This window comes from Poecilia mexicana, unplaced genomic scaffold (genome assembly GCF_051168715.1).
Source record: "Poecilia mexicana isolate PSO_F unplaced genomic scaffold, ASM5116871v1 scaffold_14, whole genome shotgun sequence".
Classification (NCBI taxonomy): domain Eukaryota; kingdom Metazoa; phylum Chordata; class Actinopteri; order Cyprinodontiformes; family Poeciliidae; genus Poecilia; species Poecilia mexicana.
Window position 1 is genome coordinate 8,009,450 of NW_028263383.1, and position 285,773 is coordinate 8,295,222.

The 285,773-nt window shown below is 38.5% G+C and overlaps 14 protein-coding genes, 3 long non-coding RNA genes and 5 other non-coding genes across 29 annotated transcripts; 11 read left to right on the forward strand and 11 right to left on the reverse strand.

Annotated features, from left to right (window-relative positions):
* The first annotated feature begins 3,026 nt into the window (after window positions 1-3,026).
* smg6 (SMG6 nonsense mediated mRNA decay factor) lies at window positions 3,027-18,102 on the forward strand. Of its 2 annotated transcripts, none has more exons than XM_014977544.2 (19): window positions 3,027-3,144; window positions 4,425-6,657; window positions 6,782-6,974; window positions 7,668-7,778; window positions 7,917-8,023; window positions 8,483-8,561; window positions 10,282-10,392; window positions 10,595-10,810; window positions 10,997-11,058; window positions 11,201-11,346; window positions 11,662-11,775; window positions 12,600-12,774; window positions 13,065-13,284; window positions 13,409-13,588; window positions 13,676-13,843; window positions 14,100-14,244; window positions 14,373-14,635; window positions 15,541-15,622; window positions 15,703-18,102. In XM_014977544.2, exons 1-19 carry the CDS (start codon window positions 3,054-3,056, stop codon window positions 15,831-15,833), a joined length of 4,827 nt encoding a protein of 1,608 aa, XP_014833030.2. In that variant the 5' UTR covers window positions 3,027-3,053; the 3' UTR covers window positions 15,834-18,102. The 2 variants fall into 2 exon arrangements, with proteins under 2 accessions (XP_014833030.2, XP_087868846.1); XM_088012720.1 differs by having other exon boundaries at window positions 12,603-12,774.
* Window positions 18,103-18,822: 720 nt separating this feature from the next.
* On the forward strand, window positions 18,823-45,903 carry taok1b (TAO kinase 1b). 2 transcript variants are annotated; one of them, XM_014977472.2, is made up of 22 exons: window positions 18,823-19,868; window positions 20,306-20,384; window positions 28,689-28,948; window positions 29,356-29,427; window positions 29,786-29,887; window positions 29,998-30,043; window positions 30,149-30,245; window positions 30,330-30,443; window positions 30,869-30,960; window positions 31,096-31,189; window positions 31,398-31,479; window positions 31,834-32,001; window positions 32,161-32,367; window positions 41,935-42,069; window positions 42,146-42,382; window positions 42,463-42,591; window positions 42,711-42,794; window positions 42,904-43,023; window positions 43,102-43,341; window positions 43,415-43,627; window positions 44,405-44,587; window positions 44,995-45,903. In XM_014977472.2, the coding sequence occupies exons 3-22, from the start codon at window positions 28,817-28,819 to the stop codon at window positions 45,493-45,495; spliced, it is 3,048 nt and encodes a 1,015-aa protein (XP_014832958.2). In that variant the 5' UTR covers window positions 18,823-19,868; window positions 20,306-20,384; window positions 28,689-28,816; the 3' UTR covers window positions 45,496-45,903. The 2 variants fall into 2 exon arrangements, with proteins under 2 accessions (XP_014832958.2, XP_087868847.1); XM_088012721.1 differs by lacking the exon at window positions 18,823-19,868 and having other exon boundaries at window positions 19,889-20,384.
* A 4,115-nt stretch (window positions 45,904-50,018) lies between these two features.
* Window positions 50,019-53,894, reverse strand: LOC106910836 (protein ABHD15). The gene is made up of 3 exons (XM_014977526.2): window positions 52,833-53,894; window positions 51,271-51,500; window positions 50,019-50,792 (listed from the first exon to the last, which is right to left on the reverse strand). The coding sequence occupies exons 1-3, from the start codon at window positions 53,526-53,528 to the stop codon at window positions 50,075-50,077; spliced, it is 1,644 nt and encodes a 547-aa protein (XP_014833012.2). The 5' UTR covers window positions 53,529-53,894; the 3' UTR covers window positions 50,019-50,074.
* Window positions 53,895-64,862: 10,968 nt separating this feature from the next.
* LOC106910820 (von Willebrand factor A domain-containing protein 7-like) lies at window positions 64,863-74,022 on the forward strand. The gene is made up of 16 exons (XM_088012722.1): window positions 64,863-64,984; window positions 67,419-67,668; window positions 67,768-68,040; window positions 68,268-68,361; window positions 68,440-68,571; window positions 68,721-68,907; window positions 69,007-69,176; window positions 69,416-69,528; window positions 69,614-69,730; window positions 71,061-71,276; window positions 71,355-71,487; window positions 71,596-71,745; window positions 72,371-72,463; window positions 72,547-72,824; window positions 72,939-73,232; window positions 73,313-74,022. Exons 2-16 carry the CDS (start codon window positions 67,471-67,473, stop codon window positions 73,796-73,798), a joined length of 2,934 nt encoding a protein of 977 aa, XP_087868848.1. The 5' UTR covers window positions 64,863-64,984; window positions 67,419-67,470; the 3' UTR covers window positions 73,799-74,022.
* A 6,964-nt stretch (window positions 74,023-80,986) lies between these two features.
* LOC106910808 (von Willebrand factor A domain-containing protein 7-like) lies at window positions 80,987-90,974 on the forward strand. The gene is made up of 15 exons (XM_014977493.2): window positions 80,987-81,195; window positions 81,286-81,552; window positions 82,987-83,077; window positions 83,212-83,343; window positions 83,489-83,675; window positions 84,579-84,748; window positions 86,303-86,415; window positions 86,499-86,615; window positions 87,080-87,289; window positions 87,372-87,504; window positions 89,008-89,145; window positions 89,269-89,361; window positions 89,435-89,712; window positions 89,827-90,120; window positions 90,201-90,974. The coding sequence occupies exons 1-15, from the start codon at window positions 81,019-81,021 to the stop codon at window positions 90,684-90,686; spliced, it is 2,886 nt and encodes a 961-aa protein (XP_014832979.2). The 5' UTR covers window positions 80,987-81,018; the 3' UTR covers window positions 90,687-90,974.
* Window positions 90,975-94,332: 3,358 nt separating this feature from the next.
* Window positions 94,333-95,143, forward strand: LOC148155455 (uncharacterized). The gene is made up of 2 exons (XR_015765274.1): window positions 94,333-94,654; window positions 94,790-95,143. It is a non-coding gene; the product is annotated as an uncharacterized LOC148155455 (long non-coding RNA).
* Window positions 95,144-97,037: 1,894 nt separating this feature from the next.
* On the forward strand, window positions 97,038-107,344 carry LOC106910829 (von Willebrand factor A domain-containing protein 7-like). The gene is made up of 16 exons (XM_014977516.2): window positions 97,038-97,238; window positions 98,038-98,225; window positions 98,319-98,591; window positions 99,515-99,608; window positions 99,734-99,862; window positions 100,570-100,756; window positions 100,845-101,014; window positions 101,706-101,818; window positions 101,895-102,011; window positions 102,592-102,792; window positions 102,869-103,001; window positions 103,080-103,229; window positions 103,333-103,425; window positions 103,504-103,781; window positions 103,881-104,174; window positions 105,069-107,344. Exons 2-16 carry the CDS (start codon window positions 98,049-98,051, stop codon window positions 105,426-105,428), a joined length of 2,769 nt encoding a protein of 922 aa, XP_014833002.2. The 5' UTR covers window positions 97,038-97,238; window positions 98,038-98,048; the 3' UTR covers window positions 105,429-107,344.
* A 1,330-nt stretch (window positions 107,345-108,674) lies between these two features.
* On the forward strand, window positions 108,675-120,411 carry LOC106910751 (von Willebrand factor A domain-containing protein 7-like). 2 transcript variants are annotated; one of them, XM_014977442.2, is made up of 17 exons: window positions 108,675-108,802; window positions 108,888-108,947; window positions 109,593-109,787; window positions 109,864-110,136; window positions 110,220-110,313; window positions 110,401-110,535; window positions 111,029-111,215; window positions 114,127-114,302; window positions 114,388-114,500; window positions 114,581-114,697; window positions 115,542-115,748; window positions 115,821-115,953; window positions 116,113-116,262; window positions 117,553-117,645; window positions 117,719-117,978; window positions 118,060-118,353; window positions 118,798-120,411. In XM_014977442.2, exons 3-17 carry the CDS (start codon window positions 109,605-109,607, stop codon window positions 119,182-119,184), a joined length of 2,802 nt encoding a protein of 933 aa, XP_014832928.2. In that variant the 5' UTR covers window positions 108,675-108,802; window positions 108,888-108,947; window positions 109,593-109,604; the 3' UTR covers window positions 119,185-120,411. The 2 variants fall into 2 exon arrangements, with proteins under 2 accessions (XP_014832928.2, XP_087868851.1); XM_088012725.1 differs by lacking the exon at window positions 108,888-108,947 and having other exon boundaries at window positions 108,706-108,802.
* Window positions 120,412-120,926: 515 nt separating this feature from the next.
* On the reverse strand, window positions 120,927-137,099 carry coro6 (coronin 6). Its single transcript, XM_014977455.2, has 11 exons — window positions 136,691-137,099; window positions 131,916-132,115; window positions 128,736-128,858; window positions 125,927-126,056; window positions 125,178-125,356; window positions 123,916-124,035; window positions 123,724-123,828; window positions 122,970-123,115; window positions 122,575-122,632; window positions 122,021-122,248; window positions 120,927-121,709 (listed from the first exon to the last, which is right to left on the reverse strand). The coding sequence occupies exons 2-11, from the start codon at window positions 132,111-132,113 to the stop codon at window positions 121,587-121,589; spliced, it is 1,410 nt and encodes a 469-aa protein (XP_014832941.1). The 5' UTR covers window positions 132,114-132,115; window positions 136,691-137,099; the 3' UTR covers window positions 120,927-121,586.
* A 908-nt stretch (window positions 137,100-138,007) lies between these two features.
* On the reverse strand, window positions 138,008-159,050 carry ssh2b (slingshot protein phosphatase 2b). 3 transcript variants are annotated; one of them, XM_014977428.2, is made up of 15 exons: window positions 158,809-159,050; window positions 154,421-154,464; window positions 146,272-146,384; window positions 146,091-146,155; window positions 145,884-146,005; window positions 145,731-145,796; window positions 145,577-145,642; window positions 145,253-145,447; window positions 144,770-144,863; window positions 144,525-144,653; window positions 144,198-144,244; window positions 143,867-144,013; window positions 142,858-143,058; window positions 141,339-142,287; window positions 138,008-140,407 (listed from the first exon to the last, which is right to left on the reverse strand). In XM_014977428.2, exons 1-15 carry the CDS (start codon window positions 158,869-158,871, stop codon window positions 139,214-139,216), a joined length of 3,495 nt encoding a protein of 1,164 aa, XP_014832914.2. In that variant the 5' UTR covers window positions 158,872-159,050; the 3' UTR covers window positions 138,008-139,213. The 3 variants fall into 3 exon arrangements, with proteins under 3 accessions (XP_014832914.2, XP_014832908.2, XP_087868850.1); XM_014977422.2 differs by lacking the exons at window positions 154,421-154,464; window positions 158,809-159,050 and adding an exon at window positions 148,615-149,144; XM_088012724.1 differs by lacking the exons at window positions 154,421-154,464; window positions 158,809-159,050 and adding an exon at window positions 148,615-149,144 and having other exon boundaries at window positions 145,884-146,001; window positions 146,087-146,155.
* Window positions 159,051-162,678: 3,628 nt separating this feature from the next.
* On the forward strand, window positions 162,679-166,471 carry nsrp1 (nuclear speckle splicing regulatory protein 1). The gene is made up of 7 exons (XM_014977370.2): window positions 162,679-162,750; window positions 163,574-163,664; window positions 163,761-163,817; window positions 163,931-164,059; window positions 164,199-164,406; window positions 164,912-165,014; window positions 165,097-166,471. The coding sequence occupies exons 1-7, from the start codon at window positions 162,731-162,733 to the stop codon at window positions 165,911-165,913; spliced, it is 1,425 nt and encodes a 474-aa protein (XP_014832856.1). The 5' UTR covers window positions 162,679-162,730; the 3' UTR covers window positions 165,914-166,471.
* Window positions 166,472-166,916: 445 nt separating this feature from the next.
* Window positions 166,917-169,070, reverse strand: LOC106910728 (uncharacterized). The gene is made up of 7 exons (XR_001416425.2): window positions 168,974-169,070; window positions 168,635-168,697; window positions 168,399-168,443; window positions 168,108-168,187; window positions 167,551-167,588; window positions 167,313-167,354; window positions 166,917-167,206 (listed from the first exon to the last, which is right to left on the reverse strand). It is a non-coding gene; the product is annotated as an uncharacterized LOC106910728 (long non-coding RNA).
* LOC148155456 (small nucleolar RNA SNORD65) lies at window positions 167,435-167,509 on the reverse strand. The gene has a single exon (XR_015765351.1). It is a non-coding gene; the product is annotated as a small nucleolar RNA SNORD65 (small nucleolar RNA).
* Window positions 167,658-167,734, reverse strand: LOC148155457 (small nucleolar RNA SNORD49). The gene has a single exon (XR_015765347.1). It is a non-coding gene; the product is annotated as a small nucleolar RNA SNORD49 (small nucleolar RNA).
* Window positions 167,948-176,319, forward strand: rab34b (RAB34, member RAS oncogene family b). Of its 2 annotated transcripts, XM_014977389.2 has the most exons (12): window positions 167,948-168,164; window positions 169,990-170,042; window positions 171,105-171,193; window positions 171,567-171,658; window positions 172,407-172,472; window positions 172,836-172,937; window positions 173,159-173,223; window positions 173,289-173,340; window positions 173,408-173,489; window positions 174,178-174,268; window positions 174,356-174,463; window positions 175,658-176,319. In XM_014977389.2, the coding sequence occupies exons 3-12, from the start codon at window positions 171,146-171,148 to the stop codon at window positions 175,714-175,716; spliced, it is 765 nt and encodes a 254-aa protein (XP_014832875.1). In that variant the 5' UTR covers window positions 167,948-168,164; window positions 169,990-170,042; window positions 171,105-171,145; the 3' UTR covers window positions 175,717-176,319. The 2 variants fall into 2 exon arrangements, with proteins under 2 accessions (XP_014832875.1, XP_014832869.1); XM_014977383.2 differs by lacking the exon at window positions 169,990-170,042.
* On the reverse strand, window positions 168,276-168,349 carry LOC148155458 (small nucleolar RNA SNORD65). Its single transcript, XR_015765352.1, has one exon. It is a non-coding gene; the product is annotated as a small nucleolar RNA SNORD65 (small nucleolar RNA).
* On the reverse strand, window positions 168,517-168,591 carry LOC148155459 (small nucleolar RNA SNORD49). The gene has a single exon (XR_015765348.1). It is a non-coding gene; the product is annotated as a small nucleolar RNA SNORD49 (small nucleolar RNA).
* Window positions 176,320-177,137: 818 nt separating the features above from the next.
* On the reverse strand, window positions 177,138-192,828 carry supt6h (SPT6 homolog, histone chaperone and transcription elongation factor). The gene is made up of 37 exons (XM_014977354.2): window positions 192,694-192,828; window positions 191,064-191,218; window positions 190,820-190,993; window positions 189,602-189,675; window positions 189,323-189,500; window positions 189,158-189,239; window positions 188,745-189,000; window positions 188,554-188,655; window positions 188,130-188,243; window positions 187,940-188,029; window positions 187,577-187,719; window positions 187,302-187,447; window positions 187,106-187,213; window positions 186,741-187,021; window positions 186,502-186,656; window positions 185,574-185,769; window positions 185,295-185,434; window positions 185,053-185,170; window positions 184,880-184,956; window positions 184,364-184,499; window positions 184,107-184,244; window positions 183,698-183,865; window positions 183,484-183,611; window positions 183,155-183,362; window positions 182,909-183,056; window positions 182,658-182,800; window positions 182,435-182,575; window positions 182,106-182,301; window positions 181,883-182,028; window positions 181,639-181,731; window positions 181,437-181,550; window positions 181,216-181,340; window positions 180,813-180,925; window positions 180,650-180,727; window positions 179,766-179,944; window positions 179,140-179,417; window positions 177,138-178,733 (listed from the first exon to the last, which is right to left on the reverse strand). Exons 2-37 carry the CDS (start codon window positions 191,161-191,163, stop codon window positions 178,538-178,540), a joined length of 5,262 nt encoding a protein of 1,753 aa, XP_014832840.2. The 5' UTR covers window positions 191,164-191,218; window positions 192,694-192,828; the 3' UTR covers window positions 177,138-178,537.
* Window positions 192,829-193,738: 910 nt separating this feature from the next.
* On the forward strand, window positions 193,739-199,100 carry sdf2 (stromal cell-derived factor 2). The gene is made up of 3 exons (XM_014977361.2): window positions 193,739-193,992; window positions 195,887-196,083; window positions 198,220-199,100. The coding sequence occupies exons 1-3, from the start codon at window positions 193,809-193,811 to the stop codon at window positions 198,517-198,519; spliced, it is 681 nt and encodes a 226-aa protein (XP_014832847.1). The 5' UTR covers window positions 193,739-193,808; the 3' UTR covers window positions 198,520-199,100.
* Window positions 199,101-205,753: 6,653 nt separating this feature from the next.
* On the reverse strand, window positions 205,754-233,382 carry caln2 (calneuron 2). The gene is made up of 5 exons (XM_014977344.2): window positions 233,259-233,382; window positions 223,796-223,939; window positions 221,290-221,402; window positions 212,421-212,574; window positions 205,754-206,029 (listed from the first exon to the last, which is right to left on the reverse strand). Exons 1-5 carry the CDS (start codon window positions 233,374-233,376, stop codon window positions 205,902-205,904), a joined length of 657 nt encoding a protein of 218 aa, XP_014832830.1. The 5' UTR covers window positions 233,377-233,382; the 3' UTR covers window positions 205,754-205,901.
* trnav-uac (transfer RNA valine (anticodon UAC)) lies at window positions 210,303-210,375 on the forward strand. Its single transcript has one exon. It is a non-coding gene; the product is annotated as a tRNA-Val (tRNA).
* A 39,589-nt stretch (window positions 233,383-272,971) lies between the features above and the next one.
* Window positions 272,972-278,694, reverse strand: LOC148155461 (uncharacterized). 2 transcript variants are annotated; one of them, XR_015765326.1, is made up of 4 exons: window positions 278,587-278,694; window positions 275,710-275,778; window positions 275,310-275,379; window positions 272,972-274,296 (listed from the first exon to the last, which is right to left on the reverse strand). It is a non-coding gene; the product is annotated as an uncharacterized LOC148155461 (long non-coding RNA). The 2 variants fall into 2 exon arrangements; XR_015765325.1 differs by lacking the exon at window positions 275,310-275,379 and having other exon boundaries at window positions 278,587-278,691.
* Window positions 278,695-285,773: the final 7,079 nt, after the last annotated feature.

The following is a 285,773-nucleotide window of genomic DNA, read 5'->3' on the forward strand; positions in this document are numbered from 1 at the left end:
TGGCTCTTGTCATCCTGCATTGCTCCACCTGCACTGTGGTGCAGCGCTGACAATTCCTACCCTCCACTCACACACACACACACTCTCTCTCTCTCTCATACACACACACACACACACACACACACACACACACACACACACACAGAGGGAGACACACGCCCACCACTTCCGGCACCCCCCTATTTTATCCCCCTCCTTTTCAAATCTCTCCACTGCAGACACGAAACATTCTCCAACCCCTGGCGTGCCAGCGCTTCATCAGGACCCACTGCTTGCAGTATCGGAACAGTTATGCATTCACACACAATGTGACTTCTTGTTCTATGCAGGAATAATTCATTTATAGTGAGCAGTAAAACCAAAAATGGTAAGGCAGTGTGGTAATATCAGTGATTAAACATTGTAAGATTCGTGAGGGTATTATTTTACTCATAATTTTTGTTAGCTATCCTTTGTGTGGTTTAAATCAGAGTGACTTACAGTACCTGAATATTAATACTGAGCCAAAGTACATCCTGTGCACTTAAAATAAACCTTTTAAAGAAATAGCTCAGAGGTTTTGAAGTAAGGTTATAAGCAGTTACTATCTCCTCTGTAGTGGCTAACTGTCTTGGCATCTTCATTTACCATAAATCCAGATTCGTTTCTGGATTTATGACTGAAACTATAGGCCGGTCTGAGAAGAGGTTGAAACTGAAATGTCCTTCAGCCATACTTCATTAACTCCATCTCAGAAACATGGAAGCAGGTCACACACAGGCTTTTTCTTTGAAACGTTCAATATGGTCACATATGAATTTGGTGGGTATTTGCAGAAAAGCAGATGATTATTTCCATGGAAAAGCAGGAATAAAAGGCAATATGGCACTAAAAATGTTCCTTATTCCTGGCGATTTTGCTGGAAGATTGATTGTGGGTCCAACTTCCAGGAAGATTTTGAGATAAAGCCAATATTTCTTTTTCTGTTTAGTGTTTTAATTTTGATTTATTCTGTTAATATGATATTTTAGGGATGGGGTCACATTGAAACCAGAACATGTAAAATATTCCTGTTATATGAAGTACCTAATAGAAAAGATTTCAATTTATAATGATTACAGATGATGGATTCTTTAGACATTGGCTTCTTCAGACATTAATGAATTTAAAAGTGGCAGCAGTTTATGACCTTGCTTTTTTATAAACTAGTGAATCGTTTTTGAAAATAAAAGTTTTTGACGTGTTCTCTGGTCCTAGCTTCTTTCTTGGACTGGTCATCTTCCTCTAGGTCCAACTAATTTGGATTTATATTAAATTAACAGAACAACAGAGTTATATATTCTGCAGGTTTTAATGGAACCACAAAATCTTGAAATATCCCTTGAATAAAAGTTCACATGTGATAACTGAATCAGTTGTTGTATAGGGCAATTATGTTTTTAACCAAGAGGGACTATTATAGCATCAGGATGATCTGATTACCACACAAAATAAGTGAGCCAAATCATGATGGAGTAACATTTAAGAAGAACGAAAGATTCGGTGTGGCAGACGAATGGACGGGATGGGAGAGTCTGACTCCTTTAATGTGGTGTTGCTAGGGAAATAAAGCTGAAGAAATAAAGAGAGCATCAGCCACAGAGCTACTTACTGGGTAGAATATTAGAATATAGTCTCTCAAACAGATGCAGAGCTTCTGTATTGCAGGTATGTTTAAATCAAAGTGATGAGAATAAAACAGGACAGAGAAAGTGTGGTAGAAACCCTGAGAGTAGAGGGGAGAAAGTTTGTTGCTGGGCTGATTTTCAGGGTACAGGAAAAAATCAGATTGGGAAGATATCACACCATGTAATCAATCCTGACATCTAGTGGACAGTGTGAGGAATACAGTACAAAGTCTTCACGTTGTACAGTACATTAACACTTTCAGTCAGTGTGTTTATGTAATGTGGAGCCCTAGACCCCTTCCCCCAGGCTTCACATATGTAGGTCAAGATCTACGTAATAATTATATAATTCTATTTTTTTTATCTATGCTTATATTTCTTTAAATATTAATCATGAGTTAAAAAAACAATAAATAAATAATGTGAAAAAAACTGAACCACTGGTCTCACCATAGTATCAAATTAATGTTGCTCAATATTGAAGTGGTGATTCTGAAACTATTGCTGAGACAAAAATGAAGGTTTAAGATCTTATTTTTCTTACGGAGGAACATGTGTTACAAACAGTTATTTTTAGTATTTTATTGTTGGAATTATTGTCTTTCTATATCTGTGATTGTATAAGTTTTGGGGTACTGTCTGCAGCTAAAAATATGTAGAGAATCAATTGATTTAAGAAAAAGTTATATTGTCTTTGAGGTTGGGTATGCTATTTATATCATTTGTTACATTTTACTGTTTAAAAAATATATTTTTTATGTAATACTACAAGTATTATTCCACTGTTAGTTTTATGTGTTTCATTTCATTTTCAATGTTGACTTCTAAAAGACTAACCAAGGAACAGGCCTGCATTAGCCTTTGGCTAGAGGCCCTGTAGGAAGGACAATGTCTTCTTTCTTTTAAATGTAATGTTGTTTAATGTCCTATTTAAATACATTTGAAATAAAATAAACATCTGCTACCTTGTTTTATGTATGGTTGCTATGAGTTGTTTTATGACTTGTATTCTTTTCACATTTCTTGTAAACCCCTGTTTCTGTTTTTGGTCATTTATGTAATTAGATTAATTTAAATATTGTCTTTATGGTTCGACTGGTACGGAGCCCTCCAGGGGACATGGGAAATTAGTTTTCTCTTGCATTCCCTCGCAAAACTTTTGCGTTCCCTCGCAAAAGGTTTTGCGTTTTCTCGCAATAACGTACTCATAAGCGGCATAACTGAATACTGCAAACGCAAAAGTATTGCGAGAGAACCCAAAAGAAAAAAAATTCCCATGTCCCCTGTAGGGCTCCGTAGACTGGAAACGCACTATATTACCCATCTGTTTAGAATACAAAATTCCCTCCGCTTGAACATTTGACCCGTTCGGGCCACCGTACTTGTTATGTTTGTTTGATAGCGAAGATGGCGAACGAACTGGATAGAGTACGAATCTCAGCAGCGGAACTTCGCGCAGAATCTACAAATTCAGTGCAAATGACCGATCGTTTGAACGGTAAGAGACCGTGAGCATCTTTCTAGGAGTGCCAGCGCTGGTTAAAGACTCAGTAAACTCTAGTAAAACAGTAGGTGACTGTCTAAGTTAGCAGGAAGTGGCCCGCGGTGCTGCTAAGTTTGTGTGTAGCTAATGTTGTTAGCCGCACAGCTCTGGGCTTATCTGTGCGTTACTTTTTTGGAAGCTGCGCTTCAAACCAGGCCGAATATTTCATTGCTAAATATATGTTTGAATATGCTTTCTATTCTTTCTGTCTTTTAAAAATTCGTATATTTAAACATTTGAGGTTTGTGTGCTTGCATAAATCATGTGTTATTTAAACGGAAAGTTTGTAAAGTAAACGTTCATTAACGGTATGCCACTAGGGAACGTTACCTAACAATTATAGCTACCTTATCACCGAAGATAACAAATGTTTATTATTTTAAAACCCTTTACTAAGGTGGCCGATGGTATTGTCAGTTATCAGTCGTTTTTTACGTTTTTATGTAGCAGTTTGTAGTGTTAGATGTCAAATCCGTATGTTTTCATATGTTTACTGTTACTTCATTGGTTATTAACAATGACATGACAGTAGTTTCATTTTTAAAATACAGGTCTTGCTTGTTATTTACACTTGTAGATATAGATGTACTTCTCATTTGCTTATTAAGCACAAATACTTTATTTAAGATTACGTTGTCAAACTCTGGTAAACATTACATTCTACTTCATTTTGATTCTCTAACTGCTTGCCTCATATGTATGTCAGAAGAAATCACAGATAAACTAAATAAAGCAATAAAAGCAGGGGAAAAGTAGAAATGGGCCAATAATTATTTTCTTGTGGGTCTTGCAGTATCATGGTGTCAATCAATGTAGATTAGTGATATATATATATATATATATATATATATATATATATATATATATATATATGTGTGTGTGTGTGTGTGTATTTGTATTGTTTTGACTCTGTGTCAATTTAGAGAAAATCCACAATAAATTCAAAGTTTCTGACACAATTCTTGTGTGAAAATAACTAATAGGCATTGGATTTTAAGGTGTTTTGAAATGGTTTAGACATACAGTGTTAGATAGTGCTGCATTCCTCAGGGCAGGTAGATGCTGTCAAGGCATAACTCATTGCAATAAATATATAAAGTAATACTAGTAATTATGTATTAAGTAATATACATTTCATTAATGTGTCTTTAGCTGATGCTGCTCTTTAATTCTCACATTCAGCATTTTTTTTGTCTTGATGACTGATGTTTACCTTATCTTCCTACCTTCTGCAGAGGAGCAACAGGAACGCAAAAAACACAAGCAGCATAAGCGGCGTGAAGCGAAACATCCTGATCTGCAGCGTTACCACCCAGCGGCTGGACACGGACGCCGTCATCAGGACAGCGAGGAAGGAGAACCTGGTCAGAGGGATTCTCTAGACGCCAAAGCACAACAGAGTGATCAGTCATCGATGAGTGTGAAAAACAGAGTCTCCGAAGATGTTTTAGATAGACAAGAGTGCACAGACCTCTCAGGTACCAAAAACAAGGATGAGGACAGAATGAGAGGCGACGGCAGTAACAGTCTGAACTGTAAACAAGGCACCCAGTCTCTGGGTAAAACCGATGCAAACAGTGAAAATGACAAAGAACAACAAGATGCTTCAGGAGCTCCTAAACCTGTCAAGAAAGTCCGCAAGCCTGACAGAGAGTTCTATCAACCAGGGAGCCGCAGGAACGTGCAGGGAAAGGACTGCGGTGTTGGAAGAGAGCTGGATAAACCTTCCCCCAAGAAACAAGGGCTAACCCCGGAGCCAGAGTCTCTGTTGAGTGCAGGTGAAGGGAGTAGTAAAAAATCAATACCCAAGCATGGAGGGAAAGATAAGGTAAAATTCTCTGACTCTAATGAAGAACCTACAGAGCAAGGAAGACAAACTGTGGACCAAACAGTGGAGAAAATTATGAGCAAAGTAGAAAGACTCAACATAAAAGAGAAAGGGGAGGTTGGGGGTCCAAGTAGAGAAAAAGAAAGGAGTGCTCAAGGTGGAGAAACCAGATGCCAGGAAGAAAAGACAGATAGAAAGGAGAAGGGTAACTGCCGGAGAAGAGGAGGAGAGAAGGAGAAAAAAGAAGAAAATGAGACGCATCTGGAATCCAAACGAGAAGAGGAAGCAAACCAAAGTAGAAAGAACAATCGGCGGAAACCTGAGAAGGAAAAAGACAAGAGAGCTCCTAATACTGACAAGAGAAAATCTGAAAAACCAGGAGAGCCACACCACAGCAAACGAAACGATAATCCCAGAGAAAATCATAAAATAAAGGACAACAACAGCAACTTTAAAGACGCTGAAAAAGCTGCTAAAACAGGGAGCCACCGGGACAGGGTTGTAGAAGAGCGTGATAGACACAGATCTAATTTAAATGCCACTACACCAAACTCCAAGCGATATTCCAAATCAAACATTCGACACTCCCGAAACAGAACTTACAGCAGCAGTTCAGCGAGCAGTGTAACCAGCCAAGATGGCCCCAGGCAACACATGGGCATGGAGGGCGTCAAGTGGCCACGCCTCCCTGGGCAAAACAACAAGGAGGTGGGGGATAAATGTGAGGGGCCAAGGAGACACTCTTCAACAGAATCACAGGATGGGAGTGAGGTGTGTGACAGAGAGGAAGCAGATAGGAGAAGAAGGAGAAAAGGTGTGGGGAAGGAAGAAATTAGTGCAGTAAAACGAGGGGAGGAGTGGAAGGCGTCAAACAAAAGTGGAGGGCGAGGAATCCTTCGGGTTTCTTTAGATAATCAGTCACCTGTCGCTAAGGACAGCCCAGTCCCTCGTGGGAGGGGCCGGGGTATCTTGGTGCTGCCAGCCCGCACAGACATCTCCAACTCACCCGAGGTGGGTCAGAGGCTTTTTTCTGCCGGAACCCGGGGAGGAGCAGCTGGCAGGACCAGAGGAGGCCGAGGAGGAGGGGTGAGACGCCTCTGGGACCCCAACAACCCTGACCAGAAACCTGCTCTCGCCAACACCCAGTCGTCCAAACACGCAGCACTTAAACAGCCGCTGTATCTGCAGAGTGGGACGGGATATGGGCAGCTTCACTTTCTGGACACGGATGACGAGCTTGCCGGCAGCCCTCCGGTGGGGCAAGGGGATCACTTCCAGTCCCAGCAGGCCGCTGCCATGGCATACTACAAATTCCAAAACTCTGACAACCCTTACTGCTACCCCATGGCCACCAACAGCCCGAATTCCACCACCGGCCAGCGCTATCCTTACCCGTATAACATGGGGCCGTACCAAATGACTCACCCTAACGGTATGTACCCGAGTCCGGGTACAAGTCCATTCAGCGGGAGTTACAGGGGAGCAGGGTATAGCCAGCCAGGCGTAGCAGGCGGGTTGACGTTTGAAGAGGAGCTGGGCCGAATGCTGAAGGCTACAGATGCTCATGAACTTCAGCTCAGTAACTTGATCTCCAGGGACAGAGTGAGTGCAGATGGCTTGGATCGCATGTCCCAGCTCAGGTGAGTGTTTTGGTTGCTGCGGGGGGGGATATGGATTTAATGCTTTAGGGTTGAGTTTGTTGTTTAGCTCATCTGGACTTACTAAAATAATAATATTGGAAATCTTTGTTGTTGTTTCTTGAAGAGCCGACCTTTTGGGCCTGTATGAGCGGATCATTCTGATGGACATCGAGTTCTCCGACTCTCAGAATGTGGATCAGGCTCTGTGGAAGAACGTGTTCTACCAGGTGATCGAACGCTTCCGGCAGCTGCTCAAAGACCCCGGCTGTGACAACACGCATGACATCAGGAACATGCTGCTCACGCTTCTAGATGAGGTAACACACACTTTGGAAAAGAGCAGGTCAAGAGTCCACTTTGCAGTCTCACTCATTATTGGGGTGTAAAGTGTTACATTGTTATTAATTTTAGTGCTTGTGATTTACAGCTGATCAAAACCAAAAGTTCAATTTCTGAGAGCAATTTTAATTTGCATAATTTATTGGCATGAACTTTGGTGGGCAATGAGTCCTCAGAAGTTGAAAACCACTACATTAAATGTTGGTGATAAACTTTTACAGCACACATGTAGTGTGTTCATGCTTTGTGGGTCCATCTAATCATGAAAAAAATGTGTTTTATTTTGAGGTTAATGCGTTCACACAGCAGGCAAATCTGCTTTTTTTCCCCCTTTCGTCTAAATCGTCTAAAACACGCTGGTCAGTGTAGAGTTTAACAACACATGGACCCAAGTATTCATTGTCAGAACTGTTCTCAGGATGTAGAGCTTGAATTTAAATTAGCAGACTAAACATACTGTTCAGAATTAGACATTTAGCTGCCATGACTAGGAAGATAAAACATATTTTTACACTTTACTCTTAAATAGCTTCTTGAAAAATCGTGTCCATCAAACCGTCCAGCTGTCAACAACAGTAACAGTTGTTTGTTTAGGAAGATAATCTGTTGAAACATGTATGAATGAGTCCTACATAGAAAATATCACCATTTTAATTTTCTTTATTTCACAGGGAGCACTTTTCTTTGACGCGCTGCTTCAGAAGCTGCAGGCGGTGTACCAGTTCACATTAGAAGACTACATGGATGGCATGGCTATCAGGACCCGTCCGTTACGCAAAACGGTATGTAATTCCTGCTTTGTGTGTGAAACCTATTAATTATACTGCTGTCAGGAAGCAACTTACTTACAACCAGACTGTTTTCTAAATGTATCTGTTTGGTTTTAAACTTACTTTTTCTCTTTGTTTTTTAACTTTTAGGTAAAGTATGCACTCATCAGTGCTCAGCGATGCATGATTTGTCAGGGCGATATTGCACGGTACCGAGAACAGGCCACTAACTCTGCCAACTATGGCAAGGCTCGCAGGTAGGCAGTTATTTCAGGAGTGTTTCTATAAATCCTTATAAAAACACTCAATTCATGTTCAAATTTGTTTTTGTTTTATAAATACATTTTAATTTAGTTAATTTAAAAATGGTCTGGAGTTTATTTCTGACATAAGAATATCTTAAATTCACTTTTACTCAACTGGCAGAAATCATTATGCTATCCTTAAGCTTAATTTTGTTTTACAGATCCTAAACTTAAAGATTGAATAAATCAGAAATACATCAATAAATATGTATTTTCATAGAGGCATTCAATTTTAGTGTTAAAGTCATATAACTTTTTAGTCCAGGAAAAATATTTTGAACCATCCTGTTTAAGATATTGTGATGTGCAATATCCTAATTGCAGATCACAGCATTAGGATATTATAACATTAAAGTTATAATGTTCTCCAAATGTTGTTGCTCTAATGTTTTCATATTTGTTTCCTCTCAGCTGGTACCTGAAAGCCCAGCAGATTGCGCCTAAAAATGGACGCCCCTACAACCAGCTGGCTTTGTTGGCAGTTTATACAGTAAGTGATGTCAAGATTGTTAAATTAAATATTTAATCAGACGTTAAGTTGCCATGAATAAACAGTCATTTTTATTTCATTTATTTTCATGTACTGCACTAGATTAAAGCTTTTCCCTGCTAATTACAGAAAAGATCGATAAGAAAATAAAAATATTACACAACACACAACCACTAAAGATTCATGTGTTAGGATTAGGGCTGTTGTAAACGAATATTTTAGTAATCGAGTAATCTATCGATTATTCTTACGATTAATCGAGTAATCGGATAAAAAAAATTATAAAATGAAATATTGGTAAATCTGGCATAATACCGGTGTTACTATCGGATATCAATATCAGTCCAATTTTCCATATTTGAGCATCCCTAACAGTTGCTTTTTTGTAGTTTAGAAAACTAACCTGTAACAATAATAGCTCACTTTCTAAGTTAACCAGAAGAAAAGTTATAGAAAAATCTGAAATTATATTGAATTTAATAACAAAGAAGCAGGCTCACAAATGTGCTTATAAAAAATGTCTACAATCCAGCTTTTAGTTTATATATTCATCTTCAGTGAGTTTAATAGATTAATTAAACTCACCTTGCCACCTAACCTGTCACGCTTTGGGTTTGAAAATACGGGAAATGCCGCCTGGAGTGGGAGGAGAGGGCGAATGAACGAACATGGGGTGGAGGGGAGGAAATAGACCAGCGGACTGACGAACCGTTAGACCGGGGGACGAACACGGGGGGAAGCAATACGGGATATTTACGACACCTTCACTGGTCACACTCAGAAACTCATCTACCAGCCATGTACGATGCGCTCCGCCACCCGTTTCTTCAGACCGGGATATGAAATGTATTGTGCGGTTCGTCGGTAAAGCTACATTTACACGGTAAGCATCAGCTACTCAGCCGCCCGCCCTGTTCAGTCTATCCGCTCACCTCAGCGCTCTTCCCGCCGTTCGCTTTCAACCAGCAGCCCCGGAGGAGAAATGCTGCCGTACTCCAGGCATTCCCCAGTCATTTTAAGGATGCTTATTGGTTCCCCAAAAACGATAAAAAGTCGGGCATTATCATCAATCCATAAAATCCCCACGGGCCAATCTTGAAGATTGGACTTTATGCCGCTGAGACTTAGCTTTTGTCAACAACTCAGAGGCGGAAGTGAGAGCTCCGCGCAACGCAAATGAAGTCCCGGCCGGAATAAAACATTCCTAACTAATAAAACATAAATTAACGAAGCTTCGAGGCAGGTAAATTTTCCTCGAGGAATTTTAGTAATCGAGGTACTCGAATCATTCGAGGAATCGTTTCAGCCTTAGTTAGGATAATCCAGGCAATTTCAAGGTTTTCAAACTGAGCTGATCCAATTTGTCCAGAGATCAAAAAAGTGAAATAGCACTTTGCCATTCTGTAGGATCCAGAGCCAGCAGCTGTTGGTTATGAACAAACTGAGAATCTGATGAGGTGTACATCTTGTCCCTAAAAGTCCAGAATTCAAATATATTTTTTATGTTAATGATGGCTGAAAAGATTGCATTGCTTTCTGTCCAGCTGTTGGTGTGTGATAGTTTACAGTCACACTATGTGGATATAATCCATCAGTAATTTCTTAGATTACATCTAGCCTTTATTGTATAAAACGAGTTAAAAGTAAACATTTTTGGTCTTTTGATAGTACAGTTAATTATCTACTCACTTTATAATTTTAAAATCTCTCTCACCTGCAGAAGCGAAAGTTGGATGCTGTGTATTATTACATGCGCAGTTTGGCCGCCTCCAATCCCATCCTGACAGCAAAGGAGAGCCTAATGAGCCTCTTTGAGGAAGCTAAGCGGAAGGTAAGGCAAATGAAAAACCTTTCACAGCTCAACTCGGAAACGCTTTCAAAAAAAGCCGCTTCCTAGGACGTCAAGTGTTGTACCTTGTCAAAATACTCGGCGTGTATGAGAAAGTCGTCGACCGTTTTGAAGAGATCAAGTCGACATTTTGCGTTTTAAATCCACAGTTGAATCAGAGAAAGTTTGTGATGTATTCCAACAGGCTGAACAGTTTGAGCGAAGGAGGAGGCAGGAGCAGGAAGGAGGCTCCCAGGGTCCAGCAGTGAAAGGAAGAAGGAAATGGGACGACGGCGCACGTGTGGAGATTTGGATCCGTCCCAGTGGCCAGACCACAACCCCGTCCTCACAGAGGGGGGGCAGCGAGTCCAGCAGAGACTCAGAGCAGGATGGAGAGCTGGGAAGCCTTAGTGCTACTGAGGTAAAAGCCATCTAGCTGCAATACATGGTTTGTAGTTATAAAATATTTCCTGATTGAGGTTTTCCTCTGAAATTATTTTCTGTTTTCATCTTCATACAGCTCTCAAATTTTTCTTACTGTAAGTCCTTACACTTGTCTTTTCCTGGAGCATTTTTTGCTTACTTCTGACCTTCTTTTTTTCTCCAGCTGAATAAGAGATTCATTTTGAGTTTCCTGCATGCACACGGAAAGCTCTTCACTAAAGTGGGGTGAGTGGCTTCAGCTTCTTCCTGAATTTAATGTGTAGAATTTAAAATAAGCTAAATTATTATTTGAGAATTATATTTTCATTTTGATTTAGTGCCGGATAAGTTTGACGGGTGTGTGTTTCTCTGTGTTGCGGCTGCACAGCATGGAGTCCTTCCCCGGAGTGGCGAGCCGTGTTCTGCAGGAGTTTAAGACTCTTCTTCAGCACGGCCCTTCACTGCTCGGCTTTACAAACCTGCTGCAGATCATCACCATCAACATGTTTGCCATATACAACGCCCACAGCAGAGGTAACAAACAAATACAGATGATTATAGTTAAAATGACATTTGAAATGGATCGTCGTGCTATCACAATCCATTTAGTCTGAATATTTGGTGTAATATTTGCTATGGAAATTTGAGAATACTAAAGCTCTCCTGATGAAATTTAAAGTAGGAAGGCACTGAAAGATCTTAACCTGGCTGCTTATATTTCCTCTTTTATAATTTTATATATATATAAAATTGAGCATTTTATTTATAGTGTTTAATTCAAGTTAAAAAAGTAAAAATGCATGTCATGATTATGCACAAATAATAACTGAAGTACCTTTTCTCTGCCAGATGAAGAAGGAGATGTCCGGTCTGTTTTATTAGAACAAAGCACAGCTTTAGGCCTGGACATGTTTGCTTTGCTGGTGCAGCGATGCACTGAGCTTCTCAAGGAAACTCCTGCAGGTAAAACTATTGGTCTATTACCCTTCAGCTCCATTTTTCTCACTTATTTGTTGTGCATGTCCTTAACTACAAATGAGTAAAATTAACTATTTAATCAGTATTTTGTGGCGTTTGTAATGATGACAAAAATAAAATGCATAAAAAATGAAACGGTTTTACTAAACCGACTGCCCTGAGTTGTACAGCTCTGCTGCTTCTGCCCATATACAATAAAAAAAAACATTTATTTATGCTCTGATAGAAGTGATTCTTGGAGAAAACATTCAAATAGAAAAGAAAATGTCAGTCATTCTGTCGGTTTTTGTAGCAGTTGGAGTTTGCAGTGTTTATTGCAGGATTGTTATGCTGTATTCCCCTCCCACCTTGAACCTTGTAATTGTTGCATAAGGTATCCGGTGCAACATATTTGGATATATGGTTATTTATATATGCAAATATATTTTGGTTTCCCCAAAACATCACATGCATATCCGCTGCCAAGTCCGAGGCGTTTGTCGCTCCAAGGCCTGAATAAGACACCGCCGTCTCCTCTGATGGCTGAACTATGAATATGTCATGTAACTGATAATATCTGTCACTGCCGTGATTTTTAATGACTCATCATGTGAACAAGCATATTCATGCATGATTTTAGTTTAATGGAAATGCCGCAATTGCAAAAATAATTTTTTTCAACAGCAGAATATCAACAAATATTTCCTCACATTCATAAAGAAAACGCAGCTAGTGATTGAGAAAATCATCAGCGTGTTTGATTTCATTTATGTTTGGTTGTGTATTACTCAGTAATAAATAAAAATAAGCTCAGTGTTGCTCTCTTTCAGAAGCAGTACCCATGACAGATGGAGAAGAGGAGGGGAAAACTGAAGAGCTGCAGGGAATGGTCAGAGTCTCTGCTTTCCCGCTGGACCTGAGAGAACTGCTGCCCAGCATCAAAGTGTGGTCAGACTGGATGTTGGGACATCCAGAAGAGTGGAACCCACCACCATGCAGTCTGGAGTGAGTAAAATTTTTGTTTTCCCTTCCATTTAAAGACGGTGGAAATCATTTGTGGACCTGACATTTAGATTCTAGTCTTGAAACTTCATGTTAACTTATTTATGCTCCTTTCAGACTCAATAGCAATGTCATTACTCTGTTATCAGAATCAATTACAGATATTTGACCGCTTTTGTATCAAATGTTTGCTGAAAGATTTTGGTAGAATGATTGTATGAAACCACAAACTTCGCCGCGTTTTATTGATTCGATGTGATCTCACCGATTCTTGTCATAATCTGGTGATCAAGGTGCAGTCCTGACGTTTGGCAGTGCCTTGCTGACTTTTGCAATGCACTGGCACGTGTGGACCACGAGGAGATGCTGCTGTACAAAGTGGATACTGATGAAGGCGAGGGAGACGAGGAACTGACTGTGCTTCAGTTGAAGGAGGACAAGCTGCTCGCTGGCTTTGTACCTCTGCTAGCAGCGCCACAGGAGCCATGTTACACGGACAAACACACCGACATGGTGAGTGGGTTGTTACACCAGCACACTGCGGACTACATGCTTTTATTTTCAACATTTGGCACACAGCCCCAAGTATACACATTGTGCCTTGAGGCACATATTAACCTTCATCCTGTTTTCTCAGGCTATAGCAGCAGATTGTAAAAGAGTGACGGTTCTGAAGTACTTCCTGGAGGCTCTGTGTGGACAAGAAGAACCTCTGTTAGCCTTCAAGGGAGGCAAATACGTGTCTGTGGCAATGTCTTCCTCACCTAACCACTCAGAAGATACAAGGAGCAGGCAGGATTCGTTAACAGAGAAAGAGGTGACTTTGTATATGTATCTACAGAAGGAACAAACAGAATCTCACAACAAAAAGCTGATGTTGTTCTCATCTTCGTCTGGCTGGCAGTCTGATGACGTCATACTTGAGGCCGAGTCATCTCTTTCTGGGTCAGAAGAAGAGGAGGATTTTGAGGAGGCAGGAGAAGGTGAGAATGACATCAAGGAGCTAAAGGCGCGGCGGCACGCCCTCGCTAACAAGCTGGCTCAGCAGCAGAAGCGCAGAGACAAAATCCAGGTATGAAACGGTTTGAGGGAATCGAGCAGGTTTGAGCTGTAGAGTTCAGCTGATCAGAGGCAGAATCCAGCTTTATTTTCTCTGTGTGTGTGTGTGTGTGTGTGTGTGTGTGTGTGTGTGTGTGTGTGTGTGTGTGTGTGTGTGTGTGTGTGTGTGTGTGTGTGTGTGTGTGTGTGTGTGTGTGTGTGTGTGTGTGTATGCGTGTGTGTGTGTGTGTGTGTGTGTGTGTGTGTTTGTGTGTGTGTGTGTGTTTCAGGCGGTACTGCAAACTGGTGGTCAGTTGGAACTGGAAGTCAGACCCTTGTTTTTGGTGCCGGACACCAATTGCTTCATTGATCACTTGGACGGACTGAAGAATCTCCTCCAGTGTGGAACGTACATAATCGTTGTGCCTCTCATCGGTAAGAGAAACACACAAACAGTTAATAAATTCAACAAATTAACTTGAAAGTTTAAAATGACAAATATTGCAAACATTAACTTTTTTTTAATTACATACAGACTTTATGATTTGTGCTCTCTCTTCCAGTGATTACAGAGTTGGATGGTTTGGCTAAAGGCCAGGAGCCTTTTGGCGGCGCAGTGGGGATGGGAGGGCGAAGCAGTGGCAGCCGAGGCAACTACAACGTCAGCGTGGCCCACGTGCGGGCCGTGCAGGAGCAGGCCCGTTCTGCTGTGGCTTTCTTAGAAAAAGGGTTTGAAGCCAGGGAGCCATGCCTCAGAGCCCTGACCAGCCGAGGAAATCAGCTGGAGTCCATCGCCTTCCGTAGTGAGGACACCTCTGGACAACAGGTGGGAGCCGTCTGTCTGCAGACATATTCGCATGTTTGACAACTATGCAGGTTTTTTAAAATTAAGTGCAACCAGCTGAAAGTTGTGAACAAACAACAGGGCAACACTCAACCAGAGCTACAGTTGAGTCAGAATGGCTCAGTCAAAGTCCTGACATTAATCCAACAGAAAATCTGTTGCCAGATTTGAAAATCGATGTTCACAGGCAAACTCTAAGCAGCTTATTGAGATGACGCCAGTGGTTTTGCAAAGTTGATAGAAATGTACCTCAAAAGACTAATGGATGAAGTTCTGAGATGGTTTTATTCTGAAAATGATTCACTAATCTCTGTTGTTCCGCCACACAGAATACATCCAAATACATGATTGTAATATGAGGGGATATGATCAGGTTTTGAGGGGTACAAATACTTTCCAAGGCTCTGTATGAAACTGATACTAAATTTAACAGGTGTTTGTTTTGGTTGGTAATAACTAGATCTGTCACAATGAGCAGTAAATTAAATTAAAGCAAACTTGATTGATTGAATTTGTAGTTTTTCTAGTTTCTCTCTTCCTGCCAAACACTAGAGTGCAAAACTCTTCAGTCTGGTGCTTTGGTCTCAACTGCCCCTTTTTTTGAGGGACAGTTTTGTTTACAGAGACTTCATAATTCATTTTATTGGTTATTCTGTTTATTTATTATGGATATTTAAAATTTGTTCCAGTGTTAAATATTCATTAGAATTAAAAGTTTATGGGTTTTTAAGAATGTGTTCTTGCAATATATTTCTTAAAAATGGTCTCAAAACAACAACATTATCATTTATCGGCGTAACATCTGGGACAATTATTGTCCAGCGAAATTTGTTGTGTTAACAGGTCTATTAGTAACACAGATTTTTATTTGCTGTTGTTTTTTTCAGGGTAACAATGATGATGTGATTTTGTCCTGCTGTCTCCACTACTGCAAAGACAAAGCAAAAGATTTCATGCCTCCTCAGAGAAGTATGGACCACTGGCTCTCTTGAAAACGCATTTCATGAGTGGAACCAGCCTTGTGACATAACTTTGTTTCTTCTAAACAGATGGAACAGTGAGGCTCCAGAGAGAGGTGGTCCTCCTCACGGATGATCGCAACCTGCGCGTCAAGGCTTTGACCCGCAACGTCCCCGTGAGGGACATCCCGTCTTTCCTCAGCTGGGCTAAAGTGGGCTGAACCGGGATCGGGATGAAACCGTAGGAACCTAGCTGATGAATCCTGCTTGTCACTCAGGAGAGAAGACGCACTCAAAGCAGAGGAGGAAGAAGAGGAAGAGGAGATAAGTGAGGAAAGGAAATGATAATGAGAACGCAAAGAACCACTTCTTCAGGAATACAAGCAAATAAAGAGCAGAGTGGTGTTGTTGAGCTGATTCCCCCTTGTGAGGAAGTGTTTGCGTGTATGTATGTGTTAGGATCACAGAGCTTCCCCTATTGAGAGAGAGAGAGAGACTTAAGAGTCTCTGATAGATTGTAAGAGAAAGGAAAAAGCGGTAAAATGCAGGGGTTTGGTCTGTGGGTTGCAGGATTCAGGAATAAAACCAGAGAGGGGAACTGTCCATAATCACTTGTTTGATTAGAAACGGCAGTAATGAATATTATACCCACCGCCTGCCTCTGAAGGCAGTGGCTTGAACTGAAGAGCTTCTACAGCAGAGTTGAGGGGCGTAGGCAGACCTACAGCAGGGGAGAATAAAGGGCTGATTTTTGTTTGGGCTTCATTGCGAGTCCAATGGAGAAAGAATCAAATGGAGACGGTGTGTGTTCCCTGCCTACCAGGAAACACTAGATGCTTCTTTGGCAGCTTTCTCCAGCTTGATGCTAATACGAAACCTTTGTGCTATGAGAAAAACAACACAAGGCAGTAACAAAAACAACAGCAAAAATCTTTTTTTTTTTTTTTGTTTCACTTGTTTTTTTATCTCATGTATATAATATTTCCAACTTTTTGGAGATTTGCAAAAAAACATTTTTTGAGCAATGCAATTTGGTGGATTTAGTTGTTGGGAGTTTTAATCCCAGAAAGACGTGATAAAGTAACTTTAGCTTGATTATGAGGCCATTTCTTAATCAGATGTAATGAAGAGGGATTTTTTTATCTAGTAGCATTGCCAAATATTTCCATATATTTATTGTTCTTTTATATACCTCTTTAGCAATCTGTTCATTTTATGATAAATTTATTTTAATCAGCATTGCCTGTTTAGAATTAAGGCTGTAACTGAGATCTTTTATGTTTTATCTTTCCTTTTGTTAAAGGTAAAATATACCTGATTTGTCACCGTAAATTTGTAGAAAGACACCAGTCAGACAGACAGATAGATATTGGGGGGCGGGGGGGAATCTTGATTGGCAGTGATCAATAGTCAGCTGGTCAGCCACTAAATAATGAAGTCTGTTTTTCATTTTCATTAAATGCTTCAAAATTATTATCTGCTATTTTCAGTACAGTGTTTTTGATTTTTGATTCTTGGTTTTATGAAAATCAGAGGTAACGGAGAAATGATTTAATGCTTTTTCTCTACTCTGGTCCTTAAGATCCACAGTTAATCATGTTTTAGATACGTGTCTGCCTCACCACCCCTGATTTAAATCATTGCATTATTTCCTGCATCTCATTGTGTGCTGTGTAGCCTGGTAATCGCTTATTTATTTAAATTAGTTGTGCAGCAGAAGGGAAACCCCTAAAAATGCTTTTAGGACTACGGTTGAGAAACCCTGCAGCTTAAGTCGGGATAATCTTGGGATTCCTTCACTCTCTGTTGGTATCAAAGCAACTACTTCTGTAGAAAGAAAGACACTGGCATATTTTCTTTCTGCTTCTTATGACAAAATAAGATGATTGGCAAATTAAAGAAATTCAAAACTTGGGTTATTAACCAGAAAAGTTCATGTTCATCATTTTTAAGGTTTTGCTGGTTTATTATTGCTTTTTGAGACTTCCTTTAATTCTAAGTTACCTCAGTCTGTGTGTGTTTTCATTTTAGTGACATCAGTGCATGAGTCCTCCTTAGTTGCCTTCACCATGTCAAATTCTCACTCCCCTTTTAAAGGCTAGTAGCATGTAATTTAAACTATGTTGTACTGGAACTGAATTTGTGGGACTTCCATCATTGACTCGTGTGTTTTTTACTTCTGTGAACCTTTGAGAAAGCTGTTTTCATCGGTGTCTGTTGTGCTTGTGGTTCCGTGACGGGTTTAGTGTGGTGCAAATATAGAAAGCAGCTAAACTGAATTTTCTTCATCAATAAAACTAATTGAAATCGAGTCCTTCTGAGTCGATGTTCCAATGATCATTTTAAAACGGTGTTATGACAAAAGTAAAAGCATCAGTTCTTATTCAGCGTTTCAGAGAAATGTGGCAAGAATGTTGTAAGCTTAATGATGCACTCTGCACAATAAATCTTTGTAAAATATTGAAACTATTAAAGAATACTTTCCACTAAGTGCATATTTTTGTATTAAAATGTTTCCATTGGTCTGGTTTTATATTCTGGTAGTAAATGTGTTTTAAAACATTATTGTAATTAATGGGTTTCACTTAGAAAATGTTACTAAGATAAACATTTCAATAATATTCCAATTTATTAAATATCCCTAGATATGAGTTTCACTTTTTAAATTATAAACTGAATTAGGTTTTTTTTTTATTATTCAAAAGTAAGTCTTTGCAGGCTAATCTAGTGTCTGGTCCTCATATTAGGATCAACAAAAATGTAGTGCTATGTAATAGTAACTGCTTAGAAGAAAATAAGAGTTGAATATTTACGCAACTATTCAGTAAGACTAAGAATTAAAAAATAAGATGATTTTCAAGGACTACTGGTTTGTTGTGGTAATATACATTTAGGCACTATAATCAACTATGAGTTGTTTGTGTAGTAAAAAGTTTGCAGTTACTATGTTTTTCTGTTTGTTAGGCTTTTTATAATTATTGCAAAAATGTTTACCTATTGTTTTTTCTATCCAAGACTTTCTAGACTATTATGTAAATATTTTTGCCACCATATTTATAAAAAGAAATCTACTGGCAGTTTCAGTTTTATAATTAGAAAACAGCAGGGCATTAAATTATTTATTTATTTTACACCGAATGATTCAATATCAGTCATTGTATACATAAGCATATATATAATATAACTTGTTTCACAAATCGGGGCTGTATAAAGAGATCTATTCTTCTTAACCGATGCTAAAAGTCTCTAAATGTCACATCCGGAGAGGTCCCAGGGATTGGTGCCTCTGCAGCTGAACCATTAGCATCCTTTTGCATCAGTAGACTTCCTCGCCTGGATACAGACCACACAGGCAGGCCCTGATTCCCATCATCATGACAACAGGGATGCCAGACAACCAATCGAAGCCCCGCTAAGCCTCTTCTGGAAGCTGATTGGTCCGCCCGCCTGCAGCCTGTTGTGGAATGTCCATCTTTAACCTCTCTGCTGCCATGCACGTTGCCGTCGCCTCTTTATCTTTTCTTGGCGTAGATTACAGCTATATATGTCGCCCTGCTGTGGAATGTAGCTTAGCGAACACAAAGTTGTTAGTGTTTTTTATGAATCAGTGATGCGTCTGAAAAATATTAAATTATACCTCAAACTCTTTACTGATTGGACAAAATGAGTCCGTATCATTAAAAACGTCATTCTAGATGTACAAAAGGGTAAAAAAAATAAATAAATTCAATATATTTCAGCTGACAGAGGTTAAGCTGCTGTTTACATTTTGCAACATCACACAAGCTATCTTACCACACGTCATCATAATACGGATATTATTATCAATTCCCTGAATGAGGTAGTCATATTTTAATCATATGAGGCTATAGTTTATACATTATTATTGTTGTTTATCTTTTACAGTCTGATGCTTGGAAACAGACTTATGATCTGAAGAACATATGATATAATATTGGTGTTGACGATTGGCTGTTTATAGACGCCAGATTAAGACTGAAACAGTTAGTCAGGTTAGGGTCTAAGTGAGGGGCTGGAAGTGCATAAAACCAAACACACAATAAAGACACTCATTTATCCTCTGCAATCATAAGTGCCCCTGGACCCAATATCGTGTTAACAAGTCATTATGTGTATGGCTCTCCCTCCGCACACCTCAGCTTGCCTCTGCTGGATGTCACAGCATCGCCTTAACTGGGAGACCAGGGAGAGCGCTGCAGTTAGTCCCCGCATAAACACGATCCGCTCACGACCAGGTTAAATTCTTTGCTTCGACTCTGTTTTTAAAGAATCAGTCGCTTTGCTTTTCAGTGGAAGGGAGGAGATTCTCCCTTCGCCGCCATTTTTAGAGAAACTTTGCTGGCTGCTGCCTGACGTTAGCAGCTAGCGGGTTTGGCCAGCCAGCTCCCAATGACAGTTAATGCTTGGCTGTCGTTAGCCATCTCCCAGCTTAGCTAGCCTTGCGTTGCTTTAAATTGTTGTTATTCCTGCCGCCCTCGGCAGCCAACACAGGCGACAGACACGAATATCGTTAGTGTGGAGAAATAGGGAAGACTTGAAGCAAGCTAGACTGTTATGTGTTTGGGTAGGGCAGTTATGCGGTTTGGTTAGCGAATTAGCATTGCTATCTTTACAACTAGCGAAATTCCCACTTTGATTTCTCTGAACTGCATTGACTGTCTGTGATTTTTAGCCACCCCGGGCTGCTGCGAGCAGGGTGACTGAATTGTTCACCTAATAACTCAACTCATGTGGATTTCCCCATTTACTTGGTGAGTCTAATCTTTTTTTTCCTATTAACGGTTGATGATTTTAGTTTTTACAACAGTTGTTTTTTTGTTTTTTTTTCGGAGGCTTGTTTTCAACGCCTATTAGCATCCGGGCTAGCCAGTCAGATTTACTGCTATTCGCCTGCTAACAGAAAGTTACTGTCACAACTTTTATCTTGTTTCTCTTCGACATATTTCATATTTCTCAATTTCGGTTTGTGTGGTGATCAGTTGATTGCATAAAAAAATGTTTTTAATGTCAACGGGAATCGTAGTTAATCTAAACGTGCAGGGACACGGAGTAAGGAGCTAATTGGAGATGTAAATAATGGATGCAGATCGCTTTATCAAATAAGTGTTAGCTGGATGCGGTTAGCTTGCTAATCCGCTTTATGCAGCGATCGTTGCAAGCCGTGCCACTCCCTCGGTTTTGTTTTTGTCCAGTGTAGCCTTACGCTAAACGTCAAGTCCAGCTCGGCTCTGGATGTGTTTTGTTTGGTTTGGGAAGTTTTCTTATCCACCAGAGGTATCATGAGTCATCGACTGCTGTGTGTGATTAATTGGTGACATCGGTCCTGGCTCTCCTGTATATGTCGCACATAAGTTTCGTGTTATGGCTGTGTGTTTACAAGCAGCACAGGGCAGTGGAAGACAACGAATCAGTGCCCTAATATCGCGTTAGAGCGGCTGGCAAAGGATCCATCGGCAGCTGATGGCTGTTTTTTATGCGCTGACGTGAGTCGCATTCCTCAGCTTTGTGTGTTGATATTGCGTAACACGGGCTAGCACTCAGTAGGCTGCCCTTCTGCTGGCTTTATCTGGGACTTTTTGTCGCTGAAGTTTTACATGACACGGTGTATGACCTGCATTAGGAGCATTGTTAATATAAATCGTGCATGGCAATACGTTGGGATTTGTAAACAGAGGATGAAGGCAGCTTAAATGTTATGTCAGTGGCTGGATAACCTCATGTACCTGAACACCCACACCGTGTTCTGTGCGCTGGATGGATATAAACCCAGTGAAGCGAGCACTGCAGTATGAGCAGCTCACCTGTAAACGGGTTTAATGCAGTCTTTATGCTAAACCTGAAAGTTTTTTGTTGTTTTTGGAGATTTGTGCTCCTGTCATTCTCTTTCTTTCCATCACTGCGTGATTGCTTCAAGTACAGTGCTTTCAAAGGCTCTGACTGAAGCCCCTTTTAAAGTTTTAATGTTTTACTTGCCAGCTTTGTATCAGAGGGCACTGAATATGGACAAACAGCATGATGGATTTAAGTGTCTCCCAGGAAAAATGGATTAGACTCTGGAATAAAGCCTACCCTGCTTTATTTAGCCATTGATAGTCTGCCTCTGCAGAGCAAATTGCTCCTCAGGATGAGCCTCCTACTTTCCATAACAGATATGATTTTTGCACAGCATTTATAAGGCACATTAACCTTAACCCTACTGTGTTTTTCATTTCAGTTGTAATGCCTGATGACTGCTTCATTGTCTTCTGGTTTTAATGGTGTTGTTCACAGTGAAAAAATGTTTTTTATTTTTAATTCAGTTTTTATGATAAAGTAAGCATAAAGAACATTTTTATAGACTACATTATTCAGTGTAATTAAAAATACAGTTATAAAACCACAAAACTTTCCGGTGTAACCATTATTTTCTTGTCTGTGGTCCTTTTACTAAAAAGTCAGTAGTTATTGGAGTTATCAGAATTATTAGTTTTCTCTCGGTCTATGGAGCATAGAGTAGTAGAGTGATAATACTGTTTAAAAAACACAACTGTTGTTAAACCAGCAGCATATTTGTTAAGCATCTAGCTGCATATGTACTTTGAGTATGTTATTTACTGCTCTATGAATAGCACAACAGTAAAAATGTTTTTAGTCTTAACTTTAGTCAGCAGCCAGTCTGGATTTTTAAGGCCTTGTTTTATACTCAAAACAATGATTAATGAATTCCAGATAACATTATTATAACAGTAGCAATCAATGTGGAAGAAGCAGGAATAATTGCAGCTTTTCTATAAGTAGATAATTTATGCAAGTTTTTTTGTACTTTTTGTGGAAACTGTGAAACCTTCATGTTAGTCAAGGCTTCAAAGACCTTGAGATTCTGTGAAAACCTCTTAGGCGTTCATGTCCATGTGTTTATTATTGGTTTAGACCATATTTGTGCTTTTTGTTTTTTCTTTGAATGACATAAATGTGACACTAGGATCAAGGAAAAAGGTGTCAATCAGATTATTTTATTCTTGTTATGTAGTTCAGCAAATATGTAGTGTAGAAAGTGAAATAATTATTTATAATTTGCTGTTTGATTTGCTTATTACATACTTATTCACTTTACAGTAGGCATGGAAGATTGTAAAAATAGAAACTTTGAGTACAAAAAAACATGGTTTCAAAATATTAGCAGCAACAAGTGGGGAAGGGGCACCACTCTTTTAATGTATGTTCATGTAGGGCTGGAGAATAAGTCAGTAACATTATAGACAGGTGATCAAAATCAATAAATAACACAGCTGACAGAATTTTCAAAGATTCACCGAACTCCAATCCGGAACCGCACAGCATTCTGGGGGATGTAGGCAGAGGAAAGACTTCAGCTGCTCAACCTCTCATGGCTAGCTAAGCTACGTTGGTACGATCAACTCACTCTTCGGTTACCTAGCAACAACCTGCTGAGTAATGTGCACAGCAGCAGTTTCAGGTTTCCCACCGTGTCTCATTGAAAACTGGATAAAAAAAGAAAGGTCACGCCAGGATTTCAGATATTTAAGACAAAATAGCTAATCACTAATTATCTATCAACAGATATGATTCATTACAATATTTAAAACTGTAACAATTCTGGAACCTTGTCGGTAAAATAACTTGAATCCATAGGATTCTAATGAAATGAACATTTTTGGAGTTTTAAAAGTTGCAACTGATGATCTTGATATAAGCAGTATGTGTTTCATTCTTGTCTTGTTGAAGGTGCTGCAGTTTTTAACTCTGCTTTCTGCAGTCCAGACACAGTTTAGCACATTGGTGATTTTACAGTGGTGCCATTTATTTTAGTTGCAGGAAGGTGAATGGAGCCCGGCGGTTGAAATGTGGTAGCTTAAATCCTCTTAGCGTTTGGTCACTTCTTTCCTCTCCCATCGCAATCGTGTGACTGTAGCTGCAAAAAATGGGATGTGTCACCTTTTTGAATTCGGGGCGGGGGTGCTGGAGAGTTTTGACTTCCTCCCTTCAGTCAAGTCAACAATCTGTAATCAGTCTGGGAAGCAAGAGCGTGGACGCCCCACCCTCCATCTTGGGATAGAGATGTAGTGTGTGTGTAAGCCGTTTGGATAACAGCTCTGATGTAGGTCCTGAAATTAATATTTTCTCCGAACAAACAGCTGTAACGTTACTGTGTTGCTTTTATTGAGCGCCTGCCTGATGATCAGTGAGTAATCCTACACCAACACTCGGTTTATTGATTGATTCCAGTACTGCTGGTGACTGGTGTTTCTTTTTTTTTTTTTTTTTTTAACATGTGAACAGTTAAACATACCGTTTATTCATTTTACTGAACTCTTAAATGGGTTGGAAACACTTAAATAATGTGGCTTCTGTTTATAAATTAATATCTTTTGCAATGAGAAGCTAGGAAATATTTCATGTGCATCAAGGCCAGTTTCATGAAGCCGATCAGTTTAGAAGACGAACAGCCTAAGTGCATTTCTGTTTTGAATTATTTAGTATTGCAGCATTAAGCATCTCTCAGTGAGCATCTGTAAGAAAGGGTGTGTAGATAATATAGTTTATATGAATGAATGAAATAAAACATAATCAATATATAGCTGTTATTCTTTACAAACACTATCACGCTCTCTGAAGAATTCTGCTTGATAACTTTTCATTAAAAACCAACTCCACAGTCTTAATATGTCAACATGCACAAAATGGTTTGTCAAAGATGTGAAAAAGGCCTAAAATAAATCCATCTTATGTTTGGAAAACAGAAAACCAAAGCCTTGCATGTGAGCACATTTATTAAATAATTGTTTCTTTGAAAAACATATTTTTGTTTTTCACCAGGTGTTGACCTTTTATGCATTTTAATCTTTTGCAACAATTCACAAAGAGGGAGACGTCTTTGATGATTTGTTCTCCTTAAATCGGTGGTTCTTACTTTTTTTTTTTTTATAACAAGAACCCCTTCAGTAGCTGCTACCGTATCCAAGAGGTGCTTTTCCAGAACCTTTGTTTCATGCCAAACCCACATCGAGTTTGCCAAAAATCTGTCTTGGTCTCATTCGACCAAAGCACACAGCATCCTGTTGAAAGTCCCAGTGGAGTTGAACAAACTTGCTCACTCTTGTGATGATGGGGCAGAAAGGGGCTTTTCCTGAAATCCCTTCCAAACAACCGGGTGGCTTTTACTAGCTGACTCATTGAACCTAAGATGTCACTGTTTTCTCTAATAATGAGCTCTGGATGAGCTTTTTTTTTTTTTTTTTACCTCTCCTTGCTTTTTGTGTGTGGTGACAAGATAAAAATGGTTCCTTGTCCAATCTATTGGACCTGTGTCACATTATACTTATATAAAAGGAAAACAAGAAGTCATAGATTTCTAAGTAGGGGTTCCTAGAAGCTCTGATCAGGTAAAAAAAAAAAAAAAAAAAAATACTTTTTTAAAAGAGACTCTTCCACTATTTTTTACCACTGATTTTGTTTCCAGTTGTAGAATTAATAAAAACATATCTTAAGGCTTTTTATCTTTACAAGGGATGCCATCAAACCTGTCTCCATCTGCAGCAGTAGTGCTCTTATAATTCACTCAAATATTGTTTAGTTGTGTCCAAACACTTTGCTATGATTACATCTAAACATTAGATGTAACTCTAATTTCTAGAGTAACATCTAAAAAGTAGATGTACGTCTTTGAGTAAATTCTTTAGGCCATCAGTTTTTAATATTTTTGAAAAACCAGCACATTTCAGAGTTGTTTATCCTTTGCCAATAATGTGAAGTTCTGATGAGATTCACTCTAGAAATCAATAAAAGCGTTTGATTATTTATTATCCACCTCTCCATGTCTTACTGACTCGTTCTCTGCACTGCACCTTCAGCTCTTCGTCTTTTGCCTCTTCATTAGCCTCTTTTTGTTTATTTAACAGGACATAGAAAAGCAATTCACACAACTCATCAAATAATCATTTTCCTCTAGCTGTAAGAGGGGAAAAAATTCTGTGATTTTTATTTTGAACACACTGTTCCTCTGAGTAATTACACACACACACACACACTGCAGTTGGGCACATCTCTTCCAGATTTAGTCTTGTGACTGTGCTCAGTGTTCTGTTTCATTGAGTGTGTGACAAACGGAGAGAAATAGCTGATTGTGCTTTAGCTTTTTTCCTTCTTACTCTGTATGAGTATAATCTCAAAGTATCATGCTGTTTTTGCTTCATGCTGGATCATAAACTAAAATCCAGTGACCTTAGGACATAAAAGCAAGAGATGATGATGTTTACCTGAAACGTAAGGAGCCAGAAAGAAACGAGGTTCTTAATTGGTCTCCTTCAGAGTTGCAGTCGAGCCTCATAAGGCAATAACATTCTTTATTACTAAGTTTTCACTAATTAATGACAGAACAAGATCAAAACTATTGAAACTAATATAGTGTGAGGAAAAAGCCAGATTCACAAACATAATTTAAGAATGCAGTAGCGATTGAGGTCAGCAGATTTTCTTAATCAGCTCTGATGCTGAATTTTGTTTTCCTTAGTTTTGATTCTGGGAATCTCTTCAAAAGATGAAACCACATCTAGAGGTGGGGAGAAGTCTGACCGATGAGAAGATTACGCTCTGAAATTCCCAAATATATTTTAGTTTTTTTTTTTTTTTTTTTTTTGAGGTGTTAAATATTTTTAGTCACAAAGAGATTTTTAATAATATCGATACTGTATTCTGGTGTTTTATTTAATGTGTCATTTTAATAAGTACAAGGAAATATTGTGTTTTCCAGCTTGTAATGTTGTTTGCTTGTTGGCATAAGAGGAAAGGAATGCAGTATGAATAGGGCATAACATCTTAAGCATGAGGAAGTACCGTCTGGTTTTAGCTGGAAAAACTTCATGTTTCAAAAACATTACAGGAAATCTTCACTCCTGACCATGTGTTGGCTTATTACCCAACCGGGCCTGTTGGTGACCGTTATTGAAAGGTAATTTGAGCATTAGGGATTTTTGGGAGTTTTGGTGGCCCTTACATTAATAAGTGTTAATTTTATGGTAAAAGAGAAAAGTCAGTTCACTTCGTTGTGTTTTTATGTTGCTTTAGAAAGATGTTGATGAGCAGGATTGGCAACATGAGCTCAGATATCATCAAATGATGCCCTGGGAGGATCACTTTGAAATCTGAGAGGTTTAATGTGTTTTACCGCTGTGGGGGTTCACTGCACATACCAGATATCATCATAGTACATCATCATACAGTTCAAATAAATGGTGGCACATCTATAAATGGGTGTCCACATTTGAATTTTACATTCAAGAGAACAAACCTTTAAAGTTGTGAACATGGTAATTAGTTTTTAATTGGTTGAACTCCTTGAAAGCAAACCGGAAAGTCAAAAATAAACCAACTTGAGATTTATTTTATTTGGTGATCTATTAATAAAACGGAAATGATTTTTATCTAGTGCTATGTAAAACATGTTCTCCCTGATGGACGGTGACGCCAGAATAGCTCAAAGATGACAAAAGAGTCTTTGTGGTTTCTGGTCTAACTGAAACCAAAGTTTCGGTCAGATGCTCCGTTGAATTTCACAAAATGCCATGTTTGCTTGGAAAAGAACACCCAAATATTCTATGTAAGGTATTGTTATTGTGTCCCATTTACCTCACTCAGTCAGAAGGTTGGCAGATGCATTTATTGATGTTTACATCCAGAGTTGTTTCCTGAAATGCTAAGCTAGTGCTAGCATGTTTACTCTCTGTTGTGATATGACTCATTGATAATTTCACTCTCTGTAACTTTAGTGTCAAGCTGTCAGTTTGAAGGTTCCACATTTTTTTATTATTATTACCAAGATATTGTTTTTAGATTCTTTTTTTTTTAACTTTGTCAATAATTAAACACCAATTTAAAAAAATAGACTGTGTATTCGGATTATTTTGAGTGTTTTCTACGATATGATCTGTAATCATTCCCTAGAATAATATATGGGTGACTTTTTTTTAAGTAGGCCTGCTGTTTACGTGCTCTAGTCTGCATGTAAACAGTTTAAACACTAGCAAAACAATTTAGTTGATTAAAGGACACATTTTTTGTGCTGTACTTAGCATTGTCCATTTTTTTGCCAAATTTAATTTTTTTATTTTTAAAATGCATAACCTCAGTGAAAATCTCACCCTATAATTAAAATAATTAAATAAAGTGTGTCTGCAACCATCGCCTGTAACGTTCTTGAATTGTGGTCGTTGGCCATTTAAAATCATCCAGAGGGCTGTGAATGGTCCACAGGCCACACGTTTGACCCCCCTGGTGTACAGTGTGCGTTGGCATGTAAAAGGTACACACATTTTCTCAGAATATGAATAATATCCTACAGAGTTCATGTTATAACTGGAGTAAAGTTGATGAATTGCATTTAGAGAAGAGCTTGCATTCCTATTCATCTTGCTTCTCATTACTGTGGGCCGCCTCCTGGTTGTGGACACTAAATCAATCCTGCGATATTTGCATTGCCCCAGTCACGCCGGTAGCTTTCAGATCTGCAGTAATTGCTGAAGCAGTCTAAACAGATGCGTTAGTGATGACTCTGTAGTTAGTTCATCATGCTATTGTCAGCAGCTGGAAGAATAACCAGCTATTTCAATTATTCAAAGAGCTGCTGACATTTCTGAGGAAACTGTTTGTTATTTACTTTGTCTGGAGAGCTGATGCTGAATATATCAGGACTTCCTTCAGCTGTGCTGTCTCACGACTTGTTAATGGACGTATTTATGTGAAGCTGATTAGGAAAAACATCGTCATAAAGATGTTAGAATGTCATTGTCAGACTGAGGCATCAGTCCAGTTTTGGGGCATAAACAGTTTGAGCTTCAGCAGTTTGAGTTTAAGATGAAGAGATGTTCTGTCCGACTATTCTCACTGTGGATCACACCTTTTTGTGTTTTTTTTTTTTATCATCTCTGCTCAAATGCTGGCTTTCTGACTCATCCCGCATATCTCCCTCTTTCTGTGCAAAATGAATGCTTTTTGTTGTTTTCTTTTTTCTCTCTGCCTTTTCTCACACCTCAATCCTCCTTTATCTTCTGCCTGTCCAGGTGCCCATGTGCTGACTTCCTCAGGCTCCCACATAGCTGCAAATGAGTCTTCAGCTGCTTTGGTGTAGCTCTGCGCCCAGATAGTCCCATCCCCTCTGTGCGGGCCATACGGGACTGCGTAGACCAGGATGCCTTCCTCTGCCAGGGCGGGCAGCCTGAAGGACCCGGACGTGGCCGAGCTGTTCTTCAAAGAAGATCCAGAGAAGCTTTTCTCTGACCTCCGAGAGATTGGTCATGGCAGCTTCGGGGCTGTCTACTTCGTAAGGCATCAATTATTTACACCCCCTGTACTTTGTGTGCAATTTACTGTATCTTAGCAGTAAAAGGTTCTATTGAATAGGTATTTTACCTGCCAAATTAAGGATTCAAACACAGCCTGTTTTCCATACATTACTGTTTCAGATTTTGGCAGATAAGTGTTGCAGTAGAAGCTATGTCCTGTTCAGTAAAGCTTGACTGATCTAATCACATCCGTCCATGAAGGAGTTTAATTACACAGAGTTTCTGACTTTCCTGATGTTTCACATCTGACTGCAGTTTCTAAATGATCCTTACTCTGCTGGCGTAAACAAGGACCTTGTTGTTGAGATTAATGTACAGAAAGTTAAAGGTCAAACACGTGTTTCATTTGAAATGCGAATCAACAGATGTGCTTTTTGTTTCCCAGGCACGGGATGTGCGAACGAATGAGGTGGTGGCGATTAAGAAGATGTCCTACAGCGGCAAACAATCTAACGAGGCAAGACACATTTCTTTCTTTTTTTTTTGTTACACAGTCTAGTTTCATAAATAAAATGAGGCTATTGGGCAGTCTGGAAAAATATGACATTTTCCAGGTCTGAGTAAATGTATTAAGATGACACAAGAATGAAGAGAAATATTTAGATTTCCAGACATTAAGTGAAAATGTAGAAAATCTCAGTTTGTTTCACCGGTTGAAGTTCGGATTAAGAGCAGTGCTGAGGTTTGAGACGTCGCTTTTTATCTCCCAAAGTTGACACCCATTTCTGCCGTATGTTTTATCGATGCGCTTGCTCCTGCAACCGTCTCTGAGCAGGCAGCCGATAAAAGCGCTGAACCTGTTTTGTCTCCTGCAGAAATGGCAGGACATCATAAAGGAGGTGAAGTTTCTCCAGAGGATCCGACACCCTAACAGCATAGAATACAAAGGATGCTACCTTCGTGAGCACACAGCATGGGTAAGTTATTCATTTCCACCAGCTGAATTTGATTAAAATGTCACCTTTTTGTACAACCAATCATTTACTGGTGTATGTGTGGAGGAATTAAGATCGGTGCTTGCTTTTAGCTGGTGATGGAGTATTGCCTTGGCTCAGCCTCTGACCTGCTTGAAGGTGAGCTAAAGTAAAAAAAAAAAAAAAAAAAGATTTCTGGCTGCTTGTTTACCCTGATTAGAAAGTCAGAATCATTACCTCTTAATATTTTTCTTTCTGCTACAGTCCATAAAAAACCTTTACAAGAAGTTGAGATTGCTGCCATTACACATGGTGCTCTGCAGGGGCTGGCGTACCTTCATTCCCACAACATGATCCACAGGTGAGGGGCTTCACATGACGCAGGTCTGTTTGTGTTCACAGTACGCCACTGATCGCTCTCCGTCGCTCTGATTTCATGTTTCAGGGATGTGAAAGCGGGTAACATCCTGCTGACTGAGCCTGGCCAAGTCAAGCTGGCAGACTTTGGCTCCGCCTCCATCGCCTCACCTGCCAACTCCTTTGTGGGAACGCCATATTGGTAAGTAAAAATGGTTTACATGCACCTAAACGGCCTGCCAAGTTTGAACAAAAATAAAAAAGATTCTTCCCTACCCCTATAAAAATAGTGTTTGTAGTTTATGACTTCCTGGAAATATTTTGATCTTCCACAGTAGATTTGACTGTAAAAAGAGTTTACCTCCGTTTGCATATTCATGCTAAAGGCTACCAGCAGCTCCTGCAGTCAAATGTGACTCTCCAGTTTCTCTTCACAGCAGCTTAAACTCCAAATTTAAACATTAACACACGTCAGTGGGAAAGAAAATCTTAACTTTGCCACTGTTTTGTTTTTTGTGTTTCTTTAAATTCTGTCACATGAAGGTAAAACGAAGGATCTCAAACAACAGAGTGTGACGGAAGTATTCCGTAGATTTACAGTGAACTCTGATTTGTGCTTTTCCCCAGGATGGCCCCGGAGGTGATTCTAGCTATGGACGAGGGCCAGTATGACGGGAAAGTGGACGTCTGGTCTTTAGGCATTACCTGTATAGAATTAGGTACGTCACAGCACTTCGTCAGTGTGGACCAGCGGTGTGAGGCATGTCCCTGAGGACTTTACTTGATATTTTCATCCAGTAGAAGGATCCATGACCCTGTAACTTGGAAATGTTGTCTGACCATTTCTTTTTCAGCGGAGAGGAAGCCTCCATTGTTTAATATGAATGCAATGAGTGCCTTATACCACATAGCGCAGAATGAGAGCCCCACTCTGCAGTCCAGTGAATGGTGAGCACTGGTTTCTATTTTTATCTTCATGTATGTTAAATGATCTATAATGAGAACAGAAGGGAACATCATATGGTCTGAGCTTAAGAGTACTTATGTTTGCATTTCATTATCGTCACTCAGGGAAACTTTGTATTTTCAGTGTTGATACTTTGGTCTGATAGATTCTGTTTAGTTTTGACCTTCTGTCTTTTCACCTTTATTCCAGGACGGATTACTTTAGAAACTTTATCGACTCTTGCCTTCAGAAAAACCCTCAAGACAGGCCGCATTCTGACGACATGTTGGGTGTAAGTTCACACACAAGCAGCACGATTTTACGCAGCAAGACCATTGAGTTGAGATGGAAAACTGTCGATAAATGTCGGTCTTCTTCTCTCATTCATTCATTCATCAGGAAAAGATCTTTTGATTATTTTTTATTTTTTTGCGATCATTTGATCTTTGGTCAGAGCTAAACTGAAAATCTGCAAGTGATTTATTGATTCTTGAATTTTGATCTGGTTTCATCATTTTGTGCCTTTGGTGTTTAAATTGGTTTTATCTTTGTTCTATAATTCCTCACTGTTTGTCCTACTTGGAGTTACTGTGACTCGTGTATCTATCCTGGTTTATTTCTCCCTCCTTGTTGCCCTGCCCTCCAGCACGCGTTTCTCCAGCGTGAGCGTCCGGACTCCGTGTTGATGGATCTCATTCAGAGAACCAAGGATGCAGTTCGGGAGCTGGACAACTTGCAGTACCGCAAGATGAAGAAGATCCTCCTTCAGGAGGCTCACAATGGGCCCACCACCGAAGCCCAGGATGGAGATGAGGTCCGTTGGAGGATTTTGTTTCTGTATTTGCTCCTTCATTTAGAGCAAATAATTAAGCATATGCTGGTTTCTGTGCATGTCTGTGCCTCCTGGTCTTTCTTCTTCTCTCTCTCTCTCTCCCTTGCTTTCTATCCGTGTGCTCTGTCCACTCTGCTCCAGGACCTGGAGCTCGGCGGAGGTCGCACAGGAACGGTGAACAGCGTCGGCAGCAACCAGTCCATCCCCAGCATGTCCATCAGCGCCAGCTCCCAGAGCAGCTCTGTCAACAGCCTGAACGAAGCGGCGCAGGACAACCGCAGCGAGCTTGACCTGATGGACGGAGACCACACGGTCATGTCCAACAGCTCCGTGATACACGTCAAACCGGTGGGTAGAGGGACACTGAAATCTGTTACATCATCTTATAACCTCATAATCTCCAGGTTGTACATGTTGGAAGTTATGATCTCCAATGAACACAGGATATATTTAACAAGCAAAAACTGTCAAACAGCATGTTTACCTCTTTGGACCCAAGGTTCATATTCAAAGAATCCTAGACTAAAAGTAGGTCCTAGTAGAATAGAATAGAAGTACTTTATTCATCCCAACAGGGAAATTACTGTGCAGTTGCAGCATACACATACACACAGATCGAATTACAATATGAAAAATAAAAAGTGACGTCATTTAAGGATAAATAGTTGATATTCTGAAGTGTTAAGATTTTTCATAGAATAGAAAAGAGTCTTGGGCTTTCAGAGAGCTCTTAACACGTCAAAATGTCAGGACAGTGAGGAAAACCTTTACTGAACCAAAGAGAAAAGAGCTGTGCAGACAGCAGGTTAAAGCTGTGTGGCAATTAATTCAGTTTGTCATAGTTTTATCAGCATGACACACTCTTCTTAATCCAGTCTAGATTGTAAGTTTATCAGCTGATTACTGGAGGCATATTGGTGTTTTTATGTCTTATTTTGCTTCCAGTATCATCCAACCAAACCTTATTGATTTAAGACTCAAGAAGTAAAAGTTATATTCCATTTCTTTTGTTAAAACCATGTAGTTTAGACAATAAGATATGAGTTTTCTTTCTTTTTGGTGACATTCGGTCCACACTCCTTACTTATTGGTGGCCATAATGCTCCATTGCATTGTTTGCCAACCACAATTATAGAAGTAGAGGAAGAATAAAAACCGATCTCAGAGGACAGCATCACACCTAGCGACGGGGCCTAACACCTTCCTCACTAAGGTATTATTTCTGTCGTCTCCTGGCTCAGAGTGGCTCTCAGCTGACTGAATCGCTGCTAAGCTATGACTTATCGGCAGGACTTTTTAGGCTAAGATGGGAACGCTCTGTGGTTCTTTGAGGGGACAAGCCCAAATCTGTAGAGTCCAAGAAACGCAGTCGCTCTCTTGACAGATTCTCCCATCTCAAATGTCGATGTGTGAAGGTGATCGGCTCTGACAGAGAACCACACTGTTTCCATTTTCCAGTGCCAGATCGAACTGCACCTTATCACCAACCCATCTGCTGTGTTCCTGGTCTTTATCGTATTTCTTCCATTTTCACAATTGTACAATGTTTAATGTTTGACTATCACAGAACTGCTTGATGGGAAATCTTGCGATGGTGATACTTTTGGTAAATATTGGAGTGAGGATGTGAGTTGTCAGCTTGCCTCCAGCGCAGCCTGGACCTTTAGTGTTTTAGACTCTGCCATCTGTGTTTGCTGTGGGAAGCAACGGCAATGAAACTCCATCCAACAGCCTTAATATATTACTGACATGTAGAGTGTGATATCAGGACACTTTGTTTATAATGTGCTAGCCAATAAATATTGGATTTCAAACTGATGACTTCATATCTGTAACATGTTGAGCAGCCTTTGCCTCTTGGTTAAAATCCAGATTAAATTCTTTGAATTTTATTGTCAAAGCTTGACAATGTGGGAAAAATTCCTGGAGTTCTAATATTTTCAGTATGTAAGCTGCTTTCAGTGGAGAGTTTATCTTGTTCTGACTGGGGCTGCATCTTCGTTTAATTATATTCCTTTAGTGTTCCTGTATTTATCAAGTATTCACTTACCTTCTTCACTTTAAGGCTTAAGAAAGAACCTAAGGAGGACTTCCGGTTATGGCGCTGAGGTGAGCAGACGCATTGAACTAGAGCTCCCAACTCGGTCGGCTATTTTCCCCTTTGTCAGAGCTGAATTTACCCTCTAAGACCGATTATTCTATGATGAAAAGGGGAAAGGCATCGAAAAGTAACGTTAAATTAAAACAGACATACGAAACAAGCGAGAGAAATTCACTACTAGACGAAGGCGTAACTACGCAGCACATGGCTATGGAGGGGCTTCAAGCTAGCATCGGAGCTATTCACAAAGAGATTGTAGCTATCCGTGCAGACATGAAGGAAGAGCTGTGCGGCTTTCGTGAAGACTTCTCTACCGACATGAAAAGAGATTTAAGAAGTTTCCAAGAGGAAATTAATGGAAAGCTAAACGAAATCGTGTTGGATTTAAAGGAGAACCAAAAGAGAGCGGAGGAGTCGTTACAACGTGTGGCAGAATTGGAGGAGTGGTCCGCGGCGGCGAAAGAGGTGCTGTCTCAAACTATAAACAACCAAGATAAAATTCAAGCCAAACTGACTGATTTAGAAGCACGTTCACGTAGAAACAACATCCGTGTGTACGGGATTCCGGAAGACACAGAGGGAGATAATCTGCTGGAATTTATGGATGGTTTCATTAAGGCTGAGCTGTCACTCCAGGATATCGATTTAGCTATACAGCGCTGCCATCGGGCTTTGGGTCCCAAACCACCGCAAAATGCGAACCCCCGCTCCGTGGTGATCTCCTTTCTTGCATTTAGAACCAGGGACTTGGTGCTTCGTGCCGCGTGGAAGAAAGGAGAGATTCGTCTTAGCCAGCAGCGGGTTTATTTCGATCAGGACTATCCGGCAGAGACCCAAAAGAAGAGGAAAGCTTACGCCCCTATTAGAAAACTTCTGAAAGAAAAAGGTCTCCGTTTCCAAACCCCGCCACCGGCTAAACTCCGTGTGTTTTTTGATGATGGCCCGATCACGTATGGCAGCGCGGTGGAAGCCTTGAAGGACCTGCAGAGGAGAGGTCTCGCTCCCGAATGCAATAGCAACGTTGGTGTACCTGCGGCGGCGCCGATGGAGATATTGGACAGACTGTCCTGGGTGACGGTGGAGGCCAAACGTCGGAACACCGACGCACACAGAGAGAGAGCACGGAAGAAACTCAGCGGATTTCGCCTTGAAGCTGGAGACACAACCGCCTTTTCAAGCTAAGCACCGCTCGTTAAAACTATTGCGGTAAGATAAGGATCACAATGACTGACCCAGAATGTGGACTAAGATATGAATATTTGCGTATAGAGACGCTGTCAGACATTATCATAATAATCCTTTGTTTAGCCTTTGCCAATGTTAAGAAATACGTTACTGATTTAAAATAAAGTAGATAATACATGACTGTTTTTGGGAGCCGGTTTAAAGGCTCTGATCGTGCACTGAGATTATACTCGTATGAGCTATGTCAGTTTGCACTGGAGAGACCCCCCATGAGAAGAGTCCCATGGGGAATTTTCTCTTCACCCAAGACTCCTTAATGAGTCGTTTTGTTGTGGAAGTCGTTCCTGTTGTAAGGTTAGAAGTTACAGGTTCTTTGTTTTTGATTTTTATAAATGTTCTGCTGTTATGGTCACCTTGGATGTGTAAGTTAGAGGGATTTATTCATTTAAAGATTTATGTTCCAACAGCAATATAAATTTATAACTATTAATGTTCACGGGTTACAGAATCCAATTAAAAGAGGAAAGCTTATAGCTAAAATGAAGAGAGAACAACAACAAATAATCTTCTGGCAGGAAACCCACTTAATCAAAGAGAGCCATGAAAAATTAAAAAAAATGGGTTTTAAAAGGACATTTTACTCATCCTACTCAAATGGACACGCTAGGGGTGTGGCAATATTAATTGCAAATAATGTGGACTTCCAGGTATCTAAACAAATTACAGACAAGGAAGGTCGTTTTGTTCTGGTAAAGGGAACATTAGACTCAAATGAAGTAACTTTACTTAACGTATATAGACCCCCAGGACATGACAGAACCTTTATTGATAAAATGCTCGACCTCATATTGGCAGAAGCATCTGGTGTTTTGATATGTGGAGGGGACTGGAATGCTCAACTGCATCCTTCCTTGGATTCCTCAAACCCTTTAAAAAAAACCAACCCAGAATCTTTGTATATAAAGAAAATGATAAAAAGGATAGGCCTATTTGATGTCTGGAGGGAATGCCACCCATTGGCTAAGGAGTTCACCTTTTACTCACACTCACATGGCTTTTATTCAAGAATTGACTATTTTTTTCTATTTAGAGCAGACAGATATAGGGTCCTAGACTGCAGTATTGGTACCAGAGACGTGTCGGATCATTCAGGGGTATATTTGACACTACGTTTAGATTCTCATCCTAAGACTACAATTTGGAGACTTAACACAGCTTTGTTGAACGATGATAAATTTGAAGAATTTGTTAACAAGGAATTCACAGATTACCTAGATTTCAATGACAGCAATGAATTGTCCCCAAGTATATTATGGGATGCGGCAAAAGCAGTACTACGTGGGAAAATTATTATGTGGGCATCAAGGAAGAAAAAAGAGAAATCTGAGCAATTCAATGACCTGACAAAACAGCTAAATATTCTAGAGCAGAAACATATTGAAACCAAAGACCCCTCCTTGCTACAACAAATTGCAGCAATAAAAGGGGAGCTAAATAGAAAACTCAATGATAAGGTTATACTTAATCTCAAATACGTAAAACAAACTTATTATGAAAATGGACCTCGAGCAAAAAAAATATTAGCCTGGAGACTAAAACAACAACAACTAGACAGGTCTATCTTTAAAATTAAAAATCCTATTTCTAATCAGTTGAGTTTCTCCCCGGAAGAAATACATAATTCATTTGAAATATTCTATAGGAAATTATATAGTCAACCCAAATTAACCGACCTTTCCTTAGTGAAGCAGTTTCTGGACTCGTTAGATCTCCCCTCAATTGGCATAGAACAAAATAATTGGATATCTGCGGAAATAACACCGGCAGAGGTCGATAAAGCCATCTCAAAATTGAAGACAAGTAAGTCACCAGGTGGTGATGGATTACCAGCTGAATGGTATAAAATGTTTAGGAATTCTATAAGACCTTTGCTGCTAAATTGTTTTAATTATGTGCTTAAAGGAGGTGAGACCCCTCCATCCTGGAAACAAGCGATAATATCTGTTATACCTAAACCAGGAAAGGATAAAAGTGAATGTAGCTCATACCGGCCTATCTCGGTGTTGAATACTGATTATAAAATATTCACTTCAATTATTGTTAGTAGGCTAGAAAATATCATCCCTGAACTGATTGATACAGACCAGACAGGATTTATTAAAAATAGACGCACACAGGATAATGTGAGGCGAACGTTACAATTACTCGACATTATGAACAGAAATAATTTGAAATCTTTAGCAATCAGTTTCGATGCTGAAAAAGCGTTTGATTCTGTAAGATGGGAATACTTATATCTGGTCCTACAGCGGTTTGGCTTTAATAATACTCTCATAAGTTGTTTAAAATCAATATACAGTTCGCCAGTAGCCCGGATCAAAATAAACGGTGGCCTTTCAGGAACATTCCCACTGGAACGAGGATGCCGGCAAGGATGCCCCCTGAGTCCAATTCTTTTTGCACTTTTCATAGAGCCACTTGCTCAAAAAATTAGGGAAGATCCAGAAATTAAGGGAATCCTTTTTAAGGGAAGAGAATACAAAACCAGTTTATACGCTGATGATGTTCTGGTGACCTTATCTGACCCAGATGCCAGTCTACCTAACCTCATGTCCTGCTTTCACCAATTTGGACTTTATTCAGGTTTTAAATTAAATATTGGAAAAACTCAGACCCTGTGTTTCCACTATTTACCGCGAGAGGATATAAGCAATCGATTCAAATTTAATTGGAAAACAAAAACCATGAAATATTTAGGTATTAATATTACTAGAAACAGAAACAAAATATACAAAGCAAATTATGGCATTATAACGAATAAAGTCAAAAATAACTTGGACAGGTGGGCCCCTTTGATTCTCGATTTGTACAACCGAATAGAGATCATAAAAATGATCATTCTACCTCAACTGTTGTTCCTTTTTCAATCTTTACCAATAGAAATCCCTACAAAGCAGTTTAACGAGTGGAACCGGACCATCTCCAGATTTATATGGCGGAATAAGAAACCAAGGGTACGCTATAAAACATTACAATTACCAAGAGATAAAGGTGGGATGTCACTCCCATGTTTAGAAAATTATTATAGAGCAGCACAACTACAATTTGCGGTTTACTGGTGTGAAGAGGGATATGAAGCAAAATGGAAAGAACTAGAACTAAGTCAAATCGACATCCCCCTGCAAGCCCTGCTGGGGGATAAATACCTCTACACCAGATACTCAGAAGAGTTGAGCGCTTCTACAAAAGTCCCCCTCAGCATCTGGTTTAGAGAGTTCCGCAACCCACTTTTAGAGAGGAAAACTAGGTTATTAAGATGGATTGAACTTGATAGGGATTTTGTACCAGCACAACTTGACTCAAAATTCAATCAACTAACCAGAAAAGGCATTACATCATACTGCGTGATTTCCTCTGGAACCGATCTGGATAGTTTCCAACAACTACAAGAAAAATTTGACCTTGACAAACGAGACTTTTTCAGATATTTGCAGCTCAGGCACCACTTTAATAAGAACATTAAAATATCGGAGAAATATGATCAAGACCTCATTAATGTCTTTATTGATGCTTACAAAGATAAACCCTGCAAGAAAAAGCTGTCCAGACTATATACATGCCTAGAAGCTATTAAAAAAACATCAACATTTTATATCAAAATATCATGGGAAAGGGAGGCAAAAATATCACTGACAGAGGATGAATGGTTAAACGTATGCCAAATTAACTCCACCACCACCAGCTCAGGATGTTGGAGAGAATTCTCTTGGAAGAATATTGTTAGATTTTTCACTACCCCCAAAAGAACATTTACCCAGTCCGGTAGAGCTGAGGCTGGGCTTTGTTGGAGACGATGTAATAATGTAATGGCTGACCACTTTCATATTTTTTGGGATTGCCCATTGATCTATTCCTATTGGTCAAAGATATCTAAAGAGATAAGTGTAATTCTTGGTTTTGAAATTGAACACAATTTTAAAACTATATATTTAAGTAATATACCAAAAGAACTCAGCACTCAGGATAAGTACTTGTTGAAAATTTTATTGATTGCAGGGAAAAAATCAATTACAAGAAAGTGGCTTAGTAGGACCTCACCGACATTGAGGGATTGGACAGCGATCGTTGAAGAAATTTGGGAGTTGGAAAGGCTCACCTTCTCCATCAGACTTCAGGAAAACAAAATTAAAAAATTTTGGTCGAAATGGTTAACTTATAGGAACTCGAGAATAAATTGAGTTCCATTATTACTTCATCAGGTGCGGTATGAGGAGCCAGGTGTTGAGTAGCCTGGCAGGTCTTGGTAAATATGGAAACAAACTTCCACCCGCCTGACTCCTCACAGAACTTTACATACACTGTAACCCGTTTATCAGTTATTTGTCAGTTAAGTCTTATCTTTTTGTATGATATAACTGTTCCCCTCCCTTGGTGACCTCTTTGTTGGGTTTTTTTTTTTTTTTTGAGTGTCGATTACGGTCCTGGTTGTGACATTCAATTTTATCTATTTGTATGTTTATTTATTTTATTTTTATTTCATTGTATACTGTTATGGCTTGATTTGTATAAAATCCTATTCAAAAATAAAGTTAAAAAAAAAAAAAAAAAAAAAGAAAGAACCTAAGATAAAAAAAATCATCTCCAAACAAAATGGAAATGTTGCTTTTAGTGGCTGCTCTTTTTTTTTCCTTCCATTTTTTGTGTCCATGAATAATTTGGGCACCGAGACCGATGTGAAATGTTTGTCACTTTGTGTCCCAGTCTTCAGCTTAGCCTACATTATCTGTCCTGTTGTGAAAAGCTAATGGCTCTGTAATGTCCGCCCACTCGTGGCCTGTTCGTTCAGACAAGGTGATGTTAGAAAATCGGAGCTGTACATTGTCGTCGTTTCAGTCCAGGCTTTTTGTAGCTGCACAGCAGTGAACCGTTACACCAAACGTCTCAAAACGCTGCAGTTTCCATTCGGTGCCTTCACAGGAGTCTTCATTCATCTAGAAGTTTTTCTCATTTTGTCTTGTTTGAACTAAAAATGTCTGTTTTTGGTGGATTTGATATAAACCAAAACAAAAAGGCATAGAAGTGGATCAGAACAGATAAAAAGATTTAAAAAATACAAATAAGCACAAGTGTGTTGTGCTTCGTTTTAATCCAACGCCTCTAAAGAAAGTAATAAACTCTTGTGAAGCTAATTGCCTTCGAAGTCAGCTAATAGGTAAATAGGACCCACCTGTTTGTCAGTAAATATATAAATCCAGCTGTTGTGTGAAGGCCTCCAGTGTTGGATGAAAATGAGAACAGTTTGAATCATTGACGTTTGGAACGTCGCACAGCGCTGTGCAGTTTGTTTACAAAACCAGAGTAGCTAAGCTAACAGGCTTGGAAAGGAACAAATTTAAGGTAATTCAGCCATTTGACTGAGGTGTGTTGGACCAGAGAGACGTCTAAAAGTAGCAGGACACCAGGCCTCTTCGCCTGGGTTGATGATTAGTTTTGCCCCATTTTACCCTCGATTCCCAGTTGGGAAACTTCTGCATCAGTTTCCAGTAATGAGGGCAAGTTGGCACAAAACTCTGTTGGCATGAGAGAGACTGAAGCCTCATCGCCAAGTTGAAGGGGGGGATCGATCGGACCACACCTCAGTCATGCAAACATGTTTGAAACCAAATCTGGATTCAACCATGAGAGATTTGATCACAAACCCAACTGCAAATGAATGTTTATGCTGTAAGCCCTTTTGTTTTGTTTGGGTTTTTTGCACTAAACATAAATGCAAAACATAAGTTATCAACTTACAACCACATAGTGATGAAAGGAAATCAACAAAGCATAAAATACCAGAAAACCCCTCAAATATTTAGGACCATAATGTTGTAAATAATGGAAGATGTTTATTAAAATAAACCAAGCAATCCACGTTTTGAGTAAAGAAGTAAAAATATTAAATAAAAAATTGTCAGTAAAATAAATATGTTTAGTTTAGGCTTAATTTAGAGAATTGACATTTCTGCATTTTTTCAAGTTACAATCAAGTTAATTATCACTAATTCACAAAAACTTTTTATTTATGCAGCTCAGTCCAAACAATATACCAGCAGCCTAACGTGGAAAAGAGATTCCTCCTAAACATCCAATACGAGGCAACGCTGTCCAAATAAAACTTTCTTTTGAGACATTTGTGGGTAAAACTTAGTGTTTTTAATTGCTTTGCTTATTTTCCGGGGAGAATAACAGAAATACAGTTTGATTTCTCAGAACATTTTTTAGCAGAGCCACTTACTGCTTTGTTTGTTTAGCCTGTGAAAGCTGAAAAAATGTGTGGGCCACTGCATGGCTGAGATTATGTAATTAGTTAAATTTATTGAGCACATCCATCCATCCATCCATCCATCCATCCATCCATCCATCATCTTCATCTGCACCAGCTTATCCTTGAAGGGTTGCTTTAAACTTTGAGTGTGACTTTCAGGAGCCAGCAGAGGGCGCACTAACCTTAATTTAGGTAGTGTGGGAAATTTGGCACGTCGAAACGAAATGCTACAGTAACCTAAATGTGTTTTATATATTGTGTAATACTCTTATTCATAGTTTCTGAGCAAAAGGGATGATTTTTATTTCTGCTCTTCATCCAGGAGGAAGAGGAGAGTCTCTCTGGGGAGCAGGCGGCCAGCAGTCAGCCCACCGAGCCCCAGCCAGCGCCGGCTCAGGCCCCGAGGAAGCACTACCGCAACAGAGAGCACTTCGCCACCATACGCACGGCGTCACTTGTAAGACCACCCTCTCTCTTCTCCTCCTCTCTCTCTGGACTCTCCTGCTGTTCTCATCACGGACGGCGTCTTGCAGGTGACGCGCGAGATGCAGGAACACGAGCAGGACTCAGAGCTACGGGAGCAGATGTCGGGTTACAAACGCATGAGGCGGCAGCATCAGAAGCACCTGATGGCCCTGGAGAACAAGCTGAAAGGAGAGATGGACGAGCACCGGCTGAGGCTGGACAAGGAGCTCGAGAGTCTGAGGAACAACTTCACTCAGGAGATGGAGAAGCTGCTGAAGAAACACCAGGCCGCACTGGAGAAGGATGTACGTAGCCAAGCTGAAGCTAATTATTATGCTAGGAGCCGTTATTTATGTGGTATCTATTTATTTGTTATGTGATTTAGCTGAAGACATTTGCCAACGATGAGAAGAAGTTCCAGCAGCACATCCAGGTTCAGCAGAAGAAGGAGCTGAGCAGCTTTTTGGAGTCACAGAAGCGAGAATATAAACTACGCAAGGAGCAGCTAAAAGAGGTAACCCTGCAAATGCTCTGGTCACCTGTGATTGTTGCTGATCAGTTTGAATAATATCTCAATCTAAATGTTGATCCGGGTGACCTAAATGAATGACCTAAATGATACTTGTGTGACAGGAACTTAGCGAGAACCAGTCAACTCCCAAAAAGGAGAAGCAGGAGTGGCTGTCCAAACAGAAAGAAAACATTCAGCACTTTCAGGTGAGCATTTCAAAGACACCCTGGGGATTATGTGCTTTTTAAAAAAATAACGTAAAGGAAAAGCTCTGTAAGGTTTGTGGGAGTTGACGTGTTTGTCCGATTATTGCAGGCGGAAGAAGAGGCCAACCTGCTGAGGAGGCAGAGGCAGTACCTGGAGCTGGAGTGTCGGCGGTTCAAACGGAGGATCCTCATTGCCAGACACAACGTGGAGCAGGATTTGGCAAGAGAGGTACATAAAGGCACTTAAACATAAACGCCGCTTTTAGCTTATTTCTTTGTTTGAACGACCTTTTACAACTCTCGCTAGGAGCTGAACAAGCGGCAAACACAGAAGGACCTGGAACATGCGATGCTGCTGAGGCACCATGAGTCCATGCAGGAGCTGGAGTTCAGGCATCTGGCGACCATCCAGAGGGCGCGCGCCGACCTGATCCGGACCCAGCACCAGACGGAGCTCACCAACCAGCTGGAGTACAACAAGAGGAGGGAGAGGGAGCTGAGGCGCAAGCATGTGATGGAGGTCCGGCAGCAACCCAAGAGCCTCAAGGTACAAGGATCAGGGCACAAGAGCTTCTTTCCTGAACAAACAATCCACCTAAAAACCAACTTCTCTTCTTCAGTCCAAGGAGCTTCAGATCAAGAAGCAGTTCCAGGAGACGTGTAAGACGCAGACCCGGCAGTACAAGGCCCTCAGGAACCACCTCCTGGAGACCACGCCCAAATCTGAGCACAAGGCCGTCCTGAAGAGGCTGAAGGAGGAGCAGACCAGGAAGCTGGCCATCCTGGCCGAGCAGTACGACCACTCCATCAACGAGATGCTCTCCACCCAGGCGGTGAGCGTCTGCTTCACTGATCGAATCCTGAAACGGGAAAAAATCCTTGATTAATCGGATTAATCTATTATTGAAATAATAGTCACCTAATTCAGAAATCGCTTAATCTGGAGGTTTCAGACTCAAAAAAATGGCCATTTGTTGAAAGAACACCAGACTCAGAGCAGCAGTTAAACCAAAATTATACAAAAAAATAAACACTTTGCATATAAGATTTAAAAAAAAAAAAGCTTTGTGTAAATATGTTCTATCCAGAACGTCTCCAGTGGCGCAAGCTTCACCTTTTACAAACTCTGTAAAAAAAAAAAAAATCTATTAATCACCTTTTCCAGTCCAGTTATTGATTACTAATCAAAAAAATAATCAACACATCAGCCCTACAGTCATTGTTGATTCAAGCAGAAAAAGCTGAGCTTAGAAGTATTGTTGGTCTGTTTTTCATGCATCCTTTGCAACAAATGATCAAACATTCACTAAATAAATGTTGTTGCATTTAGGCAATAAAATGTTTTTTTTTTATTCAATCCAAACTATTTATGTAGCTCCAATTCACAACAAATGTAATCCAGTGCACTTTACAAAAAAATAATTTCAATTCTATTACACATGCATGCATTCAAATTATTTATTTTATCTGCTAAATCATCAGAACTTAAGTAATGGTCAGTTGCAGCCCTGATTTTTCTGTCTTTGTTGCTCGTTTACTATCAGTTGCATTAATGTGTCAGCAAATGGTTTATTCCTTCTCTCTCTGCGATGCGGCCGCCCCGCCTGCAGCTGCGGCTGGACGAGGCCCAGGAGGGCGAGTGTCAGGTTCTGAGGATGCAGCTGCAGCAGGAGCTGGAGCTTCTCAACGCCTACCAGAGCAAGATCAAGATGCAGACAGACGCGCAGCACGACAAGGAGAGGCGGGACCTGGAGCAGCGGGTGTCGCTGCGGAGGGCGCTGCTGGAGCAGAAAGTAAGCAAAGTTCTGCGTTTGTCGGGAAGTTAATGAAGGTGCAAAACCACAAAACTTTACCAGGCGTTTCCAGTGCAAATACCTTGGCACATTTGAAATAAGCAAAACTAGCTTACAGGTAGTTTTTCATCAAAAAATAGGCGTTTGTTTTAATATTGATGAAAAAGTACATGTTAGAAGTACTAATAATATGGAAAAATGTCTTGTTCCACTGTAGATAACTAATAGTTTTTCATCAACACTAAGGAATTAGTGACTCAAAACAAACTTCTGTTTGCTGGAAAGTTACTTATAAACTAGTTTTGTTTTATTTAAGTGTATATGCAGAACAAACTAGACCAAAAATACTTGTTAGGTTTTAATGTTTTTTTCTTCTGTTAACCATATGTTTTTTTTCTCCCCCTCAGATTGAAGAGGAAATGCTTTCCCTCCAGAACGAGCGCTTGGAGCGAATCCGCTCGCTGCTGGAGCGCCAGGCCCGGGAGATCGAGGCCTTCGACTCGGAGTCGCTGCGGCTGGGCTTCAGCAACATGGTGCTCACCAACCTGGCCCCAGACTCCCAAGGAGGCTGGGGGGGCGGAGGCGGTGGAGGAGGCCAGGGAGGTCAGGGGGGAAGCCAGTGGCCCGGAGGCGGTGGAGGAGGCAGCCATCACAGTCACCACCAGGGGGGCTCCAGTTCGCAGCAGCCCTGGGGCCACCCCATGCTTGCAGGTGGCCCGCCGCCCTGGAGCCTCCACCATCCCGGAGGAGGGAGTCAGAGAAGTAGTCAGGGAGGCGCAGGAGGGGTGAGGAACAGCCCGCAGGCTATGAGGAGGACGTCATCGGGGGGGAGGAGTGAACAGGGCATGAGCAGGAGCGCCAGCATCACCTCTCAGATCTCCAACGGTTCCCACCTGTCATACACCTAAAAACACAAGAACCACAGTCACTGTAACTAAAACACACACACACACACACACACACTCACAAAGTGCACAGCACAGATAGGTCATATCCCACAATGCACCTCACCATGCAGACTGGTGAGACTGGCCGGTCCTTGGAAACCCATCAGAGCTGAAACCAATCGGCTCCATTCAGCCGCCACTGCAGCCAATCGGCGTTGCCATTCAGCCGCCACTGCAGCCAATCGGCTCCATTCAGCCACTGCAGCCAATCGGCTCCATTCAGCCGCCACTGCAGCCAATCGGCGTTGCCATTCAGCCGCCACTGCAGCCAATCGGCTCCATTCAGCCACTGCAGCCAATCGGCTCCATTCAGCCGCCACTGCAGCCAATCGGCTCCATTCAGCCACTGCAGCCAATCGGCGTTGCCATTCAGCCGCCACTGCAGCCAATCGGCGTTGCCATTCAGCCGCCACTGCAGCCAATCGGCGTTGCCATTCAGCCGCCACTGCAGCCAATCGGCGTTGCCATTCAGCCGCCACTGCAGCCAATCGGCGTTGCCATTCAGCTGCCATGTTCACCACAGAGTTTCACCAGAGAGGCCAGTTTTCAGCAGGTTCTGTTATTTTTAAGGGACTAGTTGATTGAGTCGGATGTTTGCACAATAAATCGTCTCGTGAGGAAAAAGTTGCAGCTTTGATTGAAGGCAGAAGAGTCGACAGAGCAGAGAAAATTTAAAGGAGGGAAAAACTGAAAGTCGTGTGTTGGTGTCAACTGGGGAATTTCCTATGCAGAAAAATCTGTGGAAGTTTGGATTTACTTTAAGCATTTCCAGATTTAAAGAAGTAAAAGAGCTTTGAAGAAATGTTTGATTTTACAGATTTTGTTCCATGTTCTGTTATCTGCAAGATAATTAAGAATTTAAGTTCATAAAAAACACAAGTTGATTTTGATTTAATTTACAACTTGAATTGTTAATCAATTTGATTTTCACGGACTTATAAAATCAATCAAAATTAATTTAAAGTTATTTCCTTAAACGTCTCTTTGTCTAAAAGCAATTAGATTAAAAAACAACTCTAAAAAGAAATATAGGGGTTTATAAAGGGCCAGAGATTTATAGGTTAAAATAACATGCATTAAAAAATAAAAACTAAATTTTAAATGTGCTTTTTTTTTGGCTATTAAGTATTTTTGGAACAATATTTTATTCTGAATCTATGTTTTTTGTAAACTAGGTTTGGATAAGATGACATATTTGCAGAAAATGTTTAAATGTGCAGAGTTTTGGATTTTAAATAAGAAAACCATAGCAACAGCCGGAGTGAACGCTTCGAGGTCGGAGTTATTTCTAGAGACTTTAGGCCGGTTTCTGGTGTTTCGTCTGTGCTGACCTTTGACCCGCTTATACGGATTTTAGTCAATTTTCTTTGAGAACGACATTTAAAAACTGCATTTAAAGTATTTAGCTTTTACCCAGAACTCCTTATTTGTTTATATTCTCATGTTGTATTGTGAGAGAGCAGTTGTTCACTCATTTGAAGTTACTAATTTAAGTTGATCTGTCGTACTACAGAGATTGTAGTCATCACCTGAACTCCTTCCTATATTTCGTCAACATTTCAAAGCAGCATGTTCCAGGACTTACTGAGGTTGTAAGGCCTATAAAACAGGAAAAAGTCTCATGTTTTCCTTTCACACTTGAAGTTGAGTCTGGGCCAGTTTGCCCCTTCCTCAGTTGGACCAGAAGGTTTGAACCCAAAGGGGTTGCAAAACTTAAAAAGTTGGGTTTAAAACAACCAAAAGGGCAAAAATACAGAATAATGTCGTCACTAATGAGTATAATAACTGGTCTCCGTTTTGCTTCTAACGGCTTTGGTTTACTTCAAAACTCCAGAAAACACCTTTTCACTGTATTTTGTTACAACTTCCACATGGTGGGGTAGCCTTTAGTTGTCCTGCATTCAATGCTTGGAAAAAGGTTGGATTTCTGAAGTTTGACCAGTCAAGTTTAACCCTATGAATCTCTAGTTAAGGACTTTGGGTCAGACTGCTAGCATGCTAATTGTAGGAGTAGTTCGGGCCACCACTGTCCGTGCCAGCACTGGATCGTGTTTGTCGTTGAGTGCAAGAGAGGCTCAGCCAGTTTAAGCCACACAGCCAAGTAGTAGCAGCGACGATTAGCTCAGCTCCTGGGTTTCCACCGACCTCTGCCCACCCAGTCTCGCTCTGGCGGACGCTGCAGTTAGCCCGCCATCCGTCATGACGGGGACGGCGTTTCAGTAGTAGGTCACTTGAATAAAAGCCGGTGATCGCGCTTCACCTGTCAGCAGTAACTCCACAATGTCCCGAACGATGCAGTAAAAGCCTGTCGGCCTGTTTGGCGGGGTGCAGTCACAGCGAGTCGCACTTTGGCCAAGGCCGACCCTAAATGTTACGTCTGATTTCACACAAACACATATACAGTCAAAGCAGTAGGTAAACTCGGACGCATGTACAGAGAAAGTGTAAAGCTTATAAGATGGAAAAACGGCACACATTCAGTGACAGAGATGTAAATGCTGATTTAAAGTTTTAAAAAAAGGCCTCAGAGATAAAACTTGTCTGTCGGTTGGTGACTGCTGAATGTTTTTGCGGATCCATGGGGGGTGATGCTGGGATCTCCGCTGCTGTGCCCCTGCAGAGCCCCTCCCCCGGTGTGACACCCCGCTCTGTCTCACCCTCCGATCTGACCACCGATCTCCCTGCGTCCTTCCACCTTCGCCTCCTTCCCTCCCACGTCTCTCGAGGGCCCCAAACCCGGGGGCCGCTCGCTGGTCTGCAGGGAAACATCGTCCCTCAGAGGAAGAAACGACGGACCAGGACATGTGCTGGTGTTCATATGAATCTATAAAAGAGAGAAGTTTAGAGAAGATCCAAGTCTTATTGTGAAGCTACAGATGGAATGTACAGTCAACATGTGAATATTGTACAGCCTGGAAATCTAGAGGACAAATCGATGATGAGATGAACCTGCAGTGAGGGCACAATGCTGTGGCTTTAGAGTTGCTGTAGTTTGAAAAAAATTAAAAGGGTTTACTGAGTTTTCACCTGTCCCGTTTGCAGCTGTTACACATTTTTTTTCGGCTGTGAACGAAAACACGGCTTTAGGTCAAATTGCCTTGTGGAAGTGGCAACAATTTGTTCAAAAGTGTATGAGGAGGATTTTTGCACATAATTTCAATATTTTTCTCCTTTAGCTCGGACTGTACACTGACAGTGTTACACCAGGTTAGACTCTAAAACCATTTAAATGCCACAAAACTTAATGCACTCTTCACCCTGAGGTAGTTTCCAAAGTCATGCACAAGGCTCTGAGCTCCATTTAGTTTTTGGAAACTTTAGGTCATGTGGGATCCTCTGACATCACTCAGGCTTTAATCTTTGAGACTTACATTTTACACTTCCATCTAGAAATAAGCAACAAAAATTAGGTCCCCATCCTGTCAAAACATGCTAGTTTCTCAGTTTAGAAACTAAATGAGTGCTTTTCTTTATTCCCCTTCTCTTCATCTCTTTTGTGTTTTATTTTCCTTAAACTGCCTGCAGAGGGCCAAACAACCTGCAGAGGTTTAGTTGTATTTACTATAGATTTTTTTTTTTTGCAAGGCAGTGGGGGCAGAGTCTAGCTTTAGACGTTGGTCACTCCGAACTGGATCAGTTGCACTGATTGCACAAGTAGCTGACCAGTTTTACGAGTCTACTGTGACACCTGACCCCCCCCCTCCTCCTCCCGAAGCGGGGGGGCAGCTGCTGTTGGCGGAGAGTCGGTGGACGGCCGGGTCACTTCTCTGTACAGTCTGTTTATCAGTATTCCTTTTATTCTTCCTGTCATATTTGGTGAATCTTGCTGTTTTATTCTCCCTTGTCCACAGATCTGTATTAAACTGTATTAAAGTGTATAGTTTGTGCAAAAAAAAAAAATTACAAATAAAAAAAGCTGAATGTTGCATAGCAGAAGAGAATAGATATTCATTCAGATGAAAAATAAGTGATTTAAAATGTATAAAAGTAATTCAGATGCAAAGTTTAGGGGATAAATGTAATATTTTGTTTGTAATTACTATTTTTTGTTGGAAGAGGGCTACTGGATAAAGAATCATCTGTAATAAAGTAATTTTAATATTTCTCTGTTGCATAGTGTGTAATGTTGGCATCATTTTACAAAAACTTCAGTATATATGTCAGGATTTGTATATTATGACGTGCTTATATTTATTTTATTCACTATAGTTTTTAATATATTGGCATAAAAATTATACTTCTTGATCCTGACTGAAACCTGAGCAAGAGGGAAAAATTTGGTGTCAGACATTTTAGCACTTTCCTCCACTGCCAGGAGCAGACATGTTTTTCACCTGGGTTTGTACAATTTTATTTCATGAAAATTATCAGTCTCATAAACTGATAAATGTACCACTGCAGCAGTTTGGCCCTTCAGTTTCTAAATATTGGTCTTCAACACAGGAGGTGGAGAAACTCAGCAAACATGACCCAGGACTGTTGGACCTTTTTGGACAAGAATTTATTTTCCTAGTTTTGAAAACCTGACGTATAAAATGTCTTATCGAGTGTAAGACCTCTTCCAGGTGAAGGGGTCTCCATCCACATCGTCCACGCCGCTCTGGCCGGCTGGCTGGGGTCTGGATCTCTTCATCGTGGCGCCTCTCCTCCGACGAGACATCGCTGCAGCGTTCATCTTGCTCTTCTGGCCTCTGACGCCGTTCACTTCCTGTTGGCCTCTCCAGCTTTTCCAATCCCTTTCCGCCTCTTTCAGGAAGTCAGACGCCACTCTTAGGAACTCCAGCACTGCAATATGACTCCAGATACCTTCATCCTCATCCTCACCGCTTGTCCTCCCTTCATCCGTCTGCTGCCCGGCGTCCAGGGCAAACCCGCAGTGCCCTCCTCTGTCCGTTAGCGCCAGCAGGAAGTAAGGGTTGCTCTGGAAAAGGGAAACGGGGAGCGTGGAGGCCGGAGGGAGGAGGGGATCATCAGAGCTGCAGATGCAGAGCACTGGGACCGCCACCTCATCTGCATCTCTCAGAGGTTCGTTCCTCCCCCAGTAGCTCTCCCAGTTCGCTGCTGGGTAGGCTCTTTCACCCAGTGCCCAGGCCGCTGCTGATGTTAGGCCCCTGAGGGAGGGAGATGCAGGGTTTCTCTCTGTGGATGGAGAAACTTTCTCAGTGGGAGAGCAGAAAAGAGCCTCTTCAAAATCTCTTAGGCTGGAGGATCTGAGGGCACGATCCACATCCAGGATTCCTCTGAGCGAACTGACATATCTATGGAAGAAAAGCAAAGATTTTAGCAAATATAGCAAAACTAAAATCTGGAGTTTGTGCAGAGTTGGGTGACGTTTTTGGAAAAAATGTAGTTTTAGGAGTATTTTGCTACACTCTGCTTTCTACTGTTTTTATTATGATGTATTGCTACTCTTACTTCAGTCAAACTTCTGGATATTGCTGTGGGTAAGTTTACTGAATGAAGAACAACCTTGTTTTAACCAAAAACACACACCTGCAGGTTTTGTTAAAGTTTCATAACTTTTATATTGAAAGAAACTGTAACAGTGCTGCAAATTATTTTAATTTTGATTTTTAAAATACCATTTTAAAGATTTAAATATTAAATGATTGATGTTTTGATCAGTTACTCAGTACTTGAGTAGACTTTTTACCAAATACTTGCTTACTCTTACTTGAGTATATTTTATGGCTACACTACCAGCCTCTGGATTTGTGCGAAGTAAAATATTCTCACCTGCTCAGCTGCATTTTTCTGTGAAATAGCACCCCCCAGCGGTAAAGAGGCGGCATGGCGCTTTCAAACCACCGTTGCCCCAGCAACACAGGTGAGATGGCTGCAGCTGCTGTTAGGCAGGTGCTTGAACCTCGCTCGCCCAAGTAGGACAGCAGGACGGCGGAGCCCGATCCTTCACTCACCGCAACCAACACGGAGGACGGGTGCCGACTGCGGACATACAGCACCGCCTGAAAACACACGGCACTGATAGCTGTAAAAAATATAATAGAAAAATATGTCTGAACTCAGGACAAAATATATCAAAGTGGAGTCTGCACATTTAAAAACTCAACCACAAAGGTAACTTTAATCTAATTTTATAATAAAACGTAAAAAAAAATGTTAAACCTGAACAAGCACCCAGAAAAAAAGTTTTACAAAAGCTTTTGACTCCATCTAATTAAAGAGTTATTTCAACGATTTAAGGCAGATTAACCTCTAATTTACTCGTAATTATACCATTGATTCATTAGAATGCAAACTGATTAAACCTTTATTGTCTTCTCTAGCTTTTCCTGTTCGGCTGCAGAGAAACCGTTTATTTTTCATTGTGAGCATCGTTGTCTCCAACATACCTGATTCAGGTAACTGACTCATTATCAGGCCTCTGCAGAACTTGTTGGCATGTAGAGGAGGTATTTAATTTGTTGTTTTCAGCTAAATGTCTTCAAAGACTGGAGTTGGAGACAGATAAACTAGATGTTGACTTTGTAGCACAGAAGATAGGAGTGTGTCTAATAATGTAGGGGATGAAGAGGTAGATTTCTCAAACATTTTGCCAAAATAAGAGTGAAATACGATTCAGATATAAGCAAAAACTGCAAGTAGACTGAATTGATGTAATCAGCTGATCCTCTTTTAAAGCAGTTCCCAAACTTTTCCATGTCCCCAAAGAGGATTAACCTCTGACCCCTTTTTTAAACCCACGGATACAAAAATATGTAAGAAACATCAACTTTTATAATGTTTTTATTCATTATTTAATAATTATTACATTCTTTTAGCACAAATGCTGCTTCACCTGATTTTTGATGGCCTTGAGTTCTGTGACGAAAAATTGTATTATCAGATATCTACCTCAACTTTATTACCAGATAATAAAATTTTTCATTACAATTCCCTCTTTTGATAATAAATTGTGATATTTTATATTAATCCCATCACATTTTATTTTATTACCACAGTTCTTATGTTTTTTGCAGGTATTCACCACAGCTGGGTTGCTTTGCTCTTGTCAGAAACTTTTCCACTTCCTGCTTGTGATGCTTTGAGGAGCGACGCAGCTTCATGAACTTAACAGGCAGCCAATCATAAAATAAATTAAACTCTTATTTTATTTTTAAAAAATTATTGAAAAACAAACACTAAATTATGATGAATAATTTAAGATAAAAATATAGATAGAATTGTTCTTTTAGTTTTGCATTTTTTTTCTCTCATCTTCCCTCCAACTTGCTGAGGCCCCCAGCACAGCGCCCCCTGGCTGCCCCACTTGGAAAACCCAGCGTTTTAAAGCGTACCTGCTCCAGATCCGCCGAGTCTCCAAACTCACAGATTCTTGGTGTGGTGAGGGGCGACCCGGCTGTGCCCCGATGGTGAAACACGACCACAGAGAAGCCCTGCCGCGCGGCCTGCTGGCTGAGCCGCTGCAGGTGGGGGGTCGTCCCTCCCCAGGTCTGAGGGATGAGGAGCAGGACGGGGGGTGTCGAGGTGAAAGACCCGAGCGCCTTCGTCCCTGACTGCTGCTCCTTCTTCTCCTCCCACCTCCTGTTTGCCCAGTCCAGAGCCACAACCCCCCCGTCCTTCATTAGGAGGTGCTCTCTGGTGAACTGGATGCTGTCTGCATGTTCTCCACACACTTGGCTGGAGACCGTCTGCAGGTGGGGGTCTCCCCAGGGCCAGTCGGCCAGCTTTGCCTTTGTGAGCGAGCCGCAGTGCTGCAGCAGATACCTGGCCAGTGCAGAGGGTTTACAGATGAGCCAGGGTCCATCTGAGGTCTGACCTGATGACGTCTCTGGTGGCTTCAGCTCCTCGTCGCCGTGCAGCAGCGGCAGATCCAGGATCAGACACGTTGTGACCCACAGCTTCCAGCCTGCAGCCCTGACAGCCACATTTACCCAACTGCAGAAGCCCGGCCAGCGGAGGCCCAAACACAGCAGGAAAAACAAGGAGCATGGGAGCAAACATAACAAACAATCCAACACGTATGACTCCATAGGTGAATAAAAACAAGAGATGTCACTGGGAAGCTTTCCTCATCATCCAGGCTCACAGGTGACTGATGCTCAGCTGTCTTTCTTTCTTCAGCTTTGGAAAAGGAAACTAAAAAGAAGTAAAGAAATGAAAAATGTTCCCAATGACTGAAAAACTAGATGAAATGATCCTCCTACTCTCCCCTTTCACCTGTCTTTATAAATCATTTACTACAAGGTCAGTCAGAAAAGGCAAACAGACAACATCAACGGGTCTCATTAATGTCATGGATTCATATTTATTTGCATTCGTCACCCAGTTGGTTGGCAAATGTTTAATCACTTTATCAATCCCCCTTAGCTGTTACACACTTAATGGCTATGAACAGCAAAAATTAGCAAAAATAACTGTTATAAAACACATTTTTACAAAATTCTGTCAATTTCCTAAAAAAATAAAGGTGAAGTCACAGCTCTGAGTCTTTGTGTCAGTCAGTCTGGTGCATTGCAGCTTTTCTCTGTGCTTCCTTAAAAAGCTGCTGAATCTGAGTCAGGCTGCTGAATAAAATTAAAGTATTCAGTTCCAGAATAAAGAAAGAAATAATCTTTAGGGAAATAAATGGCCAAGAGGAAGAGCTTCATATCTCACCTCTGTAAATGTTGCCTAATGCTGCCTCTGCGAGGTTTTCTAGCTTGGAAATCTAGAAGTATTTTGGTATAAAGTCATAAGGAAATTTTTCGCATAAACAAAAAGAAATAACTGGCCAGATTTTCTAACTATGTATTGCAGAGATTCTTGACCCCTTTGCTTTACAATAGAAAACATGTTCCTTTCTCTTTAGAACATTACCACAGAAAAACTTAGCTTAGATGTTTTAACAAAGATGTAAATATAATTTATGTGTGTTTTTCTGACTCTCTTCTTTAAATGCTGTAAGTCCAGAGCATTAGTTTGCTGTATTTAGCATGGTGTGACATCATAAACCGGTTCCAGTTAAACCTTAAGCTTTATTTTTTGTTGCACAACCCACAATAACTTTCATAGTTTTTTAGCTTGTGCTGTTTTCTTTCCTAAACAGCTTTATGACTGTGAAACACAAAGATAAGTAGCTTCACCTTCCCTGATCAGATTTTGTAAACTTTAGTTGGACGAATTATTAATTTTTGTTGATTTTAAATGGACTGAATATTTAAAGCTATGCATATTTTTATGTGATATATTTTTCATCTGGTCTTTACTGTTTTTTACTCACTAACTAAAAGCCAATTTGTAGGTGATGATTTGTTTTACTTTAAAGTTAATTTGCTTTAGAAAAACAACTTGCCAAGTAAACTGTGGATCTGACTCTTGTTTTGTCATCCTCATTGTTATGTGCAGACACTAATTTAGGCTAAATACTTATTATAAATAATTTCTGAATGTTAATCTGAAATCAATACAGCTTTATTAAAATTATGAAAGATTCAAATGAACAATGTATTTATTCAGGTTTTAGCAGTCAATAATGATGAGGCAATATATTTAATTAACAATAAAACTTTCAAATGTAACATTATTCAGTTCAATTTACAAAACACTTTAAAATTCTAAGAAAAAAAGGAAATAAACTCCACAAGCTTCACATAAACAAAACTTTAAAGTTTTTCATAAAATAAAAATACCAAAAGTTCAAACAAGCAGTAAAAAGAGAAGGCGGAGATCTTTTTACGTCATTGACAGGGTGAGAGTTGAATGCTGTGCGTCTGCATTGTCCTCTGTCACTCATGTTACGGTAACGTCAACTGGTGCATTGCTTGACTGTCAAAACAAGTTTTTTTCACACTCTTGCGTCAATGGAAATGAAAGAATAATATTGAGAATGTTTTTGTGGTGTAATTAAGATAAACAAAATTAAAATGGATAAACTCATGGCTAGTTTTTACATTTTTGACATGAAATATGAAAAAGAGGCTTTCATTTTCACTCGTCAGAAATTTGCAGTTCACATTATAATACATGAGTTTGTCTCGGCACCATAAACTTTAGCCATGGATTTTTAAGATACAGGTGATAAAATGTATAACAAGCTGGAGTTTTTGCACGTAGTCTTAGCGTGACTTCATACATGTTCTGTCAGTACATCAGTGTGTCAACATACCTGCACAATCTTTGTTTACAAGAATTTAACTTAGTCCTGAACGTCTGACTCATGTTTATATTAAAACTGTCAAACAACAAACAAGTTGACGATAAAAGCAATTAAATGTAATTAAGAAACTAAGAACGCCATCATTTGTCTTGAAGGGTGTGTCTGAAATTTAGCAACATATTTCATTTTTTACAATCTGTACTGATGTCATCCAATCTGAAAATATTGATGTGCTTAACATAAGTCTCACCTCAAACTTCAGATATATTTGTTAAATTGAAAATAGACTTGTTAAAATGAATAATCCCACAACAATTAGCTGTAATTCAATGATGGTTTTTGACATTTTATAAACATTATGACATTTGGCTTTGTTAGGCCCTGATTAAAGCTGCCCATATTATTTTATTTGCACATTATATTGGCACAAACTCCTACAACTTGACTTTGGTTAATATTAGCATTTTTTTATCTGCAGTACAAACAAAGTAGTCGCCCATGGGTTTGACATTTGCCAGATGTGGAAGTAATCATAACTCAAAATCCAGGACAATTTCAAATGGCTGAAATTGTCATTGCCATGAAAAAAGAAGACACTCAAATTTCTAAATGAAACGTCAAACAGCAGTGAAGGTATTGTGTTTTGTGTGTACTGTTGCAGCACAGGTAAGTTTTTGAAGTGGTACAAATAAGTTCTGACACTTGCAGTCAAAGTTATGAGTGAAGCAATAGGCAAGAAAGGATGGACACTGTAACAGTGTTAGTGACACTGACACACACTTGTTACACTTCCACTTGAGTCACAACATCCATTTCTATTAGATAACCCAAACCGTGTCAAGACAATGTTAGCCCAGATGAAAAAGCTTTAGAGAAACCCACTGTACCAGGTTACAGAAGCAAAACAGAAACTGTTGTTTTGTTCTTTGTTCTCTGCCATTATGTCTAGATTTTAGTATCCTACCAATTGCTGCCAAATTACGTAGAGGCAAAACAACTTCGCCACACCCTTCTTTTTGAAATTAAACTGAATGATATCTTTCAGTTGTTCGTGCCATTTAAGAAGCAATAAATGAGGTTTATCATATCACCTTCTTAATGTCTGTGGTGCCACCAACCTCGTCTCAGATTTGAATGTTGACTCTTGTAACAGTAATTGGCTGTTTGTAAATAATTATTTTTTAAAACCATTTTTCAGGTTATAGTATTGGAAAATTTTGTTTTATTGTATTCACAAAGCTTTTCCTGCTTATGCCCCTGTAACCGGATCCTTTTCTGCGTTGTGCTGGTTATTGAGTGAACAGGCCGTGACACAGTTTGTCTTTTAAAAGATGATTCTCGGTTTATTTCTGTCAAGAATACAAACAAAACAACCGTGTTAAAGGCTGCCCGCTCCAAGTCCTCTCCCGCAGGACAACATGACAAAAGGGGCGGGGAAACACCTCTCACAACTTACAAAAAAACTAAATAAACATTTTTGTACAACATACCTGTCAAGAATACAAACAAAACAACCATGTTAAAGGCTGCCCGCTCCAAGTCCTACACAAAACAAAAGTATATAACAAAAATTAACTTAATAGATCTATAAATAAACTGAATGTATTTAGATGGAAAAATAAAACGCACACACCTCTCCCGCAGGACAACATGACAAAAGGGGAGGGGCTAAGGGGCACAAACAATTTAAAGACAATACCACAGAAGAAGAAATAAAAGGGAGGGGCTTCAATCTTAAAGTAACACGGTTAAAAAAATGACAGAGGTGTTTCAGTAAGATAAGGAACAAGACAAATAATCAAAAAAAGACATTTTGTGTAATTATAACAAAAGAGAATTACAACCAGGTTACACCCCCACCCACACACCAATCATATGTTAGGGCTGCAGACAGACACTCTCAGGCTGCGTTCACACTGCAGCCTGAAGTGACCCAATTCCGATTTTTTTTTATTTTCTTTTGACGTAATGCGACCTGTATCCGATCTTTTCATGGTTGTGTGAACAGCACAGGTCGGATTCTTTTCGAATGTGACCTATATCCGACACATATCCGAACGTTCACATCGCATTCATCCGAACTGAACGTCACTGATTCTCAACAAATCTCACTATTCTGCGTCCTGATACGCGTAAGCGGGAAGAAAAACAACAACCATATGAGGACTAAGTTGTTAATATGCTCCTCCGGTCGGACAACAACCTCAAATATATAAGCTAAGCTCCACCGTTAGCCTCCATGTTTACTTCCGCAAACACTGAGCACTTCTTCTTTTTATGGCAGTTGGCAGAACACTGAGAACGCTGACGCTATTGCGCCCTCTACTGCGCATGCGGGACACTTTCAGGTCGTTTACCCGTTCAGACTGCAGAACGCATCCAGGTCGCATTTACTGGCAGTGTGAACGGCCCCGGCAAAAAAGAATCGGAATTGCTAAACAAACAATCGGAATTGGGTCACTTCAGACTTCAGTGTGAACGCACCGTTATATTCCACAGGTAGTAAGCCCAATTTTTTTGATATGAGAAAGTGAATTGAATTTAATTCTCCAATGTGATACTTTGTGGAGCTTTCTGAAACACAACTATTTGTGATCTGCAATATTTCTGGTCAAATTCAAGTCTGCCTCACAAAGCGCTGTCTAGTTGGTGTATCTGTCAAAGGTGTTATTATGAGCTCTAAATATTAAGTATTTTCTAAGTTAAACCCTCTTTCAGGCTTTTACATTTGAAGAATAAGAATGATATGTTTTGTTACACAATATTGCACAATATACAAAATATATGTTAAAATAAAATAAAAAAATCTGCTGTTTTAACTCCTGAATTGATTCAGGAAATGAAAATGATATTCTTAATGGTGCAGGGCAGAACGAATGGGGGTGTCAAGTTTATCTGGGTTGCTGTTACCCTGTGGAGCCTCTTGGTGGCGCCACTGCATCTGATTTTGACTTTAAGCAGCTGATGGACAGTGTTATAAATGAACACAGTTTTATAAATGAACAGGCACGTGCAGAGGGGGGGGGGGCTGGGGGTGCTTGAGCACCTGCCCTTTTTGCTCCTTGCCCAAAAGTGCCCTTTTGGTCTTTTTTTTTTTTTTTTTTTTGGTATTATTATTTTCAAAGCCCTCTTCTGACACATAATAACATGTATTAAAATTATTTTATTTTATTTTTTTGTACAACATAATAAGCCTTCCGGTCACCTTGTTACCTTTGACCTTTTGCCCGTGACGTATGACGCAGTTGCCTCTCGCGCTGTGAGATAAGGCGGCTAACTAGAGCTCAGCATAGCGAACGATCCAGATCATATGTCTATGTTCCAGATTACAGAACAGTTTTTGGTGAAATATATATATAAAAAAAACGTTTTTGGTGAATAAAGTGGAGTAGACTTGCTACTTGTCAGATGACGGAAAACGTTTAAGTATCGTTTCTGCTTCAGCACGGAGTCGCGGTTTAAGCAGAGAGGTAATGAGATACAACAGACACTGACAGGCCTCTGCGTCTGGCTTCCTCTGAAGAACTACTGAGGGGAAGAGACAGCCAGGTGAGGAAAAACTGTTCTTATCTATCGATTCAGTATTTTTATCATACAGACATTAGGCTGCTGTTGTTGTGCCATTAGCTAGCTGCTAGCTAACAACTTTGTTTGCAAAGCTAGATAACAAAAAGCTTCTTCCCTGTGTACGAGGCACATCGCCCGTCCAAAACGTATCATCTCCATAATGGATAAATGTCCGATCTTCTAATTAATTTCCTTTGCTGCATAATGTACATTGCATTTATTATGGCGTTAAGTAAATGTGTCTTGAAAGAGAATAGCACTTAAATAAAAATCCAACAAGGATATTCATTTAGAATTAAAAATAACACACCCTGAATTACCATGATAGATATAATGTGTGTCATTAATGAAGGGGAAAAAACTCAACCCAGACTTTAAGTTTAGGGTCTGGTTCGCAGAGTTTGTAGTTAAATTTTTTCCCCAATTATTCAATGGTGAAAAATAAACTAACCTCAGTTAAGTAAAATAAAATTGTAATCAAAACTTTTGGAATTGTAATGATTTCTTTTTTAAAAAAACAAATTGTTTTGTTTAAAAAACTATTTTAATTAAATAACTAATTTTTGTCCTGTGAACTTAAAAAGTTATTTGCCAAACATAAACTTTTATTTGCACACATCAGAAATCTTGTGATTTTGGCTCCTGCCCATGATGTCATGTGAGAATCACAAGCAAAACTTTGAGTCAAACAAAAACTTAGAATATCAAGAAAAGATTTCTGGCATGCACAAATAAGTTTGTTTTGCAAAAAAAAAATCACTTCATGAGACAAATGTGTGATTTAAATGTTTAAAAAAGTTGTAAGTAAAACTCAGTAGGCTTTTCTCATGGTGACATGCATTAACAATTCAATTTTTGCTTTTGTTTTTTTTCTTTTTTTCTGCAGTTCCACCTTAAAGTTTGATGCAGCTCCGCTTTCCTGAATGGACCATCTTCATCTCCACTGCAGCAAACAGGCAGCTCTTTTTTATAGATTACAGTCACTAAAAGGTTGCATTGTGCCCTTGTTTATATTTTTAATAGTGTAATTCTGTAAAGACAAAATATGTAAATCAGAGCTAAACCACCAGCTCTGATTTACATTTCTTGCTAAATTGCGGGTTTGAATATTGCAATACTTTCTTATAACAAAATAGACCTGCAGAAAGAAATTACTAATAAAATATCTTACATATGCATAGTTGTATGCTCTGTATAGAGATTTACCTTAGCTTTGATTGTATATTTCACAATTTTGTAATTTATCATTGTTTATTAAACTCTGAAAGCTGAATGGCTTTGTTAATATTCTGTCCTAGAATGCGGGGAGATGTGCCCTTTTTTTTCTTTTGAGCACCTGCCCCTTTAGTGGTCTCTGCATGGCCCTGTAAATGAATAATGTGTTTAGTCTTTATTTGGGGTTGTTATCCTCGGGGTGTCATTCAATACAACTTTACATTTTTTTAGCTAATTTATGACGATTTTTGAGCGTTCCGAGTTCTAAGACTGTCGCTTGTGATAATGGTAACTGATCCTCTTGTAGTGTGAGGTGTGTGACTCACGACTGATCTGGTCCAGTCGTAGAACGTCGGGACCGCTCCGATCGAAAATCGGGCACATTCAACATTGTCTTGGCCCGACTATCGCAGCCTGTGGGGATTTCCCTGACTGGAAAAGAGTACGCAACCTGTTGAATGTGACAGGTAGCCAATCAGAAAGCGCCGTGACGTAAGCACGAAGGGGAATCCCAAACAGCTGACATATCGGCAACTGAGAGTCCGTTTTAGTGCATAGGGCAGCAAATAGCGCGGCTGTTACTCTTTTATCGCTTAAAATGAGTCCACAAACTGTTACTATTGTTTCTACATCGTCATCCGTGTTTGTTTATTCTAAATTCACTATGTATGTTGGGGGTTTTATGGGATTTTCTTCTGGAACCGCGATGTTCGTGAGTGAAATCGGTTCGGTTTGTGTGTGGTCACAGAGGTTTGCTCCTGTCCTCTCAACCACTCCCCTAACGCTCTCTGACTCTGGTCGCTATGGTACAGGGTGCATTCACACTGCAGCCTGAAGTGACTCAATTCCGATTTTTTGGCAATTCCGATTTTTTTTTGCCTGGCCGTTCACACTGCCAGTAAATGCGACCTGGATGAGTTCTGCAGTCTGAACGGGCAAACGACCTGAAAGTGTCCCGCATGCGCAGTAGAGGGCGCAATAGCAATAGCGTCTCAGTGTTCTGCCAACTGCCATAAGAAGAAGTGCTCCGTGTTTGCGGAAGTAAACATGGAGGCTAACGGTGGAGCTTAGCTTATATATTTGAAGTTGTTGCCCGGCTGGAGCAGCATATTAACAACTTAATCCTCATATAATCCGTCATGGTTGTTGTTTTTCTTCCCACTTGCGCTTATCAGGACGCAGAATAGTGAGATTTGTTTGTTTGAGATTTGTTGAGAAACAGTGACGTTCAGTTCGGATGAATGCGACCTGGACGTTAGGTCGCATTTGAATCGGATACTGTCGGATATGGGTCACATTCGAAAAAGAATCCGACCTGTGCTGTTCACACTGCCATGAAAAGATCGGATACAGGTCGCATTACGTCAAAAAATCGGAATTGAGTCACTTCAGACTGCAGTGTGAACGCACCCACAGATGCTGCACCAAAACGAACATTTTATTTTCATGAAAATTTTAACGGCAAATTAATGGGAGCCCTGAGCTTGTTTTTCTGCAACGAGATGGGCCCATCAGGGAGTGATGAGACAATAACACCTGATGTGTTGCTTATGCACAGGGTGCCTGGTCTCTCGCCACATATCATGCAAAGCGGGCTTGGACTGTGGGAATCACCTACCGGGATAAATCCATTCTCCTGTCTCTTCTCTGGGCCTTTTCCCCTTCACAAAGAAACTTTCCAAACACATCTGATCCGTTTCTTACTTATTTTGCTGCTTGTGGGCTCAGTGTTGGCACTTAAGAAGTAACCAAGAGAATCCGGTTAAAGGATTTTCAAAATAAATTATCCTTGAGACACATAATACATAAAACGGAAATATTTAATTATATCTTGTGCGGCCCGGTACCAATTGGTCCACGGACCGGTACCGGTCCACGGCGCCGGGGTTGGGGACAACTGATGTAGAGGAGCATTTCATTTTGGAGACAGCTAAACTAAATGTTGACTGTTTTTTGTAACACAGAAGACAGGATTGTGTCTAATAATGTAGCAGAAGAATAGGTAAATTTCTCAAACATTTTGCCCTCCCCATGTGTTATAAAAAAGTTGAAAAACAAGAGTGAAATGCGATTCAGATATAAGCAAAAACTTCAAGTTGACTGAATTGATGTAGGTTGAATCAGCTGATTCTCTTTTAAAGCAGTTTCCCAAACTTTTCCATGTCACCAAAGAGGATTAACCTCTGACCCTTTTTTAAGCCCACAGATACAAAATATGTAAGAAACATAAACTTTTATAATGTTTTTATTCATTATTTAATAATTATTACATTACAAACATGACATAACATGGCTGTTGTGGAGATGAAGGAGTCTTCATGAATGTCTATTACTGTTGTCATGAAATGTCATTTGGTAAACAATGACACTTTATGCAAAGTTGCTCTAAAAGTTGCCTTGAAAGTCTATTAAAAGTTCAACTTTGCATTAAATTGTCATTATTTACAAAATCATGCAAGGCCATTTGGTCAAAATGTGCTTAACAAGTCAAAAACAAAAGAAAAAGTCCTGGTGAAGGAGCTTTTTAAGTATTTGGTAACCAATAAAATGTTCTTAAAAACATATCTGCCTTTATTCTTACATTTAGCAAATACAAGAAAAAAAAAAGTGAAACTGAAACTGAAAATTTAGATTTTTGATTTTCCATCAGACAGTGTGGAACAAAGGGCTGTCTTCTTTTATATAGTGTACATAAACTTCTAGTTTCAACTCTATCTATGAACTGTTTGTTCATGGCTCCCTCCAGTTCTAAGACTTCTATTGGTTCACGCAAAGTCAAATGGGTTTGGAGGTATTTCATAGGCCTTTACATAACCCTGAATTCAACCCAAGAGATACTGTACTGAGCACTGCAAACAGGAAATCTCACCCGACATCAGTGTCCGACCTCACAAATGCTTAAATAAGTCAAGTCAAATAGTTTGTCACCTGTTGTTTAGCTTTTTGTAAATAGTTTGTAGAGAAGTTGTGCATGTTTAATCTGTATATGTGTGCAGGACTCGATGCTTGAAACTGCCAGTGCATGAGGGCACACCTTCTTGTACTGTTTAGAGATAGCACACCTCACTCGTTAGGTATTTGCAAAACAATACTTTCTTAGTATTGTTTTGCCAGTTCTTGATTGTCAGGAAATGTTATGCAAACATTTCCTGACAGTCAAGTAATGCCACTCTACCAACAAGGTATTATCAAGGTCTAGTTGTCCTGCAGCTCCTTAAACCCCCAGCCATACAGACAACTGTACAAACACTAGCAAACATCTGTTCAAGGAGAAACAAAACACACTAACACATGCAAGATTTGGTCATTGGTCATTAGAAAAACATCACACTATCCATACACAGTAAAACATTTTCCTGACATTTATTTGGTAGATGGGTTTGGAGATTGCTTATTATCTTTAACAAGCTTATTTATAAAGCGATAAATTATCTTTCTTCACAGAAAAAAATATTTTAAGCAAAACTACTTATAATGTTTCAGCACTCTTCCCACACAAAGCTTCAATGCAGCTTATGTAAAATGTAAAAGTGGTGGCTTTTTTTGCAGGGAGTAGAATTTCATAACCCTGAAACCGGGTTGGTCACATCTCCTTTGTTTACATAAAGCAAGTCCAGCAAACTAGCTGTCTTTGACTCCTTACACTGTTTGTATTAAAAGGTGCCAACTTTCTTAAAGCAAAAACAGGTTCACACACCCTTATCATCAAATGAAGGCCAAGCATTTTTATTAGCTCCTTGTGCAAATAAAAGAAAAATGGGAAAAACAACATAAATCCAACTGTCTGGACTAAAGTGGTGTGGAATATACATATCACTGACTTCTATTTAAATCACAGAATGTGTCTTTTATGAGGCTGATTAAAAAGCAGCCTCATAAAATAAACCATGTTTATCACCAATTACTCTTATTAATAATAACTGGACATTCTGTTCCATTGTGCAGCATAAAAATGTAACTGCACCCAACTTCCTAAAAGTTTATCTTACGTGATGTTTTCTACCTTATTTTGTAAGTAGACCAGTGTTTTTAGGCAGAATTGCATTTCCTTAGAGGCTACAACAGCTGACAGAAGAAGAATGATTTCAAACACCTCCTCCTTCAAAAGCAACCACTCTAACTTTATTGAAATTATGTTAGCAGGTCATATTGTGGCACACTTATGGAGAGTTTCTGTGATTAACTTTAATTAAATTTATCATTAAATGCATTTGATATTGTGAAATTAATGACAGGATCTATATCAATGTAATTTTGACCATAAAAACTGAAGACATTTGTTAATTACTTTCGGATTAAATTATGAAAACACCCCAGTCACGTATGATGTTTGAATATACAATACATAAAAACAAACATAGTTTGAGATATACTTTCAGTTCTTTTGTTTGAAATGATTGAGAGGTTTGAACATGATTCCTCAATAACTCACTCAGTTTGACTGGAAGGCTCCACCTTGCTTAAACAATCAGGTGGAGTCCTATCTTTAAAAAACAAAGGATAAAAGGAAGAAATGACAAAGATTCAGCACCAAACGGACGTCACCACCAGGAGAGCTCGGGAAATCAGGTACAGAAAATATTTAGATGTAATTTTTAATCAATTGTGAATAGTTTTTCAATCATATTTATAATATTTGAAAGAATTCCTCAATGTGAATCATAAAGACAGTTATTAGCTTAATATATATGTTTTGAATTTAATTATATATATGAGTAGAATAGTTTTTTGTTGTGTCATTATCAGTTTTGTTGGGGATGTTGTTGGGGAAAGCATAGTGATTGATAATGAAAACTAATTACCGTGTTCAAAACAGATGCTTATAATTCATTAATCTGCACATCCACTCCAAAGCCAGTACCAATGCTGTGCCCAAACAAAACAAAGGCAGTAAAAATGACCCAATTTCAACTACTTCATTATAAAACCCTAGAAGAAATTATAAGTCAATTAAGCTCCAGTTCCTGCTGTCTGGATGTCCTACCCACACATTTCTTTAAGAAAGTCCTGCCTGTCGTTGCTAATGATCTGCTCCATATAGTAAACAGATCGTTGTCTTCAGGTGTTTTCCCCCAGACTTTGAAAACAGCAGTTATCAAACCACTGATAAAAAAGAACAATCTAGACAAATCACTACTGCAGAATTACAGGCCGATCTCCAACCTCCCATTCATCAGCAAAGTTATTGAAAAAGCAGTTTTTAAACAATTAAATAACTTCTTAACAATAATGAATCGCTTTGACTCCTTCCAGTCTGGTTTTCGTGCTCACCACAGCACGGAGACGGCCCTTGTAAAAGTGTTCAATGACATCCATATAAACACAGACTGTGGGAGAACCACAGTCCTGGTTCTGTTGGACCTCAGTGCAGCTTTCGACACTGTTGACCATGACATTTTACTGAATCGACTGGAGAGTTGGGTCGGACTCTCTGGTCCAGTGCTCAACTGGTTTGAATCTTACATAAAGAACAGGAATTTCTTTGTTTCAATTGGAAACTTCTCATCAGAGAGGTCAAAGGTCACATGTGGGGTACCCCAAGGCTCAATCCTAGGACCCCTTCTTTTCAATATTTATATGCTCCCGCTGGCTCAGGTTATAGCAGGAAATAGGATTAGCTACCATAACTATGCGGATGATACACAGCTCTACATCACGATGTCACCAGGTGACTCTGAACCCATCCAATCACTGAACAGATGCTTAGATCAGATAAATGTGTGGATGGGCCAAAACTTTCTCCAGCTGAACAGAAACAAAACTGAAGTTATTATCTTTGGACCGAAAGAAGAGCGAACTAGAGTCAATGCTCAGCTTCAGTTATTACAACTGAAAACCAGTGATCAGGCCCGAAACCTGGGAGTAGTGATGGACTCTGACCTGAACCTTCAGAGCCACATAAAGACAGTCACAAAGTCGGCCTTCTATCACCTGAAGAACATCTCCAGGATTAGAGGACTGATGTCTCAGCAGGATCTAGAGAAACTCATCCATGCGTTTATCTTTAGCCGTATTGATTACTGCAACAGCATCTTCACAGGTCTGACTAATAAATCAATCAAACAGCTGCAGCTGATCCAGAACGCTGCTGCTCGCGTTCTCACTAGAACCAGGAAGATAGAGCACATAACACCAGTTCTAAAGTCCCTACACTGGCTCCCTGTAGCTCAAAGAATAGACTTTAAAATACTGTTGTTAGTTTATAAATCACTGAACGGTTTAGCACCACAATACATTAAAGATCTGTTATTGCTGTACCAACCATCTAGACCCCTCAGATCTTCTGGTTCTGGTCTGCTCTGCATCCCCAGAACCAGAACCAAACGAGGAGAAGCAGCATTCAGTTTCTATGCACCACGGATTTGGAACAAACTTCCAGAAAACTGTAAAACAGCTGAAACACTGGGTGCCTTTAAATCTCAACTTAAAACCCACCTGTTTACAGTTGCTTATGGCAATTGATGCCTTCTATGTATTTGCGAGTGACTGGGAGTCATTGCGCGTATATAAAACCCTGTAAATTCTAGACTAACAGGTAACCAATTAATGCACAAAATCCGCGTAGGACAGCGAAAGTCCTAGCGCAAAATTTTCGCGAAACAGGCGGACGGAGCCTGGTGCTGCAAGGCTGGAGGCCTTGTCCTGTTAGGCTGTGATTTTATCTTTTCTTTTTATCTTTTTATTACTTTCTTTTTCTTTCTCACTGTTTAAAATTATGTAAAGCACTTTGAAATGCCTTGCTGCTGAAATGTGCTATACAAATAAAATTTGATTGATTGATTGATTGATTAAGATAAGTACTTTTAATATTACTTTGGTGTTTAACTTTACTTAAAAAAAAAAAGATTCATCTGAAGCATAATGTTATAATGAGATTAAGTTTTGTAACTGTCTGATCCAGCACAGTTTGTTAAATGCTGTTATATTTTTGGCTTGTATTTCTGAAATTAATGCTTCTAAAATTTGTTAAGGAATTTCTTAAAACTCATTTTATGTCTCGCAGGTTTTGAAGTTCTGCATAAGCTTTGGAAGAGCTTTTGTCCGTGAGATCAGGGATGACCAAGTTGGCTGTCTTGTGTTTCCTGCTTCTGCAGACTGGAGTTGAAGGATTTAAAATATCAAATATTGTTTTTAATCATTTTAACGGAGGCTCTTTAATTCATGAAGTGATCACAGAGAGAGCAATCCTAAATGTCACTCTACAGGTGTGCCGTGCACTGGCTTTGTCTGAGGGAAAGACCTTCTCTTTTCCTGTAAGTATTTAAACTAAACCATTAAGTTTTACTCTTTTCTCAATTAAAATTACTTTGTTGAAGCAAAAGAAACACCTGAATTTGTGTGTATGTGTGCAGCCACAACCTTTCTCTGCTGGGGCTGTAGCAGCTGCATGTGACGCATCAAAATCAACCAAAAGTTTCATCGACACCATTGAGAGGATCCAGAAAAGTAACCACCAAGTAGACAAGGATTATGTGCTGAGTCCAAGTCATCACTGTGATGATGAAAGCATAGCAGCAGGACAGTTTCTCATTACACTTGGCTTAACAGCTGTGAAGGCTTCCAATAAGCAGCAAAACTTTGTTTTAGCGACATCAATTCTGGGAGAGATACTCCATACCTTACAGGTATATCTGCTATAGCCTTGATATTGAATTTTATTTTCTTACTGCCTAAAACTGTCACTCATGAGAAATTATCACTTGGCATTATTAGTTTGTCGGGGCTTCATTGAATCTGCCAAAGGTCTATGTTGATTATCTTCACTCTGCTGCCCACTTGTGGCAGGAAAAGTAATAAAAAAGCTTGTTACTTCCTTTGAGTCAATTAAGCAGTAGTATGTTTTGTTTTGAAGGATTTCTACAGTCACACTAACTGGGTGGAAATAGGCAACACGTTCCCAAACTCCAATCTGATCAAAACAAATGCCGATGTTGGAAAAATAGCAGGTAAAGAAGGTGTTGTTTTGCTTTGTGTGGATTTATGTGCTTATATTCAAATACACTAAATCTAATGTGGATCTGCAGACATAACGAGACCAACTTGCCGCAGTTGTGATGGAGAGGACTGCCGCAACAATATTCTGGAGGATATTTTAAAGGAACAAATTCTTACTTCGGGATATTTTTCACTTTATCCATTTTCTACAAAACCAGCAGGTAAATATTTGGTTGTCAAATAGTATATCAATCTAGTTATAGTTTACTCTGCTGCCCACTTGTGGCAAGAAAGGTCACAAAAAATGTTGCACATATGAAAAATGTGTCAACAACTAAATATTCTTTGTGATTTGCATGATGATGAGCAGGAAAATGCAGCCATGGAGGCTCATTTGATCGAACAAAAGGAATTGAGCCTACAGGTGGGATCAATAAAGACAGTGATACTTCTGAACATGGACATCTTCACAACCAAGCAGCAAACTTGGCGATAGCAGCAACCAGTGAGCTGCTAGAGGACGTTCGCAGTGCTGCAGGAGACAAAGCCTTCCTTCAGTAGGAAGTTGTTTATTTTCTCTTTACTTGAATTTCTTTATAGAACAATAAAAAACAAATGAACAGCTTTTCCTCTGCATTTTGCTTGTTGCACCTCAGGATGATGGGACTGTTCAAAGGGAGAGCCCTTTGTTTTTGCGTGGACACGACAGGAAGCATGGGGGATGACATTGACGCAGTGAGGACGGTCACATCATCGATTATTGACAGTAAAGTGGGAACAGAAGACGAACCCTCAATTTACATTCTTGTTCCCTTCAATGATCCAGGTAGAATCCCAGTGTTCAGGGCTGAACTGGATTTTGTTCCTGATAGTTTCACTTTCAGTGTTCTGAATTTCATTTACGGTGAAACAATCATGACAGAAATTATTCCAATTGTTTTCACATGCTTTATAGTCATTGTATTGCCAACTGAATAAAGAAAAACGGGAAAACAACATAAATCCAACTGTGTGGGGTAGAAGGGTGTGAAATGTACATATCACTGACTTCTATTTGAATCACAGAATTTGGGCCTCTGCTTCAGACAACAGACCCAGAGGTTTTCAAGAGTTACATCAACTCACTAATGCCAAATGGAGGTGGAGATACTCCAGAAATGAGCCTTTCTGGACTTCAGGTGATCCGATTTATACCATAGAGCTGATTATGTATGAGAAGCAAAAAAAAAAAAAAAAAAATTGTTCTGTAATTTCTTCATACAGCTGGCTTTAACCGGTGCGCCTCCCAATTCGGAGATCTTCGTTTTCACGGATGCAGCAGCTAAAGACGAACACCTGAAAAACACAGTGCTGGCACTTATAGAGCAGACCAAGTCTGTGGTGAGTACGTCTCTGGTCATGCACTAAAGTCCTTGTTTTCAATGGAGCGATCGGCTCCGTCGCACTTTGAACTACCGGCAAATAAATGGTTGTTTACATGGCCACTAGGGGGTGCCATGACCACAGTTTGAGAAAGACTGGTGAAGAGCTTTCTAAATGCATTAGGTTTTTTTCTGTTTCTAAAATATTTAGCTGCATGATTTAGAATTTATCAGTTTGAGAAAGACTGGTGAAGAGCTTTCTAAATACATTAGGTTTTTTTCTGTTTCTAAAATATTTAGCTGCATGATTTAGAATTTATCAGTATATTTATTTGTGTGGATATTACATACTAGTGGATATTTATGTTTGATAGTTTCTCAAGCTAATGTATTGTCCCTTTGCACGTGACGTCAATATCTTCTAAACTCCGCCCACTCCGCCATGACGGACCTCATAACAACCAAAGCGCTCTGTCAGGACTGTCAAAAAACGCACATCTGGCATCCTAATATCGCCTTTATTTAGTTGATTTCGCAGTAAAAATTGTCAGAGTGCTGCGCTGTCGGCTGCACAGACCAAGGTGAAAACAAAACTTGTCATTTTATTTTATAACTTAGCGAGGAAAGATGCGGTGGCGATGGATAGCAGCCGTCAATCATAATGACTGGCGGCGTTCGGTGTAGGATTTGCAGCGAACACTTTTTACAAGGTAAGAAGATTAACGTTCATAAGCTTTATAAGTAAGTATGACTAGAAAGATATCAAATATCGCATTATGGTGAAGGTGCGTCTAACCTTTGGTAACCATGGAAACAATGCCCCGCCATCATGTAGCCTAGCATATATGGAAAAAACTGGTTAGCTTCTAGTCTTCTGTACGTTTTTAAGGCTGCTCCGGTTTAAGGAGAAACGCTATTTATGACATCGTGACATAAATCATATGGTGTGAATTCAGAAAAAGTCGGTAATTTGAAGGAATAAGTACGGGTCGGTTTCTAAGCTAGCTATTTCAAGCTTCGGTATTTCAAGCCCCAACCTTGAGAAGAAAGGTTGGGGCCCCAACCAGGTGTGTTACGTTCAAAGACAAATTAGCTTGATTTGAACAATAAGAAGCCATGAATAAACTGACAAAAACAACTTAGGAAAACGCTCAGTTCAAGACTCCGGATCCTCATTTCCAAATTCCATCATGGCGCCTCGAATGATTAAGCGACGGTCAGTGTCTGTACATGAGCTACATGTCCCCAGGCAGTTTGATGCTTTAAAAAAGAAGAAGAATTATCTCTAATGTTTTAGGTTGCACGCAGATTCAGTAAATGAGGTTTTTGCCCACCTTATTGTGTTTTAGGTGAACTTCATGATAACTGATGTATTTGGCCTTCGCCGTCGGAGACGAGCAGACAACAACCAACAACAACAACAACAAAGTGTTCGGATGTCGAGAGCAGGTGGTCAGCTGTACAGAGACCTGGCTCAGGCTTCAGGAGGTCAGGCTGTTGAAGTAACAAAAGGTCAGCTGCTGGAGGCCATCAACATCCTAACTGAATCCACCAGCTCCTCTCTGGTACAGAATAGCTTTATTTATTTTTGTTTTAATGTTTGAAGCGTTAAGATTTCATATTTAAAAGTGTTATTGTTGCAGGTGTCCCTTCTGCAAGCATCCAGGAATCCTGGAAAATCAGAAAATTTCACTTTTGTAGTTGATGACACAGTAAAAAACTTGACCATTTACATCACAGGAACTTCTGTAGATTTTAGTCTCATTAGTCCTTCAGGTAAATAAATGACTCTGTTATTGGGTTGAGGTGGATTAGTTTAGTTTCAAACATTTTGTTGTTGTCGTTACAAACCAGTGTGTATAAATTTTGAGCTTTTCTTTTCAGGGGTGATTCAAAATATTGCTAACACAACTGGATCTTCAATCATTTCATATCAGTCGGTCGGAAACCTTCAGACTGTGCAGCTGCAAACAGAAGGAGGACTGTGGGAATTACAAATTTTGTCAACCAGTCCCTACAGTGTGAAAGTCGTAGGTGAGACATCTGTAAATATAAGGCTGACATTTTCAGAAGTCCTAATTTTGAACATCTGGTTAATATATATTTCTATTTGTTCATCAGAAAACAAGTTGTTAATGCCTTAATCACTATGTTAGATTGAAAAATTTGCATGCCTGTTTTCTGTCACTTTTTTTTATTTTTACCACGATCCAGTATTTGTAACATTTTTGACCAGATATTCTGATACATTTCCTGCATATATAAATAAAAAAATTAAATATGTAACACTAAGAACTACAATGGCAACACTCAACATAAGATTCATTTTCAGTTTTCAGTATTCTTTGCAAGAAATTTGTAATCTACATCTTGACTTGGCAAAAATAATTACCATTAAGAAATGGTATGATCGGTTGATTTTTCTGTGAATCATGATGCAGTTCTTTATCTGCCTGGCAACAGAGCATATTGAATGCTCATAGGAATATATTACAAAAAAAATAAAAAAACAGAAAATAACAACACTCACTGAGTTTTTGGTTTGTTCCTTTAGAACATGTCTAAACAATAAATATAATGTAGATGTTATTATAAGCTTCCTAAAAGTTTCCTTCTGTTTTTTCGTTGGCTTCTTTTCATTGTATTTTCCTTTTTTCAGGTGAGAGTCCCATTGACTTTCTTTTCAAATTTATTAAGGAGTCAGACAGCCCTTTTGGAGGGTTTGATGTGATTGACAATCGACCCACAGCTGGTAAAAAAAACAACACAATTCTGTGACATGCAAAAATTATTCACTTTTAAGTGTAACTGAGCACTTTTTTCTTCTTTTTGAAGGACAAAATGCCAGTCTGCTGGTGACACTGATTGGAAGCGATGTTGCCACGGTGTCAGAGGTCATGCTGGTTGAATCGTCGGGTTCTGGTCAGGTGAACGGCACCGTGGAGGCCCAGGGTGGAGGAACATTTATCATCCGCTTCAACAGGATCCCATCGGTTGAGTTTGTTGTGCTTGTGAAGGGCCAGAACAACAACGGCGTCTCCAGAGCTTCTTCAGGGATCTTCCAGAGACAGTCGGCCACCAGCCTGAGAGCCTCTGGTCTCACTGTCACTGCTGTAAGCAAACCTAAGCAAAAGAAAATTTAAATCAATGGTCCAAAATCTTTTGTAAACAGTTCAATTCACACTACTGTCCACCATGTTTAAATTCCTCTTTTTGTTTTTGTACAGGATGACTTAAATACGGTGTTGGAGCCAGGAACACCTCGATCAGTTTCTTTCTCTGTGATGACAACTGGCGAAGGAGGAAGCTTCACCATTCGAGCCACCAATGACCAAGGCTTTAACTTATCTCCAGCATCCAATTTACAGCTGGATCCTGGAGTTAGTGCTAATGGCTCAGTGAGCATCACAGCTCCTGCCGACACTCCATCCGGTACTGGTGTCACCTTGACCATTGAGGCCGTGGCTCCTGGAGGTGCAGACAGCAACTATGATGTCCTGCGTCTAACCGTCCTTTCAAAAGTAATGTCTCATTTTGTTTTCTATGCATTCTGACATCATTGAGGGTAAATATTGATAATATTTTCCTGTCACTCTCACAGGTGACTGATTTCACTCCACCAGTGTGCCAGCTGCTCAGCCTGCAGTCCAACTGCTCTGACAACTGCAGCCGGTCAACATGGGAGCTCTCTGTCCAGGTCACTGACGCAGCGAATGGGACGGGTGTGGACAGCGTCAGTCTCAGAGAAGGCATCGGCACGTTGAACATCAGCACAGCAGCTGATAATACAACTCTAGTGTCTTATGTGGCTTCCTGCTGCTCACCTGATGTGCAGCTGGTGGCTGTGGATCAAGTAGGCAACGTGGAAATCTGCAGTTACTCTGTCCGCGCAAATGTCACTCAGGCTGTAACAACCAGCCCTGTAACAACCAGCAATGTAACAACCAGCCCTGTAACAACCAGCAATGTAACAACCAGCAATGTAACAACAGCTGTCACAGCTTCCTCTACAAGAGTTGATTTCTCCGTGTCTCTTTGCTTTGGTTTCTCAGTCCTGAGCTTCTTGCTACACTCTCTGAGACTGTGATCCTGAATTTTACAAAACAGATTAATGGTGATGGAAATGCAGTAAATATGATGTTCACTCTGGTGGCAGGTATTATATAATTCATACCTAATCAAATGTTTAAACACTTTTTGAAGCTAAATTAAATCTAAGTGCTCCAGTTGAACATTACGGAGAGTTTTAAGAGGAGTTTGCTATTTGCTTTAGTTGAAAGTTTATCTCTATTAAAGTTTGGTGACAAATTAGTATCTTTGAAATCAATTGTTGTTCTAATCTTTATGTATTCTTCATTAATTATCCTATAAAATCAAGTTTTAAGAAAGTATGTAATTCCTGACAATAGTTAAAATATAAAAACTGAGTTTTTACCAAAAAGTTTTTTTTTCTGCTTGAGTTCAGAAATGCCTCTACATGAAACAATTCAAAAAGCTCAAGTATTTAAGCCAACTCTAAATGTAGCACTGGAAAAAGAAACGTATCAAAACACTCAAAGGTGAATCCCAAAGTGATCAGAGTTAGCTGAGAGATGAGACTGAATCTAAGACAGGGAGATAAAAGTTACAAACAAATTTTAAAAAACTAAACATTAAAATTTAATCTGCTTTAGTCTGTTATAAATTATGGAAATCCCTGCTCTGAATCTGCTGCTTTTTGAGTGACTGGTTAGTTTAATTTTTTACTTTTTATGTCTGATAAATTAGAAATTTTACTTCTGAAAATACAAAAGTCCAAACTTCATATGAAAGCACAAACATCTAAGATTAGGTAATAAGAAATGCAGCAATTGTTGCTCTTAGTTAGCACATGTTCAGAGTTTATTCACAATGGCACCAAATATCCAAACTGTGGAGCCACATAAACCTTCAAGGTTAGGATGTCAAAGAAGACATTTATATTTTATTTAAACAGGCAAGAGCTGAAAAAATCATTTGTTTTGGCTACAACATATGCACACTTATGTACACTGCTAATTGTGGTGTTTGTGTATCTTTTTCAAGGACAGTAAGATTTTTGAGACGAGGTCTTTGTAATCTGAAAATCCCACAATATTTCTGGTCAAAATCAAGTCTGTCTCACAAAGTGCTGTCTAGTTGGTGTATCTGTCAAAGATGTTAGTATGAGCTCTAAATATTAAGTAGTTTATAAGTTAAACCCTCTAACTTTCAGGCTTTTACATTTGAAGTAAGAATGATATGTGTTGGTTCATAGTATTACACAATACATACAAAATAATATGTTAAAATAAAAAATCTGCTCATTTCACTCCTTAATTGATTCATATAAAACAATATTCCTAATGTTGCCCATCCTGACAAATGGCGATGTCAAGTTTATCTGCATTGCTGTTACCTTGTAGAGCCTCTTGGTGGCGCCACTGCATCTGATTTTGATTTTAAGCAGCTGATGAACAGCGTTATAAATGAATAATGTTTTGAGTTATTTATTTGGGGCTGTTATCCTTAAGCTTTATTTTTTGTTGCACAACCCACTTTCATAGATTTTCAGCTCATGCTTTTTTCTTGAAACGGTTTCCTAAAGAGCTTTATGACTGTGAAACACAAAGATAAGTAGCTTCACCTTCCCTGATCAGATTTTGTAAACTTTAGTTGGACGAATTATTAATTTTTGTTGATTTTAAATGCACCGCATATTTAAAGCTATGCATATTTTTATGTGATATATTTTTTCATCTGGTCTTTACTGTTTTTTACTCACTAACTAAAAGCCAATTTGTAGGTGATGATTTGTTGCTTTAGAAAAACAACTTGCCAAGTAAACTGTGGATCTGACTCTTGTTTTGTCATCCTCATTGTTATGTGCAGACACTAATTTAGGCTAAATACTTATTATAAATAATTTCTGAATGTTAATCTGAAATCAATACAGCTTTATTAAAATTATGAATGATTCAAATGAACAATGTATTTATTCAGGTTTTAGCAGTCAATAATGATGAGGTAATATATTTAATTAACAATAAAACTTTCAAATTTAACATTATTCACTTCAATTTACAAAACACTTTAAAATTCTAAGAAAAAAAGGAAATAAACTCCACAAGCTTCACATAAACAAAACTTTAAAGTTTTTCATAAAATAAAAATACCAAAAGCTAAAACAAGCAGTAAAAAGAGAAGGCGGAGATCTTTTTACGTCATTGACAGGGTGAGAGTTGAATGCTGTGCGTCTGCATTGTCCTCTGTCACTCATGTTACGGTAACGTCAACAACTGGTGCATTGCTTGACTGTCAAAACAAGTTTTTTTCACACTCTTGCGTCAATGGAAATGAAAGAATAATATTGAGAATGTTTTTGTGGTGTAATTAAGATAAACAAAATTGAAATGGATAAACTCATGGCTAGTTTTTACATTTTTGACATGAAATATGAAAAAGAGCCTTTCATTTTCACTCGTCAGAAATTTGCAGTTCACATTATAATACATGAGTTTGTCTCGGCACTATAAACTTTAGCCATGGATTTTTAAGATACAGGTGATAAAATGTATAACAAACTTGAGTTTTTGCACGTAGTCTTAGCGTGACTTCATACATGTTCTGTCAGTACATCAGTGTGTCAACATACCTGCACAATCTTTGTTCACAAGAATTTAACTTAGTCCTGAACATCTGACTCATGTTTATATTAAAGCTGTCAAACAACAAACAAGTTGACGATAAAAGCAATTAAATGTAATTAAGAAACTAAGAACGCCATCATTTGTCTTGAAGGGTGTGTCTGAAATTTAGCAACATATTTCATTTTTTACAATCTGTACTGATGTCATCCAATCTGCAAATATTGATGTGCTTAACATAAGTCTCAACCTCAAACTTCAGATCTATTTGTTAAATTGAAAATAGACTTGTTAAAACGAATAATCCCACAACAATTAGCTGTAATTCAATGATGGTTTTTGATATTTTATAAACATTATGACATTTGGCTTTGTTAGGCCCTGATTAAAGCTGCCCATATTATTTTATTTGCACATTATATTGGCACAAACTCCTACAACTTGACTTTGGTTAATATTAGCAAAATTTTATCTGCAGTAAAAACATAGTAGTCGCCCATGGGTTTGACAAGTTTTTGAATTGGTACAAATAAGTTCTGTCACTTGCAGTCAAAGTTATAAATGAAGCAACAGGCAAGAAAGACAACGACACTGTCACACTTACACTTGTTACACTTACACATGAGTCACAATATCCATTTCTATTAGGTAACCCAAACCACGTCAGGACAATGTTAGCCCAGATAAAACTTTAGAGAAACACACTGTACCAGCTTACAGAAGCAAAACGGAAACTGTTTCATTCTTTGTTCTCTGCCGTTATGTCTAGATTTTATTATCTTACAAATTGCTGCCAAGTTACTTAGAGGCAAGAACAACTTTTCCACAGCCTTCTTTTGAAATGAAAGTAAAATAATGTCTTTCAGTTGTCGGTGCCTTTTAAGAAGCAGTACATCAGGATTATATCATGTCACCTTAATGTTTGTGGTGTCACCAGCCTCATGTGTCAGATTTGAACGTAGACTCTTGTAACAGCTGATAGTAGCTGCTGCTAAAGCAGGTAAAGTCCAGTCCTCGAGAGCAACCATCCTGCAACTGTTGCGTTCATACTGAAGCCTGAAGTGACTCAATTCCGATTTTTTGGCAATTCCGATTTTTTTGCCGGGGCCGTTCACACTGCCAGTAAATGCGACCTCTATGCGTTCTGCAGTGTAAACGGGCAAACGACCTGAAAGTGTCCCGCATGCACACTAGAGGGCGCCATAGCGTCAGCGTTCTCAGTGTTCTGCCAACCGCAATAAGAAGAAGAAGTGCTCAGTGTTTGCGGAAGTAAACATGGAGGCTAACGGTGGAGCTTAGCTTACATATTTGAAGTTGTTGTCCAGCCGGAGCAACATATTAACAACTTAATCCTCATATAATCCGTCATGGTTGTTGTTTTTATTCCCACTTGCGCTTATCAGGACGAGAATAGTGAGATTTGTTGAGAAACAGTGACGTTCAGTTCGGATGAATGCGACCTGGACGTTATGGTCGCATTTGAATCGGATACGTATCGGATATGGGTCACATTCGAAAAAGAATCTGACCTGTGCTGTTCACACTGCCATGAAAAGATCAGATACAGGTCGCATTACGTCAAAAAAAATCGGAATTGAGTCACTTCAGGCTGCAGTGTGAACGCAAGATGCATCCTTACTCCAACAGACCGGAATGAGCTCTGAATAGGGCTGGTAATGAGTCTTTCATTTGATTCAGGTATGTTGGAGCAGGGAAGCATCTGAGCAGGATGGTAGCTCTATCAGGGGCCGTTTAGGACAAAAACTATGTTTTGTCTCTCACTCACTACTTAACACTCATTGCACACTCAAAAAATACTAAAATTCTGCTATATACACAACTAAAATATCACACAGCCATACAAAAATGTGTCACTGAATCAATTTCGTTTTCTGGTTGAACTTTATTGAGTGAAATACCAATGTACAATCCAGTGTTTTTCAACACTGGGCCTCCAAGCACACTGCCCTGCAAATTTTAGATATTTCCCTAATTCACCACACATGATTTTAATTGATGGCTGGTTAAGAGGGTTTGGGGAACTGAAAACATGCAGGTCAGCTTGCCTTGAGGACTAGTGTCTAATTAATTTTGAATTCAAGTATGTTATTTGTTGCTTCTTTAATCTCAAAACAGGTTTTTACTGGAACATAGTCAACTAGATTTAAATGAACTTAGCTAAGGACAGTCCCCTAATTAGAATACAGCAGAGAAGGGAAACACACCCTCCCTTTAAAAGAGTAGGACCCAGAACCTTGACTTCAGATCGCTCCGGGGTTACCTGTGATGCTGTCTCCGGGGAGCGGTGCCTCGGTGAAATGGTTCCCCATAAGTTTGTCTTGGTCTGTGGAGGTCGGTAAATGTTGAATTGGATGCTTGTTTGTGATTTTATTATGAGTTTTGTCAGCTTCATTAGTTGTTCGTCTAATAAATGTTGTTATGATTGTACTTGGAAAACGTTTGTCTTTGTGGCTCAGCTGATACAATGACGACATCAAGGAGTCCGGGCAGAAGAGAGAATGAAACAAGTCAAAAGATTTTAATTCTTCTTATTTTAAGTATTTTATTTAAATCATTACTATTTTTCTTTTCTAAATTTAAGGATAAAACACTCTATTGATTATTATATTTAACTTGCCCCATTGTTTTTGTTCAGCCATAGAAGCATTACAGAATCTGAGCTGCATGCTACATCACTGATTGGTTGGGTAGCGGAAGTGTTGTAACGTAGCACGAGGAAGAAGAAACATTGTAATGGTTTTCTGTGTGTCTGTGCCCGGCTGCTTCTGAGAAGAACAAATCCAAAAACAATACACACAGCGTGGGGCAAATAAAGTTGCCGAACTGAAAAAGGACTCCTGTCTGTTTCGTGAGTGCAACACAGCCATTTTTAAAATGGCAAAGGTCAACCTTCTTTGACATCTGTCCACTCCCACGTTTAAGTTTTTATTTCTGCAACCAGTAGGGTTGCAGGTGATCATACAGACACATTTCTGTGTCATCTACTGATTGGTATCATGCACATTGTCCGGAAGGCTCCACCCTCTAAGAAAAGAACAATATAAATTCATTACCATCAACACTGCAGATGCATCCCCATCAGGGCGGCGTCAAGACTTCAGGTAAAATCAGTTTCAGCTGGTACTTCTATCAGTTTATTGGTTTTACTAGATTTAAGGCTTAAATGAAGATTAAGTTGTAATTAATGGGAAAGCAGAGAAAGAGGAAAAAACATTATGTTATCTATTGTCATTTTTGTTATAAATTGATCTGTTTCACTAGTAACCTAATCTGTGTGTAAAGAAAACTAGCTAGAGTCAGATAAATAAATTCATCCTTAAGTGATGACATTAAGTAAATATGTGGAGGACAAACTGCAAGTGGCCTGTCTGAAATAATATATACAGTAAATGCTTCACAGCTGGAAAAAAGAGCTAAAGCAGGACAGGAAGGGATCATGTGTCAGTTTATGCTTCCATCACATTTTTGGTAACAGCTGTTTGATAATTGCCCAGCCTCCACATTGTGTTTGTGTAGATGTGACCATCTTGAAGAACATCCTGAAATAAAGTTTGAGTAACTACTGAAACTATGCATGAACATTGATTTATTTATTTGTTACCAATTGAAGAATTTATATAAATTGGTTAAACTATTTTTTTTTTTCAGAATGAAGGACAGTTGATGAACTAATATAACATGTTTAAACATACATTTAAAATAATTTAAATTCAATGTGTATTTTAAATACAACGTCAGTGATAATGTAATTTTGGATATTTTAGTTTTTTAGTTTGGAACAACTTAAGAGTTTGGAATTGACTTTCTGTAGAATTAAGTCAAAAAGATTTTAATTATTTATTATAAAAAATAGATCATTTGAGTGAGAGTGACTTTAATTTGCCAAGTTAAACACACTTAATGAATTGTTATAACAACTTGGTTAATTCAGTTGGATAAAGATAAAGTTCAAGTTGGTCAGACGTAGGATAAGGAACTGGCATTGAACTCAATAGTTTCAGGCAAAGTGAAAATAAAAGGTTCATTGAGTTAAACATTTGTAATTTTTAAGTTAATTAAACACAAAAAAGCAAGCCACCATCATTAAACCAAATTAACTAAGTGAGAGTAATGTGAATAAGTCCATAAAATGGACCACAGCTAAACACACTCGTTAGAGTGCAGATGTATATCAGACGCGTTTCTTTTTGAACGAGTTACTGCAGAAACTGGTCCGAACCAGTTCTGGTGGGGGATTGAGAACTGTATCATTTAAAAGCTTGCTTGTACTCTTTGGTTTTTGATCTCTGTGCCAAGGGCCTTCAAAACATTGTTGTGGCCTTTTGAATAAATACAATCACAAAATGCATTTTGTTGTTCTTAACTGATTCAGTGCCTCATCTTAAATAGGATTATTATGTTCATATCATTAACAACAAAGACAGTTTTATCCCAGAGACAACATTGTTGTACGGACTGCTGCGGTGAAAATACCATTGTCATGAAGGATTTATATGCATGACACTTAAATTACAGAAAATATTGGATCTAATTTGCATACTTTAATATTTCAGTGACAATTCATATGCAAGACATTGTAAACTTTATTGATAAAAAAAAAGTTATAACCAATGTTTTATTTTCTGTATCAGGTTTTGCAGTAATGTTCGTGTCGGCAGTTTTGTTTTTCCTGGTTTGGCAGACTGGAGTTCATGGCTTTGATATATCTGAAGGAGCGTCTTTCACCCATCAAGACATCACAGAGAAAGCTATCCTAAATGTCACTGCTCACGTGTGCCGTAGCCTGGCTCTGGCTGAGGGCAAGAGCTTCACCTTTCCTGTGAGAATGAAGTCATGTTATCAATATTTTCCCTCTTATTCCTAAAATCAATTATTTACATTAAAATGCCATGCATGTGTGTCTCTGCAGTCTCTTACTACTTCAGCTGTTGCTGCTGCATGTGAAGTATCAAAATCCTGCAAAAGTTTCATCAATGCCATCCAGACAGTGACGAATGAGAATAAGCAAACAGACTTTGTCTATTTTTGGAGTCCACCTCATCACTGTGACAATGAAAAAATAGCAGAAGGACAGAAACTCATCACAGATGGTTTGTCAGTGGTAAAAGCTGCCAACGACGAGCAAAACTTTGCTTCAGCAACATTGTCTCTGGGAAGAATTCTCCACACCGTACAGGTATTTCTGTTTATATCTTGTATTATGTGACTGTTTATATTTTAGCCTGCACTCAGTCTCGGGGCAACAACTCAAAGCTTATTAATACTTGAAGGCTACCTTTTAAGAGATTTTTTTTTTTTGGTAAAAGTAAATATTACCACATTTACTAATATTTCATAATTCTTAGTTGTATTTTGCTGAGTTGAAAAGGAATGAACTTTTATCAAAACACAAAACGCTCCAGACATTTCATGCCATTTGTCAATATTCAACCACAAACTCCTACATTTTGAATTAGGATTTAGACAAAGTAGTGCACAGCTGCAAAAAAGATCCATGGTTTTTGATTTGTTTTATAAGTGAAAATCTGTAAAGCATACTTTATATTTGACAAATGTTGCCAAATCATTTGGCAGAAAACTCTGTACTCAGTCCTGAGCCGCATGGTAATACGAGTCCCAGTATCAGGCTGTGTAGAGGCTTTTTGTCATAGGAATTATTCCAATAAACTGCATTGAAATTTGTGGTTGCAATGTGGCAAAGAAAAGTGAAAGTACTTTGAATGTTGTTGCTAGAAAATAAATATCATGCACTGTAAAAAGAAATTAGTTGAACCAACTTAGTTGTATTGCTTCAATTGGTAACAAGTAATTCAATTAAGTTTATCCAACTTAATTTATTTTTATTATAATAATAGTTCATTGTGGCTGCAAAATGGCACACTTGGTTGCACAGTTGCCTTGTTCTCTCTGGGTACTCCGGCTTCCTCCAACAGTCCAAAAACATGACTGTCAGGTTAATTGGTCTTTCTAAAGTCTCCCTAGGTTTGAGTGAGTGTGTGTGTGTGTGTGTGTGTGTGTGTGTGCATGATAATGTGTCCTGTCTGTCTCCTTGTTGCCCTGCGACAGACTTGCGACCTGTCCAGGGTGAACCCGCCTCTCGCCCGGAACGTTAGCCAGAGAGGTACCAGCAACCTTCCTGACCCCACTAGGGACAGGGGTGTACAGAAAATAGATGGATGGATAGTTCACTGTGTGCTTATTCAAATCATTTAGTTTACCTAAAATAAAGACGGAAATAAATAAAGGACGCCATTATTAGACAGCCAGGCAAATTTATTTTTCTAAATTGTTATTTTTAGCTAAATGCTGTTGTTTACAGGCACCAAAGGGCCTCCTGATGCACAGATAATATTTTTTTTTAGAAAATGGGGAAAAAAGGGCACTTGGGACATAAAGGAGGCAGGAACTCTATACTCTACTGCTCACTTGAGGCAGAAATTATTACAAACTATTAATGAAGTGAATTGTTAAAATGTTTTATTTTAACTGTAAATGATTTTACTTTAAATGTAGACTTTCAGTTGAAATGTTTTACTGTAAACATTCAAATTGTAAGCGTATTTGTTAAGCAGTTTAGTTACAGTTACTTTGTTTTTCTTTTGACATAAAGGACTTCTACAGCCACACTAACTGGGTGGAAATGGACCACCATCTTCCAAACTCTAACTTGATCAGAAACACTTCTGTTGGGAAGATAGCAGGTGAAGACATTGTGCTACATATTAGAAAGTGATTGTTTGAGTAAACTTAGAAAATGTAAAATGGACACTTATTTATGTAGATTTCTGTACTTGCATTAAACCATTTTCATATTTTAAAACATCTGGATCTGCAGCCATAACGAGAGCAACTTGCCGCAACTGTGATGGAGAGGACTGCCGCAATAATATTTTAGAGGATGTCATAGAGGAGCAAATCCTTACTTCGGGATATTTTTCACTTAGTCCCTTCTCTTCGAAACCAGCAGGTAAACATCTTTATTTGATTGCCAAATAGTATATACTTTACTCTGCTGCCCACTTGTGGCAAGAAAGGTAAAAAAAAAAAAAGTTTACATTTGAAAAGTGTGTCAACAACTAAATATTCTTTGTGACTTGCATGATGATGCACAGGAAAATGCAGCCATGGAGGGTTTTGGGATAGAACAGAAGGAATTGAGCCTATAGGTGGGATCAATAAAGACAGTAATACTTCTGAACACGGACATCTTCACAACCTAGCAGCAAACGTGGCGATAGCAGCAACCAGTGAGCTGCTAGAGGACGTTCGCAGTTCTGCTGGAGACAGAGGATTCCTTCAGTAGGAAACAGTTTATTTTCTCTTGACTTAAATGTAAAGCAGCATTTTATTTGATGCAGTGTGCATAATAAGACTGACATGACATTGTCATAAACATGACATAACACCTGTCATGAAGTTGAAAGAGTCTTCATTAATGTTTACAACTTGTAGGTTCCTAAATAATGAAGCCGTAAGCTTGAGGCTGTCCGTCTTTCCCCTTCGGTCCACTTGACGACGAAAACGACAAAAAACCAGTCTGGGTCCTCTTGATAAAGGTTAACGGTTTACTTCAAAAATAAAAATGGTAGAAATGTTTTCCACAAAAATAGTAGAATACACAAAAAAGACGAAAAGGCGTGTAATGTGTGGCTCCACTCCAACTGCCCAACTAACTCAATCTAGCCACATCCTCGAATCCTTAACTGCAATTAGATATGCAAATTTACAAGAAGGCCTTAGTATAGACCAATATAACAAATTAGTATGCAATAGAGATTAAACTAGTAATATTTTTTATCCAAATACATAAATTAACATAAGAAATATAAACATGATTTATCCTAAAGATCTGAATAAAATAAAACTGAATTTAGGCTTTTTACACAACTGTTGTCATAAAGTGTCATTTGATAAATAATGACATTTAATGCAATGCTGCATTAAAACATATTAAAAGTCCATTAAAATGGTAAATTTTGCATTAAATATGTCATTATTTGTCAAATGACGCTTCATGACAACAGTCATAAATATTCATTAAGACTCCTTCATGTTCATGACAGGTGTTATGTCACGTTTATGACAATGTCATGTCAGTCTTATGCACACCCCGTCAAATAACGTGCTACCAAATGGAGCAACAGCATGATGGAAAACAAACAATTGGTTTTAATTGTCTCCATTTTGCTTGTTGCACCTCAGGATGATGGGACTCTTCAAAGGGAAACCACTTTGTTTTTCCATGGACACGACAGGAAGCATGGGGGATGACATTGAAGCAGTGAAGAATGCCACATCATCGATTATTGACAGTAAAGTGGGAACAGAAGATGAACCGTCCGTTTACATTCTCGTTCCATTCAATGATCCAGGTAGAGTTTTAATGTTGAAGACTAGGTTTTCTTTACGGTTTTGTCCTGAGTATAATACTCTATGTTTACACACACGTGGTGTGTAGAAACATGTAAACCAAATGGTTACAAACACCATAAAAAGACGTATGACAATTTTTGTCCTCTACATCTCCAGCTTCAGGTACAGTGCTCCTTCCTCATTATGTAATCTATTTCATAAAATGCAACAGTCCCTCGTGCAACAAAGCACCCTCACAGCATGATGCTGCCACTCCTGTTCTTCACAGTTTGGATGGTGTTCTGTGGCTCACAAGCTTCATCTTAATGTAACAGACAATATAGACAAACACTTCAATCTTAGTTTAATCACAATACATGTGATGACATGTATTGAGGAAAATAAGTGTTTGAACACCCTGCGACTTTGCAATTTCTCCCACTTAGAAACCATGAACGGGTCTGAAATGTTCATCTTAGGTGCATGTCCACTGTGAGAGACATAAACTACAACAACAAAAAAATCCGGAAATCACAATGTATGACTTTTTACTAGTAATTTAGTGTTACTGCTGCAAATAAGTATTTGAACACATGTGAAAATCAGTGTTAATATCTGGTACAGTGCCATTTGCTGTAGTTTTTCACCAGGTTTGCACTACAGCAGGGATTTTGGCCCCTTCCTCCACACAGATCTTTTCTAGATCAGTCAGCTTTCTGGGCTGTTGCTGAGAAGCACGGAGTTTGAGCTCCTCCAAAGATTTTCTATATGGTTTAGGTCTGGACAATGGCTAGGCTACTCCAGAACCTTAATATGCTTCTTACGAAGCCACACTTTGGTTATCCTGGCTGTGTGGTTTGGATCATTGTCATGTTGGAAGACCCAGCCAGGCCCATCTTCAATTCTCTAACTGAGGGGAAGGAGGTTGATCCTCAAAACCTTGCAATACAAGGCCCTGGTCATCTTCTCCTTAATACAGTGCACTCATCCTGTCCTGTGTGCAGAGAAACACCCCCAAAGTATGATGTTTCCACCCCCATGCTTCACCTTAGGGATGGTCTTTGTCCTCCAAACATGGCGAGTGGATTTAAGACCCAAAAGTTCTATTTTGGTCTCATCTGACCACAACTTTTTCCCATGACTCCTCTGGATCATCCAAATGGTCATGGGCAAACTTCAGATGGGCCTGGTCATGTGCTGATTTAAGCAGGGACATGCATGATTTTAAACCATGTCATCGTGGTATATTACCCAAGACATCATGATTACCCACAGTAACGTTGGAAACTGTGGGGCCAGCTCTCTTCCCCATATAATTCAAAGACATTAGACTTCTGAATTTATGAAATTATCTAAAAATATATTTTCTTATTCTGGCATTTAGTAAATAGGAATATTTAAGGCAAACCTAACTGAACTAAAACAGGAAAAGGCTGGTCTGATTCCACATCAGGGAGTGAGGGCAAAATGGCTGTGTTTTTAAAAATAAATATGTAGTTTCAATGGTTCATGTAATCTAGGAATAATAAATGCACTAAAACAAGCAGAAATCTGTGTTGTCCTTTGAATCACAGATTTTGGGCCTCTAATTCGGACAACAGACCCAGAGGTTTTTAAGCGTCACATCAACTCACTAACCCCAAGAGGAGGTGGAGATGCTCCAGAAATGAGTCTTTCTGGACTTCAGGTGCTTTGATTGATGGTTGTTTACAAGCTGCTGATTTCAAAAAGTAGCTTTAGATTTATTCCTTCTGTCCCTGCTTCATACAGCTGGCTTTAACTGCTGCGCCTCCCAATTCGGAGATCTACGTTTTTACGGATGCAGCAGCTAAAGACGAACACCTGAAAAACACAGTTCTAGCACTCATAGAGAAGACCAAGTCTGTGGTGAGTAATACTAAATCAGCTAGTTGAATTATTTGTTTCCTGAAAAACTCAACACATATTCTGAAAATATTCTTTAGCTTTAAAATACAGTAGCTTTGTAAAATAGTGGAGAGATACTTAAAAGCACACACTGTAAAGATAAACAAGTTAAGTGAATAAACAAGAAAAACAACTTTGGAAAAATGGGAAACATTTCTGCTCATGTTGAATTAAATGACAGAAAATGTCATCTTAATAACTGTGATATTAATTAGTCTTGATCTTTTGCCATTTCTAAATCCAAATGGTTTCACAATTTAGCAGCTAGATGGCTGCAAAATTGACCAAATGAGATTCGCATTGAGTCGGTATAATAATTTTTGATTATGTGACTCATACAGAGCATTTGCAAGCTCTCAAACTAAAGGGTGCACTGTGAACTGTTATGACAGCTGGAAAGTTGACCCACCTGAAACCTGTTTCAGGTGAACTTCATGATAACTGATGTACTTGGCCTTCGCCGTCGAACACAAGCAGACAACAACCAACAACAACAAAGTGTTCGGATGTCGAGAGCAGGTGGTCAGCTGTACAGAGACCTGGCTCAGGCTTCAGGAGGTCAGGCTGTTGAAGTCACAAAAGGTCAGCTGCTGGAGGCCATCAACATCCTAACTGAATCCACCAGCTCCTCTCAGGTTTGAAAAACATACAGCTACTACCATCATTTGTTTTTGACATTTAAAGATTTCAGAATTGAACTTATGTTTGATTTTACAGATTGTCCTTCTGCAAGCAGCCAGAAACCTTGGGATTGGTGAAAATTTCACTTTTGCAGTTGATGATTCAACACAAAACGTGAGAATTTACATCACCGGGGTTTCTGTAGGGTTTACTCTCATCAATCCCTCAGGTATTTAAATACATTCATACAAGAAAAAATCAACAATGTCTTTATATTTTATGGTTTATCAATCAAAGCCAAAATATAAATGGTCAGTTTAACAGATTCAAATAACATTTAAAACTATTCTGAACTATTCTCATGTGTGATGAAATGGCTGACTTCCTGTCCCATGCCTAACATGACCTTCAAAATAAAAGACGTTATACACTGACACAAAATTAGCACTAAGAACCAGTAGCGGAACAAGTCAGCGTCGGGCCGGGGGGCAGGGCTAATGACCGGGCCCTATACCCAAATAATAAAGCTCATAATAATTTAACTTTACAACACAGACATGCCCGCAACAGCGGAGCTTCCAAGTTTCACCACAACAGAGAACGACTATGTCATTCTGAAATCCATCTGACATGAAGTACAACAAACCAAGAGAACCACAGAAACATCAGGCTACTGGAAACTAACGATGAAACAACACAAATTCAAATCAGTTCAGAACCGCGGCGTTGAAGCGGGTATGCAGCGGCACGCTCCGCATGCGCAGTGTGTCGCAGCACCTCGTGCACCTCTGGATCTTTGTAACTCGGCGCGGATCGCGCGCGCCGCCGTTCACACAAACTGGACGACCTGGAAGATGGTCTTCCAGGCGGCTACAGTGTAAACCTTAGCTATAAACGCCATACTGCTGTCTTGGCTCGCACCCGCTCAACCCGAACTGTTAAAAGCGCGACTATAATTCAGCCTTCAGTCCCTTGACGTCATCGCTGTACCACCGACAGCGAGAAAAGGGGATGTAAGCTAGGCGGCTGGGCTGATACAATTTACAGTCTACAGTTAACTCACACTTTGTGAATAATGTCAGCGCTGCTACCTGTAACTAGCCCGGCTCCTTCGCTGGGCTGGCAGTTTTGGCGGGTCTGAATCGCTGCCAACAGAAAAGTCCGGTTCATCTCCAAGACAAGGAACAAAATATGCGTCCAGTTTTTGGCTTGTCCTTGCTCTCTTTTTTCCATCCTTTTTGCCGCTAAATGGAGCTCCACTCATGTTAACTAGTCCGTAAAAATGCTCGATAGTTTGTCATCTGTTGCCAAGTGACTGATGATGACGTTGATGGACGGTTGGTGACAAGCTTTACCCAGAACACACTTGGAGACAATAAGGACGATCCACTTGTAATTTTGTGTCTCATAAAGTTAAATGTAAGAGTGAAAATCAAGCCAATCATGTCGCACAACATTTTATTCAGTATTTTACACCCGCTATGTCACTAAAATCAATTGGTCTGGTAAAGTTTTTAGCAACCATGAGTCAACAATGACTGGGGAAGCCTACTATATAATTTACTGAGGCTAAGCTTAGAACCTATTTTACAATAAATTAAAGGGCAGAACACAATAAATTATTTTTATAAAATTTGAATACAGCCTGTCGAAACATTGTTGTATGTTGAAAATAAAAACTTACTTTGTTCAATTGTTTGACTTGTTTGCCCAATTTTCTGGCTTTTTCTAGGTGTGACCAACACAACAGGATCTTCAACATTTTCTTCCCAGTTGGTTGGAAACCTCCAGACACTGCAGCTAAAAACAGAAACTGGAGTGTGGGACATTAGGATGGAGTCAGGAAATCCCTACAGTCTGAAGGTTGTAGGTGAGACCTCTGTCATTTGATTGAAAAAAGGCCTTTAAAGCAACTTAAAAATACCTGTCAAAAATGCTTAGCCAGCTATGTGTAAAGACTGCTTGTTTTCAATGTTTTTTTCTGCTTTTGCAGGAGAGAGCTCCATTGACTTCCTCTTTGACTTTATTGAAGAGTCAAGTAGCCGATTTGGAGGGTATGGTCTGATCCAGAATCGTCCCACCGCTGGTAATGAAGACACAGTTAACTGGTTCTATGTCAGAATTAAATAGTATAACCTCCAGTTTTCTTGTCTTTGAAGGACAAAATGCCAGTCTGCTGGTGACTCTGTTTGGAAGCGACTCTGCCACGGTGACAGAGGTCATGCTGGTTGAATCGTCGGGTTCTGGTCAGGTTAACGGCACCGTGGAGGCCCAGGGTGGAGGAGAATATATCGTCCGCTTCGATAGGATCCCATCGGTTGAGTTTGTTGTGCTTGTGAAGGGCCAGAACAACAACGGCGTCTCCAGAGCTTCTTCAGGGATCTTCCAGAGACAGTCGGCCACCAGCCTGAGAGCCTCTGGTCTCACTGTCACTGCTGTAAGCAAACCTAAGCAAAATAAAATTTAAATCAATGGTCCAAAATCTTTTGTAAACAGTTCAATTCACACTACTGTCCACCATGTTTAAATTCCTCTTTTTGTTTTTGTACAGGATGACTTAGATAGGGTGTTGGAGCCAGGAACACCTCGATCAGTTTCTTTCTCTGTGATGACAACTGGCGAAGGAGGAAGCTTCACCATTCGAGCCACCAATGACCAAGGCTTTACTTTATCTTTCCCCTCCAGTTTACAGCTGGATCCTGGAGTTAGTGCTAATGGCACAGTGAGCATCACAGCTCCTGCCTACACTCCATCCGGTACTGGTGTCACCTTGACCATTGAGGCCGTGGCTCCTGGAGGTGCAGACAGCAACTATGATGTCCTGCGTCTAACCGTCCTTTCAAAAGTAATGTCTCATTTTGTTTTCTATGCATTCTGACATCATTGAGGGTAAATATTGCTAATATTTGCCTGTCACTCTCACAGGTGACTGATTTCACTCCACCAGTGTGCCAGCTGCTCAGCCTGCAGTCCAACTGCTCTGACAACTGCAGCCGGTCAACATGGGAGCTCTCTGTCCATGTCACTGACGCAGCGAATGGGACAGGTGTGGACAGCGTCAGTCTCAGAGAAGGCATCGGCACGTTGAACATCAGCACAGCAGCTGATAAAACAACTCAAGTGTCTTATGTGGCTTCCTGCTGCTCACCTGATGTGCAGCTGGTGGCTGTGGATCAAGTAGGCAACGTGGAAATCTGCAGTTACTCTGTCCGCGCAAATGTCACTCAGGCTGTAACAACCAGCCCTGTAACAACCAGCAATGTAACAACCAGCCCTGTAACAACCAGCAATGTAACAACCAGCAATGTAACAACAGCTGTCACAGCTTCCTCTACAAGAGTTGATTTCTCCGTGTCTCTTTGCTTTGGTTTCTCAGTCCTGAGCTTCTTGCTACACTCTCTGAGACTGTGATCCTGAATTTTACAAAACAGATTACTGGTGATGGAAATGCAGTAAATATGATGTTCACTCTGGTGGCAGGTATTATATAATTCATACCTAATCAAATGTTTAAACACTTTTTGAAGCTAAATTAAATCTAAGTTCTGCAGTTGAACATTAACAAAGTTTGGTGACAAATTAGTATCTCTGAGATCAATTGTTGTTCTAATCTTTATGTATTCTTCATTAATTATCTTCTAAAATCAAGTTTCTAAGAAAGTATGTAATTCCTGACAATAATTAAAATATAAAAAATGAGTTTTTACCAAAAAGTTTTTTTTTCTGCTTGAGTTCAGAAATGCCTCTACATGAAACAATTCAAAAAGCTCAAGTATTTAAGCCAACTCTAAATGTAGCACTGGAAAAAGAAACATATTAAAACACTCAAAGGTGAATCCCAAAGTGATCAGATTTAGCTGAGAGGTGAGACTGAATCTAAGACAGGGAGATAAAAGTTACAAATGAATTTTAAAAAAACTAAACATTAAAATTTAATCTGCTTTAGTTGTTATAAATTATGGTAATCCCTGCTCTGAATCTGCTGCTTTTTGAGTGACTAGTTTAATTTTTTACTTTTTATGTCTGATAAACTAGAAATTTTACTTTTGAAACTACCAAAGTCCAAACTTCATATGAAAGCACAAACATCTAAGATTAGGTAATAAGAAATGCAGCAATTGTTGCTCTTAGTTAGCACATGTTCAGAGTTTATTCACAATGGCACCAAATATCCGAACTGTGGAGCCACATAAACCTTCAAGGTTAGGATGTCAAAGAAGACATTTATATTTTATTTAAACAGACAATAGCTTAAAAATAATTTGTTTTGGCTACAAAATATGCACACTTATGTACACTGCTAATTGTGGTGTTTGTATCTTTTTCAAGGACAGTAAGATTTTTGAGACGAGGTCTTTGTAATCTGAAAATCCCACAATATTTCTGATCAAAATCAAGTCTGTCTCACAAAGTGCTGTCTAGTTGGTATATCTGTCAAAGGTGTTAGTATGAGCTCTAAATATTAAGTAGTTTATGAGTTAAACCCTCTAACTTTCAGGCTTTTATATTTGAAGTAAGAATTATATGTTTTGGTTCACAGTATTACACAATACAAAAATGTATATATTAAAATAAAAAAAATGATAGATAGATAGATAGATAGATAGATAGATAGATAGATAGATAGATAGATAGATAGATAGATAGATAGATAGATAGATAGATAGATAGATAGATAGATAGATAGATAGATAGATAGATAGATAGATAGATAGATAGATAGATAGATAGATAGATAGATAGATAGATAGATAGATAGATAGATAGATAGATAGATAGATAGATAGATAGATAGTGTAACTCCTGGAAATCTGGTCTTTTCACTCCTGAATTGAACCATATAAAATTATATTCCTAATGTTGCTGGGCAAAGCAAATGGGGGGTGTCAAGTTTATCTGGGCTGCTTTTACCCTGTGGAGCCTCTTGGTGGCGCCATTGCATTTGATTTTGATTTTAAGCAAGTTTGCATGAGCACAATGTTATAAATTAATTTTATGTGACAGTTATATTTCTTTCCTGAATATAACTGTGTTTAAAGAACATGCACACCACTGTAAAGTCCCGTTTAATGCTGTTTTAAATAACAACATACCAAATTTATTACCAAACCCCTGATTAGCCATAACCATCAGCCACCAATTAAAATAATTACACAAGAAATGAAAATTAATAAACAAAGGATGATTCTAATTTGTGCATATGACTCAAACTTTATCCATTAAATACTGACTAATCTTTGGAATTTCCTCTTGCTCAGAATATAAAAGATTTTACTGCCCTGCAGCAAAGGGTTAACGCCACTGAGAGTCTTGCTTGAGGAAGTGTTAGGATAAAAAGTTCAAAGTACATTTTCTGTTGACTGAGCAAAGTGTCACAACCTGAGAGAAAAATCAAGCCAACTGAGTCTTTGAGACAGAGAACATGCAGGTGTTTCCATGCAGGTGAAATGTCATAGAAGAAATTGAAGGTGAGTGCTTCAGGAAACAAAAAGGCTGAGAACTTTTTATGAATTCATCAGAGAGAACAATAAAATCAGGAAAACCGTATTCTGTACACTTGAACATAAAATATTAGTTTGTGCTGTTATAGTCAATAATACCAGGAAGGGAACTGCAATTAATATTTAGCAAGATCTACATATATCCTGCTGATATGTTAAAAAGAAGCTAATATTTATTTATGATTAATATGTTGCTATAAAAAAATAATACACCACTGCAGGGATTTAGAACAAACCTGACCCATTTTCTTTTATGACACATCACTGATATGCAGTGGATTGGAAAACTATTAACTCCCTCATAGATTTGCTCTTCTTGTTATCCTACATTTACTTAAATATTTCAAATAACACTCAAAGATAACGTGAGTAAATACAAAATACTGATAAAAAGCTTTCCAGACTAACCACTTCGTATTTGGAAAATAATTATCCTATTATTAAATTTTGAATTAACCATTTTCTGAGTAAAATAAGTTCAGTTTCTTCTACCAGAACTATATTATAAGAACAATCTCTTAAATGGATCCCACTTAACAGTATGAAGTAGGTGAAGAGGATCAAGTTTTCTTTGGATCTAAGGAAAACCAAGGCGAGATAAGAACCAAAGTCATTAATATCCATAAATGTGGAAAACACTGCAGTGAGAGTGAGAAAACATGAAACAATGAAACCGTCTCAGGAATGGTGAGCCAACCCAAATTACAGCACACTGTGAAACATTTAAATATGGTTCAACTTGATAATGAAAGTCCACCTGCTGCCTAGAAAATGCAATTAAAGTAAATAAGAAAATTGTTTTGATTTTAACTCAGAAGTTAAAGTTCATGAACTTGATTTAACAACAGGAGACAAACTGTCTAAACATTGTTTTTTAACTTCATGTAACTAGAATTTTGAGTTTTAACCTAACAAATAATTATCTCACCATATGCAAGAAAAAACTGTCCTCAAGTGAAGAGCAACAACGTCTATTATTTTTACTCACAATATCAAGCTAAAATAAATACTTATTTTACTTTAGAATAATTTAAATTCTTGTTTCAAATTGCATGAACAAAATTTATGATCTGATAATGAATTTTATTAAATTCTGCTCAAAAACAGTGTTAACAGGATGTTATCTTCAAGTTTTGAAAACTGAGAATTACAATAAAATAAACATTTACCTTAATAACAAGAGTCAGATCAGTGTAAGAACATCCCGCTAAGCATTCTGGGAAATAGTTCCCACACCTGTCTTCTTCTTCTTTCAGTTTTTTAAGTGGTACCCTAAAAACTCAAGTTTATTTACTCTTAGAGGTTTGACAAAATGAATAAAACCTAAACACAACTTATTACTGTAAGTTTATCTTTCATTAACTCACATGTAGGTTCAGTCTAAAACTCACTAAATGTATTTGACTTAAGAGGTAAAAGATGGTTGACACAACTGAATGCGGCTCAAATATTTTACAGTGCAAGAATGTGTGTCACCCAGTGATTACAGAAAATAACATTTAAACCCTCTTAGACCTGACATGGCTCAGTTAAGGTCAGAGTTCATGTTTCCACAACACAGAAGACGCAGTCCTAACCTTCCCTCGGCTCCTGAATCGTTTCTCTCTGAGAAAGTTCAGGTCGACTGGCGTCTGCACCCATCAGTAGTTGCTTAAACCTGAGTCGATTTCCAGCTAAGTAATGACAATCATGTTATCACTTGGCTGTTGCTGCAATTGCATGCACTGCTGCCTGACCTTGATGACAGGTACAAGGTGTGGCTTTGTCTCAGTCAAGGAAATGATTAAGCCTGATGAACAGGAACACAACTGATTTGCGTTTTACAGCCGTTTAGTGTTGTTCTTCTTTGGGTGCTGGGTTGACGAGGATAAATGTTAGGTAAATTGTATTATTATCAACTATTTGTTAAATCTTTATTATGTTCTTAGTTTATGTATTCTTACTTATTTAGTTTAGTCATATGTTTTAAGGAATGTTTCTGTATTGTTAATCACTCTGCTTCCTTCCTCAGAGGAGGCCTCTCTGAAGAAGAGCAGTGACAGCAGCTCTTCTCAGAATGGCCTGCTTTGACCTCTTAGATAGCTATAAAACCATCGCCGTGAAGATGTACAACTTGTCCTGCTTGATCCTGGGTCAGGAACTGGATAAGCTAGTGCGAGATAGATTGTGTTGTTAGTTAGCTATAATCTTGGCGCTGTGACTGTGTGATGAAGTGTCTTTTCCCCTCCCCTTAGAGTTACAGCGCTCTCTGTGATTAGGGATCCTAAAGACAATAAAAAGAGAGGGGCAGGCAAATGTGCTTCAGAGCAGTAGGGGATTTGTAACTGAAAGCACATCTCTGTCTGTTCTCCTCGCGAGTATTAAGAATCTAACTTTCTCTTGTCTTTCCTGTGTTATGTGCTGTGTTTAATAGGTGTCAACTCTGACAATAAACTGTTCATTTTATTCCACATCTGCACCTAAAATAAAATAATGCCTTCTTTGTATGTTTTAAATTTACTCTCAGGGATAAAAAAAAGTGATTAGAAAAAGTAAACAGTTTATTTACGACACCAGTACTTCTGTTTTTGGAAAGTTTAGTTGATATAACAGTCACTAAACTGTGTGTAAATAAAACAAAATAGGATAAAAGTAGCTCTGATCCTTCCTCTAAAACAGGTAGATGCAGATGGGACTGACTAAATTCTTTGTGATCTTCAGGTTTAAGCCACAGCAGATAAAACATGCCCACTCTGGAGTCACAGTCTGCGAGTTAAAAGGTTAAATAATTTTTATAGAGCAGAGCTTGCAGTTCTCTTCTCTGTCTACAGGGATGTTTGTTTATCTTGATCTGGGCTCATCTCTGCACATTTCCTGCTTCCTCTGTCCTTTCTTCAAAGTTTTTTTTGGCCTGATCTTAAATCCCCGATATTCTAGAAAACATGACGTCATGCAGTTGCATTCGTGTTTCCCTGGAAAATCTCAGACTCTTGCAACACTTGATGTCTCAATACCATATGATAATTTCACCATTCTGTAACATTGGTACACATTTTGTATTGGCTTTAAGATCATTACCAAAATCAAAACTCATTTAACTACAACTTCTTTCGTTTACTATTTTAATCCGATTCATAGTTGCTCACTTGTGAAATCAGACAATTTTAATACACATCTATTAACCTGGTCCTTACTCAGCTCCTCAGAGTGGCTATGCTTTTTTTTAAATGATTTTATATGTAGAAATAAGAAATGATTACACATATTTCTAGTTATTTGCTGCCTGGAAACTGAACTTGCTTCCTTATTTTATAATCTGTAGTTTCTCATTTATGGTTTTGTGACCTTTTGGCTGTTTGCCTTTTTGTATCACACTAACATTACTGTGCACATCATTGCAACATCTCACTTTGTCTTCCTTTTAATGCAATAAAAGGAAGATACATTATTAGATACATAAAGAAAATTACCAAAACAGTGTTTACATCAGCACAACTTAACTGACTGCACTGAAGTCTTATTTTATTGTTAGTTCTAGATGTTTCTTTGTATTATTAATTTCAAATGATGACTTCTAAAAGTCTAAATAGGGACTGGCTCTTGTTGTGGCGTTCTTTTGCTGCAGATAAAAAATAGACGACGTCAATATATGCGTGACATCTTAAATGGCATCTTAAGACATTATTCAGGAAGTTAAAACTGGAACAGAAACTCCAAATGGACAAAAACTCAAATCATTTGTTACTACATTTATCTGAAAATGTGTGTGTCTGATCAAAACTATATTCGAATCAGACCTAGTTAAAGCATTTCTACCAAGAGAAATGAGGTAAAATTTCAGTAAACGACTGTGAGAAAGCTGTGGGAATGTTTGACACAAACTCATGCTGTTCAAAAAGTCATTATTCTAACACTGCAGACCAGGTTGATGTTGTAAACATGAACTAATCTGGTTAGATTAGATTAATGAAAACAGGGAATATTGATGTGTATATAAACTGCTGACTGATGAAAATAGTCCAACAGCAAAAGTTTAGTTTGACTCGATATCAAACAGTGAAAAAAGTTGAGTTTTTCAATTGACTGAATAAAAATATTACATTTTAACTGTACATTTAATAGGTATTTTTTAAATGTTCACTAATTTATTCGTGAACGTTTAAGTTTTAACTTTTTGTAAATTGAAATTTAAACATATGAAAGAGATTTTTCTGATGTTTTTTTTTTTTATTATTTTTTTATGAAACTTCCATGGAAATAAATCTGAAGGTTACAGTGAAACAAGCAGCTATAAATGTGTTTTATTGCTCTCCAGGCGTTTTTTTCGCTTTTTGTTTGCGTAAAAAGGTCACTCTATGTGCTGATCAAACAATGTGTCACCTCCTCTATCTGAGAGACTCCACCCTTCTGGAGAAATCCATCATAAATTTCTAGACATCAACGATTCAGACTCATTACTGTCAGGACATCTGCCACAACCCAGGTAAAAACTAATTTATTTCCTACTTCTCTTTACTCACTTATTGATTTAAAAAAAAAGTTTCACAATTTAAGAATAATGTTTAAACTTAAGCTAAAATAAAAAGTTTTAATTAATTCTGCTGTTAAATAAAATCAAGCGATAATGAAGAGAAACCAGATGAGAAAGATACTTTAATTGCAGCACAGCGTTTTGTATTTTGCCCTCAACATTGTTTTTGCTCTTGAAAAATGTTAAAATCTGCAATCCTAACAAAAACCATAATTTTTTACTAATTTAAGTTCATTTACGAAATTGTTAATATTCAAGACTAATTCATCAAAAGTTACAATTCTACGAGATTTTGACAAAGGATAATGTTTCCTGTTTTACTTCAGGGTATTTCAATTTTGTGCTGAAATTTACTGTATAGTTAGATGTAGAAAAAAGAGGAAGAAAGAGGGGAAGAAAGATGCAACAACAGCTCTTCCAGTCTCCTGTATATTTTTTTTATTTTCAGCTACTTGTGTCTTTAAAATCACTTAAAACAAACAGGTTTTCATTTTGATGGGAATATGAGTAAGTAAATAGAAAAACAGTGCTGAATATTGTTTAAAAAACCTGATCACAATGATGAAAGAGCTGAAGAATATAATATTTCTGCTAAAAGCAGTCCTTGAATCTTGATCACAATTCAGAATTTAAAAAAAGACCATAAAGCACCAAAACCAGCTCAAATATTACATATTTGATATAAATTGTGTTAGGTTTCCTTGTTGTGACGATAAAGGTGTTAAACTTCAAACTTTGTGTTTCCCTGCAGTTTTTGCTGTGATGTCTGGCTTGTCTGTGCTGTGTTTCCTGCTGCTGCAGACTGGAGCTCATAGTTTTGGTATATTTAATGGAAAGTCTCTGAGCCACCAAGCCATCACAGAGAGAGCCGCCCTAAATGTCACAGTGCAGGTGTGCCGCAGCCTGGCTGTGTCTGAGGGCAGGGATTTCACTTTTCCTGTAAGAACCAAACAAATTCACCAGGTCTTTTTACCCCATTTCCAACCCAGTCAGGTTCTGTTTTAATAAAACACAGTGTCTATGTCTATGCAGCCTCAGCCTTTTACTGCTTCATCTGTTGCTGCTGCCTGTGGAGCATCAAAATCCTTAAAAAGCTTCATCGAAACCATTCAGCGGATTCAGAGGAAGAACTGGCAGACGGACATTAAATACGCCCTGAGCGCTCGTCGTCACTGCGACAACGAGGAGCTGGACGAAGGGAAGAAGATAGTCACAGATGGTTTATCGGTCGTCAAGGCCTCCAACAAGCAGCAGAACTTTGTTTCAGCAACATCGAGTCTCGGAAGGATTCTCCACACTTTACAGGTATTTCTGAATGGTTTCCAATTAAAAGTCACGGCAACTAATTCTGCTGGTTTGAACAAAAGTTTTTACTTTTAATCTTGTCCATCTGCTGTTGTACAAATTACACTGAGTAGGAGAGGTTTTACTTCAAATAATTAAAAATATTCACTGGTTTTATGCTATTCTTGGTTCTGCTGTCCACTTGTGGAAGAAAGCGTCACAACATAATAATTTTAAAGCACTTATAATAAGGGGTTTCACATTATAATTATTACTAAAGCTGCAATTTTGTCTTTTGTACCTTTGAAAATCTGCCTGCATCCCACCTAAAAATCACAGCAACTAATTCTGCTATTTTGAATGAATGTTTTTACATTTAACTTGTCCATCTGCTGTTGTATAAAGACAGAACGTCAGCAAACTACACTGACTAGTGGAGTTTTTACTTGGAATAATTTAAAACAATTCACAGTTTTTACATTACATTTGGTTCTGCTGCCCACTTGTGGAAGAAAGCGTCACAAAATGGAAATTTTAAAGTGCTTTCAATGAAGGGTTTGTGTACAAATTCTGTATTTCCAAATTTAATCATCAGAGTTGAAGGCTGCAATTTTGTCTTTTGTTTCTTTGAAAATCTCCCTGCATCCCACCTAAAATTCATAGCAATTAATTCTGCTATTTGTGGACGTTTTTATTTATTTTTAAAATTGTCCATCTGTTCATGTATAAAGAAAGCAAGCAAATCACACTGACAGTAATTTAAAATATTCACAGGTTTTATGCTACATTTGGTTCTGCTGCCCACTTGTGGAAGAAAGCATCACAAAATCAAAATCTTAAAGTGCTTTACTAAGTGGTTTGTGCACTAATTCTGTATTTCTGAATTTAATTCAACACCAGAGATGAAAGTTGTAATTTTGTCTCTTGTTTCTTTGAAAATTAAGGATTTCTACAGTCACAGTAACTGGGTGGAAATAGGCCACAAATTCCCAAACACCAATTTGATCAAAGCGAACGCCCGTGTTGGAAACATAGCAGGTAAAGGCATAATGATACTGGCTTTTAGGTGTGTTTGGTAGAGTAACAAACAAAAGGCAGATTTTATTTTGCATTAATTTCTGCTCAAACTTATCTGTTATTTCTGCTCCACTCTGAATCTGCAGCTAAAACCAGAGCAACCTGTCTCAGCTGTAATGGAAATGACTGCAGAAACAACATTCGGAGCGACATTCTGAAAAACAACATACTTACTTCAGGATATTTCAGTCTGAATCCTTTTGCCAAGCCTACAGGTAAAAATATTTTTATGTGTTGATTTTTTAAACTGACACTTTTTGTCATTTCTCTGACTTTACACTGTGATGGTGCTGCACTATATTTGGTCTGATCTGATTTTTTACCAGGTCTTAAAATTGTTTTCATCCAACTTTGAGAAAACACACAGAAAATTATTCATTTATTAAACTTAGAAGAAACATATTTGGTTGCAATAATTATTTGGTGCCTTTAAAAAACCCCTCAAATTTAACCAAATTATCATTACTATATTTGATTAATCTGATAATGTTATCAGCTGCATTATTGCTCCAAAAATGACATCTGACCATTTGTAATTTTTAGGTGAACTATGTGTGATTTTGCTTTATAATTAGCATTTATTAGCTAATGTAATGCACTGTGATGCTGATGGATGTAATTTGGTTGAAGACAAGAACCACTAATTTCTGCACAATATTCACCAAAACGAAATATTATCATAAAAAAGCAAGCTTAGTTTTCTCATAGCAACAAGATCTAACATTGCATGAAAATTCAAATACTACATTGAAAGATCATTCCTCAAAACTTTGAAAATATTTTTCCAGGAGCTTTTGCTGCCTGGACTGTTTTTAACCTCATATTTGTGCTTTTTTTGGGTACCTGTACATTTCTAAACCCAGTAATTATACATGTTGTACACTGGTTAAATCATTTGTGCTCTTTCTATGATGACAAACAGGAAAATGCAGCCATGGTGGTGTACCTGATAGTACAAGTTTAATAGAACCAAAAGGTGGAATCAACAAAGATACGCTGGACTCCAGCCATGGACACCTTCACTCTCAAGCAGCCAATATGGCGATAGCAGCAACCAGTGAGCTGCTGGAGGACGTTCGCAGTGCAGCTGGGGACAAAGCATTCTTTGAGTAATAAATTCAGTAGATCTGGGTTAAATTATGCCATTGTGTAATTTATAAAACTGATTTTTGTCTATTTTTGTTTGTCATTCCTCAGTATGATGGGGCTGTCCAAAGGGAAACCGCTGTGTTTTGTGGTCGACACAACAGGAAGCATGGGGGATGACATCGCTGCAGTGAGGGAGGTCACAGCCTCCATAATAGACAGGAAGCTGGGAACACCAGATGAGCCGTCGGTTTATGTTCTGGTTCCGTTCAATGATCCAGGTACAATCAGTGTTTCTCAAACCGTTTCAGGCTGAGGACCAATTAACTTGAATGAAATTAAGATATTAGTCTCTCTATGCACTTATTAGCGTTTTCTTTGTTCAGCCAAGCTGTTTGGAAAATGTGACTGACCACGATAAAGCCATGAACATTTATTTTTGAGTTATTTACAGATTCTGAAGGTGCGGATTTCCAGTGATGTCAAACACATGGAAATAATAATAAAAAAAGTTGTTCTTTACACTAAGTGTTGTGTGCCAGAAACAAAAATCTCTTTCACATCATTACAAATAAAATTATCCACCAATTCAATAATATTTAGCTACTGTACATAATTTAATCACTTTTAATTAAATAAAATAATTATTGATGTCCAAATCTTATTCTAGATAATATATTATTATTTTTTAATTATGTTACGTTTTCTAAATTCCTCAGCTTTTCTTTCTAGTTATTCCTATCCCATTGTTCTTACCAGTTTTGATATCACGTAACGTCACGGCAAAAAGGTTGTTTACATGCAGTACCTTGCCGACCACTAGGGGCGCCCGCGGACCTCTAGTAGTCCGGGGAAAGCAGTGAAAGATTATACCCTCTAACACTGCTTTCAGTTATTTAGTTTTGGTTTAAGATTTAAGAGTTTTGGGGGATAAAAACACAGAAGATGTCTTTGTTTTTCATTAATGTGCAGATTTTGGGCCACTGATACGGACAACCGACCCAGAGATTTTTAAGGCCTACATCAACTCACTGAGAGCAGCTGGAGGTGGAGATACTCCAGAACTGAGTCTTTCTGGACTTCAGGTGCTTTGTTTGATGCTGCAAAATTGATAATATATGAAAAGCAAATACTAAAGCATTCCTCTGTTTCTTCATGCAGCTAGCTCTGACTGGCGCGCCTCCCAATTCTGAGATCTTTATTTTTACCGACGCTCCGGCCAAAGACAAACACCTGAGAAACCCAGTGATTGCACTCATTGAGCAGACCAAATCTGTGGTGAGTAATTCTGCAGAAGCAACTTAAATTCTGTTGATCCAGTAAAAATAATCAATCTGAATGATATAAAAAGAAGATAGCATTGGCCCAATTATCACTGTCACTAAACAGATTCAATGTTCTTATAAACATCTTTGTGACACTTCAGTAAAGGGCAATTTCACCAAATATTTCACTCCCTTCAGCATCTTTTATGAGAGAAAGCAAAAAGGCAAAACTGGATATAACAGCAAAATAATGGAAATTTCAGAGAAGGAAGAGTTCAGTACTTATGTGGTTCAGATGCAAAAAGAGGACTGAAATTGACCTTTATTGAAGTTTCACAATTCAAATAAAGGTTTCACAAATCACAAACTGGGTTTTAAATATTCTGCTGTTAGTTGACAATAATCTAGTCCAGGTTTCAAGACTCTAGGTGTTGTAGTATTTTAGCTCGAGTAGATTAAAGATGCCAAATGTAGCAAAATATTTGGTGGAATCGCCCATTTCCCGAATCGGAAACCAACTTCAGCTTTATTACATTTTGGTTTGTAAAAAGTCTCAATATTTCCAGGTTTAATGGTTCCTCATTTTGTTTCAGGTGAACTTCATGATAACTAATGTTCTCGGGATCCGTCAGCCAGCAGAGGGCAACCAGCAACAAAGCTATCGGATGTCGAGAGCAGACGATCAGCTGTACAAAGACCTGGCTCAGACCTCAGGAGGTCAGGCTGTCGAAGTCTCCAAAAGTAATCTGCTGGAGGCCATCAACATCCTAACCGAGTCCACCAGCTCCTCTCTGGTAGGTAAACAAATTAAAATCAAATTGTTTTTTACTTTTAAAGATTTCACCTGCCGAGTTATCTTCAATTTTTCAGGTAACCCTTCTGCAAGCTTCCAGGAACCCTGGAAAAACTGAAAATTTTGCCTTTTCAGTTGATGAGTCAGTGAGAAATTTGACAATTTACATCACTGGAAGTAATGTTGAGTTTACGCTCATCAATCCCTCAGGTCAGCATCAAAACGTTTCATAAGTTGTACCAACTTCAATTGCTTTTTTTAACCGGTTTCTATAATTTCCTTGTCTAGGTGTGGTTCAAAATAATGTTAATACGTCAGGATCTTCAATCATTTCATCCCAGACGGTGGGAAACCTCCACACTGTGAAGCTGCTGACGGTAGCTGGAGTTTGGGAAATAAGAATAGTGTCAAAAAATTCCTACAGTCTGAAAGTTGTAGGTAAGACTCTGATTTTAACTGTTAAATGTTACAGAATGACTGAAAAAGTGGTTAAATAAAAAGGTCAGATAACTTAATTCATGGTATTTTTCTGCGTTTACAGGAGAGAGCTCCATTGACTTCCTGTTTGACTTCATTGTGGATTCCGATGGTCCGTTTGGAGGATTTGATGTAATTGACAATCGACCCACAGCTGGTAATGAAAACACAGTTTGGATCTATTGAAAATTAACCGGCTTTGGATAAAAAAACGTTTCTTTTTTTGTCTTTGAAGGACAAAATGCCAGTCTGCTGGTGACTCTGTTTGGAAGCGACTCTGCCACGGTGACAGAGGTCATGCTGGTTGAATCGTCGGGTTCTGGTCAGGTTAACGGCACCGTGGAGGCCCAGGGTGGAGGAGAATATATCGTCCGCTTCGACAGGATCCCATCGGTTGAGTTTGTTGTGCTTGTGAAGGGCCAGAACAACAACGGCGTCTCCAGAGCTTCTTCAGGGATCTTCCAGAGACAGTCGGCCACCAGCCTGAGAGCCTCTGGTCTCACTGTCACTGCTGTAAGTGATGCAAATAAAAAGCAAAACCTTTAAATATGTAAAATAAACCAGTATCTCTGTTCTTGTGTCTCAAATGCGCTCGTTGTATATTTTTTTTAGGATGAGTTAGACATCGTGGTGGAGCCAGGAACACTAAAATCAGTTCATTTCTCTGTGATGACAACCGGCGAAGGAGGACGCTTCACCATTCAAGCCGCCAATGATCAAGACCTTACGCTGTTTTACCCAACTAATTTAGTGCTGAGTGCTGGAGGCAGCGCCAACGGGACAGTGAACATCACAGCTCCTGCCGATACGCCGTCCGGTACCGTCGTCACGCTGACCGTTGAGGCCGTGGCTCCTGGAGGAGCAGACAGCAACTATGCCGTGCTGCATCTAACCGTCCTGCCAAAAGTAACACGTCATTTTGTTCTTCATACATTTTAAGACATCATTGTATGATGAAGAATTAGGGCCATGCTAACAAAAAATCAATAAAAATTACAATAAAGTCATAAAATTATGAGAATAAAAATGTACAAGAAAAACGTCATAATGTTTTGAGAATAAAGTCAAACTATTACTAGAATAAAGTCATACTATTACTAGAATAAAGTCATACTATTACTAGAATAAAGTCATACTATTACTAGAATAAAGTCATACTATTACTAGAATAAAGTCGTACTAGTATGAGAATAAAGTCAATGTTGTGAGAAAAAAGTCACAGTACAAATAGAATGAAGTTGTACAAGAATAAAGTCTAAATAATACAAGAACAACATCATATTTATAGAATAAAGTCATAGTATAACGAGAGTAAAGTACTACTAGAACAGCCATAATATGAGAATAAAGTCAATATTGCAATAATAAAGTCATAATACTATTAGAATAATGTACAACAATAAACTCAAAATAATGTGAGAAAAACATTTAAACAAAGTCATACTATTACTAGAATAAAGTCACAATGTTATGAGAATTAAGTTGTGCAAGAATAAAGTCTGTAATTTGAGAATAAAGTTGTAATATTATTAACATTACATCATCCAAACTGATCATTATTTTCTTAAAATCCTGATTGTTTGTTTCTTCTATGTTTTTTTATATTCATTTAAATATACTTATTACTTTCACTGCCTTCTAGAGTTGCTACTTTTTACATTTTGTTTTGGTTTCTTACACATTGACAAGTCTATCTTATTCTCATAATGTTGTATTTTTGTATTATTTAACTAGCATGGCCCAAACACTGCCACATTTTTGAGGGTAAATATTGATATTTTCATTGTCACTCTTTTACAGGTGACTGATTTCACTCCACCAGTGTGTAAACAACTTAGCCCACAGAACAGATGCTCTAAAAAATGCGACCAGTTCATGTGGGAGGTCTCCGTCCAGGTGAGCGACGGCGTTAACGGGACGGGTGTGGACAGCGTCAGTCTCAGAGAAGGCAGCGGCTCGTTGAACATCACCAAAGCAGCTGATAACTCAACGCTGGTGACTTATGTGGCTTCCTGCTGCTCGTCTAAAATGCAGCTGGTGGCTGTGGATCAAGTAGGAAACGTGGAAATCTGCAGTTACTCTGCTGCATCTTGGTCCTCAAGAGTGGATTACTCAGTTTTACTTTTCTTTGTCTTCACATTCCTGAAAGTTTCCCTGTAGCCCCGGACTGTGATCGTCTAAATTTTCCAACTTATGAACCAGGTTGGAAAATCGGATCCTAACTAAATGTCAGCTTTTTTTGCCTTTTCACAGAATTGAACAGAAAATTAAGTTTTTGATTTCAAAACCAATTATTCTTACACAAAACAGCATCTATGTCATGCCTGAAGGTGGCACCGATATGGAAATACATCAAGGTGTTTTCGTCTGAACTTAAAGTTGAGCGTTACAGTTTTTTGTTTTTTATTGTTGTTGCTTTTTTTTTTTTTTTTTTTTTTTTTGAAATTCTTACGTACAAAACAATTCAACTGCACATCCAATTAGAAAACCTTCTGTAAAAATAGAATAAACTTTATGTATAAGAAACACTGAAACCTGACCTTCCTGCACACACTTTAAAAGGTCAGGGTTTCCCCTGGTATATTATAAGTCTGGCGGGTCACCAGGCTTTACTTGTGTGCCCACCAGACTTAGCATTGATTATTTATTTAAGTCTTTTTAAAACGTTTGCATTTTTAAAACTTTATAGTTGGTGTTCAGGTATTAATCTTCCAATCTTTCAATAACATAATTATCAAGTAATATTTTATAATTTCCTGTTAACTTTAACTCAAAAACATGGCGGGCCGCTGGATGAATGACTGCTCTGGCACCCAACCACTGGGCTTAGCAAGTTTTCTGGAGGAAACCTTGAAAATATGTTCACAGTAATAAACTTTGCATTGAGAATATCTCAGGCTCTTTTAGCTCAAAGTAATTTCATGACAGTCTTGGTCAGACTGTCAAACAGGATGAGATTTCTGACATGGGGTTGGAAACAGCATCATGGAGAAGCATTGCTGTGGAAAATGCTGAAGAAAGAGTGTCAGAAATATTAGGACTTTCTTAAAGAGACAGACACCAATTTCAAGGCATCAAATGCAAAGTCAAAATTCTTTTAAGTTTGATATACAGCACCTGACAACAACTGAATGTACTTGATTGCACTAGAAAACAAACTGTGTATCTGGAAAATACAGTTTTGGCTGCTAGACATTGAAACGTACAGAAATCATACATGTATCAAATGTTTTTAATATATCAAACACCCAGTGCTCAAACTGCTCAGTACTAATAATTAAAGAAACATAAAATAAAAACAATCTGTGGTCGAGGTTTCATCTTTTACTGCATGTTTGTACACATTGTTGATAATTATTGAGTCAATATAATAAGTAATATATTTCAATAACTTGAAATAAGAGTAGGATTAAATAAATATTCACTTCTTCCTACTCCTTTTCAAACAGGATAGTAAAGAAATTATTTATTCTTGGTTAAGTATGCACATGTTTTCTCTGTCCTACTGGTTGTTTTTAAAATCCTGTTTGAAATAAATTAATCAAAATTAAACTTAAAGATGTTAAGTTTAAGTTTCTCTAAAATACTGTCAATACATTTTTACCTGGTGATTTTTGGAGAGCTGAAAAATGTCAATCATTTAATCCTAGAAAATTGGTCAAAACTGTTTAAATGAAAAAGGAAAAAAGAAGAAAAAAAAGGTAATTATCTCATCCATGCTAGAAAATATTTGATCCCTGACTCAGACACAAACACACTGTGTTCATATTGTACAGTGTTTTGGTTTTGGTTTGTTTCAATCATTTTCTTCTTGTCTTTTCTCTATTATTCACTTTTCCCTCATCCTGCCACTTCCACAGCTGTTCCCAGTCACCTGATCTGATCACCAGTATCTAATGGTTTTGCCCACTCTTCCCTCCATATTTAATCCCACTGGTTTTTGTTGTTCTTTGCTGGTTTCTTCTCCTGTCATGTCTGTTAAATTGCTCGGCTCGCTGCCTGTGGTCCATCACTTTTTGTTCCTACAACTTTCCTTGTAATTTTCCCCTTTTTGTTTATTAAATATATCCAGTGAAGCTCTGTCTGTCTGTCTGTCTGTCTGCACTTGTTTTTTTCACAACCTGCAGACCATGACAGCCGATGGAAGCGGAAGAGAAAAACCCGTCTTCTTGCCAACCAACCGGTTTGGTCAGTGTTTACGACCAGAAGCATTCCTAGATGATCAGACAAGTTCAATTAGAAAGTTTCAACCTGCCAAGCAGGAGAAATGTGATCTTGTCTTTAATATCAGATATGAAGGGACACTGAATTTCCGTGATCCTGTTTTCCAATTCAGAAAAAAATCTGTAATTTATAATAAAATAATCAGTTAATATTTTCATTAAAGCGGAAAAAAAAACTATAGAAGTAGATTTACTTCTGGAGAAGTCGGATGTGGAGGTGAACGGATCAGTCGTTTCAAGTTTTCCTTGCCTCATGACAAATAGATTCATATTTTTACAAGATGATGAAATTTAATATTTAGCTTGCCAAAGAGTTTTGACTCCTGTCACACTAATGCGTAATGTTTTTTTGTTATATATTGTGATAAAACGCCAGATGGACTGAACAAGTGCATCATATTGCAAATGCAACTCAAATATCGCTGCAATGATCCTACTGATTCTCATGCTAAACTCCCATTTTTTGGTTTTAATTTAATTAATTCAAATTAAATGTTTTTAATTAATGTCTTTTACTAAGCCTTCTTAAAGCCACATTTCTAACCCTCAGATTTCCTTATGTACAGCAGCAGCAGGGGCAGTGTTTGGCTATTCTTTTAGTTACTGGTTAAACTTCCATTAACTTATTTTTCCAACATCTGAATAAAGTGAACGTTGTTCTCTTAAGAAACCAAAAGTGGACATAAAGGAATCCTGCTCAGTGGCTTTTGCATCCTGTAACAAAAGGGAGTGTTTACTAAACTTTAGGTCTGGCACCTGCCTGCCTGCCTGCAAAAAGGAAGTATTTGATATCCACCCCTCTATCAATCATCTATGAAAATACGAGAAGAATGTAAATAATACAGCTGTGGTTTGAACAATGATTAAAAATGAAAGTAAAGAACGTGAACAATGATTAAAAATGAAAGTAAAGAACGCCGTTACACTATTTTTCCCCTCCTACTTAACAGAACATAAATCAAAAACCTTTGTGTCTGAATAAGTCTTATTGACTATAGCAGCAAATTTCATGTCAACACTTAATTTCGATGTCGGTATAAAATAGTAATCCCAAGGTGCAGACATGACGTTTGCATGATGGTGTGATTAGAAGTAAACAGCAGGACAAGTCCAGCGTGACTCCGCCCTGAAGCTGACCCTTATAAGGTCGGTGTTGACAAAATCACTGCCAAGTTTGCTGAGCAGTTGCAAGGTGAGTAGGTTTTTCCTTTAATGTCTATGAAAGGGATCCGACATGAAGGAGACTCTTATCATGGAAAGCTAGAATTGGGATGCATTTCTGACTTTCCAAGATTAATATTTTATGGTTTGGTAAAGCTTTTAATCATCACATCCAATAAATATTTTAACGGTTTCAAAATGGCCTTTTCAAAGTGATTTAAACTGTTTTGCTTAGATTTTTAAAGCTGAGCTTGATGTTACCAAAGGAACTGAATAGAAAGTGTTCACAATCTTGGTAAGTATGTGGGAGACAAAGTTCATGCTTGAAGGTTTTAAATTTGGAGCAGGAGACTCTGTTGGGTTTTTCTCTTCAGTTAATACGATCAAAACCAATTTAATTTTATCTGTAAGGGACAGTTTAGGTCACCCTTAAATTTGTGGACAGGTTAATTTTTAACAAGACAAACAGATTTTGGACGGAATAAAACAGCCCAACATTTTGCTTTTTTTTAACAGCTTAGACTTCAACTATAGTGAAAATTAAAACTCAAGTCTCTGAATGAAAAACCATTCCTGGTTTGCATCCTTTGCAAGTGTTCAGCAGAAATGCTAAAGGATTTCCACAGCCACTGGGAGGAGCTGGGAAACACGATCCCAAACTCTAATCTGATTAACGGGTTGAGAAAAATTTATCCTAACAATTTACGTAATGACAAAACATTTCAACTTGCTTAGGGGCATTTAACTAAATGACACTGAAGATATATACTGATGTGAGCCTGAATAAATTGAAAAAGATGCACCAATTTTTTAATTGAAATGTTTCTGAATTTGTATGTTTGAACTATTGTTGTTGAGCTTTTAAAAAGATTAAAACTGACTAGTTTGTTGTGTTAAAAGTGACTGAAGATCTAAATTGTAGATATTTGTTTCTTTTCAGAAAATTGGAGCTATGATCCGCTCGGTGTTTGCTGTGCTTTGTTTCCTCCTGCTGCACATCGGAGCTCAGGCATTTGAAATTTTGCCTGGAGATTCTTTAAATCACCAGGAAATTACAGAGCAAGCGATTCTCAATGCAACTGTGCAGGCATGCCGCTCTCTAGCCCAGACTGAAGGAACAAGCTTCAACAACCCAGTAGGAATACACTCCCGTTACATTATTCTTTCTAGAAACTGATCTCTTTTGGTAACGTGTGAATGTGCGTTTTCAGGCTCAGCCTTTCACTGCAGAAGGCGTTGCTGCTGCCTGCGGCGCCTCACAGTCCTCGAAGGCTTTCCGTCAAGCCATCACATCCATCAAGCTGAGGAATATCAGAGTGGATATCCGCTACGCCCTCAAACCGAGCTTCCACTTTGATGAGGAGGAGTTCGTTCAGGGAAGGAGGATCATCACAGATGGAATGGTTGCTGTCAAAGCCGACAACAGGATGGGGAATTATGAGACCGCAAGGGAGAAACTGGGAGAGATCATGCATCCTTTGCAAGTATTCAACATCACTTTTACTTTTTTTTTAAAAGGTTGAAATCTTTGTGGATTGACTGGTAATTCTTCTTATCAATGTTAAAGGATTTCTACAGTCACAGCAACTGGGTGGAGCTGGGAAACACGCTCCCAAACTCTAACCTGATTAAAGCAGAAACCAGCATTGGCAACATCGCAGGTAAAGAGATGGCATGAGCCGATGACCCTGCAGAATGCAGTTTGTATGAAATGGAGTGAAACCATATGTGGTTTTACTCCATATCAGATCAAAACAGAGCCACCTGTCGCAGCTGTGTTGGCAATGACTGCACCAACAACATTCTGGAGGACATCATCGCCGGACAGATCCTGACCTCTGGCTACTTCGGGCTCCTACCTTTTGTCTCAACCAAGCCACCTGGTAAAAAAAAAACCAGATGGGTTTTCCAACACCGACCAGTTGTGCTTTTAGCCCTCCGATGTTTCAAATGCAATTCTAAACATGTGGATTTTAGTCTAGATTTAAAGGCACTCAGTGTTTCAGCTGTTTTGCAGTTTATGGCTTCTATTTTCTGACATGATGCTTAAATCAGCCATTTTATTTGTGACATACATTAAAAGATACAATCTCCAGTGGACTTTAAAATCTCTTAATTTCACCAACATACTTCTTCTAACAGAAAGTTGTTTTTACGTGGAGCTAAAGGTTAGAGGGCAGGAGACCTTCTGATAAAGACTCAAGATAGTCAGAATACCAGTGGAAACATACAAAAACAGACATGGGTTTGGTTACTGTAATGCCAAAAAGTATCTTTACACTAATGCAAATGTTCAATTTATTTATTTATTTATTTGTGATGCCTGTAAAACAAACCCAACTGTGTAAAAGTACTCAAACTTTTGTTTAATCAAAGGAAAGTGCAGTCATGGAGGATCAGTCGATCAAACCAGTAAGATCGAGCCAACCGGTGGGATTAACAAGGATTCCTTCCAGTCCAGCCACGGACATCTCCACACGCAAGCCGCAAACCTGGCAGTAGCTGCAACCAGCCAGCTTCTAGAGGACATCCGACTGGCAGCTGGAGACCTCCCCTTCCTACAGTACATTTGGTTAAATTATACAGAGGGGTTAAAGAAGTTTTAAATTCTTGGGGGTACTATGCTTCTTTGTGTGCTTTGGAGTTTCTGTGCTGATGAATTTTTTTGCGAAGCGATAAAAGCTGGGTAGCTCTTGAATTGCTACACAATGGAGCCATGATTCCCTCAGCCCACTGGCTGCAATGTTGACACCATGAGATGCCATGAGACCTAAATCCTGAACATCATGGCATAGAGTACATCCCAGTTTTCCATGTCTGGCATATAACAATTCATTTTAGCTTTTAAACTGGTTATATTGATCCTGTGTCCAGACAGAGGGATAATCAGTAGCCTAGCATCATGACCTGTTTGTTCTTTAATAAAGTTACGAGCGTTTTGATAAGGAGTCAGAGGAGGACATGCTGGTCTCAACGTCATGGCGGCGTTCAGTTTGTCACCTAATGCCGAGATTGGCTCAAAACCTTCCGCGATCAACGTGTTGCTCCCCTGCTCTAGCAAAGCACGAACAGTTCAGAAACCATATGAAATGGGGGAAAAAGCTGTTTATTAACTGATTAAGTCGTGTTTTAGTAGTTGTTCTTGAAAAACTAATCAGTCACGGCTTGTAGCAGTCCCTCAGACCCAAGAAAACACGGAGAGCTTACTTATTTCGAAACCAAGTTGTTGAAGTGCACTGAATACACCGTGCTTCAAATACACCGTGAAAACTAAAGTAAAATAAAATGCATTTCCTTAAGTGCTTTTGTTAGACACAAAACATGAATACGTTATAATAATAACGCTAACTTCACAGACTTATAGAGCTCTAAACATGTACCTCGATCCGCTGTCCAAGGGCTGCAAAGTTTATGGCGGTAAAGTCCGTGCTGTGCTGCCTTTAGCCCAGACATGTCCAAAGTCTGGCCCGGGGGCCAAATGCGGCCCGCAGCCTCTGTCATAATCACGTCTGGCCCGCAAGTCGAATTAATTCATTGGGCAGCAGTACTGTTACCTACATAGGGCGGACCTTACACACTAAGTGCTGTTCCTCATTTACCCACTAGAGGGCAGCAGTACTGTTACCTGCATAGGGCGGACCTTACACACTAAGTGCTGTTCCTCATTTACCCACTAGAGGGCAGCAGTACTGTTACCTGCATAGGGCGGACCTTACACACTAAGTGCTGTTCCTCATTTACCCACTAGAGGGCAGCAGTACTGTTACCTGCATAGGGCGGACCTTACACACTAAGTGCTGTTCCTCATTTACCCACTAGAGGGCAGCAGTACTGTTACCTGCATAGGGCGGACCTTACACACTAAGTGCTGTTCCTCATTTACCCACTAGAGGGCAGCAGTACTGTTACCTGCATAGGGCGCACCTTACACACTAAGAGCTGTTCCTCATTTACCCACTAGAGGGCAGCAGTACTGTTACCTGCATAGGGCGGACCTTACACACTAAGTGCTGTTCCTCATTTACCCACTAGAGGGCAGCAGTACTGTTACCTGCATAGGGCGCACCTTACACACTAAGAGCTGTTCCTCATTTACCCACTAGAGGGCAGCAGTACTGTTACCTGCATAGGGTGTAGCTTACACACTAAGTGCGGTTCCTCATTTACCCACTAGAGGGCAGCAGCACTGTTACCTGCATAGGGTGTAGCTTACACACTAAATGCTGTTCCTCATTTACCCACTAGAGGGCAGCAGTACTGTTACCTGCATAGGGCGCACCTTACACACTAAGAGCTGTTCCTCATTTACCCACTAGAGGGCAGCAGTACTGTTACCTGCATAGGGTGTAGCTTACACACTAAGTGCGGTTCCTCATTTACCCACTAGAGGGCAGCAGCACTGTTACCTGCATAGGGTGTAGCTTACACACTAAATGCGGTTCCTCATTTACCCACTAGAAGGCAGCAGCCCGTGTGACTCAGACCATTTGCAGCTGGAGCTCATTGAGCTGCAGAGTGACGCAGAGATCCGCGGTCGGTACCAGCAGCTTTCTCTCGTCAACTTTTACCGACAGCTGAAGGACAGGTTTCGAGAGATTCGGTTTGGTAAGAAAATGCTAAGCTTGTTTGGGTCGACGTTAGGGTTGCCACCTGTCAGAAATCAAAATAAGGGACGCGTCGTCCTAGTCTCATAGGGGAGGGGGCAGTTGGACGCAATATCGTAACACCGTGAATGAAACAATGACTGGGGTAGCCTACTATATAATTTACTCAGGGACCATTTTTTCTTTTGTTATTACACATACACATTTGTAGAATACGGAACAAATCGTGTCTCGTTTCGGTTCAATACGAGACGCAACATTTAACAGTCAAATACGGGACGGTTCCGTATTTTACGGGACGGGTTGCAACCCTAGTCGACGTATTTGTGTGAGAAGACATTCTCGGTTGTGAACTTAAATAACGGACTCTCACTTACGAGACATCTTGCGCATCAGTACCGCTGCCTTTGAACCAGACCTGGCATATGTGCCGCAGTCCAGATCTCAGTATCACATTAATGCAGACAAGTCATTTGTCATTTACAGTAAGTCTCTGAATAAATTTTGTTTTGTTTTTTAAGATAAGTAATAAATTCAGACAAGTTTTCAGTTTTAGCCTTTAGCCTGTTCTGAAGAATGTGTGCTTTAGTCCAGAGTCATTAAGATTTCAGCCCAAAGTGCTGACTGACAGGAGGCTAGCAACCATGCTAGCGACACTTCCTCTTATTTTACAGTTTAAATGAAGACACTAACTCAACATGAACCATACTACAGCGCCCCTACTGGGTACTATGAGTAACAACCTACAATCGGCATAAATAAAACATGGAACGGACATTTACACGGCTGATTAGTGAGTGCACTGGCTGCACACAGCAATGGGTTTTTATATCTTGCTTCATTTTGTTCCATCTCTTCTGGAAATTTTAGGATGGTGGGGATCTCTAGAGGATCCAGCAAAGCTCTTTGTTTTGTCACTGACACGTCAAAGAGCATGAGTGACGATATTGAGGTGGTGAAGACCGTCACGTCCACCATCATCAACATTGAGGTGGGAACAGAGAACGAACCGTCCGTTTACATCCTCGTCCCATTCAACGATCCAGGTACGGCTTTAGCTTCTCCATATTTAGACACATTTTCTGTCTGAGAAGGAAGAAAACTAAAAACTGATTTGTTTTGTTTGCCAAGGATTTGGGCCAATAATTCGTACAACGGATGCAACACTTTTCAAGGATATTGTGAACCATCTAACAACTACTGGTGGAGGAGATGTTGAGGAAATGAGTCTTTCAGGGCTGCAGGTAATGCTTTCTCTGTTCGACTGTCTTTAAAACCTCAGTTTTTACTGAAACTGATCTTTACTCTATGCATCGTCTTACAGCTGGCGTTAACTAGTGCTCCATTCAACTCCGAGATCTTTCTCTTCACGGATGCTCCTGCTAAAGACAAAGATTTGAAGAACACAGTGATTGCTCTCATAGAGCGGACCCAGACAGTGGTAAGTGTTTGCATGCTAACTACAGTGCACATTTCTATAGAGCATTGCACAGAGGATATATCTCAAAGTTTTTTACATTTTGTCACAGAAACTTTTGTGTTTGTATTCTCCCCCTTTACTCTGATGCATCAAAATGAAATGAAATGGTAGACCAGTGTAGTTTAAATCTGGTGATTCTGTGAAAACCTTTGATGTTTTTCAGAGAACTTAAAGTGTCTTAATAACAAAGAGACACACATAGTTGAAATGTTAAAGCAGGTTTGTTTAAAATGATTTTGACAAGTCAAATTACTTTTTGGAAAGAGTGTTAAGAAGAAATTTTTAGTTTGTTGCAAGCCATACAGTAAACATGTGTAATACTGGTCAAAGCTGAAATACTTTTGCCAATATGTAAAACCTGATTGGAGGAAAACTAACATGCATGCTCATGGTCATGCATGGTTGTGGCACCATCATGCTGTGGGAGAGGCTCAGTTCAATCCCCAGAGGTGCAACATCAACATACATGCAGCTGTAACTGCAGTGAAAAGTGGTTCTTCATGGGTTTTCTGAATTACTGACTTTTCCAGTTAAGATTTTTGTAAAACATGATTTTCTTCCTTTCCAGTTGTGCACTGCTTTGTTTTGATCAATCACACAAAATCCTAACAACATACACTGAGCTTGGTAACTCAAAAAGTGCAAAAAAAATAAAATTAGAGTCAAAGGTACATGAAGACTATTTTAGATGATCCACTTCATGTGCAGAAATTTTTTCATTTCTTGTGTCGAATAACATTGTTTTGTTTTTTTTCTTCCCCAGGGTAAACTCTGTTTAATTTAAATATTTGTTTTCTTATTTCAGGTCAACTTTATGATTACAGACTCCGTTGTTACTAATCGCCGCAGGAGAAGAAACAGCAACCTACTGCAGACCAGAGCAATCTCAGAGTCTGACGCTCAGCTGTACAGAGACCTGGCTCAGGCGTCGGGCGGTCAGGCCATCGAAGTGACGAAGGCCGAACTTCCTGTTGCTGCAGCAACCATAGTCCAGTCTGTCAGGTCCTCATTGGTAATGTCAGCCCAGATCTAACTGTGTTTGTGTAAAAGCCTCCTGGTGTAACCTCTTACTGCGATCCGTCAGGTGACCCTTCTGCAGGCGTCCAGGAACCCGGGACAAACCGACAGTTTCACCTTTATTGTTGACGAAACTGTTACAAACCCGACAGTTTACATCACCGGCAGATCCCTCACTTTCACTCTCACAAGCCCGACAGGTGACACCACCGCTCTGTTAAATTTGAGCCAACACATCGATTTGTTTCGGTTTTTAAAATATACAGTTTGCAAAAAAATATTTATAATACTTAGGATTAGAAAGGTAACTCGTGTTGCAACATTTACTTAAAGTATGCTGATTACTTTTTTTTTCTCAGGTGTAACTCAGCAAAGCACCGACTCCACAGGCTCATTGATCACTTCTTCAGAGACTGTGGGAAACTTCATAACGGTGCGATTACTAAAGCAAGTTGGACAATGGGCAGTAAGAATGGTGTCAAACAACCCCTACACCCTGAGGGTCGTTGGTGAGATTTCCACACGTTAGCGACCACTTTAGCATTTACGCTAACTTAGCACCTGCTCTTATTTAGGCACCGCAGTGAAGTTAGTTTCAAGTTGAATATTCGATATTCGAGCTCAGCGGAGTAAGCGGCGTTTAGCTCAAGGTTGATCCGATTTATGAATGCTAATGTCGGTCAGCGGTTCTCTATCGCTCCCGGCCGCAGCGCCCGAAGGTTCACTTAGGGACTGTCGACAAATTCCCGAACCAAATATTCCTGTCAAAGAAATGTTAATAAATGCCTTGAACTGTAACCAACTAACTAATTGTCAGTGCTAATTCATGCTTTTACATGAGACACAATATCATCTATTAAATTTTAAAGTCATATACAATATTTTCAATAATTTTAATATTAAATAATATAATGTTTTCTTCAATAGCTTCCAGATCATCTGACCTATTTACTCATAATCACTTTGAAATCTTTCTACTAGTCAGTAGAGATGAGGCACAGACATTTGTTTTCCATTTTAAGCCATTTTCCTTTTTATTTTAGGAGTTTTTTTTAATCAAAATTGATGATTTTTCTTCAAAATAAAATTCTGTACTTAACAGAAGAAAACCCAAATGTTAGTTTTGTTCTCAGCCACTATCACTATCATGTGTATGTCTTAAGTATTTTTCTTTTCTGCAACGAATATCCACAATTCTGATACTGTAACAAATGCAATGTGTGGAATCTACATTTACATTTCCTTTTTATAATAAAATTAGTCAACAGCAATTTAAAAATGTATTTTACTCAGTTTATGTACCTGTGTTACACCTGACATTGTATAAGCATGTCATTTAAGTAAACAGGAGTAAAATAGAGTAACACATCTCTGGTAAAATACGTATTTGTGACCTAAAAGTTACGTTTTAAAAACTAAAGCTAAAGGAAGAAAAGTGATTCTGCAAAAAACAATGAAACAGCAACGGACAGAACGTGCCATTGCTGGACGTTCTGCCACAAAGAGAGATTGTTACATTGTAAAACATTTTTAAAACATTTCTATTTCTTTCACTGCTTACAATATTCCTTTTGCTCCTTCACTTAAATTGTTGTGTGACTTTACATTAGTCTGTTTCAGCAGAAAAAACTGACCAAAACTGACAGAGAAACACTTTTAATCACACTTATTACAAAAACTCAGTCTGGATTTACACATTCATGCTTAACTCATGTTTAACTTTAACTCATCTATTAGATTTGCTACATTTTTAGTTATTCAGAAGCAATAAAATGCTTATTAGATTTTTGTATTTGCAGGTGAGAGCTCTGTTGACTTCCTGTTTGACTTTGTCGAGCCGTCTCAGGGTCCTTTCGGTGGATTCGATGCTCTCGACACGCGACCCAAAGCAGGTAGACTCCTGCTAATCTAAACTTTAACCGTGATTAGCTCAGCAGTAATCACTCTCTGTTTTGTTCTTTAAAGGCGCCAGTGGCACTTTGTTGGTGACTTTATCAGGAAGTGACTCTGCTGCTGTGACAGAAGTTGCTCTGGTGGAATCGACGAAGGGGTCGGAGGAGACGTTGGGAGTTGTGTCGCAGGGCAGCGGGAACTTTTTAGTCCAGGTTGATGTGATGCCGACGGTGGAGTTTGTAGTGAGAGTGAAGGGGAGAGTTCAAGGTTCTGCTACTGACTTTCAGAGACAGTCGCCCACCAACTTCAGAGCTTCTAATCTGACTCTTACAGTGAGTGAAAGTGTGGCATAAAACTCGAGACCAAAAACCTGATAACCAATGAAAGGTTAACATTTAAACTCTTTTCTTCAGGCCAACTCAGACAGCATCTTGACTGCAGGAACCATGACCTCTGTGCCCTTCACTGTGGCTTCAAGTAGAGGCGATGAAAACATAACCATCCGAGCCACCAACTCGAGGAATCTTGACTCGACGTTTCCGACCGTTTTATTGGTGGAAAGTGGGAACAGCACTAATGGCACGGTGACCCTGCTGGCTCCGCTGAGCATCCCGTCCGGATCCGACGTCATCCTCACCATCGTGGCCGAGACGCCGGACGGAAGTGACACCAACTACATTGTGCTGCGATTCTCTGTAGTAAACTCGGTAATAAAGCCACAATTAAGTCCTTCAAGCAGTTCTTTAAAATATTCAAACCGGTTCTCGGACCAACGCTGGTTCTATCACAGTTCAACAAATAAACAATGCGATGCTTTTCTTGATGCATTTAATGCAACTAATGTTCAAAATTATAACCAATGCCATTGAAACATAGTTGCTAAAAGGAGAGATGGGTAAATATATTCAGCAATCAAATGTTTACAGGTTCTCTGTTAATGACTCTATTTAAACTTTCTGCAGATTGAGTTGGTCTGAAATGCAAATTTCCATTACAGCTCACAAGAAAAGTGGAAACTTTGCATATAATGGCTGCATTGGTGTCACCCATCCCTACGCATGTACAGACTGTTATAACTACTGAACCCTTTTTGCAGTTATTAGCTCATATATTATCAAAAATGTAATCAAATCATCTTGTTTTCTCCACAGTTAAATGATTTCACCCAACCAGCGTGTCAGCTTCTCAGCATGCAGTCTGGCTGTGTCGAGAACTGCAGCCTGTCCGCTTGGGTCGCCTCCGTCAGAGTGACTGACGGCGACAGCGGGGCGGGCGTCGAACGCGTCAGCCTCATACAGGGCACCGGCGTCTTCAACACCAGCCTGGAGGCCGGGAACGAGAACGTAACGCTGGTGTCCTACGTCGCCTCCTGCTGTGCGCCTGTAATGCAGCTGCTGGTTGTGGACCGGGTCGGCAACGTTGGCACATGTCAGTTCACTGCCAGGGTCTCCGGGTCTGCCGCGGCCTCGCTGTCTTTTTTTCTATGTCTCATCATCATGGGGTTTGGACAACTTTTTCTCAGTGGATTCATGAAATGAATGATTCTAATAATACTTTATAACTTATAAATACTTTATCAACCACTCTGACAAATCTAAACCATCTGGAAAGACATTCAGGAATTTAAAATGCAATTACTTTCTTTTTTTATTGATATTTGCATTGATGTTTTTATTAGGGATGCAATGATAGAAAAATGTGGATAATCGATATCCAATAATAATGCTGTAATGGCTGATAACCAATATCTACTGATATATATTTCACTCCAGTTTCGACACTTTTGGCAAAAAAAAAAATCAACCAAAACAGAAAAAAAAAATCGGCAGTTTTATTTATCGCACCGATTCCAATATGTTAAAAAATGGCTAATATTATCCAGTACCGATATTGGTGCCGATGCAATGAATATAATCTGATTTAGAAAGAGATGATTTAACAGATGGCTGAGCATAATTCAATTGCTGCAGAAAGGAATTGAGTTACAAGAGCTGAACTTTAATCCCTTATGCTGTGTCATGAACCCATGGATGGAGGGGTGAGAGGCTGCGGGATAAACAGGAAAGGATGCAATGATGTCAACTGTGAGATAAGGTCAACTGTTGTCACAGAATCTGGTGATTAGAGGAAACCACCCCTGTTTTCCACTGAATCGGATGATACGATAACCGCTCACTCTTTAAATAGAAAAGCCAGAGAGTATAAAAATTATGAGAAAGCGGAACCAGGCGTTCTTTGTTCCTCAGTGTTCGAGTCGACAGCCACACGAAGATGCAGAATCAACGGAGCCCTGAAACCCTGGGGAGATGGAGAACATCGCACTGCTTAGAAAGGAACGAGATCCGTTAGCCCACACCCCGGGTTTCTGATTAGACAGCTGTCCTACGCTCAACCCGAGCATCACAACCGGGCTGCAGCAGACTTGGAGAACACGGAGATCACGGAGTGTCAAGGAACTGAATCCACAGAGGACAGTCAGCAGCTCAACCTTGTTCTGTTCTAAAAAGGATCTTGCCACACCAGGACAGGACTCAAGGATATAAAGCTTTCTGCTGCTGAGATCATTTCAACATCTGGGTATGAGAGGAATTGCATCCCAAAGCTTCGCTTCTCCATTCTAATGACACAGTATAGAGATATAGGTTAGGAAAGTTATGTGTGATTTTTTATCTCTTATATTAAAATGTTAATTCCATCATTAAAAGAAACTGTATGCCTATTTTCCCCCTGCAAAAGCTTGCTAATAAATGTATTATAAATTCTAATTAGAGTTGTGGACAGTTAAATTAATTGAGTCAGTTCTTGAGTTACTACTTCTGATTAAAGTAAAATTAATGGTCATGATTCTAGAAATTAGGGAGCTTCGGACGTTTCTTTGGTGTCTAAAATAATGACCTTGGGACTCACGCCGAGTCTCTAAAATGTATCCAGACTGTAACAAGTTCACGTTGTTGAAAGAGAGAGGGCTACCGTTAACGGGAGCGGTTTTTAAAACGAAGTAGTTGCAGGGCCACTCCGCTGACTGTTACATTAACTGAAAAAGGTTGTAGCTTCTGGACACACCTCTCTCGCAGCCGGCTTAAACAGATTGTCCTCTATAACACAATGTGTTTGTCTTTTTCTTATAGTAGAGATGAATTAATGCGCTATTAGTCACAGTGTTTACACCAGGCACAGTATTTCAAAAGCAACTAAACATAGTGGAGGTTTTTTTGTCAAGTGTATCCAAGGTGAAATTTAGTTGATAAAATGTCCAACACTGAAAAAATGAAGCAGCCCGTTTAAAAAAAAAACAGATTTTATTGTGGTTATGTGTCTATTTTTACTCTTTTACAGAACACAAACATGTTTTTCTTTTCACATAAGTTTGATATTTTATCACCTGTTTTCTTTAGTCACTATTTACATTTTGAAACGTATTCGGAGAAATCTGGTAACATCTGACCATCTGGTACATGTGTACGCTCTTTTCCTTTCTTTTCGCTCTCTTTACTTATTTTTATTTTGGGGGGAAGAATGAAAAATGAAAAGCTAAGAGCCCCCTGCGTACACATGCGCTGCCATCTTTTTCCGTTAAACTCTGTAAACATTGCTAACTTTTATCCTCACATCTGACTTGCCTATGTCCTTCAATTGCACAGTCCCACAGCTCCACAGTTTTCAGTCCATTCAAATTAATAAAGCTATGACTTCACAAATGCATTGCCTTTGCCATTAAGGTACATTCTTTTCAAACTCGGATTAGAATTTTGCAGAAATGAACACAAAGCCTCTGAGTTCGGCTGGAATTTGATTATTTAACAAATTATTTGGATTATTTAACGATATGTTCAAGGAGGCAAAAGAGTGATTTCTTGCCAGTGCAGTGGAAATGCATTTCTATAATAACAGTGATTCTGAAATTCAGACCAGTTCTTTAACTGATGTGTTCACTTGCACATCAGGCAGTACCGTTGGCGTACTGGGAAAGCTTATTCTCCAAGTCGCAGATCCGCTTCTCCTGAGACAAAACTGTGGCCTTCAGATTCTGAATCTCCTCCAGTAGCCTCTCAAGCAGCTGAGGCTGGACAGGAGGAAACAGGAAAGACGGGAAACAAAGGGAGAAAAGAAAACAGAAAGTGATGAAAGGGGGGAGAATGATAAAGAAAGAAGGGAAAAGAAGGTCAAGGGTAGTGAGAAACTAAACCAAAACAAAGATGGGTGCTTTGAAGGGAAAAGTTGTGCACAATAAGAAAAAGGTTCAACAGAGAGGGAAATGTTTGAAAAGCCGTATAAATGTAAAAACATTTATTTAGATGAAGTTCAAGCGAATCCCTGTGAAAACTAACAAATCAGCAGATCGAGCTTTGGATGCTCATCATGTTCAAAACTTACAGGCAAGCTGTTGGTGTCCAAGGCGGACATGCTACGTCTGGTGGTGGGTCTGGAGTCCAGAACGTTCTTCTTTGCCACTTTGAGCTCTCGGCTCTTCGGCGGCACGTAGCCGTCCCTCATGGAGATGAGGATGGGATCTTCGTCACGGCCGTCCAGCCACTCTTCAGGCTCCATGGCGGGATCGGGCCCTGCCGTGTCAGGGTAAAGGTCATCCTGGAAGAGGTCCGACTGGCCCACACAGAGGCAAGCAGGAACCAGAGAGAGATTTTAGTCTGTTTCTGTTTTTAACAGTAAACTGTCGATCTCTGTTGCCACCAAAAAAATTAATCAAGTAAAGGTAAAAAGTAGCCATTACAAAAAAATTACTCAAGAATGAAATAGTATTTGGTAAAAAGTCTACTCAAGTACCAAGTAACTAAGTTATCAATGATTTAATATTAAAAAATTACATCATCAGATGGACCAAATTAAAGTTCAGTGGAAATTTTGGTATTTTATGGATGAAAAATGATAATAATTCATATGAATAACAAAAAAGGTTTAGAGTCACTTACTTTTCTAGGAACTGTCATGGTGATGGGTTCGCACTTTTTGTCAAGTAGCTTGTATAACCTGGGAAAGAACAAAGGAATGACAAACAGGAAAAGCAGAGCGGTCCATCAGCCTCGTGTTTGTTTCCACTTTGATTTTTTAAGGATGGCAAACGATTTGCAGAAATGAGCGTTCATAATGTAACAGAAATTCATAAAAGCCTTTTTTTATCAAGGTGTGTTGAAACCTATGGTTGAAACAACTTGTAAGTAGCATAAAATGCACTTTAGGGGATGATAACAGAGAAAACACAACTTCTAAGGTTAATTTAGTCCAGCCTCCACTAACCATTTTCCACATCAAATTAAGTCGCATATTTTCACTTTTAAAAACAGCGGCAGAGCAGCAGTCGTCTTACCGTGCAATCTCACATTTGGTGACGTCCACTCCTCTCTTTGGCATGAAGCCCATCCCTCTCTGCGGCTCTTTACTGCTGAAGGTGCTGAGGTAATGGACGTACGGCGGCTCCTCCGTGATCTCAAAGTAACGGATACTACTGTCCCCCTGCGCGGAAAAACCATTTAAACTAAAACATCTCTCCCAATCAGAGCCAGAAATATAGCACATATTTACAAAAGAAGCCGCATTCAGAGATCTATATGTAGGATCAAATTAGAAGTTTCCATATGATTAGACAAATCTCCGGGTACTTCCAGTTTCCTCCCACAGTCCAAAAACATGACTGTCAGGTTAATTGGCCTCTCCAAATTTCCCCTAGGTGTGAGTGTGTGTGTGCATGGTTGTGTGTCTCTGTGTTGCCCTGCGACAGCCTGGCGACATGTCCAGGGTGACCCCGCCTCTCGCCCAGAACGATAGCTGGAGAGGCACCAGCAACCCTCCTGACCCCACTAGGGACAGGTGGGTCTGGAGAAAATGAATGAATGAATGAATGAATGAATGAATGGATGAATGGATGAATGGATGGATGGATGGATGGATGGATGGATGGATGGATGGATGGATGGATGGATGGATGGATGGATGGATGGATGGATGGATGGATGGATGGATGGATGGATGGATGGATGGATGGACAAATAGGATCTTTTTCAGTTTGTAGATAAACTGAAATGAGGTGAATTTAAATAAACTGTTTTCTTATATTAGCTTACCTTCCCACACAAGTAGACCATGTTTGCGTCTGCATCATAGTAGGGTAACAACACTCCGTTACTCGTGTCCAGCTCCAAAAGTGCTATAGGCTCTTCAAAGTTTGTCTAAACAGAGTAAAAACAGCCAAAATGTGAAAGATGATCAACTTGTGGTCCTTTGCCTTCTGATGCGGTTTAAAGTGTGTTTGTTACCGGATCCCAGAGGCCGAGCTCTCGCTGGCTCATCCGGGTGAATCCGGTGGTGAAAATGTTTCCGTCTCTGATGAAGATGGCTCTCATTGGTCGGATGCCTTCATGTGGAGCCAGACGTTCCTGTTAGGAAGCACCAGGAAAGATGGGACAACAGAAACCTTTTCAAGAACAAAGATAAGTCTGTTTTAAATTCTGATTCTCTATCCAAATCAACAAAAAGCCTACATTTATTTTATCTATGTAAAGACTTACTAGATTTCTGTCTCTTTGGAAACATTGCTCTTAGAGAAGGAGGAGATCCCAGCAGGTTTCTATAGTTTCCAAATTAAAAGCTTGACTTTGGTTCACACAGTGATATTTTCAAAGATGCAAACTGATATGAGGGAATCTCAAAAGCAGCAGATAAAAAGTGGGAGAACTAAACTGGGGATGCAGAGTCACAAAAGGCCCAAGAAATTAAAATACATTATATAAGTCTTTAGATTTTCTTTGCTAGCTTCGAATCATGTTAAACGTATTTACATGCACGCTTGCTTTTGCACAATCACTTGCTTTGTTTTTACTAATTTTTAAATAACGTGTTTTTACAAACTGACCTACCTTATGATAAATAAGGAATTCATGGTAAATAAGTGTTTAATAAACATTTACATTATGTAAATTTTTGAAAAAGTGATCCGACTCAGTTGCACATCCCTTGAATTGCGAGTCAGATATTTTTATTTCTAATAACTGCACAGTATTTTCTGTTATAGTTTTGTACAGTATATTATTATTTATTATTATTATTATTATTATTATTATTATTATTATTATTAATAACAATAATAAATTATTATTATTATTATTATTATTATTATTATTATTATTATTATTATTATTATTAATAATAATAATAATAATAATAATACTAAGAAGAAGAAGAAGAATCTTGTTTTTTATATATGTTGGTTTTAACACTTTAATAACTTTTTTTGTGTGAATCTACACCTTTTGCTTCAATTTCCCCTTTGCAGGACAATAAAGGATGTTTCTATTCTATTCTATTCTAGTAAACTTGTCACTGGGTCATTCTACTCCAAAATTAATTCCGATGTTGTTTGACACTTTATTTATAAAACACAACCTTTTTCACTCTTTTACCATACACCACACTGTTTTGGTCACACAGTCACATAAAATCCCAACCAAACTCATTGAAGTTTGTGGCAATAAGATGGGAAAATGTAAAAAGTTTAATCGGTTAGTACTTGCTGACTCACCGCCACCACTTCCCTCTTTCGGGGGTCACAGACACGCAGGCGTCGATCCTTACAGGTGGTGCAAAACAAGCTGCCGTTTCGGTTCCAGCTGACGCTGTAGATGAGGTCCGGATGGTCGTCCATGGATATGAGCGGTTCGCCTGTTCCCACGTTCCAGATTATTATCAGATTGTCACTGCCTGGAAGCAGACAGAGTCAGAAAACAAAGATTTTACTCAACGCCTTTTCTGGTTCAAGCACATTACTAGTCACATTTACTCCATTATATTTACTTCAGTAAAGTTTCTTGACAAAATTTACTTTTAGGAGTATTTTTACAACGCTGTGCTTTTTTACTTTTAGAGGAGTAATTTTATTTTGAAATATCTCTACCCTTGCTTGAGTAAAGTGTCTGGATTTTCTACCCACTGAATGAAAAACAAACATGTAAAAATTCACCAGACACAGACACACACCTGCATTTTCTGTTAAAGTTTTATAAGTAACTGAAGGAGAGAGAAACTGATTTGGATATGTATATGAATTATTGTCCTTTTGGTCCTTAAAATACCACAATTTCCACTTAACTTTATATTTTGATCCATCCGGTGATGTAATTTAAAAATACTAAAGTAATTCCAGGATGGCTACTTTTTACTTTTACTTGAGTGATTTTATTTTGAAGCACTGCTGCTCTTCTGTGAGTTTTCTGGTCCTGAACTCAGGTCTGCTGCCTGATGAAGATCTGTGTCTGCGGCACTGAAACCCACCGGCAGTGAGGAGGATGTTGCGTGCGGTCGGGTGCCAGGTGACGATGCCGACCCGTTTGGAGTGACCCTCCAGCACCACGATGGGATCGGACAGGGGGCGGGTCAGGGAGTGATCTGGGATTTGCCAAACCTGGAAAAGAAAGAATATTTTGTTCTCACTGTGATCTGCAAAGCTAACAGATGTATACAACTTTTATAGAACCTCAAATATCATAAAAAAACAGTTTTTATTACTGGTTTTTCACAGCTTTGCAGAGATATTGATGCAAAATGACATAAGTTAATCAATTAAATATTTGATTACATCTCAAGTAATATTATACTAATATATTATGTTTAAACATTTTTATACATCAGCTTAGAAGGTGGCAACATATTACAGTAACTGTGCTTTTTTGAGATTTTTTATTTCATTTTTCAATGAAGGAGAAATTGTTCTTTTCTTTTTTTACAACCATTCCTTCTTGTTTTAGATGCTGTGCAGCTGGATTTACACTTTTATTTAATTTCTCTCTCCGATACAGTATTTATGAATTGAATTCCATTGCATTGCAGAGATAAATCGATATATAAAAAAGATAAAATATTAAGAATTCAATATTTTATCATGCCAAAAATCCAAAAATATAAACATATGAGAGATTTTTGTTTGTTTTTTTTACTAAAAGGTTTTATTTTTCAGCTAAATTCAGCAAACAGCCCCACTTTAATTGATTTCTAAATTTGTAGGGAAAAATGATGCTTATTTCTTTCTGCAGATTTAAACCATTAATAAAGTTACAGACACAAGTTAAAGCCTGTCGTCTCTTTCTCCTTAAAAGTTCACTTTTAAATCTTTAGTGCATTCTGTATTTACCTAAAGTTTCATTTTAAGACATCTTCACATTAAATCAATTTCTCACAAATGGGTCAAAAAAGGGTGGAAATTTATTTATCATTTATTTTGATCAATTTCTTATCATGATAAAACTTTGATTCATTGATTCCACAATAGATAGTATTTATTGTAGAATCAAAACTGTCCGTATTGTCAAGATTAATAGTTTTATTTTTCTTTCCACTGTTTGATCAATGAAAGCATCAATAAAAGTTACAATGAGCCATTTAGTGATACAAAATAAATCACATTTTTTATGTCCTGAAGAAAGTTTTTCGAGAGTATTATCTGTGTGATTAGTGTGACACAGAGTCGCAGCGATTTACTATTTATCATCTAACAAGGATGCAATAAAAAGTTCTCATCATTTCTTTTAGTGTTATCACAACAGTACAGCAAAATATAAAATAACATTTTATTCATTTATTTATTTTTCTGTATAAAAATATTTCCAGAAGAGTTTGGGGTTTCCTGCATGACAGGTTGCCATGGCGACAGAGGCAGGTAAAAAGTAACCCAGCTTCGTGAGTCTGAAAGTCCGTCTTAGAACCCAAGTTACCCCGATAAAAACACTCATCATGGTTTGTAACAGTCCCAAGGTGATGACTGAACCACTTGACAACACTCTCACTAATAAATACACACACACACACACACACACACACGCGCACACACACACACACACACACACACACACACACACACACACACACACACACACACACACACACACACACACACACAGCGTTTGCTGGAGCAATGACCTGAAATAAGGAGAATGACTTCACAGTTTTGGCCTTTCTGCAAATCCACTACAGTAACAGCTGCGACTGTCTGTCTGTGTGCTGTTTGATATAAACAAAGCCCACACACACACACCTAATAAACACACACACACCCACACACACATAAAACACACACATACTCAAACATCGTCCATGCAGCTGCTGCCAGAAAAGAAGAAGCAATTCAGTCTTCACATCGCGCAGATTCCTGCAGCCATGACACGACAAGTGGGCGGATCAGTGACAGGTGCTGCGATGCACATATGTTGAAACAAGCTGCCGTTTTACTCCAAAAAATGTTACATCAGGACATATGCACACAGACTTAAACCACTCTGCTAGAATATTTAACATTTAAAAATGAAAATGTTTGAGATGAAGTCGTAGTTTGTCAAACAAATCAAGTTTTGGACAATATTATCCAATTATTAGATCTATGACCAGAAATCTTTGTAAAAAGGTTTCAATCTGATGGATTTTCTTATGAATCCCACCAGACAAAACTCCAAACCCGCTATCTCCTCCTCCAGCCTGCTGCCTCCTTTTAAAGGAAACAGTACTGAGAAATTCAAGTAATATGAATAAAGAAGAAAAGCTAGAAAATACATTTTTTAACGAACTGCACATAAAATACAGTTTCTAGTGGAGAAAATATATGATACACCACATATTTCATCCCATATTTAGTGTCTAAAATCACACATAGGTGATCAGAACATCATTACTCAACATTCTGAAGAAATGTTGATATTTCAGATATTTCATTTTGTTCACTTCTGACAGCTGAAGTGAAACTGAACCCAGAATTATTAGAAAGATTGTAGCAGAGGTTAAAAACCCTAAAGGCTGTAAAGAGGGATCAAAATCAGACGTTTTACTCAGCAACCATGTTCAGCTACGCCTCTCAAAGAAAGACAGAGCAAACCAGAAAATACTCAAATAAATCTATAAAATAACATTTCAGGACCTACAGCAGGGTTTGAAAACTGATCCACCTCATTCATTTCCTGACAACAAGCAGATGAATCAGGAGATTTCAGCAGATTAATATCAATGCACCAACTTAATAGATCAACCATTTAAATGCAGGGTTTATTCCCCACACAAACAGATCTAAACACGAGAAGAATAAAGAAATGGTCCTGACCATTGCTGTGCAGTCTTCTGAGCAGCTGGCCAGGATGTTGTCGTCATGAGGGCACCAGTCGATGTCCAGGACGGGTCCAGAGTGGCCGATTACCAGCGGGTAGTTCTTATCCACGCGGCCTGTCTGCAGCGCCAGGGGCAGAAAGAATATTATAAAATAGCTGCATTTTTCAACTCATTTAGCCAAAATGTAAAGCAATGTAAATATAATTAAAGAGAAAATTCAAGCCTTAGCACAAAACGATTCAATTCAGTTTTTATTTATATTTTATTTAGATTATTCATGTTGGGGTTGAAAAAGCACAACTGTTTAAAACACATAAAAGACGACTGAACTGAGCCACATTAAAAACCTTCTGGTTAATCTACCAAATATCTGAACTCTTCCTGAGTTAAAACATTATTATAGTTGTTTCTAAATGAATATGAACTTGTTTTCTTTGCTTTATTTCAGGTCTGACAGCGCTGCATCTTTTTCGTTATTTTGACCACTTCTCATTTTCTGCAAATAAATACTAAATATTTGCTTGTAATTTTAGAGACATGTTGTGTCTGAAATTGTCAGTAGTTCATAGAATAAAAGAACAACGTTCATTTTACTCAAACATGAACCTATAAAGAGTAAAATCAGAGAAACTGATCATTTTAAGTGCTATATATATGGCAGTACAGTGTTAACACGCCGTGCTGCAGCTCACTGATGATGAAAGCAGTGAGCTCTCCTACTTTAGCCTGCTATCGAGGTAAAGTGCTAACTTGCATTTTCTCATGCTCCTGGATAAACACCGTGACTGTAGCCACATGCTATCATAGCAGCCTCTTAAATAAACAGTTGAATAAGGAAAAAGAAAAGCAAAAATGTGTTTCTGATTATGTATGAGCATTAGAAATATCCCTGCCTCCACAGACACTCAGCGTATTAATAGATCGAATGACAAGCTGTTGAAAGGGGAGTTTTTCTTGTTGCCTGTTGGGGGAGGAGGATGAAGATCACCCTGCGGCGTATAAATAGCACGACTGTTCACCGTGACTTTTCACTGAGCACGAAAATGCTGGAGATTACTTTGCATTTTTAAACTCTTTTCCACAAATTTCAAAAAGATTTTAAAATTTTCTTGTTTAAAATAAAGAAGACAAATCAATTGAAACTGATTCTTATGACTCATGCTTGTGTTTAAGGGCAATAGATCACTTTGGCCAAACACTTAAAATTATGAAGCCTTAAAGATATCAAAACACTGAATGCCAACATTATTTTAACATTTTTCAAAAGGTTGTCAATTTTACCACCTGCTGTGAAGACTAAAAAACTCAGCTCAGATAATTTCTGCAGATATTTAAGATTATTGGAGTACTGCCAGGAAGAGCAGGTAGAAAAATCTCAGGGTAAAAAGACCAAAAATAATAAAAAAAAGTTTACAAATATTAGAAAAAAGAAACTATCATGATTTAACAGGCTGGTAGAATTAGCATAAAATAAAAACATGTCATATGATCTAACTGCTTTTATCATTTATTTATATTGTTCAAAATTAATTAACTCATAGTGACAGGTATGTACAACAATTTTCTATTATTTTCATTATCTATTATTTTTCAATTATAAAATTATTGTCGCTTTTTGTTTTTTTTATTTTGCAAGTTAATTGATCAGAATATTTCATATTTTGCAGCATTTTTGTTGTTTTTTAACTGATAAGACAAAAGCCATGGAGGATTCACTTCATAAAAATAATAAAAACTATCAGTATCACTGGAGCATAAAAACATACCATAATACATTTAAACACGCTTTAATGTTGTACAAATGCTGTAAATGTAGGCACATTTACATACTTTTCATTAAAAAATAAGTACGATAGATGAAACGCAACAAAGCAGCATTCCTTGTTGTTACTATTTTTTATTTTTTTTTGCAACAATCCCCAGTTCATTTTAAAAACCGTCGCACTTATTTTCTCACTCCGGCCTCGGTCGTCGCTTCCAGCCTTAAAGGAGGAGATATTGACTTTTCAAACATTTGGGGTCAAAGCAAATATTTGACCCCACACAGCTGAACGTTTTGTCATGAATGACTGGAGCCTGGAGAAGCTGAATACTACAAGAAACTCAACCTTGAAACAACATTTAAAGCCTCTTTCAGTGAGTCTTGTTGCAAAAACTGAAATTTAAAATGAGTTTAGTCGTAGTGGAGTGAAGACGAACCACGACCATGTTCTCAAAATCGAATGACACGTTTAAAAATGAAGAAAATTACACATTTTTTGCAACTTATATTGTTAATTTAATGTATGCAGCCATGAAAAATAAATTGTGTAATTATTGAAAAACATTTCTCTTCTTTCTCCTTCTTTTCACTCATGTAGAGTAAATCTTCTAACAGAATCTGTTTTTACTTTTAATGATAAAATTTGTTAAATCGAGTGAATAAACTTATTGATTTATTGAAAGTCAGAGTATCCCTGGTTTTGATTAAATGCATATAAACTTCTGAATTTGAAGGAGAAAAAAAGTATCTAAAAATATTCTCAATAAGTTTTCCGGCATTTAACAAAAATAAATAATTTTGGTAATTATGACTGAAAGGACGTTTGGTCTGATTTATCTTCAGACATCGAGAAAAAAATGTGTTTGTGTCTTTTTATTTGTGTATGCAAATATTTTTTTCAGTTATAAATCTATTTATGGTAAATAACCTTAAAACAGAAATAATAGAAATTCAGTTAAAAATGTAAATCATCCATGAAGCGTATTAAAATTTACCAGCAGTTGTTATTCAACAAAAAAATCACCATGAGAAATACAATCTGGATGACGTGTGACAGCTATTGTGAATTTCACCAATTACTAACTTATTTTTATTAACCTTAAAAATAATGTAAATGTCCCTAATTTAATTACAGTAACTTGTCATCTGTCACAGTACTTTATATTTAATTCAAAATTTCAAATTTCAAGGTTAAGAGCGTGTTTTTTTTTCCGGTAAATTATCCAAAACAGATTTAATACACCTTAAAATAAAGGAAATAACAGAAATCTCATTATAGTACTTAAGTAAAGAATGACAAAGAAACTATAAAACCTTCAGTATTATTAGTAAAACTTTGAATTTATGATAATTTACAGCAAAATGTTCCAGTGTGTATGGCTTTAAACGTCAACATTAAATCCTTTGACCCACCTTGGAGAGGGGCAGGACGAGGAACGCTCCTCCTCCACTCGACTCGACGATGACGGCCAGAAACTTTGGGTTGACGGCGCAGAAGGAGCTGTCCCACGTCACCTTGGAGACCCGGATGTCATCGTAACCCTGCTCAGCCTTGACCGCCTGCCCGAAGACGTGGCGAAACTTACTCTGCCGCACGATGCTGCGACTCATGACTGGACGAAGCAGGAAGAGAGAGGAGGGCAAGGATGAGCAGAGAGGAATGGAAACTCAACTTATAAGATGTGGCAGAAAAGTAACTCCACATCAAAGTCTGGTTTGACTTGGGAAGTAAATTATTCTGCTGCAAGGCGAATGCTATAAGTTTAACATTACGTTGTGTTGGTAATTGGGACTCTAAGTCAAATATCTTTTAAGGCATGTTTAATATAAAACAACTGAAGGTAATATCTGCTTGATTGTTCTATAAAATCAAAAATATGTAAAACTGCTCCTTCAAAGTCCTAAAGTAGAAGATCTGAGCTTCTACTTGGTCCAGGAATTTCCATTTCTTAGTTTCCGACTCGTTGTTAGTGGATTTCAACGTGAAATGTTAAGAAGTTCTGCTTCAGCCTAATTTTCTGATATCTCAACTTGTGATACACAATAAGATTATATTTAATTTTTAATTAATTATTTTTGATTAATAAAGTATTTTTTAATTTAAATTCATGGTGGATTCTAAATAGTCAGGTCCTAAAACTTCCCCAAACCATGACACTTCCAGCTCCGTGCTTCACAATTCGTGTGAGTCCAAAGTGACCTCTGTTTGGCTGTTGAACAATGCAGAAGATCTGGTCTTTGTCTATATTCTTTCTACCAAAATGTTTGTCCTTTATTCAACTTGTTTTTCTTACAGATGAATATAAATTGCAGTTTGGTAAATGATTCAGTTTTGTAGTTTTACTTTGAACTGATAAACCTACAAACTGCCTCATAGTTATTAAATCCTTCAGATTGTGATGCCACAAAAAGGAGTAAGAAAATCATACTTCTTTAAAGAAGTTAATCAAATTTCAAAATATAAATTCTAATCAAAATTAATTTCTTCCAATTTATTCAAGTCTTAGCAACGTAAGAAATGTGTTGGAGTTTCATTTTTGCAGTGTTTTATGTATGGTACAAACATAAATTAAACATTTTTATTCCTGTAAACAACAAAAAAGTATTTTATTTTCTAATATGTGAAAATAACTTTTGAAAGGATGAGCGCAGCCATTGGTCACCTGTAATAATTAGATCCGCCACCAGAGGGCAGAATGTCAGAGTATGACTTTAGACAACAGGTTTTTAAGACAAATACAAGTTTTGTTAAATAGTTGAAGGTCTTAGAAATATGCATATAAAAATTATAAGTTTGCATTTCTAGGGATAAGGAATCTAGACTGAAATCTTACATGTAGTTGTGATTCTGAGATTGTTCTACTTCAACCAAAACTAAATAAAAAATAAAAATAAACAGTTTGAAAGATGGAAACTGTCTACTTGTTTGCATTTAAGGTTGTTTTTGTATCTGTAATTTTGAAGATTACAGATTCTTCAAAACACTTTAGTTTGATCGTTTTCTAAGAAGACATTTTAGTTTCTCCACAAATATTAAAAGCTACTGCCGTTTTCGTGAAATAGATGTTTCACCACACCCCAATTTATACACAAGTAAAGTATTGTTAAACAATTTAAATTCAATTAAATCTTAAATTTCAATTAAATAATTTATTTTTATGAGTTATTTTAAATGTATTTTTTTATTTTTTGCTTTAGCATTTTCATCTTGAAGTTGAAACATCTTCTGCTTCCGTCATTGTTTAACTGAAGCAGCTTTAAATAACCCTGAGTGTGTGTTAGCTACATGAAATAACAGCCCATCTGCATGTTTTAGCTCCGTTTGTTGACTGACAAGTGGCTGTCCTGTGGCCACTGCAGACAGCAGATCTCTAATCCTCCAAAACAGCGGGGATATTGTATAACCGAGACGATATTAATAGTTGATTGTCCCAGCAAACACTGTGTGCGATCAAAACATCAAAAGCAAACACACATAATATGGATAGAGCAGATAAAAGGTGGGAGAGAAAATAAAAATCTACCTCTGTTTGGATATTATCCTGATGACAGCATGACAATAGGCTTCGGCTGCACAAAGGTCAAAGGTTAAAATTAAATCTAAAATAAAGAAGTCGACTATTTTAGATGCTCCTTGTTGCTCAGGAATGTAACCTTTACTCTAATTTTTAAAAAGTGTCAATATATGTATTTTTTTCATCTCTAAAGGTCTTTAAAGTTTTACTTTGGCTAAAGAACTTTGGTTTTTCACCCAGATTATTTTCAGAGGACAGATTTTTGCTTATCAAGCCACTTTAATCCCAGACCTTTGAAACATTTTGGTAGAAAGTAGCTCAAACACCCAAGCAGCATTATTTTACAAAACATGTAACTAGAACTATTATTTAATCACTAATTGCTGCCAGCCTGTCTCAATAACACAGTTTGATCCAGTTCCTTTGGATAAAAAAATTTATTTCATCACCACTGACTTGGAGTAACGCAGCCCGGCCACCCCTTAAAGAAAAGAACAGAACTGCTAAGTGGTTGTAAAATTGTTTTAAATAACATTTTGATTATGAAGTACAAATCTTTTTCTCACTCTAATTGGGGAATATTCTGTGACAGGGACTGGGAAATAGGTCAACAAGCAGTCAATGTCCAAAGAATAAAGAAACTTTTAGAGAATGTACAGCACAAATGTGTTTCTTATAATGAAGCCTTGAAGAGAGTCTGCTGAAACTGAGATGTTGGTTGACTTCACAGTAGAACATAATCCAGAAATGACCTCAGAGACGAGGGGAGACATGAGTGTGATGAGAGGACAGAAAGCCCTCGCTGCTTTCCTAGAAGCTCTACTTTATCTAGAGATTTACATTCCAGACTGCCAACTGTGGGGCGTTCAGGGCCCCTCGATCCGCACCTTCAAACTCTGGTTTATGTTTTTTTTAAATATATTTCAACAATGTTAAAGCTGGACTGCTGAAAAAAGGGATTTTGGAGTGTAATAAATATCAGACATTACAGTTATTTCGCTTTTTATCGAGCATAAGATTTTCTGAACTGCTGGATATATATAATTGTAAACATTCAATGCCTAATTTATTTGGATTAAAATAATCCTAGGCTAATGTGTTCACGTTGGGTGACACGTTAATGAATATATCAACAATGTACGAGCCACAACAAATCTCCGATTTGGAGCAAGAACTTAACTTTGTATTTAGCTTGAAGTAGCTTAGCAACAGCTAAGCTAATGTCAGACTAGCTAACTAGCTTCGCTGCTTAACTCTGAGGCAGTATTTGCCAATGAACATCTTAGCTCTAATTTTAGTAAATGTAATTGTAAAAAGTTTGTTACTATAAATCAATTCTTATTTTTTTCCACCATGTTTGGTTTCATAGGTGTGTTTGTGATTCTACTGCCAACAAGGTTAGCAGCAGAAGATCCAAAATAAATGTTTGCAGATTAAAGACTGCACCCATGAAATGTTTATTTCACAGGAAGGTATATTTGGGATTGAGCTACTGGTTTTAAATACATGTGAAGGAAGAGAAATTTGAATGAATGCATGTTATTATCCTGTTGTTTACAAACTGTTAATGGTGCTGGTATTTTGCACGTCTATTTCATGAATTAAAAATAACATTTCAAACGCTGCCAGTCAAGCTTGTACCGGTGGCCTCCCAAACCTGCAGCAGGGTCAGCTGGTGGTCTGAGTTTGTTTTTGATTAAATTTATTTATTTTTTTTACAAAGAAAAATTTTTCTGTCATAGTAACATAGCTAAATAAAACTAAGGGTTATCTTATGGCCTAAATGTCACAGATGCTATTTTTTGGTTTATATGTATTTCGTAGCACAAATTTACAGGCTACAATGAGTTTTGTTATGTTTTAATCCTAGAAGGATTGTTTGCTTTTTAACAAAGGAAAATAATCATGATCTGCCACTGTAGCATAGCTAAATAAAACTTTAAATTATCTTATTCGTTTTGGTGTGTACACTTCCAATGTTTCTAGACATTTGTTGAGACGTCTCTGAAATAAATTAAAAAAAAGCTTTGCTTTGCTTTTAAATATAATGATCTACCAACTAAATCATGTATTTATTGAAATAAAAATAGTAATTATATGGGTTACACTCTAACAGTTTGTTTTAAAAGTGCGCTGTTTTGGCCTTTTCAGTAATTATGTGTAACTGATATATCCATAAGTGGGAGAAAAAAAAAAACTCCGAAAACTGTCTTCTGTCTTGTACAGGTTAATGAGATAGCCCTGTTCGTGCGTGTGAGAGCTGCGCCTGGCACAGAGCGAAAGAATGACACGGCCACTTTCCTAATATAGACATGACAAACTGATGCGTCCCACCCGGAGGGCCCGCTCCTCCCACCTGCCTGCAACGTCCCAAATAGTCCCAGAAAGCAGGCGGAGGCCCCTGTGGCGCTCTGCCGCTAATGAACAGACAGTAAATTTAAACAGCCGCTGCGAACAGCCTGTGCAAACACGCATAAATACCGGCTCATAACTCTTAGAGGTGAAGGGCGTCAGAGGTCGGTTGATCTACCTGCAAAACGCACTAAAGAAATGTCAGCAGTGCAGAGTCACTGAGTGCTCAGTCCTTTCTGTCTCCATGCGTCAGGACGCACAGCAATAAATAACCCGACGCACCTCTAACGCCAATGCAGCAAACACCGACACGCAGCTCACCTCAGGTTTTGGGGAGTCCCCTCTTCCCTCGAGAACTTCTTCTGCGGTGTTGCCTCCTTCTTCTCCTCCTCCTCTTCCTCTTGATGGCTTGCGAGTTATATGAAGTCCCGCGGTCCGCTGTCCTGAAGTGCGGAGTCCTGGCGAGGGGACGCACTGGGTGACTGCGCGACGCTCCTCGGCAGGGGGAGAGAAAGAGGGGAGACAGCGCCGGGGCAGAGCAGGCAAGACAGGACGGTGGGAGGGTGGGTTACCGTCTATTTTAGACCAGGCTCCGTCAGTACAGGGAAACGCGAACATAGGGGCGGGGGGGATGTGCGTTCACGGCGGACACTGCCGACCAGAGGTCAATCACTGGTGCCCCCTGGCTATTAGGGGCTAAATAAGTGATACACTGTTAAAACCAACTGTTAGAATTACACGAATAAAACTGATGCAACAACTTTTGATGCATTGAATGCATGTGGAAAAGTTAAAGTAAAAAAAAAAAATCTATTTTATCATATTGTCTGAGTGGTGTAGACAAATTTATATTCAAATTTGGGTATTTTTAAATAAAATTAGTAAAAGTAAATGGCATCTTCACAAAAAAGTTACAACTAATTTTTCTGTTGAACACTTTAGAAACAGATAACATAAGAAAAACTTAACTGGTGTTTACAAGCAATCTTTGAACATCTCTTACTTTAAACAATGGGACTCTATTGTGAAAGCTGTTTTTTGCTACTTGGCTTGCTTACAATGCTCTATCATTTATATTTAATTTATAATTATTTAATTGGAAAATCATTTGACTGTACATAGGAGGATTTTTGTCTCCAACGTAAACATTCACTTTTTCTTCCATTTGTTACATTTTCCATTTATGTTTCTATATTACCAAAAGCTCTTTAATAAAGAACATTGGTATTTTAACATTTTAAGGAATTATATACAGAATCAAAACATATTATGGTTCTATTTTGCAACTTTTGAGTGATATTATGCTAGCTGGGAAGTTTAAGGGTGACAGAGGATGCCATCTGGAAATATTAAAGCAACATCTGAAGAAATCCATCAGGAACTGAAATCGGTCTTCCAAATCAACAATCAGTGTAAGCTTGCATAAGTGACTGAAATACAAAGTCAATGGGCAGAGCCGATGAGGTTTGCCTGACCAAGATGGCCGACCTTCCTGACTGAGTTACACCAGTTCTACCCAGGAGGAAAAGGCTGAAATCACTTTATAGTTTAAAGCTAAAATAATCCAAAACAAACTTTTCTCTCATTGTTTTACCAGCAGACTTTAAGGCTCTTTAATAAACTCAGGGAAAACACGAATTTTAATAATCTCCATTTTTATGGTCACAGTTGAAGCACAATATAAAATATTTACATCAACGAATTAAAATAAAATCCAAAATGTGGTTGACATTACATACACACACACATACACCCGACACCTACTACCGCCTAAGCATGCTTCCCGAAAAATAGCAAACCCACGTAAAAATAAAAAGTCACAATCAAAAGTAAAAAAAAAGGGAGTAAAGTGCATGTATGACAGACGTCCCTGTACAGATATTTCTGATTGCAGAGAAGCTTCACTTGCCAGTCACAGGCACACTCCTAAAAGCTGTACTAAAGAGATCCATTCAAAATAAAACTAACTCAGTCACCGACACATTCCAGATGTTTATAAAAAAAACACGTAGTTTCTAAACACTCAGAAGATAGACTTACATCCAAAAGAGATCACAGCAGGAAACTCATAAATATACACTCTGCCATTATTGCCCCCAAAACTACCCTTCCTCCCTCACAGCTAAACACATGAGGAATCAGCTCTGAGCGGCTTCAGAGCTGAGAGAACAACGAAAGACACCAGGTTTTGTTTCCAGTTTATCAAGTGTAGTTCAAAATTGTTTCAGACGGAGGAGGACATTCCAGAAAACCAGAGCCTGACGACTCCGCAGGTCGGATTTGGTTGAGGTATTGATATTGTGTTACGAATAAAAAAAAAAACATTCTTCCACTCTTTCTATTTCAAAATCCAAAATTTGGGTTTCCACTTCCTGATGAAGAAGCGTTTCGAATCTGCATTCAAGAAACGGTTGGCGGTTACGATTTCTGCCTGATTTTGACAGTTACGCAAAAATATTGGCGGAAAATGAATAAAACTCTCCAGAAAATATGTTTTAAGAAACTTTAGCAAGAGGCAGAAATAACAGAGGCAACATCCCACCTTCCTGTGATATACGAGAACGATCAAGAAAACCAGCAATGATGGGCACAGGGAGTATGTACAGGCTCAGGAACAAGTTTGGGTTTCAGGTCAGGCGATGGTTCTTGTTGTTTAACTGATGGTGTCGCTGATTTCACAGAGGCTCTTGGTGGATCTGTAGGGAAAAAATGTACAAAAACAACAACTAAAAACTATCCTTTAAGGCAAGAGGCTTCGGTTTGCTGAATAAATCCAACATGTGCACTTGATTTCCACGTAAGAGGTGCACGCACACAAACACACGCATACACACACAGTGAGGGTCACATGGTGTTGTACAGGGTGCCAACAGTTCTTTTCTGAAGCTGCCTCAGCGGGTGAGTCTTCCCATACTGCTGCCTGTTGGTCAGAAGAGTCAGCCCAGGAGAATGTAGAGAGTCTTGGTCAGCGTTTGGAAGTTTTTTTGACGATGGAAAGCCTTCTCCAGCAGTAGAAACGTTCTTAGCTTCTGGATGTTTGCTGCTGAACAGAGGAGAACTGTGCACTCGCTGCTTTTTGGATTCATCACCAGCGGCGTGGAGAGGAGCCTGAGAAGAGGGCGGCGCTGCAGCGGAGCAGCTGCGCTCCAGCTCAGTCAGATCGTTGGCTAGGAGCTCCAGGCAGCCCAGTTTGGCCAGCGACGCCGAGCGCTTCATCAGAGACGGCGGGGTCAGGCCCGCCTGCCGGATCCTGGCTTCTACCTCTCTGACCCTTTTCTGCAGGCTGCTGCCTTGCTTCGGAGCGCTTCCTGAGCCCTGGCCGAAGCAGGCTCCCGCCGAGCCGACCTGCTGCAGGAAGACACCCAGCTCGCACAGGGTCTCCCACGTCTCCCTGAAGGCGACGTCAGCATGGAGTCCCTCGGTGTAACAGTCCCAGTCCACGCACGACTCAAGCTCCGTCACACCTTCCAAACACAGGAAGTTTACCGACGCAAAGGGAGATGGTGCAGAGTGTTGGAAAGGAGAAGAGGTAGACAGCAATCTGGTGTCAGCAGGCTGGAGTTTGAGTCCCTTTGTGCTTTTCTCTACATTTCCCAGAACCCCCCTTCCAACCAGTCTAAACATGCCATCCCCGCCCTCCTGCGCTCCCTCCACAGACACCTGCGGGGAAACCGATGTGTCCTGTGGCACTGTGGAGTGGATGCTGTTTGGATGACGCTGGGAGCTGCAGGTGCCGCCAGAGGACGAGGCCAACGGCGTCTCATGTTCCCGTTTCATCCGCTGCTCTAGCTGTTGCGTGGCTCGCCGCACAGACCCCCTGGTCCAGTCACTGTAGAGGCGAGGGGGGGCGGCCTCCTCGTCCTCTTTCTGTTTGGATTCCTCTCTTACACTCTTGGCCTCCTTCTGAGGGACAGCGTCCAGATTCTCCATTTCCTGCTTCGACCTCGTCCCGTCTTGGTCGTGGGAGCCTGGTGGTTCTGGAGGGGTGAGGGTCTCTGTGGGGTTCACTCCTGCGACCTGCGCAGGAGCTGGGATTTCCTACAGAGCAGAGATCATTCAGAAGCAAAAATATTAATAAAGTGAAACCAATAAAAACACTTTTGACCTTTTCTACATGCAACCACTAGAGGGCACACTTGAATCATGAGAATCTAAATGCTTATTTGGAATAATTTCAATTATATATTGGTATGTAAATGCAAAATTCAAACATACTTGAACACACAAAACTATCATTGAGACGTTAATTTAAAAAAAAAAAAATCCAATTCAAAAAGTCAAACTTATACTATTCATTATACAAAAAATGATACATCAGGGAGTGTCCAAGTACCTAAAGTAAAGTTAGGTGGAAGAAAAAAAGGTATATTAGGAAAAATGAATTCATTCTACAAGGATAACTGAAGCCTTGATAAGCCAACACAAGAGCAGGGAGAGATTCACAGCTGTTGCATTCTTCATCTTAACCTGAACCAGAGAAATCATCAAAGAACTTGCCTGCTTATTGGTTCAAAGGCCTCTTAAGACTAAATATTTTCTACATTTCACTTAGAAATTACAGATCTCAGTGTCTGAATGTACAGCAGAAAAGTTTCTTCTGTGGATGAGCTTTAAGAAGATGCTGATTTCACTCTGCCACCAATGCCACACCTAATGATCATGGTGTCACTGTTACATCAGTGCCAGAAAACTGACTCGATTTTAACCACAGAGGAACAATGGCCAGCTGCCAAGAAATTAAGAAATGTACCACTTTGTGCTTAATGAGTTCATCTGAGTTAGACTTTTTGAATTGAATTACTGAAAATAACTTGTTTTCAATTATATTTAAAGTTAAAGATATGTAAATACTGTAGGATTTCTAAGATAGTTATAGCTTAACTTCTCAGAAAATCCACTCACTCTCTCACTCACACTAAGGACAAAGACTGAAAGAAGGTATAGAGGGAAACTTACAAGCAATGGTTACCTTTCTGTTCTCCTCCTCCTGCACCCCACTGTTTATGTCCTCCTGTGGTAGATGGTCTTTGCCACAGCTCTTCAGCTGCACAGCAGCACTCTGAGTTTTGCCATCGTGACTCATTCCCTTGAATTTTTCCCTGGCACTAAAAAAGTTTATGTGATCTGCACTATGGCCGAACAGCAGCACATTGTCCTGCGGAGCCGCGGGGGGAGAGCTGCTGATGTCGTTGGAGGACGGCGGATCTGAGCCACATGTCTGATGATCGTCCGTTTCTTCAATAGGCACTGGTGCAGATAAGCAGTGGGGTCCAGGCTGGTGTGTGTTTGGTGGCTCAGGCTCAGAAGCCTGCGGTTTGGCGGCTTCATTCGTGGTTGATTGATCTGGAGAGGGGGGGAGGTGGTGAACAGAGGGAGATGGGTGAGGGTGGCCCACCAAAACGCTTTGTGCAACAGTCACCACGTCTGTCCGCTCAGGCTTAGGGACCACTGTAGCCGCCCTTGGCTGGGAGGGGGGAGGCGACGATGGCTGCTCCTCTGAGTCACACAGACCATTGGAGAGGGTGGGAGAAAACACAGAACCAGCTGTGGAGTCGGGGTGGAGGTGGGTGAGCTGCCTGCTGGTGGCCGTATGAGCCTGAGAGGATTCCTCCAGGCTCTTAGCTTTAGCATCACCTGACAAAGACGGCGGATCATCAAAGGCAGAGGAGCCGAGCCGACTGGACTGGGTGCCGGTGTCAGGCTGGCTCGTGGAGTATGTTGCTTTTCCAGCGCTCTGCGACGTTCCCAGAGAGTCCAGCAGATCTCTCACAGAGGGGCCAGGCATGCTGCTGGCCTGGTTATGGGGGTCAGCGCGACCCAGGCTGTTGGGTTGGGCGAGGGACTTGGACAGGGGCTCATGGTGCTCAGACAGATCGCTATCAGAGTGAGAACGCCATAACTTGTTGTGCCGTTGCTTGCTACAAAATAAATGACAGATGTAAAGACAAAATTAACTAAATTTAGCAGAATTAGTTGATTCACATAATTTATGTCAAAGTTATGTCCTGTTGTGATAGCTTATCGTCTCAACAATGATTAAATTCTGAAAATGATTTTTATTATTTAGATTTTCTATCATCAACCAACCAGTCAAACACTAGAACTCTAACATTTTCCCTTTAATAGGCCAGGATTGGTGAATGGTAAATCAAATTAAGGGGAAAAAAATAAAAAACATTTTTGTGCATATAAAAAAATTGGCATTCATCTACAAAAAATGTCTGATTTAGTGAAGCTCTGTTGTATGTTGGATAAGCAGAAACACATCTTCCATAAAAACCTCAAGATATTATTATTATGTTTAGGTGTATATTTAAATTCAAAACTGACAAAATGACTAAAGCAGTAAAAATCCCTCACAGCACAGACACTAAAGCACCAAATAAGATGATGGGTTCAATCACATATTCCACTAAATTGCTAAAATAATAATGACGTTTTGTGTTTTTTGTTCCAAATATCCAGTGGTTAAGATGTTACATTCATACCTGGCTAGCAGAATGCCCTGGTATTCCTCCAGCTGCCTCATAAAGGACGGGTTTGGTTTGGTCACAGTCCGGCGCTCCTTTACATAATCGAAGGCGTTTTTCAGATCCCAGCCGTACTCCTTCATGGCGTACGCGATCACCGTGGCTGCAGAGCGGCTTATTCCCATTTTACAGTGGACCAGGCACTTTGAGCCAGATTTCCTGGTGCAGACCAGAACAATTCAGTTATTCATTGTCATTTTGTGTTTAAAACAAATGAGCTGATTCAGAAGCAAAATCTCAAGGAAAAAAAAAAAACACTTTTGGAACAGAAAAAATTAGCTGATGGTTTATGTTCAAGTAAAAAAAATCCTTCTCTTGTAAACATTTTTTGCCGATGGTTTCAGTTTAAAGTGAAACTATAGTTGTGTTGATTAATTTGGGATAGAGTTTTTCTGCAGGTTCAAATGCAGAAAAATTTACATAATTTACATTATGTAAATGTTTAGATTATGTAAACATTTGGAAGTAAATGAGAGTAATACTAACAACTATACAAAATAATTACAGTTTCCTGATTAAATGTAACAAAATCACTAAATCATAAATTATCACTAACCCTGACAAAACATTTGTCTGTTGGGATTTATTCACTGTAGGTACCAAAAGTCATTGAATGTGACAAAAAACATTTTGTTTCCCCTTTATCCTGTTTTTCCTTATAAACTGAAGTTTATAAGGCTGAAGTTTTAAATCTATCCTTCATCTTGAATATATTTGCTGAAGCACAGCCGATATATTTGTCTGTAAAAAGTCCAGGTTGTGATGTTGTAAATCAAAGATAAGAGTTAAAAATAATCCAATTAAAAAGAACTTTTGTTCTTTATTTCGCTTTCAAAAATTTAGATTTTTATCTTACAACAGGGAAAATGAATTAAGACTGGAAACACTGTTCTTGTTACACATCGTTACATATTTTAAAACAGTCTTCATACTTTTCCAGATTGCACAGGAATCCAATAAAACTCACTTTGCTCTAGATATGAACTTGTAGGTGTCGTTCCAGTAAGCAAGCAGGTCTGTGGCTTCCTCGTCGTAGACGCGGATGTTGTGGTATTCAAACACACCGGGGAAGAAATTATCGATCTCCCTCGTTACATTCAGGATGTACTGAACCCTGGAGAGGAAGTAAACAGAGGCTAGATGAAAATAAGAGACTGATTGTCTGCTGCAGTTTAACTCTAAACACACCAAGCTACAATGTTCTCATTTTAAGCATATTTATTCTTTACTGTTTTCATTGCTATCCCTGCTATGGATGTTTCACTGAATGTGTTTCGTTGCATTTTGCTTTTCCTTACCCGCTCTTCTGCAGCTCTTCCAAATTAGATGCATTCCACTCAGATCCCTGTAGGAAACAAAAGCAATCCTCAGTGTTGTTCTAGGCCTTCCTCAGAGCTTTTCATCAGTCCTAAATCCCATGGCAAGTCATGCCTCATGTACAGTATGTCTTTACAAACCAAACAAGCCCCAAGTACCTTAAAATTGCAAGCAGTTTATTATACAAGACAGCATCAGGTTGCTCTGGTTTAATACACAAAGTGAAGCTAAACAGTTCAAGTGTAACTAAAGCTTTATCTGTTTAGAGTAACATCCAAAAGAAGTGTGTTTGTTTGCTGCCAAAATACCAAGAAGACGTGGTCAAAGATCTCCGTAGGACTGTCCATCTGGCCCAGGATAACAATCATCTCTTTGTCGATGAACTCCTTGAACTCTCGCAGGTTGCATGTCATGTGCATTTCCAGCTCTGTCCGGATCTGTGGGACACAGTCAGAGAACAGGCTGTTCAGTTTAACCTAATTTGGAGCAACATCTAAATAAATGACTGCTTCTGCTTGACAGATCTTTACACCAAGCATCTGAGGCAGCTCACTTCTTTACAGGTGACATTCTCGAGATCTTTCTGCATCATGATCTCCCTCAAACTGGTTTTTATCTGTCGCTCTGTGAGCTCTCTCTCTGTGGGGCTGGAGAAACAAGACAACATACAAAGTTAGACAAAAGTATTCACAAATGTCTTTAAAAGCACAAACTTCAATGTATTAGGATTTTACATCAAAACCCAACAAAAATTAGAATGCATTTGTGATTGCAACATGGAGTCTGTGGCAAGACCTAAAATAATTTTCTCCAGATGCTTTTAATGTTCAGCAATTTTGAAAAAAACTTGCAATTCTAACTAGAATTGCCTGCAAATAATAGTTCTACAAATTGCTGAGTGATATGGGTTCAGCACAAACACCCTTCAGAATTTTGTAAGGTAGAGAAAGATGGAAAATATTGAAAAATCAATTACACTTTTGCGTGGTAGTGTAAATTAGCAGTATGCCAACTAATAAAGGATTTGAATATTTACACATCAGAGAAAAGGACGGGTGAGTCGGCGCGGTGTGACTGCACATCCTGCATGGCGTTCCACTCGTTGATGCGGGCCTGGTCGGAGGACACCCTGCTCTGATAATAGCTGACCCAGGTGAGGAACAAGCTGCCTGGGAAGTAGTTGTGGCAGCGAGCCACTTCACAGGCCTTGTGGAGCGACTGCAAAGACGACCTGCCAATATGAGTTGGAAAGCGTCACAATTCAGACAGTGAAAAGATTTTTGAGAATGGAACAAAGACGATGGCAGGATAAAAGCTTTTAAAACAATAAAAAGATCAATTTGCTTTTCTTTAGACTCACCACATGGCTTGCACAGAGACAGGCTTGAATACATGCACTTTGTTGTCTGTTGATACACTGAATCCTCTGAGAGCAAAGAACAGAAAACTTTCAGTCTTTTTGCCATCTTTTGCTTGGACTGTGCTCAGTTTCATCATGTTTAGAAAAGTCTCACCCATCTCCATCCAGGTGTATTAAGGTGTCACTCCATAAAGGCAAAACCATACCAACTGAACATGAGCTGTAAGGAGAAGAAAAACCCACCATTTTACAACTTTATGACATCATCAAAGCTGGAAACATGAACTTGGGTGCTTCATTTTCTCACCTATCAATGGGACTAAAATCCATGCCTAAAACCACGCTCTCCTCCGTGTCCTGGCGCCCGATGGTTGAGACCACCACCATGTAGCGCGTGGCCTGAGTGCTGGCGCTCTCCAAACGAACTGCCTGGAGCAGGAATGATTAAAGTCAGAACCAATTTAAACACCAGCGCTGAAGGCAGACCGTGCTTTGAGCAGCATTGTGCACCCACCAGCTTGATGTTGTCCTCTGGTCTGAGGAGAGTGAACATGGTCTGCAGATGCTGCTGGATGTCTCCTGTTAGGATTCAAGAAACAAGGCTGATCAGACTGAATTAATGCTACATCGTCGAGCTAAAAAAAGAAAAAACTAGAGAAAAAGGTAGTTGATTTAAACAGAACCTTTCGCCTCACCTGCATGTTTACTGCGCAGCTGAGTGAAGCGAGAGGCTGAAGTCGGAGAAGAGCCATTTCCTCGGGGCAGGAAGAGAGCAGCTCCTTTGACTGTCAGGAAACTTTCACTGATGCTGCACAGACACAAAAAGGAAATTGGTTGAAAAAAAATATTAAAAAAGAAACACATTAACACTTTTTTAAAAATTTAAATTAAAAAAGAAACATTAACACCTTTTTTGGGACTTTAGATTTCAGGGACTTTGTACAACAAACATTCAGATCAAGAAAAATCTTAAACTGGAGGGTACATTCATTAGCATCCCTGGTGTAGATTGTTAAATAGCCTAAAAACTGAAATCATTGTTGCAGCATAGTCAAGCTAAAAATGCTGAAAAATCCCCAATTTAATATATTCATTGGTTTATGCCAAGGTTTACTGGGATGTTAGATGGAACTTTTTACTTTGGTCCAATGAGAGACCAAGGATTCAGCTTTTTGGCAATAAAACACTGCAGGCGAGCAGAGCATGAAAATGTAGAAAAGCACCTCGCCCCTCACTGTTAGGTATTGGTAGAGGATCAATGCACCAGAACTAAAAGGGTTTTTTTTATTATTTGCAGTGAGGTAAATCTATAGTAATAAAATATTTTATTATACATACACATCTTTAAATGTTGCCAGCACTGGAGCCGTTTGTTGCAACTTGCCACTTTAACTTTCACCAATAGTTCAAATACTTCTGTAGCTTTTTATTCCCAGCCATATCAAGCAACCATAAAAATGTTTGTTCAACAATATCTGGTAAACGCCTGCAATCAAAGCTTGGCTGAAAGGGGGATTGCACTTCAAAAGTTCTGTTTTGATTTCAAGTTTCTTCTGTGCTCTAGTAAAAACAAACAAATAATCTCGTGCACAACCATTACAGGCAAGATTTATGAGCTTAAGACAGTTGAGATTGCTATGTGAAACAAAACCCAGCCACATATAGCCATGTTTGCTGAGTTGGATTTTAAGTGTTCCTAAATGATAGAGGCACGACAAAAATGAACTGGTTTGCAAAGTAAATAAAAGCAACTTGCACTTTGACAAACAATTTCTCCTTTCTTTTGAATTTTCTCAACTTTTTTGCGACATCACCACTTGTTCACACAAACCTGAACAACTATCTGGCACACACTTGGCACCTCTCACTAAGCCACTTAAGCCGAGAACTCTTTGGATAATTGAATTATGTAATGGACTTAAGATACCCAACTCAATAATCTGATTGCAAAGTTCTCAGGTGTTTTTATTACCAATTGTTACCAAAATTCAGTGTAGTGGTGATTATATGTTTTGCTTAGCAAATTGTTGGCATTCTCAGGATTAATCCAACGCTGAAACTCAAGTCTGTTTGTATTTTATGACAGCGGTGAAGGCAGATCCTTTCAGCACTGCTGACCGAGTGTCCATATCCGTCACTCATTTCAAAGCCAGAACATAAACACAGGGCAAGGATGAGGTGGAGAGACAGAAAGTCTGGAAATATAACCACCTGTCATCAAGACAGAGGAGTCATTACAAGACAAAAGGGACAAAAAAAGACAAATGTTGGCTTTAGGCAAGCACCTTTATGCTACAAAATTCCACTGTAAAAGTAGAATGTAATGAAACAAACTACATTTTTTAAGAGAAACTTTGGTTTTTCTGTGAAGGATTAAGAGGATCAACAAGGATTACACATCCTAAAAACACTAGCAACACTCAGAAATGACAGCACTGACTGTGATGACAATACCCACATGCCACTCTTCAAGACAAAAAATAAATCTGCATGTTAGCACAATGCCATTAGCATGCCTTCAGGATCTTCATACCAAGATCTTGTGAAAGAGCCGAGTTTGCACACACAGACCCACACAGCATGTCTTATGGAAGTGTTAATAATGAATAGGTGCAGGAAATATTTCTTGCTTCGTTGATCAAACACATAAATCACCAATAAATGCCAGCATGATCCAGAGTGTTCACCTCCAGAGCTGACAGATTAATTATAAGCTATGAAAGTGTCTGGGGTACACAGTGTGCTTGCTGTCCTAGGCTCCCTTCAGATGCATGGAAACTGAGGTGGGTGGAGGGGAAGAGCATGTGAGCAGGTGAAGCATCTGCAGGGAAGTTTGTAAGGAGGCAAAAGCAAGAGAAACCGTTTCATCCAGGCTGCTGGCATACTTTCTATAAGACATCAAGACTCTAAGCCATTTTAATCCAAGCCTATTTAGAGGAATGACAAAGACTTAAGAAAGTGGGGTAAATATAACAACTCAAGAGGAGTTCAAAATGGATCAGCAGCTCACATTCGGATGATTTCCGATCAGAACTTACAGCTGATAGATTTCCCCCTGGGAGATCACGGAGTTCTCGGTGAAATAGGGTCTGATCCTGACCCCGCAGCAGGCGCAGAAGCAGCCGGCAGACGAGCTGCGAGGGGCGGTCACCACTCCGGGAGGCATCGCTGCTCCGGCGCTAAAACGGGTTAGCTATCGATAACCGCCGACTAAAATGCGTGAATCCCACAAGGATTAGTTCAAACGTAAAAACTACGCTAACTCACACTTTGTCGTTTTTTTAATTATTATTATTATTATTGCTCATGGCATCGCAACAAACGAGTCTCCGGTTGCTGCTCACAGCTGCGCGGTGTTACGGTGCGCACAAAAAAAAAAAAAAAAAAAAAAAAAAATCCCGCAAAGACGCTGACACGTTTATTAACAGAAACTGTGACGGAGCAGGTGCATCACCATCTGCTCAGCGGCTACTTTCTCATGTGTCTGCGGCAAGCTGCGGTAAATCCTCCCGCTGAAGGGGAGGAGACACTCGCACGGTCCAATCGGAGGAAACGGCAAGATGTGGAGGTCTGGATGACGGATTATCAGGGGGGAGAAATCTTAGAGAGGGGCTCTTGAGTAAGAGACCTAGATTAAGAAATATTTGTTTTCAAACGTATATTTCAACATACTGAAAAAGGTTGCATCGCCATTGGTCATTTTTTTTTCTCTGACGGATATCTGGCAAAACATTGTAACCTCTGACAGGTTATGTAAATATGACCATTTTCATCATGGCTCCTGAAGGTGGTCGGGCATATTAGGCAGGGAGTGAACAGTTTGCCCTCGAAGTTGGTATTTTAAGCAAGAAAATGGACATAAGTAAGGATTTGAGTGAAGGGCCAAATTGTGAAGGACACAATTGCTGTTTTTCTCCTTAAAACAGTTTCTGTTCAAGACAGAAAGCGTGGTAAACATGTGACAGGGTCACATGCAGAGTGACCCAAAAAACAAGCCACTACAGCTCACAACATAAAATCTCAGAATATACAGAGCATCACAGTTTTTGTGAATAGGGCCGAATAGTCAGAGATTTGTCCTGTCACCAAAAAATACCAAACATTTTGAACATAAGGATTACATTTGGACCAAAGAGAAATAAAAAGCCATGTAGAAACCCGATTTGCTAAGGAACCCTATGAAAACAAAAGGCTTTGCAAAACAAAATTGTGCTGTCTGACAGCACAGCACACCTTCTGCGGTCTAGTCCAGGTCTCGACAGGTCACGGTTGTTGTGGCAGCAAAGAGAAGACAAACTTTTAGGTAGGTTGTCATAATATTATGCCTGTTTATCACATGATGCAGTAAAAGCCAGCAGATATAATCAGGAAGCAGGAAGTCTGACAAGTACAATTATGATAAAGCCCCTCCGCGACCCTGAAAGCATAAGATAACTGGATGGATGGATATTCAGATTTACCTTCTTTAACCAGCTTGTTGCAACTTTTCAGCTTCTTCCGACTTTAACTTTCAAAAATTTGCCTAAGATGTTCCTCATGTTTTCAATCCTGGTAAGACAAAATCCCATTCTTGTGACTCTTGTTTAAGGAGTAATAATCTTCCCTCAGCATGAAGCATCTTGTTAATAGAGTGAGCTACACATTGATCATGTTTATGTTTTCTGATCACTTCTGCTGGGAGAATAGCATAACATATAGCAGGTCTGCGTTTGAGCCAGCTACTCCTGATACCGTGGGCGTTTCCACAACAACAACAAACAACAACAACAACGGAAAAAGACGATTGAGAAATCAAAACTGACAGTCCAGCCTTCCCATGTGTGTAGTAGGAACCTGATCACCGACTTGGGTCACGCTACCCGTTGATCACACATGGTTTCAGTTTTTAGGCTACGTTACGTGCTGAGGGCAACTGCTTGGCCACCACCTGACAGCAAAACACTCCCCAGGATAAACAACAACTGCAGGGTCTGCTGCTGTGGCTCTTGTATTACTTATTGGGTCAGTCTGTGTAGATATTTATTTTTGGGCATTCAAAGGTCATCTCTGGTCTTCTTTGATCAAGGAGGAGATTGCTGAGACCAAAATACTTGCAGCAATCTTTAACCACTTTCATAATCTGATAGTTAACAAAACAGCATGTAAACACACCGTTTACCTGGCCAACAATACTTACTTTTTTCCCTAAACAAGCACCTTTACATAGTTCTTGATTCTTTGTTACACACTTTTACAAGTGATAAGGGTGTGTTAGTGCCGTTATTCATACCACACATCACAGGTCGAGCTAGAAAAGGTCAGAGGCCACCAGCGGGGTCATGTTTGTGTTTGTGTTGTTGAAGCCGTTTCTCAAGTTCCGTCTGACTGCTCTGTTTGTCTGCTGAAACTCACAGCATCCAATGACACGCGACAAAGGCAAGGATGTGGTTTTTGCAAGCAGACACTAGACACTCCACTGTTACTCTACTGTTGCCACATGTATAAACACATACAGTGGCCTTACTGATCACAGAACAGCCTTAAGTATTTAATTTAAGAGCACACACACTCGCTCTTCAGCAGGAATATCACATGGCCTGTTAAATCTGATTATTAACAGTCTAATCAAGGATGCAAAATACTTTCTGCACACTAAAGCACAATAGAGTTGAATTGAAATGCTAAATTAAACCCTCATTCTATTTTTTTCTCCATCTAGAGAGTGAGATTATAAGGGATCAGGAATACTGATCAAAACTATGAGAGAATCATGTTTAAATCCTCAGTCTCTTTGTAATTTCCCCTCTGTGGGTCAGCCAGTGAATGCTGCTGCTGTAGCTACCGCCATAAAGTGCTGATGTCACAAGGTTTAATCAGCAGCGCTGCAGTGGGCCTCGCTTACGCAGGCACAACCGCTGCATCACCACATCTGAGTCTGAATGAACGTCTGCTGCAGAAAACACACACACACACGCACATTTTAGCAACGACAAGAGGAATAAACCCGCTCAGATCCCTTCATAGTGGGAAAATTCATTGAGAATGCCGTCTGATTCAGGATCCATCCGAGAGCATCATGGCGTGGATTTAAAAGACAAAGAGAATAATAAAACTAAAAAACACACGATTAAAAGTTTCCATTAGTATTTAGGGAAAAATATAGATCTGGAACCACACTGGCCTCCGACAAGGGTTTTGTTTCTGCTCTAATATTGGATTTATGTGTTACTTTCAACATCGCAGAATTATTGTACAAAAACTTTAAAACATAGTTGGGATTAGATTTTATAGACTTGCGTTTGATTATGAACACAATGAACCCATTGTTCATACCAAAATCATGCGCGATGTTCCCCAGGGCTATGTACTTGGATCTATTCTGATCATTTTTAAATATGCTTCCCCTGGGACATATTTCTAAAAAACATGATATACAGTTGTACTCTAAAGCTGATGGCATCATGCTCTATTTATTAATAAAATAAATCACTACTTAAATTAAAAGCCTTCTTAAAGATACCCTGCAGCTTTTTTAAGATGGATGTTTCGGATGTTATAAATTTCATCTTAACAAATAAAAAAGTAATGTTACTCTTTCAACAAGTCTGTCAGGGAGAAAGATTTAACACGTGCATAAGAAATCGTGCTTATCTTTATCTGAATAAACAATATTATACAAAACTACTCTCTTATACAGAAAAAAAGAAATACTTCAGAATAAAAATCCTGCACTGCACGGGCATACATGTGAAAACTTTGACTTTTGTCCCACTAAATGACTATAATTACTATAATTCCACTATTTTGGTGACAGCTGGAGAATTTCATATAGACGTTGTTCAGCTTTGGGTAGAAGATAATACTCAGGTTCTCCACCAGCAGTAACTTCTGGTTACAGTGGCTCTGCAAATCAAAACAAAAGTCCCAGGGAGGAAACAAAGATTTCTATTGTGAGCTATAAACGAAGACTGTAGAAAAGTTGTCACAGCACTTTAATTATAATGCCAGCTGTCAGGGATTCTTGACCATCACAGCAGCAACCTGGCCAGCTTACAAAACCCAGGTTGGGCGAAGTTAGTTTAACAAGCTGCAAAGACTGATTAAAATGGGTAAGAATACACCTGCATGCAGGCACGCCAAAATACTCCATTCAAAGACTTTCATTCAACGAACGGCAGACAGAGAAAACCGTGTCAGATCACGAGTGGATGTGATCATCACAGCCCTTGAGAATTTGATTCTTTTTCCGATCAATTTATACTTGATTTTTTTCCAAGTATGAAAAGGAGTCGTCTTCCAGGGGATGTTTTGGTTCAGCCATGATGAGCCACTTAATTTCCATGTTGAATTGCTGTGATTTACAACAATTTTCTATAATCTGATCAATTGTACATCAGCAGGAGGTGCCTTAGCGTTACTTTTAGATCACAGTTCATATGTGATATGATCCCATTCACACAAACAGTGGAAACATGGTGTAATACAAATTCTTCATTAAGATTGTTCATTTATTTATTTCCACAATGCTCACCAAAAGTTTAATTAACAAGAAAGATCAACTGATCTACAATGGTTCAGTAAATGAGTACAAAATTTGGAGAAATTATAACCTTTGTTTATAAAAATCTTAATTTGACAGCAAATTTGTGTGCAAGTATAGCATTTCTTATACAGTACAGTTCTTTCTACAGAAATAAAAATATATAACCATCAGATTATTCAATAAATAAACTTAATTTTACAGTTTTACTTACATAAACACATAAAAGTATCTTCAAAACAACTGGTGGGATTTGAAATGTATGAGTGACAGACATTTTCTCAAGCCTGTTGTCAGAAGTACATTAAACCTGGGATTTCAGATAACCTTCAGTTATTAGCTTCTGCAGCATCGCCCTTAAAAAAGTTTAAGGAAGAAATTTTATCTTCTACTTCTCTAAACTAAAAGCTTTTTCACTGACTGCATGGTGCTGTTCAGAAACAGGAGACATAAATATCACTGAAGGTCTGAGAGAATTTTTAAGTCACGTGCCAAGTCTTCAAACTGAATGTTGTATAATAACTGAAAGAAATTAAATAAATAAAAAAGATGATAGATCTTCTATATAGAGCTCAAATACCAGATGCTGCCTTATTTTACTACAAATCTTCACATTTTTAGAAACCGATTTGCTTTCAGATCAGATGATATAAAGTTAATATGACATCCGATCGTGTACCTTTAACCATGTAAAGACATACATAATCAGGCCCTATATGCAAGCAAAGATTTCCATGCCAGCTGCTCCAACGCAGACGGCCGTTTCTCTCAGTGGGATGGCGCAGAGCTCTGATGACCAGACACACGAATGCTCTGAATTTGGGAATGGTTACCAATCTGTCCCTGAATCAGCAGGGCAGCTTCCCTGACCCACATACTGACATCAGCCCAACACAGGCGCTGCTGCCCTCTAAAGGACAGACAGAAAATAACCATTAATTATCACCAGAGGATTTCAGGCTTTCACTTGTGATTAAAGTGCTGAATCTAGCAAAGGAGTAAGAATGCTTAACATTTAAACACATTTGGCAACGGATGTGATTACTGATCACTGTTGGGTCAAAAGCAGCTACAGCTGTGTTTGAGTGAAACCGGGTAAACCAGCTCTCCAGCTGCGAGGGGCAAACCTGGACTGAGACGTGACAACAGCAGCAACAGCTCTCAGTCACATCAGACTTACAGAGAAAGAGAGTCTGACGCGTCATATAAGCACAAGTTCAACCTGACATAACAACGTTGGATTTAGGACATAGAAATCATAGTCTACACACCCACATAAATATGATAATGAGCTTCGTCTGAGACAAGCTCGTTAAAAATTTTACCTCCTCGGCTGAGAGCGGCGATCATCCTCCCCACTACCGGACTCCTGGGAACAAACAAATAATATATCAGATTATATATAACGCACAGTCTTTATTAAACATTCTAACATCTAAGACATGGCATTATTGTGAAAATGGAAAAAGACTGAGGTAAGTTGGTTTAATCGCATTTTACATTTCTATTACCAAATTCAACAAAGATATTGGAATTTCACATTTTCCTGACATTGTGAAGCCCTAGTTTAAGGTAAATATGCTTACTATAAATGTCCTTTTTTAAAACTCCGTGTTTTTTCATATTCAAGTGTCAGATTTTTGGCCTTCAATTCAATAGCGGATAAGAGGAAAAACTATTTAAGTTTTCAGGCATCTGTGCAATTTTAAAATGTGTAACACTATTGTCAAATCTGGAGTGTATTATCCTAAACTAAAAACAGCCTTTGTAAGGCACAGTTTGTGATCTGTAATTAATTTTAGTTGTTTGAAAAACATCAACAATAAAAACAATAGTGTCAAAGTTGTCAATGGCATTCAAACCAGATCCAAATGAGGAACCACTGGTTCTGTTTTAAAGGTGAAAACAGAAAGACAATTGCTATTGGAACTGCTGTCATGAAATTGCACTGCTGATTTTATAAGAAATTAGAAAACAATTTTTAAAAAAAACATACAAGGTATCATACAGTTAGTTTGAAAAAAAAAAAAAAAAACAGAATCCCAAACAATTTATAGTCAAACATAAAAAATAACCTGTTATGATGGGTGAAAAAGCAGTAACTTTAACATTCACACACACAGGAGTCACACAAAGAGAATAAAAGCACAAGTGGCATCTGTAGAGTGGAGCCCGGCAGAGCCATGCGAAGGGGGCAGAGTTCAGCTCCAACTCAATTTACACACTCTGCAGGAAAATGATCTCATTCTGTTTTTAAGGTGTGGCTGGGCAGAGAATAACGTTTTCACACACACAAACACCAACAAGCAGAGTGATGGGGAAAGCCAAAGAGTAAATAAACGTAATATGAAGCCTCGTTAAATGAAAAAGCCGAGGCTTGGCAGCAGATGAACACTTGGTGCTTATCTTGTAATGCCCGGTACTTATCTTGTTTATCCTAACTAGCCTTAACAACATTACTAAAACATCAGCAGCTTTACAAAAGGCAAGGGTGGATAGGAGGTTGATGGTGGGCAACAATGAGCACAGACAAAAGATGACTGAAGCAAGGAAGAAAGCTATAATGGAGTATTATTTGCTGATTCATTCATGCAAATTGCAAACATGACCTTGGCATAATTTGTATGCAAGAGTAGAAAGAGGATAGGAAGATTTTGACCAAGCCATCTTTGGAAAAAAAGATTAAAATGGTATTAAACTATCATTGGCAGTTCTGACAACGCTGCTGTGGCTGTAGCTTAATATAATAACCACAACGGGTGGCGCTCATCCTCTTTCAGGCAACGTATCCGCAGGTTTCCATTGTCGGCTGTCAGACAGAACAGCCCAGGAGACAGTTCAAATAAATCCTAAGCACAGATGCATGTCTGAGGTAAACTATGAGCAGCTGGAAGCACGAGTCCAATAACGTGATTGCTCTGTTATGGCTTATTCGAACAGAAATAAACAAAGCATCAGTGAACAAACCTAAAAAGCTCTAATTCGTATACGGTAACATGCGTCCTTGTATCGTTTGGTGGCCATAACATTTAAATATCGTAGAAGTCACAATTTTGGAAAAACTCTGTTATATCAGCAAAAAGACAGCTCTCTGAATGACTGCACAAATGTAAAGAACTTTATCGTAAAGATGGTAGGTTTTGATTTTGCGTCAGAAGATTGATCTCTGCTTTTTTATGCAGGCGTGTCACGTGCTGCTACCACCTGAACTTGGTTTGGATAAGAAAACAAAGATTTTGCATACATGAAAATGTGAGAATTTTCCAAGGTGAATGGAAATGTGAGGCCTGAGCAAAAGGGGCAACAGAAACTGGGCACATGTTTCTGTTCATGTGCAACATCCTATATTATCTGCCTTCATTAGAAAAATACTAAAAAGATTGTAATCAAGAGGCCAACGGACGGCTTCAGCATGTGTGCAGCACACGATGGATTTCCCCTAACTCAGGCATAGTTCAAGGAAATGTTACAAAAAACATGTTGAGGGCAAACAGCTAATTGGCATTTCATTAAACGTCTTCGCACACACACATCACATGTATTCAAATACGGGAAGCTGTGCAACTTGTTATTGCAGTATTTGAACACAGGTCACAAGTTAAAAGCATATTTCCACCTGAAAGCACTTCCCTACCATTTACTCCACTACTTCAGCAAATTTTCTTTCCCTGGCTCAAAAATAAAGCCTCTATAAAATCAGATTAAAACTCAGATTGGCTACTAATAATTGAAGCATTCTCTCCTCTATGCTGTTTGATTCTGTGCTTCATGAGGAAAACAAGACAAAAAATGTGTGTGTGCACAGCAAGGCGGTTATCACTATGCCTACTCACAGAACCTGTTTTCCTCTCAGAATACAAAAGGCACGGGGTCAATTTTCAAGGCCATCATACTAAGGCTGAAATTCTTTCTGTTTAAAAAGTAACTTAACATCAGCGTCTTATTCGGGAGCATAGCAAGGGGAAGGCAAATAGATTATTAATCTGATATACTAATGGTTTACTTGTAGGGAAACTGTAATTCTGAAACACTTTAGCAATTATATTTGACTGGATGGCGTAGGTTTGGGTTAGTGTTGGAGATTCGCACTATGAAAGCCATGACGCTTTCAGCAGTTTCACAGTGTTGCCACAAATCAATTACACAGGTATGATGTGACAGGAGGAAGCACAGTGGTCAGCAGTGCTGCCTTGCACCAAGAAAGCTACTGGTTCAAATCCTTGCCTGAGCTCTTTCTGCATGTTTTCTCCTGCGGTTTTCTTCAAGACTCCAGCTTCCACCCACAGTCCAAAAATCTGACTGTTCCGTTCATTGATCTCCGTCTCTTGTGGTTGTTTTTCCTGTCTGTCAAGCCTGTTTGTTGCCCTGTGATGGACTGGTGACCTGTCCAGGGTTTACCCTGCCTCTTGTCCAATGACTGCTGGAGGTAGGGAACCAGATCACTGGATGGATCACTAATTGTTTTTATTTAAAGCAGAAAAGTTATAGTTTTGTTATACAAAAAAAATTACCTATATAAACTTAAGAAAAAATGAGGACTAACCACTCACTAGACATAGTAATCTTTCTGCAAAGATGACCCAATAAAGTGGCCTGAGATTTAAATCCGACAAGTGACCCTCTGATTAGTGATTAGCTGGCAAACTACTGAAAAAAAAAATCTCAGTATATCCTTCAAAATTTACAACTTGCACAACTTCAAGCATATAACTGCAATAACTAAGACTATTAATGTACTTTTATTATGTGGTAAAAATATATATGTCAACATCTTCAGCTTGCACAAGTCTTTCAAATTATACAATGACACTTGCATTTCTAAGCAAGCATGTACAGGTAAAAAAAAAAAATCTGTAAACTTCACTGCCTAAGGCGTCGCAAACATTACACAAATGGCTGCACCTACACAGGAAGCTTGCACACAAGCCTGATTTTTTTGTGTACAAGTTTGCTTGTAGATTACTTCCTCTCTCTATTTCAGGCTTTCTGAGGTGGTTCCTGTTTCTCTGGACCTTAGACCTCCAAAGGAAAGGACAACTCCAAAAACACCTGTGTTTCTCATTTGCATGGGGCTACCTTCACAACACACCATAACACACCACCACACACAGAAACAGGAAGACTGGTAGAAACTATGCAGTGTGTGTCTGGGGAGGTGACAGACATGCAAAGACATAGACACACACGTCCATATTCGCCCATATACAAAGAAAGTTCACAGAACTCTTTTTAAGAGGAAGCACAAATCCTATGGCATTTTGTTTGTTCTCGTATAGCCGAAACAATACCTCACATGTAGATAAAAGAGAGAAACTTAGTTAAGTGTCTGAGTAGAACATAAGCTTTTTATCTGGGTGGAAATGTACATACAAGAACCATTTTAAAGGGACATTATGTAAAGCCTAATTTGTCTGGAAGGCAATGGTGTGATGCTTTGAAAACTAAATACGACCAACACAGACCAAAACGCAATTTCTGAGCAGGTTTACTATGCATTAAGTAACTAACTGAAAAATGATGTGCTATATTTCACGCATGCGCACGGGTACAAAGGCGAAGCACTTGGAGACAGTCAGCAGCCGTTAAAAAAGACAGCGGAAACGGAGCCCTGGGCCGCCTTCGACGACAAGAACATGTGGTTTAAGGTGACAGTGGAAGCTATAGTGGAGGAGGGTGAATTAAATTAAAAAGCAAAAATGAAAGCGGCTCTCACCGAAACGCAGGGGCTGGAGCTGGTGCTGGGGGTCGGTGAACGCTGTACGGTAACCAGCGCCATTCAGCGACCGGGAAGCGGACACCTGTGAGGAAGCGATGGCGTCGAGACGAGCATAGCTGTCCTGAGAGGGGGAAACCTCCGTAGAAGCCGAGTTATTTGTTCCTCTGGCTGTTTTCCCTCTTCTTCTTTCTCTCTGGTCGTGGACAGTTTGACTACTCCCCGGCTGTTTCCTCTGTCAGTTTCAGCTGCGCATGCGCAACTATCCCTAGCTTGTCAATCTCGATTAACCGTCTGAGTGCCGGGTGTAAACAAAGCAGCTGTGAGAAGTGTGAAATAGGCTAGCCATAATTTAACTTCAAACAACATAGTTATGAATTTCATTGAAAAAACTTGAATTTCTTTCCTGACAGTACGGTACAGTCATTAGATACACAAATATGTCCCTGACAGACCTCCTCTGTTATAATTAAACTAAACTAATAGATTAAACTGGATAAGTAAGTCTTTGTGTGGGATTTAACGGTCCACCTGCCATCTAACCATGTCTTATGGTCATGAAAGTTTGTTGGTAACTGAAATAACAGTTGGCTGAAGAATGTAAGTGATGCATGTCTCAATATTAGCAGGGAGCTCAATGTGATTCTTAATAAACTGAAGTATAAATACGCTTATCTAACAATTCAGAAAACAAAAAAGCAATTATAAATTTTGTGAAGGTAAACTTTTAAAGATATTATGCCAAATTAATTTATATCTTCGGTTGTCAAAGCAAGTGGCAATGTCTTAACTTATTTCTGTACCTGGAAAAAAATGTGTGAGAAATGATCAAAAACACAAATTTACCATGGGTTAAATAGCCAAGCATGGCAAAACCTTATTACCTATAGAAGTAGAAGACTTATGCATTCATGGGAAAAACAAAAAAATAAATTCTCTGCACACAAAAGTCAAAACTCAGTAGTAAAACCCATCACTTTCCATCTATGGCAAGAATAGACTCAGCTTTTTTCAAAACAATAAAGCATTTACTGAAAATGGCTCAGAAAAGCCACAAATAATAAAAATTACTGGGGAAATTATAGAGACTAAAACACAAATTAAGGGATTTCTGATAATGGAGACGCAAACTACTGAAAAACAAATCAACAGACACAGAGCTGCTAAATATGTAACAAGAATAAAATGAACAGCAATAGCATCAGAGAAAGTACAAACAGTGACAAACTCAAAGATGGCATTTTCAACAAATCCATTAAAAATGAATTTGTTTCTTGACTTCTCGTTTCTTCAGTTAAAATATTTGTGACTCACAATAGCTCGCGGTTCAACACCACAGAGCTGGCGAGAAGTGTTTATGAGAAAATTCTCATAATACACAAAGAGTTTATTTACTAACAATAGATCATTTTATAAAATAAGCATCACTGACAGGCTGCTACTTTTTAGTTCTTTAGTTTAAAACTGTGTTATTGGACCCAACCAGTGCTGTTCTCACTGAAAGATGTTTGTTTTCCCAACGGTTGCTAACTCGTACATTATTTTATTTGCATATACAAAGTGAAGTGGCTATAGGAAGTTGGGTTACATTTCAAAACTCTGGTGATGTAGCCTGTCTGTCTAAACTTGTACTGCTGCAGTGTTATCTTCACCGCCTGAGGCCATGCACAGATTGATGATAACAGGAACTACATAGCCTGTAACAAACACTCGAATGTGTGTCATTGAAAGAGGCAGCACAGCCCAGATACCAGACTGTGCAGCAGTATGCATATAAGGAGAAAATGTTGCACCTATTCTTACGAGCTGTGTACAGACTGGTTTCTTTTTGATAATCAGACAGGAATGCCAAATAATTACAGATTAAAGCGATGAATCACAACACTTGGAGTCAATCTGAAGCAAATATTCAAACCATTCATGCCGTTTCCTGGTTGTTGTCAGTTCTTTTCTATTTATGCGTCATTCAAAAGCACGAGGAGGAATTTTTATATCTCATTTTTGTCCCTTCTTTTAACATCCTTTGTCTTTATGACTGCCTGCGTGTCGTTTTAGTCATTCACATCTGAGCTCCCTCTATCAGCACTCTTTTCATTCATGTGTCAGCCTGCTTTGGCTGTTCTATTTGTACCAGGGGGATTAGCAGTAAGTGCAGAGAGGAGATGAGATGCAGATTACGACAGAGATAATAGTCTTTGGATTTAGACTCATTCAGAGGAAGCTGTGGGAATATGAAACCACAGGTTTAATCACAGGTGAGCCATGAGCTCTGTGATCGGCCCCAACATAATGGCTTACCACTTAAACAGAGGCGAGACAGCAATGAAACCATGTAAAGTTTCTGTCCGCAGATGCTGTTATTGCTCGTGCTGCTCCACTCTGACAATGATAGCAAAATTACTTTTAATTTTTTACAGTATTTCAATAGAGATATTCTGTATCCCTGGGCCTCCTATTTAATGTTAATTATCGTATTTGAAACACCAAAAAACCATGGGCTCCAGGCATGTTCAGTAAGACCTGTGGTCATCTTAACTTGATAAACTTAACTGGATTTAGCAGGATTGTTAGAATCAACATTTTAATTCTCTGGATAATTTATTTCTGTTACAGTTCGAATCTCCACTATGTCCAAATAAGCAATGGCAGCACCACACAACAAAAAATAAAAACAGAATTTATAGTCAAAGCACATAAATTATGCAGTATATTTGTGTCCCAAAAATATCAGGTAATAGTACTTTAAGCTAAATTTAATTAATTTTAAATTAATTAATGAAAACAGTCTATTTATCACATTTAATGTACACGCCATGCAGATTTGGACTTTGACTGGGCCCCTCAAACACATGGACTTACTGTAATCTAATCATTCTGGCTGTATGTTTAGTTTTCTGCTGAAAGATTAACTTCTTCTAATTGGTTGCTGTGTCCATTATATGGTTGTGGCAAACTACAAACAGGACACCAAACAGCACTTTTTCAGCAGTTGTTTTCTTCTTACCAGTTATTATAGTCATACATAATAAATTAGAATGTTATTGAAATGTTTGCTATTTTGGTAACACAATTCAGCAAGTGAAACAGATTACTGAGATTAATTATGCACAAGTTGATGTTTCCAAGCCTTAGTTTCTGTTAATTACGATGATTTTCCACTTACAGCTATGAAAGTTTGGCATTTTGTTATTCTGTACAATATAAAAAGTAAAGAAATGTGACCTTATTGAAAGATTTGCTAAATACCAGCTCAAATGTTATTTTCGAAATTTACTTTTAATCTGACAAACATGCATCATTTGAACACATTAGAGAATTGATTGAATATGAACTCGAGTACCTTTTAGACCTTGAATGTGATAAAATGTATCGGCCTAGAGGAGTATTGAGTGTCCACACAATAAGCGACTAAAAGCCTCAGAAAACACCTGAAGTCTTACATGCTGAACAAATCTTTTTAATATAAAGAAATCGTCATACTTACACAGAGCTACCATTATGATTGGATCTAAACATCGTTATATTGTTTAAATTACCATTTTACTTTGGTACAATGACGCTCTCTATTGGCAGAAGTAATTGTAACACTTATACCTGTACTAAGTTGTTAAAATGCTGTACAATACTGAGATTTATATGAAGTATAAATACTTTTAAAACATTAAGCCAAAAAAAAAAAAATCATAAATGAATGACTTATGGACATTTCTGTTGGAATTTTCTATTTTCAAACTACTCCGAAATCTATTTCCGTCTATTTTAATTAGACAAATTACTAAAAAATGCACCTCGTGTTTGAAGTGGTTGTGTTCATATTTTAAAATATATGTTTTATAGCTTTTATTAGTTTGTGCAGTGAAATAATTTTTGTGATATTTGTGTGTCGAATCTGCTGTGCACGATCGCAGTCAGCAGGGCAAAGATGGCGCTCCCTACAAAACAGTAAGTTACAAACAAGCTAACAAGGCTAAAGCTATGAGTGAATGTTTTTCTGGTTTATAATAAAACAGTTTGGTGTTGTATCTGTTATTATTATCTTCATAATCTTAATATAGGACTCACTGAATTATTAAAAATGGCAGATTTGTATTGCTGCTGTTTGAAAACAGTTAACGTTATGCTAACCTACATCAGAGAGGTAGCTTTCGTTTATTATGACTTTTTTACTAGTTTTTTGTAAAGGTGTTTGTTTTTAAACTGGTTAAAAGATAACTTTAACCTAACACGTGAATGTTATCGGGGAACGTTAGTTAATCTTGGCATCTACTAGCATCCCATTTATACTCTGAAGCGATGCAGTTTTACCACAAATCGGGTGCAAAAGACAAATCTTTGATACGTTTGTGTTTAGCACGATGTTCGACAGTGTGTGCTTGAATATTTCGTTAGTTGTTTTGCAAATTGCTTATAGTTTTAACTACTGAACGGAAATATCTTCTGATACATCTGGCTTCAGGGAAAAGCTAGGGCTGTTTGTGTGCATTTGTAGTTCATTTATAGTCATTCATCTGGTGCCAATTTATCCCAATTGCTTAATATTAACACACAAAAATGCACATTGTTTTTGGATTATATCTTAACGTTTTTAGTGAATAGTGACTTATAACTGCAAAACTGAACTGCAACGTTCTTCTGTTTAAAACTTGGAAATATTGTCACAAAGACGTAGACTATTACTCAACCCACGATGTCTTTTCTTGTTTATAATTAACAGTTTAAACAAATACCACCAGACAGAGTTTAATAAGCTTTTGTTGTCCTTCAGGTATGGGCTTATCTTGCCCCAGAAGAAAGGAGGCTCAAAAAACACAATCCTGCCAAAACTCTCAGTTTTTGGAGATGACTCCGATGATGAGGTGGGTAAACTTTTTAGTTTACTGTGTCGGTAGCCATTGTTGGGGAAAACGTAATTAATTTCTACCAAACACCAAATGTCGCGTTTCATTCTTCAGACTTCAGTTGGAGAGACTCTACAGAAAGAGGCTATCAAGAAGAAGATGATGAAACAGGTGGGAGAAATAAAATATTTAATTTGTTGGTTTTGATAAGTGTCATTTCTCTGCGATTAGCTTTTTTTCTGGAGTCTGTCCATTTTTCTTTCTTCCCTTTTTTTTGTTCAAAGACTCGTTTGGAGATGCAGAAGGCCCTGGAGCAGGACAGCACCGTTTACGACTACGATGCGGTCTACGATGACATGCAAAAGCAGAAACTCGAGAGCAGCAAGAAAGTCCTGACAGGAGCTGACAAAAGGGTAAATTCTCTTCTGCTAAACGCTGTGTGATGCATGTAGCTGCTCTAATTATAACCGTTCTCTCATTTCAGAGTGGCTGAATAAAAAACAAACCACAAGCCTTAAGAGCAAATATTTTTGTCTTTTTGTTTTGTTACAGCCTAAATATATCCACCAGTTAATGAAAGCAGTGGAGGAGCGAAAGAAAGAACAAGAGCGGAGAGATGAACGGAAGATTCAGAAGGAGAGGGAGGCGGAGGGGGAGAAGTTTGCTGATAAAGACGCCTACGTAACCTCGGCCTACAAGAAGAAGCTGGAGGAGCAGAAGGAGGAAGAGGAGAGAGAGAGAAGACAGGCAGAGATAGAAGGTTGGACTAATGCTTTCCATCTGCATTCACACTGTCTGCACTTGTTATGTCATATTGTTCTGAGTTTAAATGAAACAAAGTTTGTCTCTTATTATAGTTCACTTATTGAACTACAATACAAGCTAGGTACAGCAGCCCCTACACTTAATACCACCAAAGGTAAAAAGATATATATAAAAAAGTTATTTAAATGCCTTAAATTGATTTAATCTTTATTACAGTTGTACAACCCAAACTTTTTTTTATTTATAAAATCTTATTTATTGCTGATACGTAAATAAAATGAATTCACTTATACTCTAATGCTTTTTAAATGTCATCATAGTGTCTAGAAAGGCCGATATTGATGCTCTGTCACCTTCTGTTTCCCTGGATTATGAGATTAGCATGATACACAACACCTAGGTGTTGAATTTGTAAAGGGTTCGGACAGCAGTATTTCATATTTATGTAAGATATTATATAATTTATACATATTTATTTTTGGGGGTTTTTTTCCATTCAGCTGCTCTGGATGTGAGGAAGCAGAAAGATCTGAGCGGCTTCTATCGGCACCTGCTGAATCAGACTGTTGGAGAGGAGGAGATCCCAGATCGCTCAGCTAAGAAGTTAGCTTAAGCTAAATTAAAGCACTATTATTTTTAAAGCTTCTGGTAATCTTAATCTCTCAATGTATTTTTCAATCCACAGAAATCAACCTTCAGAATCCTCAAAAGAAGCTGACAGGACCTCGCCTGCTCCGTCCCCCCCAGCCCAGGAGAACATCCCCAGCTCAGGCAGCGACTCTGAGGAGGACCAAAAGCCAAAGACTGGATTTAATAAACCAGGCGGAGCCTCGGCTCACTCTAACCGTCAGTACAGGCAGAGGTCGCCTTCATCTGGGAGTGGAGAGGAGAAGGGAACAGAGAGGGACAGAGACAGACACAAGAAGAGCCACAGAGACAGAGGGAGGGATAGAGACAGAGACAGACACCATGGGAGGGAAAGGGATGACAGACATGGAGACAGAAGAAGTGACCGGGACAGACGGAAGGATAGGGACAGGGACAGAGACAGAGGTAGAGATGATGACAGAAGCAGAGGCAGAAGGGATTCGGAGAGGGAAGAAAGGCATGGAAAGAGGGAAAGAAGTCCTAAAGAAAGGCACGGGAAGAGGGAGAGAAGTCCGAGAGAGAGGGAGCGGGAGAAAAATGGCGAAAAGGATAAAAGGAGGAATTCAGAAGAAGACAAACGGAGGGACAAAGATCAGGAGGAAGAGAAGGAGAGGAAGAAGGAGCCAGAGAAGGAAAAGGCAGAAGCGAATGAGGAAGATGCTGATGATGTGGAATCAGTGAAGCAGGGCTCAAAGCAAAAAGACGACAAACAGGAAGAGGAGGCAGAGGAAAAGGCCAACAAGTTCGCAAAGCGCAGCACCGAACAGACTGTGACTTCAGCACGAGATCGCTACATGGCCCGACAGATGGCCCGCTCTGCAAATAAGACCTACATCGAGAAGGAGGAGGACTGACACCATGCATAACTCAAGAACATCATCTCTGCGTTCACTTGACTTTCGTCTGAGTTCATAAGATTAGAATAAGGTTGTAGTGGAGTTTTCACAAAAAAAACATTGAAAAAGAAACTTCAGTAAATGCTCCTCTCATCACTCATTGTGTTTTTGAACCATCTAGTCTGCAGATTTCAGCACAATCTAAAGTTTTATTTAACTTCCCAAAATACTGTAGAAATGAGTAAATATCTCTGAAAAGGAAAAAAATCCACCTTCACACAAAAACATATTGCTTCTGAAGAGTTTACAGGCCAAATGCAGGTTGAAATAAACTCAGGTCAGTAAAAAACAAGCTGACAGTACACACTGGGCAAAGTCCAGTGAATGTGTAGTGCTTTTTATGACAAAGTTTTGTTTTATTTTCCTTGGATAAGAACAGACACCATTAGCTATGAGAGAAGTTTAAGATATTTTACCAGGGTGCTGAAACAATTGGATGGATACTTTGGGAAAAGTTTCAGGTTTTTTTATCTCTTCAGTGGGTAATGAGTTCATTAAATTTCTGGTCCAACCTTCTCCTGCTGCCTGAATTACTTTTTGTGATGTGAGGTTTGCATGTGTGAAAGTGATATAGAAACTCATGGAGTTCTCTGCAATTATTGCCCTGCAGACAAGTAATTTTAGCACACAGGAAACTTTAAGGCATATTTTTAGCAAGATAAGCTTGTAAGTGAATAATTCCTTAATATTGATGGAAAAGAACTTGATCCATTGGCAGATTCTTTACATGTCAAGACCCTTATATGTTGCTGAAGTTACTTTTAAGTTAGTCTTATTTTGTACCGATATTTGCACTAGAAACTAGTCCAGAAGTTAGAGGTTTTTGTTTTTGTAGGCTTGAAAAATGTTTAATATCCAAAGTATGGGTGTCAGTTATGGTAGTAATTTCAGAGGAAAGATGCCAGTTTTAACACTTTTTAAAAAGGTATGGATTTATGAACAGACCACAATGACAAGTCAGTTAAATCTTTAATATGCAACACCTTCTATATTTATTCATTATGCAGCATTTTATCCAGACTACAGGCTTATACAAGACCAACCTATAGCAAGTAACCCAGAAACATTTCATTACCTAAAAATATTAGCATTCAAGATGTTCCTGATGGTTCATACAACAGAGCTAGAAGGATTAGCAATACTGTCAATTAGCATTAGCAAGAATCCAAGTGACAGACTGTAGAATCAGGTTTTGCTGATGTCAAAAGGAGTAGTCGGGTATTTTTCTCCAAACTTCACTTGTTCCACCACCTGAGAGAAAGGAGATCAGTTAGATTTCAGGTAGGCAGGAATCCCACAGCAGATGCACCCAAACAGGAAGTTGTTTTCATGTGATTGAATTAAATATACATCTTACCACAGAGGCGTGGACAAAGTGCAGTAGCCTCCATGTGCGATCCTTACAGAGGGAGAGAAGAAGAAGAAAAGAAGTCAAGTCTCCATAAAAAGTCAAAGGAAGATTTGACACCGATTCAAGATGTTCAGAAAACCAAGGATCACCACTGTACAATCTGCCGGTAATTCCAGCTTTTCTCAGTTTAGCTTTCATCACAACAATCCAGCAAAGTAAAACACATTTTACACACAATGACTACCTTCTATTCTGATCCATGTGTTCAGGAGGCAGCATCATCTGCAGGACAGAAAACAAGAGTTAGAGCAGAAATATTCCTGCTGAGAAAATTCAGATACATTTTAAATGACTCAGAAAGCTGGATCAGAATAATCGTCAGTTGTCGCATCTGACGGCACTTCCTATTCCAGGTTTTCATCACTGATCAAATGACACTCTGTAGCAGGGCTCTGACCAACCAAGGCCAATTTCTACTCCATTTAATTCTATTAAACTAAGATGCAGCATGTTTTAACCCAGAGGTGTCAAACTCCAGTCCTCAAGGGCCACCGTCCTGCAGTTTTAGATGTGCCACAGGTACAAACACTGGAATGAAATGGCTTAATTACCTCCTTCTCTGTAGAGGTCTGCTAATGACCTAATTATTCTATTCAGGTGTGGTGCAGCAGAGGCACATCTAAAAGTTGCAGGCCAGTGGCCCTCCAGGAATGGAGTTTGACACCTGTGCTTTAACCCATCTGATTACAGAAAGGGAAATTTAATCTGATGAATAATAGCTATAAACATGTTAAAACTTACAAGATCCACTTCAAATGAGAGGCTCCGTGTTTTTTTGGGAGGGAAACCAGATTTCAGGTAACTCATCACCATGTTGGCACCTTTAAAGAAAATATGGAAATGAAAGGTTAAATTATCTGTAATCAATTGGTCAAACTGCTTCCATAAAATAAGTCACTGCTATTTGACGCTCAGAAACTAAATGATCAACACTGAACAATCTGCCGGTAATTCCAGCTGTATTAGTTCAAGTTTCATCATAACAAAAGCAACCAGATTTATATCAATTAGAGCTATGTAAGAAGAACGTACCTTCATCTCAACTCTGTCCTCTTCAGCTTCCAGGAAGTAAAAAATCTGGTAAAGGAAAATGTATGTTTATTGAACGTATTTAGTTAGCAGCACAATCTAAACCCATCTGGGCTTTGAGGCTCAGAACAGTGACAGAAACATCGTCAGTTGTCGCATCAGACGGCACTTCCTATTCACAGTTTTCATCACTGACAAAGTTCAACTAAAACAGCTGGAAGCATTTTGTATTCATCTACCTTTCAGAAAGGAAGTTGGGTCCAGACATGACGGGGTTGTTGAGTTAGTCAGAGTCATTTTCCCTGAAAGGAAGAGAAAGCTTTTAATAACTTGCAGCATAAAGCTGAAATCAAACACTGAGAATTAACATTCAATTAGAGTTGGGAACAAGAATATAATCTTAAGTCAGTGCAGTAAATCTGGCGCTAACGTCGTCCACCACGTGGCTCTCCGAGGCCCATTAAACTACATTTTGCAGCAGCTAACAAAAAACACGACGTTTATCCAATAACCCAGCCACTAAAGCGACGCGCAGCGGGTTTAAAGCATCTTGAATTTTATTTAGAAAAATGTTCTACCTTGTAATAGTAAAGACTTCTCTCGTCTGACAACGTTCAACACGAGAGCAGAAGCGGAAAGGAAAGACCAGGAGGTTGGTGTGCTTTATAAACCGCGACAGTCGCGGGATTATGACGTCAACCGCATCCTTAAAAATCAAAAAGGATTATTTTCTTTATTTTAAAAATAACATATTTTATGGAACAAAGGAAGCAGATAACCTAAATTTCACACATAAACTTTATCTGCTAAAATTAATAGAAAATATACATTTTGAAATGTTTTTGCAAAGCTGCTGTTCAAATTTCAGATTTTCATCCCTTTTTAGACTACTTTATCTTGCTACATTTCGCTTCCTAAAAGTACGTTAATTGTGAATAGTACAAGAAAAAAAAATACGAACAATATAAACACTGAGCGACTTTCGTTGTGCGCGTTAAAAAAAAGTAAAAGCCACTAGGGGGTGCTGTTTACACATCTTTCTCGCCAGTAGAGTTAGCTGCTGTTCAGTCTTTATAGGACCAGTTTCTGTGTGGAGGCTTGTCTTTGGAGGCTGACTTCTTCATTGTGAGCGCTTTGTTTCACTATATATCTCTGGAGTTGTATCACATTTACAATACCACCTCTTAATCTGCTTCAGGTAAAGTTGTTTTGTGTGTGTGTGTGTGTGTGTGTGTGTGTGTGTGTGTGTGTATAGATCGCATTTCAATCCAAAGATCCTTTTGGTTTGTTCTGTAGAGATTTTAATTTTTGCTGTCCAATCTGGTGATTCAGTAAAACGGCTAGAAAGCTTTGACTGTGTTGAATTTGCTGAATTTTCTTGCATGTACAATGGATAAAATTGCTATTATTTATGTATTTGAAGGGGGAATACACTCTTGTAGCGATTACCCACAATAATGTAGGTTTTTATAAACATAAAAATTGCAATAATCTGGCTAAATCAGTCTGCACATCATTAAAGTAGTAATATGTTGGAACACCTTGCAAAACTTGTCCAGATGTATCAGAATTTGAGGACATCTCTTGTCCACAGATCTCTCCAGATAACCATATGAATTATCCATGGGCCTTAGTTCTGCACCCTGGGTAAGCCATGAAAAACTTTTCGCTCGTGAATCCAATCTTTTGTTGATTTCAATCAGAAATGCCTCTTGAACTTTATCAGATACTTTTGGGTCAAAACTGGCTGTTCATGATTTCACCAAACTTCACAAGATGTACAAAGTCAGCATATTTTGGAGAGAACGTTTTGTTTTTGTGTCAAATGCATGACTTTTTTTTTTTTTTTTTTTGAAAATTAGATCTAGAGCTCCATTTACAGAATGTCATCGTCTTCCAGAGAGTTTTAGGAGATTTAACACGTCCTGTGATGGTTTCTTTGAGAAAAACTTTCTCCTTAAACACACAGAGAAAACAATATATTTCAGAAATTCCTGCAGATTCTTCAGCGTTAATGTCAGGCTCTTGGCAGCCTCCCAGTTTCCATCCATATTTTTAGTAATTAAAGAGAAATGTCTGGTTTTATTAATGTTCTATGTTTTCTCAAGTTGTTCAACTGCCTTCAGTATGACTTTCTGTGGATTTCTGTTGCTTCCCATAACCAATGAGCTGATTTTGATCCTCTCTGCAAGTATCAATTTAGAGAAAATATGAAGAACATTAGACTGAACTGAACTTCATTTCAGGTTAATCGGATTCAGTTCAGATAATAGCAGGTCTGAACCAAGAAGGCTGAATCCTTTGTGACACAATAGAAATTTATGCACATTTATATTTAATCTTTTAACAGATTTATTATATTTTCTGATTGAATAATACAGTGCATGTGTCACAATGATTGAAAACAAACTGATTCTTCGTAGACTTTAACATCTACTGAGCACAACATTCAGAATCAGATCAACAGAATTTGCTTCTGGCATTTTTATTTACAACGTATTCTGCCCATTTATTAAAATTAATGTAAGATTTAAAAAATATTTTAAGTTAAATAATATGCACCATCCCATTCAAATTCAAATTATTGAATATTTTCTTTTAAACTGTGAAGATCTTAACTGTGGCTCTTGCTTGGTTTCTGAAATGAGTCTAAACATAGCAAACTGCCATTGTCACCTGCACTAAAATGTCTTTATGTGTCTCTCATAGTGTGGCAGTGATTCTCTCTAGGTTTTAAAATAACTGACAGCATGTTGCCTCCTGTGAAGAAGGACAGAATCATCACTCACCTCCCAAAGGTTGGTAAACACAAATAATATTCCATAAAAACAAGAATTATTCAAAAATACCTTAATTCTGAGGGATAGCTCAAATCTGGGAATGTACGTTCTGCATGTTTCTGCAAAAACACGATCTGAAGCTTTATCAGGTAAAGGTAATTATAAGTTAAGAAGGGATTTAGACACAGTGGGGTAGTAAACAACAGAGTGATTATTTATTGTTGACTATTTCTCTGTATTTGACATTTTACCACATATTAACCATCAGTCCTGATCTGAGCACAAATCCGAAATCTCTGGGTATAGATTGAATCAGCATTTCTCTTGATTTTCAGCCAGGAAAACCATTTTCATTTAATCTAAGGTTTTCTTCCATTTGATATGTTTTTAGTGTTTTAGTCCAAATGCAGCTCTGCACACCAAAGACGGCTTCCACCCACAGGTGAGAGCTGCATGCCAGGTTCAGAAGACGGACGGCGTGAGGTAAGATCCGTTTTTACAGCCTCCACGCTGAGATATGTGTGGAAGATAAACGAATTAGCTCTGGTTTGGGCCGTGAAGTCACACTAAAGTATGTCTGAGGGATCAGCTGATAGACATCTGCAAAGCCTACCACATCTGACAACATTATTCTGAAAATAAGAGAAGGCTGAAGATTTATTTTTTAGGAAAAAAAGAGACAAAAAAATTACCACATACAAAAGGAGACACCGATGCAGGAGTGATTGGAGTATTAAACTAGATGATTGTGTGAAGTCAACATCTAAAGTAATTTTCCATTATAATGTAAAATCAAAGCTTGTGTAGTAGACCTGAGCATGGTTCCTGTTAACACCCACACAGTTATGGAACATTCTTCCATAAACGTAGAATGTCCAACAATTTCTATGAAATATGTTTGAAGTGTTGTTGTTATTGCAGACGCTTGTTTCTATTATTTGAAAATAAGACAAATATGACTTAATTACACATTTAACGTCAGTCCTTTGAAATATTTACACCTTTAAAACAGTTGCATCATTTTTCAGAGAATTTGTTAAGAAATTCCTCTACGGAACAATTTGCATGAAATACAATTTCACAAATTCATTCTGAACTCATCAATATTGAATTGCAAATATTCTGGATTTGACAAACTTTTCCATTTTCTGTAGTTAAAAATTTCAGGTAAAAATCCAAAAGTTGACAAAGTTAAATGTATTTTCTGACACTTCTGGCTTTCTGCTTCCAGCTTTAATATCGCCAAAGTCATCGTTGTGGGAGACGTTTCTGTTGGGAAAACCTGTTTAATCAGCAGGTGAGGCAAAGTTTACGCAAAACTAACTACTTTATAATCACACAGAGTCCATTACTATAAATGCAAAGGAATATCCAGTCATACTCCTCGAACTTTTTCACATTTTTCTAGTAATATAACCACAAACTTCAAGGATTATATTGAGACTTTACGTAAAGTGAAAGGAGAATTAGTGATACTTTTTAACGTTTTCCAAGTATTATTATTATTATTATATTTTCAGCTCTAATTTAAACTCACTATTCATACCTTTCAAATTTTTGTTGTCTGAAAAAAATCAGAAAATTTTCCTTCCACTTAACTGTCAGAGTACTTTTTATTTATTTTATTCAAAGTTCTGAGTTTTCCTGGTTTCTCCTTCAGGTTCTGCAGAGGAGCGTTCGACAGGAACTACAAAGCGACAATCGGGGTGGACTTTGAGATGGAGCGCTTCGAGGTGCTTGGCGTTCCCTTCAGCCTGCAGCTGTAAGTCCTGAACTGGCAACAGATTTATCCACCTCTATGGATAAATGCATCACAAAGAAATCTATCATCTCCCTTTTATTTTATAATTAGATAAATATGATGTTCTAACAATTTAGACAGTTGGACCTAAGTTCCCTTCAATGTGTTGATTTAGTGTAACTTTAAGGTAATAAGCTGCCAGTGCGTGTTTTTATTTTGAAAGTGTGTTTAATGTTTTCCAGGTGGGATACAGCAGGTCAGGAGCGCTTCAAGTGCATCGCCTCAACATATTACAGAGGAGCACAAGGTGATTGCTGCAATAATCCTGATCTAAACTGAGCTGACTTGTATCTAATCAAACTGTGTCCCCAGCCATCATGGTGGTGTTTGACTTGAGCAGCGTGAACTCATTGGCACATGCCAGGTATGCAGCAACACATTGTTTTAAAATATTTCCTTCTGCATCTAAAACTGTGGATTTGTGTGTGCAGAGAGTGGCTGGAGGATGCCATGAAGGAAAACGACCCGTCCAGTGTTTTACTGTTCCTCGTCGGGACCAAGAAGGACCTGAGCGTGGGTGAACCTAACGACAGAGAGACTGCGAACAGATTAGAGCCGAACCGTGTGCTTCGCTAACAGATCAGTCAAGATGGAGCAAATGATTTCGTTTGATGTCTTTGACAAAAATTGATATGTAACAGATCTATGTCTGGAAGATTGTATATGGATAAAATAACCAGTTAGAGAAATGTTTACATTTTGAATAAGCAACATTTTCTAGAAAAATATTGAAAGATTGTTTTTAAAAAAAACTTTGAAAAGGAGAGAATCTCATCACATCTGGGTTAAGATACTGTAGCGTTTCAAACGTGGGAGTTTTGTATGATAAATGCTTTTATGGGGCCTAGTTAAAGTCTAAGATTCATCTCCAGTTGTAGAAACTTCTTAACAGTTTAAAGAAATGTTAGGAGGGAATTACTTTTTCACTTACAGCCAGATTGATTTGAGCACCCTTTTTTTCTCTAAATAAATTATAATTTTAAAATAAGTTTAATGCTCTGAGGCACATAGACATGAAAATAAATAAATCTGTAAAGGAGGCAACAGTTTTAAAACACAAAGACTTTTTCTGAAACATGAACTGAAAAGGAGGTGAACTAAGACACAAAATCTTCTGCCAATCCTGAGTTTATTGGTTATTTGTCTTGAAAGATGTAAGGATTTACTTGTCCAATATCGATGTTTTATTTCCCTGTTTCAGTCTCCTGACCAGTTGGCCGAGACAGAACAGGAAGCTATCAGACTATCGGAGGAAATCAAAGCAGAGTACTGGGCCGTGTCTGCAAAGTCAGGTGGGCAACAAAGTAGCTCCAATCAGACCTTTAAGCCTGAATCTGATTTTTAGCTCACAAACTTTTGATTCCTTTTTGTTTTTTCAGGAGACGGAGTCAGGAATCTTTTCCTTCGTGTGGCTTCTTTGACTTTTGAGGCGAATGTTTTGGCTGAGCTTGAGAGGAGTGGGTCGAGACACGTCAAAGACATAATCAGTGAGTTGATCATTTACCACACAGTTGGCTGCTGTCTGTCTGTTGTCTCATGAAAAGTTTTAAGAAATGTCTTTTTATGCAGCTAAAATGCCAAAGCTAAAAGAAATTATTTAAATCATTAGTTTAATGAAGTCCAAACTGGGGAAAAGTCACATTAGGACCACAAGCTTGCGTGTCGTTTATTGGGATTTCATGTGACAGACCAACAGGAAGGGGGTGTGACTGTGAAGCAGAAGAAAAGGGATGCATTGTTTTCAAAGGTTTATTGACAGAAATCTCCAAAAACTGTCTTCCCTCCCAGTGTCGGTACTTTGAAGGACTCTCTTTTTGGCTGAACTTACTGTCTTTGCAAAGTAGCTTAACCTCAGTCAGGTTAAACAGAAAACATCTGTGAATGTTACTTTCCATGTCTTGATACAGATTTTCAATCAGATTTAAGGCTTTAAGCCACAATAACTTATCCCAGTAATTATTGTGATAAAAGATAACATTGTTGCTTTGGGACCATTTTCAGTAACAAATTGAAAAGGGCCTAACACAAAGTTCTCATTACACTTCTGGAAACTCTGTAGCTGACAGCCATTTTGGTAGGTATCTGTAGCTATAGCAGTTGCTATGATGACAATAAACAATACGGGTCGATCCTGATGGCAGCGATTTTGTTTATATTTCTCTTGCACAAGAGTGTCAGAATATTTTAATTTGGTTGGTGTGGAAGCCATGGTTCATCTATGCTTTGCGCTGCGCTTGCCTACCAAGATGGCGATTCAGTGGCGTGAATCACTATGTTTAGTGCAAGTTTGCTCTCTCAAAAAGCAGACTTTTTGAGAGAGCAAACTTGTATTCTACTTAGCTATAATGCAAGTTTATATCTTCCACTTTAAGCTCTAAAGTGGAAGATATTTTAAATATTCAAAATAAAATGACAACAAAAAACTATAAATTAAATTACAATTCAAAAAATATTAATCATCAGATTGGAAATGATCTATTATTTTAGGTTGAAGTCATTTTCTTCCACTTCATCCATTATCATTTCTATTTCCTGTGCAGCTGATTGTGTTTTTCCATCTATTTGTTGTCGGTAACCCGGCCTTAACATGCATGCAGCTGGAAAACAAATTCTTGATTTGATTCATTTGATATTTGTGAGAAATTTGAAGATTTTCTGATGTGTATTTCTGTTGCACACAGGAATCACAGACAGCTCAGAAACCAATCATAAACAAAAGAAGAAGGCCAACTGTTGCTGAGAAAGCCTGATCTCACTGGTTCCTAAGCTGGAGCCAAACTGGTGTGGATCCCCTGAGCTGGGCTGTCAGAAGTAGCGGCAGCTCAGCAGGCTGTCTCTGCAGGATCCAGGAAACCGCTTGAGAAAATATTTGCCATGATCCAAGTTGTAGCTCCAACATAATGCCTCCTATTGAGCCTGTAAACAAGTCCGTTAGCAGAATGACTCAAACTGTGTTTCTCAGGAATGTTTAGTGCTGACCAGATCTGCAACAAGTAATTCTTTGTCGTATTCAGGATTATAAAGATAATTTTCCCAAAGCCGCAGCAGCACTTCACAAGAACATCGTCTGTGTGAACCAACATTTTATCCCGTTAGGAGAGGATTTGTCTGAATATCGTTCTCTGTATCTCTTCCTCCCTGCTGACCTCTGGTCATGTGTCTCTGCTCTTGCTAATGTGATGCATACATCGGATCAACTGACCACCGTCATTCCCATCATGCCTCTCTCCGCTCCGAGACAAGCGCTCATATGATCTGGGAGTGGAAGGATTGTTTGGTGGGAGAGTCTCAGAAAGCGGAAAGGAAAGCTTCATCTTCATCTTCATAAACTATCCTGCTGGACATTTAATCCCAAAATGATTCAAACTTCTGGTTGATTTAGAGGTTGGAAGGCCTCCTTGCCGTTACCCTAATCTACAGAGTTTCTCTTCCAGGCTTTGACTGAGCCACTCCCATGTTAATATTTCTTCCAGGTAAAATTATCAACTCATAATACACCAGGAGTATGAATAATTTTGGGCTTAACTGGATATCTTTGGAGAAAGTATTGAAATATTTTTGTAATTCATTGAACACTTAAAAATGTAAGTTAATAAATCACTTGATAACATGAAATGTCAGATTTAAGGATTTATTATATTTAAAATGTCTTATACCAGAGATATTAAAGGGGAAAATGTTGTGCCTCTCCCAATCAGTCCCTCTAGAGACTAGCGGCAGCAACAATGGATCCGTGTATCTGCTGAGCTCATCACAGGAGCTACTTCTCAATCCAACGCAGGTAAAAATGTTGCTAAAGGCTTAACGGAGAAACGTTGTTGTGTTGGAAAAAGCAGGCGCTTCTTAAAGAGAGAACCCCAATTATAAGTCAAAATTATTTGAAATTAACTTCATGATTGAAAAAAATGGTACTTTGTGCCTGGAAAAATTCATTTAAATTTTGTGTCGGCTCATTGGTTTTATGCTAAGAATTACTAACACCGATAAGTTAATATTTGCAAACCCCAAGAATCAAGTGTGTTTGCTCTAATATTTCCATTACTGGTTCCATGAAAGTATCACTGAATACTTCAGTTAAAATGATTGCACCAAACATATTGAAACTTTAATCCCATCTCCAGAGGTTCTGTGTTTTTAATTAGGCATGAACAAGACAGAGAGTTTACTATGAACACTTTTATTAAAGAGATATCAGGTAGAAAAGGTCATCAGCAGAATCAAAGACGACATTTCTCTACCAGAACCAACTGCTGCTGACAACCAACCAGTCCCTCAGGTTCAGTGTCGTAACCTGGCAACTCAAACCAAGTCTGCTTACTTAAAAACATTATTTTAAAAGAAAATGCATCTCATGAAACCATGATACGTTGCACAACGCAGATTTAAGCACACCATTACAAACCAGTGCTGCTTGCTTGTACTGTGGGACACAGACACGAGTCAAGAGGGAAGCAGAGCGGCCTTGAAATGCCAAAAAGACGATCACAGAATGTGTTTTTTTTTTATATTATATTCATTCTACTGAAATAAATGCGTGCAGTTCTGAATATTACAGAGTTGGGAATATGAACAGAGTAGGCAGGAATCTGTCTGATCGGATCTTCTTCCAGTAGTGTTGCAAAAACTAAATCATCCGCTGAAGCATCGTGACTTCACAGCTGCAGGTGTGAAACATTTTGCTGATACCGTCTCGTGACGGGTTAGAGTGGAAAACGTAACTCTGGGTAAAGTGAAACCGCAAACATTTAAAATGCATCGAGTTCGGGTAAACTTGAAGACGTGTCACTGACAAAACTAGGATTTTGTCAAACATCTCAGTTTCCTATTAAAAAAATCAACAACTTTTAAAACAAAAAGGTAACTAAGGGGAGCCACTGCTTCCAGAGGCGTGTTGCTCATGTTCACATCAGGGGATTTCTGCCAAAGTCAGCTGATAATAACACAATTAGCATTAGCCCACGTCTGTCCTTCAGAAACCCCGCTCTGCTAACTCGCTATCAGTCTGTTCAGTTACGTTTGTGTTTATTTTGACAGATGTGACGAGCAGAGTCTTAAAGTTCAAAGAAAAAAATAAGTCTTTATTCATACTGACGCATTTCCGTACAAATATTAAATTTCCTGATTGGCTTGGCAAAGCGTTGTTTTGGCAACTGCTTTCAAAACTCCACATGTCGACGCTTCCCTTCTGCCAAAACCGCTCAAAGATCAAACTAAAAGCAGAACCAAAGATAGGACAGCTTGTCTGTCAGTGTCTGTGCAGGTCCATTTCCCAAATGTAACTCAAACTTCAAGTATTTCTTTTTTTATATATATATCTTTGTACTACTTTTCTGCATGACATGCAAAAACGCTTTGCAGCCAGAGGAGATTGGCAAAAGGAGAGGACATAAACACCTGGCATGAGATGACAGCAGGAAATGAGGTGGCATGAATGTTGACACCATGTCGACTGCTGCATGAATACATGAACGGAATAAAGGGTGAAAGGTCATCCAGGTGAGGCAGTACAAAGGGTGAAGTAGAGGGGGGTGAGGGGGTGCAGCAACGCCCCCCTCTGTGTCCTATCGGTCCATTTCGTCCAGCAGGGGCGTGGCGTCTCCGGCGAGCGACATAGGCGTGCTCTCGATCATGGGGCTGGGCGAAGGCCGTGGCGTCATCCTCTGGGTCTTCTTCCTGTCCTCTGCTTCCTTCTCCTTCAGCCACTGTTCGGCCATCTTGCCCCAGTCGACCGCCGAGGAGGAGGCACTGCTGCTCGGCCTGTAGGGGAGGAGAGAGAGGGATGTCAGGACTGGAGGTTCCCCACCGCCACCTAGTGGCAGAACGCCAACACAGTCAGAAAAGCATCCGTTCAGAACAGGGACGCAAGGTATCGATTAATGATTTAATCTAAAGTTCATTGATGTATAGATCAACTAATGATTAATTGCCAAGCTGAGTTTTCTCTTGAATGAAGACGGTGTGTACGTGTGAGTAATTTCCTAGACGGCTACTTTTTACTTTTACTTGAGTAACAAAATGTTGATGTAGTGCTACTCTTAAATGACTGCTTCGCCTCTGGTTATTAATTCATCAGTTGGGAAAAATTTTAATCTAACAAACCACTGATTGATAATCATTGATTAACTGTTGAGGACAAAATAAGTGTTTCAGCAGATGAGCTCACTTTGGCTGCTGTGGCGTCGTCGGCGGCTGCTGCTGCTGCGGCGTTCCTCTGCGGGACGAGGAGGAGGACGACGGCGTAACGGAGGCGTGGCCGTGGTGGCTGCTGGCGGCGCCGTGGTGGCTGGGATGTGGCAGGTGTGGGTGGGCATGTACGTGTGAGGACTGGGGGGTGGAGCCCGGATACTGGGGGGTGCCGAGGGGCTGCTGGCTCGGCGTTGTGTAGGAGTAACTGGGCGTCATCATGGGCGTCGCCATGGGCTGCTGCGGCGTAGCAAACACCTGCGAGGAAACAAAGGCATCAGAATTAAATGCTTTGTTATGTGTGGCTGAAGTGCAGCTGTAATTGACTCAAAATGAATTGGCTTCAGTCTGAAATAAAGTCTAAGCTTCCACAACTGATCACTGATGTCTTACTGCTAATGTTTCACTTACTCTTGGTAATGCTGTACCTAAACAGAAGGTGACATTTATCCTGAGCTGCAGCGATTTTCTCTAAGTCTCCTGTTTCACTAACACCACAAGAGCTCAGGTCGTCTTGTATCTTTCATCACCACAAATAGACTGCTGCGTCCTCTAGAAATCATGAAATGAAGCTTTATTCGGTCTGATTTAAGCCCCAACAGTTACATGATAAGCAGAGGAGCTGCCTCCCCCTCCTCCTGTGCTGCCGCCGTAGCCATACTGGCTGGAGCCCCACTGTGCAGGGGTGGCGTTGGGGTTCTGGCCCTGGCCCGTCACCGCGGCGATGGCGTTGAACATCTGGGAAGTCATGTTGCGTGGGAGGGCGTTGACGGCTCGCGTTAAGTCTGAGGAGGAAGGAGGGACAGAGTTCGTAAAATTCAATCACTTCTTCGAGCTTTTCCAGCATCATTCTCTGGAGGAAATACAAATGAATTATTCGCTATTATATGGTTTTATTTATTATTGTTATTGTGATAGTATTCTATATTCTAGGGTAAACAAAAACAAAAACAATAGTTTGGAAAAGTCTATTCCACTTGCATCGTATAGATCTGACTGAACTAAGAACTAATTCAACAAATAAAATCCCCTAATTTCAGTAACGTTAACGTTAAAATATAAACCAACTTTTATCCCGATTACACAAATCAATTGAGCCATTAGAAATAATAAATATTCATGATGTTACAATAAACAACCTTCGTGCTCAAATTAGATGCTTAGCAAAGTATTTAAAGTTAAAAAAGAAAATGTAGCTTCTATTTAATCTGCTAGTTCTGTCAAAACAAGAAAAGACAGATTTAACTCTAGAAAGCATTAAAAAATTTAACCATGTATCATTAGTGTATGAAAATGTTCCCAAATTTAGGCTTTTAATCAAACTGTACAGTTTGAATACCAAGCACTTTCAAGGACTTCACGCAGAAATCAAGCACTTTCCAACCCTTGAAAACATTTTCAAGGATTTCAAGCACCTGCCCGAACCCTGGGGGGCATATGTTGCACTAAAAAATGCACCAGGATTTTAGTGTGGAGGAATCTGGACTCACCTGCGATGTTAATATTGGCTGGCGTTGCGTTGAGAGATGCAGGGGTTCTGGTTCTGCTGCTGTTGGTGGGAGTGATACCTTTGAAGGGGGAGAAAATGTCAGACCTCTGCGGTGCTTTAACGGAGTTATGAGGCTCTTTCAGTGGAAGTTACTGCTTTAATACCTGGCACCGGCTCCTGATAGTGGTCCTTGAACCATCGAAAGAGTCCGTTCACCGTGGGAAATATCTGGGAACGGTAGCGGAAACCATCTGGGGTGATGGTCACATACTCAACCCTACAGGCAGAAGGGAAAAACTTTAACAGTTTATTTCACATGATTTTTTCCATTTTCTTTTCTTTTGCCCCAATTAAAATAGCTCAGATTATTGTTTTATTTCTTATTACTAAAAGATGACTTAATTTAGAGGTAAAGTTAAAAGCTGCTTTCTGCCTGAAGTTCTGTGGAGGAGAATCCACCTCAAACAGTAACTTTTTATCAGAATCTGCCCGTCTCTAAAAGAAAACTCAGTGTTCTTCGTAAAACCATTTCACTAAGCCGTTATTACAACGAGACATTCGACCTACCGAGGTTTTCCACGAGGCTGGTAGCCCAAAATAAACTTTCCTGGCAGTTCTTTGCAGGCTGAAATAAAGTAAGGAATGAAAGTCGGCTTCTCTCGCTTCGTCCTGATCAATAATTCCTCCATTTTCTATCAAAGACACAACAAAACAAACGGCATGAGAAGACAGAGGACTACAAATGAATGACAATCTAAAGACAACAGAAAAAAGAAATGGATGTACACCTCCTTATTTCCTCCGTTGCAGTCCTGGAAGTATTTATGTCCCAACAGATCTCGTGCAAACGAGGCCATCGGCTGAATGTACCGAGCTGTAATTTCATCTAGATCTTCAAACTCCTGCAGAGCGGAGCAACAAGTCGTCTTTAAAAGACGTGGCAACCGCAGAAATATTTCCGAACGTTAAATGTGAAGTAAAATAACTCACTTCAGTATTGATCCAGAGTGTGTGGCCCAAGCTGAAAGCATTTTCTTTACCTTCTTCCCTCACATCCACGTGCTGGTAGATGCCGTCAGCCACCTAAAAAAAAAACACAAACATGCAGAGTGGAGATAAATTAAACAATAATGGATTAATAACAGTAATCCGAAGTTTATTTTGAGTTTTATGTTTTCTTTTTGTACCAGCTGAATTATTTCCCCCTCCCCATGTTCCTGCCTGTCTCGCTTACTTTCCAGGTGACGGTCAGGTGGTTCTCCCCTTTGCTGCTGGGCCTGATGATCAGGTCTCCCTGGTCCAGCGTCTCCATCATCTTTTCTGCCTGGCTGAAACTGATGTTGTGGAAGTTGGGGTGGGCGATCACACGCTTTATGTAAGCTGAGGGGAGAAACCAGAAGTGCATTCGTAAGGAGCTCGACTGCACGTGTGTTTGAACTGTTTTTGTTTATACTGACGTGTGCGCTGCTGCTTCTTTTTGAGCTCCTCATCCAGCTTCTGGTCCTCGGCCTCCGTGTCAAAGTCGTAGTAGCTGTCCTTGGGAAGCTTCCACTCGTTGTTTTTGTCCATCAGATCTGAGGTGCGGCATGTGAGGTCAACGCTGAACTTCTCGATGTCGATCTTCATGATCCTGCAGTGAACCGTCATGCCCACCTGAGGCAATAGACAAACATTTTTTTTTTTTAATCACAGAAGTTAAAGGTTTATAGGACTGGGAGAGGAGTTCGTTTTTTGCAGGTGAAGTAAACAAAAGAAAAAAAAGTCAGCAAATCAAGCACGGATTCACCTTGACCCTCTCCTCGGGGTGTTTCACCACTTTGTCGCTCAGAAATTTGGTGGGAATGAATCCCTGGACGCCGTTATCTAACCTGCTCCGAACCCCGATGGCCTGACCGGGACAGGAGCCGCTGTCAAAGTGGTTCCACACCTAAACAAAGACAAAATGTCAGGAATAAAGACGACTCTCAGCTCTGAGAGTTCATTCTGTTTCCTTTTAGCGGCTCTGGTACCTCACTCAGCTCGGGGAAATTGTCCTGCTGGCAGAAGGGACACTGCCACAGGCCTGTGGCGTCGTTCCGGATGGCCTGGTCGTAGCTCTCCCCCTGAGGCCGTCGGTGAGCTATACCGGTCACTATACTCGTTATTAGCTTACCTGAAAGAAAAAGGGTGCAGAAATGTGAACAATGCAACACATTTTCACCTGTGGGGTTTAGGATTTCTACTGCAAAGAGGTCTGTGAATGTTGGGAGTCTATGTGTACCGATATAAAAGGTCTCTGGGGTTTCCTTGGTGAGCAGATTGAAGACCTCCTCTGTGTTGGGAACTCTGTAAGGAACCCGAAGGTCTTTGTACCTGCAGCTCAGCTCTGCTCGGATGTCATACAGTGTGATTCCCTTGTTGCCGTAGCCCTACAGGGAGAGGAAAGAAGCAGAAAGAGACCGCCCGCCTCCTCAGCTTCATTTCACTCTGACGTCTTCACCGTCTGAGCATCTTCTCTCACACTGACCTGTCTCTCCAGCTCCTCAGCGAAGGCGTCCAGGTCCAGATCCTTGAGGCGTTCCGGGTTTTCCAGGATCTCCTCCAGAGCTCCGGCCGGGTTCGCATCTTCTGCAGACTCGTCGTACTCGAGGGCATCGACGGCCATCTTGCGAGCCCACTCGTACGTCTCGGGGTGGACCCGAGAGCCGTCCAGCACTTCTATGTAGGAGTCCGTACTGCCGTGAGTTTCAGAGAGAAGATGTCGATTAAAAAAAAGAAAAACTGGTGCAACGATATGCCGTAGATGTCAACGTTTCAAACAGTTTATTGTTATAAATCCCACGTTAATGCACCGACCTGTCGCCCAGTGATGCCGTGTCGATCTTGATGAAACCAGCGCAGTTGATGAAAACTTTGGGTCCCATGTGGCACATCGTGACCAGCTGCGTTCTGTTCTCCAGACGAGTGTTGTTCTGCTTTAAGATCTGCTCAGATAAACACAGATGGTCCGCGGACAGAAAATGATGAAGAAATGTTTGATTTTAATCGAGATGACCAGTGAAATCCTGACCTTGAGGAGGTGGGCTCCCTTCCTTGGCCCCAGACCGCAGACATACTGGACCAGGCTCTGAGTGTGGGGATGGGCAATTGCTCGGTTCACATCCACACCGACCTCGTTGACCCGGTTGATGAATTCACAGTAGAGAGCGTTAAGCAAATCCTCCTTCACCACATGTTCCTAAGGAAGAGCAAGCATTCATCAATATGTGCTTTAGGTGTTTGACATAAAATGATGAGCATAAAAAATGCTTGATCACAAATCTGGTTTTATTTGGAAGTAAATAAAAACCAAAACCAAAATAAAAACTTTTAGAAAGCTTGAAGTCAGTGCTGTCCAACCGAGTTGAAATGAGTATTTTTGTCACTTTAATCACTTTAATGTGATTAAAGTTCATGAATCAGCCTCCGGGGCGTCTCACCTGCAGCGGGTGTAACTTGAGGCAGAGAATGTCTTCATCGGTGCTGCAGACCTGAGCGTATTCTATCAGGGGATCCTGGATCTTCCTGGCTACGGAGACAGCTTGTCGCAGCAAGGGAGGGTAATCTCTGAAATCATTCTGCAAAAATAAGAAGGTTCTGATAAAAACCAGCAATACAACTGTAAAAAAACCCCAAAAAAACCTGATGGTTAAAATGTTGCATAAAACTCAGTCTGCAAGATTAATCAAGAATTTACCTCCGACTTCTTGCTGTTCATGTACAGCGTGGCCAGTTCGTTGTCCACCAGCTCCACCCCGACGGCCGGCAGAGAAGACTCCTGCTCCAGCTCACTGATGGTCCTCTTGATGTCCTCCATGATCATCTGAGCATCTCTGCACAGGAGGCTCATATTTAGCCTCTTAGATCCGTCATAACTTCTAATAAATCTGATAATTTCCTAAAGTGCACTCAGTGTTTCCTGCTCAGTTATATTTAGCTGGCGTGGATAAAATAAACATCACAGTGTAGAAGAGATGTGGAGCTGCTATGACTTATAACTGCAGATCCACATAAAGGATGTGAAATTAAACTACTATGGAGGATGCAGTTGAACAAAACTCCGTACTGAAATGTTAGGAACAACAATTTATTTGGCCACAAAACCATGTTAAGTGTTGAAAACGATAAATCTTTAATACTTTATTGAAAATCCTTCATCCCTATAATATCAGTATCAATAGACACCGATATAATAAAATAACCAATTTCTCACCGATTCTCCCCAGCAACAGCCACCACATGAGGTTTCTTGCTGGAAAGAAACCTCTTCAGATTTTCAACGTCATGAGCCTGTAGGTGATGGAGACAACAGAAAAAATATTTCAAAAAGACACTCAGAGACCAAATCTGAACATCTAAATCCGACACTAATTTCTGTTTATGAACCTTTTTCTCTCTCTCATCCTCCCTGAAGGCATTCCTCCTCTTCATGAAGTATGGCAAGCGCAGGAAGTCCACCACCTCTCCATCCCCGTTGATCAAAGCACAGAATACTGGAGTGTCTCTGTCAGAGGAAGCAGAAATCTTTAAAGCTCTTCCAAAAGCAAACGCTACATGATTTTCTATCTTCAAACTTGACTTGCATTGTATGAATTTCAGCAAAAGATAAGTAACTGTCGGACACCGACCTGCTGGGAGCGTAGGCCACACCCAGCACACGGATGCCTTTCCCCTGGCTCTCGTCCATCAGGTCATCATCCTCCTCCACCTGCTGGTCGGGCCGGTAAGGAGCCACCTTCAGCCAGTTATACAACCGGCGGCAGCAGGACTTTAAAAACAAATGAGAAACAAGTTATTTTACAATCATTTCAGAAAAATAGATCAACAAGAAGTTTGCCTTGGTGGCAATCGGATGTAAAACTGTGGTGAATGTTAAAAAGCTTATTGTGGATTGTCTGAGGCGTTACCTTGACGATGCTCTCTTTAGCCTCAGCGATCAGTTTGCTCTTGAGCTCCTTGGCCATCTGGGGGTAAAGGAACTGGTTGAGCGCTCGCTCGATGGCGAGCGTTCGCTGCCTGTTCCACTCCTGCACCTGGTGGCTGAACTCGTCCCTGTAGTAAAACTGCTTGATCTCATCGAAGTAGGTCTGGTCTCCAGCATAACTACAAAACAGAAGAAACACGGGCGTGGGGAGAGAACGTGAGCTTCAGCTCATCGTTACCGAGCTTCAGCTCATCGTTACCGAGCTTCAGCTCATCGTTACCGAGCTCCAGCTCATCGTTACGGAGCTCCAGCTCATCGTTACGGAGCTCCAGCTCATCGTTACCGAGCTTCAGCTCATCGTTACCGAGCTTCAGCTCATCGTTACCGAGCTCCAGCTCATCGTTACGGAGCTCCAGCTCATCGTTACCGAGCTTCAGCTCATCATTACCGAGCTTCAGCTCATCGTTACCGAGCTTCAGCTCATCGTTACCGAGCTCCAGCTCATCGTTACGGAGCTCCAGCTCATCGTTACCGAGCTTCAGCTCATCGTTACCGAGCTTCAGCTCATCGTTACTGACTATAAAGCTATATAGTTTACCAGGAGAGATGAGTTAGGAAACCAACTGCTGCTTAAAAACTCAGAGTTTAGAATTTTATTAACCTCTGTATTTCCCTCTATAAGTTCAGTAACGTTGCAGGTAATGTACAAAAAACTGAAGTAGAGCTAATAAACCGATGTCAAAGTAGTGTGTGTTTTTAAAACAAAAGGAAAAAGATAAAGTTCTCTTATTTTTTTCAAATGAAAAGTCATAAATGTGTAACATGAAAGTCAGAAACATTTGGTTGAGCCGATTCAGCTAACTCTGATAAGGTGAATTTATTAAACTGGATTTTAAGTAGGGTTAACTTACCCTTTGACCCCTATTAGATCTATGCAGATATCAATGGAAAGAAGACCCTCATCCTCTGCCAGGCACATCTTCAGGAACTGATCCCCATTCAGCTCTTTCACAGGTTTATTCTTCAGATATTTAAAGGAATATGCAAAATGAGCTTCGTCTACCTCCTGTTGGACAGAAAACAAGACGAGTTAGGAAACTGTTTTTCCCCACATGTCCACATCTAGAGCTCATTCTGCTCGTTCTCGTACCTTTTTGCCTTTCTTTGTAGGCTTGGTGTTGATCTTGGCTCTCTCCTGGAACGTCTGACGGAGAACGTGCCTGACCAGCGGCTCTCGGGCAATCTGCATGGCCACCATGTACCGGGTCCCTTCCAGCACCGCCTCGGGAGTCGAGAACTGACTGCAGAGGTAATCTTTGGCCAGCTCCAGCGGCTCGGCGGGGAACTGCTCCGTCTCGTGGCGTTGGTAACTGTCTCGCAGATTCTCTCCGAACTGCTCTGGGGTCAATCCGAACTTTTTAGCCAGGCCGTCTGGTGGAAATACGGACACAGAAATATAATGGTGTTGCTCTGACTCAACACTTGGTGGGATGTGTAGCAGGAAAAGTGACGAACCGAGTCCAACGCTTTGACAGATGCTGTACATATCCCTACGAGACGCCAGCTTCAGGTCTGGACCTTTCTGCTCCTCCTCCTCTTCGACCTCATACTCCTCTTCCTCTCCTAAAATTATAGAACGTAAGAACACGGCCAAAAAGGTTTTAACTCACCAGGAAATAATAAATTGGTTTTCTCGCGTAATCCTGCTTACCGTCTTCTGACACTTCTTTGATTTTCTTGAGCTTCTTCTTCTTGGATTTTGCTGCGTTCTGCATCTTCGGGATGTCTCGGCCGTAGTAGAGCAAAAAGTGATTGTAAACGTCACTCAGCTCTTCCAGAGTCTGCACGTCCTTCAGCCTTTAAAATGTGATAAAAGATGTTTGAGTTTACCAGAACTGAGAGGCAGACACAAATACATTTAAAAACATAAACTTTATTGTGCCGCTGCGTGTTTTCCTGTGCAGTCCAGTCAGAAACAAGCCGTACCGCTCCATGTCGGCTGTGTCCAGAGGGCGGATGCCGTCTGCCAGCGGTTTGTCCGGGTCTGCAGATATCTGCTCAAACTGGAAGGACTGCATCTTCTGGAACAGACGGGTCAGGTTCTGCTTCCGGGTTTTCAGCTGCGTCCACTGATCAGAGGAAGGAAAATTAAAAAGTCAATAACAGATTGAAGACTTTCGTCATCCAGTTTTTGGTAGAGAGAGAAAAGAGAAAAACAATAAAGCATGCAAATGGAAATTAAAAATTATATTTATAATCAAGCTTATTTAGAAGCAACGTGTACAGCATAGTTGTTTAAGTGTTGAACTTGTGATAAATTGCTTTGAGAGAAGCTGGTTGTTAGAATACCTTCTCATCCCACTGCCACACCTTCCACAGGTCGTTGATGTTCAGCTCTGGCTCTACATATTCCTTTCTGTAGAAAGCTATGAATGGAACCTGGAGAAAAGGTTTCAATATAAAACACATCTGTCAGGTTCTAGATTCAAACATGGAAACAACTCATTAATGAGTTGAAGTTTCATGAAACCCACCACACCTCAAACTGCTGATTTCTCATGAAGTTCAGGGCCTCTTTGATTTTGGCAATGGTGCTGGGTCCTTTCCTGCTGAAGTTTGTTGTGGTTCCTCTATCAAGGTAGTCGGTGCTTTCCTTTAATGGTCATCAAAACAGAAAGAACATTAATATTTTTGTGATCAAGAAGCTTGAAAGTGAGACCCAAAAAGTGGACTAAACAGGGATGAAGTCTTTAGATTCTGACTCTATGATAATTTTGAATAAAAATACCACAACATCACAAAATGTAAAAATAAAATCTACAACAAAAAATGCAGGTTCTGTCTTCCAGCTTTTCTGTTTATATAACTTGTTGGATTTAATCAAATAGAGGTAGCAGAGCTCCTCTACATCTTGATTCCGATAACCAGTCTGTGCTTAATGAGGCCTGGAACGAAACCAGTACCTGCATGGAGATGGTCAGAGTGGAGAACCCGTGTCTGAAGATCCACTCTGCTTCTTCCTCCAACTCATCATCCTCAGCAGGTTTAACAGGGATTGAACGCAACTGCAGAGCAGAGCAGCAGCAGATCCAGCAACAGCGCCAAGCTCAACATGGAAAACCGGGTTTACACAAACAGAACCGGCAGCACAGACCTGGAACCTCTCTGGCATGTCAGTGGAGCGGATCTCGTTGTCCTGGTCGGTCATGTGACTGCTCTCCAGCTCGCTGGGCTCATACAGCTCAAAGATGCTCTTCCTCCCCTGCCTCCTCTTGGTCTGCTTCTTGGGCCGGTCCCAGCCCTCTTCGTCTTGATCCTCCTCTTCCTCTTCGCCCTGGTCATAGGCGTCTGCGTCAAAGTCAGCAAAGTCAAAGTCTCCGCCAAAAATCTCCTGGGCCTCCTGGAGGGCTCTGGAAAACAAAAAGAGGAATCTGTTTTTAGGGATTCCTGACGTCGACCTTCCACACTGATGGATTCATTTCTTAGAGAAAACATAAAAAGACACAAACGCGTCTCGCTGGAAACATTTTCAGGACAATAAATTTCAGCAGAAATCTGGGAACTCACGCGTCTGTGTATCCTGAGAACTTCTTTCCCCTCTTCTTGGTGATGGGCTGTCCATCATCATCCACAATAAAATCATCTATATCTGTGGGTCAAGCACACACTCGCATTAACACATCGAGAGTTACAACATTAATTACAGGATTTCTTTTAGATCTTTTTGCCAACCTGACTCTTCATCTTCGCCCTCTTCTTCCTCGTCTGCTTGTTGAATGGGTTCGTCGACGGCTTCGCCGTCCTCCAGCTCTCCCTCACCGTCAACGTGAAAAATCTCATCTGCGATCAAGTCTTTCTCATCATCATCTTCGTCGTCGTCCAGCATTTTAACGCGGTCATATTTCTTCTTCTATAAAACAAGCCGATAAGAGAGTGAAAAAGGAGGCAATGAATGAGCGGAAACATCATGTGTTCGACGCTGAACAGGAGGAAAATATTAAATTTTCTTACCCTCCTTTTCACTTTGACACCAAGATTTTCCTCAATCAAGTCAAGATCATCGTCGTCCAGGCAGTCATCGTAAGCTAGGACAAAAAAAACAAGAAAAAGGTTTGGCAACAGAGACGAGATGAATTTACAGAGCTATGACAATAAATAAACAAATTATTTGTACTTCAACATCTTGTGTTTATTGTGACATAAAAATATTGTCATTTCAGCTGGAAAACTAAAAAACATCTTCAACGTTTTTAATTTGTTGTTCAGTCACAAACTAAGAATCATTTTTAGCCATTCCTACCCTGAACCTAACTGCACAAACTTCCCAATAAATCCCATCTGAATATTTGGATCCATTTCTGAAAAAGAAAAACATGAAGGTAGATTTTTTTTAAATCCATTTAAGCAAACCTTTGTTTCTCTGGATTTAAAGTAGAAGAAACTTGAGCAAAGAGAGAAGATTTAAAGGAAGAGATTTAATTTTTTTCCCTCAAGGTGATCAATTTTTCCAAAACAATATTAAAACTTTTGTCAATTTCTGTGCAGGTTTCATTTGAAGTTTACATCATGTAATTAAAAAAAACAAAACATTTGGTTAGTGGACGCTTGTTCATTTAAAGCAAAGGATTCATCAGCAGCCAAAAAATATTTCTAACATGAAGTGAAAAGCTCGGCCCTTTCTGCTTGACTCTCACATGCAGGGTGTGTGACTTTGCCACTTTTAAATAAATAACGACCATTGTCAACAGAATGTGTAAAATTACACATCATTAAGTCATTTTAGACTTTTACCAACATTTGCCACTCCAAAACAGCTCTAAAGTCTGGAGCAGCAGTTTTTTTAATGATCTGATTTGTGTTGTATTTTCTTTCAGCAGTGTATTCAGAACTGGCAGCTTAAAACTGGAAAGAACAAGTTGCTCAAACACTTACTGTATGTCATTCTCAATCTAAATACATCTGATGATATTTGCAGCAGTATAGCTAACAATGCCTTTGTGGTTTAATCATTTTACCAAATCGAACACAATGATAAAAAACGGAGCTAAATGGTAAAGGATATTTCCATTCAAATGTCAGAATCAGAACCACAAAATCTTGATCAGACCATCTCTGCTGTAATCCATGTAATAACACAGTTAGAAGACATTTATTACATCTACAAAAAATTTAATAATAGTTTCATTAGAGATATTAGACACCGTTACAATAAACATCAAGTAAACTTACTCCGCTTTTTCCGCCAATGTTTTACTTCCTCCTCTGAGTCGCTTCCTCCACCACTGTTGCTTTTCTCGGCCTCTTCTTCCCCCTCTCCCTCCTCATCATCGTCGTCGTCAATTAGTCCACGTAAATTTCCGTGCTCATCCTGCTCCTCTGGGTTCTCAACATCCTCTTCTTCATCTGTTGTGAAATGAGGAATGAGAAAACCGAAAGCCCTCAAAGGTTTCGAGCTAAAGCTTTCACATCTTACCATCTTCCTCCAAGAACCTCTGGGTCTTCTTAGGTTTCAGGTCGCTCTCTTCAAACTCCTCCTCTGATTCCTCGGCCTCGCTATCAATGAAGTCTGACATGGCTGCGGTGGCTGGGAAAACGCACAACGCTGTGGGACGACGACTTCCCTGACACCTAAACGTGCATCAGAGTCGACAAGAGGTTTTCATGTTTCAATGATTTTATTTGAACATCTTAACACATTAATGTGTAACACAATCCAACTGCTTTTATTTGAAACAGGAATGGAACAATTATCCCTACCGCAGTGATAATATAATTAATTGCAGAATTTATTGGCAAAATTTAAGAGGCTTTGCTTTAAATTTAACATTATGGCTGACATTTGATGTTTTTGAGCCTGAAAATAACAGATAAATGAATCAGACAACTTTGAGCCAGAGGACCAGCTGTGTGTTGCTACAGACGTGGAAGGGTTTGTACTATATAATCCTTTCACCCCCCAAAAAACTGTTTACTGCAGGATATTCTCCGGGATCTTATTAAAATAACTTAGACTCAGGAAAAGGCCAGCAACTGCTGGTTATATTGAAAATGGTTCAAAAAGATAGTTTCAAAACTACTAAAATGTTCACTGTTAAAATCCGTTTTGGTAAGATGTGAGATAATCTTACAGCGTAATGAAGAGTTTTCTTTGACTGCATCAAGCAGAGTCCTGCACATTTATCTTTCATGTAGGAAAGAAAATCACCTGTTTGTAAAGTCATGGTTCGGGTAATAAAGAAGCACAACCCATAAATGTAATATTATGTTTATGTCATTACTTGGGACAGAAAAAGAACAGAATCCTTTTTTTATTATACATTTATTTAGCTAAAAAGAAAAAGCAGCAGCAGTGAGAGGATAATCTCGCTTTAATGGAGGACTGAGATTCAAGTCCTTTCCTCCCTCAAAGCCCTTAGACTTTTACATAATGATTGTTCATTTGTGGCACAGAGAATTAACATTAATAGAGATTCAATTATTTAGGCCAGGGATAAAACCGGGATTGCTTTGAGTTTGAGTCGTTATTTTCAGTCAATAAATTATAACACTTGCGTTACAACAAGAAAACTACAACAACGCTTTTAAAAATATGTGCAATACCAGTATGTCGCAGTGCGTAGATCCAATATAGTCGGATTTAACCACAAGGCAAACTGCCTCCAATACAATAACTAGCTACATATGCAAATACTGCTACCTGGTGAGAATTAAATATTTCCTTTTTACGAATGATAAGTAGTACAACTGGCATGTTACAACCCGTTAGAACAACAAAATTAAATTACGCTAACATTACTAGCAAAGTTAGCAAGTTAGCTAACGACAAATCGATCTACACTGGGGTGATTTTATGCTAAACGGTTTTATTGACATTTTAATGACTAAAGGTAACAGTAGAAATCCAGCTGCAACAAGTTCGCGGTAGTGGAAAATAAACCGTTGCTTCTGAAACCAAGCTTGGAGGCAACCATTAGCAAGCTTGCGTGTTAGCGTAGCGGTGCGTTAGCTTGAACAAAAACAAGCAGCGTTAGATTTAACGACCGTTACCAATACGTCATCATGTTGACATCTTTCTAAAAAGTCAACAATAAATTTCAACTTACACGTCTCAGCGTGGTGATATAGCCCGAATATGATTTTAATAAAAACTGTTTAATGCTGTGTTTTGCGTTTCTGAGCTTACACTACTAAAAATGGCCGAGAACAAGCGGCGTGATGACAATTCCGGTGTAATGTAAAATTGTGCGTCCCGGAAAAGATTCACTTTCTTCTTTTGTGTAAGTAGTACACCAACTCTATGGCGAATTACCGCCACCTAGTGGACACTCATTTGGAACCAACAAACGTGCAAACAATATAATCAAGGCTCTTGCTTCTTGCTTGAGTCTAGAGAGGATGTGGAATAATTCAAATAAATTCAACTAGACGTGTACTTAAATATTTTGTATCACTATAACTGAGCAACAATAATAATAATCATCATCGTAAAAATCATAGTATGATTGATTTGATTGCTTTATTCAACACACTCATGGTCCACAGTCTGTTATCTACCAATTTGGTGATGGTAGTCAGATAACAAAGTAAAAATCAGGATTTACATCCCTGCTGTTATTTGCAGTTTCATTTTTTTTTTGTAGTCTGTTGTTTTTATGCACTTTTTATTGTTATTGTTATCATCTGCATATGAGATACAGCAATAAATGCATAAGCAACCAAAACTGAACGACATAAATCATAAAACATTCACCGCCTCACGAGAAAATGGGTCTTACATTACGCAACGGAACTTCCTCCAGGAGTTGAGGCACAGACTTAGATGGGTGACTAAATATTTTGTAGCACCCATATGGAACTTCTGCCTTCCATGATGGAAAAACGATGCCCCCTGCTGGTTTATCTTAAAGTCCACAAGAAAAGATAAAGAAAAAGAAAAGATAGCAGTACATATAATCTGCGCTCTGTAATCTTATATTTTGAAGTAAGCTGAAAATGTGTTCAGTTTAATCAATTGTATCAAAGTATTACCAAGGGACAGTTAGTAGGCAAAAACAACGGGAAGCACAGAAAGTACCTACCTTAGTATTCCAAGTCGCTAGAGGCGCTAGTTCCATGTTTTCAGATGGATACTGTACAATTGTAATGACGTAGCGAAAACTGATACAAATCTGAAAAGAGGCATAGACCGGTGACAGCTCGATTTTGTGGTGTTGTCGGAATGGATACCTCAAACTGTCTGAATTTTCCAGGCTTTCTATTCAGAATTTTCGTGCTACTCTCCAGCATCTGTGGGCTGTCCGTTGGCTCCGAACTCAGCTTTGTTACGTGCGGATCAGTTATTAAACTTTTGAATGTAAAGCACAACGTCAGGCTGCACTCGCACGACGTTCGCTACGGATCTGGTGAGTTTAAACGTCAACGAATTATTTAATGTAAAAATTATATTATCGTGCTTTCAAACACCAGCAACGGCTTTATTGATCAATCACATCTGTAAACGTGTCTTTACTGAATAGGATATCACCGGTTTCTGTGTTCAAAGGTTGTCATTGGGTTAGTGTAACATATTTCACTTCATATTGGCTCCATATCGCATATATTGTCGGTTATTTGTGTCCACAACTGAACATAATGCCGATTTAAAGGTTTCCTACACAATCATGGCTAATTTTGAGCCTTTTTGAGTCGTTTCTTACTATCCCTTCTATGCGTTGTCACCTTTCTTTCACTTAAATTAAGTTTTACTGTTTAATCAGGCATTTTGTATTGTTAAAAATGAAAATACCCTGAAAATAAAAATACTTAAGTCAAAAACAAAGTGCACATATAATGCTCAAACGTGTACTTTTAGGTCAGAAGTACACAGTGCATTGCAAACAGATCCATTCGTCTTAAATTATTTTAACATTTTGTCTTGTTATAGCCTGTAACTCCTACTGGGATTTTATGTAACAGACTAAAATAACATAGCGCTTATTTATGAATTAAAGAAAATTAAAATGGTTTTTAATATTTTATAAGAATTTATAATAAAAAATCTAAAACAAGTGGCATGCATTTATATTCAGTGTTCTGTCCTCTGAAATGATAAGTAAAACCTCAGAGCCCATCTGTGTGTCATACTATCTCAGGATAAATCCAACCATTTGTGAAGGCTACAGAGGTTTATAATAGAAAATTAATTAACAGACAGCTTTTATAAAACCAAAAACACACTGGAAGTGTCAGGCATAATGTTTTGGAAAAATTTAAAGCGGAGAAATCACTAAATCGCGCATTTAACGCCTCACAGAGCACGGTTTAACACATCATCTGAAAATGGATATGTTAAGGCACTAAATAAAACTTAAGCTGGCAGGCTGGGTAAGAGAGTATTAATCAGAAAAGCAGCCAAGAAATGAACAATAAATCTGGAGGAGCAGCAGTGATCCATGGCTCAGATGAGATAAGCTGCTGACAGAGGAACCTCACACATCTTTTAAAGAAGAAATAGTCTTGTTAATGTCGAAAGGAAACCATAACAAGACAATAGATATGAAACTGGGTGAATGTTTCCACCATCCACCAAGAAAATAAACACCAACATAGAGAAAGAGCTGCAATGAACCCATTTAGAGCAAATCATAGTCAAAGTCCAGATCTAAATCCAATGATGAATCAATAGCATAAGTTAACATTATCTGTTCATAGATCTCTGTGCCGTTATTGGTCCCAATTTCCTTAACTTTGGGAGACTGGTAATCGGCCAATACTGACATGTGAAACCGATCTTATCAACCTCAGCAAACGTCTAAAAATCACTCGCTGTCCTCTTCTGCTCTCTTGTGATTTGGCTGTTAGTCCCACCCACCATGTCCACACACTTCTGCTATATTTAGCAGAAGTGTTTCAAACAAACAAATTGGTACCAGTGAAAATCTAAATAGGCAGATTTTGCACTTCTAGATGAGATCCATTCAATCTGATGTAATAAAGTTATATTTAATTCTGCAGAAGAACTCAGAGGATTCCTAGGGAGACTAAAGAATAATGTAGATCACACTGCTCAGGTTTTAACTTGTTAAAAAGAAAAAAGAAAACATGGTTCCTAGTTAAGCATTACTTGGTCTATCTAAAAATCATCCAGATAAAACACAAGTGTTTGTAAGTAGACAAACCCAAAGTAAACTATTAAGATTTGTTCTATAATTCCCAGTAAATGTTGAAACATCTAAAATGTAAATAGACTTGCTTTTTATTTCCTAAAGTAGTCGGTTTGATCTCTTTGAAATGAAAGCCATAAACTCTGTGCGGCAGGCAGTGGGCAGCAGTCTGTGACAGGCGTCTCTGCGGTGGAGGACAGCAACAGCTACTGGAGCATCCGAGGGACGAGCGGCGCCTCCTGCACTCGGGGAACGCCGGTCAAATGCGGGCAGACGATTCGCCTCACTCATGTCAACACGGGCCGCAACCTGCACAGCCACTACTTCGCCTCGCCGCTGTCCTCCAATCAGGTGATTTATTCATTTATTTATTTTTGATTTAACCTTCACCAGGTAAGTTCTCATTTTCAACAACAGCAGAATATCATAACACAAACAAACAAAAATACAATCATATTCATACTGACTAAACACACTATATTAGGGTTGTCATGATTATAAATTTTGCTGGACAATAAATTGCTAAACAATAATGTTCTTGTTTGTGACCATTATCAATTAATATAATGATAATGGCTTAATACACTGAAAAAACACTAAATCTTATCAAGTATTTTTGTTGTGTTTCTAGTGCAAATATCTTAGTAAACTGGAAATAAGACAAAACTAACTGAGAAGTAACCTTACAGCAAGACATAGCAGCCTGTTTTAAGTAAATAATTCCTTAATACTGATTTTAAAAAAAAGCATTAGCTCCATTGGCAGATTATTTCACTTATAACATGGGAAAATGTCTTGTTATAAGTGAATTTATCTGCCAGTGGAACTAGTAATTGTTGTTGGAAATGTTGATGAGTGAAAGTATGGAGGGGTTTTTTAGATTAATTTATACAAGAATTATTGATGTGCGAGAATAGAGTGAGTGTTGGTTTACAGGTGAGTGTAGACGTGTGTGTTGTGATGTGGAGGGATTTCAGAGTTATGAGAAGGATTACACAGAAAGCTCCCCGCTGAGGTTGGTTAAAATCGCTCGCATGTAAAAAAAACAGCCTTGTAATTTGTAGGCTTATTTAAAAAAAATAAAGCGGATTATTAAAATGTTTCAGGAATGTACCAGAATTCACCAGCATGCGGTAATGTTTAAGCCTCTTGACTAATCACAGTAACTGAGTCTAAATTAAATATGTGCAAATGTAAAAAAAATAATAATAATAAGCTGCCCTTCGAGTTTATTTATGCTCTGGGCCAAATTTATATTATTAAACTGAACTAACTGAAAGCAGATTCAGGTCAAAGTATGAAAAAACTGTTTAGCTTCAATAATAATTAGGAATAAACTTTTGCTAAACGATATATTTTGATTTTATATGTTATTTGGTAGCCATTATTATTACCCTTTCTGCATTTCAATCCAAACAGATGGAATCTGCGTTCACACTGCAGCCTGAAGTTCAGGTCACTTCAGGTCACTTGGTATCGATACGTTTCCGATTTAAATGTGGCCTAACATCCAGGTCGCATTCCGACCTGAACGTCAGTGATACTCGACAAACGTCACTATTCTGCGTCCTGAAACGTGCAAACGGGAAGAAAAACAACAAGCATGACGGACTATAATGATTATTAAGTTGTTAATATGCTGGATCCGGTTGGACAACAACCTCAAATGTGTAAACTATGCTCTACCGTTAGCCTCCATGTTTACTTCCGCAAACACGGAGCACTTCTTCTTCTTATGGCGGTTGGCAGAACACTGAGAATGCTGACGTTGTTGCGCCCTCTACTACGCATCCGGGAAACATTCAGGTCGTTTCTGGTTCACACTGGAGATCACATACAGGTCGCGTTTATTTGGAAGTATGAACGGCCCAGGCAAAAACATCCGATTTGACAAAAAGTCGGAATTGGGTCACTTCAGGCTGCAGTGTGAACGCAGCCAAAAATACATATAAAATGTATAAATCAGGTAAAAACAAGACAATAAAACAATGAGAACCTCTAAAAATAATGGGGATTAAATCTAATAAAAATGTTACATTGAAAAGTAAAATATCCAAACAGCTAAAAGTGGAAATGAGATAATTATAAATAAACAAAATGTTAGTCAGAAACAGCCAACATCATCCCCTTGAAAACATATTCAGTATATGTTACTCAAATTCGACCTTGTTGTGGTGTCTTAAAATAGAATTTTGTTGTCACTACTCTAAGCAAAGAATATGGATTATTTGGGGCAGAACCAGAACTTTCTGATCGAGTAACACCTTGAATCAGCTGGATAAACGCTCATAAAGATCTTCAGACAAAAATGTTGATCAAACATTACAAAGAAGCTGAGCTGCTTGAACATAAAATTAAATAAATGAAGGGTGACTCAATACTTTTGCACAGGGTACTTTTGGTGCATGCAAACAAAAAAAAAAAAGACGAGAAGCAGTACCAGAATCAACATGTCTCATCCTCTCATGGTGGCGTTCGTGTCTGCAGGAAGTGAGTGCGTTTGGCGAAGAAGGGGAGGGCGACCACCTTGACGAGTGGACAGTCCAGTGCAGCGGATCTGTGTGGAAGCGTGAGGAATCCGTCCGCTTCCGCCATAAATCCACCGACGGCCTGCTGTCCGTGACGGGGGAGCAGTACGGGCGGCCAATCCACGGGCAGATGGAGGTCCACGCCATGTCGAATCCCAGCCAGCACAGCTTGTGGAAGGTGATGGAGGGCGTCTTCATGAAGCCGAGCGAGAGCCCAGCAGGCGGCCGGGACTTCGCTCACACACACACAGAGTTCTGACTTTCCTCTGTTCATCCTCAGCTACATCTGTACCAACAGCCACCTTCACTGTCCCAAAATGTTTAAGTCTGTGGATAAGAACCGTGAAAGATCCAGCAGCCACACTCGGTTGGAAAAATTAGTAAGCCAGACATATTTGAACCTTCTTTGTACCTTCCATGTTTGTTGTGTTAGGTCCAGATGGGGGTTTCTTCTCTGCTGTTGGTTGTTACTCTGCAGCTCAGGAAGCCTTCTAGGTGAACATATTGTTACACTTGTGCCTTTATCTGCCAATAAAAGAAGTAGGTGTTTACATTACAATGAAAGCATTTTATATATTAATCTTTTATGGCATTTAGGCCACACACCTCCAAGATCAAAACTCAAACAGTATTCCTGTCTAAAATCACCCTTTTTTCTTATAAATTATTCCACATGCCAGAACAAACTTTGTTTAAGATTTTTTTTCTCTTTAATGATGTTACTTGTCAGTGTTCAATTGGTTCTTAAGTCTCGGGAGAGTGCAGTGTTACAAACGCAGACGTTTTACTACGACATCAAACTGACAATGAATACCTCATAATAAAGATTTTTTATGCAAACAGTCTTCAGCATGACTTTCTTCTCTTTAATTTGATGTCAAGCAGTTTTCATCACCTCATAAATCCTTTAATTAATAAAGGATTTGCCAGTGAGGCAAGCTGCTAATGTCTGTCTGGACCATTAGACGAGCCTAATGCCTTGTTTGTCCAGATAATGGCATGTTTGGGTTCATTATCTGACAGATAATGGGGTTTGTGGGGATGAGGGAATCAGTTAGGAGGATAATCTAACTTGTATTTGACCTGCACATTTACAATGAGTCCCGATGCTGAGGCTGCTCTGCAGGACGTGCAGCGAAGCGTTAGTTCACTTTAGTTCACAGACTTCATTGTTTTTTTACGCAGCAGTTCTTGGTAATGGGTTCTTTTTTGCGTCTTTTCACGCCCACGTGAGTTAATTCATGACCTGCATGGACTTTATGACTCAGTCCATGAAAGAACTACTGAACATTTCTCTCCGTTTTACAGGTTTGCATTTAAAACAACACCAATGATGAACTTCTGTACTGTTCTTCTGATTGCTCTGCATGAACACATTTAGATTAATAGATTAGTAAATGGAGCTCACTTTTCTAATAACTTTAATTTGAATGATGCTGCTTTACGCGTAAGAATATTAACTTAAAGTTGATGTTTAATCTTTAAAACTACAAATTAAACAGAGTTTTTGTCACCCTGGATTTCCTTAGTTATGGGTGTCAAACAAACGTCTTAAGGGCTTAAATGTACATAGGCTACAATTTAATCTGATTCAGATTTCATTTTAGATTTATCAAAACATTCCCATGCGTAATTGGCATAGGTCTCACAAAATCAACATAAGACTCAATAACGTCTCTTAACCTCCTTGCTATGCAGACTGTGATGTTTCTGCACATGGTGGATTGTTCAAATGTTTTTCAGGCTAATTTATGAAACTGCAGCTGGTCAACAAAGACTAAAAACTGCTTGCTTTTGTCTCGACTCCAGGCTGACTACCCAGTTCCTTTAGTTTTGTCTACACTTGGAAGTTTTAATCTTTTAGTTTCCAGTTGAAAATAAGTTCAGCTTCTTAAGTCAAATAAATTAGCATTTGTTTTCTGACTTGCAACCACAACAGGGTAAACACTGCTGCTCCATCATTCCATAATCTGATTTCCAAGATTAATCCAACTCAACACAAACCTAAAATCAGCATAAATAAAGTAAGATATTCATCTCTTTCAGATGAGATACTAACCCTTTCACCGAACCAAATATTCGTTAACATGTAGACAAGTAAACACAGGTACACCAGTTTCTATCAAAACAAGGTTTTATTGCATAAACATATATAGATATACTTTTTTAGAATACTCAGATTAAACTTTGCATTTTAAATATCCATTCAGTTGGTAACTATTGCTGTTTTCGTTCTCCTTTTCTAAGCAGCATGCCGAGGTTGTATTAGCTATCGGTGTTTAATTTTATCTCTGTACAATATACAACTGGTAAAAACATGTTTTGGTAAAAACAAACTTCAAAAACATGGAAACCATAAACCGGTTCTTGTCCTGTTACAGAAGCACGGGTACAATAATGTGAACCTTAAACGGGTTTCCCTTGCACAGTCATGCAATGATCTCAAAATGAAACATTTTTATTTCGGTAAACTGCAGGGATAAAGTGAGTAATGCTGGTTTCAAAATGGCCGTGATGCTGACAGGAAAAGGAAAACATTAAGTCAAATGTGCCGGGAATCTCAAAGACAAACGAACGTACAAGGATAAACGTAAGATGCTTTACGCAGAAGTTTGTAGAGGACAATGAGGATGTTATATTAGACTCTCAAGTGATTAAAATACATGACATATTGGATCAGTGTGTAGAACCATCCACAGTGAGACTCTTCTACAGATGATGCGACACGTAGATGATGATGATGGTGTGACCTTGTATTTGCATATTTATGAAAATGCCCTCTTCTGCTCTCTGATTTGATTAATAGCTGGTAGAAACTATAAAAATGGCTATTACAGTATAAATAGGAAAGTCAAATATGTGACAGTAATACATACATAATTACATTTAAACCAACAGGAAAGAGGAACTGGATCCCTTTTCTTTAACAACATGACAACAACATGCTCACTGATTTACAGTATTATACAGTTTAGCTGTGATACTTGACCTTGTTTTGAAAGAAAAAGTCCTCTCGCTGATTTCTTTTCTTTACATTTTCACAAAGTCGTCCTGTAAACCCACATGGATGCACTCCAGCTTGACTGGAACTTCTGCCTCAGGTTTAATCCACATGGGCAACAGTCCAACCCCCCCAGCAGAATATTGTAAGAGATTTGTCCAAAGGGAACCATTAGTCTCCGGTCCGATGTTTGTCCCACAGGGAGCACCATGCAGTTAGGGAATCCACACAGAGTAGAAACCAGATATTTATATACCCTGTATAAAAAGATACAGTTTGTTCATTGTGCAGTGAAACAAAACACTCCCTATAGCGCCAGGGTTTCTCCCAGTGTATTATAAGCCTGGCGGGCCACCAGGCTTTATTTGTGCCTTCACCAGGCTTAGCATTACTTATTTATTTAAGCTTTTTTTTATGTTTGTATTTTTAAGACTTTATAGTTGGTGTTCAGATATTAATCTTCCAATAACACATAATTATCAAGTGATGTTTTCAAATTTCCTGTCAACTTTAAACAAAAACACGACAAATGGCTGCCGACGCCCCAACCTTAGCAAGTTTTCTGGGGGTAAACTTGAACGCTGAATTTTAACACTACTGGAAGTCATCTCATCATATCATGTCATATCATGTCATATCATATGCCTTCATAGCCTTTGATTATTTCACAGCTTCTCAGTTAATAAATGAACCTGTTGATAAATTGAGACCAAAAACACACTCCCTTCTCATTTGACATCATGGAAAATCTAAAGAAATCAGGAAAAATGCACTGTAAAAACTCCTCTAAAATTCTAGCAGCTGTGGTTCCCAGAATTTTGTCGTATTTAAACGAGTTTAAATCCGTATAAATATGAGTTGTACCATATTTATGTGTTTTGCCGTATAAAAATAGATGTTACCGTATAAATACGGCCTTTACCGTATTTATAAAAATTCTTTCAACCACAGCTGACGTATATTAGACTTTTCTTTTTTTTACAGTGCACTTTTTCTGATTTCTTTAGATGTTCCATAATATCAAAAAAGGAGACAATGTGTTCTTGGAAGCAACCTGTATTGATAAATATAAATGCAATAAAATTGATATTTATACGGTAAAACTCTGGCCACCACAGCTGCCATTATTTTACTGTAAATTAGGAATGCTTTGGGGGTTTTTTACAGTGTGCAATAGCCAGATGTCTGAAAATACAGGGTTCATCTTTTTTTAAACAATAATTTCCAAGTATGAACAAAATAGGAACGTCCATCTGTGTTTTGTTCAGGAAAGAGAAGTTTTCTGTGCGCCAGAGGTTTGGTGTAAAATGTGCTTATCAACCACAGATCAAAAACAAAAAAGTGAAAATCCTGGCTGAAGTCAGGAAATGAGTCCTGGACTGACATGGGCAGGAAAGCTACTTAGAGAGGAAGAAGACATTTACTCTAAAAGCAGCATAAAATGTCAGATTACAGTTTGTAAACACAAGAACCAAGACCTTAAATTTTATAAAAATTTCCTGTCTTCTAATGAATCTAAACTGAAATGTTTGACCACAATGATCAACATCATACTTGTTATTTAAAATACTTTTTGTCAGATTTTGATCAAAGTGGTAACGTGTCTTTTTGTATAGTGTATTTAAATATCTGGTTTCAAATGCACATGAATATAATGAAGTCAAAGTCAGGAGCAGTGATCTACACAGGGCTGGACAGGTTAGCTGAAGTGACATTTATGATACAAGATACTTTATATTCACATAATTATCTTATAAAAACTAATTTATTGATTAGACATGGGCTGGTTAGCAGTACCAGGGTACCATAATTTAAAAAAAGTGGTTTAATTCTGTTCCTCCAGATTAAAGTCATGTTAATGGGCTGCCAGAGAAAGTCCCATGTTGAGCAGAATTTTCTCTGGCTGTGTGGTGCTGCACACTGCTGTCAGCTGGCTGAAATGAAGCTACCACATTTCCCAGAGTGATGACGTTAAAGCTAAAAGTAGTGCCATCCTTCAATCTCATTTAGGCTGCTGTATAGGAAAAACAGTGACTTTTCTGTTAAATAAAAACAACTACACTCTAAAATATATTAAGATAATCTTAATTCAAACGTTTGTGTTAATACCCTGCTACTGTAAAAATGGAGGCCAGCCCATGCCCATTAACCATGTTTTTGTTACTACGTCCCACATATTCTTTACATCTGTCCCACATATTCTTTATATCTGTTTGTAAATACATAACTTATAATCTGGAGCAGACATTTAAGAATTATTTGGTCATTTTCATCCTTAAATTACATTTGTGTGTGTGTGAAGTGATCTTGTGTGGTTTTAAAGTGTCTCAAGGTTCATTTTCTTGTAAGACGGCAGTTTTTTTTTTTTTTTTTTTAAAGAGCTAAACCAAAAATATGTCTGGAAAATATTACAGTTTTCCATTTAGTCCTGAGCAAAACAAAAAAAGAATAATGGGTTGAATTCATAAATTTTTACAGACATCCAACAACACACCTGAAGGCTCAGATTAAGCTTTAGTTCCCGTTTTGACCACTAGAGGGAAACCTTTTCCAAGAACCTAACTACACGTCACACGTCTCCTGTTTATCCAGACTCACCTTCCACTTTATTAGGTACACCTGGTTAGTTTTGATTCAGACTTTAGAACCGCCTGGATTCTCCGTAGCATAGATTCAGAAACGGTCCTCTGGTCCGTCTTCACATGCTTGATTTAGATTTGTTGGCTGCAAATCCATGATATGAAGGTGCTCTGTTGAATTGACACCTGGAGGACTGCAATGAACTAATTCTCAATTTAATAAGATTTTTAGCTTCCTCACGTGGACCATGATCCTGCGTGAAGTATCCTTCAGGAAATGGGTCCACTGAGGCCGTAAAGGAAGAGACATTATCAGATTAGTACCAAGAGGCCGAAATTTAAAGTATTCTTCTACATCATTACATCACCAGCAACCTGTGCTGTGCTTTCATGTTTTATACACCAAATTCTGTTTCCAAAAGCTGAATATTGCAGTTGAAGACATGTTTTACTGGCCCACCTTGGTTTTAACAAATGGTTATTTGAGCTACACTTGTCTTATATCATCTCAAACCAGCCTGATCATCCTCCTCTGATGTCAACAGATTTTTCTCCACAGAGCTCCTCAGGGGATATTTTCTCTTATTTGGGCCATTCTCTGTGGACCTGAGAGATGGTCTGCATGAAACTGTAGATCTGCAACAATCCTGCCAGGTTCAAAGTCACCAAATTGCAGCGACTTGCTACCATGTTATTGTTGTTTGTGTTTACGGAGGAATCTAATAAAGTGGCCAGTGGGAAAATGTTAAAGCTTAGTAGTTTTTCTTATTTTGTACAATGTAAAAACACAAAATCTTAGCAGGTAGTTTTGGTCTAGTTTCTAGTGCAGATTTTAGTTCACTTGAAATGAGACAGAACTAATAAGTAACTTTTCAGCAAGAAATAAGAGCTTGTTTTAAGTGAATCATTCCTTAATACTGATGAAATAGTTCTAGTTCCATTGGAAGATTATGTCATTTATAACAAGACATTTCCCCCATGTTATACTGAGAAATTATTGACTCCAAAAAGCTCCGATATGTTGCTGAAAAGTTACTTATGAGTTAGCTTTGTCTTATTTTAAGTGTACTTAGACAATTCCACTAGAACTAAACCAAAATTACTTGATAATATTTTGTGTTTTTGCAGTGTACTTTCTGCTGCTGAGAGGAGTAAAAGATTACATAAGCTAGATAGCAGAAATCTATGGGGAAATCTTTAGTTAATGGCAATATATACTGGCATGCTGTCAGGGGGTTTCTACAGATGAGCTGTATAACAATGAAATGCAAATATGAGGCCTTTTCCCCACAAATGCATACCTGATAACTGAATCCAGTTTGGTCTATTTTTACAACGCTCATGAGGTTTTTGCAAATTATCTATATACATTGTCTTTTCCACGCCACAAAAACATTGGACTAAAACGTGATGGGAATCAAGTGGTCCCTTTCTGAGAGTTGAGTTGTGCTTCCTCTAGATACACATAAAGATTTGACACAGTAGCACAAACAGCAGACTGAGCTGAGGATGCAAATGCTTCACGCTAAACGTGACGTTGATGCACGGCTACATGAGATGTGAGGAAACTGGTATGAATTTCAATGCTGTGGCCAGGATAGAGTGCTCACATTCACTCACTTCACATTCCCTGCACATTTTCAAGAGTAAATATGCAGCTTTTTGATGTATTCACTGTTTTGAAAACCAAGAATGGCTCAAAGCACCTGATAAGCATTTCTGGTAATTGTAAAATTAAGTTTAAAGGGTCGTTTTCACCTTGAAAACAGCAAAGTAATTCGTTTAGTGTCACAATTTATAGAAAACCATAACTGTTTTGCATTTAAAATTCAAGTGACTTCACCTGGTGACATCTTCATTGCAAAACAAGCAAACCTCTCCATGTTTAATCCACACTGTCTGTTTTCTAAGAATAATTCACACAAAAACAAAGAAAACCAAGGTCAACTGATTGTTTTGAGAAGTGCTTGGGTTGTGGCTGGTCCAGCTTTGGCTGCAAAGAGAAAATGTGAGGTCATGGCTGTTTCTGTCCCACTCCCCATGCTCACAGTGCAACTGGTTTCACTCCATGCCGTTCCGCAGCATCTGATTGGCTGCGATAAGCATGACACTGATGATGAAAGCCATGGCAAAGGCGCAGATCAGGCTCTTCCTGACACATGTCTGCCGATTCTTCTTCTTAGGATGAACTGGAAGGAATGAAAAGAATAAGAAAGAAAAACATGAGCATGTCATTGTTTTGTAATTCCTGGTGATTCATAATTAGACTATTATATAAACCCGTCAAACCCCAAATCCTATCAGCTAATCAGATTTTAACAAGAAATCAGAGAAAATATCCACAGGAGAATAACAGAAATCTATTAAAGTTTCATATTTGCAACATACAAACACATGAACAAAAATAAATGTTAAAAGGTTGAAGGACTGGGAGCACACACTCAAGAAATCCCTGTTTGAGGAACAGCTATATGTAGTAATGTGAACATACAACACGGAAAAATAAGTTAAATTTGTTTTCATGATGCCCAACAGGAAAATCCGCTGCATTAAGAACAAAAACATTTACATTCGTTGGACTTTCTATCTTCTAAAATCAAAACGGATGGGAAAAACAAACGAATACAACTTCTGTAGCTGTCAATTTGTGTTGTGAAGTCTGAGTGTGATTCTACTGTTTCACGGCCAGTTATTAAAACTGTTAAATCTCTGCCCAACGCTCCCCAAAAAGGAGAAGAAGAAGCTGAATTAAAAATAATTTTGTTGTCATCTCACCCTAAACCAGTCTTTTTCAAACTATGGTCGCAATCCTTTCGTAAGCTTACTGTAGCTTAGAGCTGACGTCACAGCAAATAAACGGTTGTTTACATGCATTACCTCGCGGGCCACCAGGGGGCGTGACGTCCTGCATGTAAATAACCGTTTATTTGCCGTTACATTAGCTCTAAGCACGATGCTACAGTTAGCTTACCAAAGGATTAAGTTTAAAATTAATAGATAAATGTCTTAAGTTTAAGTGGCAAGTGAGAGTTTATTAAATGGGATAATTGGTCTTCGGCCTGAAAAGGTTTGAAAAACTGTCCAATACTTATCTGACCACAGGGATTATTGTAGTGCCTCATATGACTTTATTGCATTCTCTATATTAATGACTCAATTCCCCTTAGGACTTGAGAATCTGATGATAACATTTATGCACTTGTATTTAAAGTTATAAAGGATTCGGTCATCTAATTTGGGCACAGTTGTGCAACCATTGAGTTCATAACACCAGCCATAAAATCTTAAATACAGACTTCTGAGAATGTCAACTATAATCATGCTAAAAGATTTTAGAGTTGCCGAAGTAATAAATTAATTCCTATGTGTCTTCTGTTGAACCAAGATTAAAATTTTAGGTTTGAGGATTTCTCCTTTGCTCCCCAGGGATCCACCGATTCTTTGACTGAAACAAATATAGATGACACAGCAGCTAAGATTTCCTGCTGCCTTGTTTTGCTTCTCATGTCTGTGACCCAGATTATGAGCGCATCATCTCTGATGTAAAAAGAATGGTACATAACAGGCACAGACTGGTTACAAACTTGTACAGCAGCAGCAAAAACAAAGAAAGGCAGACGGAGGTGGAAGTTTTGCTCCGCTGCTGTTTGGGCTGAGAGAGCTTTTGTTCTCCAAAGACAGAGCCTCCCAGAGATTAAAAATGAGAGCGATAGGAAGAGGCAGATGTGTTCTCCAACAGGCCGAAGTAAAAAGCCAAAAGTTTCCTCTCTGTCAGGTCCCATGTCTCAGCCTGTTAGAATCACACACTGCATCAATAAGTCAGCGTCAAAGCTCCGACTGCTGGATCTAAGGGAAACTGTCAAAGGTACAGAGGTCCCACTGGTCGGACGGGAAAGAAGCCGGCATGAAAGAGGGAAGAGGAGGATTTGAGATCAGGGTTAATGTGGGGGAAAAGACGGCTGATTTTCTATTTCCTCTTTTCAAAACTCCTAATTTTCCTCCTCCAATAACTCCATGGTACAGCCAGCCCTTATCACCTCCTCAACCAACACTTCTGCATTAATTTCTAATCCCTTCTCTTTTTTGAGGAATACCTCAGTCTGCACACCAAGACCAGGAGGATCCAGTCAGTTCTGAAAAGTGAGAGAATTTTATTTTAATTCTCCATTTGCATGCATCTAAAACACATGTGTCAAACTCAAGGTCCGCGGGCCACATGTGGCCTGCCTTGTCATTTTATGTGGCCCGCCCCAGCATTTTATAGGCCGATGATTGATTTAAAATAGGTTTTGAGCACGAATTGACTACAAACTACATCTCCCACAATGCATTCCGATTGTTACCAGCCAACAATTACGGCTTCTCGCCACTAGAGAGCAGCAGAGTCACCTCAAGCTGCTTATTGATTTCCCCAGCGAATAAAACTGAGACATGGACAAGCTAACATTCCAAACGTCCAAACGTCCAAGAAAAGAAACAGATGTTTCTTTTCTTGGACTTGGTCTTACTTATAAATCGATCTATTTATAAGTAAGACTGTGAATGAAGATGTGTGTGAGTTGGTGTCAGGGCGGCAGGTGGCGCTAGACTCTTTTTGTTATCCGTTATCTTGACCGACAACATTTTTTTTTTTAAATCGGTCATGTACTATTTTTATCCGTGAAATTACAATCATATTAACATCGGCTATTTAGCCGCATTTTATGCGGTTTAGTTAATATTCACCGTGAATCCAGATTCCATCACAGATTAAGCAGATAAATGTATCTACATTTTTCTCGTAGTGACAAAAACCACTGACTGGCCCCAATAACTTATAATAAATTAAATTAAGCGACTTCACTTAAATTAGCAGCATTTCACCCGCTGGGGTCTGAACGCACTTCCTCCTGGTCCCCATCCGCAGAAAAATCTGCGCTAATTAGTCAGTTGGATCTGTCTGATCCAAACAGATCAACTGAACTCTGAGTGTTTTACCCTGCGCGGTCCGGTGTGTGCTTTTACCAGGATTTTTTTTTTTTTTTGCTGCGTGGTTTCGCTTCTCCGAAACGGACAGATGTTACGTCTGCAGCTCCTCCAGAGCGCCGATCTCCTGGGTAACGTGCACCCAGAAGGCTCCATTTGTTAAATCCGCTGGATGAGTTACTTCCAGCGGTTTCTTTCTAATTCCGCAGTGGTTGAGCAGCGGACTGCGCATGTTACAGTCTAATTAACTTTTGCATCGTCATTTATTTCCTCAAGATAAACTACTGGCTCCTCAAATGGATTAACATAACGTTGCATTCTCTGGTCTGTAATGGAGACTTGAATTTAACTCGCCATTTCAACCAAAGGTTTGTAATGCGCTTCCTAACCATTTTTTATTTGTAAGTATTGATTTTATGGACTGAACAGACAGAAACAGTTACCATTATACATTTGAATTGTTGATTTTATTTTTGAACCATTTTTAATTTTGAAGTGTTGATTTTATTTTTGAAACCTTTGTAAAGTGTTAATTTTATTTTTGAACCATTTATTTGTAAGTATTGATTTTATTTTTGAACCCTTATTTATTTTGAAGTGTTGATTTTATTTTTGAACCCTTATTTATTTTGAAGTGTTGATTGTCTGAAAGACCTTAGACATGAATTGCCCCATACGGGGTTTGAACCGACAACCTCAGCATTACCAGCACCGTGCTCTAACCTGCTGAGCTAACTCACCTACCTTACAAACTGTTGAGTTTCTATGGATTTAAGAAGAACTTACATGATCTTACCACAATGAAGATTTGATAAAAGTGCTTATATTCTAATGTTTTTCAAAACAACATACATATTTTATTTTCCAGAGATTTTGTATTTTGAAGTGTTGATATTATTTTTGAACCATTTTTAATTTTCAAGTGTTGATTGTATTTCAGAGATATTTTTTATTTTATTTTAATGTGTTAATTTTATTTTTGAACCATATTTTATTTGTAACAATTGATTTTATTTTATAGCCATTTAGCCAAGTCTCTGTAGAACCATTTGTCTCTGCTAATGACATTTTCAATACAATTTTTTGATCCCTTAGTTTATGGACTGTAATGTGAAATTAGGCACAAGTATAAGTCTGACAGTTTGTTCACCAAGTTACTGTGCTCTCTGAGACGATCTGTGGTAGAAGTATTTGACATTGTTCCATGCCCATCGTTGACATTAGTCTCTAACAAAAGGTGGATCATCTACCAGGAACACTGCAAAGAGCCTGAGGTTCTGTAGTGTAGTGGTTATCACGTTTGCTTCACATGCAAAAGGTTTCTGGTTCGAAACCAGACAGAAACAGATTTTGCAAAGGTCAACAAGGGTTCTGTGGTGTCATGGTCTGTACTCTGAATCTAGGCATCTGTGTGCAAGCCTCGGTTGAAATTTTCATGTGTTGCATCTCACATCACCAACTTTGGAACCTCAAACTGAAACAAAGCAGAAAAGTTCAGTTCCTGTGGTGTAGTGGTTATCACATTTGCTTTACATGCAAAAGGTCTCTGGTTCGAAACCAGACAGAAACAGATTTTGCATGTTCTATTCATCACAGGTGTTTACTAAAGGTCAACAAGGGTTCTGTGGTGTCATGGTCTGTACTCTGAATCCAGGCATCTGTGTGCAAGCCTCGGTTGAAATTTTCATGTGTTGCATCTCACATCATCAACTTTGGAACCTCAAACTGAAACAAAGCAGAGAAGTTCAGTTCCTGTAGTGTAGTGGTTATCACGTTTGCTTTACACGCAAAAGGTCTCTGGTTTGAAACCAGACAGAAATGGTTTTTGTAGGTTATGCATCTTTTGGGGTGCAGTGAGACAACAAGAGCCTTCCTCTTTGGTGATGGTTCATTTGCCAATCGACTTCAATGTTGGTTTCTTTGAAATCGAAGTTACTTTACTTCAATTACCAATTGGCAGTTCTATGGCGTAATGCACATGTGTCAAACTCAAGGCCCGCCGGCCACATGTGGCCCCCCAGCATTTTATAGGCCATGGAAACTCAAATGCAATATTTAAAACTTCAATACATAAAATCAGTTATTTAACAATATGAGGTGGCGTTTAATTTATTTTTAACATTGTATTTTTATACATTTATGCTAGGGGTGCCCAAGTCCAGTTTTCCAGAGCTACCATCTGCAACTTTAGATGCATTCCTTCTCTAACACACCTGGACCATTGACTCATTATAAGCCTCTACAGAACTGAATGAGGGAAGTCTGCCTTTTGTCTGGGGTGTGTTTTAGCAGGGATGAACTCCTGATTTGTACTGTCAATGTGGCCCGTTGAGGGGGGCCAATATGCTGAAGTGGCCCTCGGTGAAATTGAGTTTGACACCCCTGATCTAAAACCTGCAGAGGACTAAGGTTGAAGAACCTTGAACTATTTCTGTATGCAAAAATGCCAGAATAATTACAGAAAATTAATTCTTAAAGGATTTGTATTACTTTTCTAAAATGTATATAAATAAATATATATGTGTATGCATCAGGGTTTCTCACATATATATTTATAAGCCTGGCAGGCCCCCAGGCTTTGCTTGTGTCCCCACCAGGCTTAGCATTGTTTATTTATTTTGTTGGGTTTTTTTTTTTATTACTATTGCATTTTTTTAAGACTTTACAGTTGGTGTTTAGGTATTAATTTTCCAGTCTCCCAATAACATATAACTGTCACGTGATATTTTCAAATTTCTTGTCAATTTTAAACATTTTTTAACACGAAAACACGACAAATGACTGTCGACAGCCCAACCACCGCCTCAGCAAGTTTTCTGGGGGCAACACCTTGAACGCTATATTTTAACACTATTGGAAGTCATCATATCAAATCTTATTTATACGGTTTTTACCATGAAATCCATATTTATGCTGTAAAATTCTGGCAACCACAGCTGACGGTATTTACTGTAAATTAGAGACGTTTGTTGTTTTACAGTGTAGAGGAGAATCAATGTAGCTCCAGCACATTGGTCCTCATGTGACATCATGGAAAAGAAAATAAATCAACAAAGATAAAAGAAAGATCACTTTGAATCTGAACATGTTTGGTTCATATTTGGGTAAAATATTCAGATTCCTAGCATGTGCTGCATTCATCTCATCTAACAATTACTGATTTGTTCCCCTTTTTTAAAAACGACTTTGTGTTCATTCAAGTAGCAGATTGCTGATGTTTATGATTTTGGAAGTAAAATCAGTAGCAGGTGCTATTGATTTACTGATCGGTGTATTTTCTTCTACAAACAGCAACATTAACTTTCAAAATGTTCATGAATGCAAAGTATCGACACAGAAAAACGTAAATATTTATTCTGATTCTTCAGGTAAAGCACTTTTAGATCTGTGGTCTCTCTTAGAGGACGAGGACTTAGAGTCTAGTTTTCTAATCAGCCAACCGGGAAAAGAGCAAAACAATATTTCACTCTATTTTCCGATCATATAAATTGATAAGTCCATTAGTGTTGACCTTGTGAAATAACAGCAACAACAACAGAGCACAATATTTCCCGTGAGAAACTTTCCAAGTCTTCATTAGAGGACCAAGACTTTCCCTGAGAGCAGCTTCCTCACCTCCTTCGTACTCAGGGCAGTTCCCTGAGGTTTCGTTGAGGCTCTCCTCCTCCGTGATGATGATGTTCTCTATGTCCTTCATCGTCAGGTGGTCCCGGAAGGCGTGAAACAGAACCTGCTTGAGCTCATCCAGAGACAGCTGCTGCATGTCAAACTGCAGGGGCACAAAGTGATCAACGCAGAGAAACAGAAACATCAGCAAAATTAGAAAATATGTTGTCATGCAAAGGAACACTGGCGCTACTTTTAGTCTAAGTCTGTGTGAAATTCTGATTGTATTTAAAGAAGTTCCTAAAATAATGGTCTAAGTTATTTTGATATTTGACATCAACATGCACAACCACACCAGCCCTTTAATAGCTTCAATAATCACAGTAAAAACAGACACATGTTTGCATCTCTGTTTGTAGACGTTCAAGATGATTTATGAGGCCGTCACCTGCTTCTCATTTAACATCAGACTCTTATTCCGCCTCCACTGATCCAAAAAATTCACCTGCTTTCCGAAACCCTCAGCAGACTCCACTAATACGCGAGCGCCCAGCGTCCTGAAACCTGCTAGCATGTCTGGAATATTTACATCCCTGGCTTCCTGGAATACCATCAGCCGCATGGTTTAGCACAACAGATGGCCTCTTTGAGGCAGGCATGGCGAAAAACGAGCAGAAAGAGGGAGGCTGAGAAAGGGAAAGTATGATGAAGTTCAAGAAAAGCCAGATGAATGAAGTAGTGAGAGAGGCAGATGGAGAAAACAGAACTGGCAGACAATAGTGGTAGAGATGAGGAAGAGTTGTAACAGGAGAAGATGCTCATTTTAGCAAGGGAATGATAGCCTTGCTCATCTTCTGCTGTAAAAATAAATAGATTTTTTCTTTTAGGAAACGTAACCTCCAAGTTTAATTTGTGGTTCTGAATTATTCTTTGTCCCCAAACACAGCAGCTCACTTGGAGGCTGGATGTTTTCCAAACTGGAGAGGGGATTTGTTCCCAAATCCTTCCTCTGGTGGCTGAATGATATTAAAAAGGACGACATATCCAGAGTGCAAATACATAATAGAAAGGCTGTCTATGGATGAGAAACGCATTGTGAAGTGCTTTGTGGAACCTCCACTAGATTAGAAAAGGATTATATAAGTGCACAACATTTGTCTTGGTATTTAATTCTTTCCTGTTCAATAATTTGTGTCTTTGGAAATGTATATTATTTATCATCCTGAGTGCTTTTGCTGGAAACACAATTGACTTTAAAAATGTGCCCAGCTAATAGAAGTTGGGTATTGATTTAACACAAATCAAATCAACCAGGTGAGCACTATTAAAATGTCTACATATTAGTTAAAAAGTGATATTTTTCTCAGATCGTGATGTACCTGTGCATCACACACCTGTGCAGAAGTCTTAATTTACAGTTTCTATTGCCTTTTTGAGTGATTTGCACTGTAATTATGGAAACTCCCACACAAACACAGAAATGGGAACAGAAGAAAACAAAAATACTATCAATTTAAAACCCAGGAGGCGTCACAAACAAACAGCAATTTCAATGCAGAGTCCAACAATCTAGTGTTCATTCTGAGCCTCTTTTCCCTTTCTGAGCAAAGAAAAGCAACGCAGACGATGATATCGACTTCAACCAGACATGGCAACTTGAAACAGCTTTTTTCTTTTTTTTTTTTATCTCTGCAACCTTAAAAAAGTGTAAAAATGTGCAAGAAACAGTAAGAATAATAAGGTTAAAACAGGCAAGATAAGGCAATTTTCAGAAACTACGTCTTTGTGATGAGCTCCGCCAGGGTTTGATCAGGAATGATCCGCATCCTTTTCAAATCAAAACTACATGAAAACTACATGATTGCACACTTTTAAAAACCCTACAGTGCAATTTGGCATTTCAGTAAGAGGCAGGTATTCAGTTTCATTTTGTGTTTTTGACTGTCACAGAACACTTTAAAAAGACAAAATAAAAAACCTGCAACGCTAGTAAACATTGTCTGACATAAGCATTTTTTTGGGGTGACAAGTAAAGGGTTAAACTCCTGAGAGCTCAAGAAATATGTCACAAAAGTTTTATTTTAATCAGATATCCCTAAAGCTTCTCATTTGTACTGTAGAGTATTTGGAGAGTTGATTTTGTTTTAATTAATTTATTTTTTTCTTTTTACGCAGCAGAGAGACATTAGGCTGATTAATGATAACATTAATTCTGATTATCAGTTGCAATTGTTTGTGCTTTTTGTCCCTTAATTGAAGTGAAATCATTTTTGATTTATGCCAAATAGATATTAATGTGCGAAACACAGAGAGATCAGCTTGCTCCTCTGAGTGGATGGTTTAATGTAGATGCATTAATTCTGCAAACTGATTTTCAGCTAATTAAAACACTTACTTGTTTCTATTACAAGAGTTAGAAGCAAAAGCAAAACAATGATGTCCTCTGCACTGAAAAAATGTTTCTTTGGACCAACTTAAAATAATTTGTTACAGCTAATCTTCTGATTTGATTTCAGAATGATAGCTTAAGCAAAACTAATGAAATTATCTTTACTTCTGATTGTTCAGAAGATGCTCAATAGGAATTAGATCTCTCAGGCTTTCACATTTGTCTTGTTGTGCAGCAGTGCAACTCTGCTGAAGAAGGTATTTTACAAAACACGGGACAGGAAGCACTCAAAAACTACCCTGAGGGCACAGGAACAGTTAGTGGCAACAACAGTTAGAGGGGCAGCTTGATTCCTGTCTCAGCCCGAAACACGAGCAACGAAAAAGAGGAACAAGTCTTTGAACAGCAGCAGCAGGACAGATGACATGACAGCTGAAGGCAGAGAGAAAACGCACAATGTTCCTGTCTGTCTGCGCGGAGACCCGCTACCTGCAACTACCCGGCAGAATGTTTTATTTTCCTCCTCTGCTGTCTCTGAAGGACAAACACAGAGTGACGAACGGGGCAGACAAAAATATTGAGTTTTCTTGTCTTTGTCTTTTCTGAATCATTTCTAACGGTGTGTTTGTGCGTGCATATGATCGAGCGGCTACCAGGAGCCCAGCAGGGGACTCGGCGACATGCAGAAGGAGCCAAGACACATCAATCAGAGGAACAGGTGCTAACACGGCGTCCTTCCTGTCTAATCCTGCCGGCCTTCAAGCAGCACAAGCTTGTTTCCTCAGACCCTCCACCTGCTCTGCTTGCTGACCCTTCTCCGAAAAGCCACCAACACTGACTGGATGCAGTCACGTTTTGTTTTACTCTGCGCTATTTTCACTTAAGTTTAAGTAAAGTTTATGTTGTGTGGTGTCAGCAGGCCACACAGGCACAGTAAAAGTCTCAATCTACAGAAATAAAATCAGATTTTGTCAGCATAACACAACATTCTGAAGATGAAAAGCCCCACTCAGTGTTTGGATGCCACATTGAAAGCATTTCCACACAAAGAGCCGCACTGCAGATCAAAGCATCCACCAAACGGCTGATATTACATAACATGCATGTAATGTTTTTTTAAAAAGATTCATTAGAAATAGCTTTTCGTACTGCTTCAACAGATGAAAACGGAAGAGATTCTTTTCACTCTATCGCCCACGTTTTATTTATTTTTTTACTTATTTTTCCACTTTTGTGTCAGAAATTTGCATACCCTGATCATCAGCATGGCTTTTTCTGAACCATTTTTCTTCCACAGCTGAATGATGATACAACAAAGAACTTCAAAAATAATTGGATGCACACGTTTGAAGACATTGTGAACTTTGTCAGATCTGCATGAGTCAAACTTTTTGTAATGAACAAAAAGTGTTCCTAGGAAAGCTGCAGAAATCCTCCTTCATCTTGTATGATGTTTTAAAAACATTTTGTTTTTTCAGAAGAGATTAGAGTCACTACATAAATCCAGATTTTAGGAACTGAACGTACATTTTCATTAGACTTTAGGTTACGACGTGTTTATGCAGTGTTTTCACTGCATAAACACAAAATCTTACAAAGTAGTTTTAGTTTCTATTGCAAATATCTTTATCCACTTAAAATAAGACAAAACTAACTTAGAAGTAAGCATTCAGCAAGATACACACTGCAAAAATAAAAAATCTTGCCAGGTGTTTTTGTTTAGTTTCTAGTGCAAATATCTTTGTTCATTTGAGATAAGAAAAAAAATACAAGTAACATTTCAGCAAGGTATATGAGCTTCTTTTAAGTAAATAATTCCTTTATATTGATTAAACATTATTAGTTGCATTGGCAGATAAATTCACTTACAATAACACATTTTCCCAAAGTTATAAGTGAAATAATCTGCCAATAGAACTAGTAGTTTTTATCTTAATATTAAGAAATTATTGGTTTAAAATAAGCTCCTATATCTTACTGAAAAGTTACTTATAAGTTAATTTTGTCTTATTTCAAGTGAACTAAGATATTTGTTCTAGAAACAATACAAAAATATTTGGTAAGACTTTGTGTTTTTGCAGTGTAGGAGCTTGATTTAACTCCTTAATATTGATGAGAAAGTCCTTGTTTCATTGGCAGATTATTTCACTTATAATATGGAAAAATGTCTTATTATTAGTAAATTTATCTTCCAATGGAAATAGTACTTTGTCACTGATATTAAGGAACTATTTACTTAAAACAAACCCTTATATCTTGCTGAAAAGTTACTTACATGTTTGTTTCTCTTAATTCCAATTGAAATGGTTTTAATGTGTATTAATAATCATGAACCTGTTTGACTTTCTCTAACATCTCAGAAAAACATTCATCATACATTCAAACTTGTGTATCTACTTTTTCTTTATAAAAAAATCACTGAAGTCCTTTGTTGTAAAATAATTTAACCCTGAAAAAAAAACACATTAAAAGCTCAACAATATTAATGTCAGACTGTCTAGACAAGTCATCATTCAAGAAGCTGTAACCTTGACTTAACTTTGGAAATGTTTTCTAAATTCAGTTCATAAGGTGCCAGTTCAAAGCAGAATCCATCTCAGAGCACACTACATAAAGAAACCATTTAATTTATTGGCTCAAGTAACTTTGATCAATAGTCTGGCTGGCAGGAAGGCATTTTCCCATTCTGAATCAGATTTGACAAACTGCCAACCAAAACAACTATGAACAGTCAGGACCAGAGGGCCGGGCTGCTGGGATGAACTGGGATGTTTTGCACTGAGCTTCTATGAATCAGGCTTGATTCAATGTTTACGTCGGGATCAGGGAAGCTTAGAGGAAAAGTTTCCTGTGCAGTTTAGCCCCTCAAAGTGCAATTTTCTGCAAAAACAAGCGTAGTTGGGAGCATCGGCCAGGAGGGGAGGGTGAATGAGCCGTTAGTGAAAAAAATAACAGCTTTTTTACTTCTCATGTTCTCCCTTAATTTGTTTACATATGGAGTCAGAGAGGAGGCGAAACATTGTTGGGTTAATTTTAGCACATATCCAGGTCTGGGGGTCTGATTTTCTGACGCTAACCCAGAATTTCACTCAGGGCACCAAATTGATGAAAACAGACTTTGTTTACTCTTCAGCTTCCAGATTTATAACGTTCAGAAAGAGCCAAAAGTCTTGGGGGGTTTTAGCAATGGAGACCAGAAAAAATGAGCAAAAAGAAAAAGTTTCTTTTAATCACATGCCAGAACATAGATCCCACTGGAAAGCTTTGGAGGGAGTTAAAATACGCCTTTGACAAAAAGGAAAACTTTTAAAAAGGGGCATAAATGAAGAGAGCCAGCACAAGACGCTACAAAAAAACAACTGATTACAACACAAACGTGCTGTAATCAGATGTGGATTTGAAACTTATTGCTCTATAAGATCTGCTTTCCTCCAAAGCCATTTAAAATGAATTCATATCCCACCGGTCGCTTCCTATAAACAACAAAGTATGAATTTATTTTACCTAAAAGTGCTATAACTCTACTGGCTGAATGTCTTTCTCAACACGTGTCAAAGTTTCTGATCCATGAATGACCTTGTTTTGCTAATTTGAAATAATCCATGACCAATTAACACTAAAGGTTGATTGTGTTAAACTGAATGTGAATTTTACTTTTTCATCTTAAAATCTGCGATGGAAAAAATAGATGTCGCGTCTACAAAAGACCACAAACTGAAAACCTCAAAGTTGTTCCACCAGACATTGATTCCTGAACTCTTCCTGAGTTAAAACATTAATATTGTCGTTTCTAAACAAATATGAACTTGTTTTATTTGCATTATTTGATGTCTGAAATCACTGCATCTTTTTTGTCATTTTGTCCATTTCTCATTTTCTGCAAATGAATACTAAATATTTGCCTGTAATTTCAGAGACATGTTGTCAGTAGTTCATAGAATGAAAGAACAATGTTCATTTTACTCAAACCTATAAAAAGTAAATTCAGATAAGCTGATCATTTTAAGTGCTGTCTTGATTTTTCCAGAGCTGTATTTTATTCACCAAACCACAAAATGATCACAGAAATTTTCACAGGTTTGGATATATGATGCATACGTCAAAACTTATTTATCTCATGTCACATAATAAACAAAATGACAACAAATAGCAGGTGTGCATCAGCTGCTCAGGTAGCAGACATGTTGTGCTCATACAGGTATCATTGCAAGATGGTACCTGTCAGATAATAAAATGCAAATATACCATAAAGCTGTATTTTATGCAACACCATCTTGAGTATCCTTAAAAGATAATAAAATGCAACAAAATCCGTTTATTTCTGTTATTTCCAGCGGCCCTCTAAGGCATGCCCACCTAATAATTCAGATAATTCTGTCCAGCGCCGAACAAAACAAGCCAATTCCCCAAAGAACCGCATCATCTGAACACGCTGAACTGAGTCATTATGGCTCAGCGTGCCGTATCCATCATGGAGAGCCTCTTCCATCTCTCCCTTTTTTAACACAATGACTCCCCTGTCTCCCTCTGAGCTCTGTGAAATATAAACAGACACTTGCAAAATGCAGCTCTCACAATCCTCAGAGACACTCTTCCTCCCACCATTTCATCCCCCCTCCCGCCTCCTCTCCACTTATATATTCTTTTGCTTTATGCTTTTATTTTACGCTTCCTCCATCTTTTCCTGCTTTCCTCTACTTTTCTTCCTGTTTGCCTTCAGTCTGCCGTTTCCCTTTGTGGGAGGTGAGCGTTTTAAATCACCCCAGAGATGCTCACTGTCTGTGACCTTCGTGAATCACAGTCTCTTGTACTTCTTTAATTTTCTCCCCCTCTTCTCCTTTGTGGTTTTCCTTTATGTTCCCAAATCTTTATGTGGGGCATCCTCTCCTCTCCTCCATCATTCCCACCTCTTTCCTCTCTCATCCCTGTTCATTGTCCAGCTTACCTCTCTTCCCCGCCCCTCTCTCAGCCTGTCTGGCTGCTTCATTCTTCCACTTTGTGTCTCATTTACAAAAGGTGTTCTAAATCTGCATATTTTTACATTAAATTAGTTTATTGTTCCCTGATGGAATGAACACACCGTTGTTTCTTCAATTATATTTTTTGAAGAGATTTCACAATGAAATCTGGAATTAGGGGAATCTTTGTGGATGTCCTGGTGGTTAAATGCAATTCTCTAAATTAGAGATTATGAATGTTCTCAAGGTTGTGCCAGATTAAATCTATTAAACTGTTAAAACATTAATAAATACCTGTCGATAACTACTTCTTAAAACAAAATAATATTGATCATTTTCTCCAGCATTTAATGATTGTTTTTTGCGATTTTTTTTCTTTTGCGATCAAAATAACAGATTTTGTGGTGCTAATTTAGAAATATCTATGATGTTAAATGTGACTTTTTGACTATAATTTGATATCCAGTAAGGCTAAGGCAGAAGTTGTAAAAGTAAGAAACACTGCCACCTGCGGCCACTTAAACTCGACATTTTTGACAATTTTTCTGGAAAATTTGCAATAAACTGCAGGAATTGTCACATAATTACAAAACATTAGAGAGACTCATTGATGTAATTTTGTGTCTGGAGTCTAGAGGGCCACATAAAAAGCTCTGGCGGGCCAGATTTGGCCCACGGCCCTTAGGTTTGACACTTGTGCTCTAAATACTTATCTCGTTTAACTTCAGGAAAGCAGAGTGCAGCTTCCTAGGAGCTGAGACTCAACTAGTCCTTGCTTTTAAAACACCCCCCCCCCCCCACACACACACACACACACATTCATGCATTTCCATAATGTCATATGCTTTTACCCATGAGGCACAAAATGCATGTTCTTTGTCTGGAGCTGATTTCATAAACAAAGTCAGGATGTAAAAAGAGCTTGTTCATGAGCCGCAGCACTAATGCCCAGTTCGGATTCTCAAACGCAAACATGCTCTGACATTTTGAGACAGTGCTGCATCTCTAAAATCCTTATTTTGGCAATGCCTCCTTCAACACTATGAATGGTAAATACACACACACACACACACACACACACACACATACACACACAAACACACACACACACACGCACACACACACAAACCCAGAATCACTCCCGCATACAAAAACCCAAGTAAATTCTCTGCAGGTCTCCTTTCCTTCAAGTCTCTAAGTAAAAACAATTTCTGGCAGGCAGGCAGCAGAAGCAGGTAGGGGGGACTGGAGCGTGTGTGTGTGTGTGTGTGTGTGTGTGTGTGTGTGTGTGTGTGTGTGTGTGCGTGTGTGTGTGTGCGTGTGGGTGTGTGTTTTCTTATTTGTGTCGGTGCAGAGTCCCTGCAGGAACCAGAGCCGAGCTTAAGCATGTAAGCACTCCTCTGAATGCTGAAATGCGCAGCCAGAGGTGAGCTAGATGAGGTGAAAAAGATGGAGCCGGTAAGTAACAGGGCGCCTGAGTGATGAGGAGCAGACTGTCTGCCCGCAGGTAGGAGGAAGGTTTGTCTCTCACCTGCCAGAAGATGTTGTCAATGGTGTTGCCCAGGAATCCTTCTCTGTTGTCGGACGACAGCAGCTTAGGCCCCAGTATCGTCATGAACTCCTCGAAGTCCACCTGGCCGTCCCCTGCAGGAGGAAACGCATCAGAGGCTGCTGCAGCATGGACCATGTTGGCTGAACATGTTCAAAGCAATAAAAAATGTGACAGAATAACAACTAAATATGCTTTGATTTGTAACACCATCGACACACATAAAGAGCTGCAGCAAACTTTCGCCAACTCAGACGTGTATCTTTAAGATTTTGGGCGTAGGTGTTCTTATGACAGATCAGGGAATATTTGGCTAATTTAAATTCACAAGACACGACTCGTAAAAATGTTTGCATTATGTATTCTGCTGCTGCATGTAGTTAATGATACCCATCATCAGCCTGAACAGCTTCATTACAGGAACTTGTAAACACCATCATTTTCACCCAGATTTATAGATGTTAACCTGAAGATGCTGCGATCACGACTGTCAGCTTTATTTAACTTTTACTTCATTAAGCTACACCGTGGAGCATAAAAACCTTAGCAGTAAAGCAACAGCATTGGAAACGGTTCAGTAAATTACCTTGCAAAAGTATTCAAACCCTTTGAACACAATGCAAATACAAACCACAGAGTATTTTACCAAGATTTTATGTGACACAACAAATGTAATGGTGAAGTGAACGGAAGATGATACTAGGTTTTCAAAATTAATTACAGTAATTTAGTAATTACTTGCATATATATATATATATATATATATATATATATATATATATATATATATATATATATATATATATATATATATATAAATAAACAAAAAAGGCTGCGCTCGAGACTTCGTTTGGTTTGCTGAATAAGAATATTATCCTGCTTCTTGTAAATTAAAATTACTGTTTATAAAAAATGCAGTGGTTTCAGAGCTCAAATAATGCAAATAAATCAAGTTTATATTCATTTAGAGACAATAATAATAATGTTTTAACTCAGGAAGAGTTCAGAAATCAGCATTTGGTGGAATAACCAGGAGGTTTTCCATGATGTTCACTGCAGTGGGCATGTAAAGAAGCATAAAAAGTCACAACATTAAAACCTTGTTGAAAAAAAAAAAACAGGTTTCAAATGGTTTTTAATAATGTTTACAAAGCTCCATCCATCTACCTCATAAGGATTTCCCAGTACCTGTGAATAAATATAATATTCATATCAAAGTAAGAGGTTTCTGAGTACATGACACAGCACACTTTTTAAATTTTTATCTGTAACAAAGCAGAAAAACACCAAATTTGAAATAGATACAACTTTGTTTTGGTCAATGCCACGTTTTTAGAATAAAACACAAAAGTTTGTAGCTAAAGTTCAATGGATATTATTACTTTTGTAAGTCATTAATAATTATATCAGGGGAATTCCTAATATCCTTTGCCTAAGCATAAAAAAACAAACTTTTATTAAGTACCATTTGCACAAACACAACCTGGCAACAAATACTAATTCTGTGTAAGTTCTCTCCAGCTTGGAGAGTCTTTTGTTTTGGCCACATCTACAAAAGGTAAGGTTTACTTTGAACAGCGGTTTCAAAGAGATTGGATTTTGCCTTGAGTTGTTGCCCAATTACCCAGCCTCGACTGGAAAGCTCCAGGAAAGATGAAAACTGACAGCAGAGAGATCACAGACCTATCTGTGTGTTTAATGCTGCACAGTGTCTAACATTATGTTCATCACTGCAAAGCCGGATTAAATGATGCTCTGAAAGAACATCATTTAATCTGAAATAATTGAGGCTTACAGAAGGATAGTTCAAGATATACTGTTAATTCTTACGCTGATATTTAATAACATAAAATGAGCATAAAAGACAGTGCAGGTTGTGATGTGTTGACTGTGAAAGTCAAAGGTAGACAGGATTTTAGGAAAGATAGCATCTCGCCTCAGGACAAATGGTAGTGCTGCTTTCAGGTGGTCGGTTACTCACAGGCGCAAAAGCAAAAAGCTTTTAGCTTTGACCTTTGATATTTATGGCAAACTGTGAAATCAAGAGCCGAGAGCAGTCAGAGAAGAAACCGCTGAAAGACTGAATGGGTTTTTCCTGATGCAAGTTCTGCCTTGGAGTAATTGCAATCTGCTGTGAATTTACAAGTAGAGCGCAACTTTTAAGTACGAGGAGCAGATAGGCTCGTTCTTTATTGTCTCGGGGGAAATTTGTCCTTTGAATCTGGCTTTCTGCTGCACTTTAGGTCATTTACAAGGTGTTTTAGTGAAGCATTTCTGAAGAAAACATGTTCGATCCAAAGCAAGTGAAAGAGGTATTCTAATTCTAATTCAACACTCCATACCTCTGCTCAAGCAAATTACTCCTCCCTGTACCATGCAGAAGTACAGAAAACAAAGATCCGGAAGCAGAAACACATTAAAACAGGATGAGGATGTTCTGCACGCCCTGCAAATGCCCCCGAGTGTGTGTTCTTATGTAGCGCCTCACCGTCCATGTCCAGTCTCTGCATAATGATGGCCAGCTCCACTTCGCTGGGCATGTAACCCAGGGAGCGCATGGCCATGCCCAGCTCCTGCTTGGAGATGAAGCCATTCCCATCTCGGTCCAAAACCCGGAATGCCTCACGGATCTCTGCGCAGCATAAAAACACAACATGTCACCGCAAAGTGCGCACACTGTCTGTGCTTCTTTTCATTCTACGAATTTGTGAAAATACACATTATTCATTTAATATGGAAAAATGTGAAATGCTGCAATTTTTCTGTCATGGAGCATCTGGTGTGAGAGAGTCTGGTTGATCTTTCTCACACGTCTAATCGCTTACTGTGTTTTATAAGGCGTCTTATTACAGGGGATGAAAATATCTTTTCTTTATTGGTGTTCTCCTTTGCACTTGTTGCAGAGGTTAATGGTACGCATCTTTCCCGTTTATCATAATTTAAATCTAATCTAGTTTCTAATTATCTAAAGCACATCCCTTCTTGCAGTCGTTTCATATATGTTCTTGTTTTGTTTGTAATTTTAAAGTGTGTTTTTATGAGATTGTCAAATCCTTTTTTATCTTGTTGCTGGTGCGTGATGCGTTTTCTTTGTCAGTGACACATGACCGATTTTCAGAAGACTGAAGAATTGTGAGTCTTTGTTTCTCTTAGAGATCAATAAATGTTGTGTTCAGCTCGTCTTGGTGGGGAGTTTTATTTCAAAGAATACCGCTGTTATCTGTGTCTCAGAAATAAAAGCAGGGCTTAGGAAAGCAGATATCATTCAAATTATTGTATTTATCCAATTACTTTTAAACTCAACCACAACAAATTCTCATCTCAATTGCTCATGTTTTATCACCTAATGTTGCTTGAAAAATTGTAAATGTAAGTTAAAGTGCTCTTGCAAGAATTATTCATCTAACTTTTGTAATTTATCAATTGAGACTCCATAAATAAGCCCTGATTGCATTACTGTATTAAACTGGAAATAGTAGCTCATCTTTTCATTCCACAGATCTTCCAAGATGGATTCTTTATATTCTTGGTTTCTCTCTTGTCTGAAAAATATTGCAGAATCCATTTTCTTATCTTGTTTCATTGGCTGATCTCTACCTCCTGATGGCTCCTTCCCCATAATCTCCAGATACAGAGTAGCTTTGTTCTGGTCAACAAAAAATGTAAAAAAATAAAAACACAAAACAGCAAAAGGTTTGAAAGGTGTTATTTACTACATTGTTAAAGTTACAGCAAGTTTCATTACAAGGTTTGTTAATTTTTTTAATTTCATACTTCGTTAACTGAAAGTGTTTTATTGAAATATACTTAGAAACTATTTACATGGTACTTACAAATATAAAGGTTTACTAAAATATACACAAAACCTATTTAAAAATATTACCAAAAGTACAATGTCAGAAAAATATTGTTTATATATATCTGTAATATATGTTTAAAATGTACATTTAAAATATACATTTTTACAAATACATGCAAAGTTTATTTTTAAAAGGATTATCCAACATATAATTTTAGTAATATATTTAATTAGAACTTAAAATGTATTTCAGAAAAGATATACTTTTAGAAAGTGTACCAAAATAAGTTTCTAAAAACGTACTTATTTTACATTTTTTATATAATCTCAATGAGTATTTTCACTTGATAACATTCTAAAATGTATTTTGGAGAAATGCAGCACAGTACATTACATCTACAAAAGGTGATGTTTACTTTGAACAGCGGCTTCAAAGAGATTTTGAAAATTAAAAACAAAAAATCAGCAAAAGGTTTAACCAAGTCAAGTCAGCAGAATACTGTTTGTAATTTTTGTTGCAACTGTTTTATTTTTTATTGTAACTGTATTTTTTTATTGTAATTGTAATTTTTATCTTTTGCATCCTATCTTTAGCTGCGTTTGCCTAATGTGGTGCATAATTGTTTTATTTATATCACCAGTTTCTGAATCCAAAATGAGTAACAACCAAGAGAAACAACAATCTGAATCTTGAAGAACGTTATAAAACTTTGTACACTTACTGTCCCCCTGACCTCTTCAATGAGATTAGAGTAAGGTTCTTATTTAGAAGATTTTCTCTCGCAGCAGTAGTTTCCAGAGAAGTTTAATTATCTTTGCTTATATTTTTGTTTTTGATGTTACTTTTTATCCAATTAAAGCATTTTAAAATAGACATCAGTGGAATGATTAATACCATTAATTCTTGATGATGTTAATTACCAGCTCCCACTGATTTTCCTCATAATCCATAACTTGGGTATAAATATCGTTGATTAATGCTAAATAAATCTGGGAAATACACAGCATTTGTTTTGTTTTAGAGATCATGCAGCGGGAGGTGAAATTATTAATCTTTGTCTAATTCTGCTAGATTATGAAACAAATTCACTTTTAGCTTATCATAGACAGCTTTTAAATGCTATGATGAGTTTGTCATTATGACAAAGTAAACAGTCTTACAGAATAATTTGCATGTTTTTATTGACTTCAGTTTTGGTTGTGCCTCCTTTATGGTTTATTTTTATGCCCAGCTACTACAGCTACTGCAAAAGCGTGAATGGGTTTTGATCAATACTCTTCTGTAAGAGTTGATGACTCAATTCTTGTGTCCTTAAAACATTTCCTAATCAGAAAGTTATACCTTTAACTTTCCAGAGTTCCAGCTCACCATTTAATTTTTCAGTAAATATCTGGGTTCAGTCTCGCTGCTCTTAAAGTTGTTGTGGGATGCAACACGCTTTCTGTGATAAAACTCCCATAACCAGCAGCTTCTCTGGGACCAAACAGCAGACAGACAATTAGCTTTGGAGCGGGACTGATTCCTGCGGGAAATGGAGTTGGTAGACAGAAAAACAAGTCCTAAATCACAGCAGCAGTTAACCTCAAGTGTAAAAACACTTCAAGTGGTCTGCAGCGTCTGCAGAGCTGCTGCCCTGCTAGTGGCCAGAGCTGAAACCCCTGCGGAGCTAGAAAAAAAAAAAGAAAACAACGACCCACAAAAATATTTGGTACAAATGTTTTCGATTAGTGTTATCACCAACATGGTGTGTGGAATTATTTTAATCTTTTTGCATTTCACAATTTTCACAAAATCAAACTGCTTTTCAGCAATAGAGAAAAAGACATTATACTTCTCTGCTTGTGGGCATTAAAAATTTAGAGATTGTTGAATTACAAATAAACTTCAACTTTTCAGCAGCCGCCACAGTGTAACTGTAGCCACTAAGACGTCTTTGTAAACAAAGACGCTCATAAAAATGACCTTAGTAGCAGCATTTTCACATAAAAAAGTTATTGCTCTCCTTTATTTACAAGCAAGTACTGCTTGCTTGTCAGTTGACTGCGGCACAGTCAACTGACACAGGAAGCAAGAAAAGCAGTAGTTGAGAAACATCTCATTATATTATCTTTTTATAGATGTATTCCTGTTTTTCGATGCTGAATTTTTGTCCTGTGAAATTATGCATATGATTTTTTTATTTTTTACTTTGAATTTGATAGTAAAATACTTGCAATTAGCTGCAGAAATTTGGATGACATTTTTTTAGGAAAATTTTTGCAGGTGAAATATTTACTGATAAATTTTAATTTTTTTTAAAAATCAAGCACATAATTTCACAGGATAAAAATGTAGTGTTAATTCAAAAACTACAAAAAAGTCCAAATCTAATGAAACTAAGGGAAGGAGAAAATAAACAGAGCAAAGACAAAAAAAGAAAAAGAAAACGGCTAATCTAAGTGAAAACAACCCAAACGGCAAAAAAAAAATATAAAAAAAAATAAAAATAAATGAAGTATCACAAACGGAAAACTATTTTACAGACTTTTTAATTTGTATTGGATTTGGAGAGAATGTAGCTGTGGCTAACAAAGAGTTATTTACTTAATTTTGTCTCAATACTTTTTTATTTATCTTAGGGAAATGTTGTCTAAATGGCACAGAAGTATTTTTCCAAGTGGGGATTTTTGTACAGTACATAAAAAATGTAAAAGGTTTGTTTTAAAAGCACACCTTTTCAATTTTGGTCTTTTCACTATAAAAATTACAACTCTAATAAAACTACAAAATAAAATACAAAAGGCAACATTTTTCAAGCAATTCTTTTTAAGTTTAAAACACTTTTGGCTTTTATAAAACCTAAAATAAAATAAGTTGAAAAAAAAATTAAGTTGAAAATTAAAAGAAAGAAAAATTGTTACACTAAACTGAAAATAATTAGCATTTTAAATGTAATTAAAATGAGTAACTTATGATATTTATATTAATTATACTCTATTATTTAAAATGTTTTCAATTTGCTTAATTTCACCATAATTAATCTTTTATTCTAGCAGATTGACTGACACAAAATCTTGGTTTTACCTAAAAGAAATGCTGCTTGTTTTGTAAAACCATGGCTTTGGAGCGTCGTAAATTTTTGCAATAAAATTTATTTATTGCAATAAATGTTATTGCCTCTCCAGCTAACGTTCCAGACGAGAGGCGGGGTCACACTGGACAAATTACACTACAAATTACATTTGTAGTGAATCAACAATATCACAAAACTGAACTGAATTTAAAATTATAGAAGAGAATCAAATCAAATCTTCAGAAAGTCTTAGATACTCAATTTTTTTTCTCTACTAATGTTTGCAGCCATTTTGTACTGAGAGTTATAAAACAAAGCACCTGCTGTGGTTCAGGAGCTTGTTGAACTATTTCAGTATCTATATCTGAACTTATTCATTACTGTTCTAATGTTCAGTCTTAAATGATTTCCACATATAAAAATGTCCAAACTTCAAGCAGCTTGAACACTGATTGATTGACAGCCATAATTGCTTCTCTAAAGTTATTTATATTTTCACTTCTTGGCACTGTGTTAGCTTACACATGAATGTTTCAGACCAGCAAACTGCCTAGATTGATGTTTTTATGAAGGCACACGATTAATAACTTCTACAGTCCTCTCATTCACCGTGGAAGCAGAAAAGGGAAACTCAGTTTTATGAGTGGTTGTTTTGACTCTCATTGTTCTCTTTTGCATTTCTTTCTAAGTGATCAGTTATCTTCACCACTGACTCATAATTTCATCTCATAACTGTCATGGTGGGTTTTGGAGAGCTAAATTGGAGGTGTAGCATTAGATAGATTCATTTTCTCCAAAAACAAAAACCTGAAAGAACCTAAATAGCTAGTGACACAGGAGAGTGGCATAACAAAGATGTAAGGTGGGTTCAGTGGGTTTGATTGCTGGACTGAGGAACTGGAACCAAAAGGAAACAATTTAAGAAAATACATACAAATACACAAGAACTGTAACTAAGAAAACCAAAATACAGGTAGAAGAATAAGAAGAAACTGGTAATCAGAGCTAAAACTAGACATGGAGTAGAATGACAAAACCTGATTAGCCAGGAGTAAAATAAACTGATAGAAACCGAATTAACTAAACCCAACAGAAGCTATTCGGGCAGGTTACCACCAGCATAGAATGCAAATAAAAAACCTATGAGCCATAACAAAACCACAAACCAAAACATAAGCCAATACACCAGAACATGTTCTATCAGCTTTATAATATTTAATTCAAAGCTTTAATGTGACACTGAGACAAACTAATCTACCAATTAGTGACTGGTGGATTTTAGCAGGTCTGCATGGAGATGAAAGGTGCTTCCCTGGAGTAGATAAGAGGCTTCCCCATTACCTGTAAGTGCAGGAGCTTTTCTCACAGACAAACCAAGGTGAGAGTCGACTCCCTCCTCCTCTCCTGCACACTGCCTGTCTAAGTCCCTTTTCTTGTCTCCCTCGCATCTTTTTTATACTCGCCATATCTTACAAACCCCGAGGGGCCTCCACAAAGAACAATCACCACCATCTCTGCCAAGAGCGCTTCCGACTCCATGTTCCCACGCAAAATGAGGATTCTTCCTAACAAGAAGTTGTGATTAAATGCACACAGCCCAGAGGGAATGAGTGTGTTTGTGCAGCAGAAACACTCTGAGCATTCTCGCAGAATGGCCACAGTTTGCAACATATAACCTGTCAATCACTGCAAAAACACAAAATCTCAAATAGTATCAGTCTAGTTTCTAGTGCAAATATCTCTTTACTTGAAATAAGACAAAACTAAAACTAAGTCAACAATTCTTTTATATTGAAGTAAAAGTTCTTGTTCCACTGGGAGATTATTTCACTCATTACAGTGAAAATAAACTATGAGTGAAATGAACAACCAACACTTTTTTATCAATATTACTGACTGGAAAGTCATATTGATGAAATATACCTTATTTCAACACAAACTACATGTCCGTCCATCTGTCCATCCATCCATGCATCCCTCCATCTGAGCTCTGTCTGTCTGTATTTTCTGTCTGTCTGAATGTTGGAGCGTAAAGCTGAATTTCAGTCGCAGCTTGTAAACATCCCCCACGGCTCATAACTGGACTTGTCCTCCATGCCGCCGCCTCTCGTTTTTTTTGGCTTTCTTCAAAGGGTGAGAATCACAGGCAAGGTGAACGAGGCCGAGTGTGCAGCCTCCCAGAACACGCTGAGGTCCATTTGTATGCAGCCCAACAGAGGGGACCAAGTTTTCAATAGGGTACAAATGAGCTGGTCCCTGATGTGTTGCTCTACAGTGATGTGTGTGTGTATGAGTGCGTGCGTGTGTGTCAGGCTGCAGCATCTACCAACGGTTGGGTGTTGCAAAGGAAGCCCCCAGGTCTGCACATGTTCACATATGAAAAGCAGAGATGCTTTAAAAGTACAGAAAAGGTTTGAGGCGGTTCGTTCAAGGCGTTATTAACAATTCATCTGTCTATACAAACAGATAAACCTGCAAGAAACTTCTGAATCTCTCTGAAGTGGGATTAGACGTTTCATATACAGGCAACAGCTTCCAGCCTGGATATTATGTCCACATCAAACAAACTTGTTGTTTACTCAGGATCTCCGGCTCACTGCAGCTTCACCTCAGAGTTTAAGAAACTGAATTCAGTTTGTGCAGTTCTTTGCATAAAGAAAACTTTTATCGTCTTGTTTTGTACATTTTATTGCTTCACAACCACAAACTGCAATGTTTTTATCGGGACTTTGTGAGGTAAACAAACACAAACTGTTGCACAACCGTGAATCTGCACTGCCTCGTTTACTCTGATTCTCCTAAATTAAAACAAGTGCAAACATATGTCTTCAGAAGTCAACTAATTAGTAAAAAGTCAGACTGTGTGCAGTTTAGTTAAGGCAATTTTATTTATCTTGCACATTTTCAGTAACAAGGCAACTCAAAGTGCTTTACATAAATCAGAAGAAAATACAATCAAAACAACAAACCAAAAGACAAAAAGATAAAAGTAGAAAACTACATATTGGTTCCTCATGTTTAATAAGAATAAGTAGTCTGTAATTTATAAACCAGTAAGGGTTTCTCTGGATTCTGATAAAACTAATGTTGGTTCTCCATGTTTGGTTCTATAAAGTAGATGGTACTTTCTAAGTTTGTTCTAGATTTGTAAACTAACAGGAGTTTCTCTAGATATTAAAAGTTTGAAGCTAAATGTTGACCTAAGTTCATGAGAACTCCACAATCTCTAAAAGTAATAAACCAAACAGACAGAGTTTAATTTTAGTGCAACTAAAAATAGCTAATAAAATCTGAAAAATGGAAAGCCACTGTTGCATGAAAAGTTCTGTTTAAATGTGTTTTGCTCAGACGTAACTAAATTTGAACTTCCTGCAAAACAGTATATATAGCAGAAAACTCAAAACTCAAGATCTGCTGTGAAACATGGTGAAGGCAGCATAATGGAGCTGCAACGGACTGGTTTAGATCAGTGCATATTCATGTGTTAAAATGGCCTAGTCAAACTCCAGACATAAACCAATCCATAAGCTGTGACGAGACAAAAAAAAAAGAAATCTGTAGTTTTTCAAAGCTGGTGCATATAAATGTTGAAGTGATTATAGTGGCTGAATAAAAAACACGTTTCAAGTTTTTATGAAAAAGTGTTTCCTTTCACCTCACAGTATGTGGGACTTGGTGTAAAAACAAATGAAATACACCGATGTTTGTGGTTGTGACAGAAAATATGCAGAAAAATTCAAAGAGATGTGAGCATTTCGGGATGGAGCTCTCCACATGACCAGGCCCCCTCAAAACAGACCAGTCATGATGACACATTTTAGTCAGTGGTGCAGTTTGGCTTTCGGTGCAGAAAAAATGTCTCTGCAGACTGGGCTGAGTCAATTCATGCAACAGGGACACTGGATTAAAAGATTTGTACAACAAAGTACTTCATAGCAAAGCGCAGAGAGCGTTCATTCAAACTGCAGCAGGGCTTCGTGTAGGAACACAAACAACAAACAGCCAGACACACTTTCATGCTCAGTCCTCACTCTGTGGCAGGATTAGCTGTTTGAGCAACCCCCTAACAGAGACACTCACTGCATGCTGCAACTCTTTGTTTTGATCAAGAAGCACAAAATGAACAGCGAATCTCCAATCAAACTGATTTTAAGAGAAACTACAGCTCGTTTTTCCTAAAAAATGTTATATTAGGCCATTAATTATTATAATTATTAACCACTCACCAACGTAATCACAGAGAGCCATTACAGAAAACACCATCACGTCTTCTCATCAGCTACAATTTTATGTGATATTGTTGCTGAATGTCAATGTAATGATGCGGTTGTACTTAATGCTCAAGCAGAGTCAAACTGTGAGGCCAATCAGCTCCTGCAGGAAACGTTAATCAAAGCAGAACCAGAGAGTCCGTCTTCATTTTGTGCTGGATGTTTATATCCAGACTGAGCTTTAATTTTACTCAACTGTTTTCTAGCAAACCTTCAGATTTGTTCGCAGCCTGCTTGTGAGCCAGTATGTGCTTGTTGCACCGTTTGACCTAATTTTAGAGACGACACTGAGCTCCACAGTAAATCAAAATTGGCTTTGTTGAGTTTAACGTCACCGTGACTGATTGTACACGAACAGCAAGAGCCATAAGAAATAAAGCCCCGGAAGTCATATTTGGTTGGTTAAGTGCAGAGCAAATGGCTCCACTTTAGCGCCGATTATTGATGTTCGCAGTTACTCTGCCGTAATATTTATTACATCCAAACCAACTTTTGTGGGGACTAGTAACATCAATTTTCACGCAAGATAAAATATGAATGGGAAACTAATTAGGGTACCACCATAGATACACTAGTGTTCTGTCAAGCTCCACTTCCTTCTGAGTCGTCTGACTGATTTTATTTCCTAAGCTCCATAATTGGAAACCAATGCATCTAGTCAAGCTCTGACAGAATGGCTAAATGGAAAATCTTCACCTCTAGAGAATTGGAGCGTTGTAACTGCATTGTTCCACCAGCGACCCATTAATTGTCTGTACCTCACACTTTGTTCTGCATCCACACATTCCTCCTCCTCCTCCTCCTCCGCTGCTGGGTTGGCACACTCACCTCCCAGCTCCTCAGTGGAGAGGCTGGTGAGCTGGAAGGCTTCGCTGCCCTCGGTCAGGGAGCTGCTCAGGTAGTTGTCCGGATAGAGCAGGCCTGCCCGCACATGGTGGAATGGCATCTTTTCCCTGCAAAACAAATCCACCTTGTTGTTCAGAAATGTTACATGTGACTGTATTACAGGGGAATTTTTCTGCCATAAGCGAGCAGAGAGGTCTGCAAGCGGAGATTTGATCTGAGCAGAGACGAGTTTCGAGTGCGAGGAGGACGGTTTGAGAAAGCACAGAGAATATTTGAAAGAGAGCACAAGTTTTGAGTACAAGTTCGGAGAAGAAAGACATGAAGTCCAGCTTTCAAACTGAAATGTAAGCACAATTTGTAAACGTTTAGAAATACTGCTTTCGGACTGAAAATGTGTGCTCTTGAATTATGGCAGAAAAATTCCCCCATAATGTATAATATTTATAATAATTATTTATCATTTGGAAGGCATTGTAGTGCTTTCTTAGACTTTAGGGCCCGTGACCAGAATTCAAGAATAAATTAAACAAATTAGGACAATAATACAAGTTTTAAATTAAGATGATTACAAAAAAAATATTTTTCTACATTTTTTTTATTGAAAGAAACTGATTTGGAAACATTTTATTTTACCTGATTTTGTTATTTTTTGTTACCAATATGAATTATTGTCATTTCTGTCCAAAATTTCCACTTAACTTTATATTTTGGTCCTTCTGATTATGTAATTTTTAAATATTAAATGATTGATAATTTCATCAGGTACTCAGTAGATGAGTAGATGTTTTACCAGAGACTGTTTTTTACTCTTGAGAAATTTCTTGGACAGCTACTTTTTACTTTGTACAATTTTTGGGTATTCTATTTAAAAATGATCTTTTTTCAAAAAGTCATGTGACATTTGCGGCTTTAATGCATTTTATTTGGCCGTCCTTAGAGCAAAATGGCTCCTTAGGTTGTAAAAGTTGCAGCTTATTGTCAAACATTGAGTTAGTTTTCAGAAACGTCTCTCCGGCTCTCTTTCTCCTCCTTGTTCTGCTTCTTGCTCAACAGAGGAGAAAATCATGTCAGCTGTTGTTTCTTCTAACCTTCCCTGTCAAACCCGCAGACTCCCCGTCCCGCAGGACAATCCCACCACCAGACACCTCGACATGAGGCCTCAGGCCTGGTGACAGCACGCCACAGCTGCAGCAGCTGCTGCATGATCAGAGCGGCTCTTCTTTGATTTGTCAGCGCTGTCCTGCTCCACGTGTCACAGTCTGACATTTTGGTGATACGCTTCATGTCACATTCATCCTAAGTTTAGATTTCGAGGTAAGGGGTAGAAAGAAATCCCGACGGAGCCAGGAAAGAAAGGATAGGGATGGAAGTGGGCATATCTACGGTAACTAAAACAGCCGCTTCTACGTTCTTGCAAGAGAAGATTTTGACCTGAATGTTGGTGTGGATCTTAGAATCAAAGCTGCGGTGAGTGTGAAACAAAAAGTGGGATTGTCAGCTCTGCTGATCTGCAAAGGGTACCAGGTGTGAAAGCTAAGTCTCTCAATGAGACAGTGACAGACAGCGGCGTGTGTGTTACTGTGTGTGAGAAGTGGTATTAATGTGTACACGGCTCGTAAACTCAGAGGAAATTTGCTCTTCAGTCCATCTGCTGCTGATTCTAAACATGCCTCACCTGCACACTGAACTCGCCCAGGTCACCACAGCAACATGCATCTCTTCTCAAGACAAAAGCATCTGCCAGGAAGGTGGAAACACACATCCACTAATATACCCAAGGCTTTTAATTCAATATTTTACATACTAGCAGTTGGATTCCTCTTGGATGAGCAGACAGGCAGATGAAGAGCATAAACAACATTAAGCAAAACTAACGTTTTCAGCAGCTCAGTTATTTGTAAATGCATACAAATTGACCAAAATACCTAAAACATTTTGTCACCCCATAAAATACGAAGTTCATGGATGATGATACAATGATGATAGCTGGAAGATTTTGTTCAAAAAAATTTACATTTTTAAAAGAAAAAATTCAAATGGACAAACACAGGAAATGCATGGAGTGAGCACTCTTGTTACAAAGATCATCTGTGCAATTGAATGAACACTGAAGTGACTCTTGCAGGGGTTTTTTTTGTGAGTATAAAGTTTTTAATTTAAAAAGCAGGTTTTATGTTTTTGTGTTCCCTGTCATTTCAAAACATCTGCTGTTGCCTGTGGAGCGAGTTTAATGACTTTCCGCCCTCTCCAAGCGGTCCTCCTGAGTTTGGCATAATTAGCTTCAGCAGTGACTTTCTCCATGTTTGAGCCAGATGACAAAGAGCGTTTGACTCCAAATTTATTCACACCCCAGTCAGGTCTTGATTACAAAATGTTCATTCAATATGTTTGTTTTTTTAAAGAAAATGAGATGCTCAAAAGATTATAAAACAATGTGGAAGTTAAAATAAGACCTTTGCTCTGAGTATATTGTATTAGGTTAAATTTGTAGCTTCAGTCTGCTTTCTAAAACAGTCATCACTTTTTATTGCTCCACTATCTTTCCAACTTTCTGTATCTACCAAGTTTTATGTTGTGCAGCATTTTTGCATTTTGCTGTTTTGCAGAATTTAGCTGTAAGATTTTTTTTACCGTCTGTGCCAACAGCTATTCTGCCTTTGTTTGTCACTACCAACCAATGATTACATAACTAGAAAAACAGGAAATTATGCCACAGTTGCTTTTTGATGTTTATGTAAATGTGCTTGCAGACATATAATGTTTGGTTGAACTGTTCAAGCACATCTAGGTATCAGAACCAAATTAAAAATGGTAAAAATCTTCCTAAATTTTCAAAAAGGGAGTAAACAAACATAACAACTACTTTGCAAAACAAAAAGAAGCAGTTCAAATATTTTTATGAGCGACCTTTAAGGGATTTTTTTAGTATGTCTGTGTTTTAGCAGGTTATAGAGAGTGCAGTGTTTATTTCACCTAAGAAAAGCTTTGGTTTTTTATTTGTCATATTCAGAATGTTAAAAGGTAAATGACCTGCAGTTGTAAAGTGTTTTTCCAAGCCTGAGGACTCCAAAACAAACCATAGATTTGTAAGTGAATTATTTACAACTGTGACAATGATGTGCAAAAAGCTTAAATAAAAATATAACTTTAACTGCAGGAGCATTAATATGTCCAACCTTTATTTTGCACACATTAATTCAATGGGAAGAGTCATAGTCACTGTTTGCACAGCACACAATTATTGTAAAAAAAAAATAAAAATAAATAAACCTGTTTTTTTATTTACACTGCACTTTTAAGTTAATATAACTCATGACTTTCTCTTTACTATAATACAGAAATGGTGAGACAGAAGTTTGTTTTCTTGTCTTAAAATGATATAAATATTTAAAAAGTTTCAACTTCCTGGCTGATTTCTTAAGCTACTGTTTCAATATTTTCACATATAACTCAAAAGATTAAAAGTTTTTTTGTTTCTGAGTGTATTTGCAAACTATAACCTGGACTTTTCTGTTATTTTTGAAGTAGCAGCTGTGAAGAATGACACTCTCTTATAGGGTAAAGACAATTAATTGGATAAATCATGATTAATCGATTATTGAAATAATTGCCAGCTAATTTAGCAATAGCATTTAATCAAAATATTAATATGTAACAACACACCATGTGAATTCCTTTTTCATTATTTTGCATGTATTCTTTTCTCATCTGAAAACATAACTTTGCTGTACATTAAGAAATAACTACTGAAGAATTAAATACATGCATGAAAACTGCTAATTTACGCATATGAGGTTTCACATGTTTCATCCGTAGTGAATCCATTTCTCGACACTAAATTAATAACATAAACTGGCGGATTATTTCCATCAGTATGCTGCAATTGCCAAATTACTCAGCTACCTTAAATTAAACAGTATGCGCAAATTAATTATAATTAATATACAAATTAATTAGACATATGACATAAAAGTAATTTGGGTATTTCAGCGTCCATCTGTTCTCATAATTGTTCCCCGAACAGAAAACACCCACTCAGCCACTGCAGAATCCAGCACACACACACACACACACACACACACACACACCCACACACACAAATCACAAAAATCTGTCCCATTTGTATCCCTTCTCCTTTATCTGTCAATGCCTGTTATCTTTCTTTCTATTCTGATTTTTTTTTTAAACCAATTTGTGAAATCATTGAATGTTGTCAAAGAGATGGACATCGGAGCTGACAGACACAGTCTTTAGCAGAAAGCCTCCATCTGATAAGCTCCATTGCCTCCATTGCCTGAGTGTAGGAAGAAGAGTGGCGTAAAGATAGACGGGTATGCGGGTTGATAGGTGGGATGGGATGGAGGCAGCGGGGTGAAGAGAGCGAATGAAAGTGGGCTGGCTGACGGTGTTTGAACTGTGGGGTTACCTGAACGCCAGGGAGCCCAGTTTCCAGCCTGCAGTAAGAACAAATTTACACCCAACGGAGAGGCTCAAATTAAGGAAAAAAGACTGAGAACAGGCTTTGAGGGGGAGAATCAGCCCTTTTCCCCCTCCACATTCCTCATATTATTCCCCAGAGAGACAAATGCATTACCAGAATGGCAGAAAGGGGTCAGAACTGTGTTTTTTTCAGCTGCAAATCCACAGGCCATCACAGCCAGACAGCACTAATAGGATAACATAGAGGAATCAAACCGGACCTGCATTTGGGCTCAACGTGCATTCGATATGCAGAATATTGCAAAAGTAAAAATACCTGTAAAACCTTTCCTCACACATCCACAAACTTCAAAATGTTGCTGGGATTTTCTCATGAAGCCCCTTTTTTTTTATCTGATACTCCAAAATAAAAACCAGAGCAACCAACTGACTCAGAAGAAAAATGTCTAGATAATTAAGAAACAAAAAAAATCATAATAATAATCAAACCTAAACAACAAAACGTCCAGGTCCAGCTTGAAAAGGAATAGACAGAAGACTAATAAATCCTACCCCCAATTGTCTCATTCAAATTTGTCCCACATTATACATCTAATTTTTAGATATGAAGAAACTCTTGAGAAAGATCAAGAATAAAGTTGTGGAAATGTTTAAATCTGGCTTATGGAAGAGTGGAAAGAAGAAAATACTTGTCAAAATCCAAGAATGAGAAAGTGCGCCTGTTAGTTGAAATCAAAATTAGATATTTTAGCCTATCTGGAAACTGCCAAACAGCACTTCACTTTGCTCTGAATGCTTCATTCCTACTGGGAAACATGGTGGCGGAAGGAGAAATATTCTCTATTTCTGTCTCACTTCAGATGGAACCTTTTAAAATCCTCAGTAAAGGTGAAAGAGGCATTTTTCTCTGAAACTGCAGGTCGGTTTAGATTAAGACGTGTTCATGTGTTAGAAGAGAAAAGCCAAAATTTGTGGCTTAAAAACATGTTGCTCACAAATGTCCTTCATCTCATCTGACTGAGCAATTCTGCATCAGTCTTTAGATCTGAAGATGGTGGAAACAAACTCCAAGGACTTTTAGAAGAAGCTAGACACAAGTTCAGATTTTTACTTTTAAAAATGTTGGAAAACATGCATTATTTTTCTGCTGCATCATAATTATGCACTATGTTGTGCTTTTCCTACATTGAAGGTTTAAAGCAGGTTTACATTGAATCCTGTAATATTTAAATCAACAAGCCACTAAAACAGTATGTTACTCTGCATGTCTTTACCAATAAGAGCTCAAGCAAAGTGACGAAAACAATGAAACATAAGTTGAAGCACCAATGCTGTGATTTACCATTTGCCACAGACCACAAAGCCAAACAAATGAGGGAGTGTCAATTTATGGATCAAAGGAGGACATGTGCAACATCAACTAACCACCTACAAGAAAAGTGCTTTTTTATTGGATTTACAGAATTTAAACCAATAATAAAATGATAAATGGAAATCAAATTATTCCCAGTGTCCTTGGTTTCCCCCTTCTGCACAACAACACATTGTCAGTGTCCCATACTGATGTCACCTTGGGCATATCCAGGCAGTCACAGCACAGCTGTGATCTCAGCTGTCTTTCTCAAACCCATCAAGCCGCTTTCTAAAACCATTTCCTCAGGAGAGGCGCTGCAGTCGCCTCGCTGCAACTTCAGCTTGGGTCACTCAGATCAATCCAACGTCGGAAATAAGCTGTTGTAACAGTTCATCATTTTGGACAAGACAATCAGTCAATATGGAAATACAGTGATACTTCAAGTCAAAATAAAAGCTAAAAGTTTAGATTTTAAAGGCTGGCTGAAAATTTTAAATATATTAGTTTATTTTCTAAAAAATGAAACACTCTCGGTCACCTTCAGGCCTTTTGGGAGCTCATTAAAAGATTTTAGATCAGATTTTTTTGGCATAATTAAATCATTCAACCAGAAGACCTGATTGTTCTGGTATGCCTAAAAAAACTATTTCTGCTTTAGTTTGGGGAAAGGGTCTTAAAATCCTCCCTGAAAGAAACATGTAGCCAGTGAAGGGACTTTAAAATGTGTGAGGTGTTGACTTCATTTCTTGTTAACATTCTCACAGACAAAAGGTCATCCCAGTTTTTTGGGGGGTTGTAAAATCTTATATTAATTGCCAATTTAGCAGGAAATTAGGAGTGCACATAAGGACAAGATTCACATTGGCTAAATTATAACAAATTTTGGTGGGCAGTAAATTGTTCCAGAGGTTATTGCGATAAACAATAATATTGCTTAATTAACTTTAAATTCTGATGAACATTTAACATTGAACTCGAAGATATTTTAAATATCGAAAATAAGTAAAGAAAACAACAGAAACAAATAAAAAAATAATTAAAAAGTAAATAAAAAGTAAATATAATATAAAGTAAACAAAATTGCCCTTCAAACAAAAGGCTTGTTGAGACTGAAGCACCAAACTAAAAACCTTTGTCATCCAGCTTTTGGCAGAAAGAGAAAAAAACAACAACAAATCACACTAATGGAAATTAGAGTTTGATTTAATTTATCATTAAATTAATTGATTTACTGATTGTTGTGACAGGTCTAATTATGAGAGCTGAATGACTCTAAAATTTCACTGTTTGTGGGATGTTTCCAGTTTGGATCAGTAAATCTCTCTCAACAGTCGAGAGAGATTTGTTTTTTTGTTTTTTTCAAAATTCCCTCAATCCAACTGGGACTCTGCTGGATATGCACCATGAACCAGTTTATAATCTGCTTCAGTTTACAGAAAACTGTTGGCATACTGACGCTTTGCAACTACGTCACAAGCGCCAGTATGGACGCCGGAAGTGAGGAACCGGAGTATTGAACTAAAGTTGTTTTCTTAAATTGTTTTTGTCAGTTTATTCATGGCTTCTCCTTGTTCGAGTCAAGCTAATTTGTCTGTGAACCTAACATACCTGGGGCTCAAAGACGGCGGGATTTATAGAAGTTAGAAACAGCTAGCTTACAAACCGACCCATAGCTCCTCCCTCCTGATATGCTGATAAAATTACCGACTTTGCCTGAATTCACACATGATTTATGTCACTATGTCATAAATGGCGGTTCCCCTTAAACCGGAGCAGCCTTAAAAACGCACAGAAGAGACGCTAATCAGTATTTTTCGTGCATGCTAGGCTACATGGCGGTGGGGCACTGTTTCCATGGTTACTGACGGTTAGACGCGTGTCTTCTCCATAATACGATATTTGATATGTTTCTAATTATACTTACTTAAAAAGCTTATGAACGTTAATCTTCTTACCTTGTAAAAAGTGTTCGCTGCAAATCCGCGGCGAACACGGAAGGCTGCCAGTCAGTATGACTGACGGCTGCTATCCATCGCCGCGCATTTTTCCTCATTAGAAGTTATACAATAAACCACATATGTCAGAGTCAAGGCCCGCGGGCCACATCCGGCCCGCGAGAAGGTTTTTTGCGGCCCCTGGGATGATCTTGATTTATTATTAGAACCGGCCCGCAGACCGCAGCAAGCCGGCACCCCGTCTGAAAAAAAATATCTTCCTTATTTGAACTGTAAGTAGTTCTTTAAATGTTCTGTGAGATGATGTACTTACCCATGTATCCATAACAACCGGAACTTTCAATATCCACCAAGTTATTGCCGAAATATACCGTCTATTAAACGAGTGCCCCCCGGATTAATTACATTCTCTGCAGCTGCAGCTGCGAAGTTACCGTATTAACCCGATACTTGCTGGAAAGTGCAACGTCTCCCCTTTCAGAAACCGTTGGAATTTTTCCACTTAGCGCTACGTGTGGCGGAATTACGGTACTGCAAATTTAGATGTGTCGCCAGCGACACATCTAAATTTGCAGTACCGTAATTCGCCGGCGACACATCTAAATGCCTTGACTCTGACATATGTGGATTAATAGATTTTTGCACTTTATTTTATTGTATTTCAATCCAATTATATTTTAAAAATATTTCAGTTGTGTCTGTTGAAAATTAAAGATTACTGACAGAGCCATAAGAAAATATTGCTTTATTTATCTGATCATATTGGAATATATTTGTTAGGTTTTCAGTAGGTTCAATTAGGTTCACTAGACTATATGAGTCATTTAAAAAAATTTCAATGAACATTCGATCAGTCCGGCCCTCGGCTTGTAGCTAAATTTTTTATTTGGCCCTCCGTCCATTTGACTTTGACACCCCTGCAATAAACTGACAAGTTTGGTTTTCATCCTTGTCTGTTTGTGCAGCCGGCCGCGCAGCACCCTGTGGCCATTTTTACTGCGAAATCAACTAAATGAAAGCGATTTTAGGCTGCCAGGTGTGCGTTTTTTTGTTTGTTTGTTTGTTTTTGTTTTTTGGACAGGCTTTACAGGAGCGCGTAGGTTGTTTTAACGTCGTCATGGCGGAGTGGGCGGGGTTTCGAAGATAGTGACGTCACGTGGAAAGGATTAATACAGGGCAAGACTTTATGGGTGACGGCTGCAGGTGGTCATAATGTTACGCCTGATCAGTACAGAGTTAGAGCTTGTTAGTTCATGTTGTAATGTTTTGTGTTGTTTGCTTAGATATTGAAATTAAGGTTGCCTCTACTTAGCATATAAAGCCTAAACAGCGTTGGACCTAAAATTAAGCCATCCGGGACACCGTAGTGAACTCTGAATGCTGACTGACAGAAAAACAATTAAACCAGTTGATCAATTAACATGTTGATTTAAGCCTTCTGTGGATCAAGAAGACCCGACCAAGAAGGGAAACGCAGATAAAACCATCATTGTGCTGCAACAAATGAAATAAAAATAGATAATGTTATCAAAACAAAACAGGTAATCACTGAAAAACTATTGGACCTCAAATCAAACCATGTGGAACAGTACAATTCACTCTGTTGCAACTAAACTTGGTGATCAGCTGAAGCAGCAGTGCTGTATATAAAGGTGAATCACTGTCCTCCTCTCAGGTGGTCTGAAATGACAATGACAGATTTCACCAGATGGGGAGAAAAAAAGACTGGACATCATGGTCTGAGGCGACTAGAAAAGGGGAACACGGCTGGTGCCTCCCAGCTTGAAGCTTCAATCTGCTGCTACATGTCAAATATATATGTGTGTGTGTGTATAAACTAACAACCCCTCCTCCTTCTCTCATACTCACCCACCCACGCATAAAAAAAAGAAAAGAAAAAGCTTGGCTTGCACCAACAAACTCGGTTTCCTGGAGGACAAATGTCCACCAGTTGTCCTCAGGACTGTCTCCTGCTTGGCGTTGATGAGTGTGAGCAGGGCAGGTGACAGATCTGACCATGATGTGACAGAGACCGTGGAGTTGACAGTGAGTGCTGTTGAGGTTTGGACTGCAGTCAGTCTCCATTTATCAGAGCCGAGCTGCTACACGCTGAACATCAGAGCCGCTGATGAAGCCACCAAGCATGATATATGATAGAGAGTTTCAGACCCCGCTGCGCGCAGAGACAATTACACTGTAATTACACTTATGGCTCGTGATGGACCTATAATCACCTAATCACATCGATCAAAACCCACGCAGCGCGTACTGACGCGCGCCGCGCACACCTGCGTCCGTGCAGAGATGGCCAGAAACACGCTGAAATAGTGGGACATACAGACACACGCATCGTGTTTGTCAGCCATTAAGACGAGCATAAGGTGCAGATGCAAGTGATAACACGCACGCATCCACGCATCCACAACAGGTGTAGCCACCAGCTCGGCTCTGCGGGCATCAGGAGGAGCGACCTGTGGGTAATCACCTTCAGCACCTTTAGCACCCTCACTCAGAGGTGACCAGCGCAGCCATACCTGCCAAAGAAGCTGGTTCCCCGGTGTCAGAGTCCCCTCCCGTTCCGCTAGTGAGCCGGTGGCCGAGAGGCTGATGCTGATTTGAGCTGCCGAGGTGTGTTTAGTCCGTTTGCATCCGTCCTGTCCGCTGGAGGAGTCCGACCAACAGCCGAAGATGGACTCATTCAGTCTCGGTGCTGGACCTGGCTTCGGGAATCCACCGGTGTGTCATGTGCCCCCCTCACTTTTCTTCTTTTTTTTTTTTCAGACACTTGTTCAGGAAAATATCAACTGGTTAGATGAAAACGCTGGTGACCAACATGAATTAATCAGAGTCTAGTTTCCTTTTAAAGCCCACTTCTCCTCGCCATGTCTTGAAGATGTGGGGTTGTTGGGATGAAGCAGTGTTGCCCAGACGGACGCACCCGCAGCCGCCCACGGGTCTGTGTCTGAGATGCGCTGCTCCTTCTCCTGCTGCTGCTGGTCCGCCTTCTTCTACAAACACAATCACGATTAAAATTCAGCCTGCACTGTTGAATCAGAGGAGAGAGCCCGGAGCTCAGATCGTCCAAGCGGCGGATTGAAGGGAAGGGATCTCCCGCGGCTCCCGGTGTCAGACTTAACCCATTTAATGTGTCGGTCCAGTCCGATGAAGGAGGGGCCGCATCGGAACCAACCAGGGCAGCTGATTGTCAGAGGGAGCTCATCTCAGGTGTGTCTATGAGAGAGTGAAAGCGAGAGGCAGAGAGAGAGACTGCGAGGTCCGAGCAATTAAGGTTTAAGTGGCTCAGTGAGGCACCGACCTCCTCTCTCTCCTGGACCGAGTGTTGCGTTTATGTTTTCATTTAGCCATTCTGCACAGCTGGATGTTGGCACTGATGTCCAATTATGGTGTTTAGGAAATGACATCAGCCGCAGTACCCAATGCAGTATGTATACTTCTCCCTTGCTCTCACCAAACCATCCTAATCTTCATCTCTTTCCTCTCCCAAAAAATTACTAGACAGATCAGCTCCTATAAAGTTTAAAAAAACATGAAAATGTATGTTCTGATTAAAAATTAAAACCTTAATTCTCAAATCTTTGTAAAAGATAGAAAGAAAGTAAATCAAACGACATTTCAGTGTCCAAAAAGATCACAATTGTATCTTATAAAGCTTTTATAAGGTAGACTGCCATAGTGCTTGTGAAGTGGAAGGAAAATTAGTTTATTGAACATTATGGTGGCTATTATGCTGTGGGGATCCTTTTTCTTCAGAACTGATATAAAATTAAAGGGTTGAATCTAAATACACAAGAGAAATCTGTCAGAAGATACAACAGACTTGAGTTTGGGTTGGAGGTGAAACTAAACATTAAGCTAGCGCCAAAACTAAATGTTTCAGAAGGACTCACTCAAAGTCTAGACCTGAATCCATTAAAAATCTGCTCCAAAACCTGAAACTTGATGTTCACAGGTACTCTCTATGCAAGCCAGCTGAACTATATCATAAGAAAAATTGCAAAAAATTCAGTTTCCAGATGTACAAAGGAGACACACCCTAAAAGATTTGCAGCTGTAATTTCAGCAGAAGGTATTTGCAGAAAAGCTAAATACTAATCTACTATCAATTTTTAGATTCTTATGTGTTAAAAAATTGAAAAACATCCTTATATATCACATTTACTATCCCAATAAATCTGTTTAAATATGAAGTTTATAGATTTAATGTAACAGAATAGTGAAAAAGTCAAAATGTTAAGCCCTTATTTTACCCTCCACAAACTTTACTGTCCCTGAATTTAATATATTTTCACCTTCTTAAAATGATGGCCTAAGTCACGTTTTGCCAAAAGACGAATAAAGTTAAAAAAATTAAAAAATCCCCTTTATTTTACTGTAACAATATCATTCAAAAGGGCTATGTCAGAAAGCGTGTAAAGAAAATAAAAATATATCTTTGTTTCATTTAATCAAATGATCCACTGAGATTTCTAATCTCATCTACAATGATGACCTGAACAATAAATATTTAAATAAAAAAAAAGTTGCAGCACAAAGCTTTGCTTTCCTTTCTTAAATTCACACAATAAAAACAAAATGCAAATGTGTGCTCAGGGAGGAAGGACAGTGGCTTCACTGCTCAAACCTCAGTTCAACCTCCAACATCTTCTGCCCTCCTTATCTCGCTGTCGTCTTCTGCTTGCCTCCTCATTAACATACCCTACCAGCATCCCATTTGCAGCCAGCATACTAATTACATAATATACCCATCACTGGGACTGCAGCAGCTCTATTGAAGTTCTTCTCGCCTGGAGGTTCAGAACCGTGTTTCCCACTCCTCTGTGTGGTTGTAATTAAACGGAGTAGCTGCACCGCATTCGAGCAGCCGTTCTTGTGCGAAGGGTTAACGTGTTGTGTTTGCACCCGGGGGCCATAACTGTGACGGGCCACCAGGCTGCTGTTTCTCACTGGAAGCTGAAGCAACACAAGTGAGCCTGAAAGCACTCTGGGCAAATCCAACGAGCCGCTTAAAGGTTTTAAGCAATTCGTCTCGAGATTAGGCACAAATTAAACCAACTTAATAAATAAAGTGATTTAATTCTCACAGTGATCACGATGAAAAAGTGAAAGTTTTTTTTTTTTTTGGAAAACCGATCCTCGTTTTGGCACCGTCTGTGGTGCTGAAGGGCTCTCCGAGCACAGCAGAGGCAGGACAAATGAAGGTGAAGCCTCCGCCTCATGTCAGCCTTTAGAAACAGACAGACGGAAATTTATGGTTGTTCAAATGAGATCTGAGTTCCTTCAAAGAGATTGTCCTCAAAGAGAGAGCAAAGGAAGCAATATTGTTTTCCTGCAGCACACTCATTTTATAAAACATCATAGAAATGGATTGAGAAGCACTAATTTTATGTTTCTCATTCATCAAAATAATATTTTATGATCTCTTCCTTACTATTTTTTTAAGAACCTATTGCTTAGTTGACTTTTTGATCAAAATTAAAGAAGATAAACTACTAAACCAAAGTAGATGAAGTAATATTCTGGGAACCCAGTCAGAAAGAAATTAATTTTAGTGATTTGTGAACCTTTGGAAATGGAAAGGAAATCTTCTTTTTCTAGATTTAATTTGCTTAGGAAAAAGATGTTGCTTTTAACTCAGAAATGAAAGACAGATGTTATTTTAAATATTTCCTGAAACTTAGATCCATTTATGCAACTTAGAGCTCCAGTAGGCAGCATTGGCAGGGATGAGATACGATTTTACAGAAAGTCTGTATGATCATCAGAGTTGTACCTTTTTGAGAACCAAAACACACGTGCTTCAATAACTTTCAACCAACCCTTTGTTTTGACGAAGGTTCTTAGCTACATTTGTGCAAAAACACAACAAAACAGTACTGGCAACTTTAGGAGAGCCTTTAATATTTATTTTCATAGATTTTATCTTCAGTTTGAGTTGTTGGAAATCTCAAGATTCTCATCGACATTTCATTAAATTTTGTTACAGCCCCTTGTTAATTGGACTTTTTATGACTGTCATTGCACCATTTGTTCTTGTATTTCTTTGCAAATTAACTATTAAATCCCCACAACTTCACTGACCTTGGACAAATTCAGCACATATAGAAAAGCCAGAAATGTCCAAATCCTGATTCAACAAATATATTAGAAATTATTACCTTTAATTTTCAAGGACAACCGAATATATTTTTTTTTTATCATTTTAGCATTTAGTAAAACACTGTTTCCCTTACAGTCTTGGCACACTGAAACATGCACTGAAAAAATATTCCCTAAAATCTGAGAACAATTTAGCATTTAATTAATTTACATGAAAAGAATAATTGTATTAAAAAAAACATCATTAAGAAAAAAAAAAAGAATTTCATCACTGCTGTTATATATTTCTGCAGATCTACTTTTGCCAATTAGACAGAAATTAGTTTTCTCCAAACTTTGAGCCATTAATCTTTGTCCAGACTGCTGGGCTCTTCTTCACTCTTCAGCTTTTCTGCAGCATTTAAGTCTGAAGGCTGAGCTGGAAATGAAACCAGGCTGATTCTGTGTCTCATGTATCATTTCTATGTTGTTTGGGATCACAGTGGAAAAAAACTCAAATTCAAAATCTGGAAAAAAAATTAACTTGGAAGAGATTTTATCTTAGTTCAGGATATATCACTCACCTGAAACCATCCAGTGGCTTTTAATCACTTGCATGATTTTTTTTTTTAGATCAGTAGGTTTCATTTGATACTGAATCAGTATTTCATAAAATATAAAATAATGAAATTTGCAGCAGAATAACAGGCTATTACTCAATGTGATGTGCTGCATTGGTTGGTTTATTTCTGTGTTTATTTGATTTATTTGTTCGTTTGGGTCGGACCCACCTGTGCAGTGAGCGACTGCCTGGGTGATCATCTGAGTTTTAATTCCTTTCTTTGGTTGAGCGATCCCATTTTCTGCATTCGGTTTCCGGTGTGTTGCTCACTCAAATATCACTTCACCACCCAACCAAATGTCAGCAGCTCCTATTGTGTGCTTCCTACAATAAGAACCTTTGCAGTGAATCTATAAAGTTGACTTATTTCCAGCGTCTTGATCCGCAGCGCTATCCCTCCCCGCTGACACAGTGAAACACTTCACCCCGAGTACTACATGGATTTTACGCTCACAATTGATACCTGCCAGGTGACCTGAGAGAATTGCCAATTGGGTAAAAAAAAACTCGGGCTTTGCAGGCATGAAAAGAGGAGTCGCAGGAGGAAGTTTGAGTTGTCAAATGGAGCCGCGGGGTGCACTAACTCTGACCTCACAACAAATCAATACAGACAGTCATGTCTACAGAGTCCAACTTTTCTTTTCTTTTTTTTTAATAGACTGTGAGACCTTTTTTTGGATAGTGTTTTATCCAAGCCTTGCAGCTTTAATTACTCCATATATGAGACCACGATTAAAACATAGCCTGAGAGAAAGACTCAACACTCTGTCTGTTATTTAATTAGACTGTTGACAACTGGGAGCGCCAAGAATTTCTCAGAATGACACGCACTTAAAGGTTTAAATGGAAACCCCGACTAATCTGACTTGGATGGCTTAATAGGGTAACACTGGCACTGGTTGTGTAAAGGAGAAGAGCACAAGACTGGAAATGTTTTTGTCATTAAATTGCTCAAAAGGATTCTTGAATTTGCAGATTAGTGTTGTCGCTTTTGAGGATTTTCTGCTAGTAGTGATGTAGAATGAAGACTACACTGGAAACATTGGTGAGGAAAATCACCAATGTCTTAATCCTTTTTTATTCAATTAAATGAAGAACTTTATTGATTAAGATCAAAAGACTTGATTTACTTTAAGTCTTTCACACATTTTTACTAGATATGTTACAAATAAAACATTGCTCGTATTTCAAATTCAGAAAACGTATTTCCTGCTGTTATACCTGCAGCTAATCTTTTTTCCTGATTTGTGGATTATTGGTTTGCAGGATTGTTGTCTCGCTTGGCATTTCAAACACACCGCTTTTCAACTGACATTTGCTACAATGCTTTTGGATGTTATCTCTTACTTAAAATGCAAAATAAATATCTTTTTTTTGGTCTGGCTCTTCCTGCACAGTTACAGAAACATGTAGATTTATTTTAGATCAAGTTGGAATACCTTTGCTATCAGACAACATTGGTATGTTTTGAAGACACTGAAGAAACACATTGACAGTCATTTCATAAGAATTAGAGAAAGAAAGTTTTATTCCAGGTTACCCGTTTTCATTAGACAACAGATTAAAATGGCTCGAAATACAATTTCTGTCCCGTACACAAAGTTTGTGCTGATTTGTGGTCGAGAAAGACAAAAAAAGTAAATTTAATTCAAAGCAGAGGGAGCATTCTGAACAAGATCATCAGCATTTTAAAGCTCAAGTTCAGGTACATCAATGCACTTCCCTCACAAGCATGAAAGGTGATGTTAATGCTCTCCCTCTGAGTGTTAATAAACACAAAAAGGTTTGTTTTTTCAGATTAGTTGGGAAATAAAAACATAAATTATAGGCTTAGTGCAATAAAATGAAACTGTAGCATTGTAGAAAACACATTTCTTCTACTTCAAACATTTGATCTAATCCAGAGAGTTGCAGAGAAGCAAACCCTTGATCTTGTTTCCCTCCTGAGGTGGAAGATTTCGCGTTCAGATCATAACCTTGCTCTGTGACACATTCCTCATCTCTCCCGTTCCAACCTAATTTTCATTAGCATTTAAATCTTGTCATCATCCATTCCACTCCACCACTCCTGCTTGGTAATTTCATGTCCTGAGGATTTGATGACCTTCCGTGGGGAGAAATCTGGATGCTGTCAGCCAGAGTTTCGCGCTATAGGCATCATCGAGAATTAAATCTAAAAAAAACCCCCAACAACTCATAAGCAGGTTAATTCATATTCACCTGTGTGTGCTCAGGGTTGTGAGTAGGAAGGTGTACTAAAACAATCAGCCATGCGGGGTTTGTGTCTGTGTGCTGGAGTGTGAAGCTGGAGTAAAAGAGACAGGGATCAGGAGAATTATGCTCAGAGCAGGTGAATCCTGCAGGCGGACGTGACAAAAATTTATCACAGTTTAAAGGTCAGCCAGCCTAATAATGTCAGCAGGTCGTGGAAAACGCTTGAACACATGCAGGGGTTTTTTTTCTCACTGTACAGCAGACTAAAGATTTCCTGCTCTGGGTCAGTTAGTAATAACTAAATTATTTATATTTGTCAAAGCATTACAATTTTTATGAAATGCGTCTAAAACATCATAAAAGCGTGGAGCATCCAAGAACTAGAAAATAAAATATATCTCTGGAAAAAATTAAGAGACCACTTAAAATTATCAGTTTCACTGAATTTACTTTTTTCCAGAGCTATATATGTTGTCTGTCAGTTGCTCCCTGAACAAGTTTGCTACTACTACTGCTTTCTGCTAAAAAAAAAAAAAAAGCAAACAAACAAATGCTTGCATTTTAATTGGCTGAAGTGCAGCAGAAGAAGGACCTCGCTCAACACCCCAACTGAGTGTCATGTCCAAGTATAAACAGCATGTGAATGTCCAGCCTTTACATAATTCAGATAAAACTCAGGTTGCTGCATATTAATGTGTTTCTGGCCCCTAATGTGTGTTTTAACTCTACAAAAACTGTGAAGAAGTTGGCTGAGGCTGATAACAGATTGTCACCCATAATGAACATGTGCTGAAGACCACTCAGCGAGGAAGATGTCACCACAAATGCACCCAGAGAGGAACACTTTAATTTTTGTAGAAGTGTCCTGGTCCGTTGAAACTAAATCAATCAATCAATCAAATTTTATTTGTATAGCACATTTCAGCAGCAAGGCATTACAAAGTGCTTCACATAATTAAAATAAAAGCAGCATGTGACATTGAAAAAACAGTGAGAAAGAGAAAGACATTTTGAAAAAGATAAAAAAAAAAAAAAACACCCGTTTAATGTTAAAAACATTAAAACCCGCTCCCCTTTTAGGACTTCAGTTAAATGTCGTTTAACTGGGGCTCTAACCCTCTGGGACTTCAGTCAAAAACACCGTTTGACAAGGACTCCAACCTCTAGGTTTTTAGTTGAAACGCCGTCAACTGGGACTCTAAACCCTGTAGGACTTTAAACGTCATTTAACAAGGATTCTCACACGCCTAGATATAGATTCTTTGAACTGGGACGTTTTAAGGGGGGGCTTTATATAGACAGTGTGAAAGAGAAATAAAAAGATGGAAATCTTTTGGCTATTTTGATGCTTGCAAGCCGCAGTGACGTACAGAAGTGGGAGCATCATGTTTTTAAAGAAACCTTTAAGGTTCTCTGCCAGATGCCATGTTAATGTTACTGAGCTGCGGTCGGCATCAGACAGAGTCTTAGTTGGGGTCGAGGATTTGCTTGAGTCTTCATTAGATTCTCCAGATCAGAGAAAGTGAATTTCTCTCATGTCTACTGCTTCACTTTTTTTGGTCAACCCCCTCAGGATCTTTTAAGAAATTTAAGATCTTTGTCTTTCTGCGTCTAACCTCTGCATTGACGGTTCGTTCTCACGTACGGTTTAACAATCCTGCCAAGTTCAAAGACAGAAATCCCTTTGCTTTCACTGTGAATGCCTGACAGAGAATAGCATAAAACCCTGATTTATGCACAGATTTAGATATTTTAGAACTATATCGTGTTACACATTTGAACAGCTAATAGTCTGTTTGAATTGAAAGGCAGTTTTCAGTCATTTATTTTGAGTTTTAGTGTTACAACCTGATTACATTTCATAAAAAAAATTTAAAAACGTGATTTTTTTTCCTGACATTTTCATCAGGAGTGTAATAATTCTGGATGGGCAGATGGGACGGACGGACAGACAGATAATTTATTATATTTTTTCTACAGATCAAATGTAAACAATTTCATTTGTGACAAAGATAAAACAAATTGCATATATTTCATTTATAATTCATACTAATACTGCAAGTAAAACATCTTAAAACTTCTTTAACTAAATGGATTATTTTGCAGCCCTCTAACATGGATAATAAAGTTTTCTTCGTTTTGTTTTCTTACTCTTGACTCAGCTCTTAATTTTAAAACACTCAGCCTGAGCAGTTTTAAAAGAACTCATAAATCAATGCTTTCATAAACTTAATTATGCTGTAATATTGTCCATCCAGAGGCCATTAGGAGGCTTTTCATTATTTAGTGTGCATCTTCTTTGTACAGGAGTGTTAAATAAAATTTTAACTGTAATAGAAAAAAAGGAAACAATGTGGTTTTGTGAAAGCCAGCGAAGCTTTACCTGCTGCTACGCTGTAATCTGAGCCACTCATCCTCAATAACGTATGTCTGACAGTCTGTAATGACATTAGCCACGCTAAGTTTAACATAGTTTTGTTGCTCCTGCTGTCCAAAGACCATAAAATTAGGAATTACAGCCCACTTCAGGAGAGTGACAGAAAAAGCAAGAGTTGAACTGCAGCTACCTAGAAACACTGTCTATATACCACCAGTAGTTGGAGATTACTGTGTGACTCATCAATTCCCTTAAATAGATCCGTTTATGAATGCACAACGATAAAAGCATCACAAGTAGCCACATTATCTTGAGTTTATCATCCTGATCCTGTTAGTCAGCATCTGATCCAAACACCCATCGTTCTGTTCTGTGCACATTTTATCTCCCTGTTCAATTATTTATTTAATGTTTTGCTAAATTAAAAAACTCATTTGATTTCTGAGTTTTCCCAAGAATTCAGCAGGAGGATAAATCTCAGAAGAGTTTAATCTTTCATGAGTCGCTGGGGAGGCATAATAGTGTCAGCTTGGACATTCCTGGAGGTTTTTTCAATCTGATATAAAAAAAAAATCAAGGAGATATATAGAAATAATCTCCAACGATTGGATGTAATGCAGAACATATCAGCTTTAGGAAAACTGGGTGCAAAAATATCTAAAGCAACCTTGAAAAAAAAGAACCTTGTATCAGCTGCCCCTCTGACAGATGTACACACACCCACACACACAACGCTGCCTGAATAAATCTCGCACCTTGGTAGGTTTAAGCTGCTTGAATCTGTTTTTTCCTCTGAAGCAGGCAGCTGCCAGTCCATCATCCCCCCCAGACACGCGAGTTCAGCAGCAGCACTTTGCTTTTCATCCTGTCTGGTTTAAGCTTGAATTTATTTCCAACACAGGCGCACACACCGATACGCAGAACGGGACGGTGGCAGCAAACTAATGAAATGTTTCTGTTGAGTTCTCCTCTGTTTTTCTGCACGAGAAGTCAATAGAAGCACAGAATAAGAGAAGACACATAATTCTTTTAGTAGGATTGTCGTTTCCATTGAGGTGTTAACTTAGCATGTAGCGTGTTAGCATGTAGCGACGCTGGGAAGAAAAACCCTCCAGCACAACTCGACCTGATATTTCTCCAGTCTGCCTTAGAAAAGTTTCAGGTTGTGAGGATATCTCTTGGGTTCATCTGAATCTGGATGTTTTCTTTGGAGTAAAAGACTTCTGCCTTGCAGCTTCACTCTTTGTCTACAGCAGAGTTACATTTACTCAACTACATTTACTTGAGCAACAGGACAAATATGCACTTTCAGGATGATTTTGTAATTTTTTACTTTTACTTTAGTAACTTTATTATGAAGTATCTCTACTCCTACTTCAGGAACATTTCTGGATTGTCTGCTCTCTGAATGAAAAACAAACATGTTTTAATAAAACATCCACCAGACACACCTGCAGTTTTTGTAAAAGTTTCATTAGTCTTTTATTGAAAGAAACTGATTTGGAAATAAAATTATTTTGCCTGATTTTGTTATTTTTTGTTACTTATATGAATTATTGTCCTTAAAATACCAAAATTTCCACTGAATTTTACATTTTGTTCTGTCTGATGATGTAATTTTTCAATATCACATGATGCATGATTTGATAGGTTAATCAGTAATTGAATAAACCTTTTGCTAAATACTCTTTTACTTGAGTAAAAATACGTTGAAGTAGTGCTACTCTTGAGTAAAATTTTTGGTTACTCTGTCCACCTCTGGACATATTTACACAGAATATAGTTTCATGTTTCTGTCTGGTGTTTTCACAAACTTTAGTACAATATACAGTTTCTGTAATTCCTGATTATTATTTTCTGTAATCACTGGTGACCACAGCCTTCACTGTGACAGAGCTTAAATATAACGGTAGGATTTGTTGCCTACATTTAACCTGATATCTTCATGCACTGAGATCTTTTTCATATTTTGTAGCATTGCTGCAAAAATATGGCTTAAGCTAAATAATGCAAATGAGAGAATATTAAGAAAATTAATCAAGGATGGCAGGTGTGAACTCAAGAGCAATGCATCTTCAAATAAAATCAAAAGGTTCTTCAGTTAATCTTAGTTTTAGAGATTATTTCAGGTTTTTTTTTTTTCATTTTTCCATTCCGTACATTTATTTTTTATGTTGTTTTTTAAATAAAGCTTCCTTTTTAACAGGGTTTGTGTACACTTTTAAGAGTCTGCAAATTATGCTCATAAATGCACATATGTAAATTATTCACTTCGTCCACATCTTCACACAAATACACACACATACGCTGTAACTCAAGCTGTTAACAGACCCAATAAAGTCTAATTAAAGCAAAATTAAATTACTTTTAATTCATGACATGGTAATTCTGCTGTAGGCATCTTGGTGGCTGTCTGAGAGTTTAAGGGATTAAATTAACAGGATTTCAACAGAGCTCCAAACATGATGCTTATGGAGCAACAAACAGATTAAGTAGCAAAGAAATGTCTTGAATCATGATAACAGAAAACAAGATCAAAGACTAAAGATTAAAAAAAAACTTTTTAATTGTTTATCTGGGAGTATTTTTAGATGTGAAACATTCTGCATTGCAACTATTTTTACAATACAAATAAAACAATATCCGGCATTAGACATGAAGAGCATCTAAAGGTTTAATGGTCAACAGGTTATCTGAGCAGACCAATTCAAAGACAGTATTACCTTCCTGCTCTATCTTAAATCTCTTTCTTCGGGCTCAGAGCGCAGCGGGAACTGTACCCGTCCTCATAGCAGCGAATCACAGCAGTCTGAGATGATTGCAAGTGAAGAGCATTGCCTCGAGCTTATAATTCGCTTGTCAATAATGCATAAAGTCTTATAAATCACAGTATGTCTGTTTATGTGGCCTCTTCAAGGTTATTCAGCCCCTTTCTCCTCTTATCATTTATTTCCCATCCTGCGCCCCTCATTTCTTCCTAGCTATGGATGTCTGAACATTAACCCTCGTTATCCGTTCATTGCAGATTTTCCTGCCGTCTCCCACCTCTTCCTCAGCCGTGTAAATAAATGATGACCGTCTTGGCAATGATTGTAAGTTAGTTTATTTTTTTTTCACAGGCAAACCCAGACTGCAAAAATCAAACACTTCTGCTCAGCTGAGTGGGCACATCTGTGTGTGTGCAGAGCAAAGATCTGTAAGCGCGCGCATGCCTCTCCACACACACACACACACACACACACACACACACACACACACACACACACACACACACACACACACACACACACCCACACACACACACACACACACACAGGAGAGAGAGAGAGAGAGCAGAGCGCTGCTACACTCCTGAATCCCTGCAGGGCCATTGCAAGTCACGGCTCTCTAAATTAAATAACACCCAATTAGATTAAAGTAAATGAAACATCTCTGATGAGCAGGGGGACGAGGAAAAGGACGGAGTTTTGCAAAGGCGGCGAAGGGATGGAGAACGTGAGGAAGTGGGAAGGTGGGCAGTGGTTTCTGTGGATTTAAGGTGAAAGAGAGGTCGTGAAGCGGAAGAGAGGAGGAAATAGAGACAGACGGAAATGAGAAGGTCAGGAGGAAAAAGGGAAAGTAAATTAGAAGAAGAGTGAGGAGAGATGAGTAAACACAGGAGAGTGAGGAGGCAGAGGTGGAGAGCTGTATGTGTGGCAAACTACAGATCCAGAAGCTACAGGAGAAAAATGGACTCTGTGGCTTGATGTTTGAATATTTGCTATTTGGATTTACTCAAAACTTTACCTTACGTATGAAATTAACCCACACTGCAAAAACATCAAATCTTACCAAGTATTTTAGTCTAGTTTCTAATGCAGAATATCTTAGTTCACTTGAAATAAGATATAATTAACTTAAAAGTAACTTATCAGCAACAAAGTCAATAATTCCTTAATAGTGGTTCCACTGGCAGATAAATTCAAATTTTTTTCCATGTTATAAGTGAAATAATCTGCCAATGGGACTAGTACTTTTTCCATCAATATCAAGGAATTTACTTAAAAGAAGCTTTATAAACCTTGCAAAAAAGTTACTTTGATTGTTAGTTTTAAATTATTTTTTACTTAATTCAAGTGCACTAAAATATTTGCAGTAGAAATTAGACAAAACAATACTTGTTAAGATTGTGTGTTTTGCAGTGCAGAGAGGTGAATGCATCAAGTTTCACCTCAAAATATAGTTTTCTCACGTCAAAGCATGGTAAATATGTCAGATATATAAATATGTGAGGAGGTTTGGAGTTGTCTGGGTTCCTACACAGTCTGGAAAAGATATGTTGTTTTCTGAGTATTAGAAAATAACAATAAAAAATTATCTATCCTTTCAGTTCAAATTATGCGAGTTCAGAAGACAAACCTGTCAAATTCAAACCCAAATTATGCAGTAAATGTAACTTAAATAAATTAAATGTATTCCAGGATAATCCAATCATAATCAGATTCAGATTAAGTGTAAGCAATGAAACTCAGCTAGTCAAAAAAAAAACAACACAAATTCAGAGTTTTTCATCTAAATTATGATTTAAATAATATAATTAAACTCTTTTAGAATAAAATTCTCATTTCACTGCATTTTTTTCCTCCTTTAATCTTTCTAACGCTCTAAAAATGAAAGTATAATTTTTTGTAAATGTAATTTTCTACACATTTTGTAGTATATGCTGCATTTCCTCCCATCTGCTGTTACAGATTGGTGAGAGTAGCCACAGAGTGAAGATGAGGAAGACGAACTCTTCAGCACAGAGTCTCCTCGGGACGCCTGAAGCAGTGCTGCAGTCTACGTGGAAACACATTCTGACCCGATTCTTTAAGGCTGGAGGGAGACTTTCAAAACTTTGCAGTTAGACTCATTACCAGGAAAAAAAGCAGAAACAAGAGCACTCTGTGCATGACTTCCTGCACCGACTCTGGTAGGTTTTAATGCTTTACTTCTCATGTTTAAAGCATGAGAAGTAAAATGCGTTTAAAATGTGAATTTATTTCAGACCAACTGAGGATTTCTGCATTTTGTTCATACACAATGTCAGACTGGGCCTTGCTACGTTTTCCAAGGTCATAATAGTGAAGAGTTTTTTAAAATCAGAATTGACTGAATTGATTATTTAGGCATATTTATATAAAATATTTTTGGCCTATGTCTTATGTTTTTATTTTTGTTAATGGATTGTAAATTTCAGATTAAACCAGATAATTACACTGTACACATTTCTTTATTGCTATCCATCCATTTTCTGTCCTTGGTGGGGTTGGGATGGGTGCTGGTGCCTCTCCAGCTGGTGTCGGGGTCACCCTGGACAGGTTGCCAGTCTGTTGCAGGGCAACACGGAGTCAGACAGGACAAACAACCATGCACACACAACACTCACACCTAGGGGCAATTTGGAGAGGCCAATTAACCTTTTTGGACTGTGGGAGGAAGCTGGAGTACCAGGAGAGAGCCCACCATGCACAGGGAGAATATGCAAACTCCATGCAGAAAGACCAGGGCTGGGCATTGAACCCAGAACTTTCTTACTGCAAGGCAACAACTCTACCAACTGCACCACTGTGCAGCCCTCTTTATTGCTATATTACATTAAATCAAACTAATCTTATTTAAGTAATTTAAAATGATCAAAATTATTTCTATTTGCTAAATACCAGATTCCTCGAATTCAGATGATAGCATATTATGATAACCTGACTGAAACTAATAATAATAAGCCACAGTATCTCATGATTAAAGTTTTAGTCTGTAGAAAAAAATTATAAATTAATCACTTTATTTAAATAGAAGTGTTGCTTTTCTGTTTTTAGATAGCAGAGATCTGCAGCCTGAAACATTTTGCAACTTTGATTTTCTTTTCTCTGTAGGTGCTAACGCCAGGTTTGCTCTACTTTGTTTATTTCATGGTCAAAATCTTTGACTAACATTCTGACACCTTTTACTATCCACTGCTAAATCCTTCTCTCCCCTGACATGTTCTTTTTTTCTACTGTTGTGATGTATGGTTAGGTTTTAGACACTTTCTCCACCTGGCCAGTAGGCATTTAAAAGTAGGTGGTTAGAAAAACATCATGGCTTGACTTAAAATAAACTCAACACCCACAGCATGTCAAACATCAGCTGCCCATTTGCAAAATTCACAAGAGAAGCCAGGGAAAGAAATAAACTTCAACATGAGGAACTTTAACTTTAAAATTAGGGAAGGTTTTTTAGACCTAATTATTTTTTTATTACGATTAAAATAAAGCCGTATCTAAAGCCAAAATAAAAGAAAAAATTACTGCACTTTAATAAAACATCAAATTATGGATTCATTACAATAACATCCACAAATGGAGGACTAAGTCTGGCCTACTTCACTGTGGATCTGTACAGATCAGAAAATGCACATTTATTGAGGTTTAGGGACAATAATATTTAATAATAAAGCTTATTGTAGAGTTAAAAGTTTAATACACCACCCTGAAAATCAGCGACTGTCCGATAGAGACTTTTGAGGAATCCAGATGATTGAACAAATCTTGGGGAGTCTTAACACCTGACCAAAACGAAACAATTCACTTCCCTAAGAGGCTGACAGTGAGAATTTCCCATCCATCTAACGAGCTACATCACAGCATTGAACAGCAACTGCACTGCAGCTGAAAGGAAGTCTCTGCAAAGTGTGATAAGGATGGCAGAGAGAGTCATCAGCGTTTCACTCCCGTCTCTGGAGACCATCTTTAAGGGAAGACATGAGAATGAAGCCTTCAGTGTTGTAATAGATCATTCTCATGCTGACCAAAAGCTGTTTAACCTCCTGAATGTACTGCACAAGAAAAAAAAATAAAAATCTCTCAAGCAACAGCTATGAACAGTTGTAAAGATTTTATTATCTGATGCTGCTCTGACACCTGAATTCCTCCTTTACGGGGCAATAAAGGTTCATTTTGCCTCTTCAAACAGATCAAAGCAAGTTGCTGGCCTGTTTGTATTTATGGAAAACAAAAGGAGACGTGCAAGAGTGTGAAAAACCCAGAAAAACAAAATCACTCTCTCTGAAAATCCTACTGTCATCTATTAAGTAAATATAAAGTTTAGTTGGTTTATTTCTGTAACTGTAAGGAGAACAGAACATTTATGTACTCTGTTCAGCAAAATTAAGGTTAAAATATTTAATCTGCTGGTATATTTTAAGGATGTTTTGCAACCCAAAAGTATTTGGTAATTTTTACACCCGATTAAAATCCTTCTAGACCACACATATCAGTAACGATTGATCCAAATTTGCAGTACCGTAATTCTGCATCCCTTTGCGCTATCTGAAAAATTCCAACAGTTTCTGAAAGGGGAGACGTTGCACTTTCCAGCCAATATCTGGTTATTACGGTAATTTCACCCACCATAGCAGGAAGTGAAATTAATCTAAGGGGCACTCTTGTAATAGACGGTAAAAAATTGCTAGATATTGAAAGTTCCAGTTGTTATGGATAAATGGGCAAATATATTTTCTCACAGGACACTTAAAGAACTTCTTACAATTAAAATCAGCAAAAATATCCAGGAGAAGATTTGAAACTGAAGGTATAAAGGGTTAATTTGGAAAACCCAGTTTTAGGATTGACCCAATGTCGCTCCTAATAGTTGACAGGTTTTTCCACCACCAGTAACTAAGATGTTTCATCCATAATTTTGTTCACTTTTGGGAAGTTTCTGCACTTACATCATGTGTTTCAGCCTTTCTGTGGATCATCAGCATTTTCCTCAGCTTTTCCAGAGCGTAAGAGAATGCAGATTAGAGGCTTTTTTTATACAGAGCACGGCGTAGCAACCAGAGGGCCAATTAGCTTTTAAACTAGAGCAGCGCTCTGTGAACATAATCGGCAAGTAAATCCAAAAGCCATCATTTGAATCGTGATTACTGATCACTTTGAGCTGAGCCATTTGCAGCACAGAAACTCAAAGTCTTTTTATCAGCCATGTTAAAGTTGCAATGTAAAATGTATAGAACTTAGTGGATTTACATTTTCCTCCACCTTTTTCACCTTCTTCTTTAGAGATAGGCACTTTTCTTTAACAGCAGGACAAATACAAACTCCCAACATCCAGGAACTAGCATGTATATTCGATTTGAATTGAATTAATGAATTGAATCCATGAGGGTTTAAGTGCAAATTTATTTGTTCATGGAGATTGTAGGGAGTTGTTTGACGGACACTGAGTTCCTTTAAATCTAAAAATCCACCTGTTCAGAGTTGCTTTTGGACCATAACGAATGAAGCACTAACCAACATTTTGATGTGTAATGATGCAATTGACAAAATGTAATGTCTCAATTTTTGGCCCATGTGCTCTATGACTTTGTGTTTTTATGATGTAAAGCACTGTGATCTGCCTTGTTGCTGAAATGTGCTGTACAAATAAACTTGGCTGATTGATTGACATTCTGTTTGACTCTGAAATAGCTTAGCTTTGCTAGCTGGTGAGTGCGTAATGAATCTGTAGGCTCATCATGACGCCATAGCCTTTCTAAGCCCTCAGGATAAGATATCATTGATGTTTTTCCAAGGCCTAGATTTGATCTGATATGGTCAAAAAAAAAACTTTAATCTTTTTAAACTAATGATGAAATCATGCTCTCACCCAATATTAGCTTTAGCTAGAACCACTGCAAATTCATAACCCGGTAATAATTCAAAGTTGTTGGGCATTTCAACAAATAAACAATAGTAACTATAATGATTTACTACAAATTATGGTGCCGTCACTCACAGTTGTTTCATTATTATATCATGCATCTCCTTCCAGCTCCTTAAACTTAAAAACATTGAACTAATGCACTCATGATGACGTGCTAGCTTTCTGAAAAAAAAATATTTCTATGGCAACATCAGCTGCTCTTTTATAGCAAAAGGGTATCAGACAATTGTTTTATGTTGTACAAGGTCATGAGAAAAAGCCGTTTTGTGCTATTCATGCTCTGCTGAAAAGACTGTGGAGTGCCACTACTGCAAAGCAGAGGCTATTTTCAAAACACAATAACTCCATATACATTTTTCAGAGTAATCCTCTGCCTCCACGGAGGTGAAGTGCATCATAAAGCCCCCAGTGCAGAGTAAAAAAAAAAAAAAGCTGTTTCGTCAGGTATTAATATCCCCTTGGGAAGCTTCACTAAACTGAATACGGGGGTACATGTCTGTCTGTGGAGGGACTCTTCATTTAGTAGTGGGCACTAAATCAACCGCTGCTAGAGGCTAAGGATGCTGAAACCAGGGAGAAAGTGGCTGAGCTCCTCTTTGGGCCATAACCTGTCACTCTTACCACAATCCCTTCACATTTCTCCTGCTTTAATTTTCCGATTCTCTCTTTCACATTTTATCTCTCTCCTGTGTTTCATCACATCTTCCTCCTCCAACCCAATTTTGTCATCAGCAGTTGCTGTTCCTCATCATCCATATCTCCCTCAAGTTCCACCCAGTCCTCTCATCTCGCCTCCTGCTACACACCCCCCCAGAGACGCGGAAAAGGAGGTCAGCTCTGTCACACAACACAGGTTTTACATTTTGTGGCTACAGCAACAGAGCTGCCACGGTGTGGGAATTGATAGAGTATTTTTGCTGCCCAAAACCAGAGCAGACTTAATAATTTTTTTAACAGCGCTACTACAAGAGAAGCAACAGATACCCTGGTAAATAATGAGAGAAAATCCATCCATCATACTGCAAAGTTGAAATGGATTTGAGGTGGGGGTTTGATAAATTATGGTGAACTAATTACGGTTGTGGAAAACATGTTAACATTATTTATAGTCAGAACTCTATCTAACAATGGAAGGGCAATGTTTGTTTTCGTTCTGATGTTTTTTTCAGTCCTCTCAATTAACCCTTTGCAACTACGTCACTTAATCATTTGAAGCGCCATGGTGGACGTCTGAAGTGAGGACCCGGAGTATTGAACTGAAGTTTTCCGAAGTTGTTTTTGTCAGTTTATTCATGGCTGCTTCTTCTTGCTCGAGTCAAGCTAATTTGTCTTTTAATGTAACACACTTGCTTGGGGCTCACAGACGGCGGGATTTGAAATAGCTAGCTTAGAAACCGACCCTTACCTTCTCCCTCCTGACATGTTGATCAAATTACCGACTTTACCTGAATTCATACTACATGATTTCTGTGACTGTCATAAATAGCTTTTCCCGTTACACCGGAGAAGCCTTAAAAACGTACAACAGACAAGATGCTAACTATACTGCTCAAAAAATAAAGGGAACATTTCACTTTAATTTTGTGTGTGGCTCCAAATCCAGGCCTCCATTGGTTAATAAATTCGATTTCCATTGATGATTTTTGTGTGATTTTCTTGTTAGCACATTCAACTTTGTACAGAACAAAGTATTCAATGAGAATATTTCATTCATTCAGATCTAGGATGTGTTATTTGAGTGTTCCCTTTATTTTTTGAGCAGTGTAGTTTTCCCCATACATGTTACATGACGGTGTGGCTACACCTCACCGGTGAGGCACTGTTTCCATGGTTACTAATGGTTAGACGGGTAGCTTCTCCATAAAGCAATAATTGATATATTTCTAATTATACTTACGTATAAAGCATATGAACGTTAATCTTCTTACCTTGTAAAAAGCTGCAAGTCCGCGGTTACACCGAGGGCTGATTGACGGGTGCTATCCATCGCCGCAGCATCTTTCCTCATTAAAAGTTATACAATAAAATTGAAAATTTTCTATCCTTGTCTGTTTGTGTAGCCGACCGCGCAGCACCCTGTGACCATTTTTACTGCGAAAACGACTAAATAGAAGTGATAGTAGGCCATCACATAGACACCTCATGGAGCGCTGAGTCGTACGTAGAAGCGTCCGCCATCTTCTATGTGGCAGCAGAGCGATCGGAGCTCCTTAAGTCCTGTGCTGTGTGGACTTATTTCAACCGTTTTACGAAACAAACTGGATTCATTGGCATTACCTTTCACAGGTAAGGATGGAAGATCAGAATTACTTGACTTTGCAGCCAGAAATTTGCTTATAAACAACCGAAAAACATTTCCTATGTAGCTTAACTCGCCCAAAATAACCTCTGATTGTTAGCGTAGCAGCTAACGTTTTCATGCTGTTTTCTAATGAGAGAGAGCTGATGAAAAACCGCTGTTAGAGGGGAAGTTCATTAAAGATCAGGGGATTTAGTGAGGAAAGATCAGTCAGGATCAGAGCTGGAGCTGCTGTTCTTCAGTCTGTTTCCCAGCTCTGCTTCACCATGTCGGTATTTAGCTATAAAGATGCTACGAGTCAAGAGCCCAACATGCTGAAAATGTCTTTTTCTGAATGTGAAAGAAACATATGCCGTACGTATTTTCTATTATACTTTTGGATAATTTCTCTTTTATCTTTGGCTTTAGCCTGTGAACCAGGATGTCTCAGAAGTCATTGAGTTCTCCCAGTGTGACCAGCAGACTGAAGCCCTGCCTGTGGCCAGTGTTCCCAGTATAATAAATAAATGTTTTATTCTTTCACTTTTTGTGTATTTTTAAATATTTCAATCTGAAGTATTAGTGTATTAATACAGCTTATGTAATGAAATAAAAATAATTTACTGTTAGAATTATTTTCACTCTTTGCTGTGAATAGCAGAGTTGAAGTGTAATATTTTTTCTCTGGAAAAAAGTAAGAAAAATATGTAGTTTAATGTTTGAGAATGACTGATTTATAAATCAAAAGTCATTTCTCAATGTATAAAAAATAAATAGAAGAAAATTATTTGTTTCTTATCTTGAAACGTTAAATGTACATTAAATTATGGAATCATAATTCCATATGAATTACGATTCATATGGAATTATGAATCATAATTATGATTATAATCATAATTAAAACACTTTAATAAAGTGTGTCTGTTCATCCGTGACATTATAAAAATTATCAAATCATTTTTAACAAATCAAAACATTGTGCTCTTCATTCAGAAATCCCCCAAAACAATTAATCACATCAAAAGTTAGAAACTCTGTCTTTAGTCATTTCTTTGATTGCCAAAAATATTAATGTGTGTGAAAAAATGTGCCAATGACAGGAATTAATTTAAAATACTTTGTATAACGGCAATTTCTGAAGTTCGGTCCATTTACTTGTATTAGCTTACTGGTACATATTCCACATTCAATATGGCAGACGCTGTGACGTATCGCAGCAACGGGCCGACCCGCTCTATGAGGCGTGTACGTGTTCATGTCTATGGGCCATCATATGTGCATTTTTGACAGGCTTTACAGGAGCGCATAGGTTTGACCTGTCATGGCAGAGTGTTGAACAGTGATGTCACCCGCAAAGGGTCAATACAGAGGGCTGCCAATCATTGGCATGAATTTATCATACTTTTTGGACATTACTGATGTATTTGAGCCACACTTTCCTGTAGCAAAACTGCTATGCAACAAACTCACCATTTAAAAAAAAAAAAAATCAGAATTACATGCAAATGTTTGAATTTACTATTGCATGAAATTGAGACAAACAGGTTGAAGTAAACTTATTTTATTTAGGGTTTTTTGTGCCTTGCACTCATTCTAAGTTTATTACTGCCACTTTCTAGGCTGGAGTACATGTGTGCAAACAAATACTGGCTAATGTGTGGGTACTGCAGAGTTGGATCAGTTTAAAAAAAACTAGTACAAGTACATATGAGATACAAGACAGATACCTTATGCTGGGAATGCCAAGTGGAGGTCAAATATCCATTCAGATTTATCTCTAATACATTGACTGGAATGGTTACTAGATGTTACATAGGCTAAACTCATATAGCATTTTTTAAATTATACTGACCACTCAAAAGGCTTTTAAACTATAGTCATACTAATAAACTCACTCAGACACCAAATCAATAGACAACTAGAGGTCAAGCGGTCAAATTGGCATGTGTCAGGAGGAAACTACAATCAAACCCACAACTTTCTGACCGCAAGACAAATTCTCACAAAACATCTACTGCCAGAGCTATCAGACGCTTTACGGCTTCATTTTTGTTACATAGCATAAACAGTAAAGCTACTGTGAGATCATTGAAATAACAATGACATTATCAGAGTAAATTAGGATGAAAGCTCCTTGCTTTGTACAAATCCAGAAGTCGATAGTTACTGTATGTTACCTGTTTGATATTCGCCTGTGTTAAAAACTGACACTTTGAAACAAAGTTAGCACTTTTAACATTTGTTCCAATTCTCCTCATAAAAACTAATTAAATCCACTTTTTTACACAGTCTGTGATTTAACAAAATAATTGGATTGCATAAATATTGAGGGGTTTCTTTCATTTGCTTTGTTTCATGTTGTTTCATGTTTGCTGGCTAAGAACTATCCTTTGAAATGAAGAGAGGTAATTAATTAGATTCATTGAGTGTTTGACTCATTAATACTGATGGGTAACGAGTAGATCTTTAACAGGACGCAGGTGTTTGCTTACACAGGCAGAGAAGCTTATTTAGATTCATTAGGGAATATGGGGAAAAAGATGTGAAAAGATGGCAAACATGACAGATAAGTGAGATGTTTGAACAAGAACTCAAGAATGTCAATTTCTTTCCAGTTTAATGTTTAAAAATAAAATATGTTCATATTGTTTTCATAAGAGGCAACAGAGTTTATGTACAGAGTTTATGTCTCTATTGAATCACTGGAGATTATACTCATTAGCAAGTAGCCAAATCTATCTCTAATGTCAAGGAAAATCTTTCACACTGAAATTAATCTTTTTTTTTTTTTTACTCTTGCCCTTTATTCATCAGTTTGTCTGCCTGGTTTTATAATAAATATTCGTATTTTTTTTAACTCCTGTCCTCATAATCTTTTCTGAAAAACAGATAACAAAATGTGAAAAAGTATACCAGGTTGATAAAACAAACGTTCGCCTATCATTCTTCCCGTCTCTTTACTGATAAACAGCCTCACCGGTTGGTGGCGGTAATGTTTCCTGTACTTGTTAGCCAACTACCATTATAACAAAGAAGACGAAGAACGGACCCTCCTCACTGCGCATGAGCAAACAACGGTTCTGATCGCAGCAAAACTAGCAAGATAGCTTGCTACCTCTGATTTTCAGCCCCCGGTTTTTCTCTCAAACTTAATAAATGTATAAAAATAAGAACTAAGATCAAGTAAGAAGAAACAAATTTATCACTTTCGTACAGAATGAAACATGTAAAGAATATCAATATATTTGCACATAAATATATGATTTGCATTTGTTTTAGTAGGTTAATTGTGACTTGTAGCTCACACATGCTGAAAAAGTGTTAGCGCTCCTGATTTAAAGCATTTAAAGTACTTTTTCTACCATTTTTTTATGTTAAATGTAATGAATTACTCATTAAAAGAGAGGCAACGTCACCCTGTAAGACAACACTAGCAGAGGCAACCTTCAGAATTTTTTAATATTAATAAATTATTAAACTGTGAGTAATTTGATAATTTGATCCAATAAATAGCACCAGGCAAGAAACCATTGCAGAAAAATGAGTCAACCTTACAACAATTTCTTTACTTATTGTGCTTATAAGTTTATACTCTAAGACTGAAATATGACCAATATGAAATGAATGCCCAGGAAAAAGCTTGCCTCCATTCACTGAAAGACCACAAAGTCAGTGTATTTTATGTGTTCCAGCTTTTTAAAAGGACCCAGAGGAAGGATGGTTAGAAAAAAGAAAAAGCCAAACGAGTAAAGAGACACTATTTTTATGCCTCCTCACACACATCCAACCGAGTGACACATTTCAGAGCTGATGTCCATCTGATATATGTTCCCTGCTAGTCGAGGGAATTGATTTCTGTTTGTTCAGTGGAGGAAGAAGTCAAAACACTGAGACTTCTGATGTGTGTGTGTGTGTGTGTCCTAATTTGTGACTGAATGCACGTGTTTGTCAGTGTCCATTCTTGCGCGACTGCTTGCACAGTATTGATTCAGCAACAAGAGGAGTCACAGGGGAAAAAGATCCTAGTTTACACTTAAAGGATAGTTTGTGTCACTTGGAAATGTACATGTAGCCTCAGCTCTTTTTAGGATTAATATTCATTTGTCCCTTTCATGTTAGGCTAATGCACGCAAACATAAAAGGAGTGAATAAGACAAAAGAAGGAGCAGAGAGAAAGGCATCAATCACTTGCTCTTTCCAAGGGTTTTCACTTAGATGATGTGTGTGAGGAAGAAGATGCAGTGAGGTTTTTCTGCGCCTACAATGCCGCTGGTGCCATGAATGAAAATAATGAGAGATGTCTACTCAGTTTTTTCTTTCTCCAAATCCGCTGTCTTTGCCTGCTTATTAGTTGAGTCTTGAAGTGAGAGCACGAGTCAGCGACATAATGGGGAAAGAAGTAGGAAATGATAGGAGTGCAGATATGATGGAGTTGGAGTGTGTGAGGTAATTGGAGTTTGGGAAATTTCGAACAAGGTTTCATGTGTGTTTGTGCATCGTGCTGCTCATGCATGTGTGTGTGTATGTTTTGGCATACTTGCATGCTGATTTAGAACAACACAAGTAGAAGGGCGAGAAGATCAAGGGCACACTTAATATGGAGAGGAGCTGACAGCAAACTGCAGAGTGTAAATAGAAAATGAGCTTTTCATGTTAAACTCTCTTATCACATGTATTATTGTATCAATTGTGATTTTCTTTTTCATTACCTTTTATTTTTTTAAATATTTGTTGACGATAGCGTGGTATGAGACAGATAATCTGCAAAAAACAATGAGCTCCTCTACAAACAACCAATCAGAGCCAGGAGGCAGGTCTTAGCGCTGTCAATTACAATCTTGTGTGGTGTTGTTCGTCCACCCCCATTGGTCTGTACTACACTGCAAAAACACAAAATCTTACAAAGTTTTTTTGTCAGGTTTCTGGCGCAAATATCTTAGTAAACTTGAAACAAGACAAAACTAACTTAGAAGTAGCTTTTCTGCAAGATATAAGAGCTTATTTTAAGTCAATAATTCCTTTAAGTTGATTAAAAAGAACTAGTTGCATTGGTAGATTATTTTGCTAATAACACGGGAAAATGTCTTGTAAGTGAATTTATCTGCCAGGAGTGTTATTAGCAAATAATCTACCAATGCAACTAGTACTTTTTCATCAACTTAAGGAATTATTGACTTAACACTAAGCTCCTTATATCTTGCTGAAAAGCTACTTCTAAGTTAGTTTTGTCTTGTTTCAAGTTTACTAAGATATTTGCGCCAGAAACTAGACAAAAACAATTTGCAGATTTTATGTTTTGCAGTGTAGTATTCTCTGCCAATGGATTTAGCAGCGAGTACACCAGGATGACTGACGGTGCTAAGACCAAACTCCTGGCTCTGATTGGTTGTTTGTTTCTGTGTTTTTTCTGACGAAGTAGCAGTTCAGGAGGGAGATCAATCTTTTCACAGATTTTCTGTGTCATACATAGTGACAATTTTAACAAATATGTAAAAAAAAAAAAATTCTTTACAAAAGTTAAATCCTGCAACTTTAAGCTAGATTCATCATTGCTGTGGCTTTCTTTCTTATGACTCCGAGCTCAAATTGAGCTTGTGTAGGTTTGCAAATAAAAATCAAGTCAGACTAAAGCATCATGAAGTTTGAATAATATTAATAGAACAAGTTATATACATTAAAAATAAGTGTAATCTCATTGAATTGAAGATTTAAGGGAAAAAATGCTTATATGCATCAGAAAAAGGTAAAATACTGTATATATTAGTTTGTTTTCATAAGTATTATTCTAATAAGGTTAAGTAATAGATTATCACAACATGTATAAGAATAGAAAATGCTAATTATCCACTCTTTGTTTGTGTGGCAAAGATAACTACAACAATTTAGCACCTAGTAACAGTGCTATAATCACATTGCCTGAAGTGTTTCAGCAAGTTGTGTTGTCTCGTCCTCCAGAGCAAACACTTTGTTGTGGGTGAGTGATCAAGTGAACAATTTGAAGACAGCCATAAAGTGGAAGTAATGCTGACTGAAACGCACAAGAACAACGCTTAAAGAAACGAGAAGTACAACGACAAAATGGGGTGGAAGTAAAAACTCAGAGCATGCAGCCGTTCAGCCTAATTCAGCAGGGAAGATTTCCTTCGGCTGCACTTTCAAAGCTGCTGCTGCTGAAGTCTGGTCAATGCACTGGTAGGTGGCCGCTGGAAGGACTGCTACAGCTGAAAGCCAGCAGAAACCGCTCCATAATTCAAAGGTCAGTTTAATCCTTACACAAAAGAACCAGCCTCCTTATAAGCCATGCATTTTTTTTAACTTGAGGAAGAAATTCAGCTTCTTTAATTTGTGTGAGTGTGTCTCTAAGATGCCACAAATGGGGATGGCAGACAGGGAATCAAACTTGACGAGACAGAGTGTGAAGCGTTCTTGTTAAAGTATTTAACATGTAAATGAGGAACAACTGAAGGTTTTGACTGAGAGGGGTGAACAGTGTGTCACAAATTCTTCCTTAGCAGATATCCCAGCACACACACACACACACACACACACACACACACACACACACACCAGAGGCAATGTTGGCTAATTACCGATTGGGGGGATCTCTGGGGACAATTAAAACAGAGAGGTGCCCGTTTGCACTGTGGTTCCTGCAGCATATTTGGACCTGCAGCTTTTCCATTTCTCTGCCATTTGATCACATAATCAGAAAAAAAGTAGGTCATAAGTGATGAAAGGGACGAACTGTCAACCTTTGAGAGGGAGAGTTGTGATGATGGAGAAAATGGGCTGCAAAAGCATATTTAGAAATACAGTGCTTTGCAGAAATGAAATGTGTTTGTCCCTTGAACATTTTCACTTTTTGTGACGTTACAATCACAAGGGTCCAAATAATTCGCTGACATCTTAGGATGGAGCAACACATGATTAAGAAGCAGAAGGAAATGGTGCAACAATAAGAATGTGAAAAGTGTGACATGCAATTTAAAATTTCCTTTACATAAAGGTGATGCAGCATAGAAAAGGTTTTAGAAGTAATTGTCAAAGTCTCTAAGATATTTTCTTCATGTTTTGCTTTGTGTGTTTTGGTTTTCAGCTTTGATTTCGCTTATAACGGTGCGATGTGTTCAAGGTGATGTGCAATGTTAGTTTTTGGCCAGATTGTTTTGCATGCAGGTCACAAAGTGTAAATCTGATCCCATCTGATTTGTGGCTGACCAGGATCAAAGCACGGACAGGACATTTGTAGTCTCATGAAGGTCATATTCGATAAAAAGGAAAATGAAAAAATAAAGAGAGGAAACTGGGAAAGGAAGGAACCAGCGAGGAGTGATTGGAGGACAGCAGGTTAAATACTGGGAGCTTGATTTCTGACACAATGGATCAGGACTAATTATAGACAGGGTGCAGCTGTGAGGAGAGGGAGAGCGAGACACAGAGAGAGAGAAAGAGAGAGAGTGGGCACCGAGGAACTAGGAAGGGTAAAAACACTAAAAGGGAAGCTGGGAAAACATAAAACTAACCATAATAAATAAACACAAAGAATGAACAACAGATCTAATCTAAATAAATAAACCACTATTAGTAAAGACTAATCGAAAGTAAAGAGAGAAATTAAGGTTGATCTGGAATAATAAAGGATACAGCAAACAAAAAAACTGCACCAACCTGAGATCCTGACACATTAAATCATCCACACGTTTGTGTTTTCCTCAACATGTGATTTCTCATGGCTTTCCTTTTTCTTTACCTCTCTTAGCTCCTTAAATATCTGTCAGTTTAGGTAGATGTCCATCTCTCAATCAGTTTGCTTTATAAAATATTCTTATTTTCAGTGTTAAACCTTTGCACAACTTCCTCTCTGACCTTCTGCTTTGGTCTTAAAGATGCTGCTTGTTCACTTGTGTTCTCTACCAAATTAAATCACACTTGAGGGAGTTTTTAATCATTAACTTATATCTAAAAATAACTGGTTGTACTGAATTGTACTTAACATATTTATTTGTAGAAGAAAAAATGAAAATACTTTGTATTGATCTCACATGAAATTGCAATGAAATGCAAAAAAGTTGGTGAAAGTTTTGGAAGATGTGATTTTTAAATACCTGAATACAAACAAACCCAAACAGGGAGAAGCTTCAGATGAAAAGATGAACAGCATGAGGATTTATCCGGCTGAGCCACAACAAAAACAAACGCAGTCAGTAGTTTTTCATCCCTTTGTAGGACTTTGAATGTACACGTACATTTCAAGCAGATTTACATTCATTCTGACATAATTTGGACAATAATCTACTCTAATTTGATTTTAAATTTAATACAAGTCATCCACTAAATTTGAAAAAAAAGGTCTTTCTTTATAGTGGAATAAATTTCTCCGCATGTCCTCACAACATAAATAAAACAAGTGCAAACACACTTCCTCTGGTTTCCATCTGCTGCCAAAATCTGTTAAAGATAATCTGCCACCTGGATTATTATTTTTTATTTATTGGTGTCATCAAACTTTAGCAGCATTGAAACATCTAAGGGCAAAAGAAATATAGATAAATCCTTCAGAAATGTCGTCCCTTTGACACCAGCAGAGGCCAGAGTGACAGCTTGTTTTCCAGGCAAAAATCTGTCATTCAGCTTCTTTTATGCCGAATCATGATATAAAGTTTGATCCTTTGTGGGCTCAGACAGTCCTTTAGTTTAATTAGATTAAGATACAAGTCCTCAAATTGAATTTGCAACATGAAAATAAAAGAATTTTATTAGAGAATAGAGAAAAATTAACAATGTACTAAGCTTTGAACGCCTCACAGGGGACCATTATCTTAAAAAAGCAGAAAAACGACCATATGTAGCAGAGCTCTGATAGGTTTAGATTAGGCGGCACAGTCAAAGTCAGAAGCTAAATCAAACTGAGAATCTGTGGAAAAACTCTGAGGATGAGATAAAAGCTACTCTACATCCGTTCCGACTGAGTTGGAGTTATTCTGGGAAGAAGAATGGGAAAACTCTAGTTTTTGGATGTGCAGAACTGGGAGAGACGTTCCTCCAAATAACATGAACTGCAGGATTTTGCTTTGAAGACTTTTCATATTTTCATATATATATTAAAAATAATTTTCTTTCCACCTAATGACTCTGTGCTACTTTCTGTTGATAAAATGAAGATAATAGATGCTGAGATGTTGAGTCTTATTTTACAATAAAAACTCGATCAAAACTTGATGTGTGAAGCCCTAAAAGACTTTTCAGATTCTTTGAAGTTAAATATCATTTAAGCATTACTTTAATAATTTTCTTTCCATTTCATAATTTTGCATCACTTAGTGTTGGTCTTTCACAGAAAATCCCACTGGATTTTGTGATTATAATAGAGGAAAATGTGGAAAAAGTGGCAGGGATTTGAAGACTTAGTCTAAAAATTTGCTTTGGTCATTAAGTTTTTGATTTCACCAAACTCTTGAGTGTAACGTCTTGTGATAAGATGCTTACTACTCCTCATGCTAGCCAGATGTATTCAGTGAGTATTTCTGCTGTTGGGTGCTGTGAGAAGCTGCAAGGCTTTTATTTTTTATTTATTCTGCTGAAAACAGCTGCCTGCAGCAGCTTTGAATAATGCTGAAGCAGCACCAGGAGAGAAAACAAACACATTACCGAAAACTAAGATGAAAAACAGCGAAATGTGTTCATGTAACCCAGGAGAGTTTAGGGTTTAATGGCTATTCATCAATACAAACTTCCTTCACATTATTCATATTCAGCTCTTTGGATCAACTGAAACTAATCACTGCAGCAAAACTTTTAAACAGAAACTTGAAACGTTTAAATCCCACGGACTTAAAGGAATTATAAATTGTAACTGGAAAAATTTATATCAGAGTTTGAGAGGGTAAATCTATTTTAATTATTCCTGAGTTTAAAATTCTAAATCTAATTTTACAACAGTTAAAAAAATAAATTAATTCTTAAAAGTAAATTATATCATTTTCAGTTCCTCCAGGATTTTATGATTTTTTTTGGGTGATTTGTTTTCCAATAAAAATCAAAGTGTTTGTCGTACTAATCTGTGATATTTGCACTTATTTGTGACAGCAAATGCAATTTTTATTACTCACTACATGGATCACAGAACATAATCTGACATCAGTTAAAGCTGAGGGAACAATTTAGTACAAGTAAGAAAGTTTTTGACAATTTTTGAGAAATATCTGCTTTAAACTCCCAATTATTAGTACAAAAAGTTTCTTTACTGCAAAAACAAAATCTTACAAAGTATTTTTGGTTTAGTTCCTCGTGAAAATATCTTAGTACACTTAAAAAAGACAAAACTAACTTTTAAGTAACTTTTCAGCAAGAAATCTGAGCTTGTTAGAGTCAATAATTTCTTAATATTGATGAAAAAGTTCTTGTTCTATTGGTAGATTATTTCACTTATAACAGGGGGGAATGTCTTGTTAAAAGTGGAGTATGCCAGTGGAACTAGAACATTTTAATCAATTTTAAGGAATTTACTTAAAACAACCTATATCTTGCTGAAAAGTTATTTTTGTCTTACTTCAAGTGAACTAAGATATTTGCACTAGAATAGACCAGAATTACTTGCTAAGATGTTGTGTTTTTGCATTGTTAAGTTAAAATGAAAACAATGTTTTTAGGTACAATGACTGTAAATAAGCTGCTCATGCATAGAGTGGCTTAATTAAAACAACTCTGCAAAGAAAAATAGGCCTAAATTCCCCCACAGTCAAGTAAAATTTGTAAAATTTGTAATACCCTTAGCATCCTGCTTTGCGTCTTTCATCATACTTTCTGTACAGGATTACAAATTAAACTTTTAATCATATTTCATTGTAATCCCTTCTTGGTTGAAGAATTGTCTTTATAGAGAATCTAAAACGAAGACGCTCTCTGTCCAACACTGCTGTGCAGACTTCTCTTTACACCAGCCTGCTCACTTTACCCACGTATGAGGCTCTGCGGTGCACTGAAACGACAGAGGAGAATGAATGTTTTTATTAATTTAACACAAGAAATTCCAGTCCACAGGGGAAGAACGCATCAAGGCTGCAAATCACTTTATATAACACAGTTATCTCTCATTTTAATGAAAGAACAGTACAGCATGAAAGGCTCTGTGAAGATGCAGCAAAACTGGGTAATCATATCCAAACAAAATATCCCAGACAATTCTGCTTCAAAGTTTACCAACGTCTGTGTACCTCTGTGAAATTTTAATGAGAGCGAACACAGACAGTAAACCGAGAACAGAGTCACACTTTGTATAATAATGAGGCACAACAATAAACTCTAATTATTGGAGATTAACTGCTTCAGTAAAATCCCTCCTCAGATCAGTTTGAAGCTCCTGCTGCCAATTCAAAGACACTTAAACTTTCATATCATAATGTGTTTGAATCCTATTCTCTGAGGGTTACTCAAGTGAAAAATATCTAATTTTATGCATTTGAAATGTGGATTTATTTCCAATTATGTATTACCAAACAGCTGAAACCAGAAGTTTACATACACCCCCTTACTGTTTGATTAATTTAGACTAAACTTGTAGATAAGTTAGGATGATCAAAAGTATTTATATTTGCTAAATGCCAGAATAATGAAAGAGTGTTTTTCAATTTCAAATGTTTGCATATAGTTCCTTAAATATACTAAAATTACCTTTCAAACTGTGCAATTTTGTTCAAATATTTCAGGGCTCTTTACAAAAGTTTACTAAATACTTTATTCTTTCTGTATATTCTTTAAATATGGAGTAAAATCTTTCAAATATTTTTAAAATTAAATTATGAAGTATAAATTTTAAATATTTTAGAAATTTTTTTTTTTAGTTTTTTAAAGGATGTAAAGTGATGTGATATATGCAAAAAATTAAAAAAAAACATTAATTTCAGGTATAATTAATTATTAACATATTTGTAAAGGAATAATGTATTCCTCTGTTATGTCCACTTATGCACGTTAGTAATAATAAATGTTTACTTGTTTAAAAATCACAGAAGACACAACCTCTGATGGGATTTTGCAGGTGTCGTCTTAATTCCTTTTTGACCTGCAAATCAATATTTTCTGCTGTTAAAACGTAATAAATAAAAAGAAAAATTACAGGTTAATTCAATTTTCACAAACTACAATAATCAATCTGCATTGTGAATGCATGACCCGCACAGACACTTTTTAAGAGAAAAGGTCACAAATGTGCATCAAGTTTCTGGCTCATTACAAACTTTTCCCCCGACAGAATCTGCAAGCATGGAATGACCTGCAGTTTATAGATCTGATAAAGCTTTTCACTAAATCAATTACAGGGAAACAAAAAACATGAGTGCCGGCACATAAGCTCACACACAGAGATCAATATCTAATCTGAAACAGCCGTCACCTTCACAGGATCTGCGGAGCAAAGCGAAACCCGGCGTGACCTTCATCCAAACGCTGAGCTCTGCCGTCTCTGACCAAAGGGAGAAATAAATTGACAAAAAAAAACAAACATTTTCTTCTGCAGTGGTTTTGTGTTATTGAGTGCAGTTTGATTTCTTGACCAAAAGCATCGACAAAAAAGAAGGATGACACTTAAATTTAACTGAAACCCGAGCTGAGGTCAGGGAAACGTGATGGAGGCGAAAACAGAAATGTCTAAATGCAAAACAAAACTGAATGTATAATTTATGTTTGCATAATTAAAATGTTCTGTATAAATGTATTTAAAACCCATCCCAGGTACATTTAGGTAAACATTTGACAGATGTTTGCTTTTAAAATTTCTCTAAATCTGTACTCAAATCATTCCTGATATCGATTATTAGAGTATTTATTGCTGTTAAAGGTTTCTATTCACATTGTAGGTAAATTTAAAAATGTAAACATTTGGTAATTAGGAGTGTTTATAGACCGTCTGCAGAAAATGTATGAGATGAAGTTTCCTGAAGATAATTCTTCCACAAAGGTCATACTGCGTCTTGTTTCTAGAGAAAATATCTTGGGTCACTTGAAATGATAAAACAAACTTATAAATAACTTTTCAGCAAGCTATATCAGCTTGTTTTAAGTAAATAATTCCTTAATATTGATGAAGTACTAGTTCCCTTATAACAACACATTTTCTCATGTTATAAGTGAAATTATCTGCCAATGGAACTGGAACTTTTTCATCAATATTAAGGAATTATTTACTTAAAACAAGCTCCTATATCTTGCTGAAAAGTTACTTGTAATTTGGTTTTATCTTATTTCAAGTGAGCTGAGATATTTGCACTAGAAACTAGACCAAAATTACTTGGTAAGATTTTGTGTTTTTGCAGTTATTTGTGATGAAAAGTCAAAATTTTAAGTCCTTTCATTTTTTTTTGTTTAGAATATCTAAGACAATATTTTGTCTTTGAAATCTGAACTTTTCCTCTTTGATTAATGCATTATAAATTTACACTCTTTAATTATTCTCTTTCTCTGCATAAAAAAGGTTTAATTTTAGATTTAATTCCGGTTCTTAACCTCCAAAATCAGACTGCTTGAACAAGATTACATTACTGCATTATGTTTTCCATTTATAAAGTCTGAAATTTGCATCAACTGACCTTTACAGAAAACTGGGAACAGCCAGTGAGGCTTATTTATAATTTCTATGTAAAGGTGTGTTTATTTTTTCTTTCACTTGTTCCACAATGAAGTTTTTTTTTAATTTTTATAATGACAGCCTTCTGTGATGTATGGAAGGTAATTAGGTGTCTGGTTGTGGTCAGGAAGCAGCAGGACCTGCTACTGAGGCCTAATTAATTTCCGTCAGTCTGCTCCACTGTCCACCGGACCGTAGCCTGTGTGAGGTAAATTTGATCTTCTGTACATATTTATGGTCTGTGGTGCAAAACGCACAGCAGATAAAAACAATCAGAGTCTGATCACTGGCAGAATAAAAAAAAACAAACAAAAAAAAAACACTATTTTAAAAAACCTCAGATTTCCTTTATGGGAGAAAAGATTATAGATGGTAAAGGATTCAAAAATAAATTTAAATCATTAATTTATGTGTAAATAAAACTCTGACGCCTCCTTGTGATCCTACTGCCACCTGCAGAAACATACAGCGAAACAAGAAAAGGATCTTAATTAGCGTCGGCCACAGACAAACAGTTTTCCTGTGTTGGTAAGATGTTTCTCCGCTATTAGTACATAGAGCAGCACGTACACGAGCATAATGGACAGCGAATTTCCTCTTGTTTTTTAGTGTTTTTCTGCAGATACCAGTAGCAGCATTGGGAGGAGTAACGTTTTTCTTTCTCTTGTTATAATGTCACAACATGACAGTTTTACCAAATATATTGTTTATAAAAGTTAAATAGTGCAGCAGCCAACCTTTTCTTGCTGTAGCAACTGAAGGCAGACCACGAGATTTAAACCCTGAAATGTGACCATGGGACCTTCGGGCTTTTGTTGATGTTCATCTGAAAGTGCACTCAGAACAATCATGAAGATTTCTCAAGTTAAACTTTAATGGGAGGTGTGCACAGAAAAAGCACCCAGACTGGAGTTTTTAAAAGAAAACATATTTTTCTTCATAAACATTAAATAATTTTCTTTTCCAGAGTTTAAACATAGATTAGACATCATCCATTACTACACTTGTGTTAACTGCACACATGCAGGCTCTGCAAACCTAAATCTTTCTTTGAATTAAAGATAATTGTCTCTTCAGAGTAATTTTATAAGTATGAAAATCAAAATTGTTAATCGGACTGATATTTTTATTAAAGTTATCTTGACAAAGCTGCTATCAGATTCTATAACCGTTTTATTTATAGTTTCCTCTCAAAAGGCAGCAAGCATTTTTACCTTAAGTTCACAGGTTTTGTCTAAAATGCCATTTCTCTGCATATTTCTGTGGTGAACCAGATGAAACACTTGGCTCGGGATGGGCCATTATTGTCTTTCCTGCTCACTTGAAAGAAGAGCAGGAGGTATAGAATTGCCACTCACATTTTATGGTGTTAGTTATGACCCAACATTTGTGTTTTGTGAATAAAATCTTGCTTTATTTCATGCAAAGTGTGTTTGGGATTTACAACCTGGCACTAAAAGTGAAGTATCCTTTTCTGGCCCAGTGACGATGTTAAACAATGCTGCATTAAATACTGAATTCACTTGCAATTCAAGATTGGCTGTGTTCAAAATATCCACATAATTTTCAGTAACTGCAAAACTCAGGTGTTCGTAAATTGCAGAAAACTCACAAATTTAATAAGGAAACAAAGTAAACAAAGCTTACCTTTCAGAAAATCAGAGTTAATCTGTAAGAATTGCTTCAGCCTCTCTGCTCAGATACGATTGATTCCTTAATCCTATTTACAAAGCAAATCTCTTATTTTAAAGTGGCTCAGCTGAAAACTTTTGGCTGTGATGAACTCTGCAGCTGAAATGGATATATGATGCTCAGGAATGCAATTTCCCTCTAATTGGATGAAGCCCCTCATGGAATATTTGTGTTGCAGAATGATTGAATTGTGTGGGGATGATTGGCTTGATTCAATTTGTGCTCAGGATTGCCCCGGCAGCTCCATGTGCAGCAGCTTACGCCGGTGGTTTATGAACCGCTAAGTGACTGATCAAAAGAAAGGAGCGTGCCGCAGTCCAGCGTCTGCTAAAACACTGCCATGTCGAAAGCGTTTGATGACAAGAGTGTGGCTTTACTGCTGTGGATGTAAGTGTGAGCTGTTGGCTTTTCCTCCTCTCTAAATGCCGCATGGATTTGCATCTCATTGACAAAGTTAAGAAAATAAAAATAAAAAACTCAACACAACATTTATTCCTCAAATTAGTCTCAGTGCATCAGTTCAGGAGGAAATCTGTCTGACTTTGCTGTTTTATTGCTTATTGGCTCATCAGGCTGCATTGTTGACTGGACAAATCAGGTGGAAGAATAACAGGAATATAAATGACACTGCAGCGTGTCCTGTAGATATAAGATGGTCCATCTGCTTCTGTTGAAGGTCCCATGCAGGTTGCTGTTGCCAGAGTTTGACAGATTAGTGGTTCCCATCGGCCTGACTGATTGATGAGAAACATTAACCTTGCAAGGCGCAGACAAATGACGCACATACACCTTTACACACACACACACACACACGTGCAGAACAGGTATGAGCATGCAGAAGTACACAAGGTTTTCATCTTTTACTGAAATTCATGTTAATATCAAATATAGGTAGCAGTAGTTTTAAATTAATTTATTTCATCATGGCTAAGAGGTCACATTTCTCGATGTGAAAATGTGTATATTTCTGGTTAAATCATGAATTAACTGTGACTTTTCTCTGTTTCTGTAAAGCTGCGTTTGGTTCCCTGCCTGAACAGAACCTGTCTGACAACGTGACTAAAACACAAAAACAAAACAAAACATGTCCAAATTTAAAGAAATTCATGAATTGATGAGGAAAAAACAGACAGACATTTATTTATTAGTCTAGAAAAGATTACAAAATCAGAGGCTTTGTGCAAAATGAAGAAACCATGGAAGAGTGCAGATCTCTTTCAAGATCAAAATTACTCCAAGAGCGCAGCAGTGCCTCATCCAGGAGGTCAAAACAAAACTCAGCATTAAAAGTATGATGGAAAGTTGATAAAATAATAAGAAAGAAATTGGGTGAAAATTGGTTATGTGGGAGAGTTTCAACGTGGAAACCACTGCTGACGATTTACAAAAAAAAGTCTTGTTCTCTGTAACTTTTGTGAAAATATTCTGTGGACTAACGAGACAAAAAGGGAACTTGTGCTTCCTGTTGCTTTGCTGCTTCAGGTCTTGGGCGATGAAACCATGAGATCTGCTCTGTCACAGTGTCTGGTGAACAATTTAAAATGCCAGTTACTCCTGAAAAACACTCTGACGTGACTGAATTAAAACAATCCTGCAATGAAAAGTGGACCAAAATGAGTCAACAGCAATGTGAAAGATTCATTATCTCAAACATCTGAAGACAGTTGTTACCAGAAAGTGTGTCCAAGAAATATCTACGTTTAGGGAGAAATAACATTTTTCCTTCAATGCATAAAAATTTTTTAAGTTTTTATTTTACTCAGATTATCTTTGCCTGATATTAATCTTTGTTTGACAAGCTGAAGCATTTAAACGTGACAATAAAGCAAAAACAGAAGGTGAAAATACTTTATATTTCCTTTTGGGGTTTTAAGATAAAGGCAACACATGACCAACAAATCCAAATGGGTTTTATTGTTTTTCACTCCCAGTAAATAATCTGTGGAAGCAGCACTGAAGTGAAACATGACTACATACTTTCCATGTCTCAGTAGTTTGTAAAGCTACATTTTGTAGGATCAGTTTAAAATGTTCTGGTTTTGACCTTGGGAATGTCTCACATCCTTGTGATGAAATATTAACTCTGCTCTTTACAAGTTTGCATCATTTCATTGAAGTTTGCAGGTTGTCATTTATGCACAGCCTTCAGCCCCAGATAAATTAGGAAGCCGACGTTTTGCCTCTGCGAATGATGTAATATGCTGATAAATATGTTTCTGAACGCCGTGTTGCAACCTTGAGTGATTCCTGCCCGGCTTACGGAAATTAATAGGAGACCTCAAGGTTTGTGTGATCCTTCAGTCAAACCTTGACTTTCAAAGCTGGAGCGGTCAGACCTCTGTTACATTTTTAACAGTCATTTCTCAATTTTCTTTTTTTATATATGTCAAACACTAAAAAAAACAACAAAAAAAACAAGTTTGTTATTGGTTTTCTTCCGTGACAATTTTTGACTCGTCCAGATTAGAGAATGCTGGAAAGAGAGGAAATCTTCAGAATATTTCATTTCATTTGAGCTCTGCTGCAAAAAGTGTATACAATTTTTCATAATTAATTTCATACATGATTGTATTCATACTTTTGTCGCCAAAAACAAATGTAATAATGTAGAACATGTTTGTGTACAGATTTTATGGTTGGCTTAGTGACTTAAGTGACTTCAAGAAGCTGTAGAAAACAAAACTCATCTCACCTCTTGTGCTTGATAGTTAAAAACATGATTTTTTTTTTTTTGCTCTTGCACAAAATGCTGCACAACCTTCTCATAAAGCCATCACCGCATCTCAGTCCTAGTTTGTATTTATATTTTATATGTGGAAAAATGCTTTCTTCCAAACAAATTTTGCTAAATTAAAAAAGTATTTTTTTTTATTTTTTATTTTGTTATGTAAAATTTTTCTACCTTTGTAACCCAGTTTGTAAGTGATATTTGAATTTGGATTTCCTCTTGTTAAGAGGGATTTTTTTTTCCTCCAAAACTGTGCCAGTCTATGCAAAGTGCTCAACACAAATGCAGTATTAAGGCGGCGTTATGTTTTATACAGATATTTGACCTTCACTGAAAAATGTACAATAACATAAATGTAAATTGAGTCTTTTCTGCAATATCATTTCTGGTTTATGCAACTATCTGTTATTCGATCCAGGTAAATTAATAATTTACCATGAAAGTTTCCTTATTTAGTAACCTTTTGCTTTGAGTGGCTGATCTAACATAAAAACCCTGATGCAAGGCACATTATCTCTGTACAAATAATATTAATCAATATGTATTAATTGTAAGTTATGTTACATTTCTAGTTTGACGGGCAGAAATACTAACTGAAATAAAATGTGTTGAAAAACAGATTTTTTTTTTTTAAAATGAAGAGTTTCAGAAAAGCCACTACTCAGGAAAATGATTCAAGCGACTTTAGCAAACTTTTATAAAATGCAAAAGTTATTATTATTATTATTATTTAGTTTTTAACAGTTTGTAGTTTTAATAAATGCTTGGAAAACATTTTTAAAACTGTGGGTATCCTCACAATGAGACAGATGAACAGGAATAGCTTCCCTGAATCAAATACATTTCAGCTGTCATCTCAAACTGTGCTCAGCAGGAGTGTGTTTAAAAATAAATTAATATGAGTCTTTAACTTCAGTTTTTTAATAATCATAATTAACATACTTTACATGCATGAAAAGACATTAAAATAGCAATGTCAGTGCATTCAGTCAATTAAATAAGGAACTTTTCTTGATTTTCTAAAACTGCAGCCAGATTTTGAACCATGAAGAAGTCGTTTACATCAACTATATTCTAATTTCCCTTTCACGCCCTCAGTCTCTGTTAACATATTCAAAACTAGTTGTCCTATTAAGTTTCTGATAGTAGCAAAGCTGATACAATGCTAAAAATTAGCTAAACCGCAATCATAATTCTGATTAAAGTATGCATGTGAATTTACTGAAGCGTGATATCAGTGAGTTGAGTAATGAGAATTTTTTCTTCTACTGCATTATCTAAATGAGACACTTGTGCAAAAGAGCCTTTACATCTTGTGCCTGTAAGGCGCTACGTTTTAAGAAGCACAATTAACTGTTCTTAAAAGTATTAGTTTGCAAGTGTGTTAAGGCGTTCAAGTACGATTGAAAGGCTGTAAATTTTAAAACAAATGGACCCTCTACGAAAGATCCCACCCCAATCTACCTCCTGGACAGCAAAAAGCTGCTGGCCAACAATAATAGCATTGGTTTTAGCTAAGCTATCAATATAATGCCCTAAATCTTAAATGTACGACGCAGAGCTTTACTAATTGCTAACACTGCCACAACAAGGTCAGGAAATTGTGATTAAGAAAAAAATGGAGAGGGAGAGGAAAGCAGTTCAGTTCTTCTTTCTTGACTCTGACAACCATAACATCTATGTGATGAGTAATTAGTTCTGTTTCGGTTCAGATACAACATAAAAAAGGCGACCTAAACACCAACTCTGATCAATCATGAGTAGAGCAGGTGTTTAAATTAGCTGTTAGCTGAGCTAATAGCAGCTGTAGCTAATCTACCACACCGATCACTTATTAATAATCGCAAAATAAACATTAAGCCTAAAAACATTAAACGGTAACGGACTGAATGTTCGTAAGTGGGAAATGTTTGAGTGTTTTTGGGGGGCCTAACCCTAACCCTAACGGGCGTTGAATCCTGAAGCATAACCGTTGTTGTCAGTTGCTATGGCTACGAGTCCGCGTGTAGCGCCGTATCCGGCACAGAGAGCTAGAAAAAAAATGGTTTTCAGTTGTTCTTTAACGATTTTTCTGCATAATTTTTTTTCCTTTTCTGCGTTAATAGAAAAGGAAACTAAGTTAATAATACCTACATCTCCAGGTTTAATTTAGTTAACTGAATGGTTCTACCATGGGAGAGCGGCTATGTAAAAGAAAAAAAGAAAAAAAAATCGTTTTTGTTTTTTCCCTCCAGCGTTTTGCGCATGCGCTAAATTTCCGGCTGTAAATAATACCTTGCAAAGACTTCATAGCATTTTAAAAACTATCAGTGCTTTGAGTAATGTTGCAGTTTTGGCCATAATAAATTTACCAAAGGAAGATACTCGGTCTTCCGTCCTTTAACTGCAGGCTGAGTGCTGAAAAGGTCATGGGACCACATTGAGCCATTCTGCCGCCATTTCTTTCTCAGGCATTTATTCAATCTTCATCAGGCCACCAAGGTGAACCCAGGGGGGGCTTTCATCTACAGTGGAGTGGACTAACAATGAATGGATCAATATCTGTGAGCATACAACAGTACCTATGGGTAAACTATTCTTTCTGTTGGCAAAAGAAAGAAAAAAAGAAACGCTCCAACTCTTCTTATCCTGATTGGATAATGCAGTGAAACAAAAAAAGTCATTAACATTTCTTGGATGTAATTGCATTAGATGACACAGCTGTCATCCGACTTTACCTCCTCTGAACGCCTCACGCTTGTGGGAAAGAATGAGGTCTGCATTCTTGCTTTTGCTGATACCAGGCCTCCAGCATCCAATTATTTCACTTCTTTAAATGCCTCCACAGCAAAACTACTTCAAAGGCCCCATTTGCTGCTTTCTCTCAGCGCAGGACGTGATTTCACTCCTTTATGCTCCTCCCTTTCTCCCCTGCGCTGCTTAGAATGCAATTCACAGTCTAATAATGCCCCTGCCTCTTGTCGCCCATTACTCTAATCGGAGTGCCCAAATGCCGTGGGACAGGTACAACAGATGGGAGAAACGGCGTCAGGGTGTCCAGACTTAAAGAGCTAGCAAACCCATCTGCTGGCAAATTGAGCTCACTGAATGATATTCACTCTCCCCAAAGCCAATACCCGCCTGGCTGCCGGACGTCACGCGGAGAAAGAAGCCTTATCCACTTATCTGCATCTGCCCTCTTCAGTACTTTGAAAATCCTTTTTTGTGTGTAGCCATAATCCCATCCAAGCTCATCCATCACTGCCTTTGAGACAGTTTGTGCAGCAGCATGCCCCTAAGGAAGCTCAGTAATGGGGAAACTTTATTTTTTAAACACAGAACAGTCAACCAAGTTTCATCTTGATTATCTTGTTCTCTCGTTACACTGAGAAAACAAAAGTGAGTCACCCCGAAGGCAAAACAGAGTAAATCTGCCATTTGGGAGCTTTAAGAGCTTAAGTATTTATGTAAAGATGCACATTATGAAATGATAAACTGAGCTTCACTCACTAGTGTAACTGGATTTCTGTTGCAGTAATGCAACAACTATCCAGTAGTACGGTACCTTGCAAAAGTTTGAACTTTTTTCATTTTGCCAAGTTAAAACCACAAACTCCAAGTATTTTTGGTTGAGTTTCTAATGCAAATATCTTAGCACACTTGAAATAAGATAAAACTAACTTACAAGTAACTGTTTAACCAGATATATGAGCTTGCTTTAAGTGAATCATTCCTTAATACTGACAAAAAAGTACTGGTTTCATTGGCAGATTATTTCACGTAAAACAAGGGAAAAATCGTCTTGTTACAAATCAAATCCAATGGAACTGGTTCATTTTCATCAATATTAAGGAATGATTTACCTAAAACAAGCTAATTTATCTTGCTGAAAATGTACTTATAAATTTGTTTAGAACTAAGATATTTGGACTACAAACAAGACCAAAAATACTTTGTAAGATTTTATGTTTTTGCTCTTAATTGTAAAGTGGAGAATAATTTTCAATGCTTTTTTAAAACTAAAAACTAACAACATTAGCATGCATCTTTCTTTTAGTCTCCTTTACTCCGGCACCCATAAATGAAATCCAGTGTAACCGTATTCCTTCAAAAGGCCCACCTGTTTCATTTAATCTCAGTATGAATTCAGCCGTTTTAAGAGGAACAAACATGTCACAGATAAACCAGAGACTCGCTCCTATAACTGCAGCAAAACCTGATTCAGCAAAGCATTGCTTTTCAGGTTTTTATTTATTACAAATTCCTAAAAATATTTTATGACTTATACTTCACAGTGATGCTCGACTTCATGTAGGACATGAAATCTCATAAAAACAGTTTAATGGTTTCAAATTACCTTCAGTGTAACGTTATTTCTTCAAGGCGCTATGTTTTAATTTCACATTCTTTCGATTTTGGATTCATGTCTTTAGTT

Excerpts from the sequence above, each read along its gene's own strand:
- smg6 (XM_014977544.2), top strand. The coding sequence starts at position 3,054 with ATGGCGAACGAACTGGATAGAGTACGAATCTCAGCAGCGGAACTTCGC. Across the intron at positions 13,589-13,675 it reads ATTCGTTAACAGAGAAAGAG|TCTGATGACGTCATACTTGA; the intron begins GTGACTTTGTAT and ends TCTGGCTGGCAG. Across the intron at positions 13,844-14,099 it reads AGCGCAGAGACAAAATCCAG|GCGGTACTGCAAACTGGTGG; the intron begins GTATGAAACGGT and ends TGTGTGTTTCAG.
- taok1b (XM_014977472.2), top strand. The coding sequence starts at position 28,817 with ATGCCTTCCTCTGCCAGGGCGGGCAGCCTGAAGGACCCGGACGTGGCC. Across the intron at positions 42,383-42,462 it reads AGGCCGCACTGGAGAAGGAT|CTGAAGACATTTGCCAACGA; the intron begins GTACGTAGCCAA and ends TATGTGATTTAG. Across the intron at positions 43,342-43,414 it reads AGCAACCCAAGAGCCTCAAG|TCCAAGGAGCTTCAGATCAA; the intron begins GTACAAGGATCA and ends TCTCTTCTTCAG.
- LOC106910836 (XM_014977526.2), bottom strand. The coding sequence starts at position 53,528 with ATGGAGTCATACGTGTTGGATTGTTTGTTATGTTTGCTCCCATGCTCC. Across the intron at positions 51,501-52,832 it reads ACTCGGCGGATCTGGAGCAG|GCGGTGCTGTATGTCCGCAG; the intron begins GTACGCTTTAAA and ends GTGTGTTTTCAG. Across the intron at positions 50,793-51,270 it reads AGAAAAATGCAGCTGAGCAG|ATATGTCAGTTCGCTCAGAG; the intron begins GTGAGAATATTT and ends TTTCTTCCATAG.
- LOC106910820 (XM_088012722.1), top strand. The coding sequence starts at position 67,471 with ATGACCAAGTTGGCTGTCTTGTGTTTCCTGCTTCTGCAGACTGGAGTT. Across the intron at positions 69,529-69,613 it reads TGAGCCTTTCTGGACTTCAG|CTGGCTTTAACCGGTGCGCC; the intron begins GTGATCCGATTT and ends TTCTTCATACAG. Across the intron at positions 71,746-72,370 it reads CTACAGTGTGAAAGTCGTAG|GTGAGAGTCCCATTGACTTT; the intron begins GTGAGACATCTG and ends TCCTTTTTTCAG.
- LOC106910808 (XM_014977493.2), top strand. The coding sequence starts at position 81,019 with ATGTTCGTGTCGGCAGTTTTGTTTTTCCTGGTTTGGCAGACTGGAGTT. Across the intron at positions 89,362-89,434 it reads CCAGAATCGTCCCACCGCTG|GACAAAATGCCAGTCTGCTG; the intron begins GTAATGAAGACA and ends TTGTCTTTGAAG. Across the intron at positions 90,121-90,200 it reads GTCTAACCGTCCTTTCAAAA|GTGACTGATTTCACTCCACC; the intron begins GTAATGTCTCAT and ends TCACTCTCACAG.
- LOC106910829 (XM_014977516.2), top strand. The coding sequence starts at position 98,049 with ATGTCTGGCTTGTCTGTGCTGTGTTTCCTGCTGCTGCAGACTGGAGCT. Across the intron at positions 98,592-99,514 it reads GGATTCTCCACACTTTACAG|GATTTCTACAGTCACAGTAA; the intron begins GTATTTCTGAAT and ends TTGAAAATTAAG. Across the intron at positions 101,819-101,894 it reads TGAGTCTTTCTGGACTTCAG|CTAGCTCTGACTGGCGCGCC; the intron begins GTGCTTTGTTTG and ends TTCTTCATGCAG.
- LOC106910751 (XM_088012725.1), top strand. The coding sequence starts at position 108,710 with ATGAAAGGGATCCGACATGAAGGAGACTCTTATCATGGAAAGCTAGAA. Across the intron at positions 108,803-109,592 it reads GATTAATATTTTATGGTTTG|AAAATTGGAGCTATGATCCG; the intron begins GTAAAGCTTTTA and ends GTTTCTTTTCAG. Across the intron at positions 114,501-114,580 it reads TGAGTCTTTCAGGGCTGCAG|CTGGCGTTAACTAGTGCTCC; the intron begins GTAATGCTTTCT and ends ATCGTCTTACAG.
- coro6 (XM_014977455.2), bottom strand. The coding sequence starts at position 132,113 with ATGAGTCGCAGCATCGTGCGGCAGAGTAAGTTTCGCCACGTCTTCGGG. Across the intron at positions 123,116-123,723 it reads TGGTCTACTTGTGTGGGAAG|GGGGACAGTAGTATCCGTTA; the intron begins GTAAGCTAATAT and ends TTTTCCGCGCAG. Across the intron at positions 121,710-122,020 it reads TGGACACCAACAGCTTGCCT|CCTCAGCTGCTTGAGAGGCT; the intron begins GTAAGTTTTGAA and ends CCTCCTGTCCAG.
- ssh2b (XM_014977422.2), bottom strand. The coding sequence starts at position 148,742 with ATGCCTCCCGGAGTGGTGACCGCCCCTCGCAGCTCGTCTGCCGGCTGC. Across the intron at positions 144,245-144,524 it reads TCTTTGACCACGTCTTCTTG|GGATCTGAGTGGAATGCATC; the intron begins GTATTTTGGCAG and ends TGTTTCCTACAG. Across the intron at positions 140,408-141,338 it reads AGGAGGAGGAGAACAGAAAG|GAAATCCCAGCTCCTGCGCA; the intron begins GTAACCATTGCT and ends TCTGCTCTGTAG.
- nsrp1 (XM_014977370.2), top strand. The coding sequence starts at position 162,731 with ATGGCGCTCCCTACAAAACA. Across the intron at positions 162,751-163,573 it reads ATGGCGCTCCCTACAAAACA|GTATGGGCTTATCTTGCCCC; the intron begins GTAAGTTACAAA and ends GTTGTCCTTCAG. Across the intron at positions 165,015-165,096 it reads CCAGATCGCTCAGCTAAGAA|AAATCAACCTTCAGAATCCT; the intron begins GTTAGCTTAAGC and ends TTCAATCCACAG.
- rab34b (XM_014977389.2), top strand. The coding sequence starts at position 171,146 with ATGTTGCCTCCTGTGAAGAAGGACAGAATCATCACTCACCTCCCAAAG. Across the intron at positions 173,341-173,407 it reads AACTCATTGGCACATGCCAG|AGAGTGGCTGGAGGATGCCA; the intron begins GTATGCAGCAAC and ends TTGTGTGTGCAG. Across the intron at positions 174,464-175,657 it reads ACACGTCAAAGACATAATCA|GAATCACAGACAGCTCAGAA; the intron begins GTGAGTTGATCA and ends TGTTGCACACAG.
- supt6h (XM_014977354.2), bottom strand. The coding sequence starts at position 191,163 with ATGTCAGACTTCATTGATAGCGAGGCCGAGGAATCAGAGGAGGAGTTT. Across the intron at positions 187,448-187,576 it reads GACACAGCCGACATGGAGCG|GCTGAAGGACGTGCAGACTC; the intron begins GTACGGCTTGTT and ends CACATTTTAAAG. Across the intron at positions 181,551-181,638 it reads CACTCTGGATCAATACTGAA|GAGTTTGAAGATCTAGATGA; the intron begins GTGAGTTATTTT and ends TCCGCTCTGCAG.
- sdf2 (XM_014977361.2), top strand. The coding sequence starts at position 193,809 with ATGGATACCTCAAACTGTCTGAATTTTCCAGGCTTTCTATTCAGAATT. Across the intron at positions 193,993-195,886 it reads CGACGTTCGCTACGGATCTG|GCAGTGGGCAGCAGTCTGTG; the intron begins GTGAGTTTAAAC and ends TCTGTGCGGCAG. Across the intron at positions 196,084-198,219 it reads CGCCGCTGTCCTCCAATCAG|GAAGTGAGTGCGTTTGGCGA; the intron begins GTGATTTATTCA and ends TCGTGTCTGCAG.
- caln2 (XM_014977344.2), bottom strand. The coding sequence starts at position 233,376 with ATGCCATTCCACCATGTGCGGGCAGGCCTGCTCTATCCGGACAACTAC. Across the intron at positions 223,940-233,258 it reads CTCCACTGAGGAGCTGGGAG|AGATCCGTGAGGCATTCCGG; the intron begins GTGAGTGTGCCA and ends TATGCTGCGCAG. Across the intron at positions 206,030-212,420 it reads CTGCCCTGAGTACGAAGGAG|TTCATCCTAAGAAGAAGAAT; the intron begins GTGAGGAAGCTG and ends CATTCCTTCCAG.